This window comes from Condylura cristata, unplaced genomic scaffold (genome assembly GCF_000260355.1).
Source record: "Condylura cristata isolate star-nosed mole 26May11 unplaced genomic scaffold, ConCri1.0 scaffold00015, whole genome shotgun sequence".
NCBI classification, from domain to species: Eukaryota; Metazoa; Chordata; class Mammalia; order Eulipotyphla; family Talpidae; genus Condylura; species Condylura cristata.
Window position 1 is genome coordinate 19,233,179 of NW_004567116.1, and position 217,881 is coordinate 19,451,059.

Consider the following 217,881-nt stretch of genomic DNA (forward strand, 5'->3'; position numbering starts at 1 on the left):
CCTTCCTTCCTTCCTTCCTTCCTTCCTCCCTTCCTCCCTTCCTCCCTTCCTCCCTTCCTTCCTTCCTTCCTTCCTCCCTCCCTCCCTCTCTCTTTCTTTCTTTCTTTTTTACTTTGTTTCTCTTAGGAACACTGATCTTACCTAGTGGGAAATATTTCAATATTTTTCCTTTCGTTTTCCTGATGAAAACAGTTTCTTTTCTCCATAGGTGAAAATTTCCTTCAGAAGAGGTACCCTTTTTAAAATAGCTACCACTTCAATATAAAACAACCAAGAACTCTAACCACACAATAATATACAATGATTGTGCAAATAAAAATAAACACTCTCACTAAAAAATGAACCAGAGTTGTCACTCCGAGAAAACATTCCCTAATAGCAGTGAACCTTAGTTCACATGATCTAAAATATGCTGCAAGATCTATGATAGTTTGTTTCTACCTACATACCTAGTTTATCTTTATCAAGGAAGTTGATAAAGACTTTGATGTTCCAAAATCACAATATGGGATGAATTAAACATCATTTTCACAGTCATGTGTGCCTATTCAGATTTGAGACTTTTTTCTTTTAATCCAGGGTCCAAAGTAGTTTTTGTTATTTTTAGCATCTTATTCCCACCAGTTTCTTTTCCCTGTCTGATACCTCATCCTGATGAATGGGCCAGTAGTGACGACTACTTTTTTTTTTTTAAGATGTTTTGATTAAAGCTTCTGTTTATGTTTCAGCAAAACAAATAAAGTCAGACATATTAAAGAATATGGGGTTTCTGAAACAAAGAAAACAACCAAGATTAGAGGAAAGTTAACTGTTCCCTTGGGAGAAACCCTGGTGGTTAAACTGTTTCATCAGCAACAATGCAGAAATTATTTTAATGGTGTTTTGAACATCTTTTTCTTAAAAGAATACCCATGATTACAAAATACAAAGGTTGAAACCAAGGTTATCCATTTGGAAAGTCGACATTTATTGAGTGCAATATTTCAAAAAGTCTGTTAAAACCAGTTCTGTGAAGTTATAGACACTGTATGTTGTACCTACAAACTGAATCAAATATTTTCATGCTAAACTGATCAACACCTTTAGAACAATTAACATTATCCAGGATCTGGAGATCTGGAGAAAGGTTACTTTTTTTTTTTTTTTAAGGTTTACATTTTAAGGCTGAATTCTTGGGCAAAAGCCACATCACAGAGCCTTTATTTCATAGCCTTAGAAGAGAAATCACACAGGAAACAGCACTGAAATCTATTTGTGTATCAGCATAAGCATACCGAAGACTTTTGTCTTTGCTTCCCCTCTCCAGTTAAAAGCACAACATTCCTTTGTTTCTATTTTTATTTTCCAAGCTTTCGTTTAAAATGTTAACTCTCCCAAATAGTTTTTGGCTGGCAGGGAGAGGTGTTTTCTTCACCTACTGCAATCTGCTGCTCCTTTTTTCTGTAGCCACGACATAGGCACTGCCATCAGCGACTGACTACCTTGGAGAAACTTCAAGATTCCTCAGGGCAGCAAAATCCACCATGGGGCAGGTACCCCACAAGGTGAACCTCCAGTGCCAAAGCTTTCTTTCTTTCTGCCTTGAGAAAGGTTGTTTGTTAGAACCCATGTTTGTGGGCAGAAGTTCTTTGGCAAAACTTGTCATTATTTATGTACAAGAAAGGAAAGCTTTGTCTATTAAATTAATTAGAATTTGACCTGAAAAGGAATATTTTTGATCAGTGAAAACAGGAGTCTTCGAGTAAAGATCGGAAGAAAGGTTCAAAATATAGAGCTGCATTGTTTGCAGAAAGCCTGCTGCTTCCTTTATGCCTAGCTGAACCATGCCAGGAGCCCTCTTGAATTTCTACAAGAATACAGTTTCAGATCATCTGCATTCAGGGCCAGAGTCATGGCCCTGGAACCGATAATTGCCTCTGACAGGATTTAATTACCTTCTCTAGGACCTTTTCTCTGTTTGATTGGAGACCACCCCCTGCCTCCGATCAAATCAGACAGTAATAACACGCTGAAGCGCAGCAGCCAATCACGAGTCAAGTCTGAACAGTGACCTTGCTGAGTCGAAGCTGATTGGTGGTGTCAGCCTTGTCAACGATGTCAGGGAACCGTCAGACAAGACAGAGCGAGGTGGGGGGGTGGGTGGAGGAGAGCAGGGGAGATAAGAGAACAGCATTAATGCTAATGGAGGCTGTCAGCATTCGGGGTCCAGGACGCCTTACAAGCGGCCTTGCACAAAAACAAAAATATTAGAGAACTCAAACAAGTCTACAATATTCAGAAGGGGAGCATTTTCACTTCTCCAGTTTGGGGAATCTATTCAAGGTATAATTCCCATGCAATTCAGACTCAGTGACAGATACACGTACATGATGTGACAGAATAATTCTCATGAAAGGAAAAAAAAAACCCACAAAACTTAGCCAGAAGAATGGGGGGAGAGGGAGTAAACTACAACTACATGATTTTTTGGTGGGTTTTTTGTTTGTTTATTTAACTAGAGGACATGAATGCTGGTATTCAAGATACACCTCAAAACTCTGTTTTCAATATGTATTTGACTTAGCAGTCACTACATTATTTATAGTCACCATAATGTAGGATATAAATCTACCCATAAGCTTAACAAAGAATAATACTTTCATTTAATGATCAACTTGTTGTACATATAATTTAAAGGTAATTTATAATAACGGTGTAATTCTGGTGATCTGCAAAACAAACAAAAAAACCCAAACAGTTTAAACCATGACATTTGATGAACCTCTATTTCACCAAAAAAAAAAAAGGTACTTTCCCACAGAAAATACATTTTGAAATAGCAATAATTGAGATTTGGAAAAGAAGTAGAATGCACTATTAGGGTTGTACTAATTTGGAGTTTAACTTATTCATTACATTTGTCTATTAGTAATCGTTCCATAGTATTTTTTTGCTTCTGACTCAACTATCATTTTACAAATGTAGCAACTAAAATAAAACATATTTTTACAGAACACATTAGAATCTCATAATTTAAAAAGTAAAAATTTGTTCTATTCAGTAGAAAGAGAATGTTCACCTATTGTAAGTCTCAGTAGTTTTTCAAAACCCTTTAAGAAAACTGTTGTCTCATTTGACCCTTTACACAAAGAAAGGGACATTTTGTTACATGGACTTCTTCACTTTACCAAATGGAATATTATTTTAAAAATAATATCAGCTGATTCAAGTTTAAGACAATCTGCTATGTACTTACAAGTATACATCTCTGTAAGCAGTTTCTGGCTTCACCCGAACATCTTACCCAAATAACCATGATGCACACTATTCCTTGTTTTGACTCCTATTCTATACCTTACAGACCTCCCCCCACTCCCAACGACATATGCTTTTAAATAAAGAATGGAATCTTATCCTCTGTCTCTACAATTATTTTAAGTGACAGCCATGAAATTTAAAAGATGACTTAATTAACATATGGTTCATTTTTCTCTATTTTTTCTCTTCCGGACAACATTCATAGAGGACTTATAAATGATATTATTTCCTAAATGTTTCAAAGAGCATTTAAATCAGCCTAGAGGAATACAATGCTACTTTGAAATGACTGCTTATTTTCAGAGTCCCCTACTTAAAATAACTCACATGGGGTAAAAAATGTATCTTACCTAGGAAATCAGAGGCTGAGAATATTGTCCCAGCTTTGCTATTGACAAGCTGTCCAATTTGGGCCAACTCATTTTGTCTTCGTGGCTATTGGTTTCCTAGCTATAAAGGACAGTTAACAGGAGGTTTCTTAAAGAATTAAAAGTGTGTAGAGTTAAGAACATAACTCTAAGGTACACATGACAATAGAGTCATGTCACTTCTTGGAAGACCTATTCCACTTCCGTGAGCTTTTCTCTGCCTCCACTCCCTGTCACCCCATCCTTTCATATATAACATACACACCAGTGCTGACTACTGGGAGGCAGAATCAGACTAGAATCCAAATTTGCTAAATTTTATCCCTAAGTACTTTTTGATCCCACTTTTGCTCCTGAGAACTAACATGTCTTTGTACTTGGGTAAGAGCTGATCTCTCATGGTGGTGGGGTAAGCATATATCCTTGGTAGTGTCCATCTGCATCAGGTCATCTTACCTGGCTAAGAGAGAAGCTGCTTAAACAGACTGTGCAAAAATAAACGGAACAAGTCCTCATGTGATTATCATCGATTCAATTATTGGTCACATGGAACATTGTCCCCGCGTCTAGAATATATGAAACTCTGAAAATGTGGACTAGTTTTATTTAGCTATTTTTTTAAGTACTAAAGAGAGGATAGATGATGACTATATATGTATTCCAAACATAAGAAGGTTTATTATATCTCAAAGCCAACAATCAATAAAGTTTATTTCAGTAGCAGATACGACACTTTCCAAAGACAATCTAACCCCAATTTGAAGGGAAGGGATCATTTTTGTGCTCTTTTCCCTCTGGCATATCTTCAGCCAGTATATATCGGAGCAACAGCAGAAGAAAGGAAAAGAATGTAATCAGCATCCTCCTTATTTTATTTCTTTAGCAGCAACCAATGCTCATCTAGAAAGGTGAATAATTAATACCCATCTGATGCCACCTAATTAAGTCCACATTTGCTTGCTCTTTTCATTTGAAAATGCCTCCCTTTACAGAAAATAGCCTTTGCTTATCTTCACAGTTTATATTACTTAAATGGACAGTTGGAATTAAAGAGATCCTATCTTGATTTTGAAAAGCCTTTCCCTTTTTGTGCTAATCATTAGGAATCAATGATAACACTTACTATTTTTGTAAATGGGAGATCATATTAAGCAATTGCTAGGTTTAGATTCTTCAGAAATAGTCAAATATCTGTAATCCTAAATATGTCCCTTTCTCTTCCTAAAGAAATGCAAAAAAAAGTCTCTTGGTCTTTTAAAACTTCAAATACACACAAAATAAATGAAAAATTAAAGAGAAACTACATACCAAATCCTGTGTTGTTCAGTTGTAGAATGTTTCAGAATGATCTTTGCATAATCTGAATTACACAACAGAGTGACTCTAATTGCAAATTCAATCACTCCTTCACTGAGGCTCAGAAATCAATTCCCAGTAAAATATGACACTCAGTCATTCAAAACAAAAGAATAGTCAATATGTCACCACCCACTGTCTTAATAGGACCTATTTCAATACAATATAAATCTTGCTCTTACCATACTGGGCAAATCTTTCCCATTCTCTGTAACCTTGCCTAGCATTTCCGATAATTGAAACCAGGATGGAAAGTCATATAAAATCTTACGGAGAGAATTTCACTCAAAGACTTTTGATCTCAGAATTCTGATCTTTTCCTTAATTTGTATTGATTATCAAGTTCACTTCTTATCTGCCAGGCTTGGCAATTTAAATCTAGACAGGTGAGAGAGAGAGAGAAAGCTGTGGACCAGGGGGAAAGGGACAAGGATGGAGGTCAGTGTCAGTCACGGTTCAACAGATGGTCTGGGACCCTATCTAAGACAGCAGAACCCTGGTCTTCATGTTACCAGCAGCAACTGAATGGAACTTGCTAAAGAATTTTTTTAAAGATTATTTTATGCATGCAGAACTGGGGTACATGCCAGAGGTGCAGGGGCAGTGAGAGTCTTCACTAGAGGCAAAGTGGGGAGCAGGACAGTCAGACCAACAAAGTACATTGCTGAGGGGAACAGCAGGCGGGTCAGGAGAGGTCTGCCGTGCCATGTGGGTCACCTCCAGGGCTGGGGATGGAACTCGCAGCTTGCTGTGCTGAGTCCTAACCATTGTGCCTAACCAGAGAGGGCCCTGCCAAATAATAATTTTCTAAGACATCTCCTTTGACATTGTTTTCTATAGTTCTAAAAGACTAGGATACAGAACAGAGAGAACTCATACAGAGAATATCTAGATAGAAAACAGGTACTGAATGCATGGTTTTTTGACTGGAGTGTGGCAAAGACTGAAGTTGTCAAGTTTTGATTTCTGGTGTTAGCTTTACTTCTCATGTGGTGACTCATCAAATTACCTGATACCCTAATCTCATTTCTCTTTCTCAAACCTAGACTCTCAGATATTGCGATGCTTATTTTTCAGCTTTACTTTTTATTCTTCCTAAATAAAGTATCCAAGGCTTATATTGTTTTGTCACATTATTGTTGTTACTATTATAACAATATTGGGGTTTACCCTTATATTTGGGAAGGGGTGTTTTGGAAAAGAACACATTCTGATTAAGTACACTGTTTATTTACTTTAGAATACACATTTTTAAAACACCATGAACAAAAGCCTTAGAAATGCATCCAAAATGAGAAACTCCAGTCCACTGATTACTCAGCTGGCAAAATGGAAATTTCAAGTTGCATAGACAGCTAATTGTGGCCTGCCTCTGGAATGACAGGTCTATAATTTTTAGTTTTGTGTGCATTGAAAGCCAGTCACCTTGACACTGAGTGCTCCATTATTCACCGGCCACCAACCATATGATGATGTTCAAGAAGTGACGGGCACTTTCCATGATGGGTGATGAAACACACCATGTTTTATTTGGATAAAGCTGTCCTGGGGGTGGGGAGGAGAGATCCAGGTGTCTCCTCCTCCCCCTGAGCAAGGAGATAACACTGGGACACCTTTCATTCCAGAGAATCAGCTTCTTTGTTCTTCTATAATAACGACCATCAGTTACTCTTGGTATTCATTGCCAACATCCTTAAAGTGCTTTAATGTGTCACAATCCTAGCCTTTTAAAATAAAATTTGCTTCTTAATGTCAAGAGCTTTCTCCATTAAATTATATTATGTTAAACGAACTTGAAACCTGGTTAAAGTCTGCCTCCCAAAGAAATCTTAGCAAGTCTGTTCTTTGCTGTTTTTTTGTTTTGTTTTGTTTTTGTTTTTGTTTTTTGTTTTTTAACCCAAAGCTATCATTTTAGTTGCTGCAGGTATTATGGATTGAAGCAATATTATTGAGTAGGACGATGAAATTTTCAGACTAGTGTGAAGTAATAATTTGTACTGTTTGCAGATGTCTACCAACTTTCTAAGCCTCAAATTATTAGTCTCTAGAATAAAGAGGCTGAAACATATATTCTCTCCACACTCTTGTATCCCTGTAGTCTCTGTTCCTAGGTTATGATTAACAATCTTAACCATAGAACTTGGTTGATTGCAAGTAGCACTGAATTCATCTGTCAAATGGAGCAGTGATACTGTGTCTAGGGGCAAGTAGCAATATCAAATGGACATGGATGAAAACTGAAAGGTCATGAATGAGCTTGCCTAACGGGGAGCTTGCAGGGGTATTGTTTGAAGTTGTGTGTAACAATTGAAAATTCTATCAACAACTGGGTGGTGTTTACCTTTATGGTACAGGGTTTTTTGTTTGTTTGTTTTGTTTTTTTAAGATTTATTTATTTGTGCATACAGAACTGGGGTACAGGCCAGAGGCTCAGGGGTGGCGAGAGGCTTCACCATAGACAGAGTGGGGAGCAGAACAGGCAGATCTATGAAGTACACTGCTGAGGGGAGCAGCAGGCGGGTCAGGAGAGGTCTGCCACGCCATGTGGTCGCCTCCGGGGCAGGCGGGGATTGAACTCATGCTGCAGTGGCTTAAGCTTCTTAGTGATGTGCTTTAACCCGCTGCACCACCAGGGAGGGCCTATGGTATGGAGTTTTGATACCGTGATGTCATGTGCTGGTTAGAAAAAAGCTGCAGCAGCTCCAGACATTGAAACAGCCTGAGGACACTATGCTGAGTGGAATGAGCCAGACAAAGACAAGTATTAGCTGGTCGCATTTACATGTGGAATCTAAAGGGCAAACTCCACCATAGAGTGGGATGGTGGTTGCTGGAGATTAAGGAGTGAAAGAGAATGGGAAGTTACTGACCAAGGGTACCAAGTTTCCATTATCAGACAATTAACTTCCAACTGTATAACTTAATTATATGCAGTGCTTACTTAATATATCACACCTCCATCAAAGCTGAAAAAATATGACTCAAATTTTTCAAAAAAGAAAAGTGTGCTTACAAAACAAAAAGTCTCTACTAGAAAGTCATACCAAGAAGGAGGGGGCGGGCTGGAATAAAAAGAGGACTTTCTGATTTTCAGGAAGTAAAAATGTGCCAGAGGTGTGTGGCATAAGACCACCTATCCCCACCGTCCACAGAACCCAGGAAGGCTACCTTGTATGGCAAAGGAACTGAGAATTTGATTAAATGAAGGATCTTCAGGTGGGGATTATTCTGGCTTCCCTGGTGATTGGCAGTGTAACCACAAGGGCATTTAGGAGAAGAAAACTGGAGCCGGGCACAGTAGAGAAGTGGGCAACATGGCAATCCAAGCAGGCAGTCTGGTGGGATGTGAGGAGGAACACCACAGCGAAGAATGCAGTGTCCTCCAGAGCCTAGAAAACACCAGCAAACGGTTTGTCTTCTCAACTGATCAGACCGAACCGCCCCAATGACACCTGACTATAGCCTCATAAGTCTGGTTTCTGACTCTGAAAGTTTCAGGAACTTTCAGAGAAGCTACTTGTGTGTTGAGGCATTAAATATGTGCCGATCATTTGCAGCAGCCGGAGGAAACTAATAGATGTCCTCAACACACTTTCCTTTAGCTCTGTCTGGCCCGAGATAAGCCATACAGAGGCCACTTATGGACACAGGGAAGCTGGGATAATAAGCAGCTTGCAAACAGGAAGAAAATAGCCATGATTGTATTTGATTCATCCTCTGAGGTTGAGTGTGTTGCTAGCCTCCAAATCAGTGGAGGTCTGTTAGCAGTTAAGAAATAAAATGGTATAGAAAACGAGTATGAAATACCATATCAAAGTTTAAAGCAATTTCTGAACTTTGAGATTATTGTAATAGTCTCAATATTTAGCAAATGCTTAGTCACCGAACTTCAAACTTCAGTGACTTGCAAGTTTCCTTTAGTCTAACCTGTTTATCTTTTTGGTGATCTCCCATCACTCTCTAGGGATCTGGCCTTACTAGTGTTTTATTTATTTATTTATTTTAGCTCTTGTTACATGTATAGGCTTTCTTCTTTTAAGTCACCTCAGCATACATTCAGTTTGTTTCCCATGGAAATCTTTCAGCTAAAGTCTTCATTCTCAACTTGGAACGTAAACAACAATGCCTCACAGTGCTCCCTGGGCCACCTCAGGCAGAGCTAGGTACTCCTGTTACATGCTCTCTTGGCACCAGTGTTAAGTCCTACATCTGAACGAAAGCCACCTGTCTGATGTTGCATTCTCCACTAGACTGGATTCCAGGGACAGAAATTCTGGCCTTTGAGACCTTGTTATATGTATCTCTTCACCTAGGTATCTATCATTTGTCATATCCTTTATTACATAATAAACTGGTCCATGTAAGTATGTGTAGCCAAGAGGTACAGAAAGTTGTGGGTGCACTGGAGACACACCCATTTACTTGTGACTGGCATCTGAAATGGGGGTTCAGCCTTAATTGAGGCCTTCACTTGTAGGATCTGTGTAAACTCCAATAGTGAGAATTGAATTGAATTATAGGACAACTAGTGGATGTTACAGAGAACTGTTTGGAGAGGTAAACAAGCCCAACACACACAATGTCAGATCTGTTGCATGGGATAGTGTGAAAATAGAGGAGAAACACAGGAGGAGGGGGTACTTTTTCCTTTATACCCTCTTCCACACATGAAAACATATCAAGAAAGCACCAGGTGTGAGCCAGGCAAAGGACCCTCCCCAAAAGGAATCATTGCTAGTGCCTGGATCTTGATATCCATCCTTGAGAACCATGAAAAACAAATATCTATTGTTATAAGCCACCCAACCTGTGGGTAGGCCAACAACATGTGGGCTCTGATGGTTTCACTGTGCATTGAAGGGTCTAACTCTAGGTTTCAACTGTTCACTGTACCCTTGAGGAAAATGATATTTCTTGAGTAAAGGCCTCTAGCTAAATGCTAATGCTCTACATGGAAGGACATAAGAACCTTGTTGACAAAGTAGACAAACCCATCAAATTACACAGAGGTGCTTCTTAACACTTGGTCCACCAACACTTACTAGCTTGTTAGCTGCAGTGCTTGTTTCAAATATTATTCTTTGGCTCTACCCTAGACCAAGTGAATTAGATTTGCACTGGAGATAGTACTATTGGCAATTTGAAACCAACAAATGCCCAAGGTCCATTGCCATAAAATGAAAACAAACAAACTAAAAGCAGGGATTTTTCTTCACTTATTTGCTTGTAATCTTTTGAAACCTTCACACAGACACTGTCTTTCTTTACACATATTTTATTCAATTAAATATTGCATCAGCTGAACCATTTCAGGATCTTGATCTATTCCTCCATGCACAAGTAGAACTAGCACACTGTTTATGCCACAGGATAGCTGGCTCTTGGGGAACTGTGCTTCATCTAATTCCTTTCAATTAATGAATAAGTCCCTTAGTTTTAATAGTGTTATCTCAGACCTGCATTTTGGCGTAAATTATTTATCCTACTAATTTAATGGCAAACAGTCACCAAGGTGAGCTTAAGGCAGTAATTTCAACATATATCGGTTATAGGTTAATTATTAAGGTGCCACAATCAGATTTGCAATAATGAACTCTCCTGGGCAGGCCCCATAAAACACACTCCTCAACTTTAAGAGAAAAGGAAGCTTTATTTTTTGAAGTTTCTCATACTGTGATTTATATAACTTTTGAATTATAATGAAATTTTAGGGGTGGACCAAGGGATATGTATCAAGCAAAATGCAAAGTGGAGACTAGGATAAAGGAAGAAGGAGCAAGGATGTTTGCAAAATCTTTAAGTGAAAGTTTTAAAAATAAGTGGTAGCTTGGGTTAAAGAATTGTGATACTTAAAAAAATAAATACTCAAATGTTAAAGTTCCTTAAATTCTTCCATTTGTAATATATAGGCTTAATACTTATAGTACTTTACATTCAATTTAAATTATTCATTCTTTTAGTGATAAACAGTCCAGGAAAAATCCAGACCAACCATTTTAATATAACAGGGGTTCTCAGGCACTATGATGGCACCCCCTCCCAGAAGCCTATGCTAACATTTGTTTACTTTGAATGTTTTATTTATTACATCTTGGGATCCATAAAATGAGATCAAATGAGGTGCTGAATAACTGATATAATGTAACCTTTTGCAGTTTAAAAATCCATGAGGAATAAAGATGCAATATTTTCCCAGTTGTTGAGTAATTTTGCATTTATAGAAAATGTTGAGAAGTTTGCCTTCGGAGTATTCTTCTCAACAAGTGAATCATGCACCAGAGCTGAGAGGCTACCCAGTGAGTACAGTGATAGTGATGGATCTTAGTTAATGTCTCCAAATGTTCTGCCATGTGTTTCTATGCTCAAAAACCAAAAGCTGAGACCTACTATCATATAGCAGGATAAGACCTCTGGTCCAGGTATGCACATATTTGGGGAGATAAAAAATCAACTCTTAGGCCCTCCCTGGTGGTGCAGCGGGTTAAAGCACAGCACTGAGAATCTAAAGCCGCTTCCGCATGAGTTCGATTCCCGCCTGCCCCGGAGGTAACCACATGGACCTCTCCTGACCCGCCCGCTGCTCCCCTCAGCAGTGTACTTCTGTCGATCTGCCAGTTCTGTTCCCCACTCTGTCTCTGGTGAAGCCTCTCACCGCCCCTGAGCCTCTGGCCTATACCCCAGTTCTGTATGCACAAATAAATAAATCTTTAAAAAAAAAAAATCAACTCTTATTCTACTAGAAATTGTGGACAGAAGAGTGGAAATCATGAAAAACATAATACAATATATGGAGATAATTGAGTTTATTTTTCATAACTAACTAGGAAACCATGGAAGATCAGTTTCTTTGCGATAGAATAGACCCTCAGTGTGATGGAGAGAAGAAAGGATCTCTGCTCCTCAAGTGGTCAAAGACCCAACATTCCAATTACTTGGATGTCCACACCCATTCCATCTGTCTCCTCACATACTAATTAGATATTTACTCCCTTGTCTTCCAATACAAGAGTAGTATTAGATTATCAGACTAACATTTCATCTTTGCAAATCTGAATCTATTTAAGCAAAGTGTGAATGCAAACTTTTCAATAGCTGCTCCCAAAACCCTCATGTCTATTTCATTCTCTTGACTCATCAGCTTCAGGAAGTCCTCTCAGCTCATCTACTCTGGTGAAATTATGACTTTCTTCCTTGTCTCTTCACTCTACTCAACACTTAAAATGACTCTCAAGCCTGTGAACTTCCTTCTTTGCCAGCTTGGCAGCTTATTCAAGCCTCCATGACTCTTACTCATGCTGACAGAAGGTTCCTGTGGAGATCTCAACTATCTTGGGATTCTGATGAAGCCCAGATGAGCACTGCAGCTTACATGGTCTCTTTGGAGATTTATTATATTTGTGTCTCAATTACTCCTTTTGCTCGTGGGCAAATTCTTATTTTTCAAAAACTCATACGAGGGTTAAACAAAGTGAACTATCATTTCTTGCTATGTTTTCTAGGAATCTCTCACTTTGACTTATTACAGAATAAACTACCTATATAATTTTCCCATCCTTAAAGTCAAACTAATCTAATATTTTAAATATCTTATAATGAATGGGAGGATCATATAATATTTCAGCATTTATGTAATTTTGGATCTGGAATGTACGTAGTGTTTTAGTCAGCAGCTATGAGCTTCAGAAGATGAATCCTGCCCAGCTTCTCCATAGATCTTAGATCTATTTCCAGCAAAATAATAATAATAATAATAATAATAATAATAATTGCTGTTGTTTAGTGTTCAATAATTAAGAGTTAAAATAAAGGCAATGCAAATACTATTTTGAACAGACTCTGTTCAAAAAATCATGATCTACACTACAAATGCATGTGCATTTCCATGAAATGTTGACTATGTTACTTGTATTGAGAAAATGGGGATTAGGCACATTTGTATCTCAGGATTTTTCTATGACCTCATCTTACTAATTCAAGAATGCACAATCCAATTACCCCTTTACTCTTTTCTGAATATCTGCTATTTCTTCTAAGGTGCATTATTGTATTCAGAAGCTCAAGTACATCGTTTCCATGCCAAGAGTTGTTCAGTGTCATAAATTTTAATTTCTTGATTATCTCTTTAAGTATAATCTGTATTTCATTAGTATTACGTATTTCTCCCTGGAGAAAATCACAGACATCTTACATCTGTTTCTCATAGTCTGGTATAAATAATGATGATAAACTGTACATATGAAAAGGCAGTATACGGCTTCAAAATATTTTCTACTACAAGTCTTGTCAATTCATACTCTCCTTTATTGCAGTTAACATCCTATTTCAGTTGCAGCAGGTATAGCACAAAAATATTGTGACTATACATTATTCCCTACATTCAATAGTCAACACCTGCAGTCAGTTTATCTTCCATCAGGAAGTCAGTTAATGTGAATGTCTGGTGAGCTGGATAGAGGTCTCCAGAATTCTTTCAACTGAGATTGGAAGAATTAAACTAACCTCTACTTTAAGGCAAAGCACTCTTATGCTGAAACTTGAGATAATGAGCTAAATAGAAATCCTGTCACTTAACATCCTTCTGGACCTAAACACAAAAGAAAGAAATTTAAAGTTGAATTAATATTTTTATTAAAGGAGCATGAAGTAAAGCACATTTCTTATAATTCTCTTTGTGAAACACAATCTGTTTAATTCCATGGTGTGATTTAAAATTACATTTGTAGGAATTTGGAGAAAGGGAAAAGAAAATACAAAAGGAGGGAGAGGGAGTCTGTTTTTTTTTTTAATCCCACTTATTAAACCACTCGTTTCATAAAGCACATAATTATGAAACCATCCGAGGGATGGTATCAGGGGAAAAGATGAGCAGAACAAATCCTAAGGCCTGGCCAGTGGTGCTTTGTGAAATTCTTCTTTCTGGAACTCAGGAAAGAAAGTCATAGGTTACCTGTCTGGAAAGAATAAGAATAATTGATAGTTTAGGCTTTGTTCCATTTGACTTGTTTTGTTATGTATGTCTTTAAAAAGGTGTTTCATCTGAAATGGTATCCAACCTAGAATTAAAATTGCCTTATTCACTCTCTCTATAAAAATGCTTACTTAAGGAAGTGACAACTAAGTTGAAAAACAAGAGTATAAGCACACCAGGTAACAAAAACATAATATAAAAGAACTTGTAGGTGTAAAAAGTGTTGAGGAGGAACAATATCAGGGCGGTTACAATATAAAGTCTGAATAGAAGACTGGCATGAGGTGTGGTTATGAATATAGGCAGAAACCCTCATACATAAGACCCTGAAAAGCTGTATAAGAAATTTGAATTACTTTCTTGGAGATTTTAGAGAGAAGCCAATGATGGTAAGAGAAGGGTTTATGATTTTTAGGTTTATTTATTCATTTTTTTTAACTTACCTCTGTTTCATAGATGGGTTCAAAGAAAAGTTCTCCATGGAGAGCAGTTTTGCACCCTAGAGAACATCTAGAAACGTACTCTTGGGCTGTCATAACTGGGAACAGTTTTACCAAACACTAGTTCTATAAGGCGCAATATAACCCCTTCCCCTACCCATAATAGAGAATTATCCCACCCCAAACACCATAGTGCTAAAGCTAAAAAATGTTTGATTCAAAGAGGATAAAAGATAAAGGGAAACTAAATTAAGTGACTATTTCAGTGACTTTCTTAAGAAATGATGGTATTTGGGCCCTCCCTGGTGGCGCAACGGGTTAAAACACTGCACTAAGAAGCCTGTCCCAGAGGAGATCCACATGGCGTGGCAGACCTCTCCTGACCTGCCCACTGCTCCCCTCAGCAGTGTACTTCATTGATCTGCCTGTTCTCCTCCCCACTCTATCTCTGGTGAATCCTTTCACCCTCTGCATCTCTGGCCTGTACCTCGGTTCAGTATAAATAAATAAATAAATCTTGAAAAGAAATGATGGTATTTTCTGTTGGATGTTGGTGGTAAAAAGAAAAGCACTGGATGGATTTCAGGTACAGTTCAGAGAAAAATTGCTAAAGCAAGACTTCTATTTTTGTCAATGGCATTCAAATTATTGCTGAAAACTAATACAAGTGGAAATATGGTTTTTAGAAATTATTAAAAGGTAACCGAAGAGCTAAAAGAAATAAGTGAGAAATCAAGACTATAATAAAAAAAGACTGGATGCCAGAGAAACACGCCCAATATTTGAGGTTATTTTGCCCTGTATTTGTTTTTCTAGGAGAAGAGGTCCAGAGGTTAATTTATATTTTTAACATTCTCAAAGGGTTAGGGAATAAAAGAGTCCAAGTTTGACAAGAGCAGAATCTCTGCTAAGCCATTTCGACCTTGGTTTGGGTCCCACAAAGAGCTGCATGAAATGCATCAGGCACAATCGATGAAAATCAGGCCTGGCATAGATGGCACATTTTCAGACATGGAACTTGAATTAGGATGATCTTTAATTGCCAAAGCACACATGCCTACCTGTGATAAATGGGTGTCCTTTCTAGAGAAAGGTAATGTCCTCCACAAGTTTTTCTAAAAAGTTTTTCAAGTCCAACATAAAACCACTGATACAGTCATACCAGGCCATATTGGCTGAATATAGTCTTAGATAAAGAAGTTTGAAGTCTCTCCTGTTAGACAATTTCTGGTCAGAAGAATGACACAAAGTAGACTTTCTAAGAAGGTAGAACTGAAGGTTTTTTTTGCAGGATGAAGTAGAAAGGAGAAGGATAAACTAAAGGCAGGGAGATCAATTAGCAGGTTATTCCAGAAGAGGCATAAGATCAAATGAGAAAACACAAATTCCCCAAAGGATTTTGCTGTGAAAGTTAGACCTTGCCTTGATAGAAGGCAGATAATGTAATCCTTTTCCCCTTTAAATTGATTTGTTGAAGCTTTGTTTTGTTACTGAGGATACCAAGTGAATGTGTGGCTTTCACCTACATGCCCTGTGGGTAAATGATAAAATTACTATCCCTGCTTCTTCTTTCTTGAAGGAATGAACTTTAGAACTCTGCAGTATGGAGTTGGCTGGATTAGGAGTGAATTCCTGAAGTAACTTGGGGCTTTCAAAAGATATAAACTATCTCTGACCCTTTGACATGTTGGTGGAGGTTGAGGGCAGGGCCACTTTAGACTTGACAGGAAGAACATTCAAAAATACTTGAAAATATCTTTAAAATATATATTTTTTCTCTATGCTGACAGAGAGGATAGATAGAACAGCTGAAGGAGAGAGAAAAAGAAAGAGAAAAAAGAACAAGAAAGAGACAGAGTGAAAGAGAAAGGGAGTAACATACTTTATTATTGAACAATGGGTGAATCTCAACATTTGTGGTATATGGATAATCACTGTAGAATTTTGCAACTTTTCTGTGGCTTGATATACTTCAGATTTTTTTAAGTGGGTGGGGAAACCAGTTTGTTAGTTTACCAATTGTTCTTTCTAGGGTAGCTGGCCTGTGATTTTAGTAGTGAAAATTTTAAGTCATTTTATTTTAACAATTGAAGAGGTCCTTGATAGGTTAAATGATAAAAAGAAACTGAAATGTCTAAATCAAGTGACCAAGCCTTAAGCATTTATTATTATAAGCCATTTTCTTTTCTTCTTGTTTCAATTCCCCTAAACCCTATTATGTGGGCAAGTAACTCTTTGAATGACTGTACAATTTCCTGGTGGAAAAGCTATACATGCTTCTCTTTCCATTTATTTGCAATCTACACTGACACAGAAAACACTCAACCCAATTACTAGATGGGTTACCTTATCTATGAATTGTTTGTTGGGTCTATGATAATTTTGAAAGTGTCTGTTGTGTAGGACAAATATGATATAATATTTAAGAATGTCAGAGGACACTTTAGATTCTATTTATTTTTCAGTCTATCACTTCAAAATACAATCATGAAGTAAAAATGTTCAAACCACCATAACTTCTATAAACTGGGAGGAATTTCAGTACAACTGCAGTTATTGTTAGAAACCAAAAATAACATTTCTGCCTTATGGTCTAGTCACATCTTAAAAATATTAGGTTGAACCATATAAATTTGACATTTTGTAGATCAAGAAAAGTCAAGTATTTGTAATTTCATCTGATTCACCCTACTATAAAGTCAAAGCTTTTATTCTGATACTGACATCTGCCTGTTGCCTATTATATATCTTCTCCTTCTAATAAAAGCTCTTAGCATACAGAAGCATGATACTCTCAGTTTTTTGAACTTCACAGCATGGACTGAAAGCAATTGGTAGTACAAATTTAAATTTCCATATAAATTTACAAATAATAGAGTTCAATGTGTAGCATTTAACTCATTTTTTCCCATTTTCTCTGGAAATAATCGAACAAAAGAAACTATTGATTAAGGTTAGCTAGATTTTTCTTTTCTTCCCCCCCCCACATTCTGTACATACTCTACACAAAACAAATTTTGCATAATTCTAAAATTCTCTGAATGTTCTTACAATGGATTCCCAAAACTGTTGCTGCTAAAGTGGCACTTCTTTGCTTATTAAATGGAAACCCCATTGAGGAGGTTGAAGTTCATGAAGTAGTATCAAACTTTTGGGTAACCTACATCTTTTCCTTTCATCTTCCCCTGAATTGCAGCTTCTGATAACTTTCTGCCAAGTGAAAAACCACCTATAGAATTCTCTTACTCTTTCTTTTTAACAAGTTTATATTTTCAGTTTAACATGTATCATATTTAAAAGTCAAATCCTGATAGAAAGATATGATGCAATAGAGCATATATTATCCTAAATGCTCTGGTAAATGCTACTAACAAAGGCTATGAATAATTCTCATTTGGGCCACTGACAGTACAGGAGTATCTGTTCCCTGTCACAGAAAATATTTTTCTATCTCAAATTATTAGTGTTTTCTTTGGTTATTTTCATTCATATTCTTAAATATGGGAGTCAGAGAACTTCAGTTTTCCCAGAAGCAGGAACTTTTTTTTTAACCAAACTCTTGTAACAGAACATAAAATATTGGAAGTTCAACAGAACATAGCTCTTTCTATTACCGCTTCAAGCCAATCCTAGCAGAATGAAGAAGGAACTGAGATGTGAGATTCATTACTTGCTGAATCCATTCCAGGGTGTTCTGAAAGTTCACTATTGTGGTCAGTAAATGTATATTTTTCTTTTTTTGGCAGAAAATCCTCATAATTTCTAATGCTATGCCAGTAACAATGAAAGAGACAGTAACCAAAGCAAAGAAACGCCCCACCAAATAGGAGAAAATATTTGCACACCATACCTGACAAGACTGATATTGAAAATATACAAAAAGCTCATAAAACTCAACAAAAAACAAATAACTCAGTCAAAAACTGTACAGAAGAGCTAAATGGGCACTTCTCCCAAATAAAGTATACAGATGGTCAACAGGCAGATGAAACAAATGTTCATCACCACTTACCATTAGCAAAATGCAAATCAAAGCCACAATGGGGTATCACCTCAGACCTGGTCCATATTTAAAAAAGAAAAAAACAACTGCTGGTGACGTTGTGGGGAAAAAGGACTGCTTGTGCACTGTTGGTAGAATGTAGACTAGTTGAGTCCTTATGGAGAGCAATGTGGGGTTTCCTCAAAAGACTAACAACAACAAAAAAATGTATCTTCCACATGGCAGCTATTCTAATCAAAGAACACAAAAACACTAACTCAAAAGGAAACCTGCACTCATAGGCTTCTTTATTGCAGCACTGTTTACAGTAGCCAATATATGTTCCATTCATAAGTAATTGAATGGAACAAGAAAATGTGGCACAGTTATACCATGGAATATTACTCAGCAATCAAAACTGAAAATGCGTGTTATTTGCAGCCACATGGATAGATCTAGAAAGGAATATATTACATGAAATGAACCAGAAAGAAAAGGGTAACTACTGCATGCTGTCACTTATATGTGGAATACAGAGAAAACAAACAAATGGTCAAACAAAGACAAACTTTAAAACCAATCCTTGAAAGCTGACCACAGTCTTGAGGCATACAAGATGGGAGGCAGAGAGGGAGAATGAGGTGGGGGTAAGTTGAAGGAAGGAGAATACCACAGACTGGTGAATGAATATGGGTGTTTTAGTGGTGGGAGAGCTAAACAACCACACCTATGGGAGAAATTCTGTATTGTGAAAATATTAGCAAATATGTAAAACAATGGTACTTCACTAATAAAATAAATCAATACCTTTAAAATAACTATTATCTATAGTAGAAACAAGCAGAAAAGAAATAATTGGCAGCAGCAAAAAAAAAGTTCAACCTGGTGAAAAAGAAGCACGAGAGAGAAAAGTTATGAAGAAAATAGCAAAAGGGCTCAGATTATGATAGGGAAGCTGCTAGAGAAAACCCGTATTCAGGATACACAAACAAGTAATGACTGATGATCAGCCTCACACCAGCCTTACCAATGGGTAGCCAGGATGGTACTGACAGCACCATGCTGGTGTCATGCTGCCTGGGTCCAACTTATAGTTGCACTTGGATGTGCTTAGATTAGCTTTCTTCCTGTATACCTCAGTTTACTCGTCAAACCAATGGGTATACAATGGCATGTATTACCATTGGGTTAAGGATTGGATGAAGAGGATTAGCATGATAGTTATTCCAAGTAAAGCCCTTAGATCCTGATCCTGATTGCTTGACAACTATTTACTATAAAAGCCATGGCTATCTCTCAGTAATTACTTTTTAAAAGTGAGCAACAGAATGTTCTAAAAGATTACAAATATACTCATAATCCTTGGCAACAATTTTGGTAAAAAATTCTGAAGAACCAAATTAGAAGCTAATTGGCTCGTGATGATTGAACAACTATTGTAACTTTATTAGATGTACCTACAGAGATGGACTATGCTAGCCGAAAAGATAGCAAGCCCTAGAATCAGAGAGGATCAGATTTTACTGTTGGATAACCCTGGATATTTCATCCTTTACAAGAGCAATCCTAGCAATCTCCCTTTATAAGATTGTTGTAGAATTAGTAATCACCAGGAAGGTGTTAGATATCCCATAACTATTAATGTTATTCTTAAGGGAGAGAGACTATCTGAAATAGTCAGAGCAGAATATGAGAAATTTTACATAGAAAAGAATCTATACAACAAATTTGATCACTTATTTTACATCCATTTTTGAAGACTTTTGGCATAAAGTAATATTTTTATGAACTTCAAGTTTCTTCTTGTCACATGTATTTTCTTTTATTGTCTTAGATGAACTTTCATAACTCCGAGAAATTTGAAATTGATGCTAAATAAGCTGGAAACAAATAAACAAGAAAATCCGCCTTGGTAAAGTCCCTGTTTGCTCCTAGATCTTGAACACTCTTATGTACTTATATAAATCTCAAGGCAGACCTCTACTAGGTACATGAATACTCACATTGCCATAGACACCATCAAATCAAAATACAAAAGCAACAACTGAATTTTTCAAACATGAAACTACCTATAATAAAGTTAAAAATATTTCTAATATTTATTAATGTCCTTTTCTGTACTACTTACTTATTAAGCTAGTTACTTTAGATAGATTAATCTCACCTCATTTAATTCTCAAACAGTGCACCATAGCATATATCATCATCATCATCCTTATTTACAAATGAGAAAGTGGAGTCTTGGAGGCACACTGTCCAATAAGACACCACAAGTCACCATTTACAATTTAAATTTATCTTAATTTAATGTCAATAACGTTTCAAAATTCAGACCCTCAGTTGCACAGCCCAAATGTTAAGCACTCAATAGTGGCTACTGTTCATTGTATCAATCACAGAAAGTTCTATCCGAAAGGGCTGCCTAAGAGTCTAGTCATCATCTACCTACAGTTAACACAGGTAGAAGAACCAGGACCAAATCTAAGTGACATGACTTCTCAGTTTTGTCCTCTTAAGTCCTCACTGCCAACACCAGAACCCAAGTATTCCCAATATCCACATCAATGGTCTTTTGTTGGGTCCCAGCGGGATGAGCCTCCCCACCCACCCCCGGAGCTTAAGCACAAGATCATAACAGGAAGAAAAACATCCTGTTTTGTCTGCCACCTCTGTGAGTTGCTCAACCTGTGACTGATCAATATCTGCCCTGATTGCAGTGAGGCATGTGAGGGAGACTTCCTCTGGCCCCCAATCCAACACTCTGGTACTAAGGGTATAAAAAGGAGGCTGGAGAGAAAAATAAAGACGTTTGCTGCAACCATCTACGTGGCTGATTCTTCAGCCTCGACGTCCCTGGCTCAGACTCGTATCCCTGCCGTGCAGGCACGGCAGTCTTTCTAGCATTTCTTCTTGTATCTTTCCCTTGGTGAGTTATATGGTCATCATGACTTAGTATTGTCTTTCATAAAACCAAAACTTGCCAAGCCTCCAGTCTTCATGTATTTTTCATAATTTTGGGCATAACTACTTATAGACATCCTATTATTTACTTACTTTTTAATTTTTACTCATATTTTAATTAAAATCTCTTTATTAGAATGTTTTACTTGAGCAAATGATTTATCTCTATCTGTCCAATATTTGTATTTATAAAATAAAATATAGTGAAAACAAAACCTTTTATTCAATTCTACCCAGATAATAGATCTTCATTTCTGTATAGGGAGGTTTGTGTGTGAGATAGGTTTTAAATAGAGACTAGCACAAACTGGATACTTCTACTTGTCTTAATTTCAGTTACTGAAAAGAATCAATGGAGGAACATGTTTCTCACACAGTAGTACAACATTGTTCCTCACTTCCACCTATAATCTTTTCTATGCCCACCAACAGTTTGTCTTGTACACTTTAAGAGCATTTAGAGGAAAACCAAAGCAGCATATAAAAAAGGACAAACACAGCTATGTTCAAAAACTGTATTATGAAACAATGGGTAATCTAGAAAGACGTGAAAGACTAGCTTTCTGGAAGGATATACAAAGATACTTTAAAAGAAGAATGAAGGGCCCTCCCTGGTGCGCAGCGGGTTAAAGCACAGCACTAGGAAGCTAAAACCACTTCCACATGAGTTCAATTCCCACCTGCCCTGGAGGTGACCACATGGCATGGCAGACCTCTCCTGAACCGCCTGCTGCTCCCCTCAGCAGTATACTTAGTCGATCTGCCTGTTCTCCTCCCCACTCTGTCTCTGGTGAATCCTCTCACCCTCCACATCTCTGGCCTGTACCCCAGTTCCATATGAATAAATAAATATTTTTTTTAAAAAATGAATGAAATCAGTCGGACTATGTGACCAAATGTGCACCTAAGTGGGCTGGCTTAAGGAATTTGGGGAACAATAAACTATCCACAGGATTCTGAAGAATTTGTGGAAATACAATCATGTTAAGTCTGATAATGTTCTATTTGAAGAGATTTAATGCAAGACTAACTGTAACTGAGAAGAAACTAAATCACTGTAGAGATCAATGACTTTATTTTGTACACAGAAGTATTGAGGTGTGAAAGCTGCTGTATTAATACCATTAGGGAAATTAAGAGTGATGATGAGATGGATAACTTCCTTTACCCTGAATATTTTAGACTTTTTCAGCCATGGTTTAAAGTTCTGCTCTCTTTGCTTTAATAACAAATATTCCTCCACAAACCAACTTTTCATTAATTGACTTAACAAAGTCTAGTCTTCTTTTTTTTAAAGATTTTTTTCTTTCTTTTTTCTTTCTTTTTTTTTTTTATGTATACATGAACTGGGGTACAGGCCAGAGGTGCAAGGGGTGAGAGGATTCACCAGAGACAGAGAGGGGAACAGAACAGGCAGATCCTCTGAAATACTCTGCTAAGGGGAGCAGCAGATGAGACAGGAAAGGGCTGCTATGCCTTGTGGGTCTGGTACTCATGCTGAAGTGGCTGCTGTTAGTTTCATAGTGCTAAGATTTACCCCCTTGCACCACCAGAGAGGCTGCCATAGTCTAGTCTTTTAAAGACACTCCTTTCCCAAATACATTTCTAATCCGCAAAGATCTTATATGTCATTACCTATCCCATCTGGTTCAGGGAAGTTGTGGGAGCAATCCAGTCTTGTGAGTTGGGGGGCTGGCAATGTGGTAATTCAGAATCAGCCTCACAACTGGCCTTCTAGGCAGCGGAGAAGAGAATGCACCTTGCACTGCTGTGTTCTCTGACATGGGTACTTATTTTTTAGAATCAAATTAATTGAAAGGACTCTAAAGTCACACTACTGTGTTCCAAACCCAGTGTAACCATTTAACCTTTCTCCTTCTCTTATTTAAAATAGATTAACAATAGTAATACCTATCTCATAGTGTTGCTGTTAATATTAGCCAAAATAATTCCTGTAAAGTATTCATACAGCTCCTGATTTCTCATGACAAATGTCTCCCTATCATTAACCCCAAGTAGCATAGTTCCAAGTCATTCATTCAATCAAGTGTGCACACACCCATCTGTATTCCTGGAGAAGCACACACCCCAGTGGGGTGACTACTTTAGCATATTTCCCAGCATCAGCCTTTTACCTAAACATATAATCACCCATTATCACTTTCTAATACCTGCACCCTGGTGCCGGCTGGGAGGCAGACTCCTTTACCTAAATTGCCTCTTCAGTTCCAGATATTCCCTACATAGATTATCTTTTGCCTCCTGCATACCAAGTTGTTTCCTATCCTAGGAACTTTGTGTTTGTTAAAACATTTTTCAGTGGTCTTGCTAATTTTTATTTGACGTTCAGGTGACTGATTAACCTTCCCTAACCTTCCACTCAAGTGAGCCACTTATTTGTCTGTCCATCATCACCCTATTTACATCTTCTCTTTGTGAAGTTCTGCTTAAGAAATTCATAGACATTTCAATAAGCAAAACTGTGTCCTGAAACAAAGCCAGCTCCTCTCTACTCACTAATGACTGAAGGCAGTAAGGCTAATGTATACTCATTTTAGTCTTAGTCATCTTGTTTTTCACTTATGTTAGTACTGTAATGCTTTCTATATTTGAGGTATTATTAATTTTGAGGTATTTAGTGAACATTCTTACCCCATGATGTCCAGTGAATGTACAAGAAATGAGAATGATGAAACTACAATTCAGCGACATGAGATAATGACAGAAACAAAATAAAACCAAATATTCACCCATGTGCATAAGTGCATCACTTGCATCTCATTGTTTTGGACCTAGGAGCAAGTAAACTTATAAATAGTCTTTGGAGACCTAACATATGTATACCCAGAAGAACTTCTGTTAGCTAAATAGAAGTCTCAGAGATGATTCACTCAACAAGGCAACCTCCAGTGCCTTCTAAACCTAGAGGTCCCTGATTCAAGTCGGTGGAAATTCCATGGTTTAAAGAAGTTTGTTACTTTAGGTAAATGGTTCTTAATTGGAGATGGTTTTGTCCCCCAGGGGACAGCTGATCATATCTGGAGACATTTTTAATTATCAAGATTAAGATTGTGTTTCTCAAGAAATTACATACAAAATTATCATGTAACCCAGCAATTACACATCTGTCTACATACTCAAAAGAAAACAGGAATTCAGATATTTGAATACCCAAGTCCACAGCAGTATTATTCACAATACTAAAAGGTGGAATTAACACAAGTGTCATTGACAGATGAATAAATAGTGCGGTATGTCCATACAATGAAATGTTATTTGGCTTTCAAAAGGAAGGACATTCTGACAAATTGCAGAATAGATAAGCCTCAAGAACATAGATAAGCCTAAGTGAAATAAGTTGCTCACATGAGGACAAATACTGTATAACTCCACATAAATGAGATACTTAGAATAGCCAAATTTACACAGACAGGAAGTAGACTAGATTACCAGGGACTGGGGGAGGTAGGAAAGAGAAGTTATTATTAATTATATATGGCGTTTCAGTTTGGAAAGATGAAGAAGGCCTGAAGATGGATGCTGCTGGTGGTGAATTTTATTAATGCTACTAAATTGCATAATTGATAAACTTCAGGTTATGTATATCAAAATGAAAAAAGAAAAGACTAGGTTGCAACTAGAATCGGGTGGATGGAAGTCAGGGATGCATCTACACATCTATAAGGTTCATGCTTTATGCCTTCTCCAGCAATAAAGAATTTTCTAGCCCAATAATAAATAGTGATAAAATTGAGAAATCTTGCTTTTGGAAAATAATGAATGAAAACAGTAAAAGATTGTGCAATTTTATTGGCCTTTTCAATTTTACACAGCTTTCCCTGATTTCAATGACTAAATCGAGCTAAAAAGAAACAGAGGTAGCAGATAAAGGAAAGAAACAATCATATACCTTAAAAAAGAATGGGAATTCTCAGATTTTGACATCCATCCATCCATCCATCCAACCATCCATGCATACATGCTCATCAATTGTTGGAGCACAAGGGGACATTCTTCACCCCATCTGGCTTCTTTTGAGGCTGGACTGACAAACAATTTGACATCAGGGAAATTAGTAGGAGAAAAAGCCAAAATTTAATAACACATATATATGAAAAATTCACAGGGCTGTAAATCCTACAGAAAAAAGGGACAGAACAGGGTTATCTATGCTGTGTTTAAATGACCTGGAGTGTCAAGAAGAGAGAAATGGGAGATTTTACATGACAAGGAGAGAAAGACTTCATTCATCCTTTTGCTCTGAGAATAAAGAGATACATTTCTCAGAGAAGCCATGTTCACTGATAAATCTATGTCGGGTAATACCTTCACCCCGCACCTCCCACCCCAGTTACATTTGTCTATATCATAAAAGGAGGGAGGACACTGATTGCTTCTTTCATTAGGGAGAAATGCAAAGGACAAAGATACTTTTCCAGCCTGTAGGACTGTCACTGTTCTTAATGTAAAACAAACAAACAAACAAACAAACAAAACACCTGCATTCTTTGAGTAGTATTACAGACTTCTTGAACCGGCTTGAACATGACATTTCATCCCCCCAGACCAAGGCAACACTTGTTGGAAGAGGTCTACTCTGGGGAGGGAAGGGGGGGAGAATGGGGTGGGGCAGTGAATGTTGAGAACTCACCTTTTTGGGGAAACAGATTTCATACTATCTATAAAATAATCAACAAACGAGTCTCACACCATAAAAGACTTCCAAGCTGAATTCTGCATATTTTGTATATTTCCAAATCTATTCTATTCCTGTCTAAGGAAATGATAAATAAACGATCTTAGCAATGATGTATTGTTTCATTATGTAGCATCTAAATATATGTAATCTGATTTAAATCCTTGGAAAAATAATGAGTCTTCGACAGATGTCTTTTCTATAGAAAGAAGGCATTTGGGTTTAAAGAATGACTTTATTTCTCTTGTTTAAAATCACAGTGGAGCCTCAATGATGAAGACTCATTTTTTTTTTCTAGTGCATACACTATCATTGAAAAGGGAACAATGTCTCCTATGAAATAACTAAAGCAAATTAAAACTTGAATGAATAATGACAGTAAAGGAAAATTATCCTCTACATTTTCTATCCATGGGGCCACTGGATCAATGGGCTTTCAATTCAGTCAAATAAACCTCTGATTCAGTCGAACAATCAGTGAGTCTTACTATTTTCAAGTAATTGAGCAGCTTCTTTGATTGAAAATGATGGAGGCAATTGTATGTTGTGTTGGGCCACTGAACTTGATACAGATTAAATATAAGTGGGGAAAAAAAAAGCTGACAGTTTGAGAAACAATAGTTCTGTAAAAATTGTTTAGTGCTTTACTAGTGAATGATTATATTTCTCCATCTTGTTTTTAAAAAAAATATTTAAGGCAGTTTTGACAATTCTTAAAATTTACAGACTTTTGTCTTATATTTGTGAATATTTCAGAGGTTGGGTGCTAAAAACTAAATTACTAAAGATGAAGAAAGAAGGGGCAAACAAGTCTAACATTTCGCAATGAATTTTCTTTCTCTTGAAGGCTCTCAATAACTATTCAATAACACCATTAGCAGACAAGGCATACATTTTACTTGCAATTCTTTTCCATTCAAGATACTATAACTACAGAAAATTGTTTATTTAAGGAAAATTAAATGTGATCTGAATGAACTTTTTTTTTTTTAAAGATTTATTTATTTATACAGAACTGGGGTACAGGCCAGAGATGTGGAGGGTGAGAGGATTCACCAGGAACAGAGTGGGGAGCAGAACAGGCAGATCGACAAAGTACACTGCTAAGGGGAGCAGTGGGCGGGTCAGGAGAGGTCTGCCACACCATGTGGTCACCTCCAGGGCAGGCGGGGATCAAACTCATGCTGAAGTGGCTTAAGCTTCTTAGTGCAGTGCTTTAACCTGCTGCGCCACCAGGGAGGGCCAATCTGAATGAACTGTTAAAAAAAAATTACATCATTCATTTGTCCTTCTAAAAAGTGGCTCCTTTATTTTTTTTTAAGATTTATTTATTTATGCATACAGAACTAGGGTACAGGCCAGATGTGTGGGGGTGAGATGATTGACCAGAGACAGTGTAGGGAGCAGAATAGGAGGACTGACTGAAATATACTGCTGAGGGGAGCAGCAGGCGGGCCAGGAGAGGTCTGGGGGGTCAAGGAGAGGTGCCATGTGGGTCTGCTCTCAGGCTGGGGTTTGAACTTGTGCTGCAATGGCTGCAGATAGCTTCATAGTGCTGCTCTTTAACCTATTGTGTTGTGGCATGAGGGAGGGCCCATAGTGGCTCATTTCTTTTCAAAGAATGTCCTCGCCCCCTGCCCCTAGTTCCTAAGGTTGGTGGGGATGATAAATACAGGTGCTTGCCTTTCTGTGAGGAATTACAGAAGCCCATGGGGGCTCCTTTAACCAAATTGTTCCTGTATCACCCAGCTACAGCCAGGGGGTGAACTTGTGGTCCCTACTTCATCTGCGGATGTGATTCCAGAACTCTGACTTGTAAGCAAGAGCACAGGATTGAAGAGACATTTACAACTGAGTCATCCTGGTGGATCATTGCTAATGCTACAGGATATTTTTCCAGTTCCTGCTTCCTAGTTCTCGTTATCTTCTCTCCTTGATTTCTGCTTCCTGCCCAATGTTCCCGTTACTAGGGCTGCCTAAGAATCCACCCCCAACCTCATGGCTTCAACAATAACAATAACAACATCTATTTTGCTCAGTCCTTCTGTCTGGGCAGGCCTCAGTGGGGACAGCTTGGCAGAGACAGCTTGTTTCTCCTCTACTCATTTTTGTAAGGGGTAGCTTAGTGGCAGGACTTGAAGTCTTGCTCACATGTCTGGCGTCAGGTCAGAGAAGACAGCAACAGCTGGGCACCAGAACAGATGAGGCTCCTTGGGCAACTCCAAATCTTTATGTGGTCTACCCAGCGTGGTAGCTTCAGGGTGGCCAGACTCCTCTGTGGCAGCTCAGAAAAAGATCCGTGCAGAGGCCCTATCTCTTCATATGACCTACCCCCCAAAGTCACGTGGTGTCATTTCTGCCTCTTATTAAAGGAGGCACTGTGAGATTTACCTACCATCAAGAGGCAAGAGCAAAAGCCCTCCACCTCTTAGTGGCGTATAGGCAGCATCACCTTGTAAGAACACATGGAATAGAACAAATATTGGTGCAGTCATTTTCAGAAAATTTAACCCAGTACACTCAGTCTTCTAGAGGATGTAATCCTATTACTTTCAATAAACTCCCTCTTGCTGATCTTAGCTGGGATCAGAGTCTATTACTTATAAGTGAAGAATCCCAATCTAATAGAATAAGGATCTGTTTTATTAATCCCTTGGCAGTTAAATGTCATTTTAGTGTTGGATATTTAATTAATATCACCATCAAGAGGTTGGAACTTTTTCATTAATTAATTACTAGACACACCTGTGTGACTCAAACGTCTTTGCTTCACTGGTGAACAACTCTAACTATTTTATCAGGCTTCACTACATGGCTGCAAAGCAGATATGATTATAAGAAAATAGCTGAGGCAGAGGAAGGTTATTTGGTTTATCACAGATGGCAATGGGGAGTGCAATGCTTCCAGAAACAGACCCAGAAGTTTTCATTCCCTCAGCCAGGCTGGAACTATTAAATCACATAGAAATACCAGGAAAGATAAGCTACATGAACCAGTGATTGCTGGCCTAAACACTCTAGTGACTTCAAAGAGCCCTTAGGGCCTGCTGTTTATTTGGAAAACCAGAAAAAAAGTGGAGAGAGAATGGCAGAATGGAAGCCTAGCTACATATTAGCTTATGATTTTATCTTAACCAGGCTTGCTTGAAGAATTTACATATGAGGGGCTCATGAGTTTATGTGTACATGTGTTTAGAGTACTTTGATTCTCTCTCTAAAAAAAAAAACCGTTTTAGGGATGTGAATGTATTTTAAATAAATATGTATGTTTCAGTAAGTATAATCAGTCAATCATCAAAATATTGACCCAAAAATATAATTTAAATGTATGAGCACATAAATATCACAAAGCAAGTTAGAAAAATGAAGAATATGAGGAAAGTTACTGGAGATGAAAATGTTAGCATAATTAATAAAATAAGAGGAATAGCTTGATGTTTCTAGGAATAGTCCTGTTCTCCTTCTGAAACTTAAGTCAACTTCCTTAAAATTCCACAAGACTGTAGATCTTGTAAAATGCCTTTGTATGATTGACCAGCTTCTTTTTCAACTTGTTGTATTAATAAGTTTGGTGGATATAAGAGAGAAGGAAAATAGATTCCTGTGATTCCAGCCACTGAATTTTTCAGGAATTAAATTTTACTTTTTTTTTTTTTTTTTAAGATTTATTTATTTATTCATATAGAACTGGGGTGCAGGCCAGCGATGCGGAGGGCGAGAGGCTTCACCAGAGACAGAGCGGGGAGCAGAACAGGCAGATCGACGAAGTACACTGCTGAGGGGAGCAGCGGGCGGGTCAGGAGAGGTCTGCCACGCCATGTGGTCACCTCCGGGGCAGGCGGGAATCGAACTCATGAGGAAGTGGCTTAGATTCTCAGTTCTGTGCATTAACCCGCTGCGCCACCAGGGAGGGCCTAAATTTTACTTTTTAACGTTCAAACATCATATTTTCTTCTACTCTCAGTTCCAACCCCTTTCACATTCCCCCCAGAAATGCCCCCACATACCCCATTCCATTTCCATCTCTCTTCCTCTTTGAGACCAATCTCTTCAGTGACAGACATCTTCATGAGCTGCTCTTTATGACCATTGGCTGGATTGTGAGAGCTATTTGGTTTTGCTTTTCTTCATCCTGTCAAAGGCACAGAGTGTCAGAGTATGAAAAAAGAGCCTACATCAGCGTGGACCCTGGAAATTCTCAACACATCTCAATAAAACCTTGAATGATCTCCACTTGACACACAGCATTTCACTTGTGGATGACACACTTCTCTGAACAAACTTATACTGAACAGCCTCTTGAATGAAAATTTTGTTCTAAAAGACAGTATAGAGAATTACCCCAATGCCTCTGTTTTTATTCTCCATTAGGAGTAAAATCACTTCTGAAACCCAAAATAAAATCATACAGGTTCCATGGAGCAGCACAAATGTCCCCAAACATTTGATTTGAAAACAGTTTTGTGGCCCCTTGCAGAACCAACTTGCAGAAAATTCAATATGTATAATAATACTGGGACTATTTTTTTTCCCAAAGAATGATTAAGGAACATTAATGAAACACCTCTCTACTGGCTAATTTTGTTTTTATCACTTCACTCTTTTTCTTTGTACATGTTTCCTTATTTTATTAGCCACCTGTTGCCAGATTCAGATGCAGTAATTTTCTATAGCAGGCTTTTTGGTGTTATGTTATAGTATGACATTACTTTTAAAATGTTGCATTTTACCTCTGCATAAATGCGGCTCTGCAGAACTAAACAACACAAATAGCTTTCCATCTATCATCTGTATTCCCTTTGCATTAGGTGTAACACTGGCATGAAAATCAGAACTCCAGCTCCAATTTTTCCAGCTGTCTCTGTGGCTCTGTGATCATTTGGTACAAATTTTCTAGCCTGTTTAAAAAGACAAGCTTCTACCCCTTCTTTGATTGTGCCTAGGCATTTTGCCAACTGAGTCATGGATTAATATGAACCGAATCACAGACTTTCTGAATATAAGTCACTTACGGTGTGTTTAATAGCAGAGAGTGAGAAAGAAAACGGCGAACCAAAGTTGCCTTTGTCTAGAGTCTGGGTAAGTTTTGATTTCACTCAGAGTCAAGAACAAAGCAACCTCTGACTTTTCCTCAAACACAGCACGTCTGGAATGACTTGTAATGACTTCATGAGCTGCTAGCTTTCAGATGACTGGCGCGTCTTTTACTTTTTAAGTTTTCTGTTCCTCTGACGTTAAGGGTTATACCTTATCGTGCAGTTCTATTTTTTGTTCTTCGTGATTTCTCTGAGTGTTGAAAGTCAGGAGATTTTTTTTTTTTTTTGATCATATGGCCACCATCTAATGTGCTTTTCAGTTGGGGGATAATGTGGAGAAAGGCTTTAAGGACGGTGCCAGCACCAAACATGGCATTCCCTATCGACTGAGCCAACTCCATCCCCTGAGCCTGAATAATTTAGAGGAGACGTGATGTCATTGTCTACTTAGAGATAAATGGAAAGGAGTCTGGGTGTCGACTTTTGGAGTGGTCTTTGTAATAATAGTAATTAAAATGAACATGACCTCATATATTTAAACTCTTTGCACACTTCCTGGGTTTTTCTCATTTTTACCCAATATTACTCATAAAAAGCTGGTAGTTCTGTTTCATTATTTTTGAAGCACTGTTTGATGACACTGGTTGAACAGTTTCTCACAGTTCACTGCTTCAGTTTTCATCAAATTATATTTCTAGTTACACTGGACACTTTCATCATCAATTTCCATATGCCTCAACGACATGCAAAGACCAGTTTGCCAATAGCAAATTCAGATACCAGATAATAGCTGCTGTAGCCTACATTACTTTTTTAGTACAGTCTTTTCTAAAATGAAAATCTTAGAAGCCACCAGGTCAAACTTTTGACACTCTAACAGACTCATATTTCACGAGGTTAGCCTGTGTCTATGGTCAAGGTTGATGATTGCTACAGACTATTTTTTTTAAGATTTATTTATTTATGTATACAGAAATGGGGTACAAGTCAGAGCTGCAGGGTTGGTGAGAGGATTCACCAGAGACAGATTGAGGAGCAGGACAGGCAGACTGAAGAAGTACACTGCTGAGGGGAGCAGCGGGCGGGTCAGGGGAGGTCTGCCTAGCCAAGGGGTTCAGCATGGGGCTAGGATCCAAGTCTTACTGAAATGGTCGCGGCTTGGCTTAGCTTGGCAGTGCGCAGATCCAACGGGCTGAGCCACCAGGGAGGGCCCTATTACAGACTATTTAATGTTGATGTATAAACTTTATGCTAAGATTAACCCTAGTCATATATACTCCCATAGACCTTATATTGCAGCTTGTGGAAAAGCAATAGTCATATAATTTGCTAAAGGAATGCTAAGTTGCAAAGAAATCTTAAATTCTCCCTCTCCTAAATTCTATAACTTTCCCCTGTTATTACCATAACATTTAAAACCTCTTGTCAAACAAATGCTACAGGTTAGGGCTCATTCTGCAGTCTAGACATCTCTAAAGTATGCAAATAATTTGTATCAACAATTGGTGGTAAAGTTTAAATGTCAATTAATCATCATCACTTCCCTATGAACTATCAGTGTGCTTATTTTGCTTCTAAATTTAAACTGCATAAATAACCTACAATTGACTGCAGTTGGGGAAACAAAAATCCTTAATTTGCTGTCTAGACTATTGCTGTTGCCTCATAGAAAGGGAACTAATATAATTAGTGCTAACCTAACAATAAACTAAATGCAAATCTTTTGATATTTCAAAGATCACTTCCATCATTGTAATGGATATGAATTTCAAAAGGGTTTTCTTAATGTATTTTAGGATTATTGAGTCTTAAAAAGTGCATCTTTGGGGCCCTCCCTGGTGGCGCAGCGGGTTAAAGCACAGCACTGAGAATCTAAAGCCGCTTCCTCATGAGTTCGATTCCCACCTGCCCCGGAGGTGACCACATGGCGTGGCAGACCCCTCCTGACCCGCCCGCTGCTCCCCTCAGCAGTGTACTTCGTCCATCTGCCTGTTCTGTTCCCCGCTCTGTCTCTGGTGAAGCCTCTCACTGCCCCTGAGCCTCTGGCCTGTACCCCAGCTCTGTATGCAAAAATAAATTAAAAAAAAAAAGTGCATCTTTGAAAGTGATATCTGTGATAATAATAAATGCATTGAAGTGGAATATAGACTGTGGATATTGGGAAATTATAGCATATATAATGCTTCTTCTCGTGAAAGTTCTAGCTCCTGGAGTCATGGATGTTTAATGACATGAAAAGATGCTTACAGTCTTCAATTCAGTTGAAAGAACTGGTTAGATAGGTGATGAGATAAAAGGGAGAAAGAGAACTTGTAATTAATTTTATTAAGTTTTTAAAAATGTATTTGTACATACAAGAACTGGGGTATAAGCCAGAGGTGTAGGGTAGGGGAGAGGATTCACCAGAGACAGAGTGGAGAGCAGAAAAGGGCAGATGTACTGAAATATACTGCTGAGGGGAGCAGCGGTGGGGGGAGACAGGAGAGGCCTGGTGTGCTTGTGGGTCAGCTCCATGGCCAGGATCTAGCTCAGGCTAAGTGGCTGGTAATAGCTTGATAGAGCTGAGATTAACCCCTATGCCACTAGGGAGGTCCCCAAAACTTTTACTTCCTAATGTACAATATGTAATTTATTTATAAGGACCATGTGTTAACTTTGTAATAAGTATTTAAAAGTGACTATAAAATTGCTTGATATAATCACATATTATTCTAAGCTCTTTAAAAATATTGACTCATTTAAGGTCCATATAACAATTCTATGAAGTAGGTACTTTTTTACATTTAATTCCTTTATATATATATATATTATATCAGATGTAGTCTCCCTAAAATTTCACTACCAATTCTCCCGTGCACCATCACTTTAGTCCCTGTGCTTGTCAAACCTTCATTTTGTACCCTTCTCCTCCCCAACCCTGCAGAATGTCCATAACTTGTAGTTATATAATTATTTTTGTTTATTTGTTATTATTTTTTCCCTGATCCCTTATTTGGTTTCCCTATATTCCTCCTATAAGTGAAACCATCTGATATTATTCTTTTTTCTTTTTCTTTTTTACTTATTTCACTGAGCTTAATCTCTTCCTACTCCATCCATGTTGCTGTAAAGGACATTAGATTATCTCTCTCTCTTTTTTTTTTTTTGCTGGATCTTCTTGATTTTTGGGGCATTTGGGTTGTTTCCTTATGTTACCTACTATGAATAGAGGTGCAGGTAACCTTTTGAATCAATGTGTTTGTTTCTTTAGGTAGTCTCCTAGGAGTAGAATTGCTGGGTCAAATGGCAGCTCCATATTTTTAGTAGCTTGGAGAAGCTCCACACAGCTTTCTATAGTAGTTGGACTAGTTTGCTCTCCCATCAGCAGTGTAGAGTTCCTGAAATTTTTCATTTCACACAATTGATAAGGGATTGATTTTAAAGATATACAAAGAACTCATAAGACTCAACAAAAACAAAATAATAATCCAGTCAAAAACTGAGCAGTAGAATTCAAAAGACACTTTCTCCAAAGATGAAATGCAAATGTCCAATAGACATGAAAAAATGTTCAACATCTATCATAATCAGGGAAATTCAAATGAAGAGCCATAATGAGATACCACCTTACACCAGTAAGAATTGCACATATTTAAAAAACTAACAACAGGCCCTTCCTGGTGGCACAGTGGGCTAAAGCACTCTTTGATGTGAGTTTGATCCCTGCCCAGGAGGTGACCCACATGGCGTGGCAGACCTCTCCTGATTCACCCACTGCTCCCTTCAGCAGTGTACTTTGACAGTCTTCCTGTTCTCCCTACTCTGTCTCTAGTGAGTCCTCTCACTGCCTCTGCACTCTGGTCTATACCCCAGTTCTGTATGCATAAATACGTAAATATTAAAAAAAAAAAAAAACTAACAGCAACAAATATTGGCGAGCATGTAATGACAAAGTAGGAAATTTTAATATCTTCTTTTTACTGACACAGAGAATTTTAGCAACTTATCCAAGATTATACAGGTAATAAGAGGCAGAAATGGGGCCCCAACCCCCCTTTCTTCTCAACTGTTAAACAATGTACTTAACTATATTACTAGTTGCATTCCATTTCTGTAACAAAATGTGGATAGATGTTTCTGAATGATGAAATGTCAGGTAATTTTAGTTTTTGCTTTTGCTGGGCTGTATTTTTCAAATTTTATAAAACAATGAATAGAAAGTCCTTTTTTTTGAAGATTTATTTATTTATTCATACAGAACTGGGGTACAGGCCAGAGATACAGAGGTGAGAGGATTCACCAGAGACAGAGTGGGGAGTAGAATAGACAGATCGACAGAGCAGTGGGCAGACAGGAGAGGTCTGCCACGCCATGTGGATCTCCTCCGGGGCAGGTAAGGACCGAACTCATGCGGAAGTGGCTTAAGCTTCTTAGTGCTGTGCTTTAACCCAACCCGCTGCGCCACCAGGGAGGGCTGAGAGTCCTTTTTAATGTTCCATTTATACTGAGCCCAAAATGGGGATTTGGGTATGGTACAATGCTTTTTAAAAAAAAAAAAAAAAAAGAAAACTACCTTCCAGTAGTTTTCCAGTACCTTCATTTATTTTATGCATTTAGTAAAACCATATGCCCTAGATCCTAGCTCTTGAACTGTTCTTTTGTGTACAGATTTTACTTTGTTTATAGAAGTCACTGTGGGGGTTCATGACAACAAAAGAAGAAACTGATGGAACTTTCAAAATGTAAAAATGCCAAGAAAGGGGTAAAGCTAGAAAACATAGTTGCCATTCTAAAAACCCTACACTGTTTGTATCTATTTCCATTGCATCTGTTTTTGGCAATCTGAGTGGTTAAATGGGGCCACAGTGACTCAGAGTACAGAATAAGGAACCCAGTAACTAGGATATCTTCCTTAATGTGGGTTTGAGAAGACCGATTGCATCCCCCTGGAATAATCCTGCACTGAAAACAATAACCTCTTTTGTGGACAGTATTATGAAAGCATATCTACTTCTTTAAAGATTTCACTAAAAACACAAAAACAGACAAAAAAATCTACCTGGAACCCTTTAGAATATTGATTGGACTATTAATTATAAGTGAACTAGTTCTGATGTGGACAGTCATGGAATTTATGTTGCATCTAGGAACTTCAAAGAAAAAAGAGAAATACACTTTCTGCTTTTATATTTGCATATGAAGTGAAAACAAGCCCATATGTAGGTCAAAATAAATGTGGGGCAGTGAACATTTTACAATTTGAATGTTTGAAAAAAGTTAATCTGTAATATTTCATGGCTCTATAGTCTCATAGGATAGAATGAAGGTGGCTCGGAGATATAGGCAGGCTGACCAATGTGAGTGGAATAAATGGTTTAAGAAAGGAAATTGGGTAAGTTTGGTTCTCAGTTTTTAATGGCAGGATACTCCTATGCCTTTAGCCAGTATTTCATGATTCTGGTAATCTTTGTTTTCATTATGTGAAATTTATTCCAATCTCTTGAATCCCTCATGCCTCTCTATCTCACCTCCACCTTCTCATGGTGGAGGCTCCCCTCACCTCCAATCCAGAAGTTTCCTAACAGCCTCTCTGTGTTCACTCTAGCCCCTTAAAATCCATTCTCCATGCTGGGGAAAGAGTGACCTTTTCAAAACACAAATCTAATCATGTTAGCCTTTCTACTTAAGATCCTTAAACAGCTTCCAGTTGCCCTCAGGATAAAGTCAAACATCTTGAACAGGGCCTTAGCTGTGACCTTCAAATGTCTTTAATGTGGCTGGTCAGTTCTAGCCTCTGCCGGGTCCCAGCTAGACCTCTGGCACTTGCTCCATACAATTTCTCGCCTAACATCCTGCATCCTGCTTCTCTTTTTTTCTGGAATAAATTTGTGTTCCTTTTCTCCATCAGGAAAATCTTCACACAACCTGAGGAGAAAATTTCTCCCTATATTATGTTTTCTTTGTTCTAGCTCCTTTTCCTTTTCAAAGGCATAATTTTTATTTCTTTGTGTGATTATTTAATGGCAGTCTCTTTACAGGCCCAGGAGATTAGTTATTTTATAATGTAGAGGAAACCCTGTGTGTGTGCGTGTGTGTGAGATTAGACTGTATCCACAATGTACACAGAGCAGAGCTTAAAAATTACTTGCTGAATGATCAGGCTGCTATATTAATAATAGTGAGATAAAAGGTTTTTTCAAATCTGTTAGTTTCTCAAAATCAACTTTTAAAACTTACATTCATTCATTCATTTTTTGCTAAGATAACTTGTATTATACATTCCTAACTCAAAATATTGATATATTTTATGCTAGTGTGGGATCAGTCCTAAAAGGATCAGATAGTCTTTTCCTAATAGGTCCAAAGTAGGCCGTTCTTCATGTTGGTATGAGAACTAGATGTCAATCATGACTCTGAGAACCTCAGGAGAGCTATTGTCATTATTTAAAGAAAGCATATAGTTTTGGGTTGAGAGCACCGAGGATCCTGAAGGCTAGGAGAAGCTTCTACTCTCACCCAAGTCCTTCTAGTCACTCTAATTGAAGAAGCTATTACTGTTCACCCTTTTTGACCCTAAGGAGTGTGTTGAGGGGAGGGGAGGTCTCATCCAGTTCTAGGTTTATCAGTAAACACGTTCTTTCTAATAATCTCAGAAATAAGGATGAACTCACCCCCTTCTTTTTTTCTAATAATATAATTTATATTATGAACCTCCACACAGCTTCCACAGTAGTTAGAACAGTTTGCATTCCCATCAGAAGTGTCTAGAGTTCCTTTTTCTCTACTTCCTTACCAGCATTGTTGTTGCTAGTTTTTTTTTAATATGTGCCATTATCACTGTGAAGTCACCCCCTTCTTATCTGTCATGTGAAATCTCATTGCTGTCCTTGATGCCCCAGGATAAATATTCCTGGTCTAGACCATTTTCCTTTGCAATTTACAACCATTTGAATTTTATACATGTATGTTATTAAATTCATGGCTTTTCCTTTGCTAACCCATTTGCTGTTCTGATTAGTCATCCAACCTGAGAAGGACCTGGTAGAGTATATGTTGATTTATTTTGTACCTCCCACTAACTTAACACATTGAATTATTAAACTTGAACCTCCCCCTCCCCATTTTCTTTAATCAGGTTATTATGGGCTTTCTATATTGCCCATGTTTCAAAAGAGATTACCATGACTGATAATGTTCTCTTCCACCATAACCAACCTACCTCAAACACCACTAAACACTACTACTTTTAAAAATTAGGGTTAAAACATGGGGAAGGGCACAGAAAGCATTCTTTGATGACAGAGATCATGCAAATTCAATTAGGAAAGAAATAATATATTCATATGTGCTCAGTACCTTGCTTAAATAAAAAAATAATTATTAAAATTATGGATGTTATTTCATATATAAGATCCGATTTGCTGATAATATGCTAGATATACGCTACTAAGTATGGTAGCAATCAGCAAGTATTTTTTGCAAAGTTTTAAAATGTCCACTGCCTCCCTGCTTATTATTTAAGCTGCTGTTGCATCAAGCTTTAGATTTTATAGACTTTCTATGATAATGTCTATAAAATGTATTTTCTGAAATAAAATTTCATCAGTTCTCATGTTTCTTGACTCTTTTTTAGTCACAATTTTGTTGGTTAACCAAAAGGAAATTTTCTGCACAAAGGGCAACATTTACTATTTATGTATTTACTGTGAGGACTTACAAAAGGATCTACTAAAGAAACAGTTAATTATATAGGTTCCTTTAGAAAATATTGTCTTGGAACATTATCTCTAACTTTTAAGGAACTAATTTTTATGGGGGAGCTGTTTTTGGCTTTCACTTGCTTTTCTTTAAGGCTGTCTTTAAGTGGACATGCTACATAATATTCTTCAGTTTTTGAATGAGAAAATCAGGTTCTCAAATAAACTTCTGTGTTATTTCATGTTTCCAAATATATTAATAGATCTGTAAAAAGGTGGTTATAGGAACTCCATGGAAAGTCTTCAGCTCTTATGCTCCAGATACGAAGTCTTTACTCCCCTTCCTGTACACCTGATATGTACTTCCTTCTTGTGCCATTACCTCTTTCACTCACTCATTCCCTTCTTTACTTTCTCATTTATTAACTCACCTCATCATTTAACAAATATATTTTCAAGTCTCAACTATGTGAACAAGAATAAAGGATACAGAAGAATATAAGTCATATTTCCTAAACTCAAGGTGGCTAAATGAAGCCATTTGAAACAAGTCCAAAAATAATGTAGGCTGTAAGAATTAAGAATAAAAATAAAGGTGTTTGTTGGCTCAGATTTTTTTCTAGTTGCATCATAGTGCTAGTCCTATTACCAGGCTCTGATTTCTGATAGTGCATTTTGTATGCTTTGCTGGAAAATGATAACTATGCAGACAGTTTAAAGAAAACAAGATGTAAAACACTTGCCGTCTGTTTCTAGAGTAAGTTTGGTGTGTGTGATTTCAATGGCGTGCAGTAGTTTCAGAGGATTTCTTTTCTGAAGAACCACAGGATTAAACCAACTTTCAAGTAATACAGGTGTCCTTAAAGTATTGGAAAACCTGTTTTCGTGGGAAGAATGAAAACTAACTCCAAATAAAGTATTGAACTCTCAAAGCAAGTAGCATTCACTTTCCAAGCTTCAACCCAAAGTTCTCCCACGCTCCCTTCTCTCATTTTCTTCCCTAAATGCATTCTGAAAAGGCATTTTATAAGATATTGCAGCAGACTATCAGGAATCATATTTGCCAGCTCCTTGGAGGAAATCACTGGAGAAAGGGGCCATATTTACATTCCATTAAAAGAAAAAAATTATAATATGTGTATAGACACAATCATTAACTTAACATTTGATTGTTATGTGTCTTTTGTTTTTCCATTATAAACAATAAAAATTGAATTTAACAACAACAAAAAATGAAGCTTATGGTCTCATTTACTTAAACAACAACAACAACAAATCCAATCTATAGCATTTAATATTTGGTATAATGACGTTGGGGTTTCAAAACTAATGTGAGCGAACAGACACAGTTCACATCCAATCATTTTAAAAGAAGCTTTTAATGTAGTTTTCTATGTTGGTAGAGAATATGATTTAGCAAAATGCAATATGCCTGAATTCATGAAATGAGAATTATTTGTTCCTGATTTATTATTTAAATTCATTTACATTTATCCAGCTTCTTTATTTTGGTAGCTTAATGGAAATAAAAATTCATAACCTTAATACAGCTTGGTCACTGCTTTTCTGGGTGGATAATTGATCAGCAGGGACTGGGGGGTGGGGTGGGGAGGGGAGAGGGATCTTCCTGCACTACAAGTTATCCTTTTAAGCCTTTTTTGGCTCTCTTTTCCACACTCAGTACAATGACAAACACATTTTCATCAACTTTGTGGAGGATCACTCACTTGATTTTTATAGTATTAAATATCCTGTAAATTGTGCCACTAAAGTAGAACATATTATTATTTATTGTCTATTGTCTATGAACATAGTTAGATTCAGAATCAGGTACTAACTAGTTTGGTTGCTTTGACTGATTACCAGTAAGTTTTTGTTTTGTTTTTAAAGGAAGAGAACCACAGAAATTATTTGGCTGGTGATGACATTTTTCTTTTGGACTCATTCAATAGTCCAGACCACTCTAAAATTTCAAACTGAATATTGCCAACTTATAGAGTAAGTGAAAAAAAAATGATTCTGTCTGCTCTTCCTTATCGGGCTGAAAACAAAAAACCACACAACCTCAAATATAAAGCTTCTCCCTCCCCCCAACTTCATCTTTGGCTTTCTGTAACATGAACATCATAGTGATTTTGCTGTCCCTACATGTTTGACAAGTACCAGCACTCTGCGTATACTGTACAACAAATAAATACAGTAACAAAATCACTTCCCCCTTCATTTCAGCCCAGGAATAAGAGACACACACGTTACTTAAAATTCAAGTGCCAGGAAAGTCCATTGTAAAAGGGAAATATTTTCAAGTGAGCTCCGTTTGATCTTTTTTTATAGGGGCTCCAGCTAGCTTCTCTGCCTTCCTCCCCAGACCCTGGAAACCAATTAGTCTCAGCACAGAGGCCACAGACCAGGCTGAAATGGCTCCTTTTTATTTTTAAGGGATATAATGTCAGCCAGGAGACTAGTCAGTTGTCACACAGTATACTTAGCACACTTCTCTCTCACACACATACATTAGATTTCCCTTTGGAGAATGCCTAGAGCTTTGAGTCTGGCTCCTGGAAAGGAATTAGATCTGGTTGTCGTCCAAATCCTTCAGTTCTGACAATGGCATAACATCATAGGGCCACCTCATTTCTCACAGACAGCCCCAACAACCAAGTTTTTAAAAGCCTTCTTTTTCTTGTCTTCTGTCTCCTACAATTCCAGCAGCTTCTCCTTTCCTTATGTTGTGTGCATAAACATTTCCAAAACCTTTCCTTCCATTTACCAGAACTGAACTAACTTTGATTTTTGAAATGTTTTGGAAGTGCTGATTTTTGGGGCAAATGTGTCCCAAAGACAAAATGAAAACAATTAGAGTCTCTGCTTCTTTTCATCTCTCCATCCTGAATCTGCATTACTACATGGACGTGTAAAAAATTATCAGCTGGGTTGGCCTTTCCTTTCTTAGAAACAACATTGCAGAAAGGAAAGGAGTCTGTGAGTGTGTGTGTGTTTGCAAAAGAGGAGCAAGCTCTCCCCCCAGGAAAGCCTCAGTTGAGCAGATGGGAGGGGACCTGGGGTCGCCTTCTTGGGACTGAGTGCAGTGCCCAAGCCTTTCCCTTTGCCCCTGCAGCAAGCTCTGCGTCCTGGAGTGGTGCCAGGACTCCAGACAGCGCCTGGCAGGTCGGTGGGTGGAGGGCCTCGGTGTTCTCTTGGCAGAAGACGCCCATTTGGAGGGAAAACTGCCTTTATTTTCCCGGGGCTCCGTAGCCTCCCCCTGCCCCCACTCTTGCCCCCTATCATTTTAACGCTGATCACCCTCATGATGATGAACTTGCAGCTCAGCTTCCTGCCTCCTGCTTGACCTGGGAGCACCAGCAGGCTGCCGGCCTCGCCCTCAGCTCTCTCTTCCTCTCGCAACCCCGGGCTCTGGGGGCGCCGGTGGGGGCTCGGGTGGACCGGGACTGCAGGAGGGGCGCGCAGGGGCGCGGGGTCCCACCGGGGAGCGCGCACGGAGCGGCGCCTCGGCCGCCCTGCTTCCTGGAGCTTGTGCTCCTTTGACCCCAGTGGCAGTCCCTGTCACTGCACCGCTCGCGCTCCCTCCGGCTCGCCGCGCCCTCGCTCCCTCTCCTCGCCCCCTCGCTCGCTCTCTCCCCAGATCGAGGCTGCTCCCGTCCTTTCTCCCCCCTCATCGCTCTCGCGCCGCGCCCCCGAGTCCCCCGCCCCAACCCGCCGCGGGACCTTCGGGGTCGAAGGTTCTGGCCCGCCAGCGCCCCTCGTCGCCCCCGCACGCCCCCTGCGCGCCTCCCACCGGCTCCGGCAGCTCCGCGATGGATCGCCAGCTAGCCCGGCGCTGAAGGCATCCCCGGGACCCGGAGCGCAGCCCGGGCAAGGTAATCCGCCCCGGGAAGGGAGGCGGAGGGCGGGGGAGGGGGAGGAGGCGGCCGGGCGCCCGGTGCCGAGCGCGAGAGGAAGGGAAAAAAATGCACACACAAAGCGGAGCCCGGGTGAGAGGTGCCTTGTCAGAGGCGCGTGCGAGGGGCTCGGAGGCTGTGGACGGCGGCTGCCGGGTGCCCCTGACGTTCGCGCAAGCGGGCGCTTCCCGGGCAATTCGGAGCCCAGGGAGGGCATATTTTCAATCTCCGAGAGAAAGCGAATTCTCTTCAGGAGCTGTCTTCCTCCCACTCCCCATCTTACCCCTCTCCCTCCGCCGCCCCTCCCCCGGCCCTCGGCCCCGACCTCTGGGGTCCTCACCTCCCCACTGTCCCCTCCGCCGGGGTTTCTTCGGTGGGGAGGAGGGGGTGTCGGGAGAGGTAGTCGCTAAAGCGACGGGGATGGGGGTGGGGACGAGGGCTCCGGGAGCTGTTTACTAGAAAGTCCTGGGGTTGTGTGTTCGAGCCTCCCCGGCCTAGGCCCGGGTGCATTGTGTTGGCGCGAGCCCGGGTGCCCGCGGCGGCCCGAGCGAGGTGCGGTGGCCGGGAAGGCGCCGCTCAGCTTTGTGCTCCGGCTGCGCTCAGCGGCCACCCCCGGGACCGCCCGCGCGCGCGCCACTCTCGCGCCGGGCTCTCGCTCGCCTAGTCCCCGCGCCCCAACCTTGCTTTTCGCCACCGCCTCGGGTCTCTGCGGTCGCATTCTGCGGAGCGAGCCAGCGACCCGGGCGGGAGCCAGGGCTGGGCGGCCGGGGACTGCAGCGAGGAAAAGTAACCTTTACTGCTCGATTCCTTCTAGACCGAGGCTTGAGTTTCTTTGCTATTTACGTGTACCCGGGCTCTTTGTAAAGCCTCGAGTTCCGGGGTTTTAAGGCCTAAGAGGTGAAGGGGGCATTTTTCTGGAGGTGGGGGGGGGGGTTAGACTCCACCAGCAATAAAAGAAATTAAGGATGCCCCGGTGAGGTAGATTTAAATAGCACATTTACCTCCTAAACGCACCCCAAATTAAGTGCAAATGGGGGTCATGAAAAATGTGTAATTGATTTGAGTGGCTGCAAGCAGACACAAACAGATCGGGGAGGAAAAAAACAAACAAAACTTTAAGTGAAAGAAAAGATTTCTAAGAGGAGGAAATTCCGTGGTCTCCACACCCCCTTCCAACGCTCTCGGGCTCCCTCCCTTCCTTTCTCTGCCGCTCCTGGGAAGCAGCCCCATAGCTCCGGGGCAGCGTGCAGGGAGGCAGTGGCCGCTGCTCCGGGCACGGCTCCGCTCTGAGGTTCGGGGATGCCAGCCCGGGAGGCTGACGTCGGGGGCGTGGGGCTGTGATGCTCCAGCGAGGATGGCGCGGTGTCAGAGCCATTGGCCGCTGGTGGTCATCAATCAATTCAGGGCTGGGGGAGAGGGAGAGAAAGAAAGACAGGCGCCCGGCGGAGCCTGTGGCCGCGAGCGCCAACGCCAGCAGTGCCAGCAGCGCCAGCAGCAGCGGCAGCGGCCGGGGCGACGGTGGTGGCCACGGGGAACTGAGCGAGTAAGACGAGCTGGTGCTCCAGGAAGGAAGGGGGAGCTGTGGCCCGGACGAGTCGGGGCCGTGAGCTTGGAAGGCAGGTCGAGTGTGCACGTGTGCGCGTGTGCACGTGTGTGTGTGTGCGCGCGCGTGTGCTGTGTGCCTGTGTGTGTGTGTTATAGTAGTAGTAATAGTAGCCGAGCCCACCTCCCAACTGATCACCCTGGGTTTAAAACAAACAAACCAATCCAAAGTAGAGAATTCCGCGCCCCCCCGCCCCACCATATATAGACTCTACTCCTTGCCAAAGGCGCGGGAGAAAAGTCCTGCCCTTCCTCTTTGAAAGAATGTGCCAGTCGGGTGTCCGCAGTGCTGGAGACAAGTTCAGGTGTAAGTGCAGCGGGAGGGAGTGCAGAGGCACGTGGAACTTTGTGTCTCCCTCTTAAAACCCTGGCGGTTAAGCCGCCTCTAAGTCTTGTTTGCATTTCTGCATTTCCCTGTGATGCTGGGATGAGGAACTGGAGATGGGCTTAGGCGCTTGACTTGAGAAAGCACTGCATTTGTTCGGCAGTGGGATGAGAGCGAAACCGTGGGGACTTTGGAGCCAACGAGTTCCCAAGTCTGGCCAGGTCGTCGGGCGATTTGAGGGAGAGCGATTAAAATAAGCGAGCTTGTTCAAGGAGGAAATCGCGGGCTTCTTTCTCATAGGCTCTGCGGTCCAGTGCTTGGGTAGAGAGGTCATGAGTTGTCGCTTTGAAACTTTTGGTAAATTGGACTTCTGGTGTCTAGGAGGTGGAGACAGTTATTTAATCCTTCAGTTTTTAATCCTTTCATTGCCAGCGAGTTTAAAATGCTCTCCAAATTGGATTCCTGGAAAAGAACATCACTGGTTGCACAGCTTAAGGAATAGAAGAAGTGATTGCTGTCTAGGAAATGCAAAATGTGAACACATGATTTTTTTTTTTTTGTAAGAGAAAAACTAGCACCAGCATGAATGGTTGGCAGTGTTAGATCCTTTTAGATTTCTCTTCTGGGATTCCTGGCATATAGTACTGGGTTCCTTTCTTTTGTGGAGCAAATGTGTTGAAATATAAAAGGAAAATTAAAAAAATATATGGGTCTGTTTAAATATTTTGTATGAAAAGTAATGTACGTGTGATGAGGGTGAGAAGTTCCCACAGCTGATCATTTGGCAGGTTTTACTGCCTAAATCCAGGAACAAGGTGATGTAGCTTCTTGACAGTTTTAGGCACTAAGTGTATCATTCTCCTTTCAAGCTTTCTCCAGATTTTTCAGGTTCCAAGAGTGGAACATTGTCCCCTGTCTGAGAGTATTGTCCATATTGTCTATAGTAGTCTCAGAGTATGTTCATTTTGAGATGTGAGTTGAGGTGAACATAGTTTTGTTTTTTTTTTTAGCTTTTTCTTGACATGTCTGTAAAGGTTTCTGCCAAAGTTTTGAAGCTCTCTGCCTCAGTCTGACATTTTCTTCAAAGGACTCCAGATTAAAGAAGATTAGACACTGCAGGTGCACTATTTCGATAAAACATTTGAAAGAGAACATGGTAAAGATGAATTCAAATGAGGTGCCAGCCATCCATTTAGCCCTTCAGAGTTACAGGGGCTTGTGCCTGCTGATGGAAAGATGTTCTGTTTGTCTTGCTGGGGCAAAGGTGTGAACAGGCTCCTATTACAACTTAATAGAAAGGCAATTGTACCTTGGCTTCAGAAGACAGTGGACCTTTTAAGAGTGACTTGGTCACCTTCTAAATTCTCTGTCTTCTGGGTTTCTGAGAGGAGGGACTAATGCTAACTACTGTAAGTCTTTGCATAGGTATTTGCATATTAAGTATGCATGTTTTATTTTGAGACCTTTTCACTTAGTTTAATTAGCAAGTTAACTCCAGAAACATTTAACCAGTTTCTGGCAGAGTCCAGAGATTGTGACTGAGAGGTCACAATGGTCTAGACATGAATTTTGTTTCCTTTGCTTCTTAATGTTCTGTATTTCACACAATAGACATTGATGGCAGGAGCATAAGAATTGCCATGTAATTTTTACTCCACTGTCTAATTTATGCAAACACTAAGTTCCTGCAGTCTGAAAATGTGTATTTTTTCCCCTCTGTGCTTTGATGGCTAACATTCTTTTTAATGACAGTCATTTCTATAACAGGAAGATGTTTTCATTTGTATTTACTTTTCAGCTCAGCGCAATTATGTAGTTTTGCGCTTCAGTAGTGTCTCCGTACTTTGTGTCTCAAAAGAGAATTACAGTACTTAGAACAGGACTGCAATTTGAAGCAGGTGTTGTGTTTTACTGTTATGCAAAATAACAGTAAAATATAATTGTGGGGGAAATTAAGGAAACAGCTGCAAACTTGGTATGAAAACTGCTACATTATGATTTGTAAGCAGTTCTTAGCGGTGTCTTACATCAGAGAAGCAGAGAAAGATTTTAATTTAGTTAATCCTACGGCCTGGTTGTCTATCAACTGGTGTAAAAGGACTCAAACTTCCCATGAAGTTAGGAAAGAAGAAAGAGAACCCAAAGTGACATTTTGTTTCAAATGCCAGAGCACCAGGGATTCCTCTCCTGGCAGTGTTGTAACTGGGGACTCAGGCAAGGTGGGTATGATTGAGCTTGCTTTGCTAATATGAAGGAGGCAATGGTTTGAGTAGAACGTTGTGGAATTTCTTAGCCTAGCTAGCATATGGAGGCGTACACAAGCCCCGGGGTTGTAAAATAATAAAATAAATGGCCTATGGCAGGCCATCTGCCTTTTGCTCGATATTTAAGGTGTTTCATGCCAGATTTAAATCTAATCTTATTATTCTAAATATTTTTATTTGAGATAACAGCTAAGATCCCTGGAGCAAAATGGTGCACACGACAAGTGTATTCTGATGTGAACACTTAAAGTAAGATGGTGGGTTACCAAGGGTTACCCAAGGAGAGTGCTTCCCGCTTCTCTGATGTGTTGATCAATTACAACAGCTTTGTTGCATGGGTTTGCTCTCCTCAGTCTTTGCACATCTGTTATGAAAATAATCACCATCATTTCTGAACCCAGTGCAGCAAATAATATATTGATATATATAAACAGAATAAGAACTAATGGAGAATTAAAAAAAAAAGGGATGAAACCAACTACTGATAACTATGCAGCTTCAAAAAAGAATGAGGTGGCAGATGCAATGGTTGCCTTGCTTTTTCTACCTTGTCTGGGTTTAAAGAGGGGAAATAAAGTATAATTTTAATTGGTGGTGCAGGCCTGGATGTCTTTGACTTTTCCCAGAGTGACTGGAGTGTTTAAAGAAATTATGCTGCATTTAGTAAGATGGATTTGCCTTGCCATAAAGTTCTTGTACTGAGTGGAATACATGTCTCTCTGCTTGCCTACCTGCTTGTCTGTCTAGCTAGCTAACTACGTAGTGAGCCTGCCAGCCAGCCACAAACGAAGCACTGGATACCTATGGATTGACCTGTTTGTAAAAGAAAAAAAATGTGTCACGTGTGCACATGATGGTCACACTTAGATAATTGCTTTGAGCATAGCATTTAAAATTTACATTTGTCATTGTGTTAGATGACTGTTTTAAGCACTGAGACTTCAAGTTATTATATGATGCCAACTTTGTGCAGACCAAACATTCCAATTAGCAGGGATGGTTTGGAGGATTCTCCAATTTGAGTAAAAACCATTTATAGCTAGATACCATGGCAACTGTGGCTATGCCCCTCCGTTATTCATGTTAAGTGCAATAATTATAATTAAAGAAAAAATATCTTGGTTTTGAACAACATTGAGGTGATTTGTTAGCAGCCAGCAGTGCCATGGTGTGTGTGATGTCCAGCGTGATGTGCTCACAGGGTGGAGTAAGGAAGGTGGTATCTACCCGGCAACAGCAAATATTAAGATTTTTCCTGAACCAATATCACTTCCGGCTACTGCGTTTGATGTTGTTTTAAAATGCCTTCTTTCCTTTTATAATATTTTTTTTCTTTTTCCAGAAACTCCCAGAGGTATTGATGAGTAGATCCTTGGGCTCAGAGGTTGGCTGAAACACACCATGCCTGCTTCCATCCTTTGCTCCGGAAAGTTGTGAATTGCTCATGCCTATAAGGAGGAAGGATGGCACATGGGATTCCTTCTCAAGGCAAAGTTACCATAACGGTGGATGAGTACAGCTCAAATCCCACCCAGGCATTCACGCACTACAACATCAACCAGAGCAGATTCCAGCCACCACATGTCCACATGTAAGTATGGCTCATACATTTAACAGAACTGACAATCGGGAAATTATAATAAAAAGAGAGAGTTACTGATGTCTTATGTTAGGGAGAATAAAAGGCACATGTTTTGGAAAGCATGGGGGTATTTGTGGATTCAAGTACAGCTCAGAAGACTCCCTAACAGCTGGGTAATATTTCCATTTCCCAAGTACTTTCAGAGATATTTGACATGAGATTTGCATAGCCTTTGAGAGGAGGGAGCAGGTTACTCACAGTTTGTGAAAAGCAACAGAGAAGTTAAGGTACTTGTTGATTGTCACACAGTAAATCTCTACAGAATATCCTGATTTCTTTTACGTAGTATTGCTTGCCTTCATGATGAAAGATTTCCTTAGCATTTCTATAGCTTCCCCTCCCCACATACACAGATGTCACCCCCACACCCTTTATGTTCAGCTGGGAAATAGGCTAATTGAAACTGATTGTCAGCTATTGCTAAGTCCATTGTATTCCTGTTGCTGGTAGAATATGTGCTGCATACCACAGGACTAACAATGTGGGGAGCAAAGGATGAAGGGGCACTGGAATTGCACTTGTCTCTTACTCCCTAATACTGTTTAAGTCCTATTGCAACTTAAGGAACAAAAGTGTGGGAGAAATCCAGAGGCACATTCTGCAGCACCTGGATGCACACCATCTTTTTTCTGCTTCTCTGCTACAGGGTGTGCTGGGCTTTCAGCAGAAGGCGGCAAAAGGTCAGCATCTCCCTTGTTTATTCAAGGCCTGGTGCTCATTCTCTATTAGACCCTTCCAGTGTCTAACATGAGTCTTTCATAGTAGGACTAAACCTCTTTGAAAACTATTGTATAGTCAAGAGAGAAAGGAGGTTAGGGCTCCATAGACTGTTTTCGCCATTCCAGGCAGAACTGAACTCGGGGCATGTACAAGTCACAAGCTCCTTTTTAAAAATTAGGATGACCTCTCCACCCTCCGACAAAATAGACGTGTGCACACACACACACACACACACACACCCTCAAGTTTAGAAACATTAACCAAACAAAAATCGTTCTGTTGACTGCTTGGATATTAGTGCAAATACTAGGATGCTACCTGCAAGTATATTCTGTGGAGTCCCTCAGTTACCTGCCGTAGGTCACTTACCTAGTGGCAGCATGTAAACTGTAGTACTGGCTGGTGGGGGAAAAAGAAAAAAGGGAAAGAAAAATTTTTGCACCTGGTTAGTACTAGGTTATTTCTCAGAATTTCAGCATTTCTTTATATCAGGCTCTGTTTACATTATGAAGGATTGCTAAGGTGATTTTGAGGAAAAGTTTTCATGGCAATATGATTTTTTTTTTAAATCATATTGTTTTGTTAAATGTCTTCTTAAAAATAACTGTTCATTTCAAATTCTCCTTTTTGTCTTCTGCTTCTGTTTTTTTAAACTCTATCTTAGAATTTATGCAAATTATTTTGTGAAAATAATATTTTGTACTAACAAAGAATTTTGTGGATTCTCTTTCTGTTCAGTCAAAGTAAGTTATGCTTTGCCTTGGAAACTCACTGATGGAGAATCTCAACCTGGTCTTCCCTTAGTAGTGGCCATAAAAATCCACTGATAAACTATGAATGCACAGAGAGATTTTTAAAATCACACAACCTTAGAAATGGCCTACTGACACCTCGCCCTGACAGATCTCAAAGATCAAATTAACACTTTTTGATAAAAAGCGACTTGAAAACCTGAGTTTGCAGTGGCAGCCTGGATGTCTGTATAGCCCTTTCCCCAGACTTCCCGCCTTGAAATTCTCCCTCTCCCCAGCTCAGCTTTCTTTCCCCCTTGTCACCCCACCTGTGTCTTTGCTCCAGCCATATACATTGGCTCCCTGTCACTGAGCACGCTGTGGGCCTCCCATGTCAGTGGCTTTGCCTTCGCTGTTTCTCAGAGATATTCACATAATGTTCATTAGAAGCCTCAGAGCCACTTCAGGCCTCCCCATGTACAAGAGAAGGATGTGACCCAAACCAAGTGGACTGCATCCTGCCCTCCAACATGATGTCCCTGGTCACATGGCATTGACTTCATCCCATACTTCCTCCATGTCATTTCTTCCTCTCTGTCCCCCTTCCTCTCTCTCTCCCCCTTGCTGTTATAATTACCTGTATTGGTATAGTTGCGTAGGTAGATGGGCAATATATCTATATCCACATAGCTCTGTCTATATCTCTATCACCTGCCTTATCCTCTCAGTGACATCATGCATTGCTTGAAGGCAGGGATTGTGCTTCTGAGCAAGCAACAATTGCTCAAAAAATGTGGGTGAATTAATTGATCCATTGATCTATTGACTTTGTTTATACTTTGAGATGAGAAATTGTGATTGGAATGTGGACATTTCCACTGGATTGTTTCTCCCTGTCCCTGCATTTGTGTTGGTGTGAAGGTATGTATTGTCTAGATGCTGGCTCACCTTTATTTTGACCTTATTTCTCCAAACTTAGTGCCTTAGTGCAGTGGCTGGCCCATACTAGGTGTTCAGATATCTTGGTTGAATGCTGTCATGTTCTATTTCTGTTCTATTGGGAAAACAACAGAGATTGCCTTTAATCGAAATAGAAACGTGAACTATCTGGAAAACATCTATAAACTATTTTGTCTATCCGTCTAAAGTTCCTTCAGTTTTTCTGAAATTTCCAATGTCATGACAGACCTTTGTTCTTCTCCCCAATGGCAGTTGCCTTTTCTGCTTGAATTGCTGCTCATTTCTTTTGCATGGAGTTCTGAAATACTTGTTTTCTTTTTCACTTCTACCTGAGGTGTGAAGACCCATGAAGGCTCAGTGGGATTGGATTTGCAGTCCTGGTCTGTGGTCTGTTAAGTGATCTGTTACCCTCTTTCACTCAGTTGGAGGTTTCTCCCCACAGTTAAGGATAGCTCACTTCTGTCGCAGCTCAGATAGCATTACCTCAGCTTCCTGACCCACCATCAGCACTGTTTCCCTTCTCTGATCTTCAGCTACTCACCTGTAGACACTGGTGCCAAGCGATAGTTAAGGATCTAAATGTTAGCTTTGAAATACCCAAGTTAAGATTGCAGTTAAGGATATTTACGTGCTAGGTGTGGCTGCTTGGGGAAGTACAGATACAGGCAACCTGGTCCCTATCTTCACAAAGCTTGCCACTGAATATTTTACTGATTTGTGCATAGAAGAACAGTGGTGTAGGTCAGAGTTGGGGGGACAGTGAAAGGAGTCACCAGAGACAGAGTGGGGAGCAGAATAGGCGAATCTACTGATACACACTGCTGAGGGGAGCAATGGGCAAGACAGGAGAGGTCTACTGGCCAGGGATAGAACTCGTGCTGCAATGGCTGCCCATAGCTCATAGTGCTGAGGCTTAACCCCCTGCCCCACCAAAAGGGTCTCTAATAGGTTTGCTCCTTTGGTCTTGGTGAGGGTTCACTTGTGAGTCCTGATGAGGCTGACGCGCTGTCTTCAAGCTTTCTAAGAAACACTGGTTTGCAGCTCTGCCTGTGGTGTAGGGAAGATTTCTTTTAAACGAAAGCAATCCTGTGTGACCTTGGAAGAGAAAATTAAAACACAGCTGGAGTTGGCAGGGCAGAATTTAACCCAGAATTTGTGTGCCTCTCTTACCCTTGAATATAATAATAGATGTGTTGATTGAACACCAACAATTAACAGAGCTTCATTTTTCCAGAACTCCTTCATCTTTCCTGAGCCAAATGTTGAGAAAGTGATTTCGTATTTTTAATGATGGCGGGTGGAATTTCTGAAGGCGCCAAAGTAGTTCAGACAACATCATAAAGATTTTGTATGTTTTCAATTATCTGAGGCCTAATCAAATATTATAAAACCGTTTTTAGTAGCGTTTCCAACCATTTCAGTTTTTTTCACTGAAATTCTTAGTTTTGGGAGACCCCCTTCAGTCACCTTCTAACCAGAAGTGGTTGTTTGCCCTACCAAAGTTCATTCCTCACCTTTTACTTTAAGGATTGGTTGCTAGGAAGCACACATCAAATTTTATTTCCAGTTTTCATCTCTTTGTTGGTCTGCATCTTTGGTTATCAGTATGCGTCAAATCCCACGTAGCTCTTGATCTTTTAACATGTTTGAGGAAGCAGATACCATCATGGTTGACAGTGCCAGTGAAATTAGATTGTTGGGTTGAAAAATGTGGGTGCATCACTTACAAACTATATCTCCCACCATGAAGAAATATATTAGCTTTTTCCATATGTGACTAGTGAACATTAGAATTAGTGCCTAGCTCAGAAGGCTATGGCAGAAGTTAATATCAATATTATTTGTGAAGTTCTTGGAGGGTTGTTTGGTACATAGTCTAATCTCAAAAAAATGTAATGTTATTAATGATGTATTGTCTTTTTTATTTTAAATATTTTCAATTTCTTTTGAAAATTAGAGGAGTGTAAATAAATGAATACATCACATTGTTGCTAAGCTATATCCTGTCTTCTGAGAGTAACATCATGAACATACTTTTCTGGGTGGATATTTTGGGGTTTGCAAGTGTCCTGACTTTTTAGTGTCCACTGAGATCAACAGCCTCAGAGCATCTCACTTACCTGCAGCTGCTCCTTGGGAGTGGCAATCCCAGGCCAGGATGAAACCCCAGGAACTGAGTCTTTACAGTATGTTCTTTGCAAAGTCCCAGGGCCTTCTTCCACTTGGACTGGACTCACACACCCATTGGTGTCTTCAGCTCTTTGATCCGTGACTATGGCTAAAACAGAAGCATAAATAACCAGGATCGAGTATAAGGGGTAGAGGTTGGATTGGAGGATGAGGACATTATTCCCACAGAAGTTCAGAGTATAGTCAGCAATCAGAGATCTCTATACAAATGCCAGGCCTACCAGGTACTGGCTTAGCTTGGTGATGACAGTTTACTGAAGCTGCCTTCTCATCTGTAAAGTGGGCTTAATGACTCCTTCAGGATGGTGATGTCATCAAATGAAATGACATTGGTGACATTTAGTGCTTGAAAGAGAGTACTCTATAAATAGGTGCTGTGATGGTATTTATTGTTTTGTCTAGTAGCGGGTGAGCATGGGATAAGTGTTAACATCTTTCATTCTAAAGTGCTTAGCTGTATGAAACCTGACAAGTCCAGCCTGCGGTCTTGTTGCTTAGTTGCATTGTACAGCATCTGTCCCTGTGGCTTGGTCATTGCTAATCAAAAAGGATCTGAAGTTTTTAAAGTATTTAGGTGATCATTCCATACCAGATTCTTACAGAATATTCTTTATTTGCAGCCGAGGTTTCATTTTCATTTCATTTCAGTTCAGAAATGTGCAAAGTAAATATTTATTTCAGGTCTGTATTAGGTATCTTTGTTTAGATATGAAGTTACAGAAAAGTGATATTTGGTATCAAAACACGTAAAAGCATGTAGAAAGATAAATACCAGCATCCGTGTAGTTAATTAGGGAATAAATTTGAAGATGAATGTAGGGGAGGGAACTTGGGGTCCAGCCCGTTCACTTTTTATTTTATGTACTTTTTTATAATGTGAATTATTTGTTTTTACATCACTACATACCACTTCGATGATAAAATGTTCTTTAAAGAATGATAAAAGTGTAAGTCCTGCTTTGTTTGCAAGATTTATTTTAAGTGGTTCTCTAATGCAAATCTACATTATTTGGACTTAACCTGCTTGGATGTTACCTTCTGTTTTTACTTTGCAATTAAGAAGTAGAACAACAACTGTCCATTGGTTGAATAGAATTCAACTTGCTCATGCATAGGAAGAGAACGCTGTAAGGATGTTGCCTACTTTTTAGTCCTGTGCCTGAAGGGACATTTATTTGAAGTAGTATCTTCAAATCCATTTTTGGAAGCTTCAGAATATGTAGCATCAGTGAAAAAATGAAAGGGGAAAAAAAGGCCACTATAGTAGATGACTTGATAATATTTTAGGGAAAGTATGTCCTAGTCCTTTCTTGGTACTAATTAGCTGTGTGATCTTTAACAAGCTGATCTCTCTGGATTTCGGGTATCTCAGTGGCGACTGGGCTTGATGATACTGAGAGCCAGCCTTTCCCATTCTGACAGTCTAGGATTGCTCTTTCTTTCTCATGTTTTCCTTTATCCATTTAAAGTTAAGAACACAAATCCCACATCATTGGTGATATTTTGTAGGAAAAGAATATAATAGTTAGACATCTTGGAGTTTGGAGTTTAGGGAGAAGAGAAGTGGCCCCCAACTCTCACACCAAAGAAGAGTAGTATCAATGAATGAATGTCTGGAGCTCTGTGAAATTGCACTTTACTAACAACATAGAAATTCATCTTTTTGCTGCAAAGCTGGGCTGCATTAGCTGTTTCACAAAAAATTTCTAAACATTTTTCTCTTGGTAAGCCACTTTCTTGTCCTCATTACAAATTTATCACTGGCCTGCACATTAGCATGGCCATAATTTTTGTTAATGTTTTCAATCTGAAATTCATCATGGAGATGCTGAATGGTCCTTTTAGTTTCCATTCATATATAAACAGAGGGTATTTTTCTTTTCCTCTCCCATTTCTTTTTAAAATACACTTTTTCCTCTGCACTCCCTGAGGGTACTGGCCTTGTGGTCTGTGACAACTCTACTTCATTTTAGAGCTGACTTTTTTCCTATTCTGTGAATTTCTTTGTTTGTGCTCGAGCATTAAGAAGGCCATCTAAAATTAGATTTTTTTTTTAATTTTGTCCATCTGGATTTGTTTTTAGAATCGTTGATGTATGTTACATAACTGGTAGTATTTTTTGTTTGTTTGTTTGCTTTTTGGTTATTTGACTCTGAAAGTGTACAGAATTTCAACAAAGCAAGGAGATCCTGTGTACCAAGGGACACCCAAACTTCAAATTCTGAAATTGCTGCCACATTTATAGAGAAGTAAACATTCATAGCCAAAGTATGACCACAGTCTACAGAGACATAGCTTGAAACTGGTAAACCATTAGTCCCCATCTCCTAACAGACAGTTACTATCCCTTGTTCTAAACACAGGTTTAGTATTTTTTTCATCTTCTTTTATGGAGGTGTTTTGAGGAAAACAGACAAAATGGCAAGACCAACTAAACAGGAAGTAATGGGATGGGAAGTTTGTGTTTCAGATATTTAATTTCATTCTGAGATTTTAGAGCTTCCCAAGATGTAGATTTTAAAGCATAAAGCTAGTGCCACTGACTGTACCACATCTTGTATGGCAAGCTCTAGATTGTTCTGAAATATTTCCAAAAAGGAGAAAAAGCTTATTGAGTCTCAGAGGGGCCACTCAGCCAACTTGTTTTGCTTCCTTTTTGCATTTTCTCAGCTTTCTCCTTTCCATGTTTCCCCCTCACCCCTTTTGGGTTTTCAGAGCAGGCTGGTAACTAGGTGTTTCAGTAGATATCCTGGCAAGGTTAGGCTTTATTTCAGTATCAGCACAACAAAATCACCCCACTTTTGCAGACCACCATGTTCGACTGCTTTTTTTTTTTTCTTTTATGCAAAAAAAAAAAAATACACTTGGAGTCTTTGTCTATATAGAAACACTAACTCTGGGGAGGAAACTGTTGGATTTATTGGCCCTTGTAGTATTTAGGTCTGCATATTTTTGTACTATTTTGCTTTGAAGATTTTTTTTCCTTTGATTTTTTTCTCTGTCCCTGTAGAAGAGTAAAATGTATGCAAATAAGAAAATACATTTTTGCAGGCTTTTCATTTCTCTTTTTTTGGCTACAAATCAAGACTATAAATCCCCTCTTTTTAAGCCCCTAGTTTTGGTTTAAATTTTTTTGTGCCGTTTTTATAGTGCATAGTTAAAGTTCTGGATGTTAGTTTAAGGAGAAAACGAACACCACCATTTAATAAAGCAAACAAGTGAATTTTCAGGACTTGATAGAATTGAACTTTGAAAAAATCATTCTCGAGGTTCCTCTGTTGCTAGTGGCTTCCTTTAAAGATGCCTGGGTACTCCCCATGCCGCGGACTCTGCTCAGATCCATTTATTTCTTTGTGAGCACTCTCCGCATAGATTTGGTCATTCTTGAATTGGAAAATAGCTTTTCCCATCTTGTGGTGGGCTACTTGGCATTTAATACTGATTGGCTAAGAAAAGTGGCTTGCTTGAGGTATTTGGTTTTAAGTATTTAGACCAAATTTCAAACCATTTATGTACTGTACATGTAGTTAAATCTTTTTTTTTTTTTTTTAACAAAAGCTTAATACTGAAAACATTTAGTCTCCTACCTGTTAAGTAATCTCAGCATGTTTCCCTAATTTCCTGACTTAGCCTTTTACTATGAGAGATACATTTTACCTGCTTTATTTTCGTTCTGAGTTTGGAAAATATTCTCCCTTTTGTCACATTTTGCTTTGCCTTAAAGACTTCAAAGAGAACCACAGAAGCCCATCAGGCTGTGTTAGACATTTTTTCAGTTGCAACTATCATAACTGTTCTTCTTGGTTTTACCTTATTTGTAATATACTTCACTAAAAAAATTGACCAATTCTTTCTGTTCTGGTCTTGCTTGGGCAGGCAGGAATTGTGATGAGGAGATGCATGTTTTACGAGAAGAGGAAAAATGAGGTTGGGGGTGGGGGGGCAGGGAGGTATGTGTGAACGGGAGAGAGAGAAGTAGTAGGAGTGCCTGTTCAGTGGATCATAACTCTTTCTTGCAATTATGATGTCCCTGGCCTTGGGCTTGCCTGTAACACCAGGAAAGTGCCAGCATCCCCACACATCAGTCAACAGGGAGATAAGACAAATTGCACTTTGATTTCTAGGGTATGCAGACCATTTCTACATACCAATGAAGCCAGCATGTGAAAGAATGAGCATAGAAACAGTGACCTCCTCAGATCTCTGCAAAGAAACAATTTATTACTCCATTTTGGTAACTCAAAACTTTAGGTTAGTGTTGCAATATTAAGAAAAATTGCCTTTGATAAATAGTGATCTATGAACTGGCTTTTGAGAAATGTAAGAATATCTGAAATTGTGATTTCCAAAGTTCGCCATCTGTTAGTCTCTGGGAGACTTACCATATGTTGTGCTCAGTCTGACTTTTGCAGGTTAACTCGTTTTCACTTTGTTCTTAACCCTCGCATTCTGGACACAGCTGGTAGCACTGCAACCTCTTTGACGAGACAAACTTAGAGAATAGAATGGGGCTGGGAGCGGGGATCTTTGGGAAGAACAAGCAAGACTATGGAGGTGTTACTCCAAAAGAATATTAATTTCTTCTTCTTCCATAATGCATTGCAGAGAAGGCCCTAGTGTTCTTCCCAAGTGAAGTGGGAAGGCTTGGGGACTCTGTTCAGCATAGGCCATGAGCCTCCACCTAAATCTTGGCTCACTGACACCGTTGAGGTTGCAGAAGAGAAACAATAACCAGGAGGAGGCTGTTGGCTGTGCGAGGTGCCCTTTGGTGGTGGAGGGCGCCTCTGTTTTCAGTGACCCCTCAGCCATGTTAATGGCAGGCTGCACGCTCCACTGTTTATCTTGGAATTTGATACCATCATTTTGGCACCCAAACTGGGACCTTCACTGCTTAGATTATTTGTCATTTGTTGTTAATTACCTGTTACCATAAATTCTGCACTTTGAGAGAAAAAGGGAGTGCTTTGAAATATTTCTTCCAACATGTAAGTGGAGCTTCGTTTTCCATGGACAAAAGAGGGGGAGAAAAGGAGCCCTTTTGGGAACAGGTTTCAGGGAAATCAAATGCCCTGGTTTTTTAAGCAAGCTCGATTAGATCCTGCTCCTGCAGCTCATTCTTTGCAGTGAAAGAACCTTTGCAACTCAGCATCAGTCTGTATTTGTGCGCCTGCGAGCAGCACCCCCTTCTGAAGAACAAAATCATTTAACTTAACGGAAGCGGTTTTTTCCTTCATTACCATCTCTTTGTGCCATAATTGTGTTAGGTGAGAGTTTGCCCCCTCCAGTCAGTTCTTCCCTATTACAGGTTTTTAAGAGAAACAGTCCAGAGTGAAAGTAGCTTCTGCTTACCTGCTTTTATGAGGTGTTTATTTTGTCAAGTGTAGAATTAAAATGAGCTTGCTGGCCATGAGCAGGTTTCAGTCATGCCCCCACACTCTGCAAGATGGCTGTGTCACCTTGTAAACAAACAGCGCTGCTTTGCAAGGTGCTGGGCCATGGGCACCTTAACTAAGTGGTAAACTTGAGGGGATGAAAGAATGCATGTGTTTTGGAGGGAAGCAGAGTGGCTGCTACTAAGCAGACATCTAGGCCCATTCAAAAATATGAACAATGCAATCATTTGGAAAGTTCCAGAAGCCCGTCAGTCACTGCAACTAGTGTTTCACCTTTATTGTGAGCGTCATAATAAATATCTTTTTCATAGGTAATGCTGAAATGCATGCACTCAGGAAGGAAAACATTTAGCACAGTGGCTAAATGCTTAACGCATTATTATTATCGTTGTTGTTTGTCACCATTGTGTCACAACATTAACATGTGAGCCTCAGTGGAGTTTCAGCAGTAGCACTTGGCCTGCCATCCTGGAACTTTATTTTGTTGTTGTCATTCTGTTTGGTGTGTCTGATTTATTCATGCTGAGAATTTGGGATTTTATTTTCATTTCTTTTCCCTATTCCTGCTTTTAAAGTTTTTAGTGTATTACTGTCTCCTAAGGGATTCCCAAATGGAGGGAGAGATTGAGTCTATGTTAACCTACTGATAGCCAGGGGCACAGACTTAATAAACACTTACCTCAGCTCCCTGCATGTTGCCTGGGACAGTGCAACTCTCAGAGATGGGCCTTTTACTGCAGTTGTGAAATTTGCTTGGGTCTGCTGCCTTCGATTCCACAGAACCAGAAAATGTTCTTCCCAGGCTTATGAGGACTCGTGAGAATGGAAATTGTCCCTGAAATAAAGTACCGATGCTGCATAGTCTACTTTCATTATCCTTTCATCACCTCTCCCTCCTTGTTTTTAAAGGGAGTTGAGTAGGTGAGTTTGCACTATTTTAGAACACAGATTGCAATTAGACATTAGTATTAAGAAATGAGTATTAAATTAGTGTCTGAGACTTGGTAACAGCTTGGGTTTGAGGCTGAAAGACTGGGAGGAGAATGGAGGTTGGAAAAAAGCACCCGTAGACTGCTCTGGGGGAGGCTGGGAAAGGATTTAACACTTTGGATTTTTTAGAAGCCATTGAAACGCTGATGAGATCAGATTACCTGACTGCACAACTGAAACATGAAACTCTTGCCCTAAACCCTGCAATTGAGTTAAGCTAAAAATTCAAGGCCTCCCCCCAGCCCTGGCCTCTGGGTAAGCCTCACTGTGGATTGCAAAGTGATTTCCTTTGAGAGGAGCAAGACTACAGTGAGGTTTTTATGGCCAATTTAGCCCGTACATTGGTGCCAGCCAGACATTTGGCAGTAGTTAATGCCAACTTTGGTGATCTGTCCACCGATTTTTCCCAAGGTCTTCAATCCTGTCTGGATTCCATGCTGACATGGAAATTCAACTGCACATTCAACTTGCTAGGCACACACCTCTTGAATTTTTTTTGTTGTTGTTCATTTTTCTAAGTAGAGGGGCACTGAGAGGTGGAGGGGGTGGTGACCGGAAGGGTAACTTTGTTCCCTGAGCTTTGAAAGCCCTGAATGATGCTGCCAAGGCCCCTCCCTGGCTGCTCTGCCTTCAGCTTTGGTCTCTTCCGTGGGGTCTCCTCCCTTTGCGTCAGAGGAACCTTTCTCAGTACCTACAAGTAATGCTTCCAGGGTCCAGTTTACCACAGATTGTTTCCGATTATGAAATATCTGTCATCTGCTAGATTATCATGTCTATGAAGACAACAGTTCTGTCTTTTTGTATGACTTTTTTCTTTTTTTGCCTATATCCACAGAAACTTTCACTGTAGTAGGCACATGCCTGGCATTGCCCAAATACTTGTTGAGTGAGTGAAAGTTAAGTGTGCAAGGATCCCACGTTCTCTTGCTCTCTTGCCCCAAGAAGTGTGCGCTCCCTGGTTATCATTCATTCATTTGAGAGCATGTATTTAGACTTGATGGTATACTTGGCATTAAAAAGGGTAACTTATTTAAGTCTCCCGTATTTTTTTCAGGATGGAGCTGGATGAAGCTCAGAGTGAGTATTTCTGATACTCGTACACTAATACTGTCATCTATCCTGCCTCAGTTGATTCTTGCACAGTAGTAAACTCTCATTTCTAACATAGGAAAAATACGAAAACTTCGCTTTCAACTTGACCCAAAAGATTTGGGTTTCCTATCTTGTTCTCTGATTTAAAAAGTGAGTCAGTAGAAAATATATTGTTTTAACTCCTGTAAAACACTCATTTATTAAACTATTTGGCATCAACAATTATTAATTAGAAGCATGAAGTTAATTAGTATATGTCAGCTGATTGCAGCATTTTGACTAACTGTTGTCCTAGTCTGTGGAGTTTACCTGAAATGAAGACCGTGAAAATAAGGCCATCGGTTACCAGGGAAATAGTGCATTTTAAACCAGTTTTATTTTTTGTTTGTTTATTTTTTTTAAACAAACTTTACCTTTTTTTAAAATTAGTAAACACTTCAAATTCTTGCATTGACTATTTAGACAGAAATTTGTGGTTTGAGTGCAATAAAGATAATGCCATCATAACAGCAGTAGTGCAATATATAACCATTGAAACCATTCAAAATATTTGATTTAAAGGTAAAACAAATGAAATTCAAAATTAGCATGTCATGAAGTTCTAATTATGGGTGACGAAGCCATAAATCTCTTAAGCCAAATGATCAACAAAAGTCATGATATAAAGTACCAAGCTAAAGAGAGAATTTTGCATGGGACACAAGTTAAAAGGGGAAGATTAGAAGAAGGAGAGGTTTATGTTGCAAGTTCTTGGGGATAGGAAGTTAATTTAGGTAACTGACTTTAGGCTTTTCCCCAAATTGCCCTCATAATGGTGTCTGCTAAGGAAGGTGTTACCTAATCAGGTTTTCTGGGGCTGTCCTTCGGCTGAGGACTTAATTGAGTTTCTAGACTTGTATGCTGGGATAGAGTTGGGGAGCTTTTTGCCCAGCAGGTAGAAGGCTTTTGATCGACCTGCCTCTTTGATAGGTACCTGTAGTGACTGGCAGTGACACTGTTTAGGTAAAGTATGGTTTAGTAATTGAGGAGTCAGTGCTCCTTAGTATATGAACATCTTTCTTTAAAATAGGGAAGACACCAAAATCCACATGTGCAATTTAAATGAGCTTGTATTCTGCATTATAAATATGTGCCGGATGCCAAGTAGAAAACCGGAACCCTCTCTCAGGATGCTGTTAGGGCCAAGCGGAATCTCATTAGGGACAGCTTCAAAGATCAGTTCCTCGTGTCCATAAAAACAAGTGTAAATTATCTGGTGCGCGCCTGCTGTTAGCAGTTGTGGTGTTGCATTATGCATGATTCCAGACTGCACAGAGGAGACACAGGCTGCATGGAGTTTGCAATATATGTGGGATTTCTCCTCCCACATATATAGATATATATGTTTTTGGTGCTGAGCCCTGCATTTTGGAAATTTATTGGCGTGTTTCAGTTAATGGAGGCTGCCATATATAACCAGCTCCTACATTTTTGATGAATTGGAGTCAGTGCAGAAAGGCTCGATAAGGTTCTGAATTGTTTATATGAACAACCAATCTACTCAGATTTATGTATCTGGTTTACTCACATGTGAAGTCAGATTAGGGGGCTGTGGATGCATTTGATGCACTTAGACTTGGGTGCATCTTTCTTTCCTCCTTTCTTTCTTTGGTCTCTTGGGTAGATTTGAAAAAAAAATAAGCTAATTCTCAGTAAATTAAGAAAATGGAGTCAAGTTTAACGGGTAGGCTTTGGTAAGTAATTTTGCAGTAAATGGTTCTAGGTATGGAACGTAGTTCTGAGCCTCATTGTGTGAGGAGAAGCAACAGAGTGCGTTGACTAGGAAGATGGACTGTGACATCAGATGGCCACAGTTTGAGTCCTGGTCTGTGTGACTTTGGACAATTTATTTAACCTCTCTGTGTCTTCATCTGTAAATACAGGGGGAAAATTCGTGCCAACTTCATAGGGTTATTGTGAAGGCTAAATCAGTTGATTTGTATGTAGTTCTTAGAACATTTGTCAGACACAGTAAATCTTATCAGTGTTTGCTTGGATTGATGTTAACATTAGTATCTCAGAGGTAGAAGATCTTCAAGGTCAAGGTCTAGGGTGGGTGAGATGTGACACACTAGAAATTGCATTGATAAGCATATATGTGAATATGCACACATGAGGTCTGAGGGCAGGTAAGTCAGGAAACAGGGGTCTACTGGGAGAAACCACTAAAAATAGAGAATAGTAGATGTGTCCAAATAGCTCAGGGAAATAAGCACGAGATCCTAGGGAAATGGTAAGAAATAGCAAGAGAGAGTCATCCTTCCTGACTGACTCTCTGTCATAGAGTATCTGTCATATCTCTATCCCAGTTGCCCCTAGAACCTACCTAGTCCCTAGAACAAGAAGCATATAGGAGAAAGATCAGAAGCCTTCCACCATATCATGTAATTTAGATTTACAAACACTTCAGTACCAATTAACCACCATTTTGAAAATCACACCTGCCAGTCTAATGGGATAGCCACACCTGTCAGAGTTTTTCTTGCTAACTGGGAGATATGTAAGGGTAGGACTAATGCTAGCTGGTCATGAGTTGTGTCTGTATTGCCTGAGGACCCAGTAATTAAATACATCTTCAATAAATCAAGCAGCAGTCTTTAGTATGCATTGCTTCTGTCATTTTGTCCTTCTGGTGAATTTTCTCTGAACCTAAACATTTCCCATCATCTTCCCTGCTATTATAATGCCAACCCAAGTATTGCAAGCCTTACTTCTTCAGTTTCCTCCTTTTAGTTGCTGAACAAGCCCCTGCCACTTCCTATCATTCACTTATCAATATCTGAAGAGTGGCTTGTTGGTAGCCCTCTATTTTGAAATTAAGAGGTTGAGGCTTCCTTTGCAGTTCTACTGCCCTCTAATACTTCTTACTTGGAAATGAGACCTTCTAAAATATTTCAATAAAGGTAAGAGTTGTTTGACTTGATGGACTCATGGAAGTCATCTGTAGAACAGCACAATGAGTAGGCATTTGGGGGAGAAGTTGGGTGTCATTGAAAGTGTTCCAATCAATCAATCATTAGATAATTTACTGGAACTAGTATGGAGGGGACAGGATTGTGATGTTTGCTAATTGTTTTATCTCTAGGGTAGAGCACAGTACCTGGATAATAAATAAAAATTATCAAGTCATAGATGAAAGTCTTCTTGGGTCTAGAAATGAAAATAGTGTAGAACTGTAAACTAGCTAGTTTCTAGGGGTATTTTACTTATTCAGGGATACATTCAAATATGAATGTTCTGAATGAAAAAAATATTTGATAAAGTAATTGTATGTTTTATTAGTCATAGGATAGCCAGATATATTTTTGCATACTTTTGTGCTATTTTCACTCTGAGGGAACACATATACAGAATTTTACTTATGGTTGGTTGGCAGCCCAGGGAGGTCAGGTGACTTGATCAAGGTCACAAGACTGTTGGTTTCCAGTACATTATATGTCTTTATGACAGTGAGCAGAAAGTGTTTAAGGAACGTACAGTTTGGGACAGGCAATAAATTTTAACTGAGGAGAAGTGAGGACAAATTTTTTTCAAGAACACATCTGCAAAGAGTCATTTTCAAAATCATAGAACTGACTTAGATCTATTAAATTGCTTTCCACTTTTATTTCCTATTGTTCCCAAGTACATATACCCTAGGATAGCCACAGTATTTTGAGGTATGATTCTTCTAAAAGAAGATAGAGGTCCTAGAAGAGGCATCTTTTGATCAAAAGCAGTTGAAATAAAATGCCTTAGTGGATCATACTTTGCTTTCATGTCATAATATCTCTTCCTCTCTTACCACTCGTCTCCTTTACTTCTTGTCAAGTCTGACAACATCTTCTGAACCTTCGAAACCACTACTGTTTCCTACTCAGAGATTGTGCACACTTGGACCACAGTTGCATTTTTGCTGGGATGTGGGAGTTTAGACATGTGCAGCCATATGCCATGGAATCAGATAATGGCTCACATTCCTAACAAGTTAAATGGTTTCTGGTCCAATGCTTGCACTGTGTAAAAAGCAGCTCCTAGGTCTTTTTCCATTTGGAGATATGAAGATGGAAGATTGACTGCTTCAATGGAATAAATTTTTACAAAGTTTCAGTTTGAGTACAAACTGAAACCTGATTAGGGCTAAATAACAAAAGATCAAGGGTAATTTCAAGAGCACTTCTATGTTTGAGAAGTTCTCAGAGGTGATTATTTGGAAATGATGTCTCTGACCAAAAAGAGCTAGTGTTACTGCATAGAAAATTTCATCTGTCGTCCACAGTTGGTTTGGGCATCGATTGGTTGACCAGTGGAGTGTGTCTTCTTCATTAAGATTGAGAGACCTCATGGTCACAAGTCACTCCACAAAAGCATTGCCTGTTACATGCAAGTTCCCTTTTGGAAACTGCTCTGTGGCAGGTGCTCAGTGGCATGACACTTCTTTATGTTAAAACCACAGCTGGACCTAACTTGGCCTTGGTCATCATCCTCTTTGCCTCGGGTGCTCAGAGCTAGCTATCTACAGCTTAGCCAAATGCCTAAGCTATTGGTGAGATGACTGGCAGCTGGACATTGGTCTAGCTGGTGGTGGGCCTGAGGGACCTGTTAGATTGTTATAAATTGAGCATCACACAAGGTAGAATTTTCTGGGAAGTTCAGAGATGGCCTTCGGGAGCAACTTTCACATTCAGCTCTAACCATTGAACTTTATAATAGGAAAATTAGCTAATCAATACTTTGGGTTTTGGGTATGATTAAATTGGTCGTTCTGGAATGCTCAAGAACCCAGCTTAACATAAACTCAAAAAAAAAAAAAACCTCATTATAATCTCTACTGTTTATAGGCAAACACATGTGTATAGACACATGTACACACACCCACAGATAAATGAAGGTTTAAAATTAAACACAGGTGAGAATGCTTCCTGACCATTTCTGATGACTCTGAAACATAAACCATTGCATTGGGCATTGTTTGCATGTGGGTTGAATGCCTCAGCTAAGATTACTCACACAATTGACCTTGTTTCTATTAAGAACACCTGAAAAACCACATTATTAAGCATATTGGGTCAACCCGGTGTTCATGTAACATCATTTTTCTTTCAGTGAAGATGAAAAGGTCTGCATCCAGATTGTTTTCTTTTTGTTCACACTGGGTGGGGTGTAGCATGATTTTTGCATGACTATGGGCTTGCTCTATAAATAAGCAGATTCAGTCTTTTGTTTTAAATGTAATCAGCAAGATTGCATTTGCATTGCTTGTAAGTGAATCACATGAGTGAAATTACATTGCCTGCATCTCATTTGGTATCATAAAATGTTATGGGATGCAGGCTGTTTTTCTCCAACTAAAGTGTCTTGAGTTGGTATTAGGGTGCTCGCTTTCATTTTCCTTTGTGACCAAATTTGTTGCCTTCTACAGTGTCGGGGCTCATATTTTCACTTATGTTAGTTGCTAGGGAAATACTTGTTCTGTGTTATCTAGAATGAGCTAAGATATTGGTTCAGTAGGGGGTAAATGGGAGTTTTAAGACTGCCTCACATTGTGTCGCAAGTGATTGCTAATCACTTTCTGTCGTTTGTAACTTCTGCTTACTAAGAGTAAATGCCAGTCAGTCTTGGTCTGAAGCATAGAGCAATCTGAAGATTTTCAGGCAGTTGGCTGCAAAAAATGGTTTACATTTAAAAAAAAAAAGTCATTGTTCTATTGACCAGTATGTCCATATATATCTTAATTGACTTTTTCAAAGGTATCCTTAAGGCAGATGAGTGAGAAGTATTTTTGACATTCCCTAGCTTATTTCCTTGAAAACAAATAATTTAACATAACAATAATAATCACTGACTTGAACATCAATGATTTCAGTGAAAAATGAGAAAGCCCGATCTCACAAATCACCTCCCTGCTCCACTGAGGTTTACTTAATTCATGAATTTTTAACATAGAAGTCCAAGGAAAGGTAGGACTGCTCAGATAACCTATAACACAATGTGGTTATCCACAAACCTCTGTTTATCAACTTCACTATTGATAAAACCCCACAAGGCTGGAGTGCTGATTATGTCCTTTGTTACATGTGGAGGCTGCTTTCAAAAAGAAAGAGCATGCTAGTTATAGTAACTCACCAACACAGCAAAGGTGCTTGATAATAAATGATGAACTTTGGCTATTTGGAAGGGTATTATATTTAACATGCTTCACATAGAATAAAGAGTAGAGAGAAATAGGAAGAATTAAATATGATGCATGGGAAATTAAAATAAAAGTACATATTTTTTTTAATTAAAAGAAAAGATCTAAGAGTACTAAGCCAAAAGAAAAACTAACATTGTAAAGTAGCTAACTTCCCAGTTAGACTTTGCAAGAGAGATGCTGTTTTGTCTTCTCAATTTATTAAAAAAAAATGTATCTGGGAATAACATTTCAACAGAAAGGTAGGAGAAGCTTGCATACAGCTTCTTTTTAATTAGTAAACTTTCAAATGAATTATTGCATACATCAGAGAAACTAATAGTAAGCTCCTAATAGTAAACGAATAGTATTTAAAGTGAATTTTCATAAGGGCAACATCCTTGTATGACTGGTGTCTTAGGCTACAGTTTTAGAGATCGTCTGTTTTAGTCTGCAAAATAATATTCTTAGGTCATAAGAATTTAAATATTATTGCAATCTAAAATGAACTTTTATTAATGAAAACTGTAGAGACCTTTGTTACTATTGCTGTGTGGTTTACAAAGAAGATAATTGTGTGCTTGGGGATCCAATGGCCTCCTGTAGATTCCTTTGCAGCTGGATGTTGCGAGGATTAGAGTTGCATGTGTGACTACTGTGACTTTTATTTAAAGTGGTCTCCAAGGCATACTTTCATTTGTAGTCACTAAAGATTTTTCTGAAAACTCTTCTCTGTTTGAGGAGTTTGTCTGGATAATATTTCCAAATTGATGACCTTCTAAGGTTGAAATATTTTTTTTTTTTAGTCTTGCTTTAAGATATCTTTATTTTCTATTCCATTCACCACCATTTTCTCATTGAAAAAATTAACCATGCTTATCCCACTTCAAATGAGCAGCTGCACTTTGAAACTAGATCTTTCTTTTGGCTGTAATTGTCTAAATGAGGAGGACCAGGTTTGCTAACTATTTGAAAAGAATTGGTTGTGACTATGAAGCATTTTTATGCTTCAAGTTATTATTTTTTTCTCTGCAAATTTTGATGTGTTCCCAAGCTATGAAATGGAAAGAAAACAAGCAAGAAGGGCAGGAGGGAAAGAAGGAAACAAGAAAGAAGGGAAACAATTCGCAAAGTACTTATCAGTAAGATAGCTCTTACTTGGAAATAGCTTGACTCCCTATCTAGAGGAAAGAGAGAGGGGATGGTCCCAGAAGTTTAATTTGAAAAAGACTATTGGACTTAAAATGCCATGATAAACTCTTTTTTTTTCTTTTATTTTTAAGAAATAAATTCACCAAAATAAGTATTAAGGCAAAATAATGAAATACATACATACATGTGCATGCAAGTGTGTGTTTTCTGTTTGGTGTTATTTTCTTCTATCCTTGCAATATCTGCATTGCTAATGACTGTTATGAAACAATCTTTTGGGGCTGTATTTGGAGTCAGTTTATATAGAGTCTTCTACATCGCCAGCTATAGAAGTCATCTTCACTCGTACTCATTCATACCTTCTTGTCGAAGCTCTTAATAGTTCTTGTTCAGTCCACCCAAGGAATAAAATTTATTAGTGAGTTCTCACCATGGAGTTCTTCCTCTGACTACAGTCCTCTTTAGACTTAGTGGCTAAATGTCTTCAGTTGGACTCCTCTTGGTCACTGCCATTAAAAGTTCTTATTCACGGCCCTCCCTGGTGGCGCAGCGGGTTAAGGCACTGCACTGAGAAGCTTAAGCCACTTCCGCATGAGTTCGATCCCCGCCTGCCCCGGAGGTGACCACATGGCGTGGCAGACCTCTCCTGACCCGCCCGCTGCTCCCCTCAGCAGTGTACTTCGTCGATCTCCCTGTTCTGCTCCCCACTCTGTCTCTGGTGAATCCTCTCACCCTCCGCATCTCTGGCCTGTACTCCAGATCTGTACGAATAAATAAATAAATCTTTTAAAAAAAAAAAGTTCTTATTCACATGTTACTGTAGCAGCTTCTGCTCTACAAAGGAAGTAGACTCACCACTGGAAAGCTGACCTTACAGTTGGCCAAAGAGATTTTATGGGAAATAACAGTTTAGAAATTAAAATAATTGCATTTTCTTTCATTTAGGTGACCACGATGGATGATTAGGCATTTACTGATTGTTACTGAACAAGAAAACTAGTGATCATAACAGATTATCTGACAATAAATGTATATTTAATCTCACAATAATGAGGCAAGATCATTTCCAAATAAACATGAATTATAGTTCTGTTTATTGCACTATTGTGAATGTTGTCTTGACACAGTGGCTGCTATTGGGAGTTCTCAAATTAAAATATACATGAATTTCATGTATATAAAGTTATTTTTTTAAATATAGTTGAATTACATTTTGTCATATACAAAATTATATATTGTGTTCCACAAAATATTTGGATTAATACCTTTAGTTTAGATAGAAATATTATAAAACTAGACCTTATAAAGAGAATGGTGAATACAGTTGTCTTAGTTTTGATATGTATTTGCTTACTTCGTATAGTGAGTTTTTTATTCATTCACTTATTTAAATATTTATTGAATCCCTGCAATTTTCTAGGCAAACAAACTGCCTAACTCTGGGCTGCTTAACAAAGTGAAATGATAATATCATAAATTCATTATGGGAAAAAATGATTCACTATAATGCCCACTGGTCATTTATACTATTCTTGATACAAAATTTGTCACATCCTAAAATATAAAACTAAGCACTATTGATTGATTAGTTTTCCGTCAATGTTTTCCTGAGCTTATAGTCCTACCTTGGTTAATCACAATAAGCCACCACTTAATGAGTTCCTGTTGTGTACCAAACTAAGTGTTAATTTTCTTGATATATCAGCTTGTTTAATTTTCACATGACCTTCAAAAGGAGGTGGTGGAATTCCCATTTTGCAGATGAGAAAATCAAGGCTAACCCAGAGTGACATGGCTTCCTTGTTGGTCAGGAACATTAGTTTGCCTGTGCTTGTACAGCTTGTTGGTTTGTCAGTGAGGCAGTCACAGATCTTGACTTTTATAAAACAATACTCATGGCCATGTGGAACTAAAGTCATGAAAAAGCAAGAAATAAATACAATCCAGATCCACAGACATTTTTGAAATATTTCCCCTGATTGAGGCACTGTAAAGAAGCATGACCTGGGATGACTTTTTCACTCCGAAGGAATAACAAATATGGAAGAATTCATTGGTAGGAGGCTTAGGAAACTAGAGTGGAGTGGACCTCAGATCCCTCATTGTAAAATAAATCTGGTACTAACTGGTAGGACAGATGGTCTCTAAGGAAACTCCCTTTTCAAACACTCTAAGATTTGAGACCAAATTTACTTGGAATTCCTGTTTTAGTTTTCTACTGAAAGGGCACAGGGATTGGAAGATAATGCAGGGAAGAATTACAAATGGAACATCACATTCACAGGTCAAGGAATTCCAGAGGGAACCCTCAAAACGATTAATCCATTCAACTAAACACCAACCGCTGAGTGTAAAAATTTAAGAAGGAAGAGATTTTCTCCACCTTGAAGTGATTTGGAAAACTGTGGAAGAAAGAACTTCCTTCCACGAACATCTTCATATGGAAGTATTAAACCTATGAAGAACCTCTACTGGCTGGAACGAAGAATTTGAGATTCCAGGGAAGTGTGTCAAGGATTTGTTTCTTCCACTAGTTCACACACATATTCATGTAAGAGTTCATCAGTGCCTGAGTGATACTACACGTTGGAGCCTCAGTTTCAGAATTGCCTCTGATTCACACTATGATATGACACAAGTGTCTTAGGGTCTAACTTCCTTTTGTTTGTCAGATGTGAAGTAGGTCCCTCCAATTGCTTTCTTGTGCTGGAAATTAGTGAATCAGTCTATGTTTTGATCCAAGAAGGCAAGAGAGTGACACTATTGAGGTGGTGTCTGGAGTACTTGTACTCCAGGTGGTGTGAGTTATGGCTGAATGACTAGTTCATAGGGCCTGGACCAAAGTCCAGGGAAGGAAGAAGAAAAGTCCAACGGGGCCCTCCCTGGCACCAGGGGTTAGAGCACAGCACTGTGAAGCTATTCACAGCCACTGCAGCCATGAGTTTGATCCCAGGAACCAGACCTACATGGCAGAGCAGACTTCTCCTGTCTTGCCCACTGCTCCCCTCAGCAGTGTATTTTGGTGAATCTGCCTGTTTTGCTCCCCACTTTGTCTCTGGTGAATCCTCTCACCCCCCTCAGCCCTATACCTCTGGCCTTTACCCCAGTTCTTTTATGCATAAATCTTTAAAAAAGAAAAGTCCAACAGTAACACAATGCTTTGCAGTTTAATGGGAATAGTTTGTCCTCTGGGATGAATTAAATAGGTGATAACTGCTACACAGTGGTGTCTAGGAGGTGGGGGAGCAGGCCAGAGAGCCCTGTGTGCTGTGGACTGAGGACTGTGCACATTTATAGGAGGTGTGAGCGGAGGTGTGGAGATGCCTGTGCAGATCTGTTTACTGATAAACTAGTGTCAGGGAGGCTGGCATGTGATGGTGAAACTGGAGATCCCTTTTGCCTGTTGGGGTTCCAGGGCTTGGCCCAGAGCACTGCTTGAGGGCAGTGCAAGTGGCGGTGGTAGTGGGTATTGGTTGCACTGTCACCACGGATGGCAGTAGTTCCCCCACCAGGTCTCCCCAGGGCATGCGGCCCCTGGAGCCCCTCAGCCTGCCTCTAGCTTCTGGCAGTAGAGGGGCTTGTGGATTTGGTGCCTGGATCATGCAATGGGCTGACCAGGTGTGAGTGCTGAGCTGATTAGTAACTGGCCCAATCAGCCATAAGACTGAAACGGGTCCAATGAGATGGGTAGGTGGGGGCACCCTGAAAGGGGCAGTAGAGCAGGAGAGAAGCCATGTGGGAGAAACGTGCTCATTCTCTTCCTGGACTTTTAAGATTGGCTTTGACAACAGCACCCTGGCATTCTCGAGCTTGCGCGCTTGGGTTTACTTGCTGGGGCTGGACATTTGCACCCTCAGACTGGATGCTCGCAGACGTATCCATCTGCCGACTTCCAGAGGTAGATGAGAAGTCAGAGAGCTTCTTCGAAACCAAAATGGCTGCACCTGCCTCTGACCTGCCTCTGACACTGCCTTTAAGGAGACTCTGCTGTCCAGTGCTGTTGATGGGTGATAGGCACCTTCTGTCCAGGTCACATCTGAGAGCTGTTGATCCTCTGTCAGCATCTGCTGATAGTGCTGCCTCCATTGCTGTCTGGCCCAGCATCTGGTGCCATCCACCAACCTAAAGACTGTGGCCTGTGCTCACCTCCAGCTGTGGTGTGTTGGACCTGCTGCTTGCCCAAGCTCTAGGATCTCGTTCACGGGACAGTGCCAACTTGGATGAGCAGCTTTTTGTTTAAGCTTTTTGGACACTGTGAACACTCTTTGGGGTGAGATTGCCGGCCTTGTGTGGCCTTAGATTTTGTTTCCCAGTAGTTGTTACCTAAGCCTGTGTGTTTTTACAGATGAAGAACCTATGGACAGTGACCTGCCCTCCCCTGTCATTGTCTTTGGTGGCTATATCCCTCCCACCCCCAATCCCCACCCTCCATTAGCCCTACTTCAGTGTCCACCTCAGTGCAGGCAAATGGGGGGGGGGATCTTTAACCCTAAGAAAGTATGGCAGGAGCCTCATCTTAGAAGAATAGGGCAAGGGCAAATTAATTGCCCTGCTGGAATTGTGTCGGTTCACCAGGATTAGTAACAGGAAAGAGAAAAGAAGGAGAAAGACATTAACTAGAACTGAAGTAAAAGGCAGAGCAGAGGGTGATGTCAGAATACCCTGCCTATTAGCTGCTCAGGGCCTGGATTAGGTGGATTAGGGCTGTCTTTCTTTTTTTAAAAAAAATTTTTATACACATTGAGCTGGGGTGTAGGCCAGAGGTGCAGGGGGTCAGAGGATTCACCAGAGACAGACGGGGGAGCAGAACAGACAGATCGACTAAGGGGAGCAGTATGCAGGTCAGAAGAGGTCTGCTGTGCCCTGTGGATCAGCTCCCTGGCCTGGGACTAAACTCAGGCTTTGGCAGGGTCGGCTGGATTGTGCTGAGACTTTAACCCATGAGCTACCAGGTGCGCCCTGGATTAGGGTTTTCTGAATGCCATATCTTTCTAGGAATGATGTGAAATTCAGGAAGCACAGAGCACACTGTCTGTCCATCCCTGGTCAGGGCTGGGCAGGTTAGCTCAGATGCCTGGCCTGGGACTCAGCGGTGTGGAGGGCACGGAACTACCATGATCTGGCAGGGGACTGACCAGGGATGACAGACAGTGTGCTCTGTGCTTCCTGAATTTCACATCATTCCTAGAAAGATCCTATGTTTGACAAGCTGTCCCATAACAAACCAAGAAGTCTAGAAGGGTAATATTTTGCTGCCTAGTTCCTTCTTTGCTTCATGAAATGAAAAAAAAAAAAAAAAAAAAAAAAAAGACAGTAGCCCTAAGTTTCTTAATCTCTTATTGTTTATAATTAACGACACTCATGTATTGTCAGTGTAATCTGACTACCCAACAGTTCTGCAGTATTGGCTTTTCCGGGTGTCAGTAATTCTGAAATTCTCACATTAGAAACGCAAGCTCTGTGTCATAGGTGGTCCTTGGAAGTTGAAGATACTGGATTTAGTACTTGGAGAACCCTTCGAAGTGGCTATTACAGGTCATGGGCTTGACCTAAAATGCAAACCCAATTCTTGTCACAAAACCCATTCTTTTCTCTTAGCTTATTCTGACTTTGAACTTGAACTGTTTTTTTTTTTTTTTCCTGTCCCTAACCTGGTTTACAACAGGATCAATGATCGTTTCCAAAATTACAACTACTGTGCTTTGTCCTATCTTTGCTTAACCTTTAGCAGCTTAAAAAAAATTTCCTGCTTGCTTGTTTGGGGAAGTGCAAATGTAACTCATAAGTTCCTGAGAACACACCAACCTTCCTAAATTGAAAGGTATGGTTCTGAATTCTAGATCTTAAGACCTCAGCCATGTCTGAACAGGAAGGTGAGGAGTGAGCACTGACTGCAAGAGAGATGTTCCGTAACTAGAGGAAGCAAGATTGCCATTGTTTTTTCCTACAAAACCCTTACCTGTTGCCTCTCACCTGTTTCCTCCACCCCCCAAAATATAGTAAATATATAATAAGCATGTAGATTACTATAAAAAGTTCGTTTTATGATGCAGTTGTCAGCAAGTAGGGCTAGTGATGAGGGAACAATAGTGTTTGCAAGTAAATGATGGAGAAGAGGAGAAAATGAGATAGTCTGAGCCCAGTTTGATATGAGTGCAGGCTGCAAGGTCAGGGAGGTTATGCTCTTCCCGGAGCTCACTAAGGGTGACCAAGACCACACAGAACCTGGTTTTATTTATCTTAGAGGAGCTGTTGGAATTTTTGCCCAGAACTCTGGGCATTTGGGGTTCACACAGCACTGAACTCTTACTCTATTGGTATTTGAAGAGTTGGGCCCACGACACCTCTCTCTTAGGGGGGAGAAGTTATGTTGCTAGTTACCCAAATGGCCCAATTCATGACCACAGGCAGGCCCCATTGTTCGGGCTGGGTATCTAGAAATCTTGTCTGGGCTTGACAGCTTAAAAGCCTTTGGGGGGAGTTCAGCAATGGGAAACAGTTAAGAAAATTATGACAAAAGTAACGTGAAATACCCTGCAGCCAGAGGAAATGTTTATGAAGAGTCTGCAGTAACATCGAAAATGCTGATGTTATAATGGTTTCGGTGGAGAAAAAAATTCCAGAATATAACATTTTGAATGCAGAATGATCCCAATTATGTTTTAAAAATGCATAGCGGAAAGACAAAATGGAAAGATACCAAAATGTTAGTAGTTAGTAGGGAGTGCTGGGTAGCTGAATGTGGGCCTTTCTTTGCTTTTACATACACATTCTTAATTTTACTAATATTAGCGCTTCCTAAGCCTTGTAACACATATATTTTATAATTAGGAGAAAAAAGGCTTTATTTTCCAATAGTAAAATGATAATTTCTCATCTTTTGGGAAAGTTTAAGGAAATTCACTTTTCCTTTGTGATTCTGGTTTCTCAGGTGACCCTCATTTGACTGAATTAACACACTTTGTGTAAAAGTAACACCTATTTGACAGAGCAGTAAGGTGATATAAAAGACTTGACATTTTTAATTGTACCTGGTGGATAATCATTTTAAAAGATGGAGTAGAATTATGAGTTACAAAATGGTATGATCTTTCTCAGATAGGGTGCAGGGTGCGTTTTCAGCTGCAAGAGAGCCAGATTTGGAACGTTGTGCAAAGGGAGTCTTCAGGTTCTGTCAACCTTAAGGAATTAGGGCAATCCTGAGAAATTTTGCAGAGACAGAAATAACAATAAAACAATAATAATTAACATAATTATTGGTCCTTTATGCTGTGCTCAGAGCATTTTCATTACTTCTTCACATCTCTGCAAGGTTTTTTACCCCTAATGTAAATGCGAGAAAACTGAAGCATGAAGTTCAGTAACTTGCCCACATTCCAGAGCTTCTCAGTTTGCGTATTTGGGATTTGAATCCTCCTGTTTGTCTTGAGAACTTATATGCTCATAAAGTTTTCTGGGGGATTGTAGTAAATTTCATGCAGGAATTTATATTGAACCATCTGGTTTTCTTTTAAATGAACCAAAGAGATGTAAGCAAATGATATTTGGGCCAGCAAAAACACCTGACAAGAGACAGCACTTTATAATTTCGTAAAGTGATTTTGGATGCACAGTATCAAAGTGAGTAAGATTAGAATTTCAAAAGTTTGTAAAGTACAGATTTGAAATCCTCATAAATGGAGAAGACTTAATTAACTTTGGCTTTTTGTAGAAAAAATGTATATAGTGCTGTTAAAAGAATTCACCAGGAGTCTGACAGACTCCCCTTGTAATTGAGGCTTCACCATTTATGACATCTCTGGCCTTGGGGAAATTATTTAACCTCATAAACCCAGTATTTCTTATCTGTAAAATGGGATTAATAATATCCACGTTGTAGGGTTCTGGCAAGGACGAGATGAGGTAATGTTCATAAAATGCTTGGCACAGTGCCTGATGCATGGCAAATAACGTACAATGATGGGAGCCATTATTTTTATTGCTTGGAATCAGGAAGCATGAGACTGGATCTCTTTCTGCCATTCACATCGACCATGAGCCAGTCGCTCAGCCCTTCGGGACCTTAGATGCAATGGGAGTAATAACACTGTCCTTTTGACCTATTGGGTGAGGATGAAATCAGATTTTATCTGAGGCAGCTTTTTGAAAATAGATGAAGGTTCCTACCAGTTGACAAGTTAAAGGTGAAAGGAACAGTAGGCAGGTCACAATGGGCACAGTCATACACTTTTCTTGAGTTTCAGTTGTAACTGAAATTTTCAGACGTGAGCCAAGTTCATGGAGAATAGTAGTGAGTCATACTCAGTCTCCTAAGAATCTTTAGCCCAGAAACCTCACAGTGCCATTCACAGACTCGCCAGATTTGTAGCCTTTCAAGACTGCGCTAGCCCTGAGCTAGACCTTGAGAGAGGCAAATCTTACTGTGTCTTTTCACAGGGAGGGCTATGCCTTCCCCCTTGACAGGGAGGATGGGCTGAGGTTTCCCCTTTCACTAGACAGTGAGAAGAACAGAGAGCCCATTTTGTAGCCCGGCAAGCTGTGAATGCAGCAAGTGTAGAAGTGTGTGAACTCCTTACCCTGCACACCAAATGCTTATGAAAATGGTCCATGTGCTAAGTTGTCACCAGTGCTTCACAAACTTGCTTTGGCAAACTCACATCAAAATTCCTGGCTATTCTCACCTCCCCTCTGCCGGGCTGTTATGGAAATACTTCCTCATTTAAGAGTCAGGACAAAGAGAAATGACGTTCTAGACGCCCTGTACTTACTGAGATGGGTTCATGATTCTCACCGAATTTCCTAGTACTGTAATGTGCTACAACATGAGAAGAGAAGACATGATGATTTCTTTACAATCAGAGACTGAATTGTAGTTGGGAGTTATAAATCTTATCAGTGCCTTTCTCCGACCACCATTCATGAAGATTCCAACAGAGAGCACGTCTGAGCTGAACCAGACCCATGCTAATCAAGTCAGGACTGCTTCCCTATGGTGGCTACTTGGAGGTGTTGCCTATTAAAACGGTGAGGCTTGAGCACTGCTGGGAAAGCCAAGCTGGAGGCTCATAGAGCACCCTCTTTTTACTGTTGTTATTTGAAAGAGCAATTGATATGGGAGTGGGAAAGGAACTGGTTCAAATTAATATGCCCCCTTGGTCACCCCTCCCTAAAAGATGATTTAAAAACAGCCAGTGAGCCAGAGAATTTTTAAGGCTAACTTTCTCACGTGGAAGAGAAAAATTATTGCAATGCCCTTTAGCTAAGTACACGCGCGTCGGACTTTATGGATGGCGGCGGTCACGTGTTTGCTTCTTAAGGAAGAGTGCTCGAAACAATCACAAGGCAGAACCTCAGGAGACCGAGGGTGGGGTGGTAGCTGATAATCTGCACTAGGAGTTGCTTGCAAGGTGTTTCTTGTTTTCCTTAAAAAAGAAGTCTTTTTTTTTTGGCCCTCCCTGGTGGCGCAGCGGGTTAAAGCACTGCACTAAGAAACTAAAGCCACTTCAGCATGAGTTCGATTCCCGCCTGCCCCGGAGGCGACCACATGGCGAGGCAGACCTCTCCTGACCCGCCCACTGCTCCCCTCAGAAGCGTCGATCTGCCTGTTCTGCTCCCGCTATGTCTCTGGTGAATCCTCTCACCCTCCGCATCTCTGGCCTGTACCCCAGTTCTGTATGAATAAATAAATCTTTAAAAAAAAAAAAAAAAAGAAGTCTTTTTGAGGTGGGCCCATCCCTTGTTCATCTTATCCATCATTACTCTCACAGAAAGTGATAGCGAGCGTGCCTGAGTCTTGGTAGACATGGATGGGGGTGGTTGATGTGGGCAGTTTTGCACAATGCCTGCCTCCATTTAGCACTCAAATGGGTGTATGTAGGAGTAAAATGGAGCAAGCAGAATTATTCAAACATGATGGGTCAGGACTTTCTACACACTTTCAGCAGATGTTGATAGTGAACTGAGAATTACCTGAAGTTTAGTCTCCTTTACAGGAAAGTGGCTGACTTGAAATGGAACAGGATAATTTTATAGATGAACAATCCTGAGACAATAAACAAATACAGAAATGACCTAAAATGAGGCCTGAAAGAAATAGGATCTGCCCAAGATATATTGGACTTGTATGCTGTTTTGTTGGTGTGTAGGACAGTGTGTGTATGCATAAGTCTCTGTGTGTCTGTGTGTGTAAACTAATTGAAAAAGTACATTTTTGGAGCTTGGTAAAAAGTGTGATCTGGATTTTGTGTTCACTCATTCTTGGCTAATAGTTTTTGTTAAGTTTGGAAGAAATGGTACCTGAACAAGATGAGTGTTCATAACTGTCATAATGAGTTGGTGTCCAGATTTTCTGGAAGTTGGTATCTGTATTGTACATTCCTACAAGGCTTTAACAACTGTAAAGTACAGCTGTCCAAGCTTTCACAACTTTAGTAGGAGAATTCAAGTCATATTACAAATACATTGTCTATGGGGGAATCACCTTGCAAATTTGGCATTCTGACTTCCCTTTTAGGCCTCCTTTGTTAAAAATAAGTTATTCCTGGCCCTCCCTGGTGGCGCAGCTGGTTAAAGCACAGCACTGAGAATCTAAAGTCGCTTCAGCATGAGTTCAATTCCCGCCTGCCCCGGAGGTGACCACATGGCGAGGCAGACCTCTCCTGACCCGCCCGCTGCTCCCCTCAGCAGTGTACTTCATCGATCTGCCTGTTCTGCTCCCCACTCTGTCTTTGGTGAACCTCTCGCCACCCCTGTGCCTCTGGCCTGTACCCCAGTTCTATATGCACAAATAATAAATCTTTAAAAAAAAATAAGTTATTCCTTTTATGTCAAATAACATTATCTTAGCTGTTTGTTTGGTGAATTTGTACTAACTCTTGAAGACCCAGGAAAGCTATACCCACTTTTTGAAGCCCTCTCATGCCCAGATAGAACTAATTATTTTCATTATTATTTTTTTCATTGAAGGATCAGTACTGAGTCTATTCATTAGCACTTATTAGGACCAATACCTTTATAAGCAATAGTTATTTAACTTTATGACAGGCAATATCATTATCCCCAGTTGCTAGAGATCACTGAGCCATAGGGAAGTTTAGTAACTTGTCTAGGAACTGACAGCTAGGCAGTGAAAGAGCTGTGCTCTCATCCTAGATCTTGTTGATGGCTGGAATGTAAGTGATCCCTGTAATGATCTCTTCATTACTTTGTTTGCTTTCATTCTCCTTCCCCCATGCCTACATAGGTCTGTAAAGTTCATGCTCAAAAATTGTTGTCGTCATTGTCAAAAATTGTATTTATTAGTTAATGAGGGAACCAAGGAAGTTATTATAACAAGTTCATAGGAGAACCACAAATTTATATGGAATAAATAATTAATTTACAAGTAGATGCAAAACTAGAGGGAACTAAATTGGACCTACACTGAGCATAATTTACTTGCAGCTATACATTCATTGTTTTCATTTATCTACAAATAATGTAGTTGTAAGGTGACCCAGTGAAAGATGAAGGCTCGTATCCCTGTGGGAACAGATAGTGACTGGGCACTTTAGCATTTCATTAAAGAGATGCTCATTCCAAAGTCCTAAATTTTTCCTAATACTCCTGAGAAACAGTATTTCATAACAAAGGGTAAAAAAATCACTATTTAGACAGGCTCCAAATCCAAATTCCCACTTATTATGTGACCTCCAGAACATTCGGAGAATGCACAGCGCACTCACACACACATACACACATCATGCAGAAATCTTGAGAGGATTAAATGTAATACAGGAATGAAAAGCCCCGCCACAAAGTAGATACCACTAACACTCAGGTATTATTATTGCTAATAAAATGCCTAACATATATAGTTGTTTATAAATGTATAATTAGTGTTGAGTGACAAAATCAGGAGTGGACAAATTTTTCTGTAAAGGTTCAGATAGTAAATAGTTTTGGCTCTGTAGGCCATATGGTGTCTGTCACAACTATGAAATTCTGTTGTAGTACAAAGCAGCCATGGACAATAATTAAACAAATGAATGTGGTTGTGTTCCAGAAAAACATTCTTTATAAAACATGCATTGGGCTGGATTTAGCTTATGGGCCATAGTTTGCTGACACCTCAACTAAATGAATAAAATTAGTATTAGACAGGCTCCAAATCCAAATTCCCAAATTTCAAAAGCTTTGGGGTGATAATTTCTTATCTCTTAGTGGACCTCACTAGTGTCATTCAACAAAGAAACCTGGGCAGATTTTGGCCAGTGCTAAGTGCTGGTCGCTTGCGGTGCTGCAGCCTAACCCATTGTGCCACCAGGGAGGGCCGAGAATTATATATATTTTTATGGTTGGCCAAATACAGTTTTCTCAGCAGAGGATGAAGATGTAGATTAAAATGGTTTTCTTTATTCATGTGAAAATCTACAGAATACATACCAAACCTGAAAAGTATTATATTGGGTTAATTTTGATAGGTCCTTGAATGGTGGGAGTGGCTGTCCAAATAGTGTGTGTTTTGAAATGTACTTAAATAATATCCTATTTGGAACTAAAAGTGGTCTTTGTGCCTTGGGCATAACTGATGATTTGCAAGCCAGTCAGTCAACTCAATCCCAGCTTGGAAAACAAACAAACAAATAAACATATGTAAGAGACCGTTAAAACCCAATTGAAATGACCACCCACTTTCAAAAAAGGGCCATTAGCCATGCAAATATGAAGTTACCTGCACTTTTGATGAGCACAGTTAACAAAGAATTCTATTAATAACTGCTGGTGAGATAGTAAATGGAAAACTTGGCTTTGATGAGCTGGAAAGGTAAAGTATGAGTAGCTTTCCTTTCCCTTTGGCAGAGCTTTAATATAAAACACATAAGGGCACTTTATAATCAGATCTTCACTTCTATGACTATCTTCTACCCCCTACATCTAAACAGTTAAATGTTTATGTATTTGATGGCCCTCAAAGTTCCTTCCAGTGAAGTGAGCCTGATGAAACATATTTTCATGTAACCATGGTTTGGAAATGACCGACTTCCTTATACTTGAGTTTCTAATTGTAACTATTGACTTAAAATCTGAGTGCTCCAGGGGCCCTCCCTGGTGGCACAGTGGTTAAAGCACAGCACTAAGAAGCTAAAGCCACTTCAGCATGAGTTCCATCCCTGCACCAGAGGCTACCCACATGGTGAGACAACCTCTCCTGACCCACCTGCTGTGCCCCTCAGCAGTGTACTTCTTCAGCCAGTCGCCTGTTCTGCTCCCCACTCTGCGTCTGGTGAATCCTCTCACTGCCCCTGCATCTCTGGTCTGTACCCAGTTCTGTATGCATAAATAAATAAATCTTAAAAAAAAAAAAATCTGAGGGCTCCAGTTTAGGACAGTTTAGCTCTGAGATCTGTGTGTGTTGGATAAGAGGAATTTGTGTAGCAAGAGAATGGCAGGCAGAGTGGATCCTGAGCAATGAGCCTGAAGCAAAGCCACCAACTCACCCTGAGCCTTCATCAAATTACTTCATTTTTCTAAGCCTTCATTTCCTCATTTGTAAAATGGGAGAAAGACAAGGCCAACTTGCTGTAAGGTACATTGCACAGCCTGGTTTCTACATGCAAGCTGTTGCTTTTGTTCCTCCACGTTATTAGCATTTTCAGCCAAAAATTTCTCAGTATACAGATGTCTTCGTCAGTTTGAGCTGACTAGTAAAAATAAATACTGTAGGCTGCGACACTTAAGCAGCAAGCATGCATTTGTCACAATTGTGGAGACCAGGGCATCCAAAGTTGGGGTGCTAGCCATCGCCAGTTCCCTGGAAAGACCCACTTCCTGAGTTGTAGTGTAGGGGAGGAGAGGACATTTTCCTTACTCTACTGAGTTCTATTCAACATGAGGCGCACATTATCAGGTCATTAAAGGATAGAACAAATTTAATCATATGGGAATGAACAATTCAGATATATATAGATTCTAAAATAAATGGGGCAAAATTAAGCCATTTATCCCTGGAATTAAGGAATGGGGTAAGGTCCTGGTCTTCCAGGAGAGAGGAGAACCATGATCAGGAGAAAGTGACTCATAGATGTTTGTCCTACCATAGCTTGGTTTCTTTGAACAGAAACTTATTTTTTGCTAAAAATTGTGGTTGATACCCTTGATATCCCCAGTTATTCCTGTAGATAATTAGGGGAGCTGTAAAAGTGTCTCATGAGCTTGCAGGCCTTGATTGATGATAACTTGAAATAATCCGCCTGCCAAAATGACATGTCTTGGGATATCTTGGGGAAGGTTGTTCTTCAGACAGAGCCCTCTCGCTTTATTCACATATCAAGAGGAAGGGAAAAAGTGAAGAGAGAACAGCTTCTACTTTTCTTTTTTTAAAAGGCCACAAATCTCATTCATGATGGCTGTTATCATCAGGACCAAATTCCATTCCAGTACTCCACCTCCAGATACTACCAAACTGAGGATTAGGACCTGCTTCAACATTGGAATTTTGGGCCAGGACACAAATGTTCAGTCCATTGCTACACATAGTCATCAAAATGGAGCCAGACTGGAGCTACAGGAAATTTAGAGTGTCGATGGTTGTAGTTCATTCTTGAGGCTTGTCCCTTCCTCATTTATGGTTTCTCCTGCTTTTCTTGCCTAATCTTTCCTTTCTATTTTCCTTTCAATTGGATTTGGCATGATTGTCATATGTCTAGACTTCTGTAGTTAATTTTGAGCCAGCCTCCCTGTATATAGTGCTTCCCATCACCACCTTCCCCCTTCTCATCCTGCCTCCAGCATGTCAGCTTCCTAAAAGACCCTGCACCTCTCCTTGCTTAAGGAGAGCACAATGTTTTCCATGCCCCACAGTCTGGCTGTCTGTGGTCTGGCCCCAAACCTACCAGCTTCTCAAACCTTCCTCTGCTTGCTGTCACCAACCTTGCCTCCAGCCTTGCCTCTTCACTCACAAGTGCCTGAACGTGCTGTGTGTTTCCATGCTGCTCCTGCTGTGGCCTGGGCAGCCCTTCTTTCTGCCTGACTTTTCATGCCCAGAGCTTGTTTAAACTAAGTTCAATTCCCAGATTCAAGCCACTATTTTTTTTTTTAAGATTTATTTATTTGTGCATACAGAACTGGGGTACAGGCCAGAGGTGTAGGAGCGGTGAGAGGCTTCACCAGAGACAGAGTGGGGAACAGAATAGGCAGATCAACGAAGTACGCTGTTGAGGGGAGCAGCAGGCGGATCAGGAGAAGTCTGCCACGCCATGTGGTCACCTCCGGGGCAGGCGGGAATCGAACTCATGCTGAAGTGGCTTTAGCTTCTCAGTGCTGTGCTTTAACCTGCTGTGCCACCAGGGAGGGCCACTATTTTTTTTTTTTAATCCAAGTTTGGTGCTACTTTTCTTTTCTTTCTTTCTTTTTAAAAATTTATATATAATAGTTTATTTTTACATCATTTTGTGCAATTTTTCCATCTCAGTTGCAATCGCCTTGGGCTTCCCATCACCAAATCACCCATGTGCCATCACCATAGTCCAGTGCATTTCCCTCCCCCCACTGTTTTTGATCCCATCCCCCACTCCACCCCATCAAATGTCTCTGGTATATAGCTGTTCATCATTATCATTATTTTCTCACCTGTTCCATTATATTCCTGGTTCAAACCACTCTTAAGCCTTTTTTTCCTCTGAGCTTAAGAACCTTCGTCTGAGGTGTTTGAAACTAATAAGTTGTCTCTGTCCACACTGTACAGACCCTTGTCCTTCCTAGCCCTTCAGCATCAGGCGTCTTCTTTACCCCCAACACCCTGGCATACCCTTGATTGTAACCCTTGCATATTGTTTCATAAATCACCTATGTGCTGTCTTCCCAGTACTGTTATTATCTGTGGCTCATAGAAGATGCTCAATCAATGCTGTGGAATGACTAAGTGACAGACACATACCAGATATATCAGAAGTAGTTGTTGATTAGTGAAATGACTACCAAATCCTGAAGAGAACCACTCTTACTATTTCTTTGCCATCTCAGAGCCTACCAGTTAACCTGGCACATAGGTGGATGCTTAACAAATGATTGCTGACTGGCTGCTAGATCAGCTGTGTGGGATAACAGGCATTCAGCAGCGTGTGATATATTCTTCTTTTCTCTAATTCAAGGCCAGTACCCAGAGTTGTAAAATAATTTAACTTGGTTCTTAGTCTAAAAGAGGGAGAAACTTTAAGTCTGCATGATACATCTCCAGTGGAATATTTATGACCTGACAGTATGCCATCGGAGATGCTCTCGTGGCTCACACAGTAGCTAGCTTGCCCAACACTAAAACACCTGGAATGGTTCTAATAGAAGGACTGTGACAATGGAGAGGCTTTCGTGGCTCACACAGTGGCTAGTCTGCCCAACACTAAAACACCTGGAATAGTTCTAATAGAAGGACTGTGAATTCATATTGCATGCAGTGCTCAAAGAATTAAATTGTTACCAATTAATATTCATTGAATGTCAGCACTGTATTTTGTACCAGGAAAAATAGATGAGACACACTGTGCAGTGGGCTTTGTTAGCTATAATTAGTTAGTGATAGAACAGTGTTGATACAGCAGTTCAGCAGTTAAAGGAAAGCAGTGCTTTTGGTACAAATGTGAATATATTTATACATCTACTTCAGTTATGCCTACTCAGTTTCAGCACCCTTGCTGTTCCGGGTGGGTGTTATCTAACCTAGGGGAATTTCACCAGCTTATACTTTTGGGGAAGAAAAAACAACAACAGCCCCATTTCTGAAACACCTAGTTAAATCAAATATCCTTTAGTTTTTATCTTGTTTGGGGGTAACTGCATTTTTGGTGTCCTCTTTCTCTTTGACATGAGAGAGGTCCCTGAAGACTCTCTCTACAGCTCTAAATTGCATTTTCACTTCTCTTTCTGTGTAAAATCTCACCATGGACCTGGTAGGGTATGTTTATTGCAACATTGTGTGGAAAGCCAAAAACAAAAATGCAAAGAGAAAAAAAAAATAAACTACTTAAGAGAAAAAATTGTTTCTGAAATTTCCCACAAATTGATTCTGGCCTAGAAAGAGGTGGCTGATTGAGAACCTTGGGGGCCATTTACTCCTGTCCTCCTTGTCCACTTGAAGAATAAAAGTGAGCAGGGAAATGACCTATCCAGGGTCTCATAGCATCCTGATGACCATGTAGTGAGAGCTCAGAAGCCCGTGAGGTCACAAGCAGGGCTCCTTCTAATGAGGCTTATCTGTCAACTAAGGGAATCACTCTAAAGAGACCTGCAATTGGAAATGTTCACCATCACTTTGCATGTGTGGCATCGTGTCCTTGAGAATGAGGACCATTTGTTACCTTTACCAGAGACTTCATCCAACTGCATGATTTTTTTATTTTTAAAGATTTATTTGTGCATACAGAATTGGGGTACCGTTCCGAGGCTCAGGGGCTGCGAGAGGCTTCACCAGAGACAGAGTGGGGAGCAGGACAGGCAGATCAATGAAGTGCACTGCTGAGGGGAGCAGTGGACGGGTCAGAAGAGATCTGCTGCTCTGGGGCAGGTGGGAATCGAACTCATGTGGAAGTGGCTTCAGCTTCTCAGTGCTGTGCTTTAACCCACTGCGCCACCAGGGAGGGCCCAACTGCATGATTTAACGTGAAAAGGAGACAGGATGCAAAAAAGCTAAAACTTGAATGTTTTTAAGAGTGAATTCCAATATTTTTAGCAGACTCTCTAGATATTAATGGGTATCAGAGCTTAGGAAATTGATTTGCTGGCATTTTATGTTTTTCATAACATTTATTTTGCAAGTGCAGGCATGTTTTTAACATCCAAAATTAAGAAAGTAGAGAAGTGATTTAGAAGTTAGGAAACCTGAGTTTCTAGCTCTTTAGATTGGACAAGACTTAAACAGTTTTAATAGTTATGTATTTAATAGTCATGTATTTAATAGGGCATGGAAAATAAAGGCAGCATATCCAAATAAAAACTTCACAGAAAATACTGTTTAAGGCAAAACCAAAATAAATAAATAAATAAATAAATAAATTTTAAAAATGTGCAAAAGCCGCAAGACACTTAACAAAGAGTATGTAATAGAAACATGGTTATGGCAAAAGCTTTGAGCAGGATCTTAAAAAGTGAAACATGATAAAATAATCTTTATGGTCCCTTCCATTCTGAAGTTATATACAAACTTAAACCTGGTATTTATTTATTATTTGCTTATGAGTTTTACCTATCTTTAACAAACATCATATTTAGGATGGTTGATGTGTGATCACAAGTATAATTTTAGCTTCCATGCCATTTAAAGCTTTGAGTAGAAATGAAAGCTTTAATGTCACATTGTAAAACTTTTTAGAGATTAAAGTCAGTGGAATGCATAAGCAAAAGGAAAGGATTTCAAGTTGGAAAGGGGGATGGTAAATACACACTGAAACCCATTAAAATGACATTGAAATCCTGTTAAAATGCTTTGTAAGAGCAATAATCTATACTCACACTGAGTTATAGGCTAATTGTGTACACAAGGCTTTTACAGCATTCATAGGCTAAAGAAAAAAAATCTATGTCATGACAAAACACATGATAACAGCTTTTTGAAGATTTATCAATGGGGCTTGTAACTCTCAATGACTTTGTTGTTGAAAGAAAGAAAGAAAGAAAAAAAAAAACAGATGTGGCCAGAGAGGATTCCATCGTGGAAGCAATAATAAATTACTATGTTTATATGGGTAAAAGACTCCAGTGTGTCAAGAATGAAGGAATTAGAACTGTTTATGTGTTTGAATATGCAGTGAGATATAGAAACTTTTGCCAGTCAAGTTTCCATAAAAAGGTTTGCGTCTTGGCACACAAGGTGGAGACTTAACTAGAGAACAACTTAAGATGCTAACTTGGTTCTTCTCAGGGGAGTCTGGCTCTGTCCAGTCTAATCTCTCCCTGCCTGAATTAGCTTTTGTCTTTGATCAACAGCACACTGTTGGTACTGAATTCCAACAGTGCAGATGTCTGGCTTCTGACGGTCATTCCCTCTTTAGAAAAAGACCACCAGGATTCTAGGGCACTTGAATTCTTCGTCACACAAGGAAAGATTGAAGAAACTCACTGCTCAACTAGAGTAGAAGACTTCAGGGGATTATAATACATGCCCTTAAATATTTCAAGGACTGTGAATAATGCAGGGAGTGAATACTTTATTTATTTTTTAAATTAAGTTTTATTTATGTTTACAGAACTGGGGTGTAGGCCAGAGCTTCAGGGGGTAAGAGGATTCAGCAGAGACAGAGTGGGGAACAGAACAGGCGGATCTACTGAAATACACTACTGAGGGGAGCAACGAGTGAGGCAGGAGAGTTCTGCTGGGCTGTGTGGGTCAGCTCCCTGGCCTGCTGGGGTTTTGAACTCATGCTGCTTGATAGCACTGTGTCTTTAAACCCTGCGCCACCAGGGAGGCTCAGTTGTGTGTCCTGCTAATGTGCTGTATGTACTTGATATTGTGTATCCTCATAACAACACAGATTAGGCATTGTTATTCCCATTTTACAGATTAGAAAAAGAGGAATGATGAATCCAAAGAATGATGTAATCTAAAGTGAGTGACTCAGCCAAAAGTATTTAGGCTTCAGGCCAAGTCTTTTTGGACCACGCTGAGCTTTCTCAAAGGTGTAGGCTCCGGATCAAAAACCTTCTAGCAAACACAGTTTCCAAAACCAGAATTTCCTGCATGGGAGAGAAGAGGGGTTCAGGGACTTGCCTTCTTTGGAAACTTTGCAAGGAAAATTTCTATCAGCTGGGCAGGCAAAGGGTAAGAGGACTCAAGCTCTATATAAGCATTGAACTTGATGCCCCCTCAGGTTTTGTCCAGCTCTGGGATTTTATGATGCTGTTTTCTTCTCATCTTCCCATGTCATCTTGTTTTCCCCTGGGTGTACTCAAGGATATGTGCAAATCTCACTCTGATATTTGAATCTGAACCTGTGGGTTAGATTGCTTTGGTATGAGACTCACTTGCTAGGCTATTTGACAAGATGCCTTTGGGGAAATGTTAGGTCATTTGAGAAGCCAACAGTATAAACAGTAAGCAATAAAGATATAACTACAAGAGAAAATGTAGCATGAGAGTCTTCACCTAATATGAACAGATAGAATTTCTGATACAGTCAAAATTGGTCTCCCTTAGATATGCTTGTACAGCAAAATGTTTGATCGTCTTGACTTTTTTTTTTCAATGTGTTTACCAAATGCCCAATTTGGAAATAGTTTCCCTAGGGTTGTCTCAACTTTAATTATAGCTTCTATAACTTGCCCCCTCTACTAGATGTCTTATTTCAACATTGTCTTTAGATGGAAATGTTTTCCTTCTTAGACCCCTAGGTGGTGCCTCTCCTGTTACCTAGCAGCCTGATTTCAGACCTGCTGTCTTGCCTTCAGAGGCTGTGTCTTGCCTGGTACTTAGTTCTTGGGCAAGGGGAAGTATATACATGCTGCATTTACATTGTTATACCAGCCGCTCCCCAAGTCATCTACCTTGAATCAGTCCTCCGTGTTTGCCCAAAGATCCCTAATTATTTGTCTCCAGTGACATCAAGTTGGTGGTGTTGAGGGGTGAACCTTATCTGCCAATCTCCCCATGTTCTTCCAAGTCATTTTATATCAACTCAGTGTGGAGAGGAACATTTTCTCCTCTTCCCATCCTTTCTATTTTTCCATTCCTTGATTTTTCTTTCTTTCTTAATTCTGCTGGATATTTAAATGTTTCTTTAGAGAAAGTGGCAGGTTGGGAAAGGAAGTTGTCTGGTGTTCCAAAAGTGTAAGAAGGTTATTATAATCCTCAATTTAGGATTAGATGGAGAGCAAATTATATACCAAATGATGATTCACTTTTCCAAACTGAGTAGATTCATAGAATATTGTCCATTCACAGTGATGAATTTAAATCTGTGTGACTTTGTATATAATAAAATCAAAATGGTAATTGTAATAGCTCTCTCATAAGGATTTTGAAGATTTATTTATTTGTGCATACAGAGGTGGAGGGTAGTGGTGACAGGATTCACCAGAGACTGAGTAGGGAGCAGAACAGGCAGCTGTACTGAAATACACTGCTGAGGGGAGCAGCAGTCGAGGCAGGAGAGGTCTGCTGTACCATTTAAGTCATCTCCCTGATCAGGATCGAACTCATTCTGCAGTGGCTGATGAAAACTTGATAGTGCTAAGACTTAACCCCTTGTGCCATCAGGGAGGCCCTGTCATCAAATATTTTGATGTGGTAGTTATGCCCTTAGCTGAACTGAGTTACATATTACCATTAGCATGAAACACGATAAATAGAGATATGTACATCTTTATAGATACACATGATTATGTCTCTATACAAGGCATTTATTTTAGTCATTCATATATTTAGAAGTCTAGTAGTTTGTTTTAATTTTTCAGTCAAATGTCCATGAATTAAGTATTAATGTGCACAGTCCCATCCTTGTGAGCATCTCAACTTTCAGAACAGTAATAGATTATCACCTGTCGCTTGCAGAGGCTGCCAGTCTTCTGTATCAGGGAACATTCTTTCTCACAGAAAGCGACCTTAAGAGCACTGGCAATATTGGGATCCCCTGAGGTTGAGTCTCAGTAGTGGGAAGGAAGATGCCAAATGTTGATGTATAGAAACATAACGTTTTTATGTAATCAGGAGGGCCCCCAGGTTCCTCATGAGATTTCAGTGGATTAGTGGATTTTCTCCATGGTAACAGCACTACTGATTTCTAAATAGTACAGGAAGAAACCATTCTTTCTTTTTCTTTTTTTTTTTTTTTGCAGAAGTCAAACTTTCTGTTTGGATTTCCTGTGTGACCCACTATGTTAGTGGGTCACTTCACAGCCCCTCCCCCCACCTCCCTCTCCCTTTCCTAGCTCTCCTTTCTTCTTCCTGACTCTCTGCCATTAAAGAATTGTTGGGCTACCCAGGTCGCACACTGTTTTCTTTGTTCCACAATAAAATTGCCCTTGTTCAAACAGATTGTTTCTTTAAAAAAAAGGAGTAAGTGAGAGAAAAATTAAACAAAGCCTGTAGAGGCAACAGGCCTGGGGAATCTAGGATTGAGCTTGTAGTGTGTTCCCAGCTGCATGTTAACTAGCCAGGGTGGGGCTGTGATATGAAATACCCTTCTTTATTTAATGTTTCACGCTTTAGTCTCCACATTGCAGATTTGCTTCTCTGGTGACCTTCTCTTTGCATTAGTAACTGTTTCTTTTCACCCATGTACTCCAAAATAAGTGTACATTTCTATGGCGAAATTAAAAGAGGCTGTCAGTGTAGAGTTAATATAGTGAAAGCATCCTTAACTCTGCTACAAACCCCTTAAATAATTAAAGCTGTATGCTTGAAGAGTTAGATTTGCATTTCTTTACCAAGTTTATTTAGTACACTTTGTTACACTCAATTAAATGAGAATGTTCTGTTTCATTTTCTTTGCTTTGGGTTGATCATTTTGCCTTTTGATTCTTATGCCCCAGTGTAATTTCACAGTGCTTAAGTCTCTAAAACTATACATATATTAATGCATATGTAAATCTATACATACCCATTAAAAGCCTTACTATTTGTACTGAGTAGAATCTTTGCCCAAGGCATTTGAGCATTTGTGGTAACCCAAGCAATGGAACTGGGTCTGCAGATAACTCTTGGTGGTAAAGGAACTTGGCAGAGCGCTTTTAATACCTTTTTCTTTTGGAAAGTTCTCTTATTTGGGCATCACCTGTTCTTCCCACACTTTGATTTGCTAATCTCTCCACCAAAGCATGAAGATACAGGTGTGAGTACTTGTGGAAGGGAAATTACATCTACGTGCCATCTCAAACTCCACATCTCAGTTGGCAAAGCGTGTATAGACTGTTCTCTGTAAATTAGTTCATTGCTTAAGTTGTGCATGTTTAAGAAGGCATAAATTAGTTATCCAATTCTTAATGAGTAGTGGGATCAATCAGAGCATGATGAGGGAGAAAATAGCTTAATTTTGCTTTCCCAATTGGGGCTCAATATTGCTGAATTTTACCATTAATCACTATCAGTTTCCTGGGTTATTTCTGGCTGTACATATAAGCTATTCTTTCCTTTTATTTTTTTCCTTCCAGGTAAGTAAGACTGTGAATTTGTCCGGTGGGGTTGTTGGTGGATGGTGCTGTCTCCTTTGTGCCCCAAAGTGTCTGTTGACACAAGGGGATCCTTCTGCTTTTGCAACAGTTTGTCTGGGTGTGTTCACGGATAACAATCGATATGTATGTGCGATGACAAATACGAGGGTTCTAATATATTTAACTGTTATGGGATCTGTTATGTCTACTTTAGGGTCGACCCCATCCCATATGATACTCCAAAACCAGCGGGCCACACGCGGTTTGTCTGCATCTCAGACACACACTCCAGAACAGATGGTATCCAGATGCCTTATGGGGACATCCTTCTCCACACAGGCGATTTCACCGAGCTGGGACTGCCCTCAGAGGTTAAGAAGTTTAATGACTGGTTAGGTAAGGAATGATTGCGTTCTGGTGCCCCCAATTAACCTTTCCCGTCCGAGTGTCACTCACTGCGTCCTAATTGAATTAGAGCACTTGGAAGCCAGCTCAGCCATTTCTCGTATGATATGCGATGGTGTCTAGCTTTAATCCAATTCTGTTAATTAAAGATGAATTTTTAGATATTTAATTTTACTGTGCATCCTTTCAGTGCCTGGCCTCGGCGGCTCTGGGGCAAAGGGATAGAAAGCTTTGAAAGCGATCTCATCTCACTCATTCTGCTTTAATGAGGGCATTCATTGGCACACATGAGACCTAGAATCATATTTTTAATTCATTGGCTCTGCAGTCTTTCCCAGATATTATGAGCAAAGATGTACAAATGACCTACTAGGAAGTGAAGTCAGAGGAGGTAAAGCTCTCCCTGGAGGAGAGATCCTGCTGTACTGTGGTGAGCAGCTTTCCCCAGTGAGCCAGAAGGGAGCTGTACCACCCCTGTACAGACAGGCTGGCCTGCTGTAGAGCTGCCAGACCTTGGGGCATGAAGTCACCTTATCCTCTGTGAGAAGGATAACGGCAACTTTGTGGTTGCTGTTGGGGCACCCACGGGTCGAGGTTATAGAAAAATATTGGCTCTTGGGTCAGGCAGTTGCCAAATATTAACATTACCAGACAATTGCGGGGCTATTCATAGTTAGTTTAGAGAACAACTTTGGAAGACTCTTCTTAGGAGAGGAAAAGAAATGCGGGTTCTGAGATTTGGGGATCTCTAAAGGCACCGAAGGGTTACACAGGAAAGGCAGAAATCACTCCAGCAGGATAATGTCGTGAATGTGTCAGCCAACAAATATTACTGTGGAAATTTAGGCAGAGACTTTAAATCTGTCCACTAGACTAATGCAGAGTTTGAGACATTTTAAGATTATTGATTGAATAATGAAATGTGGTAACCGAAAAAGTTTTCATTAAAAACAGTTAAAAATATCAATACTAAGAAAAAAACCAATAAGCCTAACTGATAGCAGAGTGATTTTGAATTGTCATGTCATCTTGCACAGTTGTCTATGTTTTGATAGCTGACATCAGAGGACATATCTGTTCTTGTAGTTTGGCTGTGTAATTAATAGTTTTGGTAGGACTTTGAGTGATTTTTGAAAATAATTTTCACACTAATTCTTTTTAATAGCAGCTTGGCACTCAAATTGCTCTGTTTTGATATAATGAGGCATACCTCTAAGAAGTAAACATTTACATACACTGCTATCAATTTTTTCTGTGATGCTTAGCACTGGAATGTGCTCTTTTTTTGTTGGTCTATGTCTATTTGCCTCCACTGACCTACTTCTTAGGGGGAAAAGCCATATACAAGTTAAATTATTAAGGTAAAAGATGCAAAATTTTTTATGATTCCTGCTATTTACTGGCTTCCTGTTTCCCACTGGGACTGTAGCTGTTTTTTTTTTAACAGTTTTTTAAACAATTTCACTGTGATCTTAACAGCACTAATATTGGAGGTTTTATGTTGTGCTGTTTAGTAGGCATTCAGTCATATCACTTAAAGACATGATATGATAAGTCTCACTGTCTCTAAAATTTTTCCAGACCACTTTGATCCAAAGAAACTTAGTGACTTTCTTAGAGTCTCCCTGTGATGGAGCCAGGGCATTGCCCAGATATTTCTACTTTTGCATCTGTAAAATTGGTTTCCAGGTAGTACTCTGTCTTTGGCTTACCAATTTTCTTAGGTCTGAAATTACTGGAATTGAATTTTGACTGTTTTAAACTATTCTGTGACAACTGGATCTCAACACAGAAAGGATCTAGCTGTATTGAAATGTGGGTTTGTAAAGAAAGAAAGCAATGTGGTGGGAAGTGTTTACAGAAATTCAAGACCGGCTGGATCTTGGGTCTAATCTTGTTTAGCCACTCACCTTGGGCAACTGAGTTAACCTCTCTTTTCCCCTTGGATTCCCTCTGAAGAACTAAGGATTAATACTACCTGTCTTTCCGGATTGTTGTTCAGATTAATCAGTAAATGATTGCTGCTAGTAAGTTTTTGTGGACCATTAATAACCGAATGGGGAATGTGGTGAATGAACCATCAACAGATATTTAAAGGGTAAAAACAAGAAGAGGTCAGAGGAATTACTCAGTAGAGTAGAAGTAAAAACTGGTAGGTTTTATAAGGGAAAGTACTCCATAAATGGAAATGTGCCGTAACTAAAGAAATAAAATGATAAGGAAAGAAAACCGCTAAGGTTCAGTGGTGTGGTCAGTTCCTTCTCTCCCCCTCCCCCCGCAGATCTTGTGAGGCAGCAGGAAAAGGTCTCAGCAGGGAATGGAGAATATGAGGCTGAAGGGAGTCCAGGGATATGAACAGAGAAGTAGGCACTGTAGGTAAGCCTAGAATAGCTCACCATTATTGGGGTGACCTCCTGGTGCCTCCAAGAGGGGGAGAGGGAGAGATGGTGTGTGATTACATTATACCACTTGGCTCAGCGAGGAACCTTTCACCTGATAAACATGCCAAGCAACAACTATCAGGTGACCTAGCAGGTGGGTCAAGAGTCTTCCAACCTATGGCTTTTGCCCTAAGAAATTAGCTGACTTAGGACAGTCTCCTTTCACTGGTATGGCTCCTCACAGATTCAGCAGGCACTTAGAAGCCAGTGAACCTCTAACTGATATCCATCTTTCTACTCTCACCTAGAATCCCCTGATCACTAGAAATTATCTCAGTGTTCCCCAAGCTCCTTTTCTGCTTCCTTTTCTATAGACCTTATCCCTGTAACATTCCTCCAAGGTTCCCGATGATATCCTTATTTTACAGGTGAGGAACCTGAAGCTCCCTTGTGTTGATATACCCAAGACCACTTAGTAAATTAAAAGCTCAGAGAGGCTAAGTAATCCACTTATAGTCTTATAGTCTTGGAGGTGTCTGACCCCCAAGTGTGAGCCTTTTGTCTATACCATTCTGTGGCATAATGAGTGGGCTTATGGCAGCTGGGGAGCTCACAGATTTAAAGCTTGAGCTAAAATGCAGCTTTTGGTGGCTTCTTGTGGCAGTTGAGCAGCGTTTGACCATGTGCAATGAAAGATGTCCATCTTGATGCCCACCCTGACCTATCAGCTTCAGGGCCTGAGAATCCCGTCATGTGTCCTTTGTGGATTCAGAGGCTAATAGTTACCTTTGACATTTAGCAGGTGCAACACACAGTTATGACCATGAAGAAACTTATTTCCTTTAAAGATTTATTTATTTGTGCATATAAGAATTAGGGTATGAGCCACAGGTGCGGAGAGGTGGTGAGAAGACTCATGAGAGACAGAGTAGAGAGCAGAACCGGGAGATAAATGAAACACACTGCTGAAGGGAGCAGTAGGCAGGTCACAGAGGCCTGCCATGCCATGTGGGTCACTTTCCTGGCTGGGAATCAAAGTTGTGCCGAAGTGGTCACTTTAACCCCTTGCGCCACCAGGAGGGCCCACATAAAGTAATTTATAAGATAAACAAGGATAGAAAGGAAGTGTAGTGTAACCATAGCAGGCAGAGCCAGCTTTTAATCCTTTACTTTTGATAACTCCTGAGACTTGTTTTCCTCGATTGTAAAATGGGTGGAAAAATAATCACTGTATACCCCATGGTGGTTGTGAGGATATGCTCTGTGATAAAAGTGTGCCATTCTTTTTTTTTTTTTTTAAAGATTTATTTATTTGTGCATACAGAACTGGGGTACAGGCCAGAGGCTCAGGGGCGGTGAGAGGCTTCACCAGAGACAGAGTGGGGAACAGAACAGGCAGATCGACGAAGTACACTGCTGAGGGGAGCAGCGGGTGGGTCAGGAGAGGTCTGCCACACCATGTGGTCACCTCCGGGGCAGGCGGGAATCGAACTCATGAGGAAGCGGCTTTAGATTCTCAGTTTTGTGCTTCAACCCGCTGCGCCACCAGGGAGGGCCAAAAAGTGTGCCATTCTTAACACGGCTGCTGGCCTACAGACAACTTTCAACAGAGCGGTGGCATAGAATCCAAAGGGCAGAACTGGAAGGAACCATGAATTAAAGGGGGGCTTAGAGTGTGAGAATGAATACCAGGTGGCATAAAGTTGAGACTGTAAACAAGCCTCTTTCTTAACAATAACACCAAATGGACAGGATGTTAGGCCTTTGAGGTCCCATCTCCTGATTTGGTAGACGGGGAAAACAGGCTGGAACAAGGAAATGATTTCCCAGGATCACTTAGGAAATTAATGGTTTGAACAAGGAGGGAGTTGAACTAACCTGTGCTGTCCGTGGGTTGTAGACACGGTACTCTCCCACAGCCCCACTGCACATTTCACGCAATCCTCAGAATAATTTGTGAAATATGTAGCTTCTATTTTACTTATGAGGAAGCTGAGGTTTGGTGAAATTAATGGAGTTAATTTAAGGTTATCATCTAACCAGTGGGTCACCTCAGGATTTGAATTTGGGCCATAAGACTCCAAAACTTAGATGTAGTCTATGTTTTTCCATTCTCCAGCTATGGCTTGGGATCGGGCTGGAGGGACCATATCCTGGGTTAAACCATGGCCCTTGGAATAACCACCTTCCTTAATACACACTCACACATATTTATGCATAGGTCTAAGGTGGGTTTGTGTCATGCTAAGTCCATTTTGTGGCACCTCCCTTCCCCTACTGAGTTGACCTATGAGAAGGCCTGGAGATGGAGATGCATTTGGCATTCCAGTGGTGGTGATTTAAAGTTATGGAAGATACAGCCAGTTTCATAAACTCCAAGAGATGTCCTCTGAATGACATTGTGACATTAGCATTTCACTGTCTTCATTTTGGCCTTTGACATGAGTAGGGGACAGGGTTTGCTAAGGGATTGCCATGCATCCTGTTTGCCTCAGAGCTGATTGCTTCCTTTAACATGTTGGTCAGGCTCCTGAACAGCTCTCCTCATGACTGTTGTATAGTGTTGTTCTTGCCTCTTCCCTCCTTAACGGGGAGGTGTCTAACCAGTGCTCTTTGTATACCCCGTTCTGAGTATCTGAGATCTGAGATCTGGAATACACAACACACACTGGTTGTTGAATGAAAAATGAATGAATAAATGAACATAAAGATACAAGAATTTTTCTGCCTGCACTTTTGGTCCAGATTTTAAAATCATGTAGGACTGATTATAAAATGTATTCTTCCCTTTTTTCTTCTCTATAATGGTGCTTATGTGCAGAAATACTTGAAAAGAGTTTGTTGGTTTGTCTCTTGTATTATAATTAGAAGGGGATTTCTTGGTCAGCCTATACTTCCAGCCAGAAGTTTATATATAAAAATCTAGTCAGTCAAAGTCCCTTTTAACACATCACTAATGCCAGGAACCTTTAGTTATGACTTTCCTTCAGTTTCAGTTGTCATTTAGTAGTTCTGAGCTTCAGTTCTGAGCTCCAGTGTCTTCAGGCCTAAGAGAAAGGACAAAAATGCTTCCAAGCTAAGTCTCAAGAAGAGGGTCACTTGTATTTGTAGGAGTGTTGTGTTAGATAGACCTGGATATAACGGAGTGTGACTGTAACAAACATTCCAGATTGTAGGCATACAAGATAGTTTGGCCCCTTTCAGAATAATCATATTGGGACACAGTGTTCCTTTGCCAGTCATCTTGTTGTTCGTTCAAAGTTTTGGAGCTAGTCTTTAGGAAATGTTTTTATATGCTGAGCTATTTTTTTCCCCTAAGAATACATGTCATACATGTTCATTCTTGACGTTAGAAATAGAGATAACCAAAAAAAGAAGGAAACAAAATTACCCATGGGTGACATAACTGCCACTCACATTTTTGTCTGAATCTATGAAATATTTTCTCCTGGTACATATGTATACATACACATATTTTGCTAAACTCAGAGATCTCACAGTAGAGCTATTCTCTTGTTTTTCTTCTTGACAATATATCATAAGCTGCTTCCACATCAGTAAATATGACTAAAATCCTTTTTCCCAAAAAAGAATAGTTTCAGTATCAATAAGATACACACAACATGTGCAAAGTAGAACTTACACACTTGTGCATAACCCTGTTTTCAGAATATTATTATTTGGTGTGCCACATTTGGGAAATATTTTTCTTTTCTATTTTGAGTATCCTTAATAGCAGCACATCTTCACCCTTAAAAATTTTGTATCTAATGACTATTTTTTATTGCCTGTGTAGTATTCTGTTGTAAGGTGGAATATTAATTCCATTATTCAGATCTGTGTTAGTTGACATCTATGATGTTTTCATTCTTTTCTTTCCCTCTCTATTGCTGTAGTGAACTTCCTTTTTACTCTCTCTTTGTAGTTATATTCATCAAATAATTTCCTAAAACTGTTGATCCATACAATATATACTTTAAAAAGTTTTTATCTGTTACCAGTTTGTATTATATAAAGCTTGTGAGTTCTGCCTACTACTCGTAGTAGTACATGACAGTTTGTGTGACATATTTTTAAATATCCTGTGGCAAAAAAAATCTTTCTCCTTTAAGGCGTTTGCAAAAATGACTTCAGACTCTTTTTCTAATTGTGAAAGTTCCCATATTCATTATGAAAATTGCAAATAATGGCACAGAAAAGAAATGAAGCTCACCAGTATATCCTACAATTCACAGGTAACTGTTGTTAATTGTTGGGTGGTGCACAAATGCCTGGGTGTGTATTGAGGTCTCAATAGACCATACGCTGGCAGGGGAAGAGCAGGAGTATAAAGTTGGAGCTTCAAATCCTGGTTTCAACATTGTTAATGTCATGATCTTCGGTTTCTTAATCTGTGAAAGGGAATTATTAAAGCTTAATGTAGTTTAACTGCCAGCATTTTTGTTTGGTTAAACAATGTAATGGATCCCCAATATGTACAGGTAGTGATCCGTCAATAAATTTCACCTGTTATTGTTTAAGCTGGTGAGACTTCTCATTCCCACCGTGTGGATGAGTTTCTTTGACTCCCTGGCAGAACTTGCGGGCCAGTGGCCTTACAGCCTTTTATTCCACAGTGAGCCATAGTGCACTCCGATTGCAGGATGGAGAAAAGAGTGAGCAGCAGCATGCCCGAGAAACCCAGTGCTGACTCCTTTTTAAGCACCCAGACCCAACGTACACAGATGTCTCGAGAGTCTAATTCACCTATGAACCATACACCCGAGAGGACCAGGTGGCCTCCTTTATGCTCCTGTCATCTGCTTTCCCCATCTTTAACTTGGCTCACTCACTGCCTTCCAGTGTAACTACCTTCTGGGACCATCCCTGACCATTGTCTCCTGTCTCACTCCAGTACAACATATTTCAATTTTATTTTCTTTTAAATCTTATACATAATGCTTCCCAGGCATATTTGTCCATTTAAGTCTTTTACTGAATTTTTTTTTTGAACCAATACAAAATGATTGCGAACTGGAGTTTGTGGAGTAGGCAAGTTGAAATGTACCGTTTTGAATCAAACACTGATGTGACATAATGGCAACTGTCTCCTCTCGTAAGGTCCCTGGCCATTCCCTAAAGAAAAGATTGAGAAAGGACTTTAGGAGGGAAGCCTCACTGGAATGCTTAGAGTAGTATAAATTCTTAGAAAAATTATATTTTAATTTTGGGGATTCCATTTTTCTTCTTCCATATGTATACATATTCCAGGCAGCCTCCACCAGAATGCCCGTGCCAGTACCCCATCTGATAGCTGTATAACTTTAAGGTCACTGAATAGTCATATCTAATAAAGTGGTAAAGGTAGGAGGCTTTAAGAAGAGCAAACCCAGTGACTTTTCCCTTGATTGACAGGGGAGAATATGCCAGAGAGTCCATTGGAGCTGAGAATTCCCTGATTCTTATTGTTCAGTTTAATATCAAAGGAGTCTCTTCCTTCTTAACTTATTCACAAAAGCTTTATCAGACATGCTATACTTTTCAGTTTTTGATTCATAATTTGGTTTTCCTAATGACTATCCTAGTTCTAATTTATTTAATAGCTTCACTTTTTATTTCAAGCAGTTCACTGAGGACTTTTATTCTTAGTGTGTGATTCGAAGATTTCACAGGGTTGCTTTGTATTCACTGTGTAGATGCAAACATCTCTTTCTTACTGTAACAGAATAGGATGAACACTTGATTAATCCAAGTGACCATTGATTCATGCTTATTATTCATTTATCCTTTTGTACACTGAAAAATCTTATTCTAAAGAAAAGTATATCATAGTCTAATTCTCATATAAATACATTTTACATGTATTCCCAATAAGGATAAAATGAACTTTAAAGTACAGTTCACTTTGTTATAGATGATTAAATAAAGTACTTGAAGAAAAAAAATGAACCCAAACACCAAATGGTTGAATATACTCAAATAAGTGAGATTGGGTTTTGTTCCATTAGAAAGAATCATTAGTGACCCAGGACATGACGGGGTCAGTTGTGATCTTCATGAACCCAGTCCTCTGTGTTATAGCCAGCCATTTTCTAAAATTACATTAATTATAATGCCTCTAATTTATATGACATCTTTCTCCAAAGGACTCAAAGTCCCCTTGAGTATATTAGATCATTAATGCTTATAATGGCTCAGGGAAGTTGATATGGGCAACAGTATTAGCCCTGTCTTACTGATGGATGGATGGAGATCCGGGAAGGTGGAAGGACAGGAGGGGTCATACAGTGAGCCAGCGTAAGGGCTGGACCAAGAGTTAAAGGCACTGGATGACGTTTCGAGTCTTCCAGCCCTTTGCTTTCTCCTTTCTGAAATAGCTCAAGAACAATACCTTTGATTGAGCCCTGGAAACAATAACCTTGGCAAAAAAAACCAAAAAAAACAATCCCTGAAAAGAAGGAAACCTTGAACAAAATAACAAAAAAAAAATGGTATCACTATGAATAATAAATTTTAAAGCTCCGTGGAAACAAAAAAAGGTCCCCAGCTTTTTCAAATTATTTGGCTTAAGAGGGAAAATAGCCCCCTACTCTCTGTAATTCCAAGTACCGGGCCATAACCTTGTTTCCCAGAGCATGAAGGGACTTACCCTCCAACGGTATTTACAGTGTGCTAGGTGTCTCTCAGGGACAGGTCCTGCTTTGTGGTGGGCAGTGAGACCTCAGAAAGGAAAAAGCCAGGAGGATCAGCACAGTCAACCTCCAGCTTCTTTCTGTCAGTTGTAACTCTCCTGTTTTATAAATTAGGCAGCTAGAACTCAGAGAGACTGGGCCCTCCCTGATGGTGCAGCAGGTTATGACGCAGCACTGCAAGTGAGCTGCAGCAGCTTCAGTGCGAGCTCTATCCCCAGCCCCAGTGGTGACCCACATGGCACAGCAGCCCTCTCCTGCCTCACGCACTGCTCTTCTCAGCAGTGTAGTTCATCAGCAGCCTATTCTGCTCCCTCTGCTCTAATGAATCCTCTCACCGCCCCTGCACTTCTGGTCTATACCTGTGTTTTGTCTGCATAAATAAACAAATCTTAAAAAAAAAAAAAAAAAAAAATTCAGAGAGGCCAAAAAATGCCTTACCTTTGCACAGGTCTTTTAGTGCAGGATGCAGGGCTAGGGGTTTTTCCTCTGTGGGACTGTGACTACTCCTCCCATCTTATGCTAACTCTGCTCATCAAAACCTGGGAAATGATGTTCAATCTTTGAGGGCTTATTCACGAATCAAAAGGCTAATATCACCTTAATCTTTCCAGATACTTGCATCTAACCAGAGATAAGATATTTTTACCATAGATGTTAGAAGGTACACAAATCTCAAAACCAGTATACGTCAAACTGATTTATTGTCTCCTCTAAATACTGTTCATTCTCCTGAATTCCCCTTCTGATTCATGTGACAATTAACCCAGGCTCTTAAACCTCCTCTATCTGTGACTACATTTTATTACTTTTATTTCTTGAGTATTTTTCAGGCCTCTGTTGTCCTTTAAAAATTGCTGGGGCCTAGCCTGCCCTTCATCTCTCCAGAATCATTTAATAACAACAACTAACACTTAGTGAATACTTCCTATGACCTGACCTTTTATAACAAGGATTCATTTAATTCTGCTAACACGCAGGTTGGATGGTCACGTCACCTTTTTCATAGATCATAGACATGAGTACACAGGATCCTTTTTCTCTGGGACATACTAATAGGCCAATATTTTATGGAGTTTATTTTAGGAATCATTAATTGATGATGAAGTCTGCTGTGGTATTCAAGGCTCTTTATGAGCTAGTCCAGTGTACCTGGTCCCTTCCCTCCCACCACACTTCTCTCTGCCCTCTCCTTCACTATTCGGGCTTCTACCTCAGCATTTGTTCCCTCTCCTCTGATCCCAGTATCTTTCTGTCCCAAGATTTTTCTCAATTTAATCACTGATATGTGGGTCCCTCTTCAAACGCCTCCTTGGTAAGATCTTGCTTTTCTTACCCCAGTATCTTTCTGTCCCAAGATTTTTCTCAATTTAATCACTGATATGTGGGTCCCTCTTCAAACGCCTCCTTGGTAAGATCTTGCTTTTCTTACCTCTGTGTCTTATTTATTAGCAGTCTTCCTTCGGGGAAGCCAGAAGTCTGTGAGAGCTAGACTTGCCTTGTTTATCACTGGCTCCTCTTATAGAGCCTGACACTCAGAACATGATGCCGGAACAAAAACAAACTCCATAATAATGGGTTGAGTCTCTTGCTCATCATCAGTGATCCCATTGAAAGCACAGTGTCTTGAGTCTAGTTGACATCAGTACATGTTTAATAAAAATGTGCTCATGTTGGCCACACTGCCTACCTACCAGTCTTGTTCCTTTTTTTCTGTGAACTCCTCATTATACTTGAAGGCCACATTCATTATATTTCTGTATTTCCCTTCTGACTCATGTGACAAGTAACCCAATAAAAAGGCTACTTTTATTATGAAGCTGGCCCCACCTTTTCCATCGGTCATCATCTCTACCTTCACTCCATGCTGCGCCAGGGTAATGACACACTTTATGTGTAGGGTTTCTGGTCTCCCTGGATGATGTATTTCCTGAGAACACGTTCCTATTGGAGTCTTTTGCAAATAGTGACTCTTCCATAAATGTTGAGTTGTGCTCTAGGCCTAAGCAAACTGTGTTACTTCTCTGACCTTCAGCTACCTCTTCTTTACAACAAAGAGAAATAGACAGGTGAGGATAAAGTTGAAGCAGCATCCTCAGAAGATGTCAAGAACCATGTGAAATTCTTTCTCTTTTATTTCAGTCATTTGAATAACTAATTCTGTGTGCTCCTTGAAACCCCACTGCCAGTGCCCTCCGCTCCTCTCCCTTCACCCATCCTTCTGCCCCCACCCCCAAGGAATGCTAGGAGATGATCATTTGATTACCATCACATCTCTCCTTGGCTTAGATTGGTGATCTCTGAAGGCATTTCCAGACCCCAGCATGGGTTGCTGCATCAGGACAGCCATTCTCATACCACAGTGGTCCTGGGTCTGGCTTTGAACTTGCTGGCAGAGCATAGATCACTTCCGTTTGAACTCTCTCACCTCCTCCCAGCCTGCCTGCATATTGTTTCCTGGAGTCATGTTTCCAACTGTCCCCTGGGTTTTTAAATGTCGTTTTCTTGGCCCTGCAAGCCGCAAAGGGAGAGTCAGTTCTGCTTCCAGTCTATCGCTTGACTCACTAATTCTTTACATCCCCCCTCCCTTCCCCTCATTTTGACTGATAAATTTTCATTATTGGTTTTGCGTGAACGTCTTCAGGGTTCCACTCTGCTTGACCCCTGTGGTCACTTAGTGATTACATGCGCCAGCCGAGGTAATTTATTCACTTTGTTTTGGTGTGAACATGTCCCATGGGTCTTGTAACCACTGTAATCACTTGACCCTAGTGACTGTTAAATGCTTTAAACACAGTTATTTTAAATTTATAATTGTTTTCATTAAAAATCCCCTTATAGTAACTTAACTGACCTTGCTGTCAACATAGCTTTATGTGCAGGAGCAAGAAATGAAAATATTATGATGCAAATAATAGAGTGCTCATCAGAGATACGTGGCAAATTATTAGCTCACCCTGCACATGCTTACTTAAGAGTCATGCAAGGGAGATGGAAGAGAAGACCACTGATTGCGCTGCCTGCCTGCTTGCGGGGAGCAGGAAGTACCGTGGAGTCTCGGTGAGGGGGTACAGACCCCACTTCGCACCATGAGAAGCCCTGTGGGTTCTTCCAGTGTTGTTTTTATAAAATTTTTAAATTTGAAGTAAAAATACATTGTAACTTTATGTAGCTTCAGGGCCCATCATTATAAATCAATATTTGCATTGATTAATCATTTTAATTAACATTTTTATACTTATTTTGAATCTAATTTCAAGTTTCAGAAGAGTTGCAAGAATAATAAAATGAACTCCCATCTGTCCTGGGGTTCCTCAGTTAATGTTTTGCTACATCTACTTTATCATTCTTTTGCTGGGATGCTCTATCTGATTCTCTCTACTTTGCTTGTCTGTGTATCTCTCTATTTATATAATTTGCAAGCCTTCTTCAAATTTTACCAACTATCCTAGTAATGTCCTTGATAGCAGTTGTTTCATTCCCCCCCCCCCCCATTCTGGGATCTAATCCAGAATTATGCTTTGCCACCAATTTTTAATGTCAAACCAAATCAAATTAAATAAAACTATTATTTTCCCTCTTTCTTACCCTTAAGTGTGAGGGGTTATAATGGAAACTTGATCCTATTTAAATTAGTCCTTTTTTCACCTGGTTTTATCTGATGGAAGGCTACAGACTGCTAGCCAGGATGTGTGAAGTAATGAATTCAGAGTTCCTTGGTTAGAAGGCCTTCATAATTCAGAAGGGGAATTCAGTTTAAAACTGACAGATCTCTATAATTGGTTTTATTTTCGTTTGTTGTTTTTGTATTTTATTACTTGGCAAAGGAAGTAGGAGTTTCATATTTTCATTCCCCTATACCCACCCACTAGTTTTATTGGTATGTTAGCCCTCTTAGGGCTGATGCTTGTTCATAAGATTCTTCTGGACAAAATGTACAAAGGTGTCCCTTATGCCTGTGGGGTACATGCCTGGTGTGTGGCATATAGCTCTCACTCACCTTTGGCTCCCTCTCTTGCGCAGTCAACAACATTTGCAACTGTACATAGCAGTCTTTTGTTTTGATTTGCCCCATAATGAACATTCTGTTATTTGTTTGGATTTCACTTTAAAAAAATATATATGTATGTATTTATTTATTTACTTATTTATTTATTCATACACAACTGGGGTACAGGCCAGAGGTGCAGGGGTGGTGAGATGATTCACCAGGGACAGAACAGGCAGAATGATGAAGTACACTGCTGAAGGGAGCAGTGGGCAAGACAGGAGAGGTCTGCTGCACCATGTGGGTCACCCCTGGAGCCGGGTATCAAATTCTCACTGAGATGGCTATAGCTGGCTTGCAGTGCTGTGTCTTAATCCTTTAGTCCATCAGGGAGGGCCCCGGATTTCATTTTTTATTTTTAACTAAATACATTTGGTTAATATATTTGTGGTAGGCTCTACTACAAGTCACCTTGCGACCTTTTGCTATGGTGATATATGCCATTTTTATGAACAATTTTTGGAGGCAGAGTATTTAGAGCATTTGATATTAGCAATTATAATAGCCCATAAAACACATAATTGGGGGGGAGGGGTAGGTGCTTAATCAGAATGTCTTTCTAATTTTGAAAATTAGGGAGATTTTTACACTGTTCTAGAAAAGAATTGCATTAGGGAAAAATGACTTCTATGTTTGATTATATTGTGTATTTTTCCTAGCTCTTTTCACATCTGGAATTTGTTTTAAAACTCTATTTAGTACATTCAAAATGAATAATTAAGCAGCTAACTATAACATGCATTATTGATTTGCCAGATTTAGAGGTTATTGCAGCAAGTTTTCTGTGCATTATGAAGCTAAAATAAACTACTTCCCCTCATCCTCCCCAGTGTTTCTTAAATTCTGTTCAAATTTTTGAAGAAGGAAAGAAAACACACATTTTTCCCCCTATAATCTCAGGGTAAGTGTCCAATTAAGCTGTGTTGTTGCTTCTTTCCTTTCATTTACATAAATCTCACTTATATATTTTCCTCTTTGTTAGAAAAAAAAAAAAAGGTCAGGGGTAAGCTTTCTGTTTACTTTTTGAGGAGACTAACTTTTTGCCTGTGAGGACACACATCTGACTGTAAAATAAACAACCTCTGTGCTTTGATTTCTTTGTAAAATGTTGACAATGAGGGTGTGTGTTTTATTTACTGACTAAATTATTTCATATTGCAGAATCATTTGTGATTCATTGCCCATAACAACTCAAAGCCCTGTGCATTTATTTTTCAAACTCACCTGAATTTGGAATCGCTATTCAACTAATAGCATATAGAATTGACCGTGAAGATGGAAATGTGGTGGTAGAGAGATAGGACCAGTGTTACTGGCAGGAGGGCTGGACTAGCTCGTTGTAACTTCTGAGTTTCTTGGAGATTTCACATGTTTATGTTTTCATTGATGAACCTTCATTTTGTGAATCCATATTCTCATCGAAAGCAATGTAACTATGAAGCCTAACAGTAACTTATATAGAGGCTAACAGTCTACTTTAAACTTGTACATTTAGCCCTGTAATGTTAGGAAGCTACTCGATCTATAAAAACAGGTAGAAATGAAAAGAAATACCTGTGCTTGACTTTAAGCAGGGTCGTGACTCCTAGAAATGTTTTAGACATGGCGTTAGTAAGGTGAGTATGGATACTCCCCTACTAACAGGAAGAAGGATCAGGAAATTCGCCAAGGCAGTTTCTGTGGTGCTTTCTTCTCTTCATCTCTTTGTCAGGGTTAGCAAGGTGGAAGTCTAAGGTTGTCTGTGCTTTTAGAACAAGTTCTTTCCCCTCTTGATAGAACCCTATTGCATCACCTGAAGAGTGTGACAGACACACCAAATGAGCAAGCCACACAGCCAGGCTCAGGCTCAGATTTCATGGGGTTGCTTCTCCTTCTAGACTTAGAGCTGAGGGTCTCTGAAGTGCGTCTGTTCACAGGAGACGTCTTCTGCACATCCACTTCAATTATGTAACAAAGCGCGATACTGTTGGTTTTAAAAATTGCTTTTACCCCATATGTAGACAGGAATTTTACCCTTTTCAAAACTATGTGCTGGTGCTGTTAGGAAAATACTGCCAGTGTTTGTAATACTGTGTGCATACCCTGGTGTGAGATAGAGATGCCCAGCGACTAACAATAGCTATAAAAATGAAATCTTGCACAGCCGTGCCCTGCCTATCCAGTCAGTGGGAACAAGGTGTTTGGGGTCGAAGAGAAGCTTTATCACTGGGGTGTTGTATGTGGGGGACTGTCAGCTCAAGAAGTGGGGAGGGGGCAGTGCTGCAAATTTTAGTCTAATGCATAATGTTGAAAGAAATTTTATCCCGTCATAAAGATTAGCAGGCTGTGTAATTCAATTTAAAATTGGTCGGCGTGTCTTGACTATTATAAAGCCTTTCTTTTTTTTGTTTTATCGCCATTCCATTATTTTAGGTCGTATACCAATATAGAATGGAGCATACAGCCAACCCTTACAAAGTCTCTTTCTGTGGTTCCACCCATTGACGAATTGTTGGTGAATGTAAGAGATTATTTTAAAATGAGTTAAGAAAATGCTTGCTCAATTGAATGCCTCCTTGTTTTCTTTCTTCTTCTTTTTTTTTAAACATAAAATGAATTTCTTCTGGGCAAGCAACCATTGAGAGTGAAACTCTTTTAAAAGCATTTGCTGGACACAGGGCTTGCTTCTCAAAACTCCAGCGTTAGCACTTATCTGCAGTATCGTAGGCATTACTGTGCCATTGAAAACCAAGATGCAGTAGCTTATGTTAATGCAAGACTGACAGACCCACATCTGATGGCAATTACACATACTGGGGGGTTAATAAATGTTCTTAGAATTACTGTCTTTATTTTCTTTATTACAAGAAAAATGGGCAGCTTCCTAAGCCGTGCCTCCTGCTTCTTGCTCCAGCCTTGGTGACTTGCTAATTAACTGTTTTGGGTCTAGTACTTCATGGGCTCTGTTGAGTTTAATATTCATGTGAAGGAAATGCTAAATCCTCTGGCCAAACTAGTAGGAAAAAAACCCCAAAATTAAATAAAGCAAACATTTATTCAAGTGCTCTTTATGAACAAGGAATGAGGAGCTGTAGAAATAACAATAATGAGACTTGGATGCACCAGAACAGCATCTTGGAAATGAATGCACAGATTTTTTATTCACTTTTTTTCTTCCTAATAGTGGGTGGATTTTAATTTTTAATTCATCTTCTTAGGGAGTTTCAGCCCTGAAGCACTTTGTTAAGAAGGTACTTCATCCACACTCAGATTCAGCAGGAAAGATCTTAAGATCGATTAACAGTATCAGCCATGACGGGGGTTGGGGTATTGCTTCCATACCATGTATTTGTCTCTAAGTTAGTATTACTCACCATGGGTCAACACTTACGCCCTCTGACCATGGTAGACATGAAAGTTGCCATCGTGAAAATCTGTGCCTATTTTATCTTAACGTTCTCTGGCCAATCCAGTCTCTCAAGTATTGCTATTAGCAAGTTGACTGTGACTTTTCCAGGATGGGAGTTTTGTTTGTTTCATATTGTGGGCTGTTTTTATTGTTGCAGAAGGTTCTCGGCATGTCTTTGAGCAAGTTTGGGCTATAACATGAAGAAGGCTGTGAAGGAGACAGGAAAATATTTACAGCCCTTTAGGACAATTTAGGAAGCAAATTAGCTTGAGTTTATGATCCTAATCTATACAAAAGTAAGGTTATGTAACTACTTTCATGGGAGTTAACTTTTAAAGCTTTCAGCCTAAATAATTGAACAGGTGTAAATGGATCAATTCAGTTTACCTGTTATGCCCACCAAATCTCAGGCTGCTGGCTCTTCTCCAGTTTCACATGCCCATCTCCGAAGCCTGAGTGCTTGTCATAATGGCTCAAGCCGGTAATTAAAAATTCAGATTCCGGGCCCTCCCTTGTGGCACAGTGGGTTAAAGCACAGCACTAAGAAGCTAAAAACCACTTCCTCATGAGTTCGATCCCCACCTGCCCCAGAGGCGACCGCATGGCGTGGCAGACTTCTCCTGACCCACCCCACCCGCTGCTCCCCTCAGCAGTGTACTTTGCCGATCTGCCTGTTCTGCTCCCCACTCTGTCCCTGGCGAATCCTCTCACCGCCCCTCCACCTCTGGCTTGTACCCAGTTCTGTATGCATAAATAAATAAATCTTAAAAAAAATTCAGATTCCTGGCCCTAGCTCCAACCTATTGAATCAGAGTATCTATTAGTGGATCTGAATTATTGCTGATTTATTGAACTCTTCACTGGCTCTTCTGCCAGTTCACTGTTGTTGTTCTTACAATAGTATTGAATGTCAAGTTCAGGGATATAGGCTGCATATATCTATATGTTCTCATCACTCTTCATTAAGTGGTTTAATGTACAGAGTTTTTCAAGGCATTCCCAATGAAGGCTAAGGTTTCTGTCTATTGGTGCTAAGCCTCATACTTGTCATCATCAGTTGCTTTTGTTTACAGGAACTCTGTATATCCTTGCCGGAGGCAGCAAAACACAAACTAGGGTCTCTTAACAGGCAGTTATAAAGAGGTATACAAATAACTTTGTTTGGGAGGAACATTATTACTTACGCATGTGGAAGTATAAATATTGTGAGTTAAATCAAGAGGCGTTTGGCCTCAGAAACAACTTGGCTTAAGCAAAAGAGGTCTATTATCTCATACATGAACAAGGCTGGGAGTGAAATGGTTTTCCGGTTCTAATAACTCATGAGCCCAATAACAAGATCAGGAACCCAGAATTCTTTCAATATTCTTTTCTCCTATTCACACTTTTCATTCTTGCCTCTAAGCTTGGGACTGTTAAAGTGACTGCTCTAGGCATAGCACAAAGACATAACAGATGTTCAGGGGAAAAGAGGGACATTCCCTCCAGTGTGTCTCTCTGTGATCACAGAGCTTTTGACTGCAGTGTCTCTCTGTGGAAGTGGTGACCATTCCCAGAAACCCTTTAGCAAATGCCCCCCTATCTCATTGCTAGTATTGGATGACATGCATCACTTTAACCCAGCCACTGGCAAGGGAAATAAATTACCTGCTAATCCACTCCACTTGCCTTGGCCTCTGCTATCTTGGAAAGGTGGGGTGAGAATTTAGGTAGATTGTCTACAGTATCTGCTTTGAGTCTTTATAAGGCACCTTCAAGATAGTAGGCTACTCTATTTCTAGAATGGAGTCCAGTCTGTTGTCCTAGAATAAAGTCTTTTAGGCATGATTGTAATTCAGGAACAGCCACATGGCCAGTAATAAAGACAGCATTCAGTGACATTTTTAATTACCTTGCTTAGCTTCTGTTTCTGATTGTATATGTTGAAATTTTTTACCCATCTTTTCCCTTTATTGGTTTTTCTTTTTTTCTTTTCTTTTTTTTTTTTTTCTGTTTCATCTCTTGCTCCTCTTCTGAGTTGGAAATATTAGACAGAATAGGCTTCTAATCATCCATGTCCCTTTCCAATAGGAATGATGTCAAGAAAGAAGGTTACAAATTACTGATATGGAATCAGATTCCAAAGTTTCGAGGCTGAAACCATTATTGTATATTATGTTGGCTGACTGTCTGGTCCGAACGCTTAACCTTCTTTCTCACTTACCCACCTAGAGTTGGCCTGCAGAGATTCTTAAAGATAGCACAGGAATTACCTCTTTAACAATCCAAGTCAATAGTTGTCACCATCAATTTGTCATCAAGAAGTGGAAAGATATCTGGTTGGAACCTGAACCTACTGATACAGGGTAGCAAGAATTCCCTGCTGCATCTCCATGCTTGGAGGGTAAAGACAGAATCAGATAGAAATAAAATATCCCCTTGGTTCATCTTCAGTGGCTTGGTGCCCAAGAAAATAAGCTAATAGGCTTTGTTGGAATGTTTCATATCACACCCAGGTAACACCTGGTGGGCCTACTTTCTGGGTGTCCACACATGGGAGCCCACTGCTGTGCCTTTTTTTTTTTTTAAGATTTATTTATGCATACAGAACTGGGGAGCAGGTCAGAGGTGCAGGGGTGGTGAGAGGATTCACCAGAGACAGAATAGGGAGCAGAACAGGCTGACTGATGAAGTACACTGCTGAGGGCAGCAGCAGGTGAAGCAGGAGAGGTCTGCTGTACCATGTGGGTCACCTCCGGGGTGGGGATCGAACTCATGCTGAATTGACTTTAGCTTCTTAGTGTTGGCTTTAACCCGCTGCGCTACCAGGCAGGACCCTACTGTGCCTTTTTAGGTCCTACGTAGTTGTGTTTCTATATTCTCAGTATACTGACCTTACTGAGGCAGGAAGTGAATATACACATTTTAGAATGCTTCTCAGTCACAAAGGTAGCTTTTGAAAACAAAGGAAAAAAAAAACTTTCTCTAGTTAATATTCCACTAATCAACAATGGAAGATTGAAGTATTTGAATGTTCTCAGAAAGATTGAACTTCTAAAGGAATTGTGTGCATGATAAAATGTTCTAAAGCTATCTTGGATGTATGCATGTGTGTGTGTGTCTTGCACACACTTTTTTTTTTTTTTTACCTTCTTATGTTACACATGATTAGGGAAATCTGTTTCTTATATATCTTGCCATATTAATGATAAAGGGCTGGAAAGACAGAAGATGTTGAGTGATTGTCTTCAAAGACATCTTCTTTGATCACTGTATCTCAGTAGATTTCCTGTTTCTCTTTTTCACTGCACCTAATTCCCTTTCTAGCACTTATAGTATGAGTTATGTTAATAGCTATTTACTTCTTTGCTGTCTGTTGCTCCCAGCTGGGTGTAAGTTTCACAGCAGAGAACCTCTTCTGCTTGTGCATCATTATTTCCCAGCTAACACTAAATATACTATGTGTCATACCCCCAGGCCTTAGGGAATAATTGTTGACTGTGGTAGAAAGACTGTCATCATTCCGTGGGCATTCTGGGAACCTATTTTATTATCATATCTCATCCTGACTTTTGAGAGCCTCAGAGATCTAATGGGATTTAATTGGACCTAATAGGATTTCTTTTCCCCAAGGCTGATGGATTAGAAAATTAGGTTGAGACCCGATTTTGTAACAGACTTGAAATGAGCCAAAAGGGAAAGGGAGCGACAAAATAGATGAATCTGAGACAGTGGAATCAAAAGTGAAATGCCATATGATATAGTTAAAGAATAAGAACCCAAAGAATTGAAATCCACTGACCTTCCTAGGAATCAGCTTTGGGTGTGTTTGACTAGAAATGGTTAGATTCTTCAGTTGTGGAGAAAAAGGTTAGAACCTGCAAACATACTTTCTTTTCCTACTTATGTAGCTAATCTGCAGCGTGTAGCTAAGGCATTCCAAGGGAATTCATTTAAAAAGAAATAAAAATGTTTTTTTCCAAAAATGACTTCCAGTGTCACCATTTCGGATTCAGTGATCCTGTCCTTGCCTTCCACTCGGAGAAGAATATTCCCAGTGAAAAGTGAAAACTGTTATTTGAGAAATATGCAAGAATGAGATATTGTGGTGGTGATAAGCCTGTGTTATAGGAACGTGACCATCTAGAAAATCTTTGTTCAGAACCTTGAGAAGCCATCTTGGCATTTAATAAAGAAAATAAATGCCATTTTGGCTGATGGTAAGCAAATGCAACCCCTTAACAATTGATGAGGGGGGGAAATAAGTAAAAATTGTTCACTTGGCCACATGGAAAATCTTTACCATTGGGTTTCATCAACCTCTGCTTCAGTGTCAGACATAGAAAGAATTTGGAAGGGCAATGGGTAGGTTCAGAGAGGTCATTTTATCATCTTGAACTACTCTGTGATTTAAACTCACAGGTGAGGGAACTGCATTGGATGCCTTCTTTGGAGCAAGTGAAAGAAAATGGTCTTAAGTTACAATAGAAGAGGTTTGAAAAAGAACAGGAAAGAGTATGCCAATAGAGAACTTTGAGCAATCGTAAATGTCTTCGATGTCTGAAGAAGTCGGTAACACAGGCCATGTGGTTACTGTAAGTTCTGGCAGTAGTGGAGCATTGATTGGAGAAGACAGGATTCATGGTTGGAGGCACATCTCAGTTTCTCCGAGCCTACATTTCCTAGTCTGGAGGGAAGTTCATTCCAACTCTCTCCGACTCAAAACTTCTGACACTGTAATTATATGATATGGGAGAAGCAAGGATGGTCTGCAGGATGGAGTTACCTTGCCGCCAACTCCTTGGGTGACCTTAAAGAAAGCACTTAGTCCTGCTGAGTCTTAATGTCCCATTCCATAGAAGCAATGATTTTGATCTCTGAGGACTCTCAGGTTGGGATTTCATTGAGCATTAGAGGAGAAGAGGTCAGGAGCACCCTGCCACTCCTGATTTTTCTATTGGAAGCAAAAGGAATATGCTGGCTCTGCAAATATATCCTTGTGGATTCTTTGACCCACTGACTTGGGTCCTGAGAAGATGCACACATGCGTCCTGTTTGGCTTGGGCAAGAGGTTCATTTGTAAAGAGAAGGGTCTTATAAAACCAGCTGTCAAAACAGCAGTGATTTTCCTGTGAAGCCTAGGAGTGAAAACTTTCCGTTGAAGGGGTACAACAGAGAAGAAATACCATCTCAAATAATGAATGACTGGTGTATTGATGATCTCCTTTAAGCTACCCAATCCTGGAACACATACTGGAACAATCTTTTCATGAGTAATATTAGTCATGCAACAATAGTATTTCTCTTTTTTTGGACTTGAAGACACTAATTGTATAATGTATGTAATTCAGGTCTATTCATTTACCTACTCACTTTAATTTGCTTATTCAACAAGTTGAATTTAGGCTGAGGTAGTATTTATTCTTCTGACCTCAAGTGTTCAGAAACAGGGCACTTCAGAAGACTATTTCTGCTCTTTTTTTATTTCTCCAACTATGGCAGGATTACCTGGATTCCTGAAAAAATTGAATTATTTAAAAGAGCTTCATGAACCACCTTTTATGCTTTACACATACTATGTATGAGAAAATATGAACTCTCAAACTTTGGCTTTAAGCGCTGGGGATTCAATCTTTAGAAACTAGAAAGAACTATGGTGTCTCAGTCCTTTGGGGCTGCTATAACAAAATGCCACCGTCTGGATGGCTTAAGTACAACAGATGTTTATTCCTAATCATTCTGGAGATTGAGAAGTTGAAGATCAAGGCAACTGCATGAATGTTTCAGTGAGGGTCCTCTTCCTGGTTCATAGCGGTTGTGTTCTTGATGTGTCCTTACATGGTGAAAGAAGTGAGGGAGCTCTGTGGGGGTCTCTGGAAACACTGCTTCGACTCATGGGTCTCCACTCTCATCAGCTAATCATCTTCCACAGGCCTCACTTCCTAACATTATCACCTTGGGGATTAATATTTCCACATGAAACTGGGGGCAAATACCAGATCATACAATTGAGTGTGTGATAAAAAGTGAAATAAATATCCAACTCCTATTCCTGGAACCTCCAGCCTCATGTGCCATAGCAGGCTTTCCAGAAATCCTTTCTTCCTAAGGAATTATACTGCATACACCTCATCACCGTTACTACGAATCAAAACAATCTTCCTTGTGAGACTCCTCTTGAAATTTTATCCTTGAAATGCTTCATTAAAATTTTGAGTTGTGAAATGGGAAATATTGGACTCTACATGTTGCCCATTGTGACTTCCTGTCCAGAGTGCAGATTATTAAAATTGACATCAGATGTGTGTGCAAGAAATATCCCCTTTCATAGGCTCTTCTCTAAATTTCAAGATATTCTGTAGAGTGGATTAGATTATACAGTGAATGGGGACTCTGAAAAGAAAATAGAATTGTGTATTGATGCCTTTAGAAATATTATTTGATGGCAATAAAATATTCTCTGAAATTCCCTTCAGAGGGGAGAAAATGGAGTTTGTTTGCAGTAATTGCATTTTCTAGCATTTGCTCTCACACTTTCCAATATAAGCCAATTGGAACCTGTGATTTGGTTTTGCTTATTGGCAAAAGTACCATGTAAATTGATCTGTGATGCATTTAAAGGAGATGTTTGTGAAAGTTTGGAAATTGAGATGGCTTTTTCTTATTAGATTTTGAGAGTATTAGGGTTCATTTCTATATTTTAGCCTAATGTAATATTAGCCAAATATGTTCTTTTTCAATTTAGTTTTAATCAAGTTCTAGAAGACCATTTTCATCTAACCCCAGTGGCGCTGTTAAGGTAGAGATTTTATTTCCACTGTCAACCCTCCTTTCTGGCTTCTGTGGCCCAGCCCCTCCCCAATGCACACTGAATCCTTCATCATATGCCCTGATGTTGTTTCAGCTTAGAAAAATAACAGTAGTTATTACAAAAAGATTTTTTTTATTATTTGTAAGGTTCAGGTGGGAAGAGAATCTAAGAAGCCTCTAAAATTGTTATTTCTTTTAAAGAACGTGACCTTTATGTCTTGTGTTATTTTTATTTAATTTGATTTTCATCATACTTAATCGTTTAAAATGCATACACACAGGATTTGTATTTGTTCTTCTAATTATTCAGTCGTATAATTGCCACTTATTTTATAATTATTGCTGGAAGCAACACCTTTTTCTCAGCTGTTTTTTTAAAAGATCTTGTAGAGAAAAAAAACAGCAACATATTATTACTCAGCTCACCATAGAGTTTGTCAACTAACACTGCTATTTCTTAAAGATATTTGTTGAATACTCCTTTAAGGTAGTAAGAAGTAGTAGATGGACCTCTTATCTTGGAGGAAGCTAAATGTAAAAGAGAAGACAAGATAAAAATAATGAAGGTAGAGATTATAGTAATGGAAATCAACTTATATATGTCTTATTTGTATTGGATCCTCTATTGAGCTCACACAGTCTGCCTATATGCTCTGTAATGCAGGTTGTACAGTTACCCTCCTTTTCTGATGAATAACAGGGAGGTTAAATGGCATGTTTTGAGTTTGAGTTTGGCAGAAATGCAGTTCCAGTCCTGCCAGATTCCAGAACCCAAGCTTTTAACCATCATGCTGCACATCCCTATTCTCTGTTACCTTTCTGTGATAGAAACATTCTCACAGCAGGTGGAATTGACAATGACTTTGCTGATTCTTCTTGTGAATATCCAGTGGAACCTGGATTTGGATCCAGATTTCTGAAGCTCGTATAGGTAGATTTCTGAGTCTTTAAAAGCTAATTTTGTTATTCAGAAAAAAAATTGATAAGTCAGTAAATATTCCTCAATAAACCAAGGTCTTCATATGTAAGGAAGAGTTTGGAAAAAATAATAGTGGCAAGATAACCTGTGGTTCCACTTGTCTAGCCAGATGGTAATACTTGCGTATAATTGGAGCTGCACTTTAGCAACTACCTCAGCTTCACATGTAGAAAATGCCAAGGCCTGGGTAGCAAATTGGAGCTACTCAGTTGGCAGACTGAGGAGACTCAGTTGACTTACTAATTTGTGGCAGTCATTAAAAATGCATGTTTGAATGAGAGAGGAGGGGTGTGGTGTGCGTGTGTAAGTCATGAAAATCATAAAAAAGTTATATTGAGAAAAAGTTATTATGAGACAGGTTTACATGCAAAAAAGAAGCCATCAAATCTCTGAACTATTTTCAGGTTCCTAATACTTATGGGTGCTAATGTCCTATTTCCTTGTGGTGCCTTGGGATTCTTTTTATGGAGGAGGCTGGAGAAAAGGAGGGAGTATTTCAGCTGTGACTTCTTGTGATAGCCTTCATTCCTGCAGTGGCTTACTGGACTTGCACTCAGCATTTCTTATTCTCTCCTGGGTTTCCACCTCCGCCCTGACATTATTGTAATATAGTTTTCTGTGTTTAATATTTCTTAGACTTGGTTTCCCATTGCAAGCATGGAAGAAACCCTAATGCATGAGTTTCAGAGGAGAACGTAGCAGTCTGAACCTGCTGTGTGGCTCCATCAGCAAGTGTGAGTATTAACGTTAGAGCTGTCAGGACTTGTGAAAATTAATGGAGCCTGACGGGGGACAGACTGAGGTCAGAGACGGAGCTTGCTCTGATTGAATGTTTCTGATGGCTTTGCAGCTGAGGCAAGTGAGTACAAACTGTAGAGCTGAAAGGGATTTCTAGAGGTCCTGTCATTCACTCAACTAGTAGGCAGAGTGCAACAACTAAGTGCCAAGCATTTTTCTAGGTGGTGGGGGTACCACAGAGGAAGGAAGATGGTCCAGTATGACTGACACAGTCCTCTCCCTGCTTCCAGGTTAGATTCAGTTCTTGTTTGCTATCAGCTCCCAAAAATTACTTCCAAGGAAGGAATTTAGGTGTCATATCCCCTTAGCCTCTTTTGGGGCCTCATATCTCTTCTAGCTCCATAGTCACTAGTATTATTTTTTCCTATTCTTCCTTCTACAGAATTTTCTGCTTGGCCAGTTTTCAAGTCCAAGATTTTTTTACTCAGTCCTTAGTGGAATAAAGAGACTTCAGGGGTTTGACCATTTTCTCTTCTCTGCTGGTCACAATATTAACAATGTATTAATAATTTTAAACCTAAAAAAAATGGTATGTTACCCATTGTGAGAGTATAACAATGCTTTGTAATGGTAGTGTTAAGGCACAGTATTTTAAAAGGCTGCTGGCATCACCCCACTCAGGTTAAAGTCATCAGATGTGACTGAATTATAATAGATCTCTTGTTTAGAAGCAGTCCTAGGATAATAGATTTGATTACAAACTGTTTTGTTTTTTTTAATCTTAGAAAGTTACTTTTTTTCTCTCCCACACTGGCAAGTATATGTGAGCTTGAAGATTGTCCCATGTGAGTTTGCTTTTTCCTGAGGAGCCATAAGGATTGTCCTGTCCTGTCATCTGTCTCTGTTTTCTTCTTGCTATTTAATGAGCTCTACCGAATAGGAGATATGTTGCAATATTTTTTTAAGTTTATTATTTAAGAGTGTGATGGGGACTGGGCATGGGGTTGGTAATACTAACAGTTGTTATCTTTGTAGGACTAGCTTTTCTTTTACCTAGAATCCCAGCAAATGATAACTAGCTTTAGAATGTTCTCTTTAAGAAGTAGTGTTCTCCTCTGGGTTCCCCCCACCTTGATTGTAATTGAAAGAAAGAGGAAATAGTAGTCAGTAACCTTGCTTACTAGATCTCTGCCTAAAACAGGGCATGGGAAAGGTCATCTTTGGCATTTGCTTGATTTGCTGGATCACTCTGTTTGCCCTAATTTCTGTACCCTTATTCATGAAGAGGCTGGAGCATCTTCTAGCAGGTAGCTGACAAATCCCCAGGAAAAGTTAATATTCCGGAATGGACCTTGGAGTTTGATTTGACCTGAACTTGAATTTCTAGAGGAATATGCTCAATAATGATTGATAGAAAAGAATAGGTTGCAAGTGTGTGATAGTTTATTTTCTGGCACATTAACTTATGTGGTGGGGCCAGCTAGCAAGGAATTTTGTTTGGTCAGAGAAATCTTACAGGTTTATTTTAAACGGCGATGCACATGTCCAACCCCACCCCCACCCCATCTCTTATCTTCCCACTTCAGTCCATGTTGTTGTTTACCTTCCTGATCTCTTTAGGAATTTTGCTTTATTGTGTTGGGTTTCTGTTCTCTGTCAGAGTCTCATATTCATTCTTATATTATGGCTAATAAGTTTTTTAATTTTGGATCTCTGGATAAAGTTGGGTAAAGGAACTTTTCTCCCCTCTCCTTCCTGGATCCTTGACCTTCTCTCCTTTGGGTAGGCTCCCAAATTCTCCTGAGGGCTAGTTGGTAAGAAATGACACCCACAGCTGCAGTAGCATTTGGAGAATGTGTTCAATGAGCCAGAATTTGTGTTGTCATAGTGCCATGCTGAGACTACTCATGTCCTCTGGAGATGTCCCTGAAATAGCTAGAGAAGCATCTAGAATGGGGGAGTTCTCTTTCATGATAAAAACAAAAAGGGCCCTACCTGCCTAGAACCAGAGAAAGGATCACTTGTAGATAAAGGAATGGTCTGAGGAGGCCCCACGTGAGAAGTGGGTGTCAGGACAGGCTTTATCAGGCTGTTACAAGTTTGGAGTCACTTGAAAGAATCCTAGCATAGAAGTCAAGGAGCTATTCTTGTCCCACTCTTGCCATCAGCTTGAACTGTGACTTTGCTTGGCAAGTGGTGGCATTTGTGTGGCACTGAGTTTCTTTACCAGTAGATAGGGGCCAGATAAATAAGTTGCTTTTCTTTTTTATTCTAAGTCAGGGATAACTTTCTTTAGATGAACTTTCCCCAAATTATAAAATGAAAGAAAACAGAAGCTGCTCTGGTGAGCATAGGAGTGAATCTCTCCCCTCTCCTCTTGTTTTCTTCACGTTCCCTATTCCAACTCCAGGAAGGCTCACAAAGTGCAGCTTCACACCATCACCAAGGACTGTGTCAGAAGCCGTCCTTCTGGGTTTGTGTGCTGTGAGTCAGGGGGGCCACATTAAGTGGCACATTAAACATCTCAAGTCTGATAAGGAAGGGGCTGACCTGGACACAGTTCTGGGTATATCCACTTTCACATTGTTAGGGACTTTTCAGGCATGTGCATAGCTGAAGATCTTAGACAGTCCCGGATATTGCAGCCCTACCTACACACTCATGGAGGAGTACCCTCACCTGCTTCTATCAAGGTACTGCGTGTATTCTAAATGAGCAGTCACTTTTGGAAGAAATAGAACTAAATGAATCTAACAAAGGTGATGCTGTGCATTTGTAAATGAGTAGCTTTTTTTTTTTTTCATGTTAAGTAATTACTGCTGGATGGTAGCTGGACAATAGAGAAGTTCATTTTGCAAGTTCAAATCTTCTTGACAGAGGTGGTGAGGTTTACTTTGCATACAGCTTGGAGCTTCATAGCATCACCTCCAGATGCTCAAATTACACTAATACTACTTTAGTTTGCTTGAAGAACATTTCCAACCTTGTCGATATCTACCTTTGGAGAAATTGAAGCTTTCTTTTTCTCTCTTCATATGCTCTTCTTTGAGAGTAGTGACATTGTGCCTGACATCTAGAGGTGATTCAGTTTGTGGATGAACTAATAATGACTGATTGGATAACAACTGAAAGGCGTATTCATAATAATTATTGTAATAATATGTATTGAATGATAATGAAGTGTGACACTGCTCTCTCTCTCTCTCTCTCTCTCTCTCTCTCTCTCTCTCTATCTATCTATCTATCTATCTATCTATCTATATAGTATTTTCTTGATTGTGTACCAAGCCTTATAGGTGATATTATTATCCTTCCTTCCCCATTTATATTTGAGATTTAAAGCAATTCATTGGAAATTATCTAGCTAGACTGCATCAGGAATCAAGAATAGGACACTTCAGGAAGGTCTTAAAACTGAGGAAATGTAACACTGGCTTAATTAACTATTCCAAACCAAAGATGATTAGCTTAGTTTCTAGAATTACTCTGGAGATAGAACCATCCTGGAGATAGAACCATCCCTCTACTTAGTCAGTAAATACTGATTGTGCATCTGCCATTTGGAAGTTACTGAACTGGATACTCTGGGTTGAGCCAGGAAGCACAAGATGTAATCTATGCTTTCAAGGACCTTGAAGTATAAGGGAAGAAAATTCACATGTAAAAACTAAAATCCATAGTATGTCTAATCACCATACAGATTGTCTACTCAATATCATGTCTGTGCTATAGAAGCTTTATGCCATCTCATCTTGACTACAACCTATGAAAGAGATACAATCTCTGTCCCTATTTTGTTGAGTGTTTTAGTGAACATAACTGCTCTGTCCACAGTCATGCAGCTAATGTACAGCAGACCCTGCAGAGACCTGCTGCCTTAACCACATGCTGCCTCCATAATTTAAATTGTAAGAGTTTTTTTTTTAAGATTTATTTATTTATTTATGCATACAGAACCGGGGTGCAGGCTAGAGCTGCAGGGGTGGTGAGGGGATTCACCAGAGACAGAGTGGGGAGCAGAACAGGCAGATCGATGAAGCACACTGCTGAGGGGAGCAGTGGGCAGGCCAGGAGAGGTCTGCCACGCCATGTGGATCACCTCGGGGGCAGGCAGGGATCGAACTCACGCAGAAGGGGCTTTCAATTCTTAGTGCTGCGCTTTAACCCGCTGCACCACCCAGGAGGGCCCTAAATTGTAAGAGTTTAAAAATTGAATCATGAAAAATAGAAATATGAGTGGTACACCAAGAGAATACTAAATAATATCCATACAAGGAGGTGAAGAGAGTAATGCTCAGTCAAGTATGGGATGGATGCCAAGAGAGCAGAAGACAAGGACAGAGGAAAGGAAATATCTGAGAGGGAAGAGGAGGACTGAATAGTGCAAATAGGAATCAAGGGAATACTCATTCTGAGGAGCAACAATGTCACTGTGGTGTGAACAAGAGACGAGAATTGAGAAAAAGTCTTGGGTTTGATTTTTGGGGTGGGGGGCGGTGGTGGGTATCATCAGCGTTCCACAGAAACCTCTGGCAGAAAATAGAAACAAAAGCCAGAGTGCATTGGGTAAATTATGAATAACCCTTGTCTCTAGGTTGCTAATTCTAGTAATAGAGGCGCCCATTCGGCAACACAATAACATAAATGAGGCAGGCATGAGTGCATGAGGAGGTAGGTCTGTGGCAGACTAGAGATCAGAAATGCCTGATCTTGTGATTTCTAAAAAGAAACCTAGAAATCCCTATTTGTTGCTGTGCTTTTTCCTGATCTCTTAATGTTAGTCCAATTAAATAAATAGTAAATATAGTAACAATCTACAGTTGATTGAGACTATAAATGTTTCTGTAGACTGAATTTGATTTACCTAGAATCTTTTAGCAGATGTTGTTTAGAAGTGAAATGAGGAAACATATCAAAGAAGCAAGGTTGGAATTGTCTTAGATTGTGAGGCACATGTGTGTGTGTGTGTGTGTGTGTGTGTGTGTGTGTGTGTGAGAAGATGTGCTTGGTTTTATTTTGTTGGGCTGGTAAACACAAACTCACACAGGAGGAGAATTCAGTAGAAAGATATCAGAGAGATGTTTGGAAAAGAAAAGTGCCAGTGGGAGAGAGAGGAATGGGATTAAGAGGCCAGTTATTTAATTTCATTATTTTTATTTTGTGTAGAAGACGTGGGGTGTAGAAAAAACAAGGGTTTTTTCATGCCAGAGGTGCAGGGGGTGAGAAGATTCACCAGAAACAGAGGGGAGCAGCAGGTGTGACAGAGAGGTCTGCTGTACTTTGTGGGCCAGGGATAGAACTCAGAATGTCATGGTGCTTGTGATGAGACTTAACCCCTAGGCCACTAGGGAGGGCCCCGAGGCTAGTTATTTGAAAGAAGACACAATACAAGTGGAATGATTGGAAAATGAAAAGGGGAAATGAGATTCCTTACTCTTTTCCATCCAGGTAGAGGACGAGGTAGATGCCACATGGAGTTATCTAAAGGATCCTGAGAGTGAGAGGAACCTAGAAGAATTCTGTGAGGACTGCTTTGGGACTAGGTATTAGGGAGAGTGTGGGATAATGAGAACGATAAGGGACAGTGCAGACTCAGCTGATTTTCATTTTCCTTCAGTTTCTAAGTGAGCATCTAATTATGTGACCATTAGGTGCATAAGGTATGGATTTGAATAAGACTGAATTGCCACCACCTAGAGCTATATAACCTCATCCATGTGCTGAGTTCCTGTATTTCACTCATTCATTTGTTACAGCTGTCACTTTGCCATATCTGTGATTCATCACTACTATTATTTGCTCAAGAATTTTCTTTAAATCACTTCATATATAAAGACAGATAAATGAGAAATAGAAAAAGTAAGAGCCCTGTGTTACTACTTACACGGTTATATTGTAGTTTTTCTAAATAGTATTTTTAAAATTACACAAACGACTTGACATTTTGTCAAAAGTTCATTTGGATTCTACCTGAAATCCTCTTGTATGTTATCAGTAGAACATATACCATGGCGTGAAGAAGATGGAACTGGTTAATTAGTTGAGTTCTTTAGGTCATTTAGAGCAAGAGTTTTTTCATGTCAGAATAACTGTATATGGCCTTGGTTTTTATTCAAGCAGGTCAGCTTCAGTGGCCTGATCTGAATAAAATGGATAAAGGCAGAGACCTCTTTGTCTGACAATATTTAAATGATGCTGTTTGAATACCAAGAAGTTTGGAGCTTAACTGCAGAACCTTCCAAATTAATCTAGTCTGCGAAAAAAGCTAAAATGCCATCAAGTAACAGGAGATTTGTCAGCTGCCCTGCTTATGCTTTTCATATAAATCATAAAGGTTGCCAGATTAGAGATGAAAGATCAGTTCACGGAAAGAAAAATATGTCAGACAATTTCATAACATAGGTAAAAGCCGGTGGAAGTTGGAAACTACTGGAGTCTCAGAAAGAGATGAGTTTGTTCACAGTGTGTAAATACCACCAGTGTTTCTGTGACTGTTCATTTTCTTGGTTACTACTTTATGGTGAGTCTGCAAAATTTGATTCAAACATAAAAAGAGGTCAGTTTTGTAAAGGAAGATTTACTTTGCCAGTTGTGCCTTTCAAAAACAAACAAACAAACAAAAAGCATAGCAGGCCCCCCGCCACCCCCCCGGTGGCTTAGGGGTTAAATCTCAGTGCTGTCACTGCAAAGGCCTGAGTTCCATCCCTGTGGGCCAGGGAGCTGACCCACATCTGGGGCCCCAGACCTCTCCTGTCTAGCTCTCTACTCCCCTTACCAGTAGTACTTCAGTAAATCCACTGCTCTATCTCCCACTATGTCTCTGGTGAATCCTTTCACCCCAGCACCTCCGGTCTACACCGCAGTTCTTCTATGCAAAATAAATGAAATCTTAAAAAAAAAAAAAAAAAACAAAACTGGTCCCAAGGAGGGGTCACGTATTTCCTCAGCCCCGTTTCCCAGTGTTGCCTGTGCCATCGCATAACCAAAGCTGTAGAAAGGACAAAGTAAGGAGTTAGGCCGCAGGGCAGCGGTGCATGAAGAGCCCATCAGCATGAATGATTAAGGGGAGCCGGCAGCCACAGCAGGACTTTGGACAAATAGAGATGCTCAGATTCACATTGGCAGGGACCTATCATGGAACAGATTACCACCAGGAAAACATTTTATCCCATGCCAGCCTCAGGAGCACAGGTGAATCGGGGCATAGTGTCAGGCCTAGGATATCACAAAGCCATGTTGTTAGAGTTGAGAGGCACAATATATGCAAGGCTGGGAATTTGCAGCCCTATCAGTGCAGCTTGTCATCTGTACTCTGTGTGTAGGGAACTGAGCAAATTGCTGTCATTCTGTGCCTGTTGTTTGCAGCACACATCACACTCCTGTTGCCTTATGCTTGTGCAGGTGATAAGCTCAACATAAGCATGCACTTGAGAGGGGCTTCCTAGTTTCTATAAACTCTTCATACAACCTCGCATATAACAGAGGCCAAAGACCCCTCCCCTTGCCCCACCACCCCATCCTCCTCAGGCTGGTGGCAGTCTAGGACAACTGACACCAGGCCATGGTGTTTTATGTTTCATCTTTCTGCAGTGTTATTTCTGATTGTTTTCCTTTCTCTCTTAAGCCTCAACATCAACACATTTGCTCTACATGCAGTTGTATGATTGTTAGAAATAAGAAACTGAAAGCTACAGGAAAATCAGTAGCATTATAAAATATGCCAACCTTGAAAACTTCTTTAATATCAGGCGCTATGTTTATAGTGTGTGACTGGAATTATGGATTTCACCTTGTACTCCGCAGGGCTGAAATCCACATGACCTAGGACAAATCCTACCTCCTCCAAAAATATTTTCCTCCTTCCTAAGCTCCCTCAATGATATCAGGGGCTTTGACTTGCTGGTAAAGACCATTTTTATAACAAGTGCTAGTAGTAACTTTACTCTACCCGGAATAGCAGGAAACAATTTCATCTTGGACCCAGGAGTCTTAGGAAGCTGGAATTATACACACCGTTGCTCCGCCCTTTCTCCCCTCAAAATGAGATGAAATGAAATGAAATGAGCAGAAGCCCTGCAGTGAGACTTGAGGGATGGGTGATGACAAAGGAAGAGAAAAGGGCATTAATTTCAGGTGGGGACAGCTGCCCAGCCCTATCTCCCTTTGGATTTTGGTTCTTATAACATCATGGTGAGTTATTAATATGTATGATCTGTACTTTATTCAAACATTATAAATCTATGCAGAAGTCTGGTGTTTGGGTTTGCCTTTATAGCTTTCATTCTTCTTCCCAGAATTATCTCATTTTGATCGGGAAACTTTTGCATAAAAGGCACACACAGAGAATGCAAATTTCCGTACCATAAATATTAAAAGGGGGTTAAGCTTTACAGCTTCTTCTCCCGTTGCAGTGGGAGGAAAGTTAGTCTTCCAATCAGGGGAACCATTAATAATGTTCTTTTCTTCACCAACCAGAAGATAAACTGTCACTTGTAATATGAAATTATACTATAGAATTCCTTTCCTTCATGTAAACTGTGGAAGATTTGGTTGTATCATGTCTTTTGTATGAAGACTTGATGAAAATCAAGCCATTGTCTGAGTTGCTAATAGGTGGTTGGCTTATTTTTTTGAGGACCAAACCAAGTCCAGACTTTTTTTTTTTTAAGGGTTGTAATTAAAGTGCTTTTTTACTGGGTAATTATAAAGTATGGTTCATCACAGTAAATGGGTAGCATACAGAAGAGGGAAATGGAACTCTAGAACTTAATGTCTTCTTAGTAGCTTTTTAGCTTCTTAGCAGCTTTCTATCTCTGGTTTATTGTCATTTTTGTTAGCATAAAGGAGTAGCCATAAATTTTTGTTCCCATGGAAATAAAAAAGACTGTGTGAGCTATTTCATTTGGGTATACTGTCTGTTAATCACATAGTCTCAACTGTTGTACTTCGTGATGGGAAATGAACGTGCTAATTGGCGCTCTTTTTTCTTATTTCAGGAAACCTGCCATATGAATATAAAATAGTGATTGCTGGGAATCATGAACTGACATTTGATAAGGAATTCATGGCAGACCTTGTTAAACAGGACTACTACCGGTTCCCCTCAGTGTCCAAATTGAAACCAGAGGACTTTGACAACGTTCAGTCCCTCCTGACAAACAGTATTTACTTACAGGACTCGGAGGTAACAGTGAAGGGATTCAGGATATATGGTGCACCTTGGTAAGTACTCATTCAGTTCCCTCCCCCCCCCCCTTTTTTTTTTCTGCTTCAGCAATAAGAAAGCTGGGCACTGGCTTGGGTGACTTGAGGGGAAAAGATTAGTGTAGAAGGAGACCTTATTGCTGTCTCCAACATAGAATACATTCTAGCACTGAGGGCAGTTCAGGGCTGGTGTTTTGCAGTGTGATACAGGCTGGTTTGGGCAAGACTAGTCCTGGGAAGGACTTTGATAGCCATGTCTGTTTGTGTTATTGTGGCCTGCATCTGTGTCTTTGGGGCGCAGAAGGATTAGAGGACAGGCACCGGTTGTCCTTTACACCAGATTCCGTTACTTTGAACATCCCATCAGCCAGTAACTCATATCCCTCTTATTCTACATGGGAACAGCCACAAAATAGCTTGCTTAGGTTGGATCTCACTACACATCACAGTCACACTCTGAAGAAATACAGTATCAGAACCCTTGAAACCCTGATTCTCCTTCCCGAGGTATTTTTTTAAAGTTCAGATGAGGTTGATGTGCACACAGTGTGAAAGTCACCAGGACGAGAATTCTCAGTTCCCAGCTCTAGAAAACATGCAGCAGGTCCATTTCCAGGGGCCAGCCCAGAAGTGTTTGATCTTGGCCCCACTAGTTGTCAGTCTGACGTTTCTGAAGCAATTTCCTCACAGATCTTAAACTGCAGCTTCTGCATCTCTGAGAGGGTGAGAGGAATACCTACTTTAGAGAGGTGTCAGGAGGGTTAGGTGATGCCCACAGTGTCTCTGGAAGGTACCTGGAGCTTGCTCGACATCATCATCATCATTTTTCTAGCCTTGGCTCTGTCTCCAAGTATTTATGTGAACTTGAATCAGTCACGTTGCCTCTAAAGCCATTTGGCGGGGGGGGGGGGGGTTGTCTTTTAAATGGGAGTGTTAGACCGGAAGATTGATATTCGAAATGGCTTGGCTATTTAATTGTGTGTTTGTGTATTTATTTTCTAAATGCCCTATTCTATATAGAAAACAGAATGTAACTTTTACTCTCCCAATCTGGAAGTACCTTTTTCCTGCTGCTAGGAGTTGCAAGCAGGACTGGAAAAGGACAGCTGAGTGAAATTCAGATTTGCCATCCCATCCCACACTTAAGTTGTCATAGTTATTATTTTTTTTTTTGTGATTCTTTTTTTAGCTTTCCTAGTTGGTATCCAGAGAGCTGATAAGTCGCTATAAGATGTATATTTCTATTTAAAGTCGACCTGCCAATGATTGTGAAAGCTCAGTTGATGCTAGTTGCTAATGTGAGTCCCTGACATTTTCATCATGTTAACTTCAACATAATTTTAAGAGGTGGCATTTGATTGAGAGAAAATTATGATCCTCATTTGGTAAATGAGAAACTTTGGCACAGAAAGGTTAAGTAACTGCTTAAGCATCACACAGCTAAGAAATGGTAGCTTCTGAGTTTGAGTTGGACCCAGGGTAGAAGCATGACTGTGCAGCCGTGGTAGTGGTAGATTGTCAATGGTGGTGACAATCTACAGTCGGTATAGGCAACTTCGTAAATGTATGCAATTAATATTTTTTTTAATATTATTGATTTGCATACAAGAACTGTGGTGCAGACAAGAGGTGTGGGGGTTGGTGAGAGGATTCACTAGAGACACTAGGGAACAGAACAGGAAGATTGACTGAAATACACTGCTGAGAAGAGCAGTGCTGGGCCATGTGGGTCACCTTCCTGGCCGGGGATCAGCTCTTCATAGTGCTGAGACTTAACCCCTTGGGCCACCAGGTGAGACCCCAATTAATTTTTTATACCCACAAGATGGTGAAGGGCAAGAAATAAACAGCATAAATTCATCATATGAATTTCCACTATAATGTGGAAATGGGTATCAAAGTAATGTGAACTGTCAAGATTAGCATTTCTGATTAAATTGTGGGAAAGGGAGAGCTTTTCCACTGCTGATCCTCATCTTATGACTGTAGTAGTGGGCAGGTATCCTCTGATAGAGGCGTGACTGACGTAGTTAAGATAATTTTTTATTTCCAGTAACTTACAGTGACTTTTGAAAAATCTTCAAAAAGTACAGGACATTTAGGGCTGTTCTAGAACAAGCAGGACTTTCAGAGGTCACCAGATTGATTGTTCCTGAAATGATGGCAGCAAACTAACTTCCTGCATTATCTGAGCAGATGCAGTTCTGTTTAGGACAAGCGTAGGCTAAGGAGATTACACTATGGTGGATGAGGGGGTCGTGGGAGGTCCTAAGGCAGGTCTTGCAATATCGCAAGAAAAAAATAGTCAGTTCTGTGATGTTTTTGGTAGTGGTACACATTTTTTTTTTAAATGTATTTATTTATGCTTACAGAACTGGGGTATAGGCCAGAGAGGTGCAGGGGCAGTTAGAGGCTTCACCAGAGACAGGGGAACAGAACAGGCAAATGGACGAAATACACTGCTGAGGGGAACAGTGGGAGGGCTAGGAGAGGTCTGCCTCACCAAGTAGATCACCCCCTGGCCACTGTGGAGCTTGTGCTGAAGTGGCTGTGGTTAATCTTATAGCACTGAGCTTTAACCCTTTGTATCACCAGGAGCGGCTTGCTACACATTTTTAACAAAGTTTATATCCAAACTGGATTGATATCATTAAATCTTTTTTTAATTGATTTTGGAGAGGGCAATAGATTTAAGAAAATAGAAAGTATTAGTCTAGTGAAATATTATCCTGAAGTTGTCATCACACATAATTTATTGGGATTTCCAGAAAGTTCCACGTCACCATGAGGGAGATCCTGAAGTAGAATTTGTTTGCCCATAGGAATTGTTGGCATTTTGTTTTGTAGCCAGAGGTTGGCAAAGGAGAGCTATTGTTTTCATCATATATTTTGGAAGCAGCAGTAAGTAGCTTATATCTCACTGTGAAGACATTTGTTAAAACCAATATTCCCAGGACTGCTGATAATTACAACACTGAGTTAATATTACCATATTAGAATTTCTATGTGAGAGGACAGATGTTCCAAGCTTTACCATTTATTGAGACCTGGGACTTGGGAAAGTTTTGGGAAATACCCATGCCTCTTTTCTTGCATCTGGAAAGTGGAAGACAACCATTTCCCTCACGCGATTGTCACGAGGAAAATGAGATATTGTGTAGAAGACTTCCTGGCACAGAATAAGCATTTGATCCAATCTGCACTGTACCTTTGTCCATCTTCACATGAAGACTGTGGCATTAGGACCTGGCTGGGGTGGGATCTGGCCCCCTGTCCTCCTTGCTGATTGACACTAGAGGTATCAACTTGCGACTCTAGACCAGTGAGATCATCTTACCTGCTACTCACTTAAAAGTTAGAATCCTCAGAGTGTACATATTTGCCCACATTTTTGTTTAACATCTTGCACAGGTTTTTACGTTCTTTCACTATTAAACATTCGATCAGAAGCAAAGTTTGAGGGAATATATAGCAGAGCGACCACTTTTCTTCCTTCAGAAATTAATGTTTTTCCATTTCTGAGATTCATCTTTTGGTGAAAGCTGCTTAATAATTCAGTAAATATTCAAAAGCTAAATTTACGTAAACTGATTACATTTGACTCCTTGCTTTCCAGTGACTCTTAAGGAAGAAATACTAATTTTCTAATGTGTTGACATCGTTAATGGTTTTAATATAAAAGCAGAAATCCAAATATGAACCCCTACACTAAGGATTTTATCCTGTCATAGATATCTCAAAAGTCGTTTTCATCCCATCAGGAAGATAGTTATAACTCACGTATTTAAAAAAGAATATTTGTCACTTGGCTTCATTACAGAGCAGGAATATGAGTATGTGTTCATTGCATGTTCATAACATATAGGCCCACAAAAAGTGTCACAAAGACCAAAGATAATCAAAGTTGTATTTCCTAGTTTTTACGATTTAGCAGAAATTTATAGCAGAGACAATGTGCAACATTCAAGAACATTTGCATGTGTTGCAATGGAGTGTGCTGTGGTGCTTGTTAGATCCCCAAGGAAGAGCATTTGGAAATATGATGACAGGTCTGGGCAAAATCAGTGGTCTACACTAAGGAAATTCGAAGTGGTATGTTCCTGGAAGGAACACTGCTTCTTCGGAAGAGGATCAAGAGTTGACAGATTCCCAGGGGTGTTGCTTCCTCAGCAAGGCTTCATAGTAGATTCTGTGGCTTCCTTAACCACCTCTTCCTTGTAAGAATCTTGAAGAAAGAAATCAGACATAATGTATTGTCATCTTTGTGAGGAACATTTCAGCCATATCTTTGCTTAACTATTCCATATGATTTTTCTCTTTGCTTCTTTGGAAGATAGGAGCTAGGTCTGCCTGGGCTTTGGTTGTCACTTCAGGGAAGTTCCTGGGTTTTATGTATTCCCTCTGCTGCTCCCCCCCCCCCCACCCCCCATCACCTGGCTTGATTCTCTGCCATCAAGATAAGATGGCTTCTGGTTTCTGCTTTGTGATCTTTCTGAGGTCTGCAGCCTTTTTTAGAAAGGTTGAATATGAGTAGAAAAAGGGTATAGGGCCTCCCTGGTGGCACAAGGGATAAGTCTCAGCACTATGAAGCTTTCAGCACCCACTGCAGTGGGAATTCAATCCCCAGCCAGGTTACTGACCCTTAGGGCTCAGTAGACCTCTCCTGTCTCACCCATCTGTTGCTCCCCTCAGCAGGGAATTTCAGTAGATCTACCTGAAATTCAGTAGATCTACCTGCTCCCCACTCTGTCTCTGGTGAATCCTCTCACCAACCCCCACCTGAGCCTGCATTACAGTTGTTATATGCATGAAAAAAAAAAAATAAAATAAGTCTTACAAAGAAAAGGGGATAAAATTCTAATCTGTTAGATATTCTCCACTCTGGTAACCAACCACTTGTCTGACCAGGGAGGAAGAGTGGTGGGACTTGGAAATCATCTTTGGTGACTGGATCTGTTGCCTGCATTTTAGTGTAAGCAGGTTTCAGTAAACTCACCTGTGGGACTTGGCATTTAAAAATCAAGTAGTCTGTCTGTCTGTCTCTCTCTCTCTCTCCCTCCGTAGTCTGTCTGTCTGTCTGTCTGTCTGTCTGTCTCTCTCCCTCCCTCTCTCTCTCCCCCCATAGTGTCTCTCTCTCTCTCTCCCTCTCACTCCTTCTCTCTCCCTCTCCATAGTCTCTCTCTCCCTCTCCATAGTCTCTCTCTCTCTCTCTCTCCAGTTGTTCCTTTGAAAGCAAGGTGATATATAGAAAAGAAAAATCCAAGCTGGAAGTCCATATTGCTCAGATTTGCGCAAGCACTTGTATCGTCAGCGTCAGCAGTCGCCTGCAGCCTGCAGCTCGCCCCAGTAGGGACAGAAAGGCAGGACTCCCGTGGCTTTTAATGAATATGAGTGGGGCCTTCAAGTGTCCAGGAATTTGATCTCTGATGCTGACCAAGAGGTCAGGAAAAAAGAGCATACTTTTTCACATTAGAGTGGACCAAGGTGTAATTTGTCAGATTTAGTAATTTAGGAAGTGCCTTAACTTCTGCAGCAGGAAAATGAGATCAGACCTAGGCTGTGTGATTCTAAAATGGCTGAAATAGCAAGAGGAAGCTCCCTGAGTTGTATTTTCAAAGAAAGCGTGAGCAGGATATTTCCCCTCCTCCCCTCATTTCAGATCATAAACATGTTGAGTTCATTCATTCATTTAGAAGTAATTTTCTCAGCCTCTTTCAAAGTGGGAGTTAAGTGTTGCTTCCTCCCTCTGCAGCAGTTAGGATGGTGTTTGCACACAGAGAGCCCCAACGTCGTTCGTTTCCTTGTTCAGATCAGGCAGTGGTCCTTTATGTTTACCCTGTCAGAAAGGCTTCAGATGTTTTTATTTCCAATTATAAGTTTTGTAATGCATCATGTATTTTGCTGACAGTCTTCAAGTTCTTGAAATAGCCAACAAATTAACAGCAGATAGTGAGTGAGAGGATTAGAAAACCAATTGGCAGCTCTTAGCCTAGAATTCAGATAGGGGTAGGGAATGCGTTCGGTTATTTCATTTCTACAGTCATACTTTGTAATTAACTTGGGCCAAAAAATAACACTAAAAAGAAAAAGAAAGAAAAGGAAGAGGAGAAACATTTCCACTTCACCAGGAAAGGCCTTTCATGCTAACAAACGTGACTATATAAACAATATTGGCTCTGTGTGTACCACGCTTTCAGGGATTCCGGCTTTTATTCAGGAGGGTTCAGAAAGGTATTGGTACAGAGGAAGGGTGTGTGTGTGTGTGTGTGTGTGTGTGTGTAAGTGTGTGTGTATGTGTGTGTTAAACAAATATGCACTCTGCTCTTACATGATTCTGTTTAAAGGCCCAGGCTAACATTTCATTTTTCTTGGCGTGGGGCCCACTGCTCTCCCATTATGAAACCTATGGCTGTTCTCTCTGCTCTTGAGTTACAGGCTCTGTTTACATTTTTGCCTGTTTCAGAATGCAGCTGACTGCTCTTAAAGCTGCCGGGATCAGATTCACTTCTGATTTAACAACTGCCCTGTTTATTTGAAAAAGGAGAATGCAAAACCGATCATTTTGCTTCCTACCTCCCATTCATAGGCATATCGTAAAATAGCATTTTGAAATCCCATTTATGCAGAACTTGTGAGGTTGGATTCTGCTCCTACCATTCTGCCAGTTCCCTCCAGCCCAGCCTTTCCCTCCTCTTGTGGTGCTTTCTTTCTCTGATGTGTTGCTGGTGGTTGTATGGAAAAGGTGGAGGGAACTGCAGATGTTTTTTTGCGCTTTTAGTTATGCTTAAACCAACCCTTGGCATCATTTAAATTTTCGCTGAGAGACAAATTTAACTAGCGAGTAATAAAAAACTGACATTTGGATGGTGTTGTGCACTCAGAACGTTCACATGTGCTGTCTCATTTGGGCTTCACGGCAGTTAGAAAGAATTAAATATTAACTTTAGAGCCAAATCATTAAAATTAAAAACAACACTAAAGAATTAAAATAAGCAGAGACTAGAGTCATAATAATCATTAATTGCCAGTGTCTGTGAGTGCTAATATGTCAGATGCTGTTCAGTATCATCATCTATTGACAGAGGAGACTGATACAGCTTTTGACAAAGAAGGTAACTTACCCCAAGTCATAGAGTTAGTTTGGGGACTCGCAGACTAGAATCCAGCCTTTCTTTGCTGAACTCTTTATATTGAACCAGGATATCCTAGTAACCACTGATCCTAGTAACCCTCTGCTCCCTGACTTGAGACAACTCAGGAAGTCTCCACTTAGAAGACTTTCTATCTGCATAAAGAGCATTCAGAAATCTAGACCAACACTCTTAGAGGCACTCATGATTAAATGGTAAGGTGTTCATGGAACATGTTGAGGGGAGTGAGCAAAGGAAAGATCCAGTATCTTTTGCCTGGGATGCTCCAGAACCCAGGGTATAAAGATGTCTCAGTGGGTCATGGGTCGTAAGGTGTGGGTCAGCAACTCCTGGATCTTCTGTTGCATAGAGACAATGTCTATTTTCTTTGCACACACCTTAGGATGATGCAACTCAGTATTGGTTGCATGTGGCTCTTTGTCTCTGAAGCACCAAGCAGCAGTGCAGAGCAGCAGCAGCCTTGGGCACATGCACCAAGGTCAGTGTGCCCATTGCAGTCACTAGCATGGCTCACACACTGTGCTCCAAAGAAGACCTGTTGAAATCCAATTGTCTGGCAGCTCCTGTCATTCACTTTCTTTCTTATTTCTCATGTGTTCTTTCATTTTCTTATATTGCACTGACAGCCTTCATCTTGGTGGATGGAAGATTATAAAGCAGGAGCCCTGCCATCTTTGTTCTCTGTAAGCACTCTAGAGTAGCTCAGTGCCTGACACACAGTAGGTGCTCATCTTGTACCTGCTGAGTGAGGTGAATGACTGAGTGAGGATGGTTGGGATAGAGATGTGTCTGAGTGGGTGGGCTGAAGATTTACATGGGCAAGACACTCAGTTACAAAAGGAAATAATTTTTTTCCAGTGCTAGAGCGCACACAGCTATGAACTTACAAGGAGGATTAGAGACGGTAGAGCAGAGTGTAGTGTGTAGAGATGGTAGAACAGAGCTGTGTCTGTGAGCTTCATGAACAGATCTAGAGCCTTCGCGAACATTTAGATATAGAGAGCGAGTGTTACCTTTCCAGCTGAGAATGGTTTAGTAAAGATTAAGAATTGAGTGCTTGGACCAACCTGACTTAAAGGCAGTGAGTTTTCAAAGAAAGGCTTTACTGCTGTTTCTAGTCTCTTTATTGTTACCACCCATGCTGTGACCAGCTCTGGAGCTGAAGACGATCTCTTCAGTCTGCAAAGAAACCAGTGTAAAGTGTGAGTCTGGCAGGTGAGCTAGACCAGGTGGGCCCTCAGAATGTCCTTTGGACATCAGAAATCAGTTATTAAATATGTAGAATTCCCTTTTTGCAATGGTTGAGTTTTCAGGGATTGAATTTTTAAAGTAGAATCTGTAACATTTGTTTTCAAGCTCAGAGACAAAAATGGACGTCTTATTTTCTACTTGGAATGGGAAGTGTACCATTAATTTTTCCAGGTCTCACTAGGTAGTGAGTCCGGGGGGGTCTCTTGATAGACTTGCTCCACATTTGCCTGGTTACCGTCTCTACTGCTGCTTCTCCTTCCTATGGACTCTTGTCCTTTGTGAGCAGATGTGCTCAGGTGTCTCCAGGTAACTACACGATTCCCTTTTTTTATCTTCCTCATGACCTGTGTGGAGGGTGAATTGGACTCCGACACACACACTTAGAGGTTGCTACTACCCTGAACGCGCCCTCCTTGCCAGGTACCCCTTTGCATAGGCTCAGGACCCTCCTCGTGCCCTCTGAGGATGTCTCTCACCCTCTCACAGGCTCGTCATAAACCCCTGGGAGGCTTATTAGGGAACAGGCTCAGGGACTCTTCTCCACCATCAGAGGCTTTCATGAAATTGGACTGAGCTCTTCTTGATTCTCTCTTCCTTTCAGTCACTAGTTCCTCAGATGGGCAAATTTCTGACAGGACTTCCAGCATGAAGACATCTCCTCAAACTCCTGATGCCCAGGCAGGACACAGCTTAAACACCTCCCTACAGCCTGTCCCACCTACAGAGGAGAGGTGCAGTGTGGCCCAGAGGCCGCAGACTTTGGTCTGGTAAAAGATGGTCTGTGGTGAGCTCACGTCTCTTACTATGTAGAACTCTTGAGTTTCAGTTCCACTTGTCAAATGGACATGGAAATAATGACAGCTACTCCATATGGAGTATCACCCCCATGCAAGTAGCTTATTATATAATATTTTTAAACCTGACAGCAACCCATTAGGAACGTAATATGCCCATTTGGGAGATAATAAAAATTGAAGGTTAGAGAAGTTAAGTAACTCACCCAAGGACACTCATTTCCTAAGTAGCAGAACTGGATCAACCCTAAAGCCTTTATTATTTTCAGTTAGGATAATTTTCCTGGGAATGAAATGTGATCCACAGATGTTACACTTCTGATATCCACTAAATGCTTAATAAATATATATATTTTTATTTTCCTGAAAGGTAATTATGTAGTTTTTAAAATGCTGTTAGTTTGTTGTTTTTGGTTTTGTTGTTGTTTTTTTTTAAATATATATACTGTTACTTCAGGGTAGATGAGGAGAAAGAAAAAGAGGCAGAAATAAGGGGAATAGGAAACTTAATGAAGAAAAGTGGTTAATCTATATGTGTGTGAGAGAGGAGGGAGGAGAGAGAACTATTTTAAAAGCAAATTCGTGCAGTTTCTTTGCATGACAAGCTGCTTATGATCTGGATAAGTGAAAACCATTTAGGAAAGGAACCCTATATATTGGCTGCATTTGGTCAGAAGACATGGGAGAGTGAATAGATGTCTGTTAAACAAAGACATGGGTATGTTTAAGGTCACTTACATGGAATATCATTTTCAATGTATCGTAGTGCTTAGTAGTGCGTTTTCACCAAGGAAAAATAAAGGTAGTCTTAGATAGTGACTATAAATTGAATATGGAATATTTCACGAGGACTACTCAAACCGAAAGTTAGTGGCAAATTTGAAAGCCCGTGGGTTAGGACAATGTGTGTGTATGCTGGAAAGTGCAGAAGAGATAAATTGCAGTCTGCATCAGCTCGGGGGAGAATATATAAAGGCTGTTTGGCTCAAATATTAAAAAGATCACCTTGGTTAAAGTGTAAATATAGTTACAATGACTAATAATGTCCAAGTATGAAATTGGCAGTAAAAATGAAAAGACTACAAAGAGAAGCAGCTGGCACTTAACAGCAATTTAGAGGAAGTGGTTCAGAATTAGCTTCAATAAGATTCTTCCCAGGATAAAAATTCCCAAGTCAGCATCTGAATGGGGTGGTGATATTTATTAGGTAATTTAGAGACTTTCAGGTCCAATGTCTTGGCAGGGTGTTTTAGGGTACATCATGTTTAAAACAAACAAACAAACAAACAAACAAAAAAAAACGTGATGCTAAGACTCATGTGAACCAGTGTAAATCAATATTGAAGACCAAGTGAAACCAATGCTAAGTTTGTAAGGGAAAAGAAAAGGTCAGCAGTGACACACTGATTCCATTATTTCCTAAAATTGATGATCTCTTTCTTTTATGTCGAACATACAAAATGCTCATACATGAAAACGAAGTGTCGCCAGTGCCTGTCTGTCTTAAAACTGGAAATTACTGTTTTTGTTTTTCTCTCTACCTTTCAAGCCATTGTACATATTGAAACCACGGGATATAACAGTTCTTAATACTGAATCCAAGGAAATGTTCTCACTTTCCAAGTCAGAGGAGGCTTCATGAGCAATGGGAGGTGGCTGGGAGTACCATAAATTTAGAAAGAGGATTATCATAAACAGAAACTAGAAAAAATGTATTTTGTCTTCATGAGTTGAAAACCCACAAATCACTAGTCATAATTAGGGTTTATGTTTCTTTTGAACCAAAAATCAATGGGAAAAGTCTTCTTGCTTCGATCTTTTCAGAAAGGAACAAAAAGATGTTGGAGTAAAAACTAATCAGAAATTGTTGATGACAAAACTAGTTGGCAGTGTACAATTGACCTATGATTACCTATATCCCTACTCATTCCCGTCACTGTTAAGATGGGACAATATGAAGAGAATTAGTGCATTCATAGAATCACTGATGGGGATCTCTGTATATTATTTAAATGAATTAATATATAGGAATCATTTCAGAATGAGGATTTTTATGTTATGTTTTGATATTTCTGTTAGCTCTTCCATGGTGATGTCCTTTTTTTTTTTTCCTGATGAAACAGCAAATACTACTTCCTTTTCTTATCCACTTCAGCCTCTCTGTTAATAAGGTATACTTCGGTGAGAAGTACCTGCCTATTGGTCTACCTGTTCGTCCAGCAGAATGTACTGGAAAAAATGGGAAACCTAAGTGTGTGTATAATGCTGATCTTTGTGCATTTAAATAGCTCTTAGGAGGGTGGCTTTTGTGTGCTTGCTAGGAGCATTGTGGCTTCAGAGAACTGTGCAGGTCCAGGAAGAGTGAAGGAACTTCCAAGGTATAGTGTGCTTCCTACTTTCAAACACACTATGTGTACGTTCAGTATTACTATTAAAGGGAAAATCAGATAACCTTTAAAACTGGTTTCGAAGGCCATTTGATACAGGAATTACATTCTGTAGAGTTTGAACTCTGTTCTGAAAAGCCTGAGAAAAACAGCATCATTTCTTCGGAAATTTTGAAATTTGGCTAGCCTGTAAACCACAGGCTTAAGGCTTAACCGTGCAAAAAGTCAGTTCTGAGATTTTGTAACTACTGATATTTGTGATTTTCACAGATGAGTGTTTTTACTTTGTTGATTGCAACATGTTGCAGAGCATTTTGTAATAAACAGAACAATTGGATTATTGATAAAGCAGTGCAAAGAGAAAATTCATTCTCTGTCCATTGAATCGAATACTCTTCTGAAGAAAATCAAAAACACCTTTGTCTTTCTAGGTTTCTATAGTAAGATTAGAAAAGAAGGTTGGAAGGAAAGTAGTTACTACAGAAAATCTTCAAGAACAGAAATCATGCAAAAAGTAGACATCTTAATTTCTAAAACTGATTTCCCACGTTGCGCAAACTCTTTCAGTTTACGGGATACTCACATGAGGGAAGATTTTAAAATTCCTGTCACTCATGCATTCACCTGGTTTTAACTATTCAGGAGTGAGCATCAGACATGAGAAAGAAATAACAGTATTTTTTCCCTTAAATTTAGCAGCAAGCATTTCAAAAGCTTTATCCTCCACAATATACTATAATACTTTAGAAATGTATAAAGACAAAGTGAAAATGGACAAGGAAAACACCACAAGACAACAGCAGCTTGCTCTTAGGAATGTCCTCTTGGTCTCATTCCTAGGATTTTGTGTTTTCTTACAGTGGGTGAGTTTTATTTTTACAGTCTGGAAAAAAGCCCATATTCTCTAGTTATAAAATGCGTGTCAAGGGCAATTTGGAAATTGACTGTCCTACTGTAGCTTTACACTGCCATAGTCTATGGCTTCTGCTTATTTGGCAGCCTGCACATAAGCTCATCCCTCTGTGTCACCTGTGTGACAGGCCGTTGCATAAGATTGGGGAGGTGGAAGGATTTCTGAATCAACAAGTGCTGTGGTTTGCCCAGCTCAACTGCAAAGATTTCCCGAGAGTACCCAGAAACTTGTCTCATTCTGCCCCCTGATTTTATTTCCTCTTATAAGTCAGAATCTCCAGAGAAGGTGAAATCTAAATGACTAATTTAGTACTGGGGTGACTGATAGAAGCCAGACCACTCAGTGCTGCATTTCTATTCATCTCTGGTTGGGGACACCCCGGGGCTGGAGTGGGTCTGTAGGTCTGGCTTTACAGGATGTTGGCTTCAGTGAAGGAAAGCCTGGTGCCTACCTTTGCTTATTTGTATTCCAGTACTGTAACCTCCCCTCCTCTCCTGTGTCTTTGTTCTATTAATCTGCAAAACAGGGCTCGACTTGTGATTAGTCCTTGGAGCTTGTTTCTATTAATCAGTCTGCAAAACAGGTCGACTTGTACGCTTTTGTTTCAGAGCTTAATGCGTTCTCCTTGTCAGGCTGTGGTTCAGGCTGCTCTTTTGCCTTAAAAGGGACCTGGTGGTGAAATTTGGTTTTTATATGCTGATTACATTGTCAAGAAAGAAAATGTCTTTTGAAAAGACAACAGGAAAATGCTAATGTGGAGTTGCAGCGCTATGGTTTAGGAGGAGGAAAAGTTTGGAGAATGCATAACTTGTGTAATACCATTTGTATTGTACAATCACCTGTATCATGTAGTTTAACAAAACAGAAAATAAGGCATTACTTGTATGTACTACCTAGTCTAAAAGGGTGGTGTGGAGCAAAGGTTGCATATTAACAATAGTTTTATATGTACTTGAAATGTAATTCCCTTTTAAAGTGGAAATACCATCTTTTTAGCCACAGTATGGAGTAATTATCAAAAGAAACCCAATACAATTTTGTGAATTTCCTTCCTTTTTTTTCTCTTGTACCCTCCGTTGTGCTGAATGACCTTGCCACAGATTAAAATTATTCTACCTGTTAAGGGAACTGTATCTCAATTTTCTTATCTTCATTATCAAGGGACAAGCACTGACCTAACTGTGGAGATAGAGTGTGGGTTAACTGAGTGATGATTATAAATCGCTTTGTAAAATGTTCATTATCACTATTTAAAAAAATCTGCTAACTCTAATGTGCAATGGATAGAATCTCTGGAAAGAATTTTAATGCCTAAGTTTTCCCAGTGATAGCACACAGTTGGGAAACCATTTTTCTATTGGAAACCATCTTTTATAGCTCTAAAAATTTCTAGTAAATTTTAGCATTCTTAACTTGTGAAACTACCCCCCCAATGAAGAAATCTGTTGAAGTATATGCAAGTAGCACTCTGTCAGCCCCAAATTAAATTTGTCATCAGTGATAAATTTAGTGCTGCAAGATACTTTAATAAGTGCTTCAGCGTGATTTATTGGTTTTGTTAGTTAACAAGGGTATATTATGTCTTGTACAGAACTTAGCAGAAGCAATTTCTGACTAGACCTTCCTTGATTAAAAAAAAAAAATGAAAGTCTCATTTTAGTCGTGGTGGTAATTATTTTTGAACTAAATTGGAAGGTAAGCACACTGCAGTTCTGTCATTAATATAAAAAGAAGGAAAGAAAGAAAGAAAAGAAGAAGAAAAATGTCAAAATGTGAAAGGAAGCCATTTAAAAGGTTCTTTATTTTCGTACATACTTCATTTCCTTTGTGTGTATGCGGGCGTCTGGGCTGTTTTAGTGGTTGGGACTTAAGTTGCAGCCTTTGCATATATAATCACTAATGAGTGTCAGAATTCAGCTGCTAATTTGAAAGGCTTTGTGGCTCTTTCACCCCAGACACTAGCAGCTTCATTAGGCTCTGCTTTGTCCAACCTGACCTGTGCTGGCCTGGAGGTCACAGCTAAATACCAACATTACACCAACACCTTGCCAGTTGAAACAGCCCAGATATGATTCCGTTGGTGCATATCTTTATCAGAATCTCCTCTTGACATAAACTGGGGTACCTCTGTGGCATGCCACATAATTAGGTTTATCTCCACCCAAAGAGGCCCTATTTCCTCATACCCTTTGTGTGAGAGAGAGGGGGTTTGAGGTATTCAATTGATAGGAAATTTGAATTTTAGAAGAGGTAACAAATTTCTGTCTTTTGAAAAATGTGTTTTTATCAGGAATAGCTTTTAAAATGACTTTTTATGGCTGGTGCACTGAAAGTAGTGAAAAGTGGTTTTTCCCCGTGGCATGGGAAAATGCATACAGTTTATTGTTAATGATATCAAGTAACCCAAAAAAAGGCAATCTCGTTTCTTTCTTTTTTTTTTTCCCTTTGGAAGTTTGTTTTCAGAAGTACATTCTCCTTAGACTCCAACTAGAGAGGGAGCAAGTGAGGAGAGATATCTTGTTTGTTGTTCTCTTTTAAATATCCTAAGAAGTAAAACACTGAGCATGATTTGTTGAGCTTTTGATTGCTGGGAGAGAAAACCTTTACCTTTCAGTGATAGTGTTTATAGATTCTTCCCCTCCTGTTACCAATTTCCCAAGAAATTTTTCTACATTAGTTTAAAATTTTACTTAATAGTGTCTATGAAGCAGTAGTCAGATGGAAATATATTTTAGCATGGTATGTGATATCAACCAGAAATAATAAATCTTCATAAACCCCTTTCTCATCAGATCCAGTCTTCCAAGCCAGGTCTCCAGTAATCTTATTTTGAAGTGGTTTGAATTCTTCTTCCTTTTTACAGAGAGTCAAAATTAGAGATGGGAAAGAGTTCTCTGATTGCATCACTTTTTCCACCCCTTTGGCCAGTGTGATCTCTCTTCCTCCCTCCCTCTTTCCCTCCCTCCCTCGACATATTCCCTGGTGTTCAATTCAGCCTAGCTTAGGATACCAAGGCCAGAGCGGTTTCTAACTCAGTCCCCTTTGGGAAAATGTCCCACAGTCCTTGACATGTAGATGTACTTTTAGACAAGCAAGCTGAAGTTTTTCTCCTGTTTTGTGAATGTTTTACCATTTTTACATTCAGCCTCTTGTTCCATGCTCTGAACCTTCAAGAACTTTTCCTATCTCAGCCAAACAGACTCTGTATATTGTGAATAAAGAAAACAGTATACACGCGTTTAGTTTTGTCCTTTAATCCGTATCACTCAAAATGACAGCATTATTGAGGATGTTTTCTCATTATTAACCATGTGTCTAAGATAAACCTACATTAAATGATCTCTAAATTTAACCTGTAAATGGATTTCATAAATCTTTAGCCATTTTGTATGCTCTATGACTAGAACTTTGCAGTGTCCTTTTAGCATTAAGACTTTTCAGGAGTCTAGAAACAAGATGAAGACTATGAATATTTGTTTTTAGTTAGACAGATTTAAATTGATACAAGCCCTTGGTTCATGGCACACTATCATTGCTGGTCTATGTGGAGCTTTTGTTATCATGTTATTTATTCACTTATAAATAATGAAATGAACACTCATTAGCCCACACGTAACAAACAAACCAGAACACTGACAAAACTCTGTGTTTTCCTTTCTCTGATCCCTTTGCTTATTTAGATCTGTCTTAACACACATGTGCACATGTACACATATTCCTAAATTGTAATAGGTTTTGAACTTCATTTAGAAAGATCTGATAGTTATGGAGAAATAATCTTCTAATAGATTTAACTGTTCACTAAGAAACTGTCAACTCTGAAAAAATTAAAATCACCTGTGGCTTCAAAGATATATATATACGAAGATAACTTTCAAGAGGGGTGTTGAAATTTAATGGGAGAAAATGGCATAGAGTTTCCATTTCTATGACTTTGACCTGAGGGAATCATAGTAGGATAGAGTTATGGCATGGAGTGACTAAAGCTCCAACAGAAAACATGCACTCTTTTTGACAGGAGGAACTATTAAGAGGAGTTCGGAGTGACCAGCATTTCAAGAGTTGGGGGTGAGGTGTTTACAGAAAATAGAGAGCGAAATAAGAGGGATACTCAATTCTGTATAAGCCTGCCAGAATCTCTGGGTTATTCCTAAGCCACACATGGGAAGCTTGAAAGCAGTCTGTACTGAGATTTAAGCTACTGCCCACCACAGAATGACAGTTAGAATTTGATCCTAGCCAAGCTAGTTGCCTGATGAAACAAGTCATTAACATTCTTTGAAGAAATATAACAGAATCTAGAGTCCTAACAACTGAGAAGTCAAAATCTCCAATATTACTTAACATATGAAGAGCCAGTATAATGTGACCCCATTGTTAAGTGAAAAAACAATCAATCAGCAGAGGCCAAGTTTGAGAGGAATCACATATTAGAATTATGAGATAAGAACTTTAACTCAGTTCTTAACATTATGCTATGTAAGGATAAAAATAATACATATATACTTATAGTGAATAGTTACAAAGTTAGGAAATAAGAAATAATAAGCCAACTGAAAATTTGGAAACTGAAAAAATACAGTAGCTGAATACATCATTCACTACATGGACTTAGTAGAATTGCACTAACAGAAAATAAAATGAGTGAACTTGATGGTAAATAAATAGAAATTATACAGTCTAAAAAAGCGAATGAAAAATAACCATAAAAAATCTATGGGACATTATTAAAACTCCAATATACGGCCATCCCTGGTGGTGCAGCAGATTAAAGCACAGTACTAAGAAGTTAAAAGCCACTTCCTCGTGAGTTCAATCCCCGCCCTCAAGGTGACCCACATGGCACTGCAGACCTCTCCTGACCTGCCCACTGTTCCCCCCTCAGCAATGTACTTCGTCAGTTGGCCTGTTCTGCTCCCCACTCTGTCTCTGGTAAATCCTCTCATCGTCCCTGTACCTCTGTCTGTACCCCAGCTCTGCATGCATAAATAAATAAATCTTTAAAAAAAAAAACAAACTTCCAATATACAGGTAATTTGAGACCTATAGGAAAAGAGAGTGAATAGAACCAAAAAATTATTATATGGCCCATAAGTATCCACATTTGGTGAAAGATATAAATTTAGTATTTAGAAATTCAAGGTACCTTTAACAAAGAAAAAAAAGTAAACTATGCCTAGGATTATTACAGTTAATTTGTTAATAACTCAAGGAGTCAGATTAAAAACAACACATTCCGTATAGGGATCAGACTTCTCATTAGAGAAACCATGGAGATTCAAAAACAGCGCACAACTTCTAAAAATGGGGGGAGGGGGTGAACACAGGATTCTACATTCAGTGAAAATATCCTTAAAGAAAAACAGCAAAATAACATTTCAGATACAGGAAATCAACAAAAGTTACTGCCACAAGGAACGCTAAAGGATACTTCAGGCTAAAGGGAAATGATTCTAGAATGGAATTCAGATCTTTAGGAATGAACGAAGAACATCTGACATGCTTAATTTCTGGCTGAATATATAAACCTATTTTTCCCCAATTTTTCCCCCAAATACGACTGCTTAAAGCAAATATAGTACATTGTTTTTAATGAAGAAATTTACAAACTTAAGCAGAAACCAATGAAACAGAAAATGCAGCTAAAATTTGTTCTTTGTAAAGATCAAAGATTTTTGGAGTATAGCTATAAGTAGCTTGGGGCACAATGATTTAATTAAGATTGTGAATGATAGGAAGATAGGAGCAGTCTAATTTTAAGTGGTGCCTGCTTATATCAGGGAGCTGATTTGCTTAAAGGACCACCATGTTTGATCACTAGGGGAGGGGATATGTGAGATTTTCTAAAACCTCTCATATTTGAATTATGAACTGTCTACTCAGTTGTCTGCTTTATAATGGGCCGCTTTTATATATATCTGAAAAGTAAAATGATCATTTATGATAATAAATGATAAATTCCATAAATGTATCATTTATGAAATAATATGCTGAAGTAAAAGTAGAGGAAATGGTTAAGACAGACAGATAAAAGAAGCACACATGCAACCAGCCACAGGCAAGCAAGGCTTTTTGAGTTAATTGACTGCAAACAATACATTGTATGTTGCTGGTCGAAGGACATGAAGCAACTTGGGCTGCAAGTCCTCCCATGGCATTCTCTGGGTACCCTCCAGGACTCAGTGACAATGAGCTCCAGATCCTTTCTTTGGAGAGAGCATAGGGATTATTGCCATTTTCCTTTCATTGAAATGGATTTATTTTATATCATCAGTCAATGGGTGGAGAGAAAATTTCTCTCCTAATCAATGGGGAATATTGGAGGAACACGTTACTGCTGTTGCTAATGATGATGATGGTGATGACAATAATGCTGATAACAGCATTGTGTTTGAGGCACAATGAAGGACTTTACATACCTCTCATTTAGTCCTCCTGACAATTTGCCTCTTTCTTAGGTTATTTTTTATTGGAGTTGGATGAGTAAATGTAAACCTGAGAACCATACTTTGCATCTAGTAAGCGCTCAATAAATATTGGCTATTTTATATTATGATTATTATTATACATACCCTGAACACTTAAAAAAAGAAGAGCCATATTTTAAGAAATGAGTTATTACATGGTAAAGGAGCAGGAATGTACATATCCACAGTGAGTGAAAATTGCACTCCTTTTCAGCTTTCATCAAAGGCTATTACAATGTTGGAACAGCTATTGTATATTTATTCAGACATCAATCTTAATCAGTTTCTTTGCTACTTTGGCGGTAAGGGCATTGTAATTCTATTTTTATCGGTTCCTTCCTGTACACCAGACATTCAAAATAGCATGAGTAAGGATCAAAAATATCTTAATGGGTTTGGTTCCCAGAGATATCAGTGACCAGAGGAAGAGTTTTGCAGAAATTTCTTCCTGAGTTGATAAGGAAGGTAAGCGAGCAAGTTATAGGGGAAGGCTGATGGAGAGGCTCTGGAGAGTGGAAAAGGCAAAGATCAAGTGCTAGGGTGAATTACAAGTGGTTCTGGGAAAATCTGGAGGGTCAGAGCATAAATGCTTCCGATTTTCAAATTTTATGCTTGGGGCCAATATGCAGATATGCATAACTGCCCCTTTATGAAGTAACCATTGTACATAGACTTTCTGGTATGATCAAGTTGCCCAGAGACACAGTCTCTGTCTCTCTTTCTGTCTCTCATTCACACACACACACACACACACACACACACACACACACACACACACACACCACATCCTCTTGTCTCTTGGCATCTTTTTGTGCTTTTCTCTCTTTTTCTACTACTTTTCTTATTTTATCTCTTCTTCCTTCCCCTTCCTCCCTTGCCCATTCCCCCTGCTGCCTTTCCCCTTTCTGCTTCTCACTCTCAGTACCAGTTTATATTCAGGCCAATCATCATCAGGTTATCAACGTAGGAAACTGGATCAAAAAGAAGAGAAAATGGGATCAGATTTTCCAGAACTGGTTTTTACAGAAATGCACGTGATGCCATTTTCCATACTGTGTTAAGTGGTGCCACTTAATGACGTGTGACATCATCCTAGGCAATGGATACATGAACAGTTGCCCTTTAGTAATTTTGTATTTATTGCTTGCATATTGAAAAATGTGTGTCTCTGTGTGTAGAACACCCAACTTGTGATTTCATGGATATTGTTGTTTTGAGTGAGGATAAATTTATTTAAGTAATAAAAGTGGGTCCATATGTAGAGAAATATTTAGTAAATATTAGTACAGGTGGTACACAGATGTGGTACATGAATCATGCCTGGTACATGAGGACTGAAGCTTGGCAAACACTATGGTAATATATGACAGCTTTTGCTTCAACTTGGGGAGCTCTATTGCCTTCTCTGTAGAATGTGAGAGTTATCCAAGTGATCGCTAAGAGATAACCATACTGTCTTCCTATGGCTGTGTAATATCAATGAGGTTCTCTCCAAGTTCCCCTGTACCCAACAACTCCTTCTACTGATGAAAATCCAAGGTGAGCAATAACTACACCAGCAGTTATTGCTGGTGTAATATGTGTAAATGTTGGTCCACTCTGGTACAGTGATACAAGACATTTCACATACACTTTGTTTCATTTTCCACTTGAAAGAAATCTAAATCTGAGCCCTCACCATCCACCCCCCGACCAGTGTAAGGAGAAATTAGATCTCATTTATCATTGAGACTACCTCTGCCCTGAACCCCAATCCAAGGTCTTGGCTGGGGGTCTGTGCCCAAGTTGGAAAGGAGGGCATGACTTGACCTCCTGAGGACATCACACAGCTGTTTCTATGGAGATCTGTCACAGCCCCAACTGCCCTGCTCCCTACCAAGAATTCTGGCTCAGTCCTCAGGACTCAGGTAGGCCTTCCTGTTCACTCTAGAGGAGTTTCCCCTCATGCTCATCTGAACTGTTTCTAGGAACCTCCCACCCCACCCCCAACCCCTTGTCCCAAGGGTTCTCTCCCAGCTCTCCTCCCCCAGTGTGTTAATCTAGCTTCATGCCCTCAGTACAAACAAAGGCCAGGAAGGGTGGGGGGAGGGGCTCTTTCTGGCAGCTTCTGCTTTAACCGATTTATAAACACTCCTCAGGCAAGGGAACACAAAAACTTCTTGGAATAGGGGAGAGGAAAGCCAGATTAATAGTTCTGCTAACTATTATCATGTGTGAAGGTTAAAAATTTTAAAAAGGCGAACATACTTAAAGAATATATTACTTTTCAACTCATAGGTTCAGAAGTGTGTTAAATTTAGTAGAATATTAAACATGATGTACCCTTTCCTGAGGGGTGCCAGCTTTTGCTGATTGAGCCTTTATAGCCCCAGCTGTTGGGGTGGCCATCTCCCCCAGCCATAGCCTCTCTTCCCCCTGTCACCCAACCCCATAGTGGGACCCAACCATAGCTAAGTCAAAGTTCCTCTTCTGACACCTTTGAAATGCCACAATCCCATGTCATTTAGTGATGTTTTGGTCAGCAACTAACCACGCACATTTCAGAGGTCCTAATAGCTACACCATATGATCTATGTGTGTAGTAGACTATACCGTTTAGGTTTGTGTATTTATCTACTATAAAATCCACACGACAGAATCACCTCACCACGTAGCTAACAGTGCATCCCATTATTAAATAATGTGTATTATTTTCCACATTAACATCGATATCCTTTTTGGATTTTGTAGTTTTGACATATTGCTCTCCTAGTTGGTTGCTCATCTAAAAGGAGAAGGAAGATACATCTGTTGAATTTCAGGTGCTAAAAACCACAATTTTGAAGTAATGATTCTATGTAGAAATCTTTTCTTTTTTTAAGATTTATTTATTCTTGTGTACAGAGCTGGGGTACAGGCTAGAGGTGCAGCGGTCGTGAGAAGATTCACCAGAGACAGAGTGGGGAGCAGAACAGGCAGATCTACAAAGTACATTGCTGAGGGGAGCAGCTGGTGAGACAAGAGAGCTCTGCGGTGCCTTATGAATCACCTCAGAGACAGGATCAAACTCACACTGAGGCAGCTGCAGTGCTGTGTCCTAAGCCATTGTGCCACCAGGAAGGGCCCTGTGTAGAAATCTTAGAGCCAAATAATACTAACCAAAAGATACTTTCATTTAGTCATTTAACAAATATTTATGGGACACTATCTTTTTCTGGGCTTAATCCATGTCTTTGCTCTTATGGAACTTCCATTCTAGCAATAAATTTGCCAAACCAAAATTAAAAATCTCTAAGTGTTTGCCAGGAATAAAATAGAGTGTATTGTTCAAGAGTGGTTCCAAATTTGGAGCTTTTAGTGATATTCCATGTTCTGAAATCTCTACTGTTTTTACTCTCTCTAGATTCTTCCAGCCAAAAGCCACACACTAGGAGTTAGGGCTGTGTCTGGGTATAAGAGGCATTGCTTTCCATGGACAATATGTTGTGTAAGCAAATAAATTAACATTAGGTCTTCATGTGGTCTAACTCTCTCTCTGGTGTGCCATAGAATCCTCACAAGTTTGAGTTTGACACTTGAACTGCACCTGTTTAACCTACATGAACTCTTAAATGCAATTCCAGCCGCAGCCACTTGAGATCCTTTTAATTTGCATAATGTCACACTTTCTGTTTGAGAACTTTGCCATGAACCAGACACTGTGTGGAATATTTTTATTTTATCTTTACAACCATTGAGAGGAAAGTGTATTAAACCTTATGCAGACCGCCCAGTCCAGACCTGGAGGTGACTTACCTTGGATCATAACAGGCGGCAGACTGAGACTGATTTCTACCCAAGCTGAGCTCTTAGATGAGTTTGGATTATAACGGAGAACCTGGAAGTTAGCTGAGTATCTCATGGGTGAGCTGGTATTGACTTCCCAATCCTGTTAGTTCCATGAGGACTTTCTTGTTAAAATCCTTGTCTCTTCACAATGGGAAACTGAGGCATAAATTATAAAATTTAAGTCATATATAACTTTGTATATTCCTAGGTTTCTCTCTAAACTATATCAGACATTCTTCAGATAGACTAAACAGCCTCAAATGGCCAGGTTTCTGCCCAGGAGCACAGAGCAGATGCCTGAAATCCCAACTGTTCATCCAGATGATTGAGATATAGCCAGTTGGTGAAAAACCAGTTTCTTTATCATAATCAGGTACATCAAGAAACTGAAGGTAAACATTCACAGTATTACCATAATGAAGTGATGGGGAGAAAGATAATGTGTAGATGTGTGTTGTAGGGTTGTATTTTTCATTGTATGCTATCAATTTCTCTCTTTTTTTTTTTTGAGGAAATCTGTCCTTTATTCTGAAATTATGTTTAGCCCATATTTTTGCCATAAGTTATTTATTTATTTATTTATGAATATAAGCACTGGGATGTAGGCCAGAGTTACAGAAAGAGGTGAGAGCATTCACCAGAGACAGTGGGGAGCAAAACAGGCAGATCTGCTGAGGGAAGGAGTGGTCTGCTGCACCATGTGGGTAGGCTCCCATGACAGCAAATGAATTCTTGCTGCCGTGGCTACAATAGCTTCTTAGTGCAAAGATTTAACCCTTGCAACGCTAGGGAAGCCCCTCAATTATATTTTTAATGAAATATGAAATGTTGGTGTGAAATGTATGTGTGTGTGTACATTTTAGTAACCTTTCTTGGTAGAATAATAATGAACAACTTATTACTACCTAAAACATTCCTTGAAATTTTACTTGTCCACCGGTAAAAGTCTGGCAGCCTCTGGCTCTGATAAAGTCAACAGGTTGATATGTGTTTACTATTTCATTTGTATTTGGTGTTTGCAAGGTTGTTAAGATATCCTACATAGATAGCAATATAATTTATCAATATTTTATTGAATGCTTACTGTATGTCAGCTTATAATCTAATCTAATAATTTAAATGTTCTTTTTTTTTTTTTTTCTGAATTGCTTGGGTTAATTTCAGCCTAACCCATGCCAGACTTATATTTTCTAAAATTGACTAGAATAATAGTTTAGACATTACACCATATCAGTGAGGATTTCTGTGATGCAAGTAACAGAAAATCAAATCTGGCTTGAACCTTTGGAATGTACTGACTTAAGTGTTTAAAAGATTTATGATACATACAACTTTAGAGGAGGTTTAATGTGCCTTGGAACATGTGACTGGAGCACCATTTCCCGTTTCCATGTTTTACAGATTGAATCAATTCTCAAGAGTGATGTCTGCTCATGTTTTCTAAGTGACTATCAGTGGCTTTGAGGGATGAAGAGAGGAAAGGAGACTGCATTAGGAGGAAGGCAGGCCCAGCAATATCCTGAAATGGATCTTACTAGCTAACCTGGGTTAAAGGATTGGATCCATTGTCAGGGTCATAGAGTTGGAATAATTATTGGCCTTGGTGTAGGTTACAAGCTCAGCCTCGCTGGTGGCAGGACATTCGGCTTGTCATTGATCTTCAAATGAAAGCCTGGCTGGAAGGAAGAGGAAGTGGAAGCATGAGCATGGGAAACAAATGTCTACTCTGCTTACTGGGAATAAGAAGTAGACAGCTCCTTTTTGACACCCATTTCGTTTACATAATTATAATTATCTGGTGCATTTTCATAATATATTATGCAGTGTTATATTATATAATTTCAGTTATTTGATGGCTCTCAATATTATGCTATAACTGCTATTTCAGAATCGGAAGGCAGAGAAATCTTTCTCATGGACATAAATCCGTGCAAAGAAAGAGTGCTAAGGATTTTTACCCGTTATCCTATTTCTGCTTACCATTTGAGTGGAAATCAACAGTTTAAATTCCATAGTCACTTAATTATTGTACTTCCTTGTTTTCTAAAACACAGCTCTTTAGGAAAGGCAAGACTTTCCTCCCTCCAACAGTTAATATTCTTTCCCCCAACTGGCCTCCCTTCTGTCTGACCCTTTTCTTTCCAGATTTAAAATCTCGTCATATGTGCCATTTTAGGCCTCTTATTAAACTTTCCATCCATCAAATAAATACCAGATGATAGGGACTGTGCCCTTTTCCATCCTTTTTGCCATGTGGGTAATAAATACATCTATTTATTTCAGTTTCCATCAATTAAACTTATTACAGTGGCTTTTTTATTTAATCAGTTATGTGGAAGTTAGAATGGATGGGAATGGGATATTCTTGACTCCTTGTTTGCTAGTACTTGGGCATTAGTAAACTTCTTTTGGAGATGCAATCCAGGAAAATAGATTGAGAGCCAGAAATAGAAACAGGATTTTTCCCCCTAAATGAAAGAAGTCATTGTTTAAAAAAAATAAATGAGACTAATTTCCCCTCTTTTTTTTTTTTTTAAAGATTTATTTATTTGTGCATACAGAACTGGGGTACAGGCCAGAGGCTCAGGGCGGCAAGAGGCTTCACCAGAGACAGAGTGGGGAACAGAACAGGCAGATCGACAAAGTACACTGCTGAGGGGAGCAGCGGGCGGGTCAGGAGAGGTCTGCCACACCATGTGGTCACCTCCTGGGCAGGCGGGGATCGAACTCATGCGGAAGCGGCTTTAGATTCTCAGTGCTGTGCTTTAACCCGCTGCGCCACCAGAGAGGGCCTCCTCTCTCTTTTTTAAGAATATTTCTGAGCATGCTTTTAAAACTCTTACTAGTATCTTTACATTATTTTAAATTCTTGGCATTATTTAGGTAATGATTTCTTATGCACAGTATAGATTGACAACTTTATAATTCCTTCACACCTAAGTTCAAGCTGTATGTTGTGGGTGATTTTTCTCCCCCTCTCTTTCCAGATGGGTCATAGAATAAGGAAAAAGGAGTTCATGCTGGGGGTTGCTGATGGTAGAATTTGTTTTGAGTGCATTCTGCTTTTTGCTGCTTTCAGTTTATTCCTAAATCGAAGCAATGTTTATATTTTTGTTTATTCCTTGATATTCGGGACATCTTTACCCTGGCAGGCAGCAGGTAATGAAGACCAGGTGTTGAATGTGAACTTGAACTTTTTTATGTTCTCAAAATGTACCCAAAACCGGTGAAAGCATTTGCCTCCTTACGCTCTTACTAGTCATTGTACTAGTAACTGAGCCATTTTCCTATTTCCCAGGTTCAGCAACACTTGAAAGGGCATTAAAAACTTGTTGAATTACAACTGATAGGTTGATTAGATGAATTTATGCAAGGCAATGAATCCAATACCTCTGCCTGAGTGGCTACAGGAGATAATCTGCTGAAATGTAACTAAATTTCCATGTATGTGAGGAGTACTGTGCATGGTTCAGAAGCTGAAATAAGACTTGAAAAAAATTCTAGCAATTAAATCATCAAGATTATTTTTACTTAAATATGTGAAGGCTAAAAGAGCGCTCGCTCACTATTCATAAAGAAGATCTGGCCATTGTATTCACCTTCCAAGGAACAATGTTTTTTGTTTGTTTTTTGTTTTAAGGATTTATTTATTTGTGCTAACAGAACTGGGGTACAGGCCAGAAGGGCAGGGGTGGTGAGAGGATTCAGCAGAAATAGAGTGGGGAGCAGAACAGGCTGACTGATGAAGAACACTGCTGAGGCAAGCAGTGGATGGGTCAGGAGAGGTCTGCTGTGCCATGTGGGTCACCTCCGAGGCTGGGATCAATGTCATGCTTTAGCTTCTTAGTGTTGTGCTTTAACCCGCTGCGCCACCAAGGAGGGCCGGAACAGTGGTTTGTTAAGGCCCTTTTTATATATATCAGATGCCTGCATCAGGATGAATGGTTTTGCATTGTAAGGTCATTATCCCTCTGTTCATCATGTAACAACCCTGGTAGTCTTTGGGGCTCTTATGATACTGGCATTGAGATGTGAGTTGCAGAAGGTAGACTGTCCATTTCACTCCAGCAGGGATAGACTTGCGTACTCAGTGTGGTTACTGCACAAATGAAATACTTTTTGAGCCCCATTCATGGTTATTTCCTAGCAGATTTGTTTTTTCATTGTATAAAATATACACAGCATGCTGTTGATGGTTTTCACGACATCTTGTACAGCCATCACCACCCCTAGCCCTTCTACTCGGCATCACCCCAAAATGGAAGCAAATCTATAGCCATGAAGACTAACTTCCATCTCTCCTGCCCCCACAGCCCCTAGTAGCCACCATTCTACTTGCTAACTCTGTGAATTTGACTACTCTAGGTTCTACACATAAATGGAACCATACAAGATTTGTCCTTGTGTGTTTGGCTTATTTCACTTAACATAGTATCTTATCAGTTCATCCATGTTGTAGTCTGTGTGAAAATTTCCTTCTTTTGTGTGACTAAATAATAGTACATGTATGTGTATATACCACATTTTGTCTGTTCGTCTGTCAAAAGCACTTGGGTTGTTTCTACCCTATTGGATACTGTGAATAATGGTCTTGTGGACATGGGGTATACAGATGAGCTGAATCTCTACTTTCACTTTTTGGGGGATATAGAGCCAGAAATGGATTTCTGGATTGTATAAATCTGTATCTGATTTTTAAGGAATGTCATATAATTTTGCATAGTGCCTGAACCACTTTTTTTTTTTTCCCTACCAACAATCTATGAGATGCTTTTTAGAAGATATAATTCCCACCCATCATATCCATCCAAATGTGTGACTGGTAGACTACAGATTCTCATCAGTAAAGGTTTTCTCTATTTTGGTTTGTGTGTGTGTGTGTGTGCGTGTGTGCACCCACACTTACATAGTGACCAAGGAATGCAGAAATGTATTTTTTTAAGATATATTTATTTATGCATACAAGAACTGGGGTACAGGTGTGGGAGGTGAGAACATTCACCAGAGACAAGAGTGGAGAGCAGAATAGGCCGTTTGACTGAAATACACTGCTGAGGGAAACAGTGGGCAAGACAGGAGAGGTCTGCAGTGCCATGTGGTCAGCTCCCTGGCTGGGAATCGAACTTGTGGTGCTGTGGGTGCAGATAGTTTCATAGTTGCTGTGCTTTAACTCCTTGTGCCATCAGGAAGGGCCCAAGACATGTATTTTATTTTTATAAAAAGGATGAGAATAAAAAGTAAATGCGGATTTAACCAGAAAGTGCTGCAGGCCAGATGTGAGGGCTGTCTGTCCACCATTGCTTCACTGTCAGGCACACCTGAACTTGGTTGTGCCAGGCACTTTGCCCATTTGTCTCGGAGCTGTGGAGCCCCCCAGGTTTTCTCTTTTCATCACAATTGTCCACGCCAGCTACAAAGTGGGGCAGACACAGTTCTGACTCTCAAATAGACTCCAGGCTGCTGTTTGCCTCCTTGATAGTTCAAACCATGTCATTTCATTTCTGGAAAAAGAGAATGTCGCTTTGGCTTTCTGATGTGAATTGCCAGCCTTGAGCAAACTCATTTACACAATCCACATGCTCTGCTCAGGACTTGCAAAGAGAAAGAAATGTTTGATAATGGTGTGGGTAAGCCAGCCCAACCCCTGGTATGGCAGGTTTGTGTGGCGAGGAGACCCAGCAGCATTATCTCAACTTTCACATGACTTGAGATACATCTTGGAAGAATATGACCCAGAGAATGAGCCTCTGTGTGCAACTTCATGGATTTGGAAATGACTCTGCTGAATATTTTATGATCTCTTTGTGAGGGGCACTCTCTGTAATGCCACCTAAAGACTTGGCCACAGCTTTCTTATGAAGCCTTGACCATTTCCGATGGTGCAAAAACCTCAAGAGAGGCAGCCTTTCGACAGCCAGAGTTTAGTTTCTGTTTTGTCTGCTAAGGTATATCTGGGTTTTCTTATTCTAAAATTAGAGTGGTTAATAGTGACTTTGTCAAACTAGACTTGCCACAATCCCAGGAAAGTTCAGCTCTAGGAAAGTGACTATTTATGGCTGTGCTAACGTTGTGCTGGGAAGTGGCTCGGCGCTGGCACACAGGCATCTTGGTCTATGGAGTGTTGGGGTGAGTTTACATTTCTGAGGATTAAACAAAGAATATTAAATAACTGTTCAGAATAGCCCTAGGAGTTTTAAAGTCAAGGTCTTCTAGTGTCTTGAGGTGATCTTCAAGTTTATCGGTGCTGCTCATTTAGATTTAGAACACGTTCCAAATCTAGAGACCTGTTCTCTGCTACAGGTCTCAGCTTCACCTTAGTGCCTATTTACCTGCTGCCTTGGTTCTGCCTCAACACAAATTTAAAACTTGCAATCTGCACTTTCGCACTAAGGTGCTTTTTATGTACACGAAAATGTGAGAAAGCGTGGCTTTGAAACTATATGTGTGTGATTGGCTGTGTGTTTATTTATTCCTAAAAATTTGCCTTGTAAATGACTCCTTTTGGGTTTTTTTTTTTTTTTTTTTCATCTTACTGGTTAAAGTGAGGGCAAAAGAAATTAAAATCCAGTTAATTCAGGGTCGATCTGGTTGGGATATAGATAATTGTGATCTTCACTGGTATTTTAAAAATATCTTTCCCTCCATTCTGTGTTTCATTTCAAGCTATTGGTGCTCTGTGCTGTAGAAAGAGGGGTAATGGGAACCCCATGGTTCACTTTTTAGTCCTGTGATATTGGGTGTCCCCTTATCTCTTTAGTCCTTCTTTCTTTCTTTCTTTTTTAATATTTATTTGTGCATACAGAACTGGGGTACAGTCCAGAGGTTCAGGGGCAGTGAGAGGATTCACCAGAGACAGAGTGGGGAACAGAACAGATAGATCAACCAAGTACACTGCTGAGGGGAGCAGCAGGCGGGTCAGGAGAGGTCTGCTGTGCTATGTGGGTCACCTCCAAGTCGGATCAAACTCGTGCTGATGTGGCTTTAGCTTCTTGGTGCTGTCCTTTAACTCATTGTGCCATCAGGGAGGGCTTTGGCCCTTCTTTCATACATAAAATAATGTCATAACAGATGTACTGAGTTTCTTTCCATCTCTAACATTTTATGGGTTTTTTTTGTTTGTTTGTTTTATTTTGTTTAAACTTTTTCTCTTCCAACCTCAAAACATTTTCTCATGTAGGGGACTGGAAAGGGCTTTGAAATCCCCTAATCTGAACCTCTCATTTAGCGTAAGAGAACACAAACTAAGAAGCAGATGGGGGAGCTGCTTTGGAAGAGTCAGAGCAGGCACCCAGGGATTAGAGCTCAGTTTCAAGCTCTTCCTTCTGTGAATGAACTGTATGTTGCACGAGAACTCCATTTCTCACACTCTGGGAAATAACCAGAATCAGGTGCTCTTGGCCCTCTGGGGTGGCCCAGCGGGTTGCAACACAGCACTGAGAAGCTGTGGCCACTTAAGCATGAGCTTGATCCCCGCCCTGGCAGTGACCCATATGGCACAGCAAACCTCTTCTGTCTCGCCTGCTGCTCCCCTCAGCTGTAAACTTCATTGATCTGCCTGTTTTGCTCCCCTCTTTCTCTGGTGAGTCCTCTCACCACCCCTGTACCCCAGTTCTTTATGTATAAATAAATAAAATCTTAAAAAAAAAAAATTAGGTGCTCTAGCACCTAATTGAAAAATAGAACTCTAATGCAGATTGGTTATTTTGTGTCGCCAAACTCTATCTTACTCTGTGAACATAGATTCTGAGGAGACAAAATAGAACTTAACCTCCTAATATGAATGTATCGGTCTACAAGAAACTCAAGGTGACTCTTGTCATATCAGAACAGCACATGTTGCACACTTGATCACAACAGTCTGGTGTTATAAAAAGAGCTTGACTTTGTACTTAGAACTGTTTGAGGCTTGGTTATTTGAATACAGGGTCACTTATTCTCGGAGCTATAGTTTTTTTACCTCTCTGAGTCTCTTCAACATAAAGGTTGTAAAATAGCTTGTTTGCAGATTAAGTTCCATTATAGATATAAAGAGTCCTGGCATTTAGTGAGCACCAGTAAATGCTAACCTTCTTCTAGAGGCCATTATTTACTTTTTGATATTATTAGGGTCTGAAACTTTATAAAGATGGGGTACATATTACAATTTGAAAATGCCAGGGGTCATTTTAAGCTTCTCAAGTGACTTAAGGAGAATGCCTACTTTAAACAATTTTTTAAAAAAGGACCGTTTTGAAAAATGAGATGGTTGAAATGTCAGTGTGAATGAGAAACTCCTTTTTGAGCTTTGGTTTTGTAGAGTTATGCCATCTTTATGAATCCTTGCTCTAAGAACTCCACCACAGATCAGAAACCTTGCCCTCATTTTCTGCTTCCCAGAATTCCTTCAGACCTTGTCTAGGGAACAGTACTGGGGTGCATGCTCACAGCATGTGCTTCTATCCCCCCAACACTGAAACCATATGCATGAACCCCTGAGTAAAAGAGAGAAGCAAACTTATCAAGCAAAACCAAGAAGATTGAATCGAATCTTCTTTTTATCATCTATTCTCTCCATGCATTAATTATTTTTATTTTATGAAGTTTATTCTCTTACATCATTCTTCATTTTGAACAGTATTTGGTTCCTCCCCTTCGGTGTAGTCCCTGGAGTACTCCCAGCACCACAGCACCTGTGATCCATCACCAGAGTCCTTTGTGCTCTTCTCTCCATGAAGCATTAATTTTGAGCCGGGGACAGATCACTTTTCTCCAGGTGTGAATCAGATTTATTGCTGTGCATTGTCAGTCTACAAGCAGTTTGTGTCCACATTGCTGACTGTGGTGTAGTAATTAGTGCTCCTCTGATGCTAGAAGAGCACTGGGAAGCCAGTATAAAGGGTCTTGCATGGGAAGCCCCGATGGTGTGGTTTAAGAAATCAGAAAGGGGCCTCCCTGGTGGTGCAGGGGTTGAAGTCAGGCAGACTCATTGAAGCTATTGCCTGCCACTGTGGCCTGAGTTTGATCGTGGCCAGGGAACTGACTCACATAACACAGCAGATCTCTCCTGTCTCATCCGCAGCTCCCCTCAGCATTGTATTTCAGTCAGTCCACCTGCTCTACTCCCTACTCTGTCTCTGGTGAACCCTCTCACTTCCCCATACCTCTGGCCTGCACCCCAGCTCTTGTATGCATAAATAAAAACTAAATATTAAAAAAAAATTGTAAAGGGTCATAATAGAGAGACTGTGCCCTTTTGGGGGGGGTGGGGCAGAGAGGGTGGCAAAAAAACAAGAGGTGGAGGCGAGGCTATTTCTTTTCATTTTGATTTTTAGCATTATAGAACTCTATGATTGCCTTGCACCTTTATGTTTATCTAGTCATCATTTGCCTCTACAACAGTCTTTTAATATAAAAGAGAGAGAATATGAATTAATTCATCCACTCTCTATTTAGCTACTCATGTAGAGTCAAGTAAAACATAGCATGTGACCAGGACACCTTGTCACCCCATATTGGTCGGAGGTGATTTGCTTTGGGTGCCGGTCACCCTCGCTCTTGCATTTTGTTCCTCTGACGAGGACCACTCCTTAGAAAAGGCTCTGCTTTCTGCCCAACCCCTCTTTGGCTGAGCCCATCTGAACCTTGGTCCACATGTCAGCTTCTCAGATACTTAAATAAGGAAATGTGTTTTTTCCCTTAGTTTCCTCTTCTCCAGGTGAATTTCCCCCAGATTCTTCATTTGCTTCTCTTTATTGGGGATAACAAGCAAAATGGAAGAAACTGCTAGAAGCTTACTTTCATCCTTCCTACTTGTGCAGGTTTTCTATAGCAAAAACAGCGTATGTGAAGAACATGGAAAGCCATGTGTGGATAGGGTTTTTAATTCTTAAAAATGATGCTGCTGTACTTTGAAAGTAAGGCACAGAGGTGTTGAATTCAGGATGTTTGACCAGGGGGCATGAGAGTGGGCAACTGAGTCATAGAGTCTCTTGTTTGGAGCATCAATAAGTAAATCTGAAAGAGCAGAATAGATGTCAGCTTAATGAAACCTGGATGTACCCAGAGGCTGTTCTGATCTTGGCAGGACTGTCCAGGTAAGGAATCTTTACCTCTGTGAATGGGGAGCTCCCATATCTCATCATATTAAACCCGGCTGGTCTGCAAAGGAATGGTTTCCTGGGGGAAAATCACAATGCTTAATTGATTTACTCTGTTGATGAAACACACAGACAGGCCTTCGGATTACCTCCCGTCCGTATGGGGAGGAAGATGGAGGCTGCAGAAGCTGTCTTTTGGTATTAAAAGGAAGAAAAAAGACATTGGAGTAACCTAAAGATAGATATTTAGTTTTATTTATTTATTTTTTTATCAGTAGGCCCTCTGGTGGCTCCAGGAGTTAACTCTCAGCACTATGAAGCAATTGCCGGCCACTGCAGCACGAGTTTGATCCCAGCCAGGGAGCTGACCCACATGGTGTAGCCTGTGTCACCTGCTGCTTCCCTCAGCAGTGATTTCATTCAGTCCTTCTGCTCTCTCCCCATTCTGTCCCTGGTGTATCCTCTCATCCCTCCCCATACCTCTGGTCTATACCCCAGCTGTTGTATGCATAAATAAAACACTAGCACTAGGAAAATTTGTTTTATGGAAAACTAATTTTTTGTTTTAAATGTAAATCTAGTTCATTATAGAGCTATTGATGAAACCCATTCCCAAACCAGTCTTTTATCTTAATGCAGAGAGAGGAAAAAAAAAAACAAAACATTGTGTCCTCTTTTTACAGTAGTGATTGTCTCTGGTCCTTCCTAATTGGCTTTTTTAGAAAGTCATTGGCAGAGCTTTTGGGGCCCTGGTGGGACAGATCATGGGCCAGTGCCCTGGAGGGGAGTGAACAGAACACATTAATTTGATCTCCAAGCCTATTTGCTCTGAGCACCAGCCAAGCCAGCTTCGGCTTTCGCTCACCTGTCATGACAGCGATGTGTAGTGACGTTTCAAACTGCTAGGGTGGAAACAAGGTAAAAACTGCTTGGGACAACTGGGGAATTTCATTTCAACAGAATGTCAGACCTTAGGCTTCAGGGTGAATGCTAGAGGCTTTGCTTTGTCCAGTTATGCAGTAGCATTTGGTGTGAAATTAAATCAGAGACCAGTGAAAATCCAGCTAGGATCTAATGTGTGAAGTGCATTTTAGTGTTTGTCTAATTCACTAAACCTTGTGTTTCTCCCTCTTTACCTGGAAGAGACCCCAAAGTCTTGATTGTGAATGTGAAAGTTAGGTTTTCTATTCGTGGGGGGAAATGTAGCCTTCTGGTTTAAATTTTTCAAAAAAGTTCTCTGGCTTTCAGGATCTGCCACCAGTGGTTTTGACTTGTCCAGCAGCCTAACCAGTATTCTCAAATAAACAAGTAGGACTTCACCTTCTGGAAGAGAGAACTGCATATATTGTATATATTCAAAAGACATTCTATTCATTTTTCAGCAATAGGGTCATTTTTTTAAACATATTTTTAAAGTATAATATAGTAGTTTATTTTTACATCATTTTGTGCCTTTTTCCATCTCAGTTGCAATTCCCTTGGGCTTCCCATCACCAAATCACCCATGTGCCATCACCATAGTCCAGTGCACTTACCCCTCACCCGCACCCCCACCATTTTTTATTCCATTCCCCACTTCACCCCTATAAAATATCTCTGGTATATAGTTGTTCATTATTATTATTTTATCAATAGGGTTATTTTTTTAAAGAGAAAAAAAACATTTTCAATCTGTTACCAATCTTTTTTATCTTTCAGAGATCAAATTATCAAATTTCAGGAAACTTTTTTTAAGCAGGTCATTTTACTCTCTTCAGCAGAAACAGTTAACTTGTGAAAAAAATATATATGTGCTATATATCTTTCTCCCCTTTCTGGCAATTTATTTTCTCCTTTTTTTTTTTTTGCCCCACATATACAAAAAAAAGCTCAGGGAAAATGTTTGCCTTCACTTCCTGTTATTCAGCACTGTGCATTGTTCACTAGATTCTGTGTTTACACACATGGTGGTTATGGCTGTAGCCTGGCTATTGTTGAAGGATGTTAGACAGCCATTTATCACAGTACGCCAGTAAACCCATTGTAAAAATGTCCTACTAGTTAAATGAGGCTTAGATTTAATGAGGCTGTAAGAATGGAACGGGTTTTTGTCATACTGTAAATAAGGTTCCTATAGCAATGTCACTGGGTGTAAGGTGCAGATTCCTTTTGTTTTCAAGCAACAATAGTCTTCTTGCCAAGGTAAAAAGCACCCCCTTCTCCTTTAAAGGAATCTTTTGAAGAAGTGGTTGCTTGCACAGAAAAATGCCTGAAACAAAGATACATGGCCTGTAGACAAGAGTGGGATGACCTCTTTGGGAAAAAAGGACTCTCCCCTGACCTCTTTTGTGTATGCAGCAGAGAGAGGTTGCCTGGAGTTTCCTCAGTGGCTCCTGCCCCTTACAGATGCTTTTCAGATGCTGTCCCTGTGCCTCCTCAGGGAGGCTGAACCAGCCCCAGAGAGACCAAGCCTGAGACTCCCCGCAGTCTTGGAAGGGAGTTACTGAGTTAAGATGGAGTTGGAGGGCATCTGCGCATTCCCAAGTAGAGAAGCTTAGGATAGGACAAAGTCTTCTCTGCTGGGTCATTTCACTATCCAGTGAAATCTACTATTTTGGCATCGCAGAACTAACTGTAGAAAATGATCAGAAATTTGGGTGCATTCAATTTTCCCCATGGGACGGGAAACTCAGTTATTTTCCTAATGTCTAAGAAAACAACTTTGGTGGGAATTGGCACCCTGTGGGCCCGAAGCAAGTGCAGCGGCTCCCGTGTTACTCTTGCGGCTGCAGTCCGCTATTTTCAAAAATAGCCAGTCCTGAAATTGCCCTATTGGAGAAAAATTTGATTGTCCCAGAAATGAAATAAAGTGGTCTCCATCTTCATTTTGCTAGGGACCCTGTGAAGCCTCAAATCAAAGAGATCGGTTTTGAAGGAGACTAAATTAGGGGACGCCTGAGGGCCACGACAACACAGAGGCAGATTTTCCACCTCTACAATGTCACCGTGGATTTTTCAGGACCTGAAATGAGTTAAAAGTGTGAAAAATGACCCAGACTGAGGCTGTGGCTTGATCTGTCAGTGGACTCCTTTTTAGGATTAGCCCCTGAATTCTCTTGTCAAGGAAAATGTCCTAGGGAATCCCTAGGTCACAAATTTTAGCTGTTAGCAGTCTAGCCTTTTACATTTATTTAACGTAAATATTGAGGAAAAATTCAAAAGGGCGGTCTTCCTTCAAAGCCCACAGCACATTAGTGAACTATTAGCCTTGCAGGGGACACGTTACCTGCTTTTCCAGGAAGTCACGTTTGGATGAGATCCAGAACCTGTGGGGCGTCCTTGGCCAGGAGGGTTTCTCTGCAGTGACTCCATCTGCACCACTTTCCTAGGTCTGTCTTTCTCAGACCCTGCTTTTGTTGTTAGTTCCCATCATCTTTTTGTTGAGCCGTGTAGTGTAATGTTGGCAAAGAAACGTGGCAATGCTCTTTCATCCAGCAGCAGATTTCATAGTCCCATAGTTTAAGATGAAATGTGTTTGTAGAGGTAGCTTCGAGTCAGACCCTCAGAACAAGAGCTATGCATGCCTGTGTTCTAGAAACAGGTGCTACTTAGCCAACCCCAAATGTGTACGAAGGCCTAGCATGGCCCATGAACTGTATTCAGCGCAGATGCACACCGTGAGTCAGGCATGGTTCCTACCCCTGGAGAGCTCACATGCTCATGTGATTCTTGTAGTCATTTCTAACAAGCACCCTAGGTAGTTCTGATGCTGGGGCCACAAAAGAAACACTGACATCATCAGTGCGGAGGGCGTGGAGACATCATTACTTACAATACTGCAGAATGGGTAGAAAAAAATACTTGTGGTGGGAGTTGGGAATGGGCAGTGCATAAACCCATAGACAGGGTCATGTTTAAGCCAGATCTTTGAGGATGACCCAACCATAGCCATAATACTTGGCAGTACTAGGAATAAGCTTTCAGAACAGGAAATAGAAAAATCCAGGAGACTGGGGTGAAAAGGAAAAGGCCTATAGATACCAGTGCAGCCAGAGCAATGGATGCTGGGAAGGACTAGGTGTGTAGCTCAAGAATTTGGGGTTTTTTTCCTCAGGTAGTAAAAAGCCTTTAACATTTTTTAGGGAGAGGAGTGAAATGATCTGACTTTAGCTCTTATTCTATAGTGAGCAATTGAGGTGGTTTTAGGCAGCATTAAATGAGTAGAAAGGGCACAATGAGAAGAGGCAGCAAATGGGAACTATTTTCTGTTCCTCGCGTTCCTTTGAGGCAGCTTGATTGGTGTGATTCCATTCTCAATAAAGAATCAAGGTTAAACAACTTGCCCATGGTTACGCTGAGTTACATGGAAAGCCAGACTAAGGCACAGATCTCCTGTCCCTAAACTTCCAACTGGGTCCCCCATTACAGATTTTGAAATACCCCACCCCACCTCATTAAATTCTGTGATAATGAGGCCCAGTGCACAAAGCAGTTGTGTTCTTTTGAAAGTTCCTTCAACATAGTTGGAACACACATGAAAAAGGTAAAAGTTAAATGGACCTTTGGGGGTATAGACTTCTTTTCGCATTAAAATAACATCTCCCTTGGAGTGATGGGATGCCTGATCTAAATAGGCTAAATCTCTGGCCTGGAGATAAAGATCCCACAGTAGCAGAGTCCTTGAATCAGCCAGTTTAAGTCTACTTAATATGAGGACATTGGGCATTTGGTGTCTCCATTATCCACCATTAATGAGTGCTGCTGGTGGGTGAATACCACCTCCCTTTCTCTGAGTCCCTATTGCAGACTCACATGGGTCAGGTCAGTAGTGGGAGTTTCGGTAGCCGATATTCAAGCTTCAAGGGAGCAAGCTTTGTTATATCTTATGCCCAGTAATACACAGAGCTGAAAGAGGAAGAAAAGAATTCAAAGTGAAGGAAACGGGGTGGAGATGGAGCTTCATGTTGGGTTTCAGAGCTGGGAAGTAACTATAGTCAAGTCATCGAGGTTTCTACCTCTTATTTAGAGGGAAGAAGCTGAGGTGCAGAGAGAAGTAATGTGCTCCAACCCCCACAGCCTGTTAGTGGTAAGGCAGGGACACGGAACCCAGGTAGTTTTGGCCACCATACCCACTGCTGCTCTCCTGTCTCCTGCAGCTATAATCACCACAGAAGATGTTCCAGGGATCTGGGATAACTTATGACTTCTTTAAACGTAGAATTAAAACGATGTGGGGAAGCTAGAAAGCTTCATTTGTTCTGCTACCTACAGGCTGCTTGTGCCTGAGCTGACCTTCTCGGAATCTTTACCTCTTCTGAAAATAAGGGGCCATTATTGTCTCTCTCCTCTTTTACAGAGTTTCTCTGAGGCTGTTATGTGGCATTTTATGTAGACATTCTTTGCAAACTGAAAAACCTCATCGAGACATAGGCCATTGTTAAGCTCTTGGAAACAAAAGTTGGGGACTGGAATCCAAGAACATCCACCTTTATAGTTCTAAATTTTCTCTGTTTCCTAGGTATTTTAGAAGCATTGGGTACAGCCCTGTTGCTGATCCTACAAATGTAGGCTCTGAAGTCAGATCTAGCTATTAGCAGATACCCCAATTACCCACTGCTAGTCACTGTCAGCTCATTTCACCAGCCCTCAGATCTTCATCTGTAATATGGGACTGATAGCATCAACTAATGTATAAGATAGTTGCAGGCATTGCTGACATTATCTGCAAATTACTTTATGCAGTCTAAAATATAGGGATAACTTAACTCCTGTGATGACTAATAGTGTTTCAGTCATTATTTGTTTTGATATAGACAAGGAGTGAGACTCTTTTGGGATGAAAGAAAGGTCAGGACTCAAGTTAATTGAAACCCAGGTCTGACAGGTTTGGCAATAATAGATACTCAATGAATATTTTGGAGTAAAGTAATGAACTCATTTTCAAACACTTTAAACAGAACTTTGTCACTGTATTCTTATAACTGCCATTTTTGACTAGACTTAGAAACATTCACTCTTATTGACATGCATTTATTGAATACCTATAACATGCCAGGCTCTGTATTTGGCAATGGATATATTAGGCATAAAATAGACACAGTGCCTGCTCTGGTAATCTTAAATCTAGTAGGGAGACTGAAGAACAAACAGTTAAACAGATGAGTTAAGCAAATCACATCATAAATTAGAATAAGTGCTATAAAACAGACAAAAAAAAATAGAGTGAAGGAATGTTCCTCAGGCAGACAGGGAATACCTGTGATTTCATCATTGTTGAAGAAAGTTTTCTAAAATAATTTAGTTGTCAAGGAGGAGAAGAAATTTCTCCCTACCTCTCTGGGTTTTGGGGTTGGTTGAATAAGCTATTTAACATAAGGCAGATTCATAGGAAAAAAATGTTTAATTACCTACCAGAATATACTCTGAATTAAGGAATGGGATGGGAACCTGGGACTTTCAGAGGAGAGGCAGCATCTTACATAACAAGGACATGATTCATGATCCATTTAGATAGGTGTCTCTGCTAGAAAGGTTATTTCTGAAAATAACCCTTTTCTGGGTAAGACTTCCATTTTTTATTCTTCTAGTTAGTGAAGGGAGTGGCAAAAGTTTCTCAGAAGGCTGCAGGGCTTTAGTTGACCTTAGCTTGAAATAATCCACCTGCCAAAGTGGAGAGGCCTGTCTTGGGCAAGCCTAGCCGTCATAGTCCATTTCTTTCTAGTTCAAATTGGACACACACCAGTAGCCTCTGTAAGAATCAATGTAGAAAGCTATAAAATTTCAGTGCACTTCATGCTCATCTTCAGAACCCTAAAACAGTCAGAGCCTGGACCTCTGCCCAGAGGTAGAGAATGAGGCCCAGGTGGGCACCCTACATTCTGCCAGGTTTATGGAACTCCTCAGGTATTACTGCTGTGCCCTTACCTCTGGGACCCTTACTCCCTCAGGGCACTGTTGATTCCTTGCTGAATGATTGTTCAGAACATGAAAGCTCCCCCCTCAGCCACAGAGATGTTGCTGCAGAATCATAAGATGGGGTTCTTGGGTTCAATGTGAGTGACATGAAGACATTCTCTTCTGTGCAAACCCTGTCATGAGAAAAGGTGCCCTGGATGTCTCATTCTCTCCCCCAAATGATGCTCATTCACTCCTGGAAAAAGCCATCCGCTCAATAATAAACAGTGATGGCATATGAGGGGCTCTTAACAAGGGTTCCCCGCTAAAAACTTTCCTGAGCGGACTTCATTTCTGACACCCACTGAAGCTGTACCTTCATTTTGTGAAATCGTTAGGCCGTTCTATGGCTCTGACTTAAATACTAATTTTCTTTCGGTTGATAGTTTCCTTAACATTCTTAAGGAGACTACTCCCCCAAATAATAAGCTCACAGGGTGACCTCTTCTGCTTGCCACCGGGGCACTTAGTACCGGGACAGTCAGGGTGCTGTTCTGATCCTGTTCCAGCTGAATGAAGACTCATTCCATGGCTGTCAGTGAGGAGAGAACCCCAAGCTCTGCTGCAACCCCACCTCACAGCGCAAACCCTTCTTGCCTGTGCCACCTCCTTTCTGTGTCCCTCTGAGCCGCGCTTCCCATTTATCAGCTATCAATATCCCACGAGTGCTGGTTCTTGTCAGTCTAATTTCAAGTCGCTGCTGCTGCTTGACACCTCGCACTTTATCAACCACACACTGCTTGGCTCCTATTACCACTGATCTCAGCATTGCTAATAAACAGCAACACCAAGGCCATATTTTCTGGTCCCTGTCAGGCTGCCGCTTTCCTGGGTGATATAAAAGTCCTATTAACATGCTCCTCCTCATTGCCTCTGACAGTTTGATTAATTAGGCCTCCTCTTTAGATGACCTCTGCACTAACACGACAAGGAGGTGAATATAAAATGAGTGGTTTGCCCACATAATGGGATACCGTGGGCTTGGGATTTTTATCAAATCTGACTGTCAGAAGTTCCAAACTTGTATGAAATTCCTTGGTGTACAGCTGCCCAAGGATGCTGGCCTCTGTTCCCATGGGCTGGGTCACGTACAGACAGGACAGATCTGCCAGACGCTCGGGGCAGGCAAAGCCTACCTGACCACAGCGGCCTGTCTGCCTAGAATGACCCTTTGTTGACGCAACCCAGTTCATGGAGTACAAATCTAATGTTCTGTTAACGTTATCAAATAAAATGACCTTTTGTTTTCAACAGCCTTTCTTTCCCTCCGTCCCTGCCTCCCTGCTAGAAAAGACAATATGTTAACTTTGGGGCTGCTTTGCTTCTTGGAACACTAATGCAGAGCTATTATAAAAGAGTACTTGAGTTAAACGTCCACATTTCCATTATAAATTGCTGTTTTCAGGGAAATCAGTAACTTAGACATAAAAAGTCATTTTAGACTGGAACTCGGTGTTGGGGGCTCCTGCAGTCTTGGCAAACAAATTGGGCTGCTTGTTTTCCATGATGGGAGTGAATGTGGAGTTAAAGGGCTATTCCTCTGCCGGCCTTTGCTGTTAGGCACTTCTTGGGTGAGGGAATAGCTTGGGAAGCCATTAGCCAGATTGAAATATACAAGGGGCTCTCTAATTGCTTTGCGGATGGGGCTCTGTAGATATTTTAAATCCTGCCTGCAAGGAAGAATGGAACAGCCGGGAAGAGTGTGAGAAGCTGCAGCTGGCAGCAAGCATGGACAAAAGTGCCAAGAGATGGAAGGATGTTTCTTTCTTCTGCTTACTTATACTGTTTTTGTTTTTGTTTTTCCTTCCGTGCAGTGGGTTCATCTGAAATTACACCATGTAATAACTAACCATTTTAAAAATGTGCCATTCTATCATAGTGTCTTTCAAAGAAATATAGTTTTAGTTAAGCAAATAATAATCCAATGCGTTCTTAGCGCAGAGCTCTATGCTCACGGGTGCTCCATGAATGGTTGTTGGGTGCATCAAGAGTTTGTGCAGGATGAATTCTCAGTGAGTGAAGTGTCAGGAGAGGACTGGAGAAGGAGCATGCTGGTCTCCTTGACTGGACACTATTTTTCTGTACACTGTTGGCATTTCTAGGGCCAGAAGGAATTCACAGCCTTCCATCTTGACTGCAAAGCTGTTCATTCTGTATCCGTCTAAATTTGGGCTAGGTTAGTGACTTTTTTTTTTTTTAAGATTTTATTTATGCATACAGAAATGGCGTACAGGCCATAGGTGCCGGGATGGCGAGAGGATTCACCAGAAACAGAATGGGGAACAGAACAGGCAGATCTACAAAGTACACTCCTGAGGGGAGCAGCAGGCGAGGCAGGAGAGGTCTGCTGTGCCGTGTGGATCTCCTCCAGGGCGGGGATCAAACTTGCACTGAAATGGCCACGGCTTGGCTTAGCTTCGCTGTGCAGTGCTCCAACCTGCTGCACCACCAGGGAGGACTGGCTAGTGACTTTCTACGAACAAATTAATGCAGTATTTAGTAGACCATGGAGAAATTATTCTAAGGTAGGAAACAGGGTCCTCAAGAAGATACACACTCCTCTATCACTTCTGAAATGATAATAGTACACTAGGGACAGGAGAAATTGATGGATTGGAAGTTAATGTAACTCAAACAGTAATTTGTACATTCATGTTCATAGCAGCGTTGTTCAAAATTACCAAGTGTGGAGACAACTAAAGAGTCCATCAGCAGATGAATGCAAACCACACACATACATGCACACACAGTGGAATATTATCTAGCCTTCAAGAGGAACACATGCATAATGTAGGTGAACTTGATGATGTGTTAAGTGAAATAAGATGCATAAGAACAAGGATTATATATTCTATTGATATGAAATACCTAGAAAAACCAATTCATAATGATGGGAAGTAGGGTGATGATTGTCAAGGGTGGGGAGAGGGAAGAATGAAGAATTATTGTTTAATTTGTACAGACTTTGTGGGGGAGATAAAAAAAAGGTGGTGATGGCACAGCAATACCTAACTGTACACTTAAAAAATGGTTAATGATAAATTGGATATTATGTCAATTTTTCTGTAATTTGTAAAGGTGAGACCAATTAGAAACTAATTGAGACTCAATCAGAGGAGACTTGAGTTCTAGTTCAAGCTGTTAGTGCAATGAAAAGATCTTGGTCCAGGATTTGGAAAGCATGGAATCTAGGCTCATGAGCTTGTCCACTATCTTCCAGAAAATCCCATCAATCTATTGAGACCGCTTCCCATACATGGTACGAGAGAGTGGATAGTGTCCCTTTTTACCAACTTTACCCACCAATGCCCTCTCTTGTCCACTGAGTTCTCCCCCCTGGACATTTAGTGAGGCCCCCCCGCCTTTGGGTCTTTTTTTTTCTCTGTTTTTTCTTTGCCACAGATCATTCAGGCAGTGAGTGAAACCTGGAGTAGGTGGTGTCCAGATGGGGGTTGGGAGCAGAAAGGGGGTAGAGGGAAGAGTGAAAGAGAAGACTGAATTTAAAGGAACTGCTCATCTCCCCCAAACTTAATTTCACAATTCCCAAAGAGGAATAAAATTAATGTAGTTGCCGTTAAGAAATTGCTGTGTGTCCTGTTCTGTTATCCCAATGTGGTTCATCATTGACTCCCAGAAATCCTGACAGATGAAATCAGAGGACAAGCTGAAATGTATTTAATTAAGATGGTACAGGAGGGACTGGCTCCATGTCACACACAGTTATGAGGACTTAAGAAATTCATGCTGTCGTGACTGCATCTAAGATTTATTTTAATGTTTTTGCATTACTGAATAAGTTAAACATTTCTTAATGAGAATAAATTAGACACATAGAAAAATATCCCCACAAACCAGTACAGTCCCAAAAGTCAGACATGAAATCTGAAATGAAATGAAATAAGCAAGATTACAATAAATACCTTTTTTGAAATGAATTAATTTGTTTATTCTTTTTAATCTCTCTGGTCTTCCTTACAACATGACTTGGGATCACAGTAAATGTGCACATTTCACTTCTTGTGTCAGCCCTAAAGGGAGCTTATTTGGAATGTTGATTTTAAATGGATTTAGACATCAGGGAGTTAAGTCATCTTGGAAAATTATATCTTGAAAATAAAAGGGTGACATTTGTGTATCTGAGTAATTCCAAAACCACTATTAATTTCCCGTCTTGTTACGGACCACTTCTTCAAAAAGGCCAGTGCGTGGTTTGTTTGAAGTACTTTGTGAGACAAGCACAACAATTTGGAGCAATTGAAAGTGACAGCTCTGACCCGAGCACGTGGCTTTATGTTCATCACTTCAGGGAGCAGGTGGAATGCAAATCAGGCCTCTGTGGTGGCCTCTCTCAGCGTCACTCGTTCTACCCTCTGTGCTAAGAGCAGACGTTTCACCCAACACTGGAATTCTGTCCTGTCCGGTTTCCTCTTGACTTCCCTATGTATAAGCAGTTTTTTGGATAATTAATAGATGCTTATATTACAGAAAGCTTTAATCAATTTCTTTTCAAATTGCTTTTTCTTAGATGCCCATGAAATGGCAAGAGCAAGATATGTATTCTTGCAAAGTAGTGTTTTTTTTTTCCAGAATATCTGTGTCCCTTAGACATTTGCATTCATCCATTTACCAGATGTGGATTGTAAGGAGTTCCCAGTTCTGAACCTCTGGGTGCTGTGGAGGAGTGTGAGGTATGCTTGTCTCTACTTTGGATGAGTTTGCTTTGGAGCTAGGCTGTCTTTCTTCTAGTGAGAAATGTCACTACTGTGTTCGAGTAGACAGAAATCCATCAAACTAGTTACTGGTCGCCCACTCGAGGCAGAAGTTCTGGAGAAAGGGTCTGCTATTTATTACCCCCAGGTGCATACAAAATATTGCCTATCCCTAAATTTATTCTGCAGAGCTAAGAATTGAATCCAGGTCTGTCTGGTTGCGAAGTCTGGGTACTTTCTCCCTTACTACCTTTTGCAAATGTGTGGTCTCGCTCTGGCTTTGTTTTTCGTTTCATCTCTCCTTTGCCTTCTTTCTTCCCCCCCACCCCCAGCTCCTTCCCATCCTTCTACCTCCCTCTCCTCGTGCAGTGGGAAAGGGGTTCAGTAGACAGGACACTGACCCTGAAGTCAGGCAGATTAGAACTTGACCCATCTGTGCTGGGGGCCTGGGGAAAAGGTTTTTGTTTTTTTTTTTTAAAGATTTATTTATTTGTGCATACAGAACTAGGGTACAGGCCAGAGACTCAGGGGTGGCGGAAGACTTCACCAGAGACAGAGTGGGGAGCAGAACAGGCAGATCGATGAAGTACACTACTGAGGGGAGCAGCGGGAGGGTCAGGAGAGGTCTGCCCCGCCATGTGGTCACCTCCAGGGCAGGTGTGAATTGAACTCATGCGAAAGTGGTTTCAGCTTCTTAGTGCAGTGCTTTCACCCGCTGCGCCACCAGGGAGGGCCGGAAAAGGTATTTTTTATTTATTTATTTTGAATTCAAGTGACATTGGTTTACAGGCTGCATATGATTTAGGGCGTGAGTTGACACTTCCTAAGATGCATGCCACCATGCCACACATACCACCAGAGCATCTGTAAGTCCTTTACCCTTGACCATTGGGCTCCCTGCCCCTTGGCTACCACCCTCACCCTCCCTCCAGAACAGGGTACTTGGCATTGCTGAATCTCAGAAGCTACCCCTGAAAACAGAGATGACACGATTCTTCAAAGCGAAGTCACGAGCTCCAGCACTGCGCCTGCCACGGAGGAAGCTTCCCTACTGTTCACTGCTGTTAGTTTTGCAATCAGCTCATTATAAATACTGTTTCTATCTCATGAATTTTGGAAAGAAATTATTTCCTACTAGGTCACCAGCAGAGTGGCTGGTGAAGCTGGTAGGGAGATTTTAGGAGTCTGTGTTTCTTTATGCAAAGGCAGAATATTAATATGGCTCCTTGGGAATTTCTCGTGTGATTGATCCAGAGCAGATTAGAATAAAAGCTTAATAGTGATCACTAAAAAGAGTCATGATGGATCGCCAGCTGGAATGTCACCTTGCATGTGACACTGGGGACTGGCCCAGTGGTGTTGTCACTATAGCCTTTGACACAGTGAGTGCTCAGTAACATCTGTTATGCGGCTGAGTAAATGAAGTCATGAATAATTAGTGACTTACACATTATTCTCAGAAAACTTCTCGTTCAGGTCCCTTCCCAGACCATCCGATTGGTCTATTCTGGAAGCGTGTCTAAGTTCTTCTTTTCCTCTGCTGCCCTGAAATGCTTCTTTACACATCGTGGGCAATTCACAAATGTTTCCCTGTTGCTGCTTCTGTATCAGACACACTCTCCAATGATACTCGGATTCTATTTAAGTACCCACATGGCAGATATTAATTAGTTGAACTCTGTTTCTTGTTTTTTTTTTTAAATCCCCTACATGTGTCATGTGTCTGCTTGGAGACTACTCTTCTATCTTTGTTACCTCCCGGAGCCTCAGGATTTTCTTAAACTGCCTTGCTGGAGGCTCTTGTCTGTTTTTCAGGTTCTTCTCACCTCTTTCCGTAACTTTCCAATTCTTACATTTCTACCTAAACTAGATCTCATGACATATATGAAATGCTTGCTTTTTGCCTTCTTTCAGGCTGTTACTCTAGTAGCTAGAGATCAACGACCAGAATTTTTGTTTTATAACAGCTAGGTTCCAGGCACTGGGTAGGCTGCAAGAGCCAGGGCTAAAAGAGGCTTGCTGGTCTTTTTTAAGGACTTAGTCCTATCAAGAAGAAATTCAAGGGTCATGAGTATTTCCGAGTGGTAAGCCAGGAATAAGAGGACTGCTTAACCTAGTCCAAGGGTGGGCCCTGCAGACTACGATGAGGACATAGCCAGTGCCCCATGGTGTCTCAGGAATGGGGTACATGTGAAAAAAAAATGGGCAACCAAGAAAATGCAGCCTTGTTTCTAGCTGGAAATTTTTGAGAACCAAAGCTTTAGAACTGTTGCCCACTTTCAGAGTTGGGGTTGAATTAAAAGACAAAGTGGAAGGGAAATATGAGACTGAACCACAGAATCACAGATCTGTTGCCAGGCTCCTGGAATCGGGGGGCATCTTTCAGAGGCATAATTAAGCTTTGACCACAAGATTGTGTTCAGTTGTATTTCATACATTACAGATGTTTCTACTAGTGATTGGTTTCATGGAAGGGGGATTGTGGCGAATGTTGTATGAAAATATGCTCTCTCACTTGTTCCATTTTTGATTTCCCACATGGAACAGATGATCTTGACGATCTCTTGGTCAACCCAGAATTATGAAATTCTGGAAAGATTAGAATGAGCTTAAACTGCTACTTACATCTTTTCTGGGCAGCATTGGGAAGCATGTGTTTCTAGTAATAACTCCTGGGAACTATTTGGTCAGTAAATGCTTCAGCTGTAATTAAAAGGGCATTTACTTCATTTTCATTTCTTTTCATTAATTAAAAAATATATCATCAGGGCATAGGGAGGTATCGGCCCATCCTCAGACAGGGGAACGCTCTGTCTGAGACCAAACACAGCAGCATTTCCCAGAGTGATCTGAAGACCCCCTGGGTCCTGCTGGACAACTCATGGGGGAGGAGGGAACAGGAGATACTGACCTCACACATGGTGCACCTGGGTCCTCCTGGAGCATCATCATACGTGCTGACGGGCAAGAGGCTCTGAGAAGTACTGTAGGAACAGGCCACTTCAAATCAGCTTTCAGCGAATAATAATTGGACCTAGGCTCCCTGTTTTCAACCCAAGACCTATTATTAACCCACATTTGGGGAGGCATGACTGTAATGCATGTCCTGAGCATCCACTGGATACAGCCTTGTGGATAAGGTGGTGTGCCTCGTGTAGAAGTCAGAGCCTCAGCCTCAGGCATTGGCTTGCTTCAGTGCCAGCTCAATGCAGACTGTTGAGTGAAAAGAGCATGTCACTGCGGTATAGGGCAATGCTTATCAGGTTTGTAGTCAAGTAATGGGGGTCTAGTTTTGGCCTGACACTTAGTAGTGTTGCTTTCTTGCTAAGAAACCAAACCCTATAGAATGTCTCTTCTTTGACCTGTAAAATGCCCTACAAGACCCTGTCTACTACTGCCTTACTAACTGCCACCCACACAGTGCTCCAGTGTCCAGGACAGGGGTAGAGAAAGTTCTCTGTAAATGAGCATAGAGTAAATCTCATAGATTTTGGAGATCATTGCTTTTCTGCCATTTCAGCAAGGGAGCAGCCTCACAATACGTAAATGTATAGCTATGGCTGTTCCAGTGGAACGTTATTTATAAAAGCAAGCACCCAGGCCTGCAGGCTCTCATTTGCTGACCTCAAGCCTAGAGTTTGTCAAAGACTTTACAGTATTATCTCTGGTTAACCCTGCATGGTGATATAGTTATCCCAATTTATAGTCAAAGAAACTGAGGCACAGAGATGTTGAGTAACTTGCTTAAAGCAAAACAGTAAATATGTATTACCAAAAAGTTTGCTCTTGCCTTCAAAATCACTTTCTCTTATGATGTCAGAGGAATGTCAGGGATAACAAAGCTAGAGGCATACCTCATTTAATATACTTTGCAGATACTGGTTTTTTTTTTTTACAAGACCCTCCCTTTGCAAGCAAAAAGGCGATAACATGCTGAAAGCTCAGAGAATAGATAGCCTTCTTAGCAATAAAATATATTTCCTTAAGATTTATTTATTTGTGCATACAGAACTGGGGTACAGGCCAGAGATGCAGGGGCGGTGAGAGGATTCACCAGAAACAGAGTGGGGAACAGAACAGGCAGATTGACGAAGTACACTGCTGAGGGGAGCAGCAGGTGGGCCAGAAGAGGTCTGCCGCACCATGTGGTTACCTTTGGGTACAGCGGGGATTGAACTCATGCGGAAGTGGCTTTAGCTTCTTAGTGCTGTGCTTTAACCCGCTGCACCACCAGGGAGGGCCAGCAATAAAATATTTTAATTAAAGTATGGGTTAAATACCTCATGCAGGGCCTCCTTGGTGGTGCATGGGTTAAGTGTCAGCACTATCAAGCCATCCTCAGCCACTGCAGCACAAGTTCCATCACCAGCCAGGGAGCTACCCTGGCTGGACCACTCCTGTCTGTCCACTGCTCCCCTCAGCAATGTATTTCAGTCAGTCCCCCTATTCTTTTTCCCACTCTGTCCCTGGTGAATCCTCTCACCCCTGTACCTCTGGCCTATATCCCAGCTCTTGTGTGCATAAATAAATAAAAATAAATCTAAAAAATAAATAAATAAATACCTAATGCAATCAGATACTTAATAGGTGATGGTATAGTATAAACATAACATGTACACTAGGAAAAGGTGTCACTCAATCTATGATGCTGGCCTTATGGGGTGATCTGATACCAAACCCACAATATCCCAAGATATGCTTGTACACTCAAATAGAATTCAGTGTTATCTGAGGAAGTTCTCTTTGACTGGGATGGAAGGAGGTAATTCCTCAGGAGACCCAAGTATCGTGTATTGAGCTCAGCCTCCTTCTTGTTCTCTCTCCTCCTGCTTCTGTGCTATTTCCGGGGAACCCACCTCATTCACCTCCTGTTCAGTGATGCCTGGAAATTTAACGAGATTATATTTTTGTTTGTTTTGGAAATGGCCGAAATCTACCAACAGTCTGTTAAATAGACATAAATGTGGCTCAAACTTCCCACATTTAAGTATAGGGCCGTGCTGACATGGTTTTACAATAGGAGACTGGAATTCAGACTATTTCTTAATAAAAAATAACCCCGTGTACATTCATCTATATTTTTTCATCCTAAGTGGAGTAAAACTAGCCCTAGAGTCAAGTTTGAAATTATTTTCATAATTTTGGGTAATTAAGACACTTCCCAGATCTCATTAGCAAACGCCCAAAATAGAATAATTGCCATATAATTAGTGATTGGCAAACCTTTAGAGATTTGGAGGGTTTGTTCTTTCCTGTATCTGGAAGTGCAGTGGCCTAGCCTGAGTTCATCTCAACCCCAGATAGTTCAGAACCAGACAACAGTCCTTTCCCGAGGTCATGTGTTTAGTCCCACCAAACCCCTTACCCTTCCGTGTGTTCCTTTGACACATTTTGTCATTTTCACCTTCAGCCTTTCTCCCTTGCTGGAGTCCTGTTTCCTAACTATTTAGAGTGTTCCTTCTCTGTGACTAATATCACCCAAATGTTCCAGTGATACAAAAATAGAGGAGGACACCATCATTGTCCCCTAGAACTCGGGATGTAGTAACAGTTCAAGAAAGCTAGAGTGACAGAGATGGTTCAGTACTGGCTGGACAATCTAAGGTTTGGAGTTTGAACTCCTGTTCTCTACTGTCTGCATCCGAGCCCCTTCTCAGGCCTGCCTGGGTTTCCTCCTTGACCTCCCAGGAACTGTGAGGCAACACGGGTGGCGTTCATGTTAGAACAGTCTACCACCTCAGGAAGCTGAAGCTCTGGGGGGTTTGGTAATTTCTTAAAGGTCACACAGTTATTTCTGGGTTAAAAAAAACAAAACAAAACAAAAAAAACACTAGTCTCCTGCCTTCTGCTCCCACGTGTTTCAACTGGGATGTACAGCACCTGGTTCCCATGTATCCCATCCCTTTTTCTCATCTGGGCAAAGAGTATGAACTTGGAAGTCAGGCAGCAACTTGGCATCCAGATCCCGCCCAGCTCAGCCACCTGGCTGAGACTCTTAGGTCAGGAACATGCTTTCTTAGTCTTATTTTTCAGAGATAACCAGAGTTGGTAATGTCTGGCAGAACTCATAGGATTCAAATAGAGGGAGATGGAGAAAGTTACCTAATATGTGTACAATAAACGGAACTTGTAACAATTATCCTCCCACTACAGTTCATCCCTCCATGCACGCTCCTGGCACTTACTGCTTAAGCCAGTCTCCTTTACCTGACCAGAAACTTGATGAGAATAAGAGCCACGTCTTTGTCATTGCTGATATAAAATAGTACTTAATGCATTGCTTTCATTTAGCAGAATCCTAACACTCAGTGTGCCAGGCACCATTGTTATCTCTTCATGCATTTAAGTTTCATAATAATTCCTTGAAGTAGAAGAACCATTATTATTCCAGTTACACAGATGAGGAAACTGAGACCCTAGGAGATTTGGCAGATTTCACCCAGAGAATAAACTAGGGAGTAAATATTTAAACCCAGTTGACTGGCTCGAGTCTGCTCTTAGTCCATGCTGCCTTAAGTGGGGTAGACAGGCCATTACCTGTTTTCCGAGACCCCTGAGTCTCAGAGGTTCATTTGTTAATAAGTCAGAGGATTCTCCCATGAAGTAGATTCCTTCTATCTTCCTCCCTTGCATCACCCTTTGCCTTTTCACCTTGATCTCTGGATTCTTCTGCAGCAAGTAAAGATGACAGTGGAATCCCAAACCTGAATTCCAGTGCAGAATCTAGAGGTGTTTTGAATAAAGAGGGAAGCTTGCTTTCATTAGTAGAGGAAAGCTGGAGACTGGCTTCAGCCTAGAACTGAAGTAAATATTATTTCACACGAGCCTGCAGATCATGTAGCTATGACAAGATAGCAAGACAGGTTCTTATTCTCCTGCAAGGGAGGGGTTTACTTAGAAATGGAGAGCAATCCCTTCCAAGTCTACATTTGGACTTGATGGGGGAAAAGAGAAGCACCGGATCTTACTTACAAGAAAGTGACAAAACAAGGGAATCCATCTCCCAGCCCCCATTTGAGCTGTTTCAGGTAAGGTGTGTAATCATTTGCAAAGGTGTGTAATCAGTTTAATAGAATCAAAGAAAAGCTTGAATGAACAAGCTGAGGAACATATTAAAACAAACATAAGGTAGTAAAAAGAAAATCCATTCTGAGTTGTGGGTGGGTAACTCAGTGTTTAGGCCCTCGATTTTTATTGCATCCCAATGCTGTGAGCCCAGCAACTCTGAGGTAGGCCTGGTGATGACAATATCCATTAAAGTTAATTTCCTGATAGAGGCCACTTAAATCTGATTGTTGTTTTAATTTGTTTCACTGGTAATTTCCTTCAGTTTAAATAGAAGAAGCTCTCTGTGCTCCTTCGACCGGTCCAGGCTGTTTTTAGATGTCACAGCCATCATCCCCTTGACCATCTGAGATGCCCATAGTGGCCACGCTTAAAAATATTTTTTTTATTTACTTATTCATACAAGAACTGGAGTCCAGGCCAGAGACACAGGGGAGTGAGAGGATTTACCAGAGACAGAGCAGGAAGCAGAAAGGTGGATTGACTGAAATACATTGTTGAGGGGAGCAGCAGGCAAGACAGCAGAGGTCTGCTGTGCCATGTGGGTCACCTCCTTAGCCATGGATCAAACTCATGTCATAGTGACAGGCAAAAGCTTAATGACGCTGAGACTTACCCCCCGAGCCACCAGTGAGTGAGGCCCAGTGGCCACACTCTTGACAAGCTGTGACTTTGTTTTTTGTCACTGGAAAGGAGCTATTATCTGATTTGGGAAATACAGATACTCACTTTAAAGTCTGAAGCTCCATGGACTTACTAAGGCAGAATCTCTGATCCTCAACAAAGGCCCAAATTCACACAGATTCTAATGGGGAGAAGTGTGAGCACCAGTAGTATCTAGAGTAACTATTGTGGTGAGCTCCAGGGCATCCCGTTTATTCACTGTCATTTTGTTGTTTGAAGAAGTAACATGAGCACAGACTAAAATATCAAAAGAGGAAAGATCCCCCAGTAATAACGGGAGCAAATGTTGGAAGTGATTTACATAACAAGAACCTCAAGAGCAAGTTTTGTTATAGATGAAGGTACTGGTACATGGAGAAAGAAAGTGAGCTCATCACCAGGATTGGAACTAAGAAGGCTATCAGAAGCTGCCTCTTTGTCATAGCCAGTGCTTCTCAAATGCTGGTCCCCAGGGCTCACATCACCACCAGCATCTGGAACCTTGATAGAAAATGCACATCACCAGGCCCCTGGATCTACTGACCTTTGGAGTGGACGTTTTACTCTGAATTTCTGTATCTAACTACCTCTCCAGAATTTTTCTTGAATGCCACGTTTATCCCACGTGAATTATCAAAGAGAGTTTGACAGTTGTGGGGGGAGGCTGAGCTGGAAACCCAAACCCCCAGCTAATTCCAGCTTACAAAACTAGGGGAGTTTCGAGCGAAGGGAAGAGATAGAAATGATGAATGGTCAGCCATTCAAGTAACTAATAAAAGATTAGGGCACTGTGGGGCATAGAACCAGGGCAAAAATTCCTCCCCTCATGGAGTTCACAGTTTAAAGAGTGAGACAGAATATAAAGCAGTGTTACCTACCAAGCTCTGTTATCACTGGTTGGCAGATTATGTTGTCAGTTAGTGAAAAGAAATAGGCAGAAGCCCAGCACTCTGCTCGTTGATGGGCAGAAGAAGGATCAGCTGCTTAAAAGAATTTGGAACCATTGCTTGGGCACACAAGTGTTTATAATCTGAGACAGGCTTAAAGCACAGATCTGTTGATTCCTGACCACTCTCTTTCTACTGAGCTGTGCTGAATTTGCTTTCCCTCGTGCCTTCACTCTCTACGTTGTCAGGGGAAAAACTTGTTGTTTCTAGACAGGCTGACCTGAAACCTAGCCTCTGCTCTGCCACTGAGGTTTATCCCACGTGAATTATCAAAGAGAGTTTGACAGTTGTGGGGGGAGGCTGAGCTGGAAGCCCAAACCCCCAGCTAATTCCAGCTTACAAAACTAGGGGAGTTTCGAGCGAAGGGAAGAGATAGAAATGATGAATGGTCAGCCTTTGTCAGCTAAATGTCCCTGTTCCTGGACTTGCAAAGCTTGCTATTCTTTCTACTTTCTGAAGCTTTCGGGAAATATGTCTTCTCTCTTTCTCCCTGTGCTATGCTTAGCCAGGATCCCCAGAAGCTGGAGTGAGCTTGTGTACCCTAGAAAGTCTTCCAAGTGGAGAGCCACTGTGATTGAATGTCACTGTGACCACTGGTTCAGAGTTTTCCATTCTCAGGAAAGCCATCCAAAATCTGATTTCTTGAAATTTCCAACTACTGATGTCAGATTGTGCCACAGCTAATATGCAACTTTCATTAAAAGGTTTTGAGAAGACGGTATCTGACTAGCTCGAGGCTGGGGCCATTTCACACAGATAGCAAGAAGGTGACTGGACCAGGGTGGGAGGTACAGATTCTGGCCCCTTTCTAAATACTGGCACTAGTGAAGACGTAAGCAGAAATTGGTTCGTTGCAGAATCAATCACTTAGGGAGCCTATAAACAAGAGCCCCTTGAGAACTTGCTCAGAATCTTTACCGAGCCTGATTAAACTCACTGTGGGGACACACTTGGTTGACCCCAGAGGAATGGGGGTAGCACTCTTGAAGGAGGTACAGAAATGCTGAAGCTGGGGCTCTGGAGGCAAACATATCCATATGGGGTTCTCATCTTTCCTAGTCAGATATGGTTTGAACACTCACCCTCACCTAATTTGATCATCTGCAAAATGGAGAAGATACAGTCCTGTCATGTTTGTTGTGAGATTAGAAGGAGCCGGGGACTGTATAATTGTTTGGACAATTTGGTGGCGTCACAACCAAACTGAGTGGTAACCCTGAGAGCTCCCCATAGCAGCTAGAGCTGAGCACTTGATAATGATTTAAACATCAGAAAATGGAGCTACTCAGACTCTACGACCACCACCTGCAGCTTCGCTTTCCTCCGGGGTTGTGTTACCCACACGTGATAATGTGTTACTGCAAAAGGCACTTAGGAGCACAGGGCATATTCGATTATAAGCATGGACACCCAGGCCAAGAAGCCAGAGAATGGGGGGCAAATGCCTGTAAGTGTGGACACCCAGGATGGGAGATTATTACCAGGGAGACTGGGAAGAGAAACCAGAAAGTGTGGCAATTGCAGGGGCTGGAGCCTCACTAGCTGCCTGCCCCCCAGCCCTCCTGCCTCCCTCATGCCAGCCTCCCTGTCTGTTGGTCTGCCTCTCTCTGATCCCCTGACTCAGCAGTACAGGACAAATCTGTTGAGGGTTCCAAGTTTCCTTTTCCATTTACCTGCATCACCAATGAACCTAGTTTGCCCCAGCACGGTTGAGCTACGTGGTGGGGTGTACCCTGACCATCGGGGGATTTAAAAAGCAGATCCACAAAGATAGTTGTGCTTGTAATCTTAGAAAATTGTGGTTTTAGTTTAATACCTTTAAGGGAAATTATTGTTCCAGGGAGCTCTATAGACTCAGGTGTTTCTAGCTTATTACCATGCCCTCTGGGGATAGAGACGCTCACCTGTTTGAGAAGTCTAGCCCTCCTTCTCTTCTGGATCATGGTGGCTGAGCTATTAAAAGGGGCAGGTGAGTAGGGAGAAACTATGGCCTTGTCTCTGCCCTTTTCCCTGCAGTGGGAGCTGGTGACCCAAGAGAAGATAGATTTCGCCTTCTTCCTTCTGCTTATAAACCCCAGATTTCCTGTTCTCTCTTGCTTACAAGTGCAGTGTCAATGTGGTGGGTAAAATAACAGCTCCCCCAAAAGGTCTACTTTCTAATCCCTACCTTACATAGCAAACTTGACTTTGCAGGTGTGATGATAGTGAGCATTTTGCAGTGGAAAGATAATCCTGGTTTATCTGGGTGGGCCCACTTTAATCACTGGAGTCCCAGTAATAGAGGGAGGAGGGCCTGAGTGAAGGAGATGATTACATCGCTGAGCAAAGTGATGCAGGACCACAGGCCAAAGAAGCTGGCTGAAGCAAGGAAATGGATTCTGCCTTATAGCCTCCTAAAGGAACCAATGCTGCCTGTAATTGATTTTAGTTAAGTGAGACTGATTGAACTGTAAGATAATATATTTATATTGCTTTCTGCCTCTAAAAATGGTGTAGTCACAGCAGCAAACTAATAAACTGGGATAAAGTAAACTGTTTTCCTCTGAAATGTAGATGAACCTTTTTTCAGGTTGTGTGTATATGTTTGTGTGTGTGGAAAAAAACAAAGCCCATCCTGAACCTTCATATCTGTTGCAAAGAGGGAAACTTGGGACCCTTAGAAAATGTCAAAATTAAGTTTCAAAAACCTCATAGACTGTGAGGTTGGGAGGAGGGGGTAGCAGGAAAGAAAAGAAAGGGGTGATGGGCCCACTGGACAGTATTTCCTAAAATGACTATTGGGGTAGGGTAAAAAAAATCCACAGGGTCTCTTAGACCCATAAGAAAAAGATGAAACTTGAGTCTCTGTTTAACTTTGAAATCTTTAACCTCTCTTTGCCTCAGTTTCCACATCTGTAAAATAAGGTTAGCCTACCGTTATCTCAAAAGAATACTGTATTAAATGATTTCATATAAGAAAGTGCTTGGAACAGTCCCTGCCATATCATATGTTTTGTGTAAATGTTAGCTCTTGTTAACAGGCATTGTAGGAAAAGGGGCCAGAATTCACTGGGGCCTAATGTTTGCAACATTTTATCAGATTTCTTTTCTGCAAAATTTCTCAGTCTTTATTGTGATGATGTTTCCTACATACCCCAAGATGGATGGAAAGTGCAATAGCATTTCTCATACTTATTGAACTATAGAAATGTTCTGTGAGCCAGAACATCCTCAGCAGATCAGATGTGCTAGACAAAGTGCAGTGAATACTGCCTGAAAGTGACACTGGGGAATTTCAGTTTACCTCTGTCTAACCCCAAATCCTTGCTTCTGCCTCCAGAGACTCCCTAGAGCTGGAGACTGAGGGACCCCCATCCTACCAGAGCAGGGAGAAACTACTCTGGAGCACTTAGAGCTGAGAAGCAGACCTTTCCCCGAGCTCCCACGTTGTAGGCAGCAGCGGCATGCTATCACGATCACTGAGCTCAGGTGTTAGTCCTCAAAGGAATGAGCTTGGCTCTGGAATTGCTGAGGGACCCCAAGTCTCTTCCAGGATATGACACCGAACAAGTTCCAGCCAGGCAACCTTGAAACATGGTAGAACACAGTCTGTTCACAATCTGGGGACAGATGGGTTCAGTTTCAAAGGAATACTGTAGATTTGGATTTTTTTGTTTATTTTGTTTTTGATTTATTTAGCATACAGAACTGGGGTACAGGCCAGAGGTGCAGGGGTGGTGAGAGGCTTCACTAGAGACAGAGTAGGCAGCAGAACAGGCAGATCCAGGAGCAGAACAGGCAGATGGAATAAGTACACTGCTGAGAGGAGCAGCAGGCGGGTCAGGAGAGGTCTGCCACGCCATGTGGTCACCTCCGGGGTGGGGTATCAAACTCGCACTGAAGTGGCTGCAGCCAGCTTGCAGTGCTGTGTCCTAACCCGTTGTGCCACCAGTGAGGGCCCGGAATGCTGTAGATTTGTAGCAAATAACCAACAACTTATATATTGAAATGGTTATTAGAATTCTGAAGTAAACAGTTTTCCAAGAGGAATTATGTAAACACTTGCAGCCATGGAAGTACAATGTTATGTTCATTCTGGGGCATTTGTTTTTTATAATAAAACACTATGGGGTTCGACAACAAGATACACTAGTGTCATTTCTTTAGATACACACACCTTCTGTAAACACAGGCAATCTCATTTCTGGGAAATTTCATTTCAAGAAACCAGGTCTGGCCCACAGAAATGTACCTTTCAAAATAGAAATACAGCACATTTAGTTAAGCCAGACTTTTTGTTTTGTTTTGTTTTGTTTTGAAAGCTATAAAGAAGTTAACGCTAACCTCTTTATTTTTAGCCAACACCTCTTAAAAACCTTGAACAGTGTTCTATTTATAAAACAAAGAGTCTGTTTTCACACAAACTTGTGGAAGCTCTCATTAGAGAAAGAGCAGAACTGAGCATCACAGAAGTGAAATGTTTCTTTTTCAAGACTTCTTGAATTCATCAGCAACTCTTTAAGAAACAACATAATAACTTATCTGGTTGAGTTTTTGACTAATAGGTGGTCCACTGGAGATTGATAAATTGTTTAAAATTCTGACTGGGTAGAAGAAATGAATGAAAAGCAGAGAGTGGAATTTGAAATGAGGGTACAGTCTGGCTTTTTTGAGTTACACAGCTAAATGAGAATAGTTTAGCTATTCTGTGCTTAAATTATTTCACCACCATATTATACAGAACATTTATAATTTCATCATCCTTCAAGACGTTAAGAAAATGAAGAGGAAACCTTGGTTGAGTAAATTCAATGGTTTTAAGAGAGTCTAGAAACTGAAAGTAAGTGACCCAGTACAACTAGAATGTAATGTCAGGAGCAAACCAGCTCCAGCCATCGACTTTATCATCCTGATCAATTATATAGGATGGTCCTCTGATCTTTCTAATAATAGTAAAAAGTCAACATCTGTTTAGCACTTAAAATGTGAAGTCTCCTGCTAAGAATTTCACATGGGTTATTTCACTTAATTTGCTCACCAGTGTATCAGAGTTGTCTCCACTTTACATAGGGGCAAACTGAGATTGAGCAGTGCAGAGGGAAGTGTTAGTGTTGGCTCAGAAGCAGGTCTGACCCCTCTGAGCCAGCAGTACACTCTTCCTCATGCTGGACTCAGACACCAATCCCCACTCTGGGGAATCTGTGAAGAAACCCTTATTATCCCCAACAGAAAGCATCCCTTTCTTGAAGTTTTCCTTTACATTTTTCCCAATCACTGCTCATCCCAAGAAAAAAAAGCTTCAGTGTGACTCTGTTAGATGGCCACCTGCCTGGGATAGATCTCCATGTGCATACACAGGTGCCTGTTTACCTGGCTAGCATTATTCCCTTTTATCCCTTTTCCAGTCTTCCCTTGATTCAATGCAAAGCAATCATTCAGCAAAAGTATGGTGCATGAATGAAAGGATGTTTACATGTAGATCGCATGTAATTTGGATGCAATGAACTGTGGGCTAACTTTTCAATGAGGACTAAATCTTAAGAATGTTCTGTTTTGCTACCTAGTTTCTATCATTAATGGTTACAGAACACACATGTTATTAGCATTATGTAAATTTCTTAACTATTCTTCATGCACAGAATTTAGGATATGCTTTGTTTTGATGAATAATACTGTAGTGAAGGCCTTTGTGCTTAGCATTTTTACTTACTGTTGGGTTATTTCATTAGGATATAATCATAGTGCAAAATGAGTCATAGTGCAGATATTTGTGTGAGCTATGCCACATAAATATGACTTGAGCTGTTCATGCAATTTTAAATTTCCTAGTTAAATTAAGAAATGAAAGAGTGGAATTAAAAAGTGAGGAGTCATTTTAATATTATACTTTATTTAATTCAGTGTATCTAAAATATTATCATTTAACTGTGTAATCAAGGTAAGGATGAAGATAGTTTATATGACTTTTTGTTTGATGTATCCACAAAACAATGTGCGTTTCACAGTTGTAGTGCTCAGTAACCACAAGATGGTTGTCAAAGTTGGCAGAACAGACCTATGACGTATATAATATCCCAGTATTTTCAAATGACTTTTGTTTTTAAAAGCCCAAATCTTAATCTGCCTTTTTCCATCTTAACCTCTAGTCACATTTTATACGGATCCCTCTCTTAGGCTCTTTTTTTAAATTTCTGGCTTTTTTTGTTGTTGTTATAATGGCTATTTTCTTTGACATCCATATGTATCAAGCACTGTGCTAGATCTTGGGAACACTAGTATAAACAGGACACGAAGCACAACCTGTTGAGTAAGATAGACAACTCTAATGCAACTTTGACTCACCTGCTGGTTGGGAAAACACACATACACACACAGAGTAATCTGGAATATGATAAGTTCACCAGTGAGGCTTAAACAAACCACACAGAGCATCAGTAAAGTTTCTTGGGGAAAATAGGAGTTGAGCCTGAAGGGCTCAGTTTATTTTTAATGGGTAGAGAAGGGGGAGACGCTTTGCCTGTGACTATCATGTTATCCGAAGCAGATGGCAGGTGGGGCTGGTCTGCCTTGTGTTTAGATCTCCCTGGAGCGCCTTGCCAGTACCTTGCAGCGGAAGGTGCTCAATAATGTCTGCTGAGCCCAATTAATAATATATGGATGGCTGGCACACAGCGAGGGAGACACAGGGTCTGTCTGCTTGCTTTAACCTCTGAATTGAAGGGGCAGCGTAAGCTTTTCGCTCATTCCTCTCATTGTGTGTGCTGCCAGTTTGCAGTCCCTGTTTTCTCACTTTACTAAATCAGTCTGGACTGAAACTAGTCGTTTAGAGCCAAAATGGTAGATAAATGGGGCCCACACTTTTAACTTACATTTGACCTACTTGTCACTTATTCCAGTTCCTCTGAGCTTTTCACACAGCACAAGCAGGCAGGCCAGGCAGCCAATAATGTGGAATTAGAAGACTTCCAGAAGGCACTTGCCTTTTAGTCAAAACTCACTTAAACTGGCATTTGTTTGACAGCTTTGTAAATTTCATAGGAATTGGTATCCCCCATGCAAGTTGAGGAAACAAGAGATCAGAAGGGCCGTGCTCAAGGTCATGTAGTAAGTGTACTGAGTAGACCAAGGCTGGAACCCAAACCCTGTCTTCTAATTCCAAGTCAGCGCCATCCCATCGCCCATTGCTGACCCTCCCTCCACCTGATGCCCTCACTCATGGCTTTGAAATGCATCCACCTGGTACACTCTGGTGATGTGGAGAAGATACATTTGGAATTAAAAGCCAAGAGGTTGATATTCGTGATGAGGATTGCATGAGTGAGCTTTTAATTTCTTATATAGAATAAGCATTCTGATAACTGCATTACATATATTGCCTCAGTTAATCCTGCCAACAAACCTGTGTGTTTAGTAGTATTATCTCTGCTGTACAGAAAAATAAGACCAGATGCATGAACTTGCCCAAGGGCACACTGCTAAATAGAGGACAGTCATAAACTGAACCCTGACTTTCTAATTAATTGCCATTAGCATTCACCCTGTGTAACGTAATCAGAGCACTATGACGCTCATGCCATCTCGCTTTTGTGTGTGGGTGTGTGTGTGTGTGGCCTAGTACATGTGAGAATGACTTGTCATAAGTACTGTGCAGATGTATATTATTTACATTTTAACTGAAATTCCCTTTGTGTGGTGATAGATAACCACCAAGAGAGAAGTATCTGCCACATTAATAGTTGCTCAGTAAAATGTGTTGCATTCTTTGGAAGAATAAACAATTTCAGCTGATATTATCTTCAGGTTTCGTATTCCTTTGAATAGTAGAGAAGAGAAGAGAAAGAAGGCAATTTCTTCATCCTTTGGGGAAACTGCTTTATGGTAGATGAGAAGAATCTAAGTAGACAGTAAATCTTCTAATCTCTCCATCCACACTCAACCTATTTGGCCATATGGATGTTTCTACACAGAATAATTTTTTTCTTTCTAAAAGAAAATAATATTAAAAATATAAACATATAGGAAGAAGGGTAAAAAAATCACTCCTAATCCTCCCTCTGCCTTAAGATAACCATTCAGCATCTCTCGCTATTTTTTCTTTCTAAACATTTTTACGTACTTGACTTCATGTTTATTTGCAAATTAATATTTTCCTTTCTCACTAACCATCAGTAAACTCTTACTTTCTCAGGAAAAAGTGAAGTATTCAGAAACAACAATTTCATCATTTAAAAATAAACTTACCTTATCACACCTTGACAAGTGTGTATGCCACACCACACCCACCACACACCCACCAGCACCAGCGAGTTCTAGTGCTACTCTACCTTTCTCTCCCATCCCCACTTGCCCTTCTCCTCAGTTGTAATCCCTGTGAACTTTCCACCACCACTTCACCCATGTGCCATCACCATAGTCCATGGTTTCATTTTTTTTAACAGCTGAGTAGTACTCCATATGTATACTTCACACCTTTTTTTTTTTTTTTTTTAAATCCAGTCAGTTGTCAATGGACTCTTAGGTTGTTTCCCTGTCTGGGCTATTATGAATAATGCTGTTATGAACATAAGGATGCAGATGTCCTCTCTATGAACACTCATTCTTAATCAAATTGACACTCCAGCATCTGCTCTGTGCCAGGTGCAAAGCACACAGACTGAAGTTATTGAGCTTCCTACCCTCCTTGTTATGTTTAATGACTGGTTGCATAGTATTTTATTGTCCATTTATCACTAACTCTCCCTGGGTCTGTTTTTCATGTGACAGACTTTCCTAGCCATATTCCTCCTCAGCTATCTATTCCCCAGTGCCCAAGAATCTGAAAGAACTTCGAAAGAAACCAGTCCCGACAATATAAATGTATGGCGGCACACTCATACAGACCCATCCTAAACTAATCCAAGCATACTAAAATATTGTAGTATCCTATGTTGAGGGCCAAGGGTTTGATCAGCCCATCCCTGTTAACATCAATTCTTAAGAGTTCACTGTGTAACAAGATAAAATTCAGCTAATCCTGAACTCACCTTTCTTGTGTTCTTGTTCTTGTGAGCAGAAAAACACTGTCCAGGACCCTTCTTGGTAGCACAAGGGATTAAAGTGCAGCACTCTGAAGCTATCCGCAGCCTCAGCAACACACGTTCAATCCCCAGACAGGGAGCTGACCCACATGGTACGGCAGACCTCTCCGACCTGCCCCGTTCCCCTTAGCAGTGTATTTCAGTCAATCTGCTTGTTCTGCTCCCCACTCTGTCTCTGGTGAATCCTCTCACCCCCTGCACCTCTGGCCTATACCCCAGTAATTGTATACATATATAAATATTTTTTTTAAAAAGAGCACTGTCCACCTGCTAGGTTTCAGTGACATATCTTTGGGACAGGAATGGAGGACAGTGCTTGCAGTCTCCTGCCTCCCCATCCTGTTCGTCCTGGAGCCAGCCAGGTGTGACATGTGGTGCCCTTGCAGACTTAGCCTCTGGTGGGATGTGGTTTTGTGTTTCACAGTCCTGGTTTCGGCTACAGACTCTAACTAGTGACTACGCAGAGGGAAATGGAAGACTTTGAGCCTGAAGTCCTACTGGGCCCCCTGCTGACCTGGAAAACAGTCTGCACTTGCAAATGGAGATTCACTTCTCAGGTCATTTGGAGGTCCCCAGGCCCCCCTGAAATTAGGTAACTTAGCAATAAAGGCCTGAGTTTAAAGACTTCTGTCCAGAACAACATTATTATCCACAAAATGGTAAACTGTGGCTTATTCTGGAAGCTATTCAGTTTGGTTTTCCCAGCAATATCCTTGCCAGAACCTGACTCATAATAGCCACCCAGGTCTTACTTGTTGAATGAGTAAATGCCCCAGGGGTACCATAGTAAGGCAAACCTCACTAAATTTTCGACCCAAGAATTGTGCCCTTCAGGAAGGTGCTCAGACTCATCTTCCTGTCTTCCTACTACCAAGTTAACACCCAGCAGGTATTACACTTCCAGAAACCTTAGATGAAAAATGAATGTTGTGCACTTACAGAACAGAATTTTGGTCAGCCATAAAAAGTGATACATTTGACACATTTAACAACAAGGATGGAACCTGGCACACATTATGCTCAGCAAAACAAGCCAGATAGAAGGGCAACCAAGGCAGGATTCCACTTAGAAGAGGTGTCTAGATCACTCAAATTCAGAGACAAAAGGTTAAAAAAAAAAAGAGAGAGAGATTACCAGAAGCTGGGAGCTGGGGAAGTAATGATTCTATGAGTACAGAGCTTCCATGTGGGATGCTAAAAAATATCCTGCCGATGGAGAATGATGATGGTTGAACAGCATTGTGAATGCACTAATACCACTCATAGGGATGCTTAAAGATGGAGCTCAATTTGTTACATGAGTCTTACCACAGTAAAAAAAAAAAAATCACGGAGGATGAATATTGCTTTACTTTTCTCATTTGGGTCCTGTGGTTGAGTCTCCTTTTTCTTTCAAAGCTGGACAGTGGGAGCTATGAGGTCCCTCTGTGGACAGTGGGAGCTATGAGGTCCCTGGCCCTGCAGGCAATCAGATGTCAGCGGGAGTTTTGCTGGGCTGCTCATTTCAGCACCCCTCTTACTGGGCCTCTGAGCTCCCCAGCCACAAACAGCAAGCTGTTTCTAGAAGCTCCAAGACGTGCCCCAGATCCACAGCACTTGCCCACCGACTCTGAGATCCGGCCACAGTCTTGCCTCTGCTGTCACACTTTGCATAACGGGTGGGCTTCGTGTCCTTCACAGCCTGCTGAGAAGGGAAGGGATTGAAAATCTTCCTCTTCCCACATGCACTTGTTTATAAGATTAAAAGCAGGTGTGCTTGCGAGGGCCAGGTAGGCCCTGTCTCGCGTTATTTTTAATAATTCAGGACATATCAAGTTTGAAGACAGGTCACAGTGTTTCATTATTTTTCTCTTGGTTCCTCAGCAAACTCTGCTTACACCATCTCCTTTCCATCTGGGGAAATGAAACTGGGCAACATTCTGACATTTGTTCCTTGTTAGTTGTGAGAAGGGGACACTGTTGGCATGTTTGCCGAGACTGGTGTGTGCTTCACGAAGCTCCCTGTTCATAATCAAGGGCCTAAGGGACTGACTCATGTATGATTTGTCCCTGTCCTGTCCTGGGCCTACAGGCCACAGTGTTCACCCAGGTGTGCCCCTTTGCCTACCAGCATCGTCTTTTCATCCCAAGTACCTTATATCAAAAGACCAATCTTCAGAGTTTTCATCAAAAGATAGATGGGCCAGCTGACGCATAGAAGCCACACTGCCTTTTGGAGGCCTTTGAGCCCACAGTTTGGGATAGATGGACTTGCCAGGCAGCTGCACAGGGTGTAAATCACGCTCTGGAGTAAAGCATTCCCTCTTGCCTAGTAATGCCTATTGGTGTGTGTGTACCTTTGCTGCAAAAGGTACAAGGCTGATGCAAGGCAGCTTATTAATTGCATGCAAGAGTAACTTTCAGGCTGCCAAGTGGAGGGACTTGAGGCAAAAAGGCTGGCTTCTTAAAAAAATATCCAGAAATCAGAAGAGAAAATGAGGTACATAGGGGAGCTGGGCACAGGCTCTCTTTCATCTGGATATTCAGGAAGACACAGCTGGTGCCAGGAAACTGCTGTTTCTAACTGATGGCAAACTCTGCAGTCCAGGGACGGCCAGGCTGTCAGGTGAGCTGGAGATCAAGAGTTATCATGACAGCTTCTTGGTATGTGAGAGGCTCTGTGATGTGCGGTGCAAGTTAACCACCGGTGGTTAAATTAGCTTTTCTCGGACATGAGGTGATGTGCAGCTGGAGAAGCTTCAAGCTCCAGGCCTAAAATGGTTGCAATTCTGAGGCACCGCCATTTAGAAAAAGAAAGTATGTGTGGAAATGACTCCTGTTTGAGTTTGCTTCCTAGAGGTGCCAGGCGCTGGTTGATGGCATAAACTAGTAGCTTGTGGATTCTCCAGGGCTCTTCTCTGAGCTCCGCTCATAAATATTCCAAGGACCCAGAATAACCCCTTTCCTTGAACTCCCCCAATTTAAGATCTTGTCAAAATCTAACCACCTGTGCTGGCCGGCTAAGCAGACTTGCTCATATTCCACGGATCCTTTCTGCACAATGGAGCAGCCAGACAGAGCAAGGGAGCACCTTGCTGGAAAGCTTCCACTCAGAAGTGAGCTGAGGAAATGCCTTTGAATAAGTCATCAGCCCAAGGAAATGAGGCCCGCCTAGCCCTCTCATCATGCTTGTCTATTCACTGGGGACATTTCCAAAGTCTTGAGAAGGAGGGTCTAAGATTTGACGAGATTCTAGAGAGAAAAAGTGACATGAACAACTTTGCCTGTGCAGGTAAATATGCAAATCTGTGTATTGCTGCTATAGATCACATAGAAGTCCAAGCCACATGCACACACAGTGCCAGGTCTGCGCCCACACATTTCCCTAAGTCATCTCACTTTATCCACCTAAGCAGATGTTGTTTCTCTTTGAAAGGTGACAAGACTGAGCCTCAGAGAAACCAGCAAGTAGCAGACCTGGGATTTGAACATGGGTCTGTTTAATTTCATCATCCAGGCTTGTATCCACTATCTCCAAAACAAGAACAGCTAGCTTCTCCAGAACCCCCAGTTCTTATCACTCTGAGTGGCATGGCTGACCCACCAGCTGTGGCCTGGACGATAGGAGAGCCTTGTTTGTGCCCTTCTGCATAGCTGCTGTGCAGAAACCCAGCGAAGGCTGGGCTTCCAAGCCTCACCTCTGCAGGAGACACCTGGGACCTAGGGTACACTGTCAGGGGCCTGTGATGCTGATTACCCAGGGCCTGTCTGTCTTTGGGGTATTTGTTGACACTGCCAGGACCTGGGCTGTGAACCTTAGTAGACCCTCTGAGCCAAACAAGTTCCAGCTTCTTATTTCCAAATCCTGCTTTCCTGGGGCATAGCCAGCCCTGCTGAAGTTGGTGGAGAAGTAAACAGCCATTCACCTGTCCAAACCTCAGATTTATAGTCCAGCAGCTCCCTTCCGCCCACGTGTACTGCAAACACAGATGACCTTTGCAGCCATTTCATCTCAATGCGCTTCCATATAGAAAACCAGTTTTGTATTGACATTGGTTGGAACGAGTTCTGCCTATGTTAACTCCCCTTGTGCCTGCCCCTGGACTTTCAGCCCAGAGAGGCCAAGTGCCTCTATTTCCGAAAGCAAGGGGGTGGGGTGGGGGAGGTACTTAAAAGCATCCCTACCTCCCATCCATCTGGGCCTTTGGTCCAGCAGCTTTAGGCAGCTGAAGGCCCCCCCTCCTTCCAGGGCTTGTTAATCCCTCTCCATAACGGGGTGAGTTGTGGGCTTGGATCAGCCCACTGGCAATAGGGTGCTTTGTGGGACATTTGCTTACAAGTCGGTTCCCATGTGGTATTTGTTAGTCACAGCTAATTATTAAGTCCTTGGCCGAGGCAATAGACATTGTTCCCTTGGATTCCTCCCTCCTTCTTCCTCTCCTCACCCCCCATTGCTACAGAACAAAACCCATTGTGGGGCTTTGGAGGTTGGCTGTGCACATATTTTCCAGTGAACCCCTGATGGGCTTACTGCTGGGGTTTCATGTTTCAGGTTGAAGCTCAACTGGATAAAGCATTATTCATTGATGCTGACACATTTGGTCTCTGCTCTGTGTACGTATTTCTCCCACATTGGATTTGGTCCCACAGAGGCAATTTAGGTAATTCATTGAAAGCAATTCATGGCATTTACTCAGAACATTGATAGTCTGCACAGTTATGGAATGTTAGGGTTTCTAGATCATAGAAAGATCATCAAGTTACCACACGCTCAGAGGCACAAGTGAGAAAGGAGAAGGGGGCTGAGTGAGAACACTAGAACCCCTTCTTCTCAATCCCCCAGCAAGTCACCCTACTTTGGGTACAGGGGCTCCCATATAAAACTTCTGCCACTGAAAAGCAGTCGTGATATCCATTAATTGAATCCACCCACTCATTAAATTTTTTAGATGAAAAAACGCCTGTGGAGGTTGCTTCTCTTATCTAAGGTCCACATGAGTTCATGCCTGAATGCAAATTAGCACACACACCCACAACTTCTGTATGTCCTGTTCATTCTGCTAAGTGAGGATAATTCTGGAATCTATCACCAGGCTGCATTTCCCATTCCCTGGCCACTGTCTATGGGATAGACCTTATCTGGAGGATTTAGAGGGGTGAAAAGCATCCCCGAAAAGCTAGAAGGACTTTGTTGGAGTCCACACTCCATATTTATGAAGGCCACCTCAGTTACAAGTTTATGACACCCACTTCTGGAGTTGTGCAGTGCACAGCCTAAGAGACTGTATGGAAGCAGGCCACGCTGCCTGAGAGCCAAAATCAAAATGGGGCTAGAAGGACTTTGTTCAGTATTGTATAAGGGAAGAACACAGACTTTGGTCTTAGTTTCACTCCGCACTTCCTGGGACAATGAACAAAACACTTGATTCACTGATCTTAAGGTTTTTTATCTTTAAAAAAAAAAAAAAAAGAACTCAGCGTTTGTCATAAGGAATTAAATATAATAGCCTATATAAAAACTAAGGAAAAGCATATTGGGGACTTGATAATGGCCCTTTTCCTCTAACATAACTCTCCCTCCCATACCTATACAAGTTTAGGTCAAAATAAAACCCAGACATATTTTAAGTTTACCCATAACTTGGAAACTTCTGGATTTTGTCCCAAACCTAACATTAATGAAATGTAAGTTGGAGTATCTGTAATCCATGAACTTGTCTTAATCTTTTACAGAATGCTTGTAAAACTGAGTATTTCCTGGGGGAATAGGGCTGTGGTTTTCTACGAGAAAACTCTACGAGGGAAAACTGGAAAGACTGAAAAAATTAAGTCCTGTTCTTTTGACTGAGAAAGCCCCTGGGTTTTCAGTCCCAGGATTCAGAAAGTCCTGGAGGTTCAGAGTCTGACTGCCCTGGGACAAACCTTGGCAGCTTACTCAAGCCCCTCATTGTACCAACCACTTGGGTGTGCTTGGGATTCGTTCAGACTTTTCTTTATTTGCCATTCAGACAGGAACCATAGGCCCAGAAGCTTATTTTCAAAATCTAGGAAAACAGATGTTTTTGTTTATTTTTCTCTCTCATGCCAGAATGCTTGCTGAGTTTTGAACTTGTTGGGGTTTTTTGGGTTTGTTTTTTTTTTTTTTTTTTTTTACTTTTAAGACAAGTCTTGGAAAGGGGTCACTGAAAAATTAAGGGGGGAAGGATGGATATCCCAAATGGGGAAATTGCTATTTTGGACTCTAATGAAAATGTTTAAGATTCTAAAGGCAGGGGCTCCTAGAAGACCAGAGAGCCAGAAAGCAAGCACTGCCTTTTCTTCAGAAGAAACCAAAAACATTACCTGAAGTTGAGCAAGGCGGTGTGACTGTGGGAGAGTTGTGTAAATCTATACCTGTACCAGGTGAGGTCCAGGGCACCACCAGTCCCTGCCTTGAATACAAGGTCAGATGTTGTGTGTACTATACTCATTTTCTTTTGTTGCTCTAGTCAGTCACCACACATTCACCAAGCAACAGCTCCCAACACCACAGGTTTATTATCTTATAGTCATTGATCAGCAATATGTCACAGACTTCACTGAGCTGAAATCCAGGTGTTGGCAGAGATGTGTTCCCTTCTCGAGATCTATGGGATAATTCATGACTTTCTTTACCTTTTCCAGCTTCTAAAGACTGCCACATTCCTTGGCTTGCACTCCTTTTCTTTCATCTTCAAAGCCAGTAACAGCAGGTGGGGTCCTTACATTTCATCCCTCTGATCTCCCTTGCCTCCCTTCCTCCCAGGGATTATACAAGACCCACCTAGCTAATCCAGGATGATATCCCAATTTTAAGGCTAGGGAACCCCACAGGCATTCTTAATCCCCCTTTGCCATTTAGGGCAATAGTCACAGGCTGTGGGGATTACACCATGGGCATCTTTGCGGCTAGCAGGATTACATTTCCTACCATAAGTACATCGGTCACTATTATGCTGAATATTATAATTGTCTTTATAAGGACTCTTGATTGCAGAAATAGACCTAATCTACGCCAGTAAAATGAAAAGGATTTTATTGGCTTATACACTTGAAGGAAAAGTAGCTTTAGGCATCACTGGATCCACCTTTCCAGCAAGGTCATCATCAAGGTTTCATCTTGTTCTTCTCTTTATGGGGTTTGATTCTCAAGCACAGGTTACCTACATGGTGGCTAAGATAGCTTCCGGGTAATTCCAGGTTACACAGTTTTGAAGACTCAGAATCCCAAAAAGGAAGGCATGAGCTCTTCAGTTTATGCCAGCAAAAGATGACTCTCATTTGCCCAGTTTTGGTCCTATATATGCCTCTAGTCCAGTCTCTATTCAGGGAGATGCGGCATGTGCCTCCCAGGGCCAAGTAACTGAGTGAGAGAAAGACATGTTCTCAAATGCAAGGAGTCGGGGGGAAAGAGCTGGGCAGGAACCACTGGTATCTATTTCATGTTGTTGCTGGGTTGTAGAACCATCCAATTGATATATTTATCACCTGGCTATAAGCAACAAGGCACTTGATCTTGAAACACTACAGAAATAGCTCATCAGGGCCTTCCTGGTGGTACAAGGGATTAGGTCACAGCATTATGAAGCTGTCTGCAGCCATTGCAGCACGGGTTCGATCCCCAGCCTGGGAGCTGACCCCCATGCACAGCAGACCTCTCTTGTCTCTCCTGATGCTTCCTGCAGCAGTGTATTTTGAAGCCTGTTGTGCTCCCCACTCTGTTCCTGATGAATCCCCACACCTTTGGCCTGTACCCCAGTTCTTGTGTGCATAAATAAATCTTTAAAAAAAAAAAAAAAGAAAGCTCATCAAGGGCAAGTAATAGGTTAATTCAGGTTGTATTTAAGAAGAGGAGTGGCATAGTACTTAAGAGTATGGGTTTTGGGATCCAAAATTTATGTTCAATTTACTAGTTGAGTTTACCTAATATCTGTCTTGGTTTCCACATCTGTAAAATGAGGTTAATAGTAGCTGTTACTTTATGAGCTTGTTGTGATATATAAATGTGTTAATAAAAATAAAGTTCTTAGACAAGCACTTAGACAGCAATTGAACACTCAATAAATAATATTTTTACTAATTATTATTGTCATTATAGTTACAAATACGTCCCCTGAGGATGGTTTAGGGACTTAGAAGCTAAGGAGCTTCTTGGCTATAGGAGCTAAGTTCGATAGTTTCTTGATTTCTTTTTTTCTAGCTGGGGCCAACAGTCTCTTATCTATGGAGTGCTGTGTTGTCTCAGTTATAAGGTGGATTTTACATGGTTTGCAAAGTCTCTCTGATTTACTATATGTGTTCCTCTCCAATGTTCTTGACTGTGTCACTCACCAAAGGAATACTGGTATGTGTACCTGACTTCAGCATCTTGGGAATATCTGATTAGTCTGGTCCTGTTATGTTATCAGCTTAAACAGAGTGCAGTCTTTTGATTAGCTTTGACCCAGTATCCTAGTGCACAGGGTCTCTCTTTCTGTAAGCATGGCAGCTTAAGCCAAAGAGGGATATTGGGCTTAACTGAAGAGTTGACCAATTTGTCTTTGTAAAATTGGAGTTTTTCTACAAAACAAAAAGAGAGTCTAGGTTATACTTACTGGGGGATCACAAAGGTTTTCCCAATATGAAGCATATACGTTGCACTCTGAGTCTGCTTACCCCTGTAATTTCCCCAAATGTGGGGAACTTCACCACATAATTTGAGGCAGTGGGATGACTGTGTTCACGCCTTCCCCCCCCCCCCAAAAAAAAGTCAGTTTCCAAAAATAATGGTTATCTCTAGATGTTTGGGGATAGGACAACACCAGGAACTGCTTTGTTCTGATGTGGTATAACCTGCAGTATTTCTAGAGACACCTTGACCCTGCTCCCACTGTCAAAGGGAACTGCTCATTGGATGGGCAGCCCCATCTACGTCTATATTTGGCATCGATCTTCACTAAAGGCATCCATCAACAAGGGAATGCTCATTTCTGTAGCAGAAGTGCCTACAAGGGTGGAATGCTCACATTCATTACCGGGAGAGGGGGCCTCAGGGCGAGCAGGATGTCCCCAACTTGTCCTGTCTGGTGACAGGAGCAAAATTCCACATTTGCTTCTTGTTCTTTGAGTTCCTTCTCAAATTTCCGATCCCTGACATTTCTTAAGTTTTCTCAGCCCGGGTTTTTAGAGCATCTCCAGACAGGTGTCTGCCTTCAGAACACTTATCCTTTCCAGGGACTAGAGTAAGGATCTTCCTGGTAAAGCAGCCAGACAGTGATGGTGAGGAAGGTGTGATGAGGGGAGTTCTCTAGCTCTGAAGCACAATGAGTGGGGTGGAAATGCTTTAGATGTGGGCAGGGCATCTTAGGGAGCACAGAGATTTGGGGGAAGACAAAGCATTGTTAGGATTTTGATAGAGGTCTGCTGGGAGAGTCTCACTGCAAAGGTTCCTGTGCCCCTTTCTAGTTGAACAAGTCATAGCCTCCACACTTGCTTTCAAGTGGATGGGTTTTGAAGCAGTCAACAAAAAAGCGTCCTGCTGCCAGGGCCAACCAGCACAGAGAGCAAAGAGAGCAATGCAAACCGTGGGTGGATGTGCGCGAGAGAAATATTGCAGAACAGAAACGTGACTGTCTGGCCTCAGACCATGTACATTGTCTTCCCCAAAGGACCCCGTGGTTTAATGGATGGGGCTTTAACCTACCCAGAGGTCAGTCTCTGCTGGACAAGTGGAACCTCATCCCTGAGGGCATCGACATACTCATGACACACGGACCTCCTCTGGGTAAGTGCAGCAAAGGTTGTCCTTTCTCGTCCTGCCAGATGCCTTTTCTCCCCATGCGTCATGAATAATGCTTCAGAAATGTGATCGTCCCCTCCCCTCCAAGAAAAGCGAATACAAAAAGAAAAGTCGGTGTCTTTAAAGATACCCAGTATGATAATTAAACTCAGCAGTTCTGCTGGGCTTACAGGTGTTCTTGAAATTAAATTTTTTGATTTAGTCAAGTCAGGGAAAATCAAATGAGTATGGAGCGCCACAGTCTTTTGAGCCTGATAATGTATTTTAAGAACTGTATTCCTTTTGGAGTAGGGGAGGGGGTGTGGGGGGAGGAAGGAAGAGACAGTCCTCCCAATCACGGGGCTTTTGAATGGCAATGAAATGATGGAAACTTTGGTTCAAAGGAGATCATTTTCCTTTTCCATATAATAGTGAAAGCTCAGAGCACTTTAAAGTTTAACATTTGAGCAGATTCTATGAGAAAAGAAATCTTTTTTTTTTTTTTAAGCAAAGTGTTAAGGTCTTACGTTGAAGGTTACTTAAAGATATTCATCCTACAGCTATATTGTACTTACATCCAGGTTTAGATTGCCATAATGCTTTACTTACTTTTTTTTAAAGAGCAAAAAGTCAAAACTCACAGAGGCTAACTAATTGCCCGTGTCACATAGGTGATCCAGCCAAGTACACAGCCTCTGTGCTCAAAAAATCCCTTTCGTTAGCAGGATGAGGACTCAGAAGCTCATTACTGAACTGATATATTCTCTCCTAATTATTCATGAGTTTGATAATTGTTTCACTGAGCCCATAACGTTTTCCAAACAGAACTACCACTACAACCCACCACCACCAAATCTTCTTGGTATCTATTATGCCAGTACCCTTCTTGTTAAACTAAAATGTGCTTAAACAAATTCACTCTTAGTAGGAGGCTTCCACTTACATTTCTTGTTGTGTGTGGTGAAAAACACGTAAAATGAAATCTGTCCTCACGAGATTTCTGATACACAGTGCTGGAAGAATTTTCTGATGATCATGGTGTGTGGGGGTGGGAGGACAAGGAGGTATGGGGGGAGGGTTGAACACAATACAAAAATAACTGATTCTCATGTTTTTACCCTGTGGTTTGGGTTGTTATCCATGCCATTTTCTTCCCTTGTCAGCCTGAAAAAAAATTAAAAATCTCCCATGCATCTCCTAACATAAACTCTGTAGATAGTTCCCTGAAAGCCACATAGTGCAGCTGTCCCTCCCTTTCAATGACATATTCTGTGTTTCACGTAGAAACAGCAAAAGGGAGGACCAGAAGGAGGGTCATGGTAGCATATCTTAATAATGGGAGAAACAAGAAAAGGGAGCCGGTCATATTACAGTCGCTGAAATTCTAGAGATTTGCATAAAACCAGCAGCCCCTGACTTTTTCAGGGCTTTAGAGCCACCATCTCCAAGCTTTCCCCATTCCCACACTACCTCACACCTTGTTTTAAAGAGATTATACCTCTCAACAATCTCATGCCATAATAAATTGCCCTGTTTTGCTGTCACAAAAGGTTAAATCATCAAATTGTTGCTAAATATCCTGAAGATTCAATCATTAAGTTACCAGCTAAATATGAAAATAGCACCATGTTCTCTGTGGTCCTCACCCTGAGAATCCTGTTAGGTACAGGCATGATGTTCCTGGAGCTTAGACATCCTCAATGCAGAAAAAGTGATAGGACTGAAATATTGTTTGAACAGAACAACTGATTCATAAACTTCATTAAGTCATTAATTTTGGTACAAAAATGAGTGGCAGTAATAAGTCTGAATTCTAGCCTGCAAAGAAGGCAGACATCCTAGAAACTCTTACAAGGAGGCTGCCATTCCTTTCTTCATAATAAAGATGGAATAATCCAGAGAGTGACTGTGCATAGGGAAGAGTAAGATCTACATCAAGGAGCTCCAGAAGTAAAGGTCAGGCCAGATTTTCATAAGATAAACTTAAACCGTCATCAATACAGTTACTGGGATTTGTGTGAAAATGCCAATTGCGATGAAGGGTATAGGGTTTGACCTTAAATTCTCTCCTGCTGGGAAGGGAAACCACTCTTTGCTATTGTGATCTGAACCAGAAGCTTTTCAGGTAATTGTATATGAAATGAGGTATCTATCCCTCACCCCTCTGAGAAGCACTCCTCCTTGAGACACGATGCTGGAACTACAGATTGCTAATGGAGTTTGGAGACCTCTGGTTGGGTTGCTAGCATCACCACTTTCATTTGTTTCATCTGCTCTTCCCAGACTCTCTGGACACTCCCTACAGTGTGGCCAACATGACTTAGATGAGATGTTAAATCTTCATGTTTACATTTTCAACAAAGTGGGATAAGCTCGCTAACCCCTTCTGCCTGATCATTTCTAAATAACCTTACGATGCTGTGGAATGGGCCCCCCCCCCCATAGCAGTGGAATCCTGTGTTCCACATACCTTTTCTTACTATACATCTTGCACAAGGCATATGGATTCCATTTTAACCATATTCATGCAGATGGCTGACTTCTGCTCTAATTGATGTCAGTTTTTATGGACTTTCTGCGTTAAGCATAGAACTAAGTGGCTTTTACTTTAAAAGTAGTCAATTAGCCTCCACTTGCTGGATACCACCATGAGGTCATATTGTTGCCATTTGTTAGAGAAGACACAGAAGGAGGAGGAAGTTGGAGTTCCCGAGTTTCGGTCATTTGGAACCACCCAAAGGTGGGGAGTTGATAGAGCTTAAGGAGAGCCAGCTCTCAGGCTGCCCCTTCCCGGCCTTCTTTGAACTATCTTGGAAGTAAACTACTATTTTAAATACAACTTAAAAAAAGAGGAAGTAACTGAATGAGAGAGTATGTTATTATGGGACTGCTGGGAATAAGTGTCACTGAGTCTGTGAAGATTTGAAACCTGTGGCTGAATAAATCAAATCTCTTACAGAAAAAAAAAAAAATGTTAATTAACTGGAAAAAAAATAGAAACCAAAAAAATTTTTCAAGACCCTAAAGAAGGCAAAGTGATGAGTGAAAAGTTCCTTAAAAGCCATTGTATGCTTTAATGGAGAGGCTAGGATTACAGATAATGTAATAAACCTTCTGTGAGTTATAGCTTCCTGAAAGTCTAAATGAAACCTTACCTGAAGAAAGAAAATTAAGAGTATTGATTGCATTTTGCCTTTAGGTTTTCGAGACTGGGTTCCAAAGGAGCTTCAAAGAGTGGGTTGTGTGGAGCTTTTAAACACAGTCCAGAGGCGAGTCCGACCCAAGCTCCATGTGTTTGGTGGAATCCATGAAGGTAAGGCCCAATAAAAGGAGTTCATGTGACATGTCCTTATCCATGATCTCCTTCCACCATGGAGACTTGAGCTGCAGAAACAGTTGTGATAATAGCAGTAGTGGTTTTCAAATTCTTTTTGCCAGTGGAACCCTTTCATGATACGGATTGATAGGAAAAACCCCTGCATATAAAGCTGAGATATTTTATATGGAGATGCTCTTGTCAGCAAAGTGGAGAGTAAGATCCAGGTGTGACCCACCCCCCTGATAGAAAACCCACCCTCCCGCCAGCCCACCCCATTCCTCAGGGACCTTCTGGAAACTTAGGTCTCTGATAAGGTATGTTTGATAACCACTACTGTAGAGCTACCCTAACGTTAAAAACAGACAACTTTTTTCTTCAAAAGCTAGAAACAGTAGCTTATATATTGACCAGAGTAGTTTCTGTGGCCCTTTCCTGTCTGTAAATAGTGTGTTTCTGATGGAATGCACACGAACACCCCGGAAGACAGAACATTCTCGGAAATACAGTTTTGGACATGCAACAAAAGATATATAACAGAAATGGCAGGAACCTGCCTATTTGCCGGTAGACATTTCCTTACTAACCTCAGCAGACCATTTCAGACTTCTCAGAAGCCATCAGCGCTGTAAAATCAGGCTGAGGTTTAACGGAGTAATTAAATCTCCTCTAAATGGGAACCGGTCCAGTTGCCCTTCTCTGCCTTTCAAGGTAAACTGTGGAGTCAAGTTCACAGAACCTGAAAGCCGCCTGGAAACTTCAGGGCTCTAGGTTTTATCTATCCTGCCTTTTTAAAACCAGGGGTGTCCAAGTCTTTAGACAGATATAAAGCCCTCTTTCAGCAAGCTTTTGATTTTTTTCTTCCCCTCCCAGACTCTCCCAGTAACACACCCTTGATGTCGTGGGTGTGTTCCCACTGCTGGCCACCGAATTCACTCCAGACTGGTGACAGCTATACTCTGCAGTTCCTCATGAATCTGCAGCTCAAGTGTTCAGGCCTGTGTGCCTGAACAAAAAACCAGAAGAGCACAGTTGGTTTTTTGAAGCCCACAAATCTAGTGACTTCCTGGTTAGCATGCATGTTTGAATAGAACGCATATTCAAAAGGCATCCTGCTGAGGCCGAAAATATTCAGTCTGCTCTAAATACAGGCACCAGCTGAGAGAATAGAAATCAGAGGGGCAGCCCAACTTTAAGATTTCTTGACAAGGAGGGCGCTTCTTTAAGGCATGGTGTGGACTGAGGGGGGAATGATCGGAGGCCATGTTGAAACAACATTTCAGGGAGGGGTGGCAGATATGAGATCTGAATTCCTACGGCACGCCTATGAGCTTGCGTTTCATTAAAAAAAAAAAAGTCATTAATTAGCTTCAAACTATCTTGACAATTGGAAAATTCCACTGAAGTCCCAAAATAATAAACTTGCTTAAAAAGTAGGAGATCATATTCATCTAAATTTGTCTGTTTTGATTCACTTAAGACAGCTGAAGAGGGCAGAGAAAGGGCACATACCAACCTCTCGATGAGAGATAACAAGACTTTATGACCCCAGAACTAAACAGTGCACGTTTTAAATGCCTCTTTTCTTAAGAGATTTTTCCATTGACCCTCATTAGGTGCTCTATGGCTTTTTTGGAGAAATTTTAACAAATGGGAGAGAAAAACCTTATCAGTTATTTCCACCAGTAATGGCAATTTTATTTTCTCATGGGCATTTTTTTAATGCCCTAAGAGCTTGGTCTCATCACAGAATTACGAACTTAATTGCAGAGGCTGTAAGACTAACCTATTTGGGAAAATGTGTAAATCTATACATATGCTACAAATTTTGACATATTAAAAAATTACAAAAGGAACAGGCATGCTAGAGTCCCCAAGAAACTTTCTTAGTTTCTTCCAACAGGTTACAAGCACGTTATATTATATAGAGGGAGTGTTTTTGCTTGCCTGTGTCCAGGTAATCTTAAGAAGCAGGATGCTGTGATTTCTGAAAATCACTTGAACATGTGATTATTTGACTCTTGATTTTTTTCTTAAGTGAAATAGTTTGATTTTAGCTTTATTGAGGTATGACTGACAAAAACAGTACAAATTTAAGATGTACAATTTGACATTTTGATATTTGTGTACACTGTGAAATAATCAGCATAATCTAGCTAACGGACATATTCTTCACTGGCATAGTTATCATTTTGGTGAATGATAACACTTAATATTTACCCTTTAAGCAAATGCCAAATATACAACAGAGTACTAACTCTTGAATGAAATGGAACGTAGCATCAAAACCACGCAATTCAAGCAAGATCAGATCACTGTTACTCACTTTTATTAGGGCAGTTTAGAAATTACTGGTCACTGAGTGACCACACCCCCATCTCCATATGCGACATCCTCCCCTCTTCATCTGTCCTGAAACCCTGTGGGGCTTGAATTTGTGTGCCCATAAGGAGTTCCTGTGTCACTCATTGCACTCCCATGTCCTCAATAATTAATACAGGGCTTTGAGATGAAAATCATATTTTAAAAGAGGCAGCTTTTTTCTTTATTCTCACTAATAAAGAAATCACAGCCTGTCCTGACAAATCCAGTATTTAAATAAGGAAAAAAGAATTATTTTTCTTTGAAGTCAAAAATTCTTCCTCTAAGAGAAAATAGAATAAAATCGAAAGGTAGCTTCTGAAAGCTGCTATATCTGGGTTAGCTCCACTGGGTTTCATCTCATTGTCCCCTGGCAGAGAGGTCTTCTTGTTTTCCTTGCCTGACAGCCCTTCCTTGAGTTGTATCATTTGTATATATCACAGTAAACGTGACCTCTCTCCCCGCAGGTTATGGCATTATGACCGACGGTTACACAACGTACATCAACGCCTCAACGTGTACAGTCAGCTTTCAACCGACCAACCCTCCAATTATATTTGACCTTCCAAACCCACAGGGTTCCTGAAGCTCTGAACGCCCAATTGGAATGTGAGGGAAGGTCTATAAACTGCCATTTTTCTAATTATAAACTTACATTCTCTTAACTTGTTGATTTCCAAATCCTGTGAGTTCTTTTTGTAAATTGCTGGAACACAAATGATGCTAAGGTTGTGCTTCTTTATTTTTTTTTTTTAAATGGAGCATCCATTTGAAATCAAAGGAGCCTTGTGAATTTGTAAAATGACTTCTGTTTTCTTAAAGGCCACGCCATTGTAAATTGTTAGCGTTCGCCAAAGGACAGCCAAGCTTTCTTTTTAAAAGGTGATAAAAATCTTATTTTGATATGCTTTAAGCTGGAAGAAAAAGAGGAAAAGAAACAGGTAGGCAGTGTTTAAAAAAAAACCCAAATTTGCACAACTGTTGAGTATTGTTTGAAGTATTTTATTTTTTGATGTGTTGTTGTTGTCTTCCTGGTAATGCTTCTGTTTTCAGACATGGCCCGGATTTATAGCAATCTTCTCAGTGCAAGTAGGCGTGGAAAGGACTTCTCTTCACACTCTCACTATAAAGAAAGCAGTGTCAAGGGAAGAAAACGGCATCGTTTTGAAGGATGGCTTAGCTAGTAAGATCCATAGTGTGGTTAGATGAGGTCTCTTGTATGTTTGTTGCTTTTAAATTATTTTAGCTTTAAAAATATGGAATCTGTTAAGAGCAGGTATTTCATGCAGTTAAAAAAAAAAGTACAGACTCCTTTTCAATATTGGTTTATATATATGGATATTTTCTGTGTACTATGACTGTTCAGAGTTGGATGTTGCCAAGGACAGTAAACTGCAAAAGGATGCTTTATCTCAGGGCATCCGAAGTCCGAAGGAACTGACACATGTTCTGAGAACTCAAGGTCTCAAAGAGCTTGAGTTCAATCTAGGTACAGTTACAGGCGTGTATAGACTTAAATGGATGCAATGGAAGCTAACTAAAATAAGGCTTAGTTGTCCTTTATATTTAAATACCCCGAATTGTCTTCTTACTCTCCCTCCCCTCATTTTGCACTGTGTGTCGATGCAATCTTCGCTAGCACAAAATATTGTCGCTAATAGTCATTTCTGTTTTCCCATTGTAAATGCTGTTGAGCTTTATTCTATTTTATGTTATCTTGTTAATGAAATTTAGGAAAGCAGTTGTTTCTTTAAATTTATTGTGATATTCTATATCTAGCGGCCTTTATATGCAAATAAAATTGCAAGATTTTTAAATCGGTGCTGTTGGAAAGTTGGCTGATGGGCGGGAGGATGGTGCTTTAATTTTGGGGGAGATGGGTAGGGATCCTTCTGCAACATCTGTATTCCCTTCCAGAAGAATTAGAATAAGTGACTTTTTTTTTTCTAATTTTCCATAAATTTTTATTCCCCACCATTCCTGGGCTGGCGGGTAGATCGACCAGGCACTCAATCTTATTCTTTTATTCCACTGTGCTCTCATCTATCTCCCCGTAGGTTTCACAGGGTGGGAATTTTGTCTTTGCCCATTGTAATTTCTGTAGGAACAGTATGACCTCCAGTTGGAGGCTGGAGGTGCTATTGAGGGCGTTTGTGTGCTGGTAAAAGGGCAAGCTGGTGAGTCCTAGAGTAACTACTTCTCATTATTATTTGTCCCCAAGAAGAGCTATCATCATTCCCTCACTATTTTTTCTTTTTTTAATGATTTTCACCACTTAAAAAAAAAAATACATGAGTTGCAGCCAAGAAGCAGCAGGTAGTAAGAGAGGAAAACTGTTTTTTGTAATGTTCTCTGGAAGAACCATCGAAGAAAAGTCAGCATGACCTTGAATCTGCAGTGTCTCCCAAAACCCACATTCCAGTACCCATTGGGTTGTCTTAATCCATCATCTTCTTCCTTCTCGCCTATTGGTGTAACCCCTGAATGGAATGTTGATTTCAATATGAACAAAGTAAATAGAACATTCTAGGCCAGAATCCCAGCTTCTAATCCAAATGGAGTAATCCTTTGTAGTTGTTAACATTTAGGAAGTGTCTGAGTGCCACCCAGAACTTCTGGTAGACAATTTGGTCTGAGCTCACCAAGCAGGTGCTCCAGCTTCCCAGCCAGAGGCAGTCCATGACTATAGTAGCTAAAATGGGCAAAAGAGGTACTGTGACAAGTGTGACCTCCTTCGCAGAAGAGGGTGTTGACTTCAGGCCCCTTCCTACAGAGCTGCAGTGAGAGGTGGACTGAATGGAAATCTCATCTGGTGGCTGTACAAGGAGCGAGACTGAGACGGCTGGGAAAGCTGGCTTTCCAGAGACAGGTGATGAGCACGATGACAAGTGTGTATGCACAGCCCTTGAGAGCACATCTGGACACAAACTAATTAAACTAAGCACTTACTAAAATTGCTTTCCATTGTGCGGTGCAGAAAGCAACGCAGTCTGCTAGTCTACAGGGAAGTCTGGCTCATGGTCAGAGCTTCCTTCAGCCAGTTCCCCAGGTTCACTTTTCCAGGTGATGGACTGCCTGGGGTGAGGCTTGTGCAGTGGGAGGTGGGGGTTGGGGGGAGGGCAGGAAGCATGGCTGTTCATAGGCCTGAAACTTTCTCCACTGGACCTTACAACTAGGACATGAGAGGTACTTTCTGTCCTTCTACACCAGTATTCTGCTAAGCAGTTCCCTTACTTTGTTTCTTTCTGATGCTCTTAAAACCCTGGGAGAAGTCAAAGAATCCTGGCATGTTAGATAGGAAATGAAGTTTCCAAAAGCTCAATCACTGGCCCCAGAATAAAGGAAGGTCAAAACTAGGTGTTTTGACCATAGCCATGTCCTCATCTCCCTGCCTCTGGAGAGAGGTGGGTGGGAACTGATGTGGTCCTGAGAAGGTTGTCTGTCCCTCATGTAAGACAGCTGGGGTCCCCTGCAGTGCAGTGTGACTTTATGACAACACCTACTTGGACCACGTCTTTGCTCCTTGAGTTGTGGCACAGCCTCCTGGGACCATCAGCCTGAGTGTGCTGTTTTGCTGCTTCTCAGACTAGCATTGACGCCTTTGGTTGGGGGGGTGATGATGTTGATGAAGTTGCTGTAGGTTGTCATACGCAAGTTAATATTTAGAGAGCACTGCCTGGCATCCAGTGAGTGGTGCACAGGTATTTGTTAAGTACGGTCACCCAGGCTGCCTTGGAATTGTCCAGGTGACAAATCTGTCTAATGAGCCTTCACCCTCTGGAACACAGAGGGGTTATTTCCGAGAAAGTGCCTTCATCTGTCTTCTTTGGAACCTAAGGAACCTTATAAGAGTGTGAAGAGCCCCAAAGGCATGAGCCAGAGACACATCAGGGAGCTTGGCTTTTCCATTTGGGTAACATATTTGTGCAAAAGTCCTTTTAATCTCAGAATAGGAAATGGCCTGTACACTTTCAGATTGCTTTAAAAGCCACCCAACGATCTCTCAGTCTCTCTCCCTTGGCGACTTTCCATTCCATCTCACCACCTCCTAGCTCAGTTAGTGTAGTTTTTCCTGGACATTTTCTCCCAATTCCCTTGTGTCTTGTAAAAGATGGGTGGGGGGAGTTGCTGAAATCCCCTTAAGAAGCAGGTCGCTGTTGTTCTGACAGGTGGCTAGCATTAAGCCTCCTTTCATCTCCGTGGCATAAGAAAATAAATACTGTGACCGATGTCTTTAGTAGGGAGAAACAGAAGCTGGGAGGGTTTGGGATTGGTCCGTTGCAGATAAAATACTTGCTGTGCCCAGAATGAGTCCCCCGCTCCCACCCCTATCAGCAAGGATATGTTGCATGGGAGGAATTGACGTTCATATATTAATTTGATTTCCCTCATGGCCTTTCTTCACTTTCCTAAGAGTCTTAAGGTATTTTTTTGTTTAAATATTTAACTAAAGTGAATTAAGGTCTATTTTGTTTTACGGATTTGGCCATGAGCTGAGGCATTTGGAAACACTGCTGGGCTCGTGCAGGAGGCAATTTGATGTGGGGAAGATTGCAGGCCTAGAGTATCTTAATGGCTGGCTTCACAGAAGGCTCCAGGCCCACTTCTTCATGTCAGCTTATCAAATGCAAAATGCTTTTTCTCTTAGTTCATGATAAAGTAGCAGAATCATTAGCTCTCTAGTGTGGCTCTTCATTCCTCTACCTTTACCTTTCTTCTTTGACTCTGCTTTTCCATGCAAGAGAAAAACCACACTGATTCAAAAGCCTCTCTGTGAAGCCCCCCTTCTTCCCTGGTGCCTATATAAAGTCCACTTTTGCAGCACATGACAGGCCCAAAGAGGATCAGTGTCACCACCAAGGTCACACAACAAATCGAAGAACATCAATTCCTCCCACGCAACACATCCTTGCTGATGAGGGTGGGGGGCGGGGCCTTGTTCTGGCACAAGCTTTGGCATTTGGACTTTGAATGTTGAGCCAGAGCTGCTTTTTCACTTTGATGTTCAGGAAATTAAAGGCGGGAGATTGGTTTCCCTGGGCAAATGGTTTTTGTAGCAAAGAACAAACTACCTCTCTGTGGTACATTATTATTAGACTAGACTATTAAAAAGAAATCTCCCAACGTGGCCTCTGAGAGTTTCCATCAGCGTTTGCTGTAGAGTCAACCATCTCACCTACAACTCTGATGGGTGCCGTCTCCCTCCCAGGAAAGAGACGGGTGCACATTTCTGTTTTGCCTGTTTTGGAGCTCGGTCAGTTCTTTGTCCTGTGTGCTCATGGACATGTGCATTTCCAGTCTGGAAGATCTTGGCCATTGAGAAGAGCCCCCAACTTTGGAATCAGCTGTGCTTGTTTTCAAATCCCAGCTACACGACTGACCGTCTGGGTGGCCTTGGATGTGCTACTTTAACTCCTGCTACTTCCGGTGCCACATCTAGAAAATGCAGGTAATGTTGTCCCACGATTTGTCAGAGTCAATATGATACTTACCGAGCCAGAGTCTGTGAGCTGTTACATCAATGGAAGGCCTCGTTGTTGTCAGTCGTGACTTCTTAAAGTGAAAAAATAAGGAAAATATAGTATTAGCTTATTTTTATATATCAGTTAGTGTCTTTCACAAGAGAAAGCAAATTCTCCCAACTGGGCTGCAAACCCACACCATACATCAATTGAGCTCTTTAAATGCCTGTCTCACTCTATGAACTCTCTGACCAAATATCTGTGGTGGGTTCTTCTGGGCTCCTTGTTTTCTTCCTGTATTAGGGATGACTTACAAGACAAAAATCTTGAGGTAAAAGACCTCTCATAGCCGAGAGCATCTATATCTGGGCAATGGTGAGAGAGAGAAATGCATTTCCATTAGGAAGCACAGCCGCAGTGGTACTAAAAGCTTGGGTAGACTAAACACGCACACAGAGAGCCTACTCCCATCAATCTGCTTTGATTTTTACGAAGCCACAGTTACCATGAGGTGCATCTGAATGCTCTCAGAGCCCACTTACCAAGGGAAAGAGCCTGTGATTCGTAGCCCATTTCTGCCCTGCCCTTTGTGGGTGACCTTGAGAATAGTTTGAGCTTTGCAGTAGAAGCTCCTGAAACAGCAATGGCTTAGAAACCAAATGCCCCATGCATGGCCTGTCCAACATGCCCTTGCATACTCCGGCAATAAGACTCAGGTGAACAACTGCTGAACTCACTTAAAGAGACTCACTTCCTAGAATCCATGCCTGAATCCCAGGCTTACCCAGACCAATCCCCCCCAGTGCTGTCATAACCTCCTACATAGAATTTCCTTGCACCACATTCTAATTCCTTGTCTCTCTGGGAAGTCAGCTACCAGGTCTTCCATCTCTGCAATCCCAATGCCAAGGTCCAAAGAAATGCTTTCTTATGAATCAATCAGTGTTTAGTATTCAATAAAAGATAGAGTTACTAATCACTGATGAAGTCAACATATATTTACTGAACACTAAGCCCAGGGCTGTCTTAGAAACCTTGTAAGTTACTGAGTAACTTGTAAGATTATTGGCCTAAATGGAAGGGGCTTATAACATGGAGGCGAAAACAAGTCATTAACACATGAAGCTAAAGGGCAATAAGATATTTAAATAATAGTTTAAAGTAGCAAGAAAAAAAAATGGAGTCTATGATTCTGTTATCTCCAGTGTATCAGTGACCGTCATGATGGGAAAATGTGAGGTGAGGGTCTAAGACAAGCACAGGCTGCTTGATAATGATAATGTCAATCCCATAGGGCTTCATTCCTGGAGGAGAAATATCTGTCTGGCCAGTGGCAATTCCAAGTGTGTCACGTAGCTGGTGTGTTTTCTTAATTTACTCTATGAAATAGTTTTCTCTAATGGCATGCCATTGACAAAATGCACCATAATGTCTCCATCCATCACCTCCAAGTGCTTTTGCATGCATCAGTTGTTGACTTGTTTTCTCCCATTCAGCACATAAATGAGAGCGATGATTTATCCAAGGCTACCAGTTACTCTTATGTGGAATCTGAAATAGCTCTCTGGAGAAATGTTGCTGTGCCCACGTGTTCTTTTATGTTACTCTGAACTTGTACCAGAGGGTGACTTTGCTCTGGGCTGTACCAATATTGTTTTGACCAGTGTTTCCTGGGGATCTGGTCCATGTGTCCATTACAGTCTTGGATGTAGGGCTGGCATTCCCATGGGAGTGGACGTTAGGGTTGGATTATGGTGCATGGAATGCAAGACTTTGGCCTTTGTGGCTGTGAATGGGCATTTGAATAAGCGCCGAAATTTCCACATGAACCTTTTGGAATTCACAGTCTCCAAGAATAGAACAGGCTTTACTTGCATGAGAGCAGTGCCCTTCCTTGTTGATTTGTCACACTTCCTTCACTTCACCTCACCATGCTGGATCTACCCAGCCCCCAGCCCCCTCAGAGTTTCACATAGATCAATAGATCAGTAATGGAAGATAAATCAGGGCACTAAGATAAATATCTGAAAAGGCTTCCTTGAGAAAAAGCAGACGATGGCATTCTGTAAGTAAGGTCTGACTCAACCAGGGGGGACCAGGCCATTAAGTGTTTGTCTTATTAGCTAATAGTGATAGAAAAGACTGGAAGCATTAAATAGTACAGTGATCCTGGAAAGTTAAGCATACACTTTCAGCATCATCAATAAATTGTGATAAGATTTGAAATACTATGCTTACCTTCTCAGTTCTAGTTTCAAGAAGTTGAAAACTATAACTCAGTTTTAACTGTGAAAATTTGTAAAAAAGCAATTTGATGATACTTATCAAATTTTATACCATCAAATTGTTTCTACTAAAATATCTCTGGTGTGTGTGCATTGGAAGGTGGGGCTACTTCAACATTACTACGTCCAATATATAATAAATTAGCCCTTTTCTTTGGCTGACTATATTATGGGTACTAATGTAATTGAAACAAGGTATACTGAAGAATAAGAACTTACTTTGTGTTGTTTTCTAGAGGACTAGAGAACCAAAATTAAAAATGAGAAACTAATCAAAAATCCTCTATTTCAGTGGGAACATTTTGTTGGCTTCACATCTTACAAATGGAATTTCTGTGTTCTGAGAATATTCAGCAATAATGGCTTGGAGTATTTCTCTTGCACTTTTACTTAATAAATTATCTTCCCAAAGAATAAGGTGTATGGTAGAGTGTTCAGTAACACACACAAAATATCTCTGAGTTCAACGACTATGGAGAGAAATGTACTTAATACAGACAAGAGGGCTGAGATGAAGAAAGAAAGCAAGAGACAGTTGTGACTTACAACTGTCTTTCAGTAGCTTTCTTTCTTTAAATATGAAATGATGCATTTGTCTTCTCTAATGTCAGGGTACCCTTGAACAAAGGACACAAGTGACTACTCTGGTTATTTTATCCATATGCAATCTGGTAACTTTTGTAGTAAGCCAGGAAAACTGTAACCCTATTACAATCTATCTGTGATGGGTTTTTTCAACACAACTTAGTGGCACATGGAAAACTGTTTTGTGAGTATGTGATTCTTAAAGACTTCCTAAGAAACAAAGTATGTATCTCCAGTGAAGTGACAATATGCGGACTGTTCCAGCTATACTTGTGGATTCAGCAGTATCCATTTATTGATATAAATATTTATATCCATGCCAGTAGTGCTGTGGTGGTTGGTAGGATTTGCAGTGAATAGCTTGGCTCAGATGCTGTGGACTTCACCTACTGTTTTTAAAGCTCAGCATTAATGATCTATTTAAAGAACCCCTTCATCACCACCACTTTGGACCAATGTTAAAAGCAATTTAGTTGAGGCATTCTCCTTTCATAACCCCCCAAATGATTATTGCTGACCTAGAGATATACTGAAGGGAGACGTATATTGGCCTTTTTTTTTTCTTTCTCTTATGCAGGTTTTCATCTAAAAGTTTTGTAAAATTACAATTTCTACTCTGTAGTGCAATCTACAGATAGTTCTTTTTATTTGACTAGGATGTTTCTGCTACTTACCTCGCTTGAAAGAAATTCTGTTTTAGTTCTAAATCTAGGAATTAGGTTTGGAAGTGGGATAGCACACCCAACTGGCATTGTTTCCGGTGTTTCTAGTGCCAGGAGCATACTCCTCGGAGATGTTAGATTGCAGTCAGGTATGCAGATCTGTTCTGTAGCCAGGCAACAGGTGGCCAGTATTTGTCAGTATTTGCCATACAGCCTACCCTGTGACACACACCCGCTTAGCAGCAGGAGATTCAGTCAAGAGTTAGACTAAAGAGAGGCTGCAACAAAAGCCTTAGCTACTAGCCTTAACCAAATAGTCAAACACCAGCACCAGTGAACCCAGGTTCCTGCAGAGCGCTGGTATGAAAATCAGTGGTTCTACGCCATGGTCTTTGCAGGTTGACCTGTAAAACTCAGCCTCAGTCTTCTCTAGTGGTTTTTGCAGGTGATGTCTTATGTTTACATAACTCCTAGTGTTGGGCCATGATACGTATGTAAAGAGGAAAAGATATCAGTAAGTTCATTGAAAAATGTTTAATGATGTAAAAATAAACTATTATTTAAAAAAATGTTTAATGATAAAAATGTTATATTGGAAAAAGAAATGAATACAAAGAAACAGACCTGTCATTCGCGTAGTTAGGAGTATATGTCTATGTAATACAGGTCTGGCTAGTGTTAAAATCTATGGAAGTGAAGCTTTGGACTTTTAAACTTTCCTTGTTCGGATAGAACACCTTTAACAGGCTAATGAATGTGTTCTCTATTCTTCACGGATTTAGACCTTCTTTGACTTATACTAGCCTTGTCATCTGCAAAGTGATGTTGAAAAGACCCCCAAATAATGAAGAATGAAATCTGTTTCCCACAGGTCAGAGTCTGGACCACTTCAAAGCTTTTGGGCAGTTATGAAAGCTTCCTTCCACTTTAGGGTGTGTCCCTTTTCTTCTAAGTAATTCATTCAGATTTCTCTCTGCAAGTATGTCTCTTTAATTACTATTAAAGGATCAGCTACAAATTCTAAAATGTTGAATATTTCTCCAATAATGTGTTGAGTTTCAGAACTCTGTCTAGCTGTTGCAAATGTATCCTACCTGGGTAATAAATCTGCATATAGAATACATATGCATACATACACACATGCATGTATAGATACAGATAGATTTCTAATGTATGGTGTTTTTTTTTTTCAGTAAATTTCAGTCCTATTTAAAAGCAGTATCTTAAAGGTTATAAATTCAAGTCATAAATTATTTTTTTCGAGATTTTATTCTCAAACTTTTTTTTTTTCGGAATTTTTAAAACTGCGGTCTTCACTGCAAATGAAGCCTTTATACTATTCACACGTTCTCCATTTACACATGAGGAAGTATGTGAGTCTGTTCAAAATAATAATAAAATGATTCTCAAGATAAATACCAAATGACTTTTACAAAGACACAGAAGAGTACATTACACTCTACTCTGAGTTTCCAGAGGTTAAGGATTTGATAAAATACCAACTTAAGGGATGGGAAGAAATGATTTTTTTGAGTGAAGAATTCTAGTTCCTTGGAATGAGAATCTAACTCTGGGGGAAAGGCAAAACATAATTTTTTCTTACCTTTTGTAATTCGGTAATTCTTAAGCTAATAAATTAGAGTAAGTGGTTAGTCTGAGACATGGGGAAAATTGGATACAGCATGAAAAATTAACAACAGTGTTAATGAGAAAATGGTGGTCCTTTAAGCCCTGTGCTTAAATTTAGTATGCAGGGTGATTAGGTCTTCATAAAGTTGTTTATTAGAAATAAAAAGTATTTGATCTTTTTTTAATGTTTCCAGATCCTGCCAAGGTCAGGGAAGACAATCTCTGCTTTGTCACATTATGTTCTGGTATAAGGGTTGATCATTTAATGAAATTGTTTTAGAAGAGCCAGCAGCCAGAGAACATCAGACTTGTATGTGTCACTGGGAGAACATCTTTCATAAACAATTAGCTCTTTATAAGACATATGATAGTCTTCACATTTATCACATATGTCCCATGCTTCATGAATAAAAACACCATTTATAACCAAACCAAAATTAATCTGGGCCCAACAGAAGAAAAGGAAGTCAACCCTTTAATTCTTTGTGGGTGAGTTAACTCATTCAAATCTGAAAACACCATCATATGCACTTTAACTGATGGATCTTTACCCATCTTGCTTTCCAACAATTCTTTCTTCTATTAAAGAAAGCTTAAAATTTTCTTTTGGCTGAATGGTCATAAATTTCAAGGAATGAGAACTCACTCCAGTTCATGCAAGAAAAAAGAGATTTGTGATAGAATACAGGTATGCTTAATAGCCAAACAATATGGGGAGGGAGCAAACCAAGAATTCCAGGCCCCTCAGTTGAATATGTTCATGAACTTTTCTATCTGTTGTAGCTGCTCCACTGCTGAGTCAGTGACTTGGTAGCCAAAACCTTATACCTACATCTGAGCTATCCAACCGTATCCACAATCGTATAAAACCTAGAGCTACGCCCTTTGGGGATTAGTGGACGGAAGTGAGTTTAGGCATGTGAGCATTGCAAATATTACTCATTTTCTAGGCCTAAAACAATTTCAGTCCTGCCATCGTACTAGGAGCTCATCAGCATGACCATGAATGTTGGTTGAAAGAATACAAGTGAGTTTAGAGAACTGTCTCTGCTGATGAAGGGGAAAACTGCCCTATCTCATAGTCCTGCATGAGTACTAATTGAAATTAGTAGTGTCAGTAAGAATACTGATTTAAGAAATTCCCAGTCCAGTTTCTCTTGTGTTTTATGAATTGGAGGAGCGAATTGGTCAAACTCAAGAAATGACATGATCGAGCTAATCCCTGAACCATCTTTTCCAAGATGTCTGGCCTTGTCCACATTAAAGACCCATAACAGGCTGATGTTTAACCACATGACTAACTCACAGAGTTGAAAGAATGAGCGTGAGATGATTATGTGGTGAATAGCACAAATATTTAGTATTTTCTTTAGAGCTGGGAATTGGTTGTCAGGACTTTTAAGAGCAGCCAGTAAGAAAATGGAAGCGCCTGTGTCTTTCCACTAACAAATCAATTAGCTAGAGCTTATGTACATGTCAGTGACTGTTGTATGCTTATCTCCCTTGTACTTTTCTTCACTCTATAAATTCCACTTCACATGTTCTTTTTTAAATAAAAAAGAACACTCTACTAATAATTGAGAAGGTAATTCTATTCTGGTCACTCAAATGTTAACAAAAAGTGGAAGCTAGTCAGATGTAGAAAGCCGTGACTCTGAGCTTGTAAGTAAATCCTTCTGTACAGTTGGTTTCCTCCTTTGCCCTGTTTTGTTGAACTGAAATATGGAATGAGAAGGCACATATTCCACACCAGGTCTTTTAAGCAAACCACCAGCCACTTTCAAAACTTAAATTTATAGCAACCATAAAATGTTCAGTTAGTTACAAGCATAAGGAATAAGCTGTATTGAGGATAAGAAATTTAATAAAAATTGCAGATAAACATAGCCAGCTGCTAAAGGCTGGAGTGGGAATATTTCAGCAGTGGATGTGTGCACCACTGAATGCTTAATTCAGAGCGAGTGGGATATTCAAAAGACTTCTGAGGGTCAAATTTGCTCCAGGTATTTTGTAAGGTTATACTGTCCATGAATGAATGATCTGACCCAGGGAAGTCAGAGGACGAATACTTTCTTAGTCCCTAAGGACTCTCAACTGTTGTGACTAGCAAAATCTCCATGTAGGAGGATGGGTCAGAGATCTGAAATTCAGAGCTTTGCTGGAACACGTTGATCCTTAGAAGTGAGCGGCTCAGTGTGATAAATAAGAACTCCTCAAGCCCTTAGGGAATGGAAATTTAAGAACCAGTTAGGTCAAAGATCAGGAAATTTATGACGATTATCTGCTGTTACAGTGTAGAGTGTTTGAGGACGGTTTAAACCAAAGAGTCTAGTGCCTGTAAATCTTAAGAATGATATTAATACCTCTGTGAGCATGTGTGTACAACATTTCTGAAAAGATTGATTGCAAAGGCCAGTTCCCAGGAAAGACATGCAGGTAATTGGTATTTAATTAATGAGAATAAGTTATATTAAATTAAAGACTTATAATCCTTGATTATTTATCTTCCTGTAGCCAGTGTGACAATCTACTCCTAGGTTATTAACTCAACTCTGTTTTTCAGGAGTCCACACTAACTCTTCTATTCTGACTGTAGAAAGCAGAATAACTTTGTATCTCAACCATGATCACAAAAGAACTTTTGGGAAGCCTCAGAGGAATTTTTACTTAGCGTAAATGACTTTTTAAAAAGTATCCGACAGAGCAGCCAAGGTGTTTTAAGGGAAATTCCACGCCTCCAGAATCCAGAAAAGTTGACATGAATTATTGTGTATTAGAAAGGGTGTACACTTCAACTATTAACTCCAGGTCTGACCTGCAGTTAAATACTGACTCTGTCTCATATTAACTATATAGCCTTGGGCATATTATTAAAATTCTTTGGGGTTCAGTTCTCTCATTTTCATAAATGGACAAATAATACCCACCTGGAATGCATTGCTTTAAAAATTTTTAAATACTCTAAATTTCCATGGTTCACTTCCCATCAAATAGAGCTCATAACTTTTCTCTTTACTTACCCTTGGCTACTATAGCACAGAACAACAGCATTTTGTAAATTAACCCAGCACAAAGTTGGATGATCCATAATTTATGATATTAGTAATTACTATGAAGATACAGTAATCGAGACTGTGATACCAGTGAAGGGATAGATATTTCAGTGGAGTAGAAATAGACCCACACAATCATGACCAACTAGTTTTTTACAGGCAGAAAGACTTCAGTGAAAATAAGTCTTTTTAATAGATGTTGCTAAACCAAGTGATTATTTATATGCAAAAATAAAATTAAACTTTGACTTAAACCTCATAGCCTATAAAATTAATTAAAGTGGATCATTGATCTAAATATTAAGCACAAATCTTCAAAATTTTCAGAAGAACATATTAACTTGAAATTACAGATTTTAAGATATTTCAGCAAAACCACAGCCCATGAAAGGAAACATTTGGCAAACTAAACTTCGCTGAATTTCAAACTTACGCTTTGTGAAATCACTAATTGAAAGCTAAAGACACGGATAAAATACTGGCAAACCACATTACATCTTGTAGCTAGAATTTAATTTTTAAAATTCTTAAAATACAATGAAATTAAAAAGGGGTAAAAGAAGAAATTTTACCAAAGAAGATGAATAGGTAGTAAGTAAGCACAAGATGTTCAGCATCATTAGTCACTAGGGAAGTGAGATAGCACTATTGTACTTGCAAATTAAGACCACAATGAGCTACTACAGCATGCTTATTAAAGTGGCTAAAAACAAAACAAAAATGCAAAAAAAAAAAAATGAAAATCTGATAATAGCCAAGTGCTGACAAGGGTATAGGTCAACTAGAACTCTATACACTTCTAAGAGGAATGCAAAATGGTACAGCCACCTGGAAAACAGTTTGGTCATTTCTTATGAACTTAAATGTATGCCAGATGATCTAGCAATCCCACTCCTAAATTTTTTTTTTTTCA

At 40.5% G+C, this 217,881-nt stretch overlaps 1 protein-coding gene across 3 annotated transcripts; it reads left to right on the forward strand.

Annotated features, from left to right (window-relative positions):
• The first annotated feature begins 42,259 nt into the window (after positions 1–42,259).
• MPPED2 (metallophosphoesterase domain containing 2) lies at positions 42,260–205,109 on the forward strand. 3 transcript variants are annotated; one of them, XM_004682959.2, is made up of 7 exons: positions 42,260–42,658; positions 48,213–48,461; positions 91,257–91,438; positions 125,435–125,660; positions 197,506–197,621; positions 200,815–200,928; positions 203,760–205,109. In XM_004682959.2, the coding sequence occupies exons 2-7, from the start codon at positions 48,334–48,336 to the stop codon at positions 203,876–203,878; spliced, it is 885 nt and encodes a 294-aa protein (XP_004683016.1). In that variant the 5' UTR covers positions 42,260–42,658; positions 48,213–48,333; the 3' UTR covers positions 203,879–205,109. The 3 variants fall into 3 exon arrangements, with proteins under 3 accessions (XP_004683016.1, XP_012581189.1, XP_012581190.1); XM_012725735.1 differs by lacking the exon at positions 42,260–42,658 and adding an exon at positions 44,138–44,222; XM_012725736.1 differs by lacking the exon at positions 42,260–42,658 and adding an exon at positions 44,541–44,588.
• The last annotated feature ends 12,772 nt before the right edge of the window (positions 205,110–217,881 follow it).

What these genes read in the sequence shown, in the direction of transcription:
- MPPED2 (XM_004682959.2), top strand. Translation starts at nt 48,334, where the DNA reads ATGGCACATGGGATTCCTTCTCAAGGCAAAGTTACCATAACGGTGGAT. An exon ending in GAAGTTTAATGACTGGTTAG is followed by an intron (nt 91,439 to 125,434) that starts GTAAGGAATGAT and finishes TTCTTATTTCAG; the next exon opens with GAAACCTGCCATATGAATAT. An exon ending in GTTTGGTGGAATCCATGAAG is followed by an intron (nt 200,929 to 203,759) that starts GTAAGGCCCAAT and finishes CTCTCCCCGCAG; the next exon opens with GTTATGGCATTATGACCGAC.